This window comes from Pseudorca crassidens, chromosome 5, assembly GCF_039906515.1.
Source record: "Pseudorca crassidens isolate mPseCra1 chromosome 5, mPseCra1.hap1, whole genome shotgun sequence".
Classification (NCBI taxonomy): Eukaryota; Metazoa; Chordata; class Mammalia; order Artiodactyla; family Delphinidae; genus Pseudorca; species Pseudorca crassidens.
This window is the reverse complement of record NC_090300.1, coordinates 14,124,277-14,354,250: the sequence shown is the minus strand read 5'-3', so window position 1 is coordinate 14,354,250 and position 229,974 is coordinate 14,124,277. Positions and strand designations below refer to the sequence as shown.

At 46.1% G+C, this 229,974-nt stretch overlaps 1 protein-coding gene across 3 annotated transcripts; it reads right to left on the bottom strand.

The window, feature by feature from the left end:
• Positions 1-12,466: 12,466 nt before the first annotated feature.
• Positions 12,467-216,977, bottom strand: RFTN1 (raftlin, lipid raft linker 1). Of its 3 annotated transcripts, XM_067737397.1 has the most exons (11): positions 216,700-216,787; positions 202,630-202,742; positions 199,720-199,872; positions 138,527-138,713; positions 106,928-107,036; positions 75,959-76,307; positions 66,876-67,079; positions 56,437-56,552; positions 23,943-24,046; positions 21,588-21,669; positions 12,467-13,853 (listed from the first exon to the last, which is right to left on the bottom strand). In XM_067737397.1, exons 3-11 carry the CDS (start codon positions 199,862-199,864, stop codon positions 13,446-13,448), a joined length of 1,704 nt encoding a protein of 567 aa, XP_067593498.1. In that variant the 5' UTR covers positions 199,865-199,872; positions 202,630-202,742; positions 216,700-216,787; the 3' UTR covers positions 12,467-13,445. The 3 variants fall into 3 exon arrangements, with proteins under 3 accessions (XP_067593498.1, XP_067593499.1, XP_067593497.1); XM_067737398.1 differs by lacking the exon at positions 202,630-202,742 and having other exon boundaries at positions 216,700-216,977; XM_067737396.1 differs by lacking the exons at positions 202,630-202,742; positions 216,700-216,787 and adding an exon at positions 216,340-216,463.
• Between the last annotated feature and the right edge of the window lie 12,997 nt (positions 216,978-229,974).

Below are 229,974 nucleotides of genomic sequence, written 5' to 3'. Positions count from 1 at the left end.
ATGTTTCAGGAGTATTTTGAAGTAAATCCTAGAAATCATATCATGTCACCTGTAAATTCTTCAGTGTATAACAGCCATGTCACCTCAGTGTGACCACCATGCCATCATCACACTCAGCACAAGTAACAGTGATTCCTTAATATCGTCAAAACAACCTTCCTGAATTCTTTTCCCCCCCACTGCCTCAAAGTCCACGTGTTGCAATTTGGTTGATATGTCCTTTGAGCTGCTTTCAATCCACGGTCCCCTCTCCCCACCCCACACACATATCCATAGACATTTCATTGAAGAAACTGGGGCATTGGTCCTACAGACTTTCCCACATTGTAAACCCAGCCTACTGTATCCTCAAGGTGTCATTGAACATCACCCTGTATCCTCTGTATGTCACATAAACTGGTAAGGAGATCTAGAGCTCATTTAGATTCAAGATTTTGTTTTTCTTTTGCAGGACTACATCGTACGTGGTGTTATGTATTTTTTTTTCTTTTAAGAAGATGTTGGGGGTAGGAGTTTATTAATTTATTTTTGCTGTGTTGGGTCTTCGTTTCTGTGCGAGGACTTTCTCTAGTTGCGGCGAGCGGGTGCCACTCTTCATCGCGGTGCGCGGCCCTCTCACTATCGCAGCCTCTCTTGTTGCGGAGCATAGGCTCCAGGCGCGCAGGCTCAGTAGTTGTGGCTCACGGGCCTAGTTGCTCCGCGGCATGTGGGATCCTCCCAGACCAGGGCTCGAACCCGTGTCCCATGCCTCAGCAGGCAGATTCTCAACCACTGTGCCACCAGGGAAGCCCGGTGTTATGTATTTCTGTTGCATCCCAAGGAGGCACCTAATGTCTGTCCCACTTCTAGTGTTTTTAAGATTGATCAGTGGGTTCAGCTTTTGTCAGCCTGATCCCCCCAATGAAAAGTTCTCTATCAGCCTTTCACCTAATTATCTTAGTAGCTGTTGATCATTGTCTATACCTACTATTTCATTAAGGATTAATCGCCCATCTCTATCATTTTTTCTGCATTTATTACCCGTGACTCTTCTAAAAAGAACTTTCCCTCATTGACTTTGCCCTAAAATGAGTCTGAATTGGAAAGACAGAATCAGTGCTTGATTCCTTTTATTCATCAATTAGCCTATTAAGAGTTGGTGTCTGAGCAACCTCCAAAGATCGAAGATGACCAGTGACATTATTTTTTTTAAGTATCATTATGAACTCTTTGGCTTTTTGTACATTTGATTGTTTGCATCCATTGTGTTCAAACTTTCGATGGTTGGCTTGTTTGGGGATGCCCCGGCTGTGTTAGGGGCCCCCACTAAGTCGTGGGGTGTTGATGAGGTTTGGGGCTATTAGGGTTGCAAAAAGTGCTTGAATAAACAGAAAAGAGGAAAAGGAGATGAGTGTGCTGTCAGAAACCCACATGAAGAAAGTGTTTCAAGCAGGACGGACTGGTCAGCTGGGTCATTTTTGATGCAACAGGAGGGAAGTTCTCATGAGCAGCCATTGATGTAGCAACTGGAAGGTCACCGGTGATCTTGATAAGAGAGATGTCAAGAGTGAAACATTGGAGTGGGTGTGGGAACAACTGGGGGGAAAGAAATTGTAATGAGTATGAGTCGTTGTTTCAAAGAATGTTAGTGTAAAGGGAAGGAAAAAGATGGGATGGTAACTGGAAAGGGAAATGGGGTCAAGAGAACTCCATTTTTCAAAACTCATTAAAAAAAATTTTATTGAAGTATACTTGATTTACAATGTTGTATTAATTTCTGCTGTACAGCAAAGTGATTCAGTTATACATATATGTATTCTTTTTCACATTCTTTTCCATTGTGGCTTATCACAGGATATTGAATATAGTTCCCTGTTCTGTACAGTAGGACCTCGTTGTGGATCCATCCTATATATAATAGTTTGCACCTGCTAACCCCAAACTCCCAATCCATCCCTCCCCCACACCCCCCCTTGGCAACCACAGGTCTGTTCTCTATGTCTGTGTTTCTGTTTCGTAGATGTGTTCATTTGTGTAGTATTTTAGATTCCACATATAAATGATATCATACGATATTTGTCTTTTCCTGTCAACTTCACTTAGTATAATAATCTCTAGGTCCATCCATGTTGCTGCAAACAACATTCTTTTTTTATGGCTGAGTAGTATTCCATTGTATATATGTACCACATCTTCTTTATCCATTCCTCTGTCGATGGACACTTAGGTTGTTTCCATGTCTTGGCTATTGTGAATAGTGCTGCTATGAATATAGGGGTGCATGTATCTTTTTGAATTATGGTTTTCTCCGGATATATTCCCAGGAGTGGGATTGCTGGATCATATGATAACTGTTTTTAGTTTTTTGAGGAACCTCCATACTGTTCTTCATAGTGGCTGCACCAATCTACATTCCCACCAACAGAATAATAGGGTTCCCTTTTCTCCACACCCTCTCCAGCATTTATTGTTTGTAGACTTTTTAATGATGGCCATTCTGACCAATGTGACATGGTACCTCATTGTAGTTTTGATTAGCAATGACAAGTGTCTTTTCATGTGTCTATTTGCCATCTGTATGTCTTCTTCGGAGAAATGTCTATTTATGTCTTCTGCCCATTTTTCAATTGGATTGTTTGTGTTTTTGTTATTGAAATGTATGAGCTGTTTGTGTAATTTGGAAATTAATCCCTTGTTGGTAGCATCGTTTGCAAATCTTTTCTCCCAGTCTGTAGGTTGTCTTTTTGTTTTCTTTATGGTTTCCTTTGCTGTGCAAAAGCTTTTAAGTTTAATTAGGTCCCATTTGTTTATTTTTGCTTCTATTTCTATTGCCTTGGGAGACTGACCTAAGAAAACATTGGTACGATTTATGTCAGAGAATGTTTTGCTTATGTTCTCCTTCTAGGAGTTTTATGGTGTCATGTCTTACATTTAAGCCATTTTGAGTTTTTGTGTATGGTGTGAAGGTGTGTTCTAACTTCATTGATTTACATGCAGCTGTCCTACCTTCCCAACACCACTTGCTAAAGGGACTGTCTTTTTCCCATTGTATATTGGTGTGTGAGTTTATTTCTGGGCTCTCTATTTTGTTCCATTGAGCCATACGTCTGTTTTTGTGCCAATACCATGCCGTTTTGATTACTGTAGCTTTATAGTGTTGTCTGAAATCAGGTTGTGCCTCCTGATTTGTTCTTTATCTTCAGGATTGCTTTGTCAATTCTGGTCTTTAATGGTTCCATATAAGTTTTAGGATTATTTGTCCTAGTTTTGTGAAAAATGTCATGGGTAATTTGATAGGGATCGCATTAAACCTGTAGATTGCTTTGGGTAGTATGGCCATTTTAATTTAATTTTAACAATATTAATTCTTCTAATCCAAGAACATTTACTCATTTTTTAATGTTTGTTTTTTAAACTTTATTTTGAAATAAGTTTAGATTTATAGAAGAGTTACAAAGATAGTACAGAGTTCCCATACAACCTTTTCCCAGCTTCCCCGAGTGGCAGCATCTTACATATACATGGTATGTTTATCAAAACTAAGGAATCAAAAGCACAGTTAAATTGGTACAGTACTATTAACTAAACCAAACTCTGAAAGAATCATTTAGTGGGAGTCCAGGTAGCTTTTTCTAGAGGATGCTAAATTAGTTAACTGTTATTTTCTGAGCACCTACTATGTGCAGTCACTGTCTAGAAATTCAAGATAAGAAAGTATAAGACAAAGTCTCTTTTGAGGAGCAAGTTTAATACTTTGGGAAACTTTTTTTATGATTGAAAGTGGAAACGTTTTGGGGAAAAATGTTTTTTTGCAACTCTGCTTGAAAGAGAGGTGTAGAATGTGGCTGACTGCATGAATCACTGGAGTGATGAGGAGGTGGGAGGGGGCAGTGGGGAAGGTTGTACCCATTCTGGCGACAGTGCTCTGGAGAATTTTTACTACGCGATGCAGAGCTGCAAGTGGGTACATGTGCGTGTGCAGGTACCAGTGTGTGGACACATGCACTGATTGTCAAACAGCATCCAGTCTCACGTGCCTCCGTCTGAGATTTTTTTTAACTTTCTGAATGGAGAACAGCAATTTCCTTCATTCCTGCTTATTGTAGACGATCATATCCTGATAATTCAACCTGAGAGCTGTTATTTCATTTTATTTTGAATGAAACTCAAGGAAGTATACTGCTCTCATCTTAGAGAAGTAGTGAGATGTCTTGTCTTTAATATTGCTCTTTCCTAATATGCACATATGCAGCAAGCATGGAGATGACATTTAAAGATACCTCCTAACCCACCATCAAATCAAGGCGTGCGTTTTAAAATGCTTTGTGCTTAGGAACCCAGACTGCCCTGGATGTTGAGTAGCTTGATCCAATCTGAGCTCTTACAAACCCTGCAGGGGCCCGTTAGCCTAAGCTGGTCTCTTCCATCTCATCCCCGTGTCTCATTTTGCTGTGCTCGAGTGTACCAAGATTCTGTCCATTTCTTTTTAATCAATATGATTGTGAAAAATCAAATAATACAAAAGCATGTAAAATAAAAAGCTGAAGTCCCCACCACCACCTCCTCGTGCCACTCCCTCACCTAGAACGAACTTCTGTGTAAAAATCTTGCTGGGTATTCTTTTAGACAGTTTACAGTGCATTAACATGGAATACATATGAAATATGTGTGCTTGTGGATTTCATTCTTTTAACACACTTCAAGTTATGGATATATATCAGAATGTACTTTACCATATGTCTATGAATGACATCTAGATTGTTCCCAGTTTGGGGCTGTTACAATTTGCAGTGAACCAACTTGTTCATTTGGTTTTTATGCACATAATCCTGTACAATTGCTAGAATTGTCATTTCTGGATCAAAAGTTGACTGGTATGGTCAAACTGCTTTATAAAATTCCTAATCGATTTATAGTCTAATGGAGTATGAAAGTACCCATTCCCCTACCTTCTGGCTAATACTAGATATTCTAAGTCTTTAAACTGTTTTTCCTAGTCAGTTAGGTGAAAGTTGCTTTTTTTTTAAACTTATTTCCTGATTGCTCTCTAGCATTTTTTTTCTCCTTGAGTGTTTTAGCTACTTCTCTTACTTCTTTGGAGAATGGTGTGTTCACGTTTTCTGTCCATCTTGATATCTGATTTGTAACTCCTTATAGAATGAATGTTAATCCTTTGTTACGTGTATTGCAGATATTTTTCCCAGTCTATTACTTGTCCCTGAATTCTGTTTTTTATAATTTATACCAGAATTTTAAATTTATATATAATCAAATATGTCAGTCTTTTCCCTTGGTTTTTGTGGATATACTTTCTTCTGATACTTTTGCAGGTCTTTAATCCACTGGGAATTAATTTTGTGCTGGATGAGGGATAGGGGTCCGACTTTTTCCATATGGCTCTCCAGTTGCTTAGCACCGTTCATCACACTTTTCCCCTTGATTTGAAATGCCTCCTTTATCACATACTGAGTCCCCTCACTACTGTTTCCTAAGTCTACTTATTTGTTCCTGCTCTGAAATCACACTGTTTTCATTACTCAAGCTTTTTAGTATATTCTGTCATTTCTTTACCACATCTTTTTCATCTTCAGGTTATTTAAACACAAATAGGTTTTATCCATAGCAATATAACTTCAGTTTCACAGGTAAAGTTTTAAAGGGGGAGTGACGGGGAGTAGAAGCTCTGGGGTTAACCTGAATTCTATGGTGGTCTGGATTTTGGTGGGCGCTCCAGTATCAACTGAACACTACAGAAGTACTTGGCATTTGACAAGTAGTTTGTTTTGTCTCAGTAAATTACAACATTTCTGTGAAGTAGGCAGTGTGAACAATGCTGTCCCATTTACCTACAGGGGAAGTGAGGGAGAGTGGTTAGATGGCTTGCCCGTGGCTGGGAGTGACAAAGCCAGACGTGTGGGACTCACCCTCCTTCCTCTCCTCTTGGAGGACTTTCCTCTCCACAGACTCCGCCTTGGGCTTGTTCCCAAATCCTCCCTGCCGCTAAAAGGTGGGCTTTCCTCCATCTTTTGAGAGAGACTCAACTAACCAGAACACCCCATCACCAGAGCATTCCAGTTGGTGAGATTTTTTTATTATTATTATTTTTTTTTGCGGTACACAGGCCTCTCACTGCTGTGGCCCCTCCCGCTGCGGAGCACAGGCTCCGGACGCGCAGGCTCAGCGGCCAGGGCTCACAGGCCTAGCCGCTCCGCGGCACCTGGGATCCTCCCGGACCGGGGCACGAACCCGTGTCACCTGCATCGGCAGACGGACTCTCAACCACTGTGCCACCAGGGAAGCCCCTCGGTGAGATTTTTAAATCCCGCTAAGCCTCTCTGTTGTAAGCCGCCTAGAAAGAAGAAACACGGAATGAGAGTGTGGTTGGCTGTGTGGTCTAATGGAAAGAACTTGGTGCCCGGCATCCAGAGACCTTGCTTCCTGCGTGACTCACCCCACCTTTCTCCGTAACCTGCTCTCGTCTGTCAAGTAGGTAGGAATGTGCAGCTTAAGTCCCTTTCAGCTTTACCATCCTACAATTTCATGATGGAAAAACGGGCCTTAGGGATCAAGGGGCGGTTGAGGTTGGCCGTTCTGATGAGCGATGAGCAAGGAGTGTCTTAACTGTCTTCAGATATTTGATTAATTGTTGCAGTGACTATTGTTTGCATCTCCAGTGTTGACAGAAGGAGAAGAAATTGCCTTGGACTGAAGCAAGGGAAAAGTTTGGTTTGATGTAGAGGGCTTTTGCACTCTACCGGTGATTAAATTCTGGAGTTGGGGCTCAAGAGAAATGGTGGAATCACCATTAATAAGAAAGAAAACTGACAACATTTGCCTATTGGGGCTCCAGATGGGCTGGACTGAGACAGGGGGTGAATTGATAGTTCCCTAGCTTCAAGAAAGGGAAGTTTTAGACAGTTAGCAACTTAGGCATTTTGTGGATCCAGAAACTGGCAAGCTTGCTGGTTGTCTTTCCTTCCAAGATGAGTTTCTTGTTATTTTCGTTGAAAAGTCAACAAGATAGATGGTAGCTAGCACTGAAGGTTCACGGACACAGGTCCATTACAAGAAGCATTTTAATTCTCACTCTGAAAAGTGAAGTCTATTTCTTACCATCACCGAGCCTTTATGTTACTTAGAGGCAGCAGAAAAATCCAAAGCCATATTGGGTTTGATGACTAGTGAGCAACACATTTAACTATGGAAGTGTAGATTTGACTGCATTAGTTAGAGGGTGGAATACTTTTCTTCTTTCACCAGTCAGCCAACATGGGGTCTGTGTTTTTAAACCATCTTTGGATTGAATGAATCCCTTTACCCCATTTCTAAGACACAGTTGCCAGCCATGGCTGTAATTGCCAGCATCACCATTAGAATCGTTTCGGGGCAGAACTTAGGCTCTGCCCCCAGACCCAGGATAAATAGTTCCCGTTATGCAACCACACCCCTCACCTGTGACGTCTCCCCAGCCAGCTGCTTCTGGTTCCCAACAACTCCTCTCTCCCCAGATTAAAGATATGTTCTCTGGGTCTTAAGGAAAGGATCAAGATTTACATTTCAATGACTTTGTAGAATAATGTTGAGATTAGTGGTTCAAATCCTGAAAACGAATCCATGAAAGAGGTTCTAGGAAGGTCCTAAACAGGACAGGGCAGGATCCCCGGAGTGTTCATTATTCTTTTTTTGTTTTTAAAGAAGATGTTGGAGGTAGGAGTTTATTAATTAATTAATTTATTTTGGCTGTGTTGGGTCTTCGTTTCTGTGCGAGGGCTTTCTCTAGTTGCGGTGAGCGGGGGCCACTCTTCATCACGGTGCGCGGGCCTCTCACTGTCGTGGCCTCTCGTGCGGAGCACAGGCTCAGTAGTTGTGGCTCACGGGCCCAGTTGCTCCGCAGCATGTGGGATCCTCCCAGACCAGGGCTCGAACCCGTGTCCCCTGCATTGGCAGGCGGACTTTCAACCACTGCGCCACCAGGGAAGCCCCGGAGTGTTCATTATTCTGAGGAAATGCCTTTGACAATGACAATGCTTGCTTGGTTCCGGTGTGACTGGTAGTTTCAGCCCCTCTTCATTCTCCAGTCCACTGCAGTCTTCAGAGCCCGCCCTCAGACTCCTCCTCCACACTAACATTTATGTAGCACCTACTGTGTGCCAGCCAGTCTCCAAGCACTTTGCATGCATTCGTTTGATTCTCACAGCTATCATCCCCATATTACACAGGGGTAAGTAACTTGCCCAAGGCCTCATGCCTGGGACTGGGGTCAGGCTTCTAGCCAGCAGCATGACCCCAGCATCCATGCCCTTAGCCACCAGGCACGCTGCCTCCCCGGGGACAGCTCCCCCGACCTTGGCCTTCAGGTCTCAGCCTCAACGCTGACCTCCTCCGCAAAGCCTCCCCAGCCGGCTGCACCCTCCGCCCCACGCCCGCCTTCACGGCCCCCTGAGCTTCTCCACGGCCCATGTTAGTGCAGTTACCACTCCTGCGCAACTGCTGGGCGTCTGCTGTGAGCTCCAAGGGAGCCTGGATTGGCTCCGTCTCCCCAGCACCCAGCACAGTGGATAGGAGCTAAAGCCACAGGTCTGGGGAGTGAGAGATCTGGCCCCTCGTGCCCACGTGAACGCACAGGGGCTGGGGAAGCCAGCGCCTGCCGGGTGCAGGGCCCAGTGGCCTATGGCCCGTGAGCTTTGGTCTGGCTGCAGAAGCGACGCCAGGCAACAGGAACCCGTGGGGAATACCACCTTACTTCCTCTTCTGGGGACAGCTACCTCAGAAACCCAGGCGAAGGTTCGTTGGGTCCTGACCTTGGATCTGACGGGATGCCGTCACTCTGGGGCAGGTACGGGAAACCCGGACTCCCCTGGGAGGCCGTCCCGTGCTGCCCACGTGGTGCCAGCACCTGCAGCAGGGCTGCGGGAAGCAGGAGTCATGCCCAGCTGCCTCCAGCCCGTCCCCTCACCAGCCCTCTCACGTCATCTTTAATCCCATCTGCTGCTCTCGGCCTGCTCAGGGGAGCCCAGCAGGACAGTCCTCAGGGCCAGCACGGCCCTGCACTGGGTGTGGGTGGTGAGCTTTGCGTCAGCGTATTCCTACTACTAATAATAGCCCACTGATTGCTTTGAGAGCTCGTCCTGAACTAGGATGATTTGTGGTTTAGAATGGGCCGTGATTAATACGTTTAGATTACAGATAAATCATGCTTCATAAGAAATGAATTAGAATGTCTCCTTCTCATGTTTTCTTGAAGCCAGTCCCATCAAGCATAACTCTAAAGTAGGATCCAGTTAGAAGTCTGAAAAAATTCAGACAAGGATTGGACTGATGGTCAGTGTTTTGTTACTTATAGGCCACTAACTTTAAGACTCTAAACGTTATTACAATGTTTCTGTTAGGATGGGGTCCGCTATGCTTTATAACAGCCCAGGGCTGCACAGTGGTGGCCACAGTGCCTAGGGCAGCTACTTGGGTCCCCACCTCCATAACCTGATCACCCCGAAAACGCCCCATTCCTTCCAGACCCACTGTGACAGCTGCAGCCCCAGAGACTAATAACCACATGCACAAGCCTCACGCCAAACCCTGCAAGTCTTTGCAACTTTGGTCACCGGGGCCTTGTCAGTGCCAACGATAGCCTTTTTCCCCATTGGCAACCACAGCAAAGTAAAATTTCCTTCAGGAATCCCCACACTTAAAAGGGACATGCAGGATATAGGGACTGGGATTTAGGGGCTTATTTATGTTTTGTAACAAGCATCTCATTTCACACGGAACAAGCTGTGATTCGACTCATGGCTGTCCTGCGGCCGTGGGTCTCACCCTTGGCTGCACCGTAGAATTCTGGGGGGTTTTACAAATCCCAAGGCCCAGGCCACTCCCCAGGGAAACCACCCACAGTCTGCTTATTGAAAAATATATCCAACTCTGGGTGATGCAAGGCATCCACCTGAAGGGTGCAGCTGGGATTCTGTGCTTTTCAGAGTTGAGAGATGGGCGTGGTTCTTGTCCCAGCCTGCTGCTGTGGAGCCTGTTTTTCAAGCGTCATGATCCTTTAAGATATGGGCTAAGAGGTAATATTTGTATTAAATCAAAATACTATATAGATGTTTCTGAGTATAATTGTGGAAAATGTCATTTTAAAATAACTTTTAAAAAACCATCTTCTTTAAAACTATTTTTTAAAAACTGTCTTAAAATACCTAGAAATAAACCTGCCTAAGGAGGCAAAAGACCTGTACTTGGAAAACTATAAGATGCTGATGAAAGAAACTGAAAATGACACAAACAGATGGAAAGATATACCGTGTTCTTAGATTGGAAGAATCAATATTGTCAAAATAACCATACTACTCAAGCCAATCTACAGATTCAACACAATCCCTATCAAATTACAGAACTAGAACAAAATTTTTTTTTAATTTGTATGAAAACATATGTACATATTCCTTTACCTTCTCAAAGCAATCTTGAGAAAGAAAAGCAGAGCTGGAGGAACCAGGCTTTCTGACTTCAGACTATACTACAAAGCTACAGTCATCAAAACAGTGTGGTACTGGCACAAAAACAAATATAGATCAATGGAACAGGACTAAAATAAACCCATTCACCTATGGTCAATTAATCTACCACAAAGGAGGCAAGAATATACAATGGAGAAAAGACAGTCTCTTCGAAAAGTGGTGCTGGGAAAACTGGACAGCTACATGTAAAAGAATGAAATTAGAACATTCTTTAACACCATGCACAAAAATAAACTCAAAATGGATTAAAGACCTAAATAAGACCAGATACTATAAAACTCCTAGCAGAAAACATAGGCAGGACCCCCTTTGACATAAATCGCAGCAATATCTTTTTGGATCCGTCTCCTAGCGTAATGGAAATAAAAACAAAAATAAACAAATGGGACCTAATTAAACTTAAAAGCTTTTACACAGCAAAGGAAACCATAAATAAAATGAAAAGACAACCTACAGAATGGGAGAAAATATTTGCAAATGATGCTACTGACAAGGGATTCATTTCCAAAATAAACAGACAGCTCATACAGCTCAATATCAAAAAAAACAACCAAACAACCCAACTAAAAGTATGAGCAGACCTAAACAGACAGTTCTCCAAAGAAGACATACAGATGGCCAAATGCACATGAAAAGATGCTCAATGTCGCTAATTATTAGAGAAAGCCAAACCCAAACTACAATGAGGTATCACCTCACGCCAGTCAGAATGGCCATCATCAAAAAGTCTACAAATAAATGCTGGAGCGGGTGTGGAGAAGAAGGAACCCTCCTACACTGTTCATGGGAAAGTAAATTGGTACAGCCGCTATGAGGAACAGTATGGAGGGCCCTTAAAAAACTAAAAATAAGGCTACCATATGATCCTGCAATCCCACTCCTGGCATATATCTGGAGAAAACCATAATACGAAAGGATACGTGTACCCCAATGTTCATTGCAGCACTATTTACAATAGCCAGGACATGGAAGCAACCTAAATGTCCACTGACAGATGAATGGATCAAGAAAATATGGTACATATATACAATGGAATACTACTCAACCATAAAAAAGAATAAAATAATGCCATTTGCAGCAACATGGATGGACCTAGAGATTATCATACTAAATGAGGTAGGTCAGATAGAGAAAAACAAATATCATATGATACCGCTTATATGTGGACTCTTTTTAAAAATGATACAAATAAACTTATATACAAAGCAGAAGTAGACCCACGTAGAAAACAAACTTAGGGCTACTGAAGGGGAAGGAGGAAGGGAGGGATCAATTAGGAGTTTGGGATTAACATATACACACTACTATGTATAAAATAGATAACCAACGAGCTCCTACTGTATAGTACAGGGAACTACTCAATATTTTGTAATAATCTATAAGGAAAAAGAATCTGAAAAATACATATACATGTATAACTGGAAAAAAAAAACAACCCTATCTTCTTTTCGAACAGAGCCTTCAGCCTTTCTGTAAGCTCTGGGGCTTGGGTGTGAAGTTTGCTCAAAAATCAAAAGGAAAACGACTGTACAATGTGGCTGTGTAAGGGTTTTCAATTCTGCCCTATAAAAATATATTAAAATGTGTTTTATTTTAGCAAATTTGCAAGCAGGTAAAAGACTTACCTCATTAAATAATTTACTTAAAAGCTTGGAGACATGCTTAGAAATTGACATGGGGCTTCTTATTTGTTTTAAAAAGGTACTTGTCTCCACCACCCCGGGGTGATGGGAGATGGCCGTGCCCTGACTTACCTGGTGGCACCTGAATCCTGCTTTTTGTCTTCTTTCTACAAATGACGAGAAAGCAGAGCATGCTCAGCTGGCTCTGCTGCTTCCACAGAAGCTTTGATCTCTACTCCAAAGTCATCCAGCTGCTGCCAGGAGTTAGAAACTTAGGAAGCGTGAATAGGGGACACGAGGCTATAGGACTTGTCGCTGCAACATGATAAATACTCAATACTCACAGTGCACTAAACTCATAGATGATTTATTGCTTTAAGTAACTAAACAAGAAAGAGAAGAGACAGGATGTTGGTCAAGACGGTTGACACTCTCTCCAAGGTTTGCCAGCTGCATCTACTTAAAGCCACATTCTGGACGATATAAACACATCATAGCATACATGGGAAGTGACTTGGCTAATGACACATGATTAAAATAGCACGTAACAAGGGCTCGCCGCCAGTCGGTTTGCCTTGAAATGACAGAAAGAACGTGTGTTCATGTGATGTGCTGAATACAAAATCTTTAAAAAAATTTTTGGCATTAACACTAACACAGAATACTTTCTTGGACATTCTGCAAGAGTGGGTACACACACAGAATTACCTCTTCATTTTCAGATTACCAGTATCTATGGGAACACTTGGAGAAAAGCCAGGAGGTGGGGCACCTCCCCTCCCAATGTTATTTTCTTTGCCAAAGCAGCAAGGTCCGGGTGGGGGTTAGATGGAGAAAGGCAGCCCGACTGGGCACCAGGGGTTGTTACAATCACCAAGTAGCTGCAGCAGACAGCACGGGCTGGACACGGCCATCTCGGGGTGTGGGGATGAACAACTCAGCCTTGACTTGTAGACAGGGAGGCCCGGGGATTTGGCCCGAAGGCCCCCTGGAGGCTCTGGGTGGGGGTGGGCACAGGCACTGGATGGCCCAGCCCCTCCCTGGAGGAGTGGTGTGGAGCCGGGGCTGGGCCTCCAGCCCGCATGTCTGGAAGTAACCTGTCCTCTTGTGTTCTAACACCAGGGCCTTATGACACATTTCAAATGGATGTGCAGAAACCAACACTGTCAGGGAGCCAGCTCTTCCTCGGAGGGCTCAGGTAAGCTCGCAAGGAGAGGTCAAGCCAAGCCGAAGGGTAACACGTGACACCAGGGCACATCAGCCCCCAGCTCAGCTGGCACCGTGCCCCAGGTCTGCCAGCTCGTCACGCCTCAGCACCACCTGCTGAGCCTCAGTTGTCCTCTGCTGCTGCGGGCTCTGCAGCCACCTCCTCAGCATCCCCCTCCCCGGCATCCTCTCTAGGATCAGGACTGGGGTGCCCAGTGCAGCCCCCTGCCGGGGCGGGGCTGTGGCCGAAGGGACCGTTCTGCACGGCCCCAGCCTCCACCCAGAGCCGGCCGTCAGGACACAGCTTTTCTCCCGGGACCTCCGCCTGCACAGGGACCTTCACCCCGACGGAGGCCCAGTCCTCCTGCTGCAGCCCCGGCACATGGTTTTCCACGTCTCCGGCTTCGGGGAGCTGGTCTTCTGGATTCCTCTCATTTTCCTCTGCCTGCTGCTTTTCTCTGGCACCGAGTTTACCTCTGGATTTCCTCATCTGCCTGTTGTGCATTTCGTCTCGGGAGAATCGCCACTGAAACTAGAAACCAGAGACGATGGGGATAAATACATGCATCCTCGGTGAATCTAGAGCTTCCCCTGGATGTCTGTTTGCATTCACGCCCACGCCACTTCTGGCAGCAAGGCGCCATGCCCGGTGTCCCCGGAGCAGGGCATTCCTGGCACCAAACCCAATCACAGCCCAAACGTCACACCCACCCAGAGCCCGCCCATCCTGCCGTGGCGTGTATTTTAGATGTGGATTCCAGGGTTTTGTAGGGGACGAGGGGTATTTCTTTCAGCTGGCCCCATACCAAAAGAAGGTGCTGAAATCCTATCGTTTGGAGGACAAGGATGGGTGAGGGGACACGGGCCTGTTCTTCCTAAGTGCCATGGCTCCGGCCACTCCTTTCCACTCTGAGCAGCTACAGATACCACGCACTGGTCACCGCCTCATCAGATCACCCCAGCCAGAAGGGCACTGAACCCGGGTGCTCAGGTCCCCCCGTAGGATGGGCAGGCTGACAGCCCCCAGCCAAGCTCCTCTCTGAGTCCGGCCACCTCCCCAAAGGTCTCACTCCCTTCTGGGGGCAAGCTACGACCAATGACTGGTCCAGGCATGGACAACGGCCCATCCTCCTGTTTCCAACTCTGGGCAACTCTAAAAGACCATCCCTGCTCCAGAGCTACGATCACAGCCCAACATCTCCCTCTGCCCACTCCTGCGCCCTCCTTCCCCAACAGGTGTTATTCCCAAGGGCACTCCCCCTAAAACCGCATCCAAATCCATCTCAGATGCTGCTTCCCAGGGAGCCCCACCTGCATTTCCCTGTGGGACAGGGAAGTCTATGGAGCTCAGAGAGGATCAAGCGCACAGTCAGCAACAGAGCTGGGCAAGGACGGGGTCGCATCAAAGCCGTGGAGGGAGACCGCCCACGTGAAGCGTCCACCGCCCCCGCCCCAGACTGGCCTGTGTTCTCATCTATACAATGGGGGGAGTAACCCTAACTTAAATCAGGGTCGATAACTTTTTCTGTACAGAGGCAGGTAATAACTATTTCAGGCTTTGCAGCCTTATGTTCTCTGTTGCAGCCATTCAACTCTGCCATAGCACAAAAGCAGTCATGGGTAACACGTGAGCAAACGGGCATGACTGTGTTCCAATAAAGCTTTATCTACAAAAACAGGCAGTGGGCCGGATTCGGCCTGAGAGCCGTAGTTTGCCAAACTCTGCCTTAGAGGGTATTTATTTCGATTCAATGATGCAATAATCCACACAGCAGGCTTAGCACTGTGCCCAGCACACAATACACCAGTGTGTCTGCCGTTACCATTACTGACACAAGATGTGAGTCCAGAAGGTCAGGGATGCCATCTGTCCTCTGCACCCCTGCATCCCTGGGATACAGCATGGAGCCTGGCACAGAGAAGGTGCTCAAAACCTTTTGTGAGATGGATGAATGGAAGGACGGCAGAGCCCGGCCAAGTTGGCCAAGCTCCCTGTTTCAGGGGAGCCAGTCCTGGAATTTTAAGAGTCAAAACACAGCTTGGGGCTTAGTGAGGAGTTACTGGTGCATCCACACATCAGGTCTGGCTGATCTCCAGAAAGAGAAATTAATTTGAGGGAGAAAAGAGGGGGAAAAATTCAAAGTCCTGCTGAGTCTGCTGACAGCAGGAGCTGCTCTGGAGGAAGACAGTTTGGGAGCCTGTGTGCTTGGAATAAATCCGGGCGAATGAGCCGCAGCAGACACAGAAACGTGAAGGGTAGTAAAGGAAGACTCGGAGAAATGGGTCCCTGTGTTTACAAAAGAGGGATGCACTCCTGGGTAACAACGCAGCGAGAACTGTGGCCTTCTTCCACTCCCCAAACGTAAGGGGTCCCCCAGTCTTCCTGAGCAAAGGCCCCTCTGAGCCCTGCCATCCTGGGGCCCCGGTCCCCGGTGCTCAGAGTCAGAGGCCGGGAGCTGCGTGCTGCACACCTGGGGTGACACCAGCCACAGGGTCCTGGGGACGTGCCAGGCCCAGCTGTGAGAGGCACGGAGAACAAGAGCGAAGCCCCGAGAGTGCTGGGTGGGGGAGGACTGGAGTCAGGAGGCCCCGGGGAGAGACGGGTCTTGCTGGGAAGAGAATCGGGGGCCTGGACCCCGGGCAAGAGCCTCGGCCACCCCGCAGGTGCAGCTCCGGGCCCCAGGGACACGTGGTTGCGCTTGAAGTTCCACTTCTTTCTTTCGTTTCATTTCTTTCCACTTGAGTCGCAGCACACTGGTTTCACCAAATATGGACTTAAATCTAAGCCATTCTGTGACTGAAAGAAAGATAAAGGGAGCCGTCCGTTCGAATGACTTCTGGCGAGGCTAGAGAGGGGAGCCCAGGAGGGCAGCTGCACCATCAGTGGAAAACCATTTCCTAAGGCTTTACCATGCATAGATAAATCTGAGTACTTTGCTAGGAAGAAGCAAAAATGTGCTATGTAAATTCTTAAAAATCTGCCAACTCTGTGGCGTTTTCGGTGGTAGAAGCCTACTTCCTCAAATAAGACATCTGCCTAAACACACTCAGGGCTCCGAGGCTGAACACAACCTGGGCTTCATGTGTTGAGCCCCTTTTGGACAAGACTGGTAAATTTGAATATTCCATCAAAGAAGAGGAAAAAGAGTGAAGTGCGTGCTGAGGTTAGGATTTAACATTGATCCTGTCTTCCTCCACCCGCCCTCCCTGCAAATCCCAAATGAGTTCACCTACAGCGTTGGCTGGGTTTCCCCAGGGCACTCCTTTTTGGGGGTTCTCTTGTACGATGGCTGATGGACTTCCCTCTGGGGGTAGTTTGGGTTTCTTCCACCCAAGCCATGAGTTTGCAACAATGGACCCCCTCTGCAGGTGAAGTGGTGCCTCAGACCCCAACCCAAAGGCACCCACTTCAGTAGACACTGACAAGCAGGCATCTTGGGGCCCCCTAACCACCAGTGCAGGACCAGGACCTCTGACCTCAGCACAGATGCTGCAGCCTCCAGTGCCAGCCCTGCATGGCTCTTGGGTACCAGCTCTTGGGTACCACGCAATCATGCTTCATAACTGCTGCCTTGTCGTGTGCAGAAGCTGCTGCATTTTAATCCCAGCCCAAATGGAAGAGCCCTTTTTTTTTTTTTTTTTTTTTAATGGATGTCTCCAAACAGACCCTCTGCATTTTGCATGTTCTTAGAAAAAGGCCAGTCAAACGGGCCTATATATAGCGATCTGAAAGGCAGTCAACTCTCAGAGAAGCTAGAGGAAGTTTTACTTTTGCCAGAAAACTCGGGAGATTGCTTCGGCCGAAAGGCCCTAAATGCTAAGACACCCAAGCGTTACACGTAGTGTGGTGGCTGAGACCCCGGTTCAAACCTCGGTTCTGGCATTCGTTAGCTGTCTGTCTTTGGGCAAGTTATTCATCTCCAAAAGAGCTGCCCCTGCCCCCAGGTCTGGGTGCACACCCCGGGGGCCAACCCACACCGTAGTGGATGGGCACAGCACCCTCTGCGGGTGGGCGGTGTATAGCTGTGCCCATTCTACCTGTACCAGACTCCATCCTGGACCCTGGCTATTTTCTAATGCAAACCCGATGTCCTCTCAGAGGCTGCTCTTGCTATAAATGAACAACAGACTCATGGTTCCCCGGGTACCTGGCCATATCCAGTTTCCTGTAGAGGACACTGCATTGATCTCCTGATATAATACGACAGAAGGACACAGACTGGAAAGGGCCTGTGGCGGGCACACCAGCCACTTTCTCCAGGACCCTGCCTGGGCTGCTGGGCAGAGAAAGATTTGGGACTGTCCATGCCGAGCTGGATGGGAACTACTCCAGCCCATGTTTTTCTGTCCTTCGGAGTCATCCCAGAAAAACCTGCCAGGCCAAATGTCTTCGAGGACTGCACCGTTTTCTGTGTCCTCAGATGGGGAGTGGTGATGTCACTGACTCCCCAAGCTGCCCGGGGTCCCCAAGCCACCACAGCTGTCCCGGTGCTGCAGCCAGGTCACCCGGAGGCTCTGGCTGGAGCCTTCTCCTTTCCTTCTCTCCTTTTGAAGGGAGCATTCTCATGAAGCAGGGAAGTAGCAGTGGCCCAAACTCAGGGTCTATATAATCTAAAAGCTAAATGTTCTGAGTGTCTCACACTGGGACAAGCTTTCCCATTTCCCTGAATCCCCAAAGCGGTACTCTCATTAGGCATTGTTACCACCATTATTATGATGAGCAGGTAGAGGTTCAGAGGGGTTAAGTAACTTGCCCAAAGTCACACAGTCACAGTCTTTATGGAACAACCAAAACTACACTTGGCCCTTGGACGATGCAGGTCCACTTACACGCGGATGGTTGGCAAGAGTAAAAACTACAGTGCTGTTCGGTCAGTGGTTGGTTGCATCCTCGGGTCAGTGAACCTTGGATACGGAGGGCCCACTACAAATTACACTCGGATTAACCTCCACGTTGTTCAAGGGTCGACTGTATTTCAGATCCGAGGCGGTAGAGCTTTCCGTGCGCAGGCTCTGAGGGGAGAACTGTAGCATGCACAGCCTGAGCAGTTCCAGGGCGAGTCTCTGAACCCAACCAGCAGCTGCAAGTTGAGCAGGGTGGATGGGCCTTCCTGAGCCGGGTGTGTGTGTGTGGCACGTGAATGTACTGCCGGAACCTAAACAGAAAAACCCCGACTAGCGGTCCATGCCAGAAGTGCGTGCAGAAAAGGAAAAATCCTCCGCTTTACAGCAGCGTGTGTGTCCAGAGCTCCACGTCAGCAGGGCTGGTGATTTCATTCACACATTAAGAAACCATCCGTATCTGCCTCCACTTCAAGTAATTTAGTGGGAAGGCAGACTTCTCCCGTGTCATAGAAATCACCTGTTACCTTCCAAGGAGGTTACTATTTGCTTTGAAAGCCACACTCAGAGGTACACAGAGAGGTTTCTTTCAAACGGTGAAAGGTCTTGACTGGAGGCTTTTGTCCACTTGGCTGATTAAAGAGGACTAAATATGCTGCAGCCTTGATGTTTGAATCTTGCAATCTCTTGTCTGAAATTTCAGTGCTAGACATACTGTGCATGTCCCGGGCTCAGAAGTTTGATTATTCACTCATTGATCCAGCAAGTATTTGTTGAGTACTAACTAAAAGCCAGGCACTGGGCATACAACAGTGAGGACCAAAAGGGTCTGTTCTCACAGAATGAACGTCTGATTCTACTGGTGGAGGATTGATCCCAAATAATTAGAAACGGAGAGGAGAGGAACGTGGCTCTTCCCAGTGAATCACAGAGGAGCCTGGCTTGGTCTAAAAGGAGAGAACACCATCCCCAAAAAATACAAAGGAAGAGAACATCTGGGGCAGAGGAACTGCCCAAGCAAAGGCCCTGTGGCAGCGAGGGGGCATGGACGCGCATGAAGGCCAGAGTGGCTGGAATGCAGAAGATGGGGGCCAGATCCCACAGGGCCGTGTGGACCGCCGTACAGGCTTCCCTCTTTATCTTAAGAAAAACCCAAAGCTTTAGAACCATTTTAAGCAGTGGAGTGACACGATTCAATTTACTTTTTTTGAAAGTTCACTTTGGCTCTGAGTGGAGAACATATCTGAAGGGGACACCTATCATCAGGAGATCGGAGTAGTCCAGGCTGGTGGTGATGGAGAGAAGAGGGGGTTCCAGAGTGTCTAGGACCTAAAACAGATGTGCCTTAAGGACAGACTGAATATGGTGGGAAGGAGATGGAAGCACCGAGGGCGACCTCTAGGTGTGTGGGAGCCTCTGGGCCATGGAAGCGCTGTTCCTCTAAGGTCGGGGGGTGGGGTGACGGCCGGTGCGGGAAAGGGCAAGGTCACAAGTAGCCGCAGGGCAGATGGAGCTGGGGTCCCAGGGGAGAAGCCAGGGCTGAACATGCAGAGGTAAGACTCGTTGACACAGAGGTGGTGAGTGAGATTTTCTCACTCTGGGGGTGGATGAGATTTTCTAAGGAAGAGGTGAGGGAAAATGGGGAGAAACGGGGCTAGAAATGAGGATCTAGGTGGGAAACCAGGCGAGAGTGGTGGGACAGCCGAGAGAAAACAGTGCTTCGAGCGATGGAGGGCATGAACGGTGTCAGTGACGCGGGGTCTAGGGCACGGTGAGGATGGAGCCATGGCCACGGGGCGGGGGGCACCGTCTCCTGGGAGCAGGACGATGACCCGTCAGCTGAGCGAGGAGTGGATGACGGGGGTGATGGGATGCTACAGTCCCCCCATCTGGGGCTGTAACAGTGAGGTGGCCTCCCCAGGTCACACAGAGGACAGTGCTTGTCACCCCAAGCCCTGGAATGAGCAGGTCTGCCCGGGTTCGTGCAGCTCACTGGGGGTGGACGTCTCTACCGCCCAGAAAAGGCTGACTCCCACCTCCCTGGATTTCCCCTGAGGTACGCTGTTCTACTTTCTTACAGCAGCCTTAGAGCTCTACCCCTAACGTCCCCCTGGCCTCGGGTTTCCACTGGCTTGTCCCCTGGGTGAGATGCACAGCCTTCACCAGGATCAAGCCGCCTGTCTGTCCTTTGGGATCTGCTGGCACCGCAACCAGGACGCGCTGGCAGGAAAAGGCAGCACCACGCCCTCCTCGTCAGGGCAAAAGCTGGGCTTTGCCTGGCGTCTGGCGGGAGACCTCGGCGGTGCTGCTAGAATGTCCCTGCGTGAATGCACGCGGCTCCACAGCCCAGGCAAAGCCGTGGCTGGTGGCAGCCCGGGGCCATCCGTCTTCCAGCTGGTGGCTGGCTGCTCCTGGTGGGCAATGGTGGCTTCGGTGGCTGCCTCTGGTCCTCTGCTGCTGTCACCTGTCACACTGGCATCTCCGAGCTTGGAGAGCCCTTCCTCTGCACTGCACCCCAGCTGGCTCCAGAGCTACTTCCTTGGCGTTCCTCCCACCAGTGGCCGCCCCCCCCTCGGATTTGTTGGCTGCAGAGGGGCTGCTCCAATCTGTTCACTGGCTTGGTGCTGCCGTCCGGGCTCCACGTCCCAAGAACATGAGGAACCGCGGGTGGGGAGCTCGGGGATGGTGCCCGGCGAGGGGACGGGCGGGTCTGGTGGGCTCTGCCCCACAGTGTGGCCTTGCCCGTCACAGGGGGAGCCAGCTGGCTCCAGGGGCTTGGCAGCTTCCCTCGACTCTTCCCGAGTGACCGTGAACACGGGGGTGTGAGGCATCGGAATCACGTCACACAAGGGGAGGACTTGGCCTCAGTCTCAAGAAACACGGGAAAAACTCTGAGAACGGCCACGTCTCTCAGTGCCACTGTGTTTCTGGGACAGTTCACGTGACGTCCAGGGACAGGGGGAAGGCCCCTGGCCACCCCAGGACAGCCTGGCCTGAGGACTCACTCCACAGGGGAGATGACCTCTGTCTGTACCAGCCACTGCCACTCAGACCTGCAGGGCAGGGCCTGTGGGGAAGGTCGTCTGGCAGGTTCTCTCTGCCAAGCTCCCCAAACTTCTGATGTCCCAAGGGACCCACGGGCAGGGCAGGGCGTCAACCAGCTTGTAACGAGATTAAGAGATACAGAGAAGCTGGGCATGAGCTCAGCCGTCCCAGCCCGAGTCACGCTGCAGCTGCCTTCCCACTCCCCCTTCAGCCTCGTGAATGCTGGTGGCTTGGGCATCCTCGCAGGAGGAGACCAGCGACAAGGCCCTCCGGTGCCCTCCCTGCCCCGGATGTGACTCATGTCGTGAGGGGCTCAGGTGTCCCCAGGCTCTGGTGAGCAAAACAGAGCAAGCAAAACAAAGCAGCCAAGGTCACTCACCTTTGATTCCTTCTTCTTGATTTTCTGAGGTAGACACGGTCTCTGAAGAAAGACAATCTGCTTGGTGGATACGTTCCCCTCCCTGTAACACAGGCAGAGCTGAGAATGAGTCCTTTATACCTAGAGGAGCCCCGCACCTCACACGGAGGCCGCCGTCCTGAACGTCATCCAGGCCGGCTGCCCGTGGGAAGGAAGGTGGCCGCCCGAGAGTGAGAGGTCGGAGGTCAAGAAGCCCCCCACCTTCCCACCCCCAGGCCACCCACCCTTGCTTGCTATCGCAGGGGCCCAACTAAAGCTCTGTGTGCATCCTTGAAAGGCAGCTTCCTGGCTGAAAACCCCCTTTCCCATGATGTGAAATGACAGCTACCATCTTGGCCAAATGATGACAAAGTGGCCTCAGTGAATATCAGAGGGTGGAGGCCTCTTCCAAGTCTGGGAATGAGGCCGAGGAGGGACCTGGTTGGCCTGGGATGGGTGGCCAGTGAGGACCTGAGCGATTACAGGAGCTTGGGCAGAGGGCCTGGCTGTGCACGGGTCCCGGCCACCACCCTGAGTCACCCTGAGTCACCCTTGTGAGCAGCGGGAACTGGCATTAACGAACGGGCTGGGGCACTATTCATTTTTATGGCACAGGGGGTGTGCCTTCCTCCCAGGAAGGCAGGCTCTCAAGGAGCTGCCTTTAAAGGTGCTAGAAATATTGTGATGGAGATCATTGTTTTCTGGCCACCGCGAACCCCGCGCCTTCGGATCACTTTCTTAAACCTCTATTTGGCAAACGTCTTCTCTGCTGAGGTGATGTGTCACTACATGGGGTGCTGGAGGGAAAGGAGGTAGAGGACACTAGCATTTTCTATTTTGTGCTCCGGCCGGGCTGGGCGATTGCACCCGGCGCTCCAAACAATGGGACCCCTACTTCCACCAACGGGACAGGACAGGACAGCTCAGCTTGGTCAAGGACAGGCCAGGGGTCACACAGCGGGGATTCTGCCCGGTCCGTGTACTCTCCACTCCACCGCAAGGGTCATTTAAGGCCAGGAAGGTGGAGGATCATGGAGGCTTATTTAGAAGGTGGGACTGCTTGAGACAGAGAGACCGTCCCTACCCTCCGGGCTGCGAGCACAGAGCCAGCGGGGGCTTCACATTCAAATACATTCTCAGGGGGGCTCTTGTCCTCTGGAACGGAAGGCAGGCAGCATTCTTAGTTGCACGGACTAGGAAACTGGCTCAAAGAAGCTACGTGGACTTGACCAAGGTAGACAGCAATCGGCTGACTCAGGACTTGGGTTCAAGCTCTGGGTCACAAACCCGGAGTTCCTTCCCCTCCACGGCACCACCCTGTGCCCACAGAAATCTTGGCCAAGAAGCAATACGGAAATCTCCCAGTGGCGCAGGGCCCAAGGGCGGCTGCAGACTGGCTCCTGCAGCTGCACAGACCCGGGGCATGGGGGACGTGATGAGGGCCCAGGAGAGGCAGTGATGGGCGCCCACACTCCCGCCTCTGTCTGTGCTCTGGGGCTGCACCGCCTGCTGTCGCCCGGGTCACTAGCCTTGCCTCAGGCCGTCCATCACCTGCGGGCGTGAGTATGCAGCAGGACTCAGGTAGCGTGGGGCTGAGGGCCATGGGAGGGGGCACCCCCAGAGGTCAGCAAAGTGGTGGCCCGTTGTAGACTGAGGGTCTAGTCGCGGGTTCTGCCACTTGCTGGCTGTGTGGCCTTGGGTATGTGATGGAGCCTCTCTGAGCCTCCGTTTCTTCATCTGTAAAATGGGAACCACATCTATGCTTACCACCCCACAGGTAGTTAGAAGGACCAGCTTGATAGCAAACCCAAAAGACAGATGGAAGGGCTTTTAGGGTTGGTAAGACTAGGATAAGCCCACGGGCTCAAGGGACGGCAGGCAGAGCTGAGGGTGGACAAACGACCATGAACGTGAAATCGTAGGGAGGGCCACAGCCGGGGCTGAGACTCCAGGGCCTCACGTCCCCTTGGTGGGGCTACTGACCAGCTCCATGACCTTGGGCTAGCGCTTCAACCTCCCCGGCCACACTTTCCTCAGCTATAAAATCGGTTAAATACAACCAAAAAAATCCCACCTCACCTCACAGGATTTTTTGAGGCTGAGATGAGACTTTGCATGCGTGCCAGCAACGTGACTGCCTAGCCCAGCTCCCCACGTGGGAAGAGGGGTGCTCTGGGTGGGGGAGTAGTTAAGACTCTGAAATCCTGACCCTGCCGTTTCCCAGGCAGAGAACTGATGTAACAGCCCCAGACTCACAGGGATTCAATAAGTTACGCAAGGAAGAGCTTATGGGGAACAGTGCAAGTGTTCAGTAACAGTAATGATGGTTATTGTTACCTCGTTGTCTTGACGACAGGAGTTGGCAGCACACAGGTGAGTTGCCAGCCGTAGGCGGCCAGAGAGTTCAGCAGGGGCACGTAGTCTGTCTGCACCTCGACACCCTGGGGAGAAAGGCCACAGTCAGGGCTGCAGCTGCCTCAAGCCAATGACGTCTGAGGGACGGAGAGGGGACCGTCCAATCCACCAACCCAACAAAGCCGAAAGGGGCGGGATGCCCTGTAGCCTGGGGCTCTACTCCAGCTCCGAAGATGCTTCAAGAGCTTGGAGCCCAACTGCCAACATGGGATTTCTTTCCAGCCCCGACTCAGTCTGTGCAGTTGGCAAAGAGACAGAGCCAAAGGGTTGATCCATTCATTTTGTTTTATTCTTGTCTGGACAAATAGCCTCCTGTGAGTTTCACTGAAGAAACACCATCACTTCTCCTCCAAGATGTACCTAAGCCCATGACAACACCCGCTGCTTGGATGGTTTCAGAGCATCTTGTGGGGAGTTAAATTACATTTGACAAACGATCGAGTCATCTGCATCCAGCCACAGCGGCAACACACACACACACACACACACACACCCTGCACGTGCACACAAACAGGGCGCTTCACCTGTGTTACACATCCTGCCGTAAAGGAGTAGATGAAAGTTGTTTCATTTGGAATCAGGGAGGAGCGGGGGGAGGGGACTGACGTTTGCCTTTCAATTTAAAAAACCAGTCCTGCCCCCACAGGGAGACAATCCCATTGTGAAGCCGCCAGCCCGGGCCTCACATCCTGCTTTCTCGAGAGGCAGGCTAACTTCCGACTCCAGCCCCCGCCCTCCCTGCGTAGACTCTGCACCCACTCTCTGCTCGGTCAGCTCCTGGTAATGGCTTCAAACACTGCTGACACGTGTGTAGAGTCCTTCCAGCGGAGGCCGCCACAGGACTCATTCAGCAAGTAACCTGGAGCCCAGGTGGGCTGGAGGTGAACGAAGGCACAGTCCTGCTGCTGGAGTTCAGTCCAGCAGCGGCCACGGCACAAACACGCATGTGACCGAAATACAAAACAGCCCACTGGCAGGGCCATGAGGCTGGACTGTTAGCAAAAAGATGGTGCGATTGTGGTCAGGGCGGGCTTCCTGGGGCTCAGGGGCTGGGTGGAGATGGACAGGCGGAGCTGGGGAAGAGGCATTCCGGGGGGGGGCTCAGCACAGACAAATGGCAGACCGCGAGGGGCCTGGAGCGCTGAGAAGAGGATCCCCTGGGGAGCGGCGCTGCTCAGAGGGGACCGCCCACGGTGAGGGGTTATCCCGCTGGAGGCCTTTTGGGGACAGAACCAGGGGCCAGAAGAGAGATGAGGGAACAACCAGCCCTGCTTCTCCCAAAGGCTTTTAAAACTCCTATCACTGGGCATCCATCCCAGCGTGGTTACCGGGCAACCAACGTACTCTCGGGGAGCCTCAACTATATAAAGTCTTGGCCTATGTCAGTGGTTCTCAAAGTGTGGTCCCCGAGCCAGCAGCATCACCTGGGAACTTGTTAGAAATAGAGTCTTGGGACCCCACCCAGACCTGCACAATCAGAAACTCTGGGGGTGGGACCCATGGGTCTGTTTTTTTTTCTTTTCTTAATTGAAGTGCTGTTGAGTTACAATGTTATATTAATTTCAGGCATACCCCATAGTGATTCAATATTTTTATAGATTGTACTCCATATAAAGTTATTATAAAATAATATTCCCTGTGCTGTACATTACATCCTTGTATCTTATCTATTTTATACATAGTAGTTTGTACCTCTTAATCCCCTTTACCTATCTTGCCCCTCCCCCCTTCCTTCTCCCCACTGATAACCATTAGTTTGTTCTCTATATCTGTGAGTCTGTTTCTGATTTGTTATATTCATTCATTTTATTTTTTAGATTTCATATATAAGTGGAAACATAAAGTATCTGTCTTTCTCTGTCTGACTTATTTCACTAATAAGCATAATACCCCCCAGGTCCATCCATGTTGCTGCAAATGGCATTATTTCATTCTTTTTATGGCTGCATAGTATTCCATTGTATATATGTACCACATCTTCTTTATCCATTCATCTATTGATGGACACTTGGGTTCCTTCTGTATCTTAGCAATGATAAATAATGCTGCTATGAACACTGGGGTGCATGTATCTTTTCTAATTGGTGTTTTCTTTTCTTCGGATACATACCCAGGAGTGGAACTGCTGGATAATACGGTAGCTCTATATTTTTTAAAGAGTGCTTCCAGTAGTTGAGATGCAGCTAAGTCTGAAAAGTACTGCCTAGATAATCAATTAGATTTCTACGGATGACAGAAAAGAGTCTGCAATTTTGTGGCCAGAAATGATCAGCTGTTAACTTTTGAATTTCCTCGAAAGGAAAGCTGTTACCTTTCCTTTCATCCTCCAGGAGGGGAGAAGTCAGGGGACTTTGAAAGGCTCTGCTCTGTTACTAATACTGGTTCAGCAGAAAGCAATGGAGGGGGGAAGGGGAGAAGGTGGGGGACAAAAGAAGGGGGGTGGGTGGGCAAGGGGCAAGGGAAGGAGGAGAGGAAGGGGAGTTAATGAAGGAGGAGAGCAGGAAGAAAAGGAAAAGAGAGGAGAGACAGGTACAAATACAACCAACTGACGGGAGAGGGACAGGCAACCCCACTCTGGCCCCGTCCCTGAAGCCCCCATTCAGGCCAGAGGCGGCAGCGGATGACCCAGCCACCCCTGTCTCTGCTGGTCCCTGGACACACGGGACCTCCCTTCCACCAGTTACGGCCAGTGTCCCTTGTGCTGGGCAGGGCCCTCACCACCTGCTGTGGCAGCTTTATCCTGAGAACCCGTGCCCCCATCCCTGCATTCCTGATTTAAAGAGAAGAGAGAGAAAATGGTCCATCCACACTCAAGCTCTGCAAGGTTAAGATTACTTGGGTCTATCAAGAATAACCTTCCCACTTTATCAAGCACTCTGACAAACCAGCCACAGACAGTCGCCATGGCAACCAGGACAAGCGTGGTGCTCACAAAGCCCTGAGTGGCAGGATGGAGTCCTTTTATTGGTGCCTGTGCCCCGGCCGGGTTTTCTCCTTGGGTACCCAGCACGGCGGGACAATGGGCACCCCTGAGGCCGCCTGACCCGCCTGCCCAGACAGGCCTCGAAGGGCTGCTTCTGCTTTGCTCTATTTTATTCCCCTCATTCACCATCTTAAAGAGAAAGACGGCAGGATTTCTCCCCGACAGCTTTTCCCCTCAAGGTAGGGGATGTCAGCCAGAGGGTACAGAATCATAAAGACTAAAAGGAAGAAGCGAAAACACAGCAAAACATGACCCTGCTCGAGAGAGCTGAGAGTTCAATCACAAGTGTTCCCAGCCGGCTGTCACAGGACGGGTTGAAAAGTAAAATACAAATGGTAGGGGGTGAGGTGTTTCATTCTGCCAGACTCTCCCACTCCAACCCTCTGGGCTGGTCTTGATTTAATTAACGGTTAATGTGGTTTTCCACAAGCACCTATCAAAGCCGGTTTGCATATTATCAACACAGTCAGAAGACGACATTTCTAAAATATGACATGAACTCCATGCAGTCAGTGGAAGAGGCTTTCAAGTCCATTAGCTGAGAAAGGTGGTCGGAAACGCATCAGATGGAAGGCTCTCTTTGATCTGCTTTTCTGTGACACTCCAGTGAGGAGAGAAAAGCACAAACAGCACTCCAAAGCCAGCCCGCTTATCAAACGAAAAGACATTTCTTTCTGGGAACAGGTGCAAAAATTTTAATTAACTCTCCACTCTCCTGTGTGGATACGTAATCTCTGATCACACCTGGAGTGTTAAAAAAAAAAAATGAAGCATGTCCTGTGGTTCTTTGACTTGTATAAAAGGGATTCATTTGTATTTATGGCTCTTTTTCCTTTGTTCCCTGTAATTTCTCCGTGGTTGCAAATCCACTAAAGAAACAGGCATCCGACACAACTTTCCCTTTACCCTCCCAAAACAGAACAACACGACGTAGAGTTTGCTAAGAAATGCGTGTGTCTGTTGATCCTTTCAAAGATCCTTTGTGCAGGGGAATATTAGGAGGTAACACATTGGTCCAGTGAGAAAGTTTGTATCCTGATGGCAGTGTGCTCTTCTTTTCTTCTCCTTGTTTCCATTCTGGAAGAATCTGGGAGAAAAACAGCTTAAAAGATGATACTTTGCTCCTTATTCATGACTGTGAATGAAGAGAGGAATTCAATTTCCATGTCTGAAAAGTATGCAGGACTTCTGGGCTGGTCTCCACACCTGAAACAATGATTGGAGACAACCACCAGCTGGGTGCTTCCCTTCCTTTCCCTTCCCTTCCCGGAGAGGGCATGTGAAGCCAGAGGCCTGCAAGAGTCTTTTGTAAAATTGCTACCGAAGCACTAATGCCTAACACTAATTGGCAGGGCCTGTTTATATACGATTTCCTTACTTATCAATTTTAGGTATCTATTGATTTCCTACCATGGGAAATGAAGGCTTAGAGCTCCCATTCACATTTCTTACTTTCTCTTTCCTGATGCCCCAAATGGTTAGAATATAATTTTAATTAAATCAAAAGTCTGTGTTTGTGTTATTGCAAATATTGCTGGGTCAAGTAATGTACTGTGACCACACCTTCTTTTTTTTAAAAAATATATTTATTATTAATTTAAATATTAACATTTATTTAAATATATTTATATTAAATATATTTATTATAATAATTAAATATAAAATAAATATGTAAAATATAATAATTATTATTGTATTATAATTATAATATTATTTATATTAAATATTTAAATATATTTATTATTAAGTCCTTTATTTTTCCTGGAGTTAACTGTGGCCTCAGTTTATTTCATCTGTGTGGTTGTACATGAAACCATCACTAATTCATTCCACATGTTCCAACACTTCTTCCTGCCCATCAATAACTATCCCATGTACCTAAATATATTAGTTCTACTTTTTTCCACTTGGAGACATAATTTCTGGAACTTTCTGTACGCTTGCTTCAATCTGGTGTGGATGCTTCACAGGACTGTGTTCTCCCTCCACTACTGTCTATGGCTGGTGTCTTCTCGGTTTTGATTTCCTCCTCATTTTGCTGGAGCATATCCTCTACTGGCTCCCTAGGAAACAATGCCCTGGAAGTTATTTGCATCCCCGAACTCCTAAAAATGTCTTTGTCTTCACTTTTAACTAAGTTTGGGTACAGAAGTGTAGGCTGAAATCTGTTTCTCCTTTAACACTTTAGAAGTATTGCTCCACTAGCTTCTAGATGTCAGTATTGCTGTTGTGATATCTACTTGGATTACTAATACTTTGAGTGTAATCTGTTGTGCTGCTTTGGAAGATTTTAGGATATTTTTCCCCATGAAGTTCCAGAATTTCACAACATGCCTTCGTGTGTGTGTGTGTGTGTGTGTGTGTGTGTGTGTTTACTTAAAGGGCTGTACACTCAATGGCTTTGCACTCAAAGGATTCTTGTCCTTTGGCTCTGAAAAGTGTTTTGGTTTTCTTTTATGTTTTGATAATTTTTCTCTCTTCCATTTCTGTCTTCTTTCTTTCTGGACTTCCTATTAGTCGAAACGTAGGACTGATATGTTAATTTTATTACCTTTCTTTCCCCCTGTTTTCTTACTTTTTAAAAATTTTACCTTCTGAAAGATGTCCTTTATTTTGTTTTCCAGTCTTTTTGTATGTTTTAAAATGTTCTGGTGCCCTATTTTCAGACCCCAAAGCTCTTTCTTCTCTTTTGAGCATTTCTTTTTTATACCATCTTGGTTTTGTTTCACGGATACATATATTCTATAAGTCGTTTCGTCTGATCCTTGAATTATCTCCGCAGTCACCAGGTTGCACAAGACAGAGGTTGGAGCCAGGGATCTTACCACACTGTGTAAGGACTTCACCACAATGCCCCAGTTTTCAGCTCTGAAGTTCACCTCCCACCATCCTGCAGTGATTTAGGCTTTGAAGACCAGAGCTTTCCTCAGGATCCCTTCTACACCCAGGTGCTGCTTCCTCGACTTTGCTAAATTAATCCGCCTTCCTCCACGCACCTTCAATCTTCTAAAAATCTGTTGAAATCACACATCTTCTACTTTCTCTTCTTCCAATCTTTTTGTTCTTGTGGGTATCTATCCATCCACCTATCTACATACCTATCTGTCTCTATGTCTCTATCTATCTATCATCTATCTTCCTATCCATCCATCCATCTACATACCTACTTACCTACCTACCTATGTCTCTATCCATCTATCTATCTATCATCTAAAGTCATTTTTCATTATTTGTTGGAGTTCTGTTCTATAATGTTGCCACAAACACTGAATTAGCAGATACTGAACCACTGTTCCTGGGGAAATACAGGGTTAGCTTCCTGTTAGCCTCTGGTCAGATTTGTAACTCACGCCTGAACAAAGCTTACCTAACACACATATTTGCCCCATAAGGCACATCTCAGCCTTCCTGTTCTTAGGAACACAGGACAGTACTGCACCACTATGCTTGGGGGCAACTTTATACAGTGAAATCACCAACAAAAAGCACAAGCATGTGAAAAATGTGGCACTAAGTGAAATGCGAACAGGACACTTGTTTACAGCATGACAGCTGAAATGAGAAAGCTTAGCTGGGAACATGCATGTCAGCAACATAATTTTTTTTTGCCACTAAGCATACATCTGCAAGTGACTGTGAAAGCACCAAGAGTACTGATTTGGGGATTACAAATAAATTTACAAATAAATCTATCATTCTTTTAGTATCAGTTCACTGGGATTTTTCAGAAGAGAGAAGAAATAGCTACCTATGTCCAACTCCCCACATTGAACACAGTTTTATTAATTTTTAAAGGGCCTACTGGAAGCCATTTCTAAACATCTTAGAATCCAGAAAACATAAAGAAAAAATCATAAATTTGGTGACATAAAACCCCTACTGCGTGACAAACGACAAGCTATGCAAAGGCAAGAGACAAATGACAAGATGGGAAACTATTTGTAGCTCAAATTACAGTCAAAAAAGTAGCTCCTAAAAATTGATAAGAAAAGAAATCCAGTAATCCAAATTTTAAGATGGGATGAGGCTAGGAAGAGAGTCACAGCAAAGGAAATTCTAATGGCCATAAACCAGAGGAAAACATACTAAATCTCACAATAAGAGAAGTGGAAATCAAAAGTACCCTGTGATATCATAGTTTCACCTCTCATATTGGAAAAACCCCAAAGTTTGAGAACTACTTAGCTGACAAGGCTGTGGGGAGGCAAGTATTCTCATACATGGCTGGGAGGAGGACAGATTCAACCTCAGGGAGAACAATTTGACAGTATCTCTCAAAATTACAAATACATTTACCCTCTGACCCAACAACCGCACTTCTGGGAATGGATCCTGTATATAAAAAAATGACAAATGTACAGAGTTATTCACTGGAGAACTGTTCACAATGGCAAAACACTGGACACCACCTGTGTCAATCAGTGTTGGGCTTGTTAAATAAATAATGCTGCATAACAACATAATGGGTAATGGCTGCTCATGTATTGAACCAAGGCATATGGGACAAGGACCACAATGAGAGGGAATGATTCCTATGGTAGAAAGGAAAATGCCCACTCACTCCCCCCAAATATGTCTACGTCCTAAATCCTGGGGCCTGGGAAGAGGCTGTCTGCTATGGTAAAAGGGATCCGGCGGATTGATGAAGTTAAGGGTCATGGGATGGGGAGATGAACCAGGTGTGTTCAATGTGATCAAAAGGGTCCTTAGACGGGAGGCGGGAGGCGGGTCAGAGTCAGGTAAGGAGAGGTGAGGATGGGAACAGAGGGCAGGGTGCTTGGCCACCAGCAGGTTGGCCTCTAGAAGTTGAAAGAAAGGAACAGATTCTCCCAGAAAGAATGCAACTCTGCCAACCCCTTGATTATAATCCCTTATGACCCATTTTGGATTTTTGGCCTCCAGAACTGTTAAGAGAATAAATTTGTGCTGTTTTTAGTCACTAAGTTTGTAGTAATTTGTTACAGCAGCAACAGGGCACTCATACACAGTCTAAAGCCAGGGAAAGGTTAGATGAAAATGAAGACTTGGGGGCATTGGCCAATATGGGCGGAGAACAACTCAAGGAGGGGTGAGGCTGGCTGAGGACTGGGTCTCCTGGGGAGGGGAGAGCAGAAGATGATAAAGAGCCCTGAACTGGGAGGAACTGGCTGGAGGGCAGCCCAGGGTAGGAAACACGTTTAAGAAGAAAGATCCACACCATCTGATGTCTTGAGAGGGCAAGCATCACGGAGCCTGAAAAACCATCTCTGGATAGACCGGGAGGTCTCAGGAGACCACAGCCAGGATGCTTCAGGAGGGAAGTGGCTGGCACGTAAACATGTCCTCAGGAAACCTGGGGTCTGCCTTGACGTTGCCATGGCCAGCGGAGACCCTGGCCATGACGGCACACAGGGAAGATAAGAGTCATGCTCTCAGGTGATAGAAAGTAGAGATGCAAGGGCAGGGCAGAAGAGGGGAATGCCAAGCTGGAAAGAAGGAACATTTCATCTTCATTTAGCAACTGGAAAGTAGGGGCTGTAACACTGCGGCGGTCTTGCAGAAAACTCCACTGAGCCCTTCAGTATCGCCAAGGGCACGGCTATACCAGGTACCACTATTCACTTATGACTCTCCACATCCAGCCAACCTGGTTCTGTGCCACACACCTGGGAAGCGAAGATGTGTGAGCCTCTTCTCCTGCTGTAGGAGATCCCGGTCCAGGGGGTGGGGAGAGCAAACATACAGTCCCTCCCCAGGTGCAAGCCACCATGAGGTGTGCTGGAGGGAAGGAGAGAGGAAGGGAGGCTGTGCCACTCGTCCTCTCTGGGGAAAGGGCAAATCCATCTGAGGCCAGTGGCAGCTGCAGCAGCCCTGCCTTCCTGGCCCCCATCCCCCCACAGGCCTCCTGCAGGACCACTGCCTCTGCCAGCAGAGGGAGGGGCAAGGATGCTGGGGCCGGCTGGAGATGTTTTCCTCTTTGTTTTACACACAATGCCCCAGAAAAACATTTTGCTGATATGTAATTAGGCCAACATAATAGAGCCTAAGAAAGCCGTCCGTCTCATTTTAGACAACTTCGGCTTTCATAACGTTCAAAGAGAATACGTTTAAAAAAAAAAAGCTTAGCTCTCAGATATAGAAAAGGGGGCAGAGGAAAATACATGCAGTGTGTGGAAAGCTTCTTTTCTAGGACTATTTACCCACCCCTGCTGGTTAATTCACATCTTTGCCTGATTTTCTCTCCCATGTGAGAAAGGCAACAAACTCTGCAGCCCTATTGAGAGCCCAACAAAATAATAATAATGACTGTTATTATTATTTGAGATACACTGTTCGCAAAAAATGGCCTCAATGATTACTTCCCTGCCTCTAGGCCTCTTTACGGCATTCTGCAGCTCCTCCCATAAAGAGGCAGAGTCCACTTCTCCACCCCTTGAGTTCAGGCTGGGCTTGGGTCTTGCTCTGACCAACAGATATGGTAGATGTGACATCATAGTTCTAAGCCTAGGCCGCGAGTGACCTTGCTGCTTCTACCTGCTCTCAGGGAACCAAGGACAAGCCCAGGCTGGCCTGTTGGATGACGAGAGTCATGTGGCCCAAGCAACTAGCAGACGTGAGAGACGCCATCTTGGACCAGCGAGACGCCAGTCGACCAGCCAGTGACACAGAAGCAGAGTGAGGTTAGAGGAGCCCCGCTGAGGTTAGAGGAGCTTAGCCCAGATCAGCAGAATCACCCCAGCTGACCTGTGCACTCACTACAACCATAAAGGCTGGTTATTTCAATTCGCTAAGCTTCGGGGTGCCTTATTCCACAGCAGAAGCTGATAGATTATGATTCTAGGGAGAGCCAAATAACCCAGCAAACCTCTAGGAGGGAAGTCGGAGCGAAAGTCACCTAATCTGATTAGAGAGAAATAGAATGTAATAGCTACTACTGAATGGAGCTCGGGGTTTCTAATTTCTCACCGCTCTCAAAGGTGGCACACCACGCCCTCATCTCCTACATGCCAGATACACTGTGACCCGGCATGGCATCGCCGCCCTGAAGTCTCACTTACGACAAGCTACCGTGAGGCCCAACACTGCCACCAGCATACCCTGGGAGGGAGAGATTAAAAACCCACACAGGGGGAGAGCGTGCTCGCTCGAGATGCTGTCCGGGCTTCTCCCGGAGTACCACGCATGCCCAGCTGGCAGGAAAACCAAACCTGCAGTGCAAGATATCACTCTTCTAGATTCTAGGCCGGGTAGGTGATTTGGTCCTGGGATGTGCAGCTTCGGGAGAGGGGTTAGGGGTTATGGGGCGGAGGGACAGGAGATGCATGCACGCATCAGAGCTGCCTGCTGACAGGCGCCTGCTCGACAGAGAGAACCACGCCAGGTGCATGACAGCCAAGGGCTCCCAGATTACGCTGCAGGCAAAGATGCTGGACGTTTCAAGGTTAAGGGGGCACGGCGGGGGCAGACTCTGACCATTAGTAGGAGAAGATGCTGCTGCCGTGCTGAGCGCAAACAGTTAAGCGACTCAAAGCCGTGACATCCTGTGGGCTGCTCTGCGGGACCTCATAGTGGGAGAGCAGGAGCCTTGCAACCTCCAGAAGCTGACATTTCACACACACACTGAATGCATCGGGGTGAGCGCATCCTCTCCGGCAGGCAGACTTGGAAACAGCTTGGTCTGATAACAATTAAACAAGAAACATTTTCTCCATCCAGGGACTTGCCAAGTCCCTTCCGCTTGCTTTGAGGAGTGAGAGGAAATTAGACTTTCTGGGAATAAATGGGATCTGTCACTTTGTCTTTAGACAACAGGAGATGATCATAGTTTTAGCCTTTCTTATTTTTTCACCGTATCTACAACCTAGAAAAAAGAGGATTTAAAAGGAGCTTTCCCACAGTATATAATTAAAAGGGATTTACTCTGGAGTGGGGAGGGGGTGGGGACGTGTGTCAGCAAAAACTCTCGAACTTAAAACTACATCAAAGTTATCACCTTCCACTACAGTGGATTCCTGACTGCTTACCAATAATCATAAAGCGTTAGCCCAGATGATGTCCCTGAACAAAGGCTGCTTCAAAATCCTAGCAGAAGCGGCAATGGAAGTTAAGGGTTATCCCACTGTCGCTGGCCCAGCAGCACTCGGAGCCGCAAAGCACAGTCACTCGGAAAAGATAGTAACGTTGTAGAACATTCAGCACAACACATTTTCCCTCCCTGACTTTCTCCATCTGGTAAATTCAAGGGGCCACGGTCCCACTTCAGCGTTCGGTCAGTATTCTCTCTGGTCAATATTCTCTCGGTGGTGACCCAATTGTTAGCCTCTTGTTGCCATGGTTACCAGGATGCTAACTGGACCCTCTCCCTCAAGCCAAATTATGTTGCACGAGTCCCTCAGTGTGTCCTCTGAGGACCCTGCTCCTGGTAAGGGGACTTTTACTAGGGCTTCCGAGGCGCTGGGAACCATTAGCGGGAATATCCAGCCTTCCGGACACGTCAGGCCCCTGACTGTCAGCTCCCCTGTCACCAGGGTTCTTCCATTCTCTCTGGTTGCCTGCTCCACTACAGCCTGGAGATAGATGCACCAGAGCCTGTCACAGACGCACTGTTGGGTTTCCATCGGCATCTGGGTTGTGACCCACCAAAGGAGGAGATGATGAACAGAAAACCAAGGTCAAGAAAATGAAAACGGCCTCAGTGAGATCAGCCAACTCTACGTGGGGTCTTGAAGAAACCCCCCCTATTTCCCCCTGTCCCCTGCACTATCACTTCATCATACTGATCACTTCTTAACACTGATTAGCTTATCTATTTACTACTATCTCCTTCACTGGAATGCATTCTCCACAAAGCAAGGGGTTTGTCTTATTCTCAATGAATCCCAAGCAACTAGGGAAGTGTCTGGCACAAAATGAGTCAATGAATGAACGCACCTTCCCTAGCATTTCTGGGGTAGGTTCTGCCACCGCTGTCTTATATGCTCAAAATCTTATCAAAATCGCTGTAAATCACATCCAACACTAATGAGACGTGAGTTTACCATTAAAAATGGGAGTTAATCTGTCAGGATGTTGTGGTACCATCCTTCTGACCTTTCTGTATGTGGAAGTTGGAAGTATATTCATGAATGAAAATTAAAAGCAGAACCACATTGGTCACCAACCACTAAGGCTACTGGATGCTTTAGCAAAGATTGGTAAAATTATTAAACTGGCCACACACAAATCCATCCCCATCCTGCATTTGTGCCTCTGCACTTTGGTGCAGATGGTCCTACCAGGAGATAATATCTATCTCACCACCTCTTGAATCTGAGCTTGGTTTTGTGACTTTCTTTGGCTATTAACAGGATATTAACAAATCAATAGGATATTAACAAATATGATGCAAACCAAAGCATGAAATAAGTAAGCTGTCACACTGGGGCTCTCAGGCACCCTGTGACTTTCCTCCTGTGAAGAAGTCTGGGCGAGCCTACTAGATGTTAAGATACACAGGCCCTTCTGGCCCCAGCCAACAGCCAGCCAACTGTCAGACACGTGAGTGAGGCCAACCCTGGATCCTCTGGCCGTCACCTGATATGTGAGAGAGCCCAGGAGAGGTCAGCTAAACTGCTTCAGAGCAGAAGAACTGCTTAGCTGACCCAAAGAATCATGAGCTCAATAAACAGTCATTTGAAGCTGTGAAGTTTGGAATGGTTTGTTATACAGCAAGAACTAACTGATACAGACTGGAAAACAAAACATCTATCATTTAATAGAGACAAGTCTACCTGCTTCTTTCAGTGTGACTTTGTCTTCATATGGGAGGGTGACTCTGCACAATTTTGTAGCCTAAATCGTTTTTGGTTTTTTTTTTTGCAGTACGCGGGCCTCTCACTATTGTGGCCTCTTCCGTTGCGGAGCACAGGCTCCGGACGCGCAGGCTCAGCGGCCATGGTTCACGGGCCCAGCCGCTCTGCGGCATGTGAGATCTTCCCAGACCGGGGCACGAACCTGTGTCCCCTGCATCGGCAGGAGGACTCTCAACCACTGCGCCACCAGGGAAGCCCTAAATCGGTTTTAAATAGGGTGATGTCTTTGTGATGATCCTCACATTCTTGACCCATGTCCCCTTCTGGACAGCATCAAGCATTTTTAAGGTGAAGTCAAAAGTAAAACTTGTTTCCATGGGATACAAAATAGCTAGCTTTAAAAAGTATGGACTGTTAAGCCAAAATGTGATATGAAGCACAATGATAAAGCTAGAGAATATTCATGATGTACAAGAGCAAAAAATGGAAACCATCTAAAATCTACCAATAGAAAACTAATTAAATAAATTAAAATACGATGGCTCATATACCAATATTCTACAGCCATTTAAAATGATGAGATAGAAAGAGTGTGAACAAAATAATCCCATTTTTAAAAAATATATGCAAATATATTTTTCTGTCTATATACAGACAGAATACATACTAGAATACACACCAATATGCGACTATCTTCTCAGTTATGATGAAAGTGGGATGATTTTTGCTTTCTTTTCCTTATTTGTATTTTCTAAACTGTCTTCAATTACATGTATTGTCTTCAATTACATGTATCAATTTTTAAAAACACCTTAAGAATAATTGACATATCTAAAAATTCACCTGTTTATATATAGTACACAATTCAATGGTTTTTAATATATTCACAGAGTTATGCAACCATCACCAAAGTACAAATTTAGAACGTTTTCATCACCTCCCCCCAAATTCTTGTCCCCATTAGCAGTCACTCTTTTTGCCCCCACCCTCACCCCTAGGCGACCACCAATCTACTTTCTATAGATGTGCCTAATCTGGACATTTCATATAAATGGAATCATTCAATATGTTGTCTTTTGTACCTGGCTTCTTTCATTTTAACATAATGTTTTCAAGGTTCATCTGTGTTGTAGCATGGATTAGTACTCCATTCCTTTTTTATGGCTGAATAATATTCCATTGTATGAATAACATTCCATTGTACATATTTTATTTATTCAACACTTGATGGGCACTCGGATTGTCTCTACTTTTTGGATATTATGAATAATGCTACTATTATTTCTCTTGGATATGTGCCTTAGAGTAAAATTACTGGGTTGGTCATATGGTACCTATGCTTAACATTTTGAGGAACTGTCCATGCATCACTTTTGCAATAAGAAAAATAAGTTATAAAAATTTAAGAACAGATGTCTTGGCCTCATTAGACTAGCTTCTGAGCCTTCTTGTCTAATTTGCCAAGTGAATCCCCCCTTCCACCATAGTTGAAGAGGATGTTTAATAATTTTGCCTCAAAGAGGTCACTGACTTAAAAGCAATAGTTGACCCATGTGTCCCAGCTTATTAAAGCTGGAAGCAATCAGGGTGTTTCTCTGTTCAGTGGCTCCAGGTTGGATTTTTAACATGCAGATCCCTAATCTCCACCCCCAGACCTACTGACTGCCAGGGCTGGTGCTGGGGAATGTGTATTCGTATCAAATCCCCAGGTGATTCTGAGGATCAACAAGGTTTGGGAAGCACTTTTCTAGTGCTTCCTGCCCAGAACAGGAAGGCCACCTCCATCACCCCTGAGAGATGGGAAACTGAACATGTGAATCACCCTGATACCTGGGAGTTGACAGCCTCATGCCCCACCTACTTCCACTGCCAGATGGTTCCACAAAACTCTCCAAAAGATCCTGGTTTTCCCCTTGCAACTAAGGAAAACAGAGTCTATCCCCTTTATCAGAGGTTTGCCCTTCGAAGATATGGAACCAGCTTCCTGATTGCCCTTGTTTGTTCCTCCTCCAAAATAAACACACCCACTTGTTTTCAACCATTTCCAGGCATGTCCTCCATCGCTGTCCACCCCCCAGTCCGTCTGTGTTTCTCGTCAAATACAGCAGTGTGGTAGACATAAGACTCCCAGTCAACGGGTATCACACTGGAAAACAGAAGATAAGCACCTCCTGTGTGCATTTCATACTATGGCCAGTTATCTTTTACCCATAGCAATAATCTCATGTTGTTTCTTACCCACCCAACCAGTGTTTGATGAAACTTGTAACACGAAAGGAATTAATTTGGATCCAGGGAACATGAACATTAGAAACTGCTAGTCCCTGACTCGAGGAGTTCACAGAGCAATTAAAAAATTAAATAACTCTAGGCCATATGATCCAGCAATGCCACTCCTGGGCATACATCCAGACAAAACTATAATTTGAAAAGATATAGGCACCCCACTGTTCATAGCAGCACTATTTACAATAATTGCCAAGACATGGAAGCAACCTAAATGTCCATTGACAGATGAATGGATAAAGAAGAAGTGATATATATATATATATATGTACATATATATACAATGGAATATTACTCAGCCATAAAAAAGAATGAAATAATGTCATTTGCAGCACCATGGATGGACCTAGAGATTATCATACTAAGTGCAGTAGGCCAGACATAGAAAGACAAGAATCTAAATTATGAAACAAATAAACATCTATGATACAAAAATAGACTCACAGACATAGAGAACAACAGACTTGTGGTTGCCAAGGGGGAGGGGATAGGAAGGGAGGGATGGATTGGGAGTTTGGGGTTAGCAGATGCAACCTATTACATATAGAATGGATAGACAACAAGGTCCTACCGTAGAGCACAGGGAACTATATTCAGTATCCTGTGATAAACCATAATGGAAAAGAATATGAAAAAGAGTAGACATATATACGTATAACTGACTCACTTTGCTGTACAGTAGAAAATCACACAACATTGTAAATCAACTATACTTCAATAAAATAAATTTTAAAAAAATTGAATAGCTCTAAGGAAGGTGGAACATGGTGCCAAAAGTGCTGAAAGGAAGGGAGTGCAAATCCAGCCGACAGCATCAAAGATGATGTCACAAAGAGTTGGGCCAGGAAGGGCAAGGACCTCAAATGTCGAGGAGGGACTCAGCAGAGAGCAGGAGAGAACACAAATGGAGGGACAAGTAACCAGGGTGTGATCTGGAAAACCCCACTTGGTCAGAGCTCAGAGCATTTGGAGTATTTGGAGAGGAGTAGTCGGTACACTGTTCACCTGAATTAAACTTATTCATTACAATTGCTTTCAAATCAGGTATTCTCCATGCTGTGTTATTGATTTTTTTGCACTTAAATACAATTGATTTTTTTATATTTAAATGTATCCCATTACATTTTATTGGGCTGGTTTTGACCTAACATTGATAAACTAGTAGATAATGAGATTGGAAGGAGTTTAAGAAATCAGGGAAACCTACTCAGAAAAGAAGCTGGATTAGATAAGTAATTTTCAAGGCTTCTTGTTTTGTTTCTTTTCTGTTTTTTAAAAAGTAGTGGGAGGTTTTCCACAAACATCAATGTAATCTAACTTAGAAGCCCAATATGTAAAAGCAGATAGATTCAGAAAAAGCAGCTCTGGTTCCCACTGATGTGGGTGGGTTGTCCAGAATCTTCCCCACTCCCTGCTCTCAACGATTCCCTCAATTCTTCCCTCCCCCACCCACACCATGCCCAACTGAAATGTTTTTGTGGAGCCCAAGAGCATCCCTGTTCTTTGGATCTTGACGGCCATCCAGTATACTCCACGGCCTCCCACAGGTCCCCCATCATCTAGGTCTCTTCACGAGGCACTGAAAATGACATGAAACAGGACAAGGCACAGGATGGCATCACAGGGCCCACGAAGAAAGACCCCCATCCAATTAAAGATGTTCATACTTAGTGTTAAGCAGTTCCAAAGGAACTACTTAAGCAGTTCCAAAGGAAGCAGGCCCTTCCTTTGCATTTCATCTTACTAAAGTTCTTGCCAAGTGAATTTAAAAAGGACAAATTCCAAGGAAGGGTGATGAATGATCACTTAACTACAAGAACATCCTCCAACCCTCCACACTCACTGATTTAATATACTAAGTTCTTGCAGAACCATTTGCCCTGTCCTCACCTGTGGCTCCCAGGCTGTCTATGCATTTAAAAAATTATTATAGGGGTCATGAGAAGGAATGCAGGCAGTTCTCAGGAGCAAAACCAGCCCTTGGTTGGCAGCCAGCAAGGAAGCAAGGACCTCAGTCCTGCAACCACAGGGAGTTGGATTTGGTCAACAACCTGGATGAGCTTGGGAGCAGATTCTTCCCCCAGAGCCTCCAATAAGGAACACAGCCCTGCCAAACCCTGATTTCAGCCTTATGAGACCCAAAGGAGAGGACCCAGTTGAGCTCACCCTGACTTCTGACCTCCAGAAACTGGAAGACAATAAATTGTGTGTGTGTGTTTAAAACTCTTATAGAATCATCCACCACCCTTCTAATCCCAAACACATTGGGAAAACCTAAAGATAAAGCCCTTCTTATCACATTGAGGGTTGCCTCTTTTTTGTCATGCACTGGATGTTTTAAAGCCTACTACTGTTTAAAAAATGCATTTGTCCCATGATTCTGAAAGCGTGATGATTTCCTTCACTCTCTCTTCCTCTGCAGCCAGGCTCTAAATTCGCCTTGCCCCATGGTCTTCACCAGACCACACACTTGCCTCTCCCCTCTCATCAGCCTTAAAAGGTTCCTGGGGATTTAGGGCCTCTCACCACCCCTCAGGAAGCCTGACAAGGAAGAGAAGTTATTTACGGGTGTGGAAAGACCAGGGGGTGAGCATTCATTTTTAATGACTGCACTTCTTCCCCCCAGTTAAAGGAATCCATTCCTTTATGTTTTCCATTCATTCATCATGTTTTCACAGTGGCTGACACACAGTAGGAACTCAATATTTATTTGTTGAATAAATTTTTAAAAGGCTTAACTTACTTGTATGACTAAATTTTGCATAGGAAGTGAAATATGGGAATCTGAGAAAACAGGACCACTGAGTTTATGGAAGAAAAAGAGTGCAGATAGAGAGTAAAAGTCAAATTCTTCCTTTGTCATTCCACTCTCTGAGCTGTCACCAAGTCCAAGTTTAGTCTTCCTTAAAATACTTCTAGGAGCATCCCTGCTTTCTGTCCCACTCAGTGGCCAACTGTTGGTTGCCAAGGCCAATAGCCCAGGTCCGCCTTCCTGGCTGACACCCTCTCCAGCCCAGCTCACCATGATCTTGACAGTGACGTGGGTCTGTGACCCAGCCAATGGGACAGAAGGGAAACTCTGCTTGGGAGTTCCTGGGAAAGGTCTTACTTGCTAATAATAAAGGGCACATGGCAGGAAATGCCCTCTTCTTTCCAACTGTCATTATGTTCCCATGAGATGCTTAGGAACTCTGCAGCCACCTTGGGATTAGGGTCCTGAGGGGAGACCTAGCAGACAAACTGAGGACCGGGATGCGGAAGGTGACAGTCCCCGGGTCCCTGGTGATGTCCTCAAGCCGCTGAAAAAGATGACGCTGCACCCCCCCACCTTCCTCCAGACTTGCTGCCTGGTGAGATGCGATGACAAATCCCTACTGTTCAAGGCACTGCCAGGTGGATACTCTGCCTTGACAGTGAAAAGCATGCTGATTGATACCCATGACCACCACATATGACATCACTTATATGTGGAATCTAAAAAATGATTCAAATGAACTTATTGACAAAACAGAAATAGACCCACAGACGTAGAAAACAAACTTACGGTTACCAAAGGGGAAAGTGGGGAAGGGATAAATGAAGAGTTTGGGATTAGCAGATACACATTACTATATATAAAATGGATAAACATCAAGGGCCTACTGTATAGCACAGGGAACTACATTCAATATCCTGTAATGACCTATGATGGAAAAGACTCTGAAAAAGAATATATATATAACTGAATCACTTTGCTGTACACCTAAAACATTGTAAATGAACTATACTTCAATAAAAAATTATGTTCAAAACAAGAAGTTGTATAAGAAAAAAAAAATGTGGAAGACAATAGAAAGTGGAATTACTCAACTCCTACTTTACTTTCTTTTCCACAAGGAGAAAATAAATACACCTAAAACCTAAGAGAAGAAAGGCTATGGGGAGACAGAACTAGCTATCATCTAAAAACTAACTTATAATTACCCAAGTAAAATGAATATTTCTCTACATAAAAATGAAAATATTCCAGATAAAGCTGCCTTCCACCCTTCCATGCCAAGTCACATGTAGCCACCATCATCAGCTTGGTGGCCGCTCTTCCAGGTCTTTTTCTACATTTACATATTCCCACACAATATACATCATATTATTCTGTGAAGTTTTTTTTCCCCATTAATGGCATCACACTGGTGAGGGTATCTCTGTACTGGTCAGGGTTCTCCTGAGAGAGAGAACCAACAGAATGGATAGAGAACAGAGAGACAGATTTTTAGACAGATAGATAGATAGCGACAAAGAGACAGAGACAGAGAGAGATTGATAGATAGATGGATTGATTTGGAGGAATTGACTCATGCGACTGGGGGGCTGGCAAGTTCAATGTCTGCAGGGCTGGCCCTCTCTTGATGTCTCAGCTGACTGGATGAAGCCCATTCGCATTATGGAGGGTTAGTCATCTGCTTTGCTCAAAGTCTACTGATTTGAATGTTAATCGCAACTAAAAAACACCTTCACTGCAACATCTAGACTGGTGTTTGACCAAACAACTGGGTATCACAGCCTGGCCAGGTTGTCCCATAAAATTAACCATCACGGTTCTTCTGCACCTTGTTTCCCCACTGGACAACATTTCATGGAGTTCCTTCCGTGTCAGTCTGTACAGAATGACTGCATGCATAGTAAGGATGCACCATCCACTATTTAACCCTTCTGCTACTGATGGACGCACACCTTGTTTCCTTTTTCCTGTTACTAATAATGCTGACACCATGTCCTGGCATCAGCATTCTTGTGAACATGCCTCTGTTTCTCCAAAAGAGATGGACGTGAGGTGTGGACTTGCGTAGGGGTGGGTAGGGGTGGGCATTGAACATTTTTCATGGAGGTTGGCAACCTGCCCTCCCAAGCAAACCTCAATTTTTTAAATGACGAATTTAAAATTCATCAAGCCGAGAAGAATTCCATTTTAAGGAAAAGGTGCTCAGCACACTGGCATGTCACTATCAAAGGTAGATGCAAGGAGGAACTTGATCAAAGTGAAAGCTGGGAGAATAGACATTCTGTTGTCCCAGCCACTGGCAGACTCATCTGAGCTGCGGTTTGCTCTGGGTCGGAAGGAGTGGCGTTACCACCTGGGAGGGCGGGCCTGGACCTTTCACGGCAGTGACCATCCATGGGAAAATCCTCTGTACCACAGGAACAAGGCAGAGACCTGCTATCTTTGGCACTAAAGGCTATGCTATCAGAACCAAAATAATTATCTTGGAGAATTTGTGGCAAGGAAATAAATGCCAGATGGTTTAAAAGGAACAAATATTGGCTCCCTTGTAGGAGCAGAAGGTGGTGAATTCTAGACACCGCAGACATTGACATTACTCCCTGGCAAATCCCAGTGTGGACCATTACGTGGAGGAGCCCTTGGAAACAGAAGATTGATGCCCAGAAGGCTGCGGATGTCCATGCAGAAAAAGAGGGACATACGAGTTGTTAGATAGGGTTGTGGGACAGGTGGGGTGGAGTGTACCCCAGAGTGGGTTCCAATTACAGAGATGCCTCTTACCAAGCCTCTCATGAGTCCTTCAGGGACAAGATGGTGACCGCTGGGTGGAATGACAGGGCCATCTGAAACCTCTGCAGACGGGGCTGGGGCCACATCAGGGTCTGAGGGAGAGATTCCCACAGCATGCCAAAGGACCGTGTCCTCCATCCACCCGTTGGACACTGGATCAGACAGAAGCAACCCTATGTAGGAAATGCTCAGAGAAACCAGGGCTGGGACGATTCCCCCAGACGCAAGATGATACTGTCATGATCACAAATGTCTCAGCAGGCTGGAAAAATGGGCAGAAACCAATGGGAGGTGATTCAACAGCAGACTGAACACACAGGTGGAGGATGGAGACAACACCTGACAACAGCACCTCACGGGATGAGAACTGTGGGTGTTCACAGGGTGTAACAGGTGCCCCCAAAGTCCATTCAATCTCCAGCTGCACTAGCAGAAGCCCAGGTCCAGCTGTAGCGAGACCAGGTCCTTGCAGGTAGTGGGCTGCTCTTCACGATGCCCTTCGGATCCCAGGATGCTGTGCAGGTGAGCACTTCCAGGGTAAGTCTTCCATGCTCCCATACCTGTCCAAGTCAGTTAGACCCATGATCACAGCTACATGTCTTAATTTAAATTATTTAAAATGGATAGGAAGTACAAAGAAGTTGTTTCTAGGAAAACTAGATAGAATGCTTTGAAGAGCCCTGACAAAGGAGAGTTGCTTAAAAATAACAACTGTGGCCACTGTCTGGCGGGGTGGAGGGGGCTGGAAAAGACCAGGAAAAAAAATCATGAAAACAGAAGGATTCTGCAGTCAAATCCCTTTGCTACACTTTACAGACACTAACGCTGGCCATCAGCGACTGCACACTTTGGTTGATAAAAGAAGAATGAAGTGGGATTCTAATCAGCAGACCCCAAACTCAAAAAGATCGGCACATGGAATGTGTAATTACATATTTTATACTAAAATGTGTAAGATGTGAATATGCTTTTTTCTCTTTTTAAAAAATGTAATTGAAGTATAGTTGATGTACAGTGTTGTGTTAATTTCTGCTGTACAGCAAAATGACTCAGTTATACATATGTATATTCTTTTCCATTATGGTTTATCACAGAATATTTAATATAGTTCCCTGGGTTATACAGTAGGACTTTGTTGTTTATCCATCCTATATATAATAGTTTGCATCTGAACTTGTGGTGAGGGAGACCTTCAAGATGGTGGAGGAGTGAGACGCAGAGATCACCTTCCTCCCCACAAATACATCAGAAATACATCTACACATGGAACAACTCCTACAAAACACCTACTGAACACTGGCAGAAGACCTCAGACTTCCCAAAAGATATATATATTTTTTTCCTTTTTCTCTTTTTGTGAGTGTGCATGTGTATGCTTCTTTGTGTGATTTTGTCTGTATAGCTTTGCTTTTACCATTTGTCTTAGGGTTCTGTCTGTCCTTTTTTTTAAATTTTTTTAAATTTTTGTATAGTTTTTAGTGCTTGTTATGGGTGGATTTGTTTTCTGGTGTGGTTGCTCTCTTCTTTCTTTTTTTATTACTTTTTAATTATTTTTAATGATTTATTTTTATTTTAATAACTTTATTTTTATTTTATTTATTTTCTTATTTTTTTTCTTTCCTTCTTTTTTTCTCCCTTTTCTTCTGAGCCATGTAGCTGACAGGGTCTTGGTGCTCCGGCCAGGTGTCAGTCCTGTGCCTCTGAGGTGGGAGAGCCGAGTTCAGGACATTGGTCCACCAGAGACCTCCCAGCTCCACATAATATCAAATGGTGAAAGCTCTCCCAGAGATCCCCATCTCAATGTTATGACCCAGCTCCACTCAACGACCAGCAAGCTACAGTGCGGGACACCCTATGCCAAACAACCAGCGAGACAGGAACCCAACCCCACCCATTAGCAGAGAGGCTGCCTAAAATCATAATAAGTCCACAGACACCCCAAAACACACCACCAGATGTGGACCTGCCCACCAGAAAGACAAGACCCAGCCTCATCCACCAGAACACAGGCACCAGTTCCCTCCACCAGGAAGCCTACAAAACCCACTGAACCAACCTTAGCCACTGGGCAGGCACCAAAAACAACGGAAACTACAAACCTTCAGCCTGCAAAAAGGAGACCCCAAACAAAGTAAGTTAAGCAAAATGAGAAGACAGAGAAACACACAGCAGACAAAGAAGCAGGGTAAAAACCCACCATACCAAACAAATGAAGAGGAAATAGGCAGTCTACCTGAAAAAGAATTCAGAGTAATGATAGTAAACATAATCCCAAATCTTGGAAACAGAATGGAGAAAATACAAGAAACGTTTAACAAGGACCAAGAAGAACTAAAGAGCAAACAAACAATGATGAACAACATCATAAAGGAAATTAAAAATACTCTAGGAGGAATCAATAGCAGAATAACTGAGGCAGAAGAACAGATAAGTGACCTGGAAGATAAAATAGTGGAAATAACTACCACAGAGCAAAATAAAGAAAAAAGAATGAAAAGAATTGAGGACAGTCTCAGAGACCTCTGGGACAACATTAAATGCACCAACATTCAAATTATAGGGGTCCCAGAAGAAGAAGAGAAAAAGAAAGGGACTGAGAAAATATTTGAAGAGATTATAGTTGAAAACTTCCCTAATATGGGAAAGGAAATATTCAATCAAGTCCAGGAAGCACAGAGAATCCCATACAGCATAAATCCAAGGTGAAACATGCCAAGACACATATTGATCAAACTATCAAAAATTAAGTACAAAGAAAAAATTAAAAGCATCAAGGGAAAAACAACAAATAACATACAAGGGAATCCCCATAAGGTTAACAGCTGATCTTTCAGCAGAAACTCTGCAAGCCAGAAGGGAGTGGCAGGACATATTTAAACTGATGAAAGGGAAAAACCTACAACCAAGATTACTCTACCCAGCAAGGATCTCATTATTAAGATTTGATGGACAAATTAAAACCTTTACAGACAAGCAAAAGCTAAGAGAATTCAGCACCACCAAACCAGCTTTACAACAAATGTTACAGGAACTTCTCTAGGCAGGAAACACAAGAGAAGGAAAAGACCTACAATAACAAACCCAAAACAATTAAGAAAACGGTAATAGGAACATACATATCCATAACTACCTTAAATGTAAATGGATTAAATGCTCCAACCAAAAGACACAGACTGGCTGAATGGATACAAAAACAAGACCCATATATTTGCTGTCTACAAGAGACCCACGTCAGACCTAGGGACACATACAGACTGAAAGTGAGGGAATGGAAAAAGTTATTCCATGCAAATGGAAATCAAAAGAAAACTAGAGTAGCAATTCTCATATTAGACAAAATAGACTTTAAAATAAAGACTATTAGAAGAGACAAAGAAGGACACTACATAATGATCAAGGGATCGATCCAAGAAGAAGATATAACAATTGTAAATATTTATGCACGCAACATAGGAGCACCTCAATACATAAGGCAAATGCTAACAATAAAATGGGAAATCAACAGTAACACAATAATAGTAGGGGACTTTAACATCCCACTTACACCAAAGAACAGATCATCCAAAATGAAAACAAATAAGGAAACAAAACCTTTAAATGATACTTTATACAAGATGGACGTAATTGATATTTATAGGACATTCCATCCAAAAACAACAGAATACACTTTCTTCTCCAGTGCTAATGGAACATTCTCCAGGATAGATCATATCTTGGGTCACAAATCAAGCCTTGGTAAACTTAAGAAAATTGAAATCGTATCAAATATCTTTTCTGACCACAACGCTATGAGACTAGATATCAATTACAGGAAAAAATCTGTAAAAAATACAAAAACATGGAGGCTAAACAATACACTACTTAATAACCAAGCGATCACTGAAGAAATCAAAAAATGCCTAGAAACAAATGACAATGAAAGCATGATGACCCAAAATCTATGGGATGCAGCAAAAGCAGTTCTAAGAGGGAAGTTTATAGCAATACAATCCTACCTCAAGAAACAAGAAATATCTCAAATAAACAACCTAACCTTACACCTAAAGCAATTAGAGAGAGGAGAACAAAAAAACCCCAAAGTTAGCAGAAGGAAAGAAATCATAAAGATTAGATCAGAAATCAATGAAAAAGAAATGAAGGAAACAAAAGCCAAGATCAATAAAACAAAAACCTGGTTCTTTGAGAAGTTAAACAAAATTGATAATCCATTAGCCAGACTCATCACGAAAAAGAAAGAGAAGACTCAAATCAATAGAATTAGAAATGAAAAAGGAGAAGTAACAACTGACACTGCAGAAATACAAATGATCATGAGAGGTTACTACAAGCAATTATATGCCAATAAAACAGACAACCTGGAAGAAATGGACAAATTCTTAGAAAAGCACAACCTTCTGAGACTGAACCTTGAAGAAATAGAAAATATAAACAGACCAATCACAAGCACTAAAATTGAAACTGTGATTAAAAGTCTTCCAACAAACAAAAGCCCAGGACCAGATGGCTTCACAGGCAAATTCTATAAGACATTTAGAGAAGAGCTAACACCTTCCCTTCTCAAACTCTTCCAAAATATAGCAGAGGGAAGAACACTTCCAAAATCATTCTACGAGGCCACCATCACCCTGATACCAAAACCAGACTAAGATGTCACAAAGAAAGAAAACTACAGGCCAATATCACTGATGAACATAGATGCACAAATCCTCAACGAAATACTAGCAAACAGAATCCAACAGCACATTAAAAGGATCATACACCATGATCAAGTGGGGTTTATCCCAGGAATGCAAGGATTCTTCAATATACACAAATCAATCAATGTAATACACCATATTAACAAATTGAAGGATAAAAACCATATGATCACTCAATAGATGCAGAAAAAGCTTTTGACAAAATTCAACACTGATTTATGATAAAAACTCTCCAGAAAGTAGGCATAGAGGGAACTTAGTTCAACATAATAAAGGCCATATATGACAAACCCACAGCCAACATCGTTCTCAATGGTGAAAAACTGAAACCATTCCTTCTAAGATCAGGAACAAGACAAGGTTGCACACTCTCACCACTATTATTCAACATAGTTTTGGAAGTTTTAGCCACAGAAATCAGAGAAGAAAAAGAAATAAAAGGAATCCAAATCAGAAAAGAAGAATTAAAGCTGTCACTGTTTGCAGATGACATGATATTATACATAGAGATTCCTAAAGTTGCTACCAGAAAACTACTAGAGCTAATCAATGAATTTGGTAAAGTAGCAGGATACAAAATGAATGCACAGAAATCTCTTGCATTCCTATACACTAATGATGAAAAATCTGAAAGAGAAATTAAGGAAACACTCCCATTTACCACTGAAACAAAAAGAATAAGATACATAGGAATAAAGCTACCAAAGGAGACAAAAGACCTATATGCAGAAAACTATAAGACACTGATGAAAGAAATTAAAGATGATTCAAACAGATGGAGAGATATACCATGTTCTTGGATTGGAAGAATCAACATTGTGAAAATGACTATACTACCCAAAGCAATCTACAGATTCAGTGTAATCCCTATCAAACTACCAATGGCATTTTTCACAGAACTAGAACAAAAAAATTTCACAATTTGTATGGAAACACAAAAGACCCGAATAGCCAAAGCAATCTTGAGAAAGAAAAATGGAGCTGGAGGAATCAGGCTCCTGGACTTCAGACTATACTACAAAGCTACAGTAATCAAGACAGTATGGTACTGGCACAAAAACAGAAGTGTAGATCAATGGAACAGGATAGAGAGCCCAGAGATAAACCCACGCACATATGGTCACCTTATTTTTGATAAAGAAGGCAAGAATATACAGTGGAGAAAAGACAGTCTCTTCAATAAGTTGTGCTGGGAAAACTGGACAGCTACATGTAAAAGAATGAAATTAGAACACTCCCTAACACCATACACAAAAATAAACTTAAAATGGATTAAAGACCTAAATGTAAGGCTAGACACTATAAAACTCTTAGAGGAAAACATAGGCAGAACTCTCTATGACATCAATCACAGCAAGACCCTTTTTGACCCACCTCCTAGAGAAATGGAAATAAAAACAAAAATAAACATATGGGACCTAGTGAAACTTAAAAGCTTTTGCACAGCAAAGGAAAGCAGAAACAAGACGAAAAGACAACCCTTGGAATGGGAGAAAATATTTGCAAATGAAGCAACTGACAGAGGATTAATCTCCAAAATTTATAAGCAACTCATGCAGCTCAATAACAAAAAAAAAACCCAATCCAAAAATGGGCAGAAGGCCTAAATAGACATTTCTCCAAAGAAGATACACAGATTGCCAACAAACACATGAAAGGATGCTCAACATCACTAATCATTAGAGAAATGCAAATCAAAACTACAATGAGTTTTCACCTCACATCAGTCAGAATGGCCATCATCAAAAAATCTACAAACAATAAGTGCTGGAGAGGGTGTGGAGAAAAGGGAACACTCTTGTGCTGTTGGTAGGAAGGTAAATTGATACAGCCACTATGGAGAACAGTAGGAGGTTCCTTAAAAAACTAAAAATAGAACTACCATATGACCCAGTGATCCCACTACTGGGCATATACCCTGAGAAAACTATAATTCAAAAAGAGTCATGTACCACAATGTTCACTGCAGCTCTATTTACAAAAGCCAGGACATGGAAGCAACCTAAGTGCTCACTGACAGATGAATGGATAAAGAAGATATAGCACATATATATAATGGAATATTATGCAGCCATAAAAAGAAATGAAATTGAGTTGTAGTGAGGTGGATGGACCTAGAGCCTTTCATACAGAATGAAGTAAGTCAGAAAGAGAAAAACAAATACCATATGCTAACACGTATGTATGGAATCTAAAAAAAAACAAAAAACAAAAAAGAAGGTTCTGAGGAACCTAGGGGCAGGACAGGAATAAAGATGCAGACGTAGAGAATGGACTTGAGGACACGGGGAGGGGGAAGGGTAAGCTGGGATGAAGTGAGAGAGTGGCATGGACATATATACACTACCAAATGTAAAATAGATAGCTAGTGGGAAACAGCCACATAGCACAGGGAGATCAGCTCGGTGCTTTGTGACCACCTAGCGGGGTGGGATAGGGAGGGTGGGAAGGAGACGCAAGAGGGAGGAGATATGGGGATATATGTATATGTAGAGCTGATTCACTTTGTTATAGAGCAGAAACTAACAGAAAAAAATATTTGGAGACTTTGAAAAATTATATATGTATTTGAAATTAAAAAAAAAAATAGTTTGCATGTGCTAATCCCAAACTCCCAATCCTTCCCTCTGAATATGATTTTCTTTGGTTCTTTTTCACTGACTTTTTCAGTTAACCCACCAGCTCCCAAGACAACTGCATCTACTCAAAGCGCTTTCCCTACTGTCTTATGTTCAGTTCTGGTGGCAAATTTCACAGGAAGCACTTGTGAGCTAGAAGACAGTCCAGGGAGCGGGATGAGGATGGAGAGGCTCTATGGCTCACAAGCTCCTGGTGGCATCCTCCAAGTCCATTGCGCGGTCAGGCTGAGGGACGTGCAGACAGAGAGAAGAGGACGGTCCCTTTCTCTGCCTCTCTCTTCCTCTTCACCTATCCATCTATGTAGCTTCCCCCTTTCATTTCAAAGAATCACCCTTTCTGGTCACACTCTAGATTGTAAGCTCGTAGAGCATAAGCCAAATACCTGTCATAAATGCCCTATGGATGGACTTTCATCCCATTCACAACTGCCTTTAATTTTAGGCCATAGGTTTCCAACTGAGAAAAATGCAATTATTTGCACTTGACTCCACATGTTCCCTAGCCCAGCCTCCTCTGGGCTTTTGGAACAAGATCAATGCAATAGGCAGAGGATCTTTCCAATTGATGATCCTGGGTGACCGATACAAGAAAACAGTATTTACTTACTCTACGCCAAGTACGACATTCACAACTTTTAAATACATTATCTCTTTTCATTCTCATTGACTTTGAGAGGTTGTTACCCGTGTCTCCATTTATACAATTGAAAAATGGAAAAGCAAAGAGGGGGTGGTTTCCTTTTCATACACTCAGCAAGAAACAAGAGAGCAAGATGCCTACCCAGGCCAGATTCGAGAATCCACATTCTCTTTCCAACATACCGCACTGTCTGCCGAGGCGTAAAGAGCCAGGTAGGTTGTGTTGTGAAAGTGTGTGTGTCTGTATGTGTGCGTGTGGTCTGGGGTGCGGGGGGAGAGGAAAGCCAGGAAGATGTGGCCGAATTAGACTGGCACATCTGCACACAGAGCTTGAGGATATTAACGGGCAGAGGAGTAAAGGGGCAGAAAAGGGACAAGTCAGTCCCAACTGTGAGAAAAGACAAAAAGCTGGTCTGAGATACTTGGTGGTCAGAGCCCTGGGAGGCTCCGGGAGGAAAGTGGCTGCTAGAAAAGCAGGATCAACCACAAGCCAAGAGGGAGCTGCCCAGGGCTTGAACAGGAAAGGCCTTCCCCAGAGGCCACAAGGGTGGGGAGGAGAGGAAGGAGATGGTCTCGGGGATAGAGGTGAGGGAGGTAGATACCCCCCCGCACAGCCAGAGGCACGTGCAGAGGAGCAGCTGTCTGTGGGTCGGAGCAGGGGTCGGACAGAGCTCTTCCAATTGCTGGGCCAGGGGCAAGCCCACCCCAGACTGGACCCTGCTGGGCTGTGCTGGTAACAGCTGCATATACATGGCTCCTCTAAGGCAGGGATTGATTCTCACAGTGGGCTGAATAGGAAACTTGGGGGGAAAGCCTGGACGTGTGTCTTTTAAAAAGCTTTCCAGATAGACACAAGCTCGATTTGAACCGAAAGGCTTTCAACCCAATTCAGGAAGCATTTACTGGATGCCTTGGGAAACAAAGATGAACATCCATTGACAGATGAATGGATAAAGAAGACATGGTGTATATATACAATGGAATATTACTCAGCCATAAAAAAGAATGAAGTAATGCCATTTGCAGCAACATGGATGGACCTAGAGATGATCATAGTAAGTGAGACAGAGAAAGACAAATATCGTATGATATCACTTACATGTAGAATCTTAAAAAAAGATATAAATAACTTTAAATACAAAACTGAAATAGACCCACAGACATAGACAACAAATTTATGGTTATCAAAGGGGAAAGGTGGGGAGGGATAAATTAGGAGTTTGCGATTAACATATACACACTACTATATATAAAATAAGTAACCAACAAGGACCTACTGTAGAGCACAGGGAACTATACGCAGTATTCTGTAGTAGCCTATAAGGGAGAAGAATATGAAAAAGAATATATAAAGTATGTAGAATATATATATATATATGTGTGTGTATATATATATATACATACTTTATATATTCTACATACTTTATATATATATATATATAAAAAACGGAATCACTTTGATGTACACCTGAAACTAACACAACGCTGTAAATCAACTATACTTCAATTTAAAAAAATAACAATTTAAAAAATTGACAGGGGCACAAAATGACAACTGTGTCCTTACTTGAGTTTGTAACCATTATCTCCCTCCTGCAGACATTTTATTTTCTAATATATTTATTTGTTTGGCTGTGCCGGGTCTTAGTTTCAGCACGCGGGATCTTTTTAGTTGCGGCATGCATGTGGGATCTAGTTCCCCAACCAGGGATGCAACCGGGGCCCCCTGCACTGGGAGTGCAGGGTCTTAGCCACTGGACCACCGGGGAATTCCCTCCCACAGACTTTTTAGATAGTAGGCGTTCCCTCCAGTTACGCATCAAGGTCACATTTTAAAATTTCAATATTTCAAAGGCTGAAGAAAGATGAATCATTGGGGTGCTTTTCCTATCACCCTTTTCATCAAATGTCACACGACCATAGACATCTGGGGAAAGTGGCATCTGTACCGTTCTTTCAGACACTAGTTCTTAAATCCGAGAAAGCTTCAGAACCACCTAGAGAGCCTGTTAAAACCCAGATGGCTGGGCCCACCCGCAGTGCTTCCCATTCAGTAGGTCCAGGGTGGGGCCAAAGCATCTGCATCTCTAACAACTTCCAGGTGCTGCTGCTACTGGTCCTGGGACCACACTTTGAGAACCACTTTCTCAGGCAATTTTGGATCATTGCCATCAAACCATCTTTATTGAGGAAACCACAAAGCCTGCCTTTCACAGCCACTTTAATGTGCAGACAGCAAGGGATTTTATACACATCCCCACGGCCCGTGGCCGATCGCATGTGCAAAATCACTCAACGTGTTTCTGGTGCAGCCACGCATCGCTTGCTGATACAGCCCTGTATCACAGAGCAAACCGAGTGCTGCAGCTCGTGGGTGCAGGGCAGCCAGCATGAGCTTGTCCGGACGGGGTCCTTGAGATCCTGCATCTACCACACGTGGCAGGCTGGGTGAACGGACCGCCCCATCTTACAGTTGTGGAAGTTTAGGGTCCCCAGGGGGGACATGACCTGCCCACATTGGACTCTGCATTTTCGACAGAGCCTCACTTCCTCTCCACCCCGTTTCCAGTTAGGGGCATGGAGGCTCACTGGGACCGATGGTGGGCGGGACTCACTGGCGGAGCCTGACGGGGAAGCAGGTCATCACCTACCTCCTTACCTTCCTCACTACTTATGCCTGCAGGACCCCTGGCCCCCAACCTAACTGGCCCTGGATGCTGTGATTTTGGAATTCCTGTTTCTGATTATTACAGTTTTTCTGTGGACTCTATTCTGTCACATTTGCAGGCAGCTATTTCCCATCCCTACTCAGATGCGGGCTGTCCCCCGCACCCCTGCTCCCCACCTCAGGCCTCCTCAGAACAGCTGAAGGCTCAGAGGCTAAGCAACGGTGCCCGTGGAGCGCTCCACCCCAGTTCCAGGCGGGGTACTGGCCACAGGCTGCAGTGCCAAAGGGCACAAGGGTGTGGCAGGTCCCAGTGCCCCGCACTCTGCACAAGAGCTGCTTCCTCATCTGTCCTCCTCTGGCACAGAGACCCCCCCTGTCTGGCAGGGCCCCTCAGAGTGACGCCAACCCTGTGTCCTTCTAGGGCCAACTTGAGAGCATTCAGAAATCAGTCCCCTATCTTCAAACATGCCGGATGCTGGGTGGACAAGAGACTGGTCTATAAAGTCCATGTTTCAACAGTTGCAGAAATGCCTTTAAAACACACACCAGCAAACCTCAGAAAGAAATCAGCTCTCCCCTTCCCAAATCCCAGCGCAACACAGCTTGAGGAATTCCTCTGCCCACAGCCATCTGGTGGCCTTGCGGGTCAATGCTTCTCAAAGACCGCCTTCTACACTTAATGGGCCAGGGTTCTAACCTCCCTGTGCCTCAGTTTCTTCATCTGTAAAATGGGAGCAATCACAGTACTCAGACTTATTGTGCAGGTTAAGAGAGCAGATGCATATAAATTTCTTCTGGCATATAAATTTCTATGGCCCCCTGTCAGAGGGGGCCATACAGTCTAGCTCCAATAACGACGATGCTCTAATTATTATGGGGGCCACAAACTATGCGTTTGACTCACTTATGTCACTTAGCGCTTTCAAATTAATGAGAGAAGAATCTTTTCTACCCGGCACACACAATGTGTTTTTTCTACAGAAAGGGAAAATTGGGGCCCATCCCCCAACTGGGGGTGGCATAGGAGGGGCACCAAAGGACGAAAGGGGTCCTCACAGGGTGTATGGAGGTCCAACTGCCGTTCAGAGGAAAGCGACGTCCAGCAGCAGCCACACTCAGAGGAGCGAGCGGGTAAAACAATCACTGTCCAAACAAGAAAAGCACCACTGCCAATCCCAGCACTTACGTCCAGAACCGTCCATTGTTCCACTACAATAGCATCGTAGCCCTGCATGGTTTTGCTATCTTCTGTGGAAACTGCTTCAAAGATGAATACTCCATCTGTCAAGCCGTGTAAGGAATCTGTGGAAAAAGAAAAGGCGGGGTGGGGTGGAGGGAGGTTGCTGTAAACCGTCTGTGGCAGAAGCCTTACAAGCAGCAAAAATTTTCACTGCATTCATTAATAATCCCAATCAGAACATCTTTTCAGCATGTTAATTAAAGAAGGCATACACAACCACAGAGTCTAGCCCCATCAGAATGAATGAGACTAATTTACCTCGCAGTTTTGAATAATATCCTTGATTTTATGAGCCCAAATTTCATTGTTAGCAATCACCATTTGATTTCATGCGTTTACCTTCCTTTTCATGCTCCAACGTCAGAATGCACTGGGGAGAACTTATTCGGGGGAAATGCAGTCACTTAGAGACAGTTTTTAGAAGAAAACTATATTGAGGTGAGAGAAATTATTTTGAAGTGGGGATAGATGCAACGCAGCGCTCTGGGCTTGCAGACACAGTTCAGATGCGCTGATTCCTCGACATTTGTGTGACATGGGTGCAGTATATGGGACACTTCACGCAGCTCTTGTCAGGAGGTGAAATTTGGGGGAAGGGAGAATTTTTCAAAATGATTTACCATTGAAAATGTTTCCCTGGGCACTGCTATAGTTAATGGTAAAGGTCCGTATAATTCAACAAACCTACATCAAACATAGCATGATTCAGAACTGTCTCAGGCAATGAAGATGTCAAGAAAAACACAACAGGGTCCTTGCCCCTGAAGAAGACTTTCAAGGAGGCATTTTTTAAGTTAATACCCTAGATTCACTTAGATGAGGGACTGTGGAAACAGACGAATGGACTCAGAAGCAGGTGGTTTGGGCCCATGCTCTATCGGAAAAGGGATCTGACCCTTTGAGGGGTTTGGTTTCTTGTCTGTGAAAGGGGGTTGTAGACAGAGAATTCCTCCTGGTCAGTATTCTACAAATCACTGTTCAGTCGCACTGTGCTGGACTGAACTCTGTCCCCACCCCCCACCCCCGATTCATATGTTGAAACTCTAACCTCCAAAGTGAGTACATTTGGAAATAGATCCTTTCCAGGGGTAATTAAGGTTCAATGAGGTCATAAGGGTGGGCCCTAGTCCAACAGGACTGATGTCCTTACAAGAAGAGGAAGAGACACCAGAGCACCACCCACCCTAACCCCCTAACCTTGCACAGAGGAGAGCCCATAGGAGGACACAGAGAAGGTGGCCATCTGCAAGTCAGGAAAGGAGGCCTCACCAGAAACCGAATTTGCCAACTCCCTGATCATGGACGTCCAGCCTCCTGATCTATGAGAAAATAAATGTCTATTGTTCAAGCCAACCAGTCTGTGGTGTTTTGTTATGGCAACAGACATAAAAATATGTTTAGTGATATAAAGGACAATTCACACAATAATGTGATCTTTTCTTCATCAGGAAGGAAAGGGAGAAAAACACAGAAAGCCCCCTGAGTCACACTGGAGTTCAGGAACTGCCAGTGCTTTCCAGAAGTTACAAAAAGACAGACAGATGGAAACATATAGCAACCTTCAGCTTCTGTCTTCCAACAGACCTCACAAGCAAGTCAAAAAGCCGTCAGAATGAGAAAATTATTTGCAACAACAAAAATAAGTAATAAATAAATGGCTACGTTTAACAATCTTTATTGTATGTAAAAAGTTTCCAGGACTTCCCTGGTGGCGCAGTGGTTAAGAATCCGCCTGCCAATGCAGGGGACATGGGTTCGAACCCTGGTCCAGGAAGATCCCACATGCCGCGGAGCAACTAAGCCCATGCGCCACAACTGCTGTGCTCTAGAGCCCGCAAGCCACAACTACTGGGCCCGCATGCCACAACTACTGAAGCCCGCGTGCCTAGAGCCCGTGCTCCACAGCAAGAGAAGCCACCGCAATGAGAAGCCGTGCACCACAACGAAGAGTAGCCCCTGCTCGCCGCAACTAGAGAAAGCCCATGCGCAGCAACGAAGACCCAACATGGCCATAAATAAATAAATAAATAAATAAATAAAAAGCTTCCAGGGCTGAAGGGAATTTTAACTGCACGACCTTTCCAGAGAACAACTTAACAATGTCTCAAAAGACTGAAACACAAAAGTCCATCCTCTTTGACTCAGAAACCCTACCTCTTTCAGTCTATTCTGAGCACCCTGGCACCCATTATGTGCCAGGTACTCTTGTGATCACTGGTGACAAATGAAGACCCCGCCCCCATGGAGCTTCCCCTGCCTGCGGGGGGAGAAAACATAATGTCCCAGGGTATAAATGCTATGAGAATATAAAGTGGGCTGGGGCGGGGCGGGGTGTTGCATGGAGGTAGAGGCGATGGCATGGCTGTTTCTGAAAGAAGTGCTCAGGGTAGTTCCCCCCACTTTGAGTAGAGATTGAACTAACTGCAAGCCAGGTCTGCGGGGTTTGAGAGTTCAAGGTAGAGGACACAGCTTGAATAGAAATGAAGAGTGAATGAGGGGTCACCAAGGACCAGACAAGCAGCAGAATCATGAGAAGAAATTCAAGACTAAGACAATGGTGGGGAGATAAGCCAACCAGGGGCTTATCCATGTGACTCGCTTGGCCAGTGGGATCTTAGCGGGTGTGACACAAGCAGGAGCTTGCAAAGCACTGGCGTGGTTGAACTTGATCTCACATCTGCGCCACCACTTTGAGAGCACATGCCCCAGCTAGCCTGTTGGAACAGAGCTGCCCCGGTGGAGCTTAGCCTAGATCAGCTGATCCATAGACCTGAGAGTGGGCCCAGCTGCCTCAAAGAAGTTGCTCCAGGCAACCTACAAATATGAGAGAATAAATTATTACTGTTTTAAGCCAGTGAGCTCTGGAGTGGTTTGTTACACAGCATCATCCTGGCAATATCTGACTGTTACAATGCCCAAATGAAACTTAAGAAATCTGAGACCAGTGTACTTCACTTAGCCTGGGGAATATTCCTGATTATTCCAGAATGATAGAGGGGCCTGACCAGCTCAACAAACCACAGCTCTGAGGGGAATTCCTGGAGCACAGCAGCCTCATCCTGATATTCTTCCTACGGACAAGACAAAACTCCATTTTAAATAAGATCCCTGTGGGTTAATCAATACTATGCTCCTTTTTTGTATTTGTTTCCTATACCGAGAGTCTGTTACCCATCAGCCTTGGCAAAAGTGCTAAGCTTGCCTCTCTCATCCGCTCTGCTAAAAAATTTCCCCCAGGTGTTTGTTCAATGTCCTCCTAAAAGACATTTTACTAAGGTGACCGAGGAAGGACAGAACTGCTCTCTGGCTGAACCACATTTAAATATTTTGGGCTCCAGGACAAGCACGGACTATAGTCCAGCTCACTTACCAAGTTCTGGGTAACACAGGTCCAGCTGGAGCCCCTGCCACAGTAGGGATGCCCTACGGAACCCCTTTGAATAAAGCTTTCCCAAGTCCTGACCTGGTGATGCTTGGGACCAGAAGATACTCACTGATCCTTCAGTAGCCTATGATCACAGCACACACTTCTTCAAGGCTTCTACAAACATGTTATACCCCATTTCCAAAGTCTCTACCTACGGATCTCCTTACTGGTAAGCCTCTAAGCCCTTTCAACGCGCCTACCACATGCTCTAAGTATTAGAGTGCTCAGCACGATATAGATAGAGTTGAGGTCCACTTGGGGAAGGAGACAGTGCAGCTCATCCAACTTTCTTTCCTACCCCCTGCCTGGCATGCCCTCCTTCGCTCCAAGTCACAAGCTCGGGAGGAGGGCTGTGTGGTCCAGGCTTGGGGGCGTGAAGCAGGAACAAGCCAGGTCCTTATTTACCATCCTCCTAACTCAGTCCTGCCTGCAGCGTCTCAGCCCGCTGCTCAGCTCTTCGGAATCCAGACTGCTGATTCACCCACTTCACTACACAGCAAGTTCAGGATGGCTGTCAAAATTTGGTCATCTGTAACAGCAAAACAGTCAATGAACCACAGCCAGCAGACAGCTGGGCTTTTAAAGAACCCCTTGTTTTGACGGCCTCATCCACCACCCGTCTCTTCATCACCTTCCTAGCTCAGCCTCGCTGCAGTGTGCTCCGAGCTGGTATAAATAGGTCTCTCTCAGAGTGCAGCTCCCCATGCAAAAAGGTTAAATCATCCTCCATCTATGGAAAACGTTCCATTATCACTGCATTTTTTTTATTAAAGTAAAGATGCTTCCCTACTGTGCACAGAAAGCTATTTGCCCTGGCATTGTATAAATATTTGATGCCGGTCTTTTGGCAAAAGGACACCTTAACTTTCCAAGTTTATGCTTTACAAGAAGGATGTGAGAAAAGGAGATTTGCCCTATTAGCCCAAGAGTAAATTCTATGCGAAAACTGCTCTTCCCCTGCAGCCTCTGGGACACGAAGACTCCATCTAGCAAGCTACCCTTCAGGCTCACCCTAGGTGCTGCACCTCTCCCAAGTCCAGCGTGAAATGCACACGCCATCGACATAAGGGGTCGATGCACGTGGTCTACTAGAAAATGTTACTGTTCTCCTTCTACAGGCTAGGATGGTTTAAATGCCCACACTGGCGTCACTGGCATAACAGATGTCCTTGGCCCCCTGAAACCCCTTTTCCCCACCAGCATGGCACTCACGGCACCACCTTGGCTCCAGGAGTGGCCTGTACCAACTGCATAGCCATAATCGCCCGTGTTATAGGGACGCGCAGCCGCACGCAACCAATTGGACAATGGTGTATGCAGCTCCCCCATCACCCCACAGCTAATCTGCTGACATTATCAAGAGTGGAGCAGGCCTGCTGCTTCTCTTGCTTCTGCAGCCCTCACTTCTGCTCTCGGCCTGCCTGCCTTCCTGCAGTCCCTGTTTGAAGCAGTGAATAAGTTACAGTTAGGGGCAGCCTGCAACTTCAGTGTCATTTATCAGACCAGATGACCAGATGGGGAGGAAACGCCCTGATTCTGTGCTCGCCAGCTATGAGGCCCTCTGCCAGGCACATTCATGGCTTCTCATTGAATGCCTCCCCCCGTTGCAAGTTCTGCAAGGTTATCATTCCCTCTAAGTGGTGAGAAGATGGAAGGAAGCTATAGGCGTGAAACCATTTGTCCACATTCAAGCGCATACAAGGGCCTATCTCGACCTGAAATGTAGTTTGTGTGACTCCAAAGCCTATGCTCTTTCAACAGGTGACAGATATTTTATTTTGCTACCACGAGGATGTGCCAGGGGCTGTGCTCCAGCCGGGGGATGAGCAGCCTAGGCGCCCAGCCTCATGGAGCAGGCGTGCTCTGACCACTAGGCCGCTCTCCCTGCTCTCGTGTTTTGTGGCATCTCAGTGGGGTTGCAGTGAGATGGCCTTACAGCTTCTGTTTGGGGCCAAATCCGTGCAGAGGCCACGCCTTCCTGCATGGGGCAAAGAAAGAACAAAAATATGTGTGTCAATGGATAAGCTGTATCTATCAACACAAGGGACAGCACACAGCAGCGAGAAAAAAATGATCTGCAGTGACGTGTAAAAATGTGGATGAAATCTAACAAGGAGAAGCCAAATGGAAAGAAGCCAAACAAGGGCAGACTCCACCCACATAAAGTTCACGCCCCACCTGTGACGCTTCCAGTCAGGACTGTGGTCGCCCTGGGGAAGAGGCATTGTGAGGTCCTGAGTGGGACTCTGATGGGGCTGGGATGCTGTTTCTTGATCTGGCGCCGGTTACGTGGGTGTGCTCGCCTTGTGAAAACCCACTGAGCTGGACCCTTAGGAGCTGTCTTGGTTTCTGTACGTGTGCTATACTGCAGGAAAAAATTTACTTAAAAGACGTGCCATGGATAGAAGAGAAAATGCATTTCACGGTGTAAGTGAAATTTACCCCTTATGCTATTCAGCGGCTCCTCTGAAATAGAAGCTACGCCTGCAACCACTAGGCCAACGTGCCTGGAGCCTGCGGTCGGACAAGGGAGTGGCCGTGAACTTCCTGCAACCTCATCCTCCCTTGCTCCCCCAGTCTGCAGGGGCCTGGTGATGCACACCCCAACACCAGCTCCCCCCAGCACTACACATTACTGTGCAGCATCCGGAAACCTTTATTGGTCGCCTCCTGTATACAGTGCATGGTGGACAGACACTGGGATGCTAAGAAGCATAGGAAGCAGGCCCTTGCCCAAGGGCCTGCAAACATGTCTGCCTAAAATATGTGTCCCTACGTGTATTTTATTTAAAATACGTACATGTTTTTTACCTATGTATTTTGCAAATACAAGGTAATCTGGTTTATGTCAGGCATCAAAAATGTGGTGTAAATACCAAATGTTATTTGGATGGACGTGAAGCTGGGGCATCAGAGAGAGTCTTCAGGAAAACCTAATCTTTAAAGAGGTAGGAAAGGAGGGACTCCTAGGTACAATGCGTCTCCTGATGTGACACAGCTCGTCAAACACAACAGCATCTGGAATGTATCCTAGACCTAAGGCCTTAGAACTAAATTCCAGTTTATAGGAAACAGAGGCTGGAGAAACAAGATAACATTATGAGGCCCTGGCCGGACAAATCCAGAACACAGGGCATTCTAAGAGGCTAATAGGTTTATTTCAAGCAGTCAGGGTCATGAAGAACGACTCTTCCAGGTACAGCAGCAGTAAGCACGTGGTCACCGTGCAGTGCCTGTTGCTGGACTGGATTCTGGTTTGCGCTACTTGCTGCAAAGGACATTTCGGAAACAGTGGAAGACCTGTGATCGTGGGCTGAATAGAGATGCTGCTGCCGGAGGCGGAAGGACTGCCCGGCTAGGAGAGGGGGAGGGTGGGGCGAGAGGAGGGGGAGGGCCGGGGGCAGGGAGAGGGAGGGGGAGGGCTAGGACAGGGCCAAGGGCAGAGCAAGGTGGGGAAAGGAGGTGGGGGGCAGCAAAGGGTAGACCAAGAGGGATGCAGAGCAAGGACGGAGCCAGGGGGACAAGGGGGGTGAGAGCAGGGCAAAGACAGCTGGTGGTGGCCAGTGATGGCAGCAGGGACTCTGCAGGCCTGGAAACCCTTGGTGGGAAAACAAGCTTCAGAAGGTGGGCAGCCAGCTCCGCCTCGCCCTTACCCCAGACTCGTGGTACCCACCCGAGTCCTCAGCGGCAACCGGCTCAGCAGAGGGTCTCCCTGCCCAGCCTTTCCCACCCTTGGGAAGCATAGATTCTGGCTTTCGTCTCACTGGCTGCAGTGTTTCCGTACGTCCATCCATCCTGCTGTCTGAGCATCCCCTGGGCTCTTCCACGCTGCTGGCTGCCACCAGGTCCTGCTACTTCCCTAAGGGTGACTTTCAGCTCTCCCCTCCCCAGGGGTCCAGCGGGGGGCCTAAACCTCCTTTCAAACCTCAAACTTCTTTTCTCTCCTCGAGTCCCTTTTCCCCACCCACACCCTTCTTTCTTCCAACCACTTTCTTGCCACTTAGCAGCTGGGCACCGTGGCAATGACTTCAGTGCTCTGTGTCTCGGTCTCCACAGACGTAACGACAGTACCCACCCTACTCAGCCATGGGGATCAGAGGAGTTGCTGTGTGAGCTGCTTGGCCGAGGACCAGCACACAGGAGCTGCTAGGGGCGTGTTCCCATCATTCTGCTGCCCTTTCACCTATACCTGAAGTTTACCAGACCCCAAGGCCACAGCCTCCCCAGCCCAGGACACCTGGGCATCCTCAGGAGGGACACCCAGGAGGCCACGAGCAGAAGCCCGACTCGAGGATGGTACAAGCCTTTCCATGTCCTGGGAGGTAAAGACTCAAAACCAGAAGATGGAGTCTTAACTGGATTATTCGGGCTAAACATCACCTTGCTTATGGGACAAAGTTCTCATGCATTTTATGACCCTGTGGAAAATATTCTGAAGCACAAATGTCTAGTTAAGAAGACTGATGCTTTTCCAGATGGCAAACAGCTTAAAGATGTGCTCCTAGCTCTGCCAGGTTTATTTGTAAGGACACTAATTAACCTACTAGAAATAGGTTCTTTTTATAATGATGATTAGCTTGCTTTTTTTTTTTTTTAATTCTGGGAAAAGAACATATGCATGTTTCCTCCCTGCCAACGGAAAGCCTGGGCTTTCCTAGACCAGAAACACGCTAACCCAGTAAGCCCTTCTCCCAGGTCACACGCTCCCTCCTATCAGAAACGTCAGGGTGGAATCGCATTTGAATTTTGAGTGGGTTCAGATGCATTTTGTTCTGAGGATTTTGCAGCCGTCACCGGGACAGGGATGTGCAGCCACGGGGCAGCCCGACGTGTGGGCAGCCCTGCTGTGGAGCCGTCACAGGCTCAGCGCAGGCTGCTCAGCTGCACTTGCCAGGGAAAATTTCATGTTCTGTCTTCAAGGCAGGAAGGCTAGATTTCATGCAGCTAAAGCCAAGGGAGGATATAACAGCATTTCCAACACTCCAGTCAAATCTGAAGCACGACTGTACACATTATCTGTGTTTTTGGACTCAAGGTTGGAGAACGGGATTGGGGGAGGAGTGGAGGTGGTAACGGAGCCTTGGTTGCCAAAGGCAGAATGGCTAGACAGACAACGAACGGCAGCGTGAACTTTCAAGTTCAAGGTGTCCCCTCTTGGGGCTCAGCTCGCCTCTGACACGCGCAGGCAAGAGAGAAAACTTCCCCTTTGAAACCCCAGTTCTCCCAAGGTGGGGACATGACCCGTGGCTGCCTCGGTGGCTGCCATGTCCAGCACCTCCCTACCTATCTTTAAGATGTTAGTGCAACTAACATCAGTTTCCCAGGGAGATATGCGCAGTCACAGGGAGGCCCTCTGGGCCCAAGAGGAGATAAAAGGAGCTGTTGTTGCCACACCCGAAGACGGGCAACGGGGTGTCCCTGCAGGAAGCAGGGAGTGGAGGATTCCTCCCTGGCCCCCCTAATGCTAATGACGAGGGCTGTAAACATCTGGCCCTAGCACACACCCTGGTGTTGGAAGGTGCATCTTCAATAGGCCGGGACGACCCCTGGCTTCCAAGAACTCCGCAGGCACCCAGGGAAAGCCTCCTGGAGCAGAGGGAGTTTACTGACCTTGCCGCCAGGGAGTGGAACTGACTTCCTTAGTTGTATTAATGAAAATATACTCTAGAACTGCACTGTCCAATACACTAGCTATGAGCTGCACGTGGGTATTGATATTTAAATTAATGAAAATTAAATAAAATAAAAATTAAGTTCCTCAGTCATACTTACCACATCTCCAGTGGTCAGTGGCCACCGATGGCTGGTGGCTACCATACCGGACAGCACACATACAGAACAGCCCCGTCGACACAGCGAGTGCTTCGAGACCGCCCGTCACCTTTCTTATGTCCTTCACCCATCCACAAATAGTCGTGGCCCACGATACCGTACAATGCCTGCTGCTACTATATGAACATACTAACATTAGATATTGCTACTAAGATAGGGACAAGGGACTCGCACTGTACCATGTTCTAAGGTTTTGGATGATTGCACGTATGTACGTTCAGAATTAAGACTGATGTCTCTTCCAAGGATGCTTGTTAGCATCTCAAGGGTCGCAAGTCATATAGCATCCAAACTCTGTTCCTGACGCTGCTAATTTTTAGAGAGAAAACTGCTCCACGACCAAGACGCAGGGCTGTCAGTGCCCCCTGCCACGTTTTGCTGGGATCATCGGATTTGGTGTTACTTTACGTTTCACTTACTTCGGGATCCTGCTGGCTGGCAGCCCTCAGCCTGCACACATGCTGGCAGGTTGGCCCTACTCCCCAAATTGTCTCCCGGTTTCGATGCCCCTAGCAACTCAACTTGCCTTCGTGTTAACTTGAAAACGCTTTCTTTGCCTGTGACACGTCTCCCCACTTTGGGCAAACTTTCTCTCTGCCTTAGAAAAGCTGACACCCATAGCGCTACCCATGCAGCAACCCCCCAGAGGGAATCCATTACTGGCAGGGCCACTGGGTGCCGAGAGACCCAGGAGCAGTGCGTATCCCCATGGAGCTTACAGAAACCAATTCGCTTCTCTGCAGTGAATTCCAAGATGCTGCTATGGTTGCTTCAAACTGTAACGGTGTCTACAAACAATTTGTACTTTGGGAGTGGCATGATTCTGGGGGTAATTAACAAACCCTGGGAAAACCTTTTGAAAAGGTTTTAAAAGCAACCTAGATGGAGGCCACCACATCATCAATGAAACAGAATTGCTCCCCCTTCTCTGTCATGTTAGAATAGACCTGGCTGACTCCTGCAGGGGTCGGCAGAACATGGCTGGTGAGCTTTACGGAAGATTCATCAGAAATCAGACGCAGCATGCGGACCCGCCACAGAGCTTTCTGAATAGGGCAGGCTCTGAGGAAGAGGAAGCAGCAGAGTTCAGAAGGGCCCCCCGAGGGGTAGGCTGTGCCTTCCCTACCGTGGACCAAGCCGAGGGAGAAGACCGAGTTCACCAGGACGCCGCCCTTCCGGAAGTGGTCGCTCATGTGCTCCAGCCAGTTGGCGTCCAAACTGCTCACCGTCTGGCCATTCCTGGAGACCCGGAGGGGAATGGTGACCGGATAGTATTGCCGGCACTTCTGATGGCCCTTCGGTTTGTTGAAAAGGGCGAAAATCTCCATTTCTGTTGGGATTTGTAAAGAGAGTAGGGAGAGAAGAGGTCAGATGGGGACATACTGCCTCACTGGGCCTGACGGGATCTCTTAGGAGCCTGAAGAAGCGATATCAAAGGCCAAATTTCTGTTAGGCTGCACTGTTACCTAATAATAAAACCTGATTCCGGAGACTTCCCTGGTGGTCCAGTGGTTAAGACTCCGTGCATCCACTGCAGGGGGCGCGGGTTTGACCCCTGGCTGGGGAACTAAGATCCCACGTGCCACGTGGTGTGGCCAAAAAGAATTTCTTTTAATTAAAAAAAACAAACAAAAAACCCCCAATTCTAAGCAGTAAGTTAGGGTGCCTTAAAAGTGACATGGACCTCAAAGGTTGAGTCCTAAGGTGACTGCCAACAAAAAAGTGGCACTTGTCATCTGCCTCTACAAGGATGAGGTCACTAGCCACTGCAGCCACCGACCTCAACACACCCTGAAAGGCGTTCAGCGTGGAGATCAGGAAGGAGGCCCTCTGTACTCTGAGAAAAACTGGCAGAGCAAGCCCTTAGATAGTCAGATATTTTCAGGAGAAGACACTATGAGCCCAATTCTTGCATCTCCTTGTATCTAGAAAAGCACTAAAATCATTAACAGTGACACCTGCTCTCGTGACTAGCAGCCAGCCTCTGCCAACATGTGTGCTCCACTGCAGGTCCCCCTTCACTAAAATCATGTCCAACACTGACCTTCTCCCCACCTCTCTGGAGCAGTTTCTCAGAACTATCTGAAACGCTGTCTCCCAGGCTACAGTCCTCATTTTGCCCCAAATAAAACGCACTAGCAACTCTCATGTTGTGCATTTTTTAGTCGACAGGACTTAGGTTTTGAATCTGGCATATAGCTGTTAGCTGGGATTCATTTGTACGGTTAGGTGTTTGAGAGAAGGACACAGTAGACATTTCCAGAAATTCATACAAAGGTGTGTTTTAGAAGAAAAAGCAGACATATTTTGGGGTGAGAGCTGGTCTTAAAAAAAAAAAAAGTAAGTGCACAGAGGCACATAAAGACAAAAATACTTCTGTAATTCCTGGAACTTTGTACATCCCTGAACGGACTATTTATAAACCGCAGTGGTGTTTCCTGGGGCCAGACCCATAATACTTAATCAAGTCCATCAAAAATACATCATTGATATGTAAAAATAAATACATTCCAGTAAATGCAGGTTCCTGCCTGGAGTGGTAGGTCGCTCAAACAGCCAGGCAGGCCCTGAGAGTGAGGCTCTGCTTCCCGTGCCTTCATTTATAGCTCAGTTCTTTAAAAATCAATACTCACTACACCCGGCAGCTGACCCTCGCCTCCTGCGACACACGGTGCTGGCCGTGAGCGAGCGGTGTCAGCCTCCGGAAGAAAATACCTGGAATTTCAATCGAAGTCTGGAGGTCTATTTTTGCGTTACTCATTTAGTCAAGCAATCAGAGTTCACCCAGTTTAAAAAGCTTTGCTTACACGGGCTAGTCAGGAATATGCTTTGGTTTCCAAAAATATCTATTTGGATAATAAGAAAGTCCCCACCCTTCTTCCGAAGAAATATTTTAAAGGTCATAAACAATGGTTAACATCAGCAAAAAGGACAAAGGACATTCCACGCTCCTTGCAGGAGATACCTCGCCTAGACTCACATTCTGGGACACTGCATCCCATATTTCGGTATTTCACAATTTTTCCAGGATCCGAGTACATTACTTTTTAAAATGGACTCACTCTGTTTTATCTAAATAAGTGCACTTAAACAGGAAACTCTGCTTCACGACCACAAGGGAAAACACTACCGTTTGCCGTAAACAGGAGTAAAAGATGAGGCACGTTCACACCAAGAATGTCCATCCACGTAGCACCTCAAATTATCTCACAGGGCGACTGTATTCTGGGACAAAGGAAGGCTTTCCACAGCCCCAACTGAGCAAGCACCAGCAGAGACCTCTGGGGAGCATTGCGGGGCCACAGACTTTGTCGTCAGCAACGGTGAAGCCGACAGGGAGGCCTTTTCAAGCTATCCATGGGGTAGAGCCAGTTAGGAAGGAGGGGTCCCCATCTTCACAAACGGCCACCTGGATCTTCAACAACCACCGCTGGCCTGTTCATCATCTCCAGCCCAAATTACCTTTCTGGGTCCGCTTACTTGACTCAGGAAGCCATCTACAATCCAGCCAGTAAGTGCTTTCGCAGGAGAAATTAGGTCTTGGTATATGGAGCTAGCAATCCCTAGACTATTTCGTGACTTTCAGATACACACTTTAGGAATGGGGTCATGCAGACAGCACAGAAGGTTTGTAAAGGAGGGAAATCAAGCAATGGATTAGAGCTGGGGGGGTGGGGGTGGGACAGGAAGTGATTGGGTGTTTTCCAGTCCAAGGTGCCAGTGGTTCAAATAAGACCTGCAGCTACTAAAGGCAAAAGAGGTTAAGTCATGCTTTAGCGAGTCCTTGACCGCATTTCAATTGCTTCAAAATCAGACCCTGTAAGCTTTTGGGTGCAAGTCGTTCATTTGGGAAGTAATCCCAGGAAACAGAGCGAGAGAGCAGGGACGAGAAACAGAAGAGCTGAAAGCCAAGGAAGGCTGCATTGATGAGCGGGTTACTGTCACGGCACCTGGGGACCTGATACACCATATACGCACACCCCATATTGCTCTATGAGGGGCAAGGAAGCCGGGCATCTGTCCTCAGGGATGGAGGCCACTCCTGAGGTGTTCATTCCCTGGGACATCTGCCCAGGCAGAGGCTAGGAAAGCTGTCCTCAGGTGACCCCAAGATGGGCCAGAGCACCAGTCTCCATGGTCTGCTACGGTCAAGCACAAATGCATATGAATTATCAACAAAGAGAAAAAGAAATCACAGTCTCTGCACGGGAGGATGAGTGGGGAACTGAGAAGTGGCCCAAGTCCAAAACTACATGACAACACTTGATCACCCAGAAGGATCCCCAGTCACATGGCAAGACAAAACCACAACTTTCCCACACGCATGATGAAACAGAACAAGGGAAGGCAGAAGGAGAAGAAGCATGCTTGGGGGCGGGGCAGGGCAGGGGGAGACAGAGCGGGGAGACAAAGGTGGATGGTGGGGTGCCGACAGCGCCCCCTGCCTTCCGTCTGGATCCTCCCCAGGGAGGAGGACCAAAGCCAGAGCCAGAAATAAATTTTTCAGGAAGGAAAAGGAAAGGCTGTTGGAATCGAGAGCCTCCAAAGCATGAGCAGCAGTGAAATATTGGAAGAAACCTGCTTCCAGATGCCCAAGCCTTCAGTAAACTCCTCTGTCCCGCTGCCTCCTTGGCCACAATCGTCTTTCTACTCACATGGAAACCAGCCAAGAAAAACTGTCCCCAAACGATGCCCTTTGATGTTTTAATATTCTGACTCTCCAATACATATCCTCACAGGAGCAGTCACCAGGGATTCCAAAAAGAAGACCAAATTTGTTTACATTTTCTTAGCTGCTCTGTGACTCTGCCATGACCCCAGCTGGAAGATTTTTCCAGACATGGGACAGAAAGTCCCAAAGGAGGGGGAAGGCATTGTTTCTGAGAATGGCCGCAGGACTGGCCTGGCAGGGCACCCAAGGAGCTTCGAGACTGTTCTGTCTTGCACTTCTATTTCTGTCTCGTTGTCTTGCTGTGTTCCCCTGACATGGGGTGGGGGGGGGGGCGCGGGGGGCTTGCCTTGTGTCATTTAGATCCTTTGTGTCCAGAAAAGGTGGTAGTCCAGAAGACATGGCAGGTGCCACACCTGTGTCTGCTGGATTGACCTGAGCCAGACAAGGGCAAGGAGCTAGGTGGACAGGGGGAGGAGGGCACGTGGGCCTGGAGGCGGGGCCAGCTGGGCGCTGCCGGCCTGCCAGCCAGGTCCGCTCAGGCCTTGCCAAGCTCCTCGGGAACAAGAAGGAAGAAGGTAGACGCCCGGTTCTGAGGCAGGTGCCAGGAAGTAGGGACTTAGGCACGGGACGGAAGCCTGCAGTCTGTCTGCAGCTGCAGCCCCAGAGCGGTGGTAACTTGCAGGTAGCAGGTGGGTCCTGGCATCCCAGGGGACCTCCAGGCTGCAGGAAAGAAAGGGTTCAGAGTCTGGCTGAAAGCATGGGGCTCCCAGGGCCAGAGTGGGAGAAGGAGGCTGGCAAGTTGGAAGGGACAAGTGGGCATCAGACTTGGCCTGGGAGCCGGGCTGGGTGGGACCTCGGGTCTGCTGAGGTCACGGCAGGGGAGCTAAGGTGAAAGGTGTCATTGCGAAGGCAAGGCTGTGGCTGTCTCTGGAGGAAGAGAGGGCGGAAGGGCCTCAGGCCTGGCCAGATCCCTGCATCTGGGAGGAGGCTGCTTCAGGCACCTCTGGGCCTGGGGGAGGCCTGCTTGCCAGGCCAAGTGTGGGACCCGCTGTCTGCACAGCAATCCACGGGGCCCACTTGTAAGGATGTCAGCGGCCCACAGGACGGGAATGTATTAATGAGGGCCATCACCACCGCCATCATCTCACATGACTCCAGCCTCCACGGGGGAACGGTGTCCCTTCTATGCCCAGAAGCCTTAAGTGGATCCCCAGAATCACAAGCTGGTAAGTGGCAAAGCCAAGACTCTTCCAAACCCCCAATGCTGGGCTGTGTCCCAAATCTAACACGAGGCTAATTTCATCGGCACATGGAAAGCGGGGGCTGACAATGACGGTGTGCATGTGGGGGGCGGGGGCGGGAGGGAGGTGTTCAAGAGCTATTTGTTAATGGACTGAGTGAAAGGCCAGGAAGATGGTGGCAGATTGGGGGTGGGGGACAGAACCACAGGGTAGAACTATTCTGGGGGCTCCGGGACGGGAGGACAAGGGCAGGCTCAGGGGGCATTCCCCCAGAAGAAGCTGCCTGCCAAGGAGGCCTGCTGAATAGAATCCCCCTCCAGAGAAGGTCACTGCAATCCCCGATTCGGGTTCCTGGCTGCATCTGTAGGCATTTTAAGTGAGCAGGTGCAGGTAGGAAGGGTAACTCTTGGAAGATTTTGCATTATTATTTCGGTGCCAGTGAGAACCAGCTGACTTTGCGTGAACCTGTGTGGCCTCCTTGTTTCTCCTGCTCAAGTTTCAGCGACAGAGACAAGATGGGAATGCTGGAGGCCAGGAGAGAAGCGCCAGGGGTCCGTCCTGCGACACCTCCCTAACCTTGCCGTGCACTGGCCTGTCTGCGGGGAATGAAGGAAGCTGCCCCCCAGCACAGAAATGCATGGAGAACGTGGCATGGGAACGCGGTCCTGTCCTTCCCAGGTGCTCTGCATTTCACCAAGAGGCTGGGGCAAGCTAGATGTGAGAAGGGAAGCAGCTTGCAGCAAGGCTCAGGCGATGTCTGCACGGCCTGACCTCAAACCTACAGGAAATCCCCTAGGAGGAGCAGGAAGAAACCCAGGTGGGCATGGGGAGCAGAACCCCTGGACCAGAGCGGTCCCTGCAGCCCATGGGGAGGGGGAGGGGCGGCCTGCCCTGTTTCCAGATGAGAGCTCCCTGGCAGCCTCTGCCGCACCAGCTCCCCCAGGCTCCTATAAAGGAAACAAATTAAAGGAGGAAAGGGAGGGGGAAGGAGGGAGGCTCCCTCTGGATTTTTTTTTAATTGTCTTGCTGTGATTGCCTATTTAAGCCCACCTGGCAGAGAGAGGAGTAAAAACACTTCACCCTCCTTAGGGGGCCCTGAGAGAAAGGGAGGTGAAAGCTGAGTGAGCAGCGGGGAGGGGGCATTGGGGACGGGGTGGGTGATGGTGCACGGACTTCCCAGGGAAGGAAAGACTTCCCCGGAAAATGATTAGGAGAGAAGCTGGGGTCAGTTGAGGGCTATGAATGGGGACAGGGTCCCTGAACAGCCGGCCGGCCTTCTGGGAGGCTGAAACTATGGTTGCTCAACTAATGCTCCGACTAGGAGATAACATTTAACTCTATGAGGGCACGCCGGCGACTGTCCTTATCTGTGATACGGGGGTAGTAATAGCATCTTCTGTCACAAAGCTGTTGTGAAGCCTAGTCAAGACACACAGGGAGAGCTCAGAACAGTTCACTCAGAGGGCTGTCACCATGATGGCTGTCCATCCCCTGCAAGGCCACGCCTGTGCGCTCGTAACCCCTGTGTGTTCACTGACTAATGGAAAAGACCCAAAGATTCATTTATTCCACCAAAAGAGAAATAAAGGGTAACAGTGAGACCTGTGGCCTCCTGCGCAGAGAGATCAGTGCCAGGCTCATGAGCAGACAACGGACACACACAGCTGTCTACCAAGCAAGACTGGGGGTTGGGCGGCACTATAAGCCCCTCACAGCTGGAGTTCTCATGCTCTGTTAGGCTGACCACTTCCAGACACACCCTAACCTGCTCTTCCTCAGCAGGAACTGATTTTCTCATAGAGAACAGGGACTTGAGGAAATGAGAAGCAGGCCAAGACACTTGGGGTATCACAGGGGGCGGGGGTGGTCTCTGTGTGCCCAGCGATGGGGGGAGTGTCTGAGTGATCGAGGGAACAGTCACAGGACAGCAGGAGGGACCTGGGGCGGAGGGTCCCAGGACAAGTCTCCCCAGTTAACTCAACCCCAGGAGGCAGGAAGTCTGGAAGGAATCTTGGAGAAAAGTGGATTCTGAAACAAGGAATATCTGAAAACTCCTGAGGGGACCCTCAGTACCAAGAGCCCCCTTTCTCCAAGGCAGGGTTCTGTGCAGAGGTGGGGGCAATGGTCAGGACGACAGAGCCTGTACCCCAGTCATAAGAACCGCCACTTAGGAGTGCTTTAAATGCATCTCTCCTTTCACCTTTCTACAAGAAACTTTTCTTTTTTTTTCTTTTTTTTTTTTTTTACGGTACGCGGGCCTCTCACTGCTGTGGCCTCTCCCATTGTGGAGCACAGGCTCCGGATGCGCAGGCTCAGCGGCCATGGCTCACGGGCCCAGCCGCTCCGCGGCATGTGGGATCTTCCCGGACCGGGGCACGAACCCGTGTCCCCTGCATCGGCAGGCGGACTCTCAACCACTGCACCACCAGGGAAGCCCAAGAAACTTTCTTTTTTTAATCCCTATTGTACAGGGCAAGGAGCTGAGGCACAGGAGGGTATCTTGCTCGAGACGTGTGGTTCTTAAGCCCTCTGCTCCCTGCCCTCTCTCCTGGGGCCTGTGATGCCCTGACCCCTCACCCTCCCAGGGCCTGAGATGGTACAACAGAGGGGCTCCAAGGAGGCCAGTCCTCCTTCTTGGGATTCAGCCCGACAGCCATGCAGAGATGGGGGATTCTGAAATAAGACTGGGCTGTTCCTTGGGAGGCACCCACAGGACCCAAACGTGCTCTCAGCTACTCTGTGGGAGCAGAAGTCCCCCAGATGAGCCTCTACTTCAGCACATATTTAAGAAGGATCAAGGCTTTCATGAAACAGTCCTAATCTCTCTCAGAACTGAGGCTGCTGCCAACCCCCCCTCCAAGGTCAACTTTGCAAACAAGCCCCAGAATTAACCAGCCCACAATTTTCTTTCCAGGAACTACTGACATAACAAGAAAAACTATTTCACCCTCTTCTCTGGCTGCACCGCGCGGCCTGAGGGATCTCAGTTCCCCGACCAGGGATAGAACCTGCATCCCCCTGGAGCGGAAGCGCAGAGTCTTAACCACTGGACCGCCAGGGAAGCCCCTCACCCTCTTTTCTATTCTCAAAGTAGAAACAGTTCCTCGTCATTTCTAAGAGGCTAACTTCAAGAATTAGTACGTAAATAGTAACATTAACCAGGGAGATGATCCAGGAAGGCCTAAAGAGAAAGACTTCGTAAGACCTATGGCCACCTCCTGTCACTCTTGTCACTTGTCACCTCCCAAAGGCTAGAAGAGGCCACGCAGCTCACACGAGGGCCTGGCTCTCAGGAAATGGCTCGAGGCTAGATTTCCTGGAGAAGGAAGACGAAAGGGAATCACGGGGAAATGAAGAGAAACAGCTCCCTGTAGACTGAGGGCCTCAGTAAACCTTGTTCGTCTGTCTGAGTACCACACAGGAAAGACCAGGCGGAGAGAGGGCCTGGGCTCACACATCAGATCTATTTCCAGCCTGGGCAACAGATGGACTCTCTGAACCTCAGTTTACTCAGCTGTAAAATGGGCCATGATGCAAGAGCTCACCCACATCATAGGAAAAATGAAGAGATAGTCATAGGAAAGCTTGCTGACCCAGCGCCCGGTCCACAGGAAGTATTAATAAACGTTGGCTATCATCATCCCTGTTGTGTTGCTAGTTGAAATCCCCAACCCAAAGGGCGTGCTCCGACGGCCGTTACAATGTGATTCAGCGGAGTCGCTTACTGGTGGCCTCTCCTTGGCAGTGTTCTTTCCACGGTGCTCATCTGTCAACTGTACAACTCCCTGAGATCTGGCTGTTTACAGCTGGGTGAGCTGAATCACCAGCTTCCTGCACAACTTGTCCTCAGCTGGCTTTCTTGATTTCCTTCTTCAGGCAGATATTCAAAACAAGGGGTCCCAAAATGGAGGCTGCTTTCTGCACTGGTGCCCAGCAAAGTTCACACTTCCTGTGTTCACACGGGGTAATTCAGGGGCAGTGCAAGAGCGTGCGGGAGAAACGACCTCCCGTTCTAGAATCTACTTCACACGTGACCATCTGGAGCAACTACGAGTCAACGTCATGTGGTTCTGCCCCCCTGCCCCGCCCCCCCTTCCCCTCCACACCCCTGGAAGTCACAGCTTCAGGCAGGAGACAGTCAGGAGGCCCAGAAAACAGCTTGACAGTTTCTCCTGTTTGATGGACCGCTCCCTCTACACTCTAGTTCCATTCGTTTTCCTAAAGTGCCAAGGGGATTACTGACAAGCCAGCAGCCTCTCTCTCAGCGGGTCAGAGTCCCAGCACTGACATACTTACTTCCCGAGAGCGGCTCTCCATGCCCTTCCAGTGCGTCCCCATCCGGTCCATCCAGAGTCTCGCTCACCCCGCATGGAGGGGGTTCTGTGCCAACCCCGGCTCCCGAGGGCGAGCCGGGCTGCTGGGCGGTGGGCGCCTCCCCTCTCGGGCCCTGGCCGGGCTCTGGGCTTCTGTCCATCCCCACCGGAGCGTCGGCAGCCCCCAGGTTCTCTGTAGCCACACACCTGCCAGGCTCCTCTGTCGCATCCCGCCCATCCGCTGGGGGGCTGCCACCTGCCGAGTGCCCAGGGCAGTGGTACTGAGGTATGACCCCGACGAATTTCAGGCCCCGACTCGCAGCCTCCTGGATCTGTGAGGCAAACAGAACACAGGGAAACAAGTGAATGGGATGTTCTAGCAAAGGGGCAACGAAATACCTTAGGGAGGCCTTGGAGGACATTTCTGTTTGAACATGAAGTCTCTCGAGCTGGCAAAGGTTCCGTGTCTTCAAGGCAGCGCCCACACCCCAACCCTGGCCCAACTGGAGACAGAGAGTATGGGGCTTATTTTTTTTTAAACTATGGAAAAATAATGCATTTGGCTATGAAGGGGTGTGACGGCCTCTCTTTGAAACACTGTGTTAGTCCCGATTGACAATTGTTTTCTAAGAAGCTGGAAGAAGGTTCTAAAAGGATGAGCTGGAACAAAGAGTGGCTGAAAGAGGAAGTTCATTTTGGTAAGAGTTTATTTTCTTGTTATTTTTTTTTTTCTGATGAATCACCTACTTCCTGCTCATCAGGCTACTATATAACTCAATACGTCTATATAACCATATACTAACTACCAGATGACATTTTATGACCCAAAGAGCTTCCTCTCTGAAACAATTGTTTTGGCAGAGAAGGGCAGAGGTGGGGAGAGTCACCACCGCGCAATAACTGATGCACGCAGCCCCGCAAGAGGGGACATCTGAGGATATCAGTCCACACCCAGCCCACGGGCATCACTTTGGGCCGACCCATGACTCTGCACCCACCATCCAGTCCAGGTAACAGGTGGCACCTTCTCACCTCCTAAGCCTCAAGATGGGGGACGGATGGCCACACTGAGCTCTGTACCCCGTGAACGCTGCCTTCCCTAAAATATACCCCAGGCAATTGAGTGTAACAGTCATAAGGGAAAAACAAACTGAAAGTAATAGCTGAATAAAATCAAGAAGAGCTGGCCAAAACTAGAAGATGGGCTTTAGGGGACTTTCTGGGCAAGAATGCTGAAGTCACTTTACAAATAAATCAGGAGGTGGAGACCTCAGAGCTCTGTGAGTCTTAGTCACCAACCCCCAAGTGAATGACCTCAGAAAATCTCGAGGCTTCTGCAGTGATCATCTCCCGTCATTTGAGAATTAGTAAGAAATACCAGCACGGAGCTACTCTCTAAAGGAGAAGCAAGCCTTGGCAGCCCTCCCCGGATGACCCACCCTAACTTAAAACAGGAGGTCATTTTAGTTCAACACTGGCCATTCTAGAAAATGGCCTGGAGCAGCTCCACGAATGTACAGCCCAGTCTTTCTGTAAGGTCTAGCCTGTGCTAGATGTAATGATAACAACAGTATTAATCGTCATCTATCACAGACCTACTATGTGTCAAGCCCTACACTATGCGCTTCATATAAATTGTTTTGCTTAACCCTTGAATGACCCTGCATGGTATCACGATCCTCATTTCAGATGAGGACACTGAGGCCCAGAGACATTAAAGTCATAAAGCAAGCTGTGGGTAGCCAGGTTCAAAGCCAGGTCTGGCTTGGGCCCAAGTTCATTCTCTTAAGTACAAGGTCAAGTGGATACATGTCAAAGCATCCAGTTCTTGGATATGTATGTGCCCACACAAATGCCCATGGTTGGCTCAATTCATGCTTCAAAACTTAAAAAAAAAACTTAAAGTCATCCTTTCCATCCTGAAAATTCATTTTTTACCTATTAATCTGTGATATCTATCTACTCTTAGAAATTGTTTTGGAAAGCTTCTAAAACAACACACAGGTCACAAAAGTTTTAAAAGAAAAGACTGAGGAGATAATTATACCAAAGAGCCTTAGGTTGAGGGAAGGTAATATGTACAAAGCATAGCCCTGAGCTTCCTGGCAGCACAAGCGAAAAGAGAAATGCAAGGAATTTCACAGTCCCAAACGAAATAAGGAAAGACTCCTGGTCAAGAAGAGAGAAGCGTAACGAGCTAGTAATTTGTCTGACATATAGGAGGTGATCAGTAAGTATCTGTTGAATGAATGAATGAATGAATACATTACATAATGAGTGGAAATGTGTCTCCTCTCCCAGAAGAGCTCCTAGAAGGTAGGGATGGAGACCAATTGATTTTTCAGCCCTAGACTCCAACAAACATTTATTAAGTCCCTATACTGGCTCAAACCAACATCACACTTAGGTTCTGGGGGATACAAAATAGGAGTCCTGACTCTCAAAAGATTCAGCCAATTATTGTAAACAGACTTTAAGAATATTACACTAACATGGCACAATAATGCTTATATTATAATGTTATGTAAAAAAATCAAGATTCTACACTTTTTAGACACAGTACGACAGCTGTATAATATTTGTGTGTAATTTTTCAAAATTTATCTAATAAGCATGCATATTACCTTTATAATTGAAAAAAGTAAATATTCCAGAAATTTCTCATAGAGGGTGCTAAGCGCAATAATGAATAGAAAGGTATAGAAAGGTATAGATTACTTCTGCCTGAAGGGGACACTGAGACGTTTCTCACAGGTCAGGGCTGTAATAAACGAAATGGAGTAAGACTGCAATACAACTAGAAGACGTGAGGGGTGTGGCAGAGCTGGAATGTGCATGCCTCACCGACAACATTCAAATTCAATTTTTTCCCCAAAACATCGTGCTAAACAAATCCTATTAGGGGACCCAATCTGCGGGAGGCTTTGAAGGATGAATAGGAGTTCACCAGATGGGTGAAAAAAAGGGACAGGGCAGTGCAGGTAAAGAGATGGACGGATCATCACGGGCAAAGGCTTGATGGTGTGCAACAGCCTGAGTATTGAAGAAATTTCTAGAAACATTTCTGGAACATGACATGAGAAGCCAGGAGTGCGCAGAAATGAGGCTGGACTGGAAATCACAAGGGCCACACCATCGATGTCACAGAATACCAAGCCAACAAAGGCTCTGACTTCACCCCACAGCAACAGGTCCCTAACTTTCGCACCATAGTAACTCTTTTTTTTTTTTTTTTTTTTTTTTTTGCGGTACACGGGCCTCTCACCGTTGTGGCCTCTCCCGCTGCGGGGCACAGGCTCCGGACGCGCAGGCCCAGCGGCCATGGCTCACGGGCCCAGCCGCTCCGCGGCATGTGGGATCCTCCCGGACCGGGGCACGAACCCGTGTCCCCTGCATTGGCAGGCGGACTCTCAACCACTGCGCCACCAGGGAAGCCCCATAGTAACTCTTGAGACAGAGGAGGTGAGGGTCGAGGGTCTGAGGGCAAAGCACAAGATTTCTTTGAATGCTCATCTTTTATCTTAAACATTAATGAAAATGTGGTATCCTGCACCTAGTACTGCACAGTATCAAAACTTAAAAAGATGCTCAAGTTAAATGGTAAAGATGCTCCCCCCTCCCCATTTCAAACCTTCCAGGGAAAGTGTGTCTCAAGAATATGAAACACCTTCATGCACAAATCTTTGTCTGCAGCTCTATTTACTTCCTTGGGGTGGATTCCTGGAAGTGGAATTAATGGGTCAAGGGATATCAGCTTTTCAAAGGCTTGGTACAGGCTGCCAAATTGTTTACGAGAAAGGGTGAGTAGTCTTTTTTAACTAGACGACCCGCATTTAGATTTTATAAAGATCAGTATTTGGCTAGACCCTCGGGGCCCTGACGCCTTTGGTTTTCTACCTTATCCTAGAACGGGGACTTTCTTTTCTTTTTCGTAATGTCACTTGACTGTGTTTGTCAAACTGAATCCTGTTTGTTTCTCGTTCACGCGTGTATTCATTTATTCATTCCTAACCTTCATTAAGCAAGTCTCACACACATCAGAAAGGTGGGCACTAGATGGTGTTCATCAGGGTTCATCCCTGGCCACCAGCTCTCCTCACCCCAAACTCCCCATGGGAACCTCCTCTACTCACCTGGACTTAGCCACTAGTCATATGTTAATAATTCCCAAATTTGGACTTTCCAGTCCTGACTTTCCTCTGGAGCTCAGACCTACATGACCAATGATCACAGCTGATGGGTCTACTGTGGACCTTGTCCCTCACACTGGAGTAAAGGCATCTTCTTCAGTTCCTCCCTTTCTGTAACCCTGTGTAACTGCTCACCACATCCCGCCAGATTTATCCCACGATGTCTCTGGAATCCCTCCCCCGTTCTCCAGACATCTCAGATCCCTTTACTTTCAGGGGCTCATCAGCGGCTGGACACCACCATGACTTCAAGCTACACCAGGTCTTCAAGATGGTGGAATCGAATCCATACAGAAGATCAAATCCTGAATATCCAAGCCACTTTGGGTAAGGAATTCCCCACAGACTGTCACACGTATGCCCAAAGAGTTTCTCTAACATCTGTGATTAGATCACGGCAAAGCCCAGATCTGACTCTGAGTGTCTTAATGCAAACTGATACGCCCTCAGGACAGCGCTCTACCACATTACACAATCCAACCTGTGCCAAGATGCCCAGTCGGATACGAGTTTAAACTGAAATACACCCTCATCCACCTTTTCTCATGTTTGCTGCATTTAAAAACCATCCCACCCCCAACACTTAAAGGAGTAACAATTGCTGGTTTAGGCATCAAAAATTAACGTTTTCAACTGACCCAAGACTTCATTCAACTGATCTATGATGAGTAAGAACAAATTCAATGGTAACTGTATTTTCCCAACCTAAAACCAGAGATCATGATGTGAAAAAGATTTATTTTTTCTTTTTGAAAACTTTATTTCTATAAAGGCTCAATGCATTGGCAAATGATGTCATCTTTGGTTATATATTTCAAGAATCATTTTGATTAAAGATAACAGCATGACATTGGGATAGTTCCTGATACTCTAGGACGTCCTGTCTGTTACCCTACTTTCAAAATGAATACCATGCTGCTGCGTCTGAGTGCAAATATATACTTTGCCTGGTCTTATACACATATTTGTTTAGAGTACATTTATCAACTAGGGTAAAACCAGTTAGGGAGAAATGGGACATGGGTTGAGTTTGGGAAAAATGAAAGACATAAGTAACACAGGAAAAGGAGCAGAAAAGACTCCTGCTGACGGGTCAGTAGGAACTGGACTACCCACAGGCCATATGAGATGGCACAGGTGAAGGGTTAGAGGGAGTCCAGGACAATCTGGTCTGAATCTAATGAAGAAGGTGTCATGGTTCATTTTATGCGTCAACCTGGATAAACTACGGTGACCAGTTGTCAACACTGGCCTAGAAATTGCAGTAAAGGTATTTTTAGATGTGATTAACATCTACAGTCCATTGACTTTAAGTAAAGCAAATCACCCTCTATAATGTGGGTAGGCCTCACCCAATCAGTTGAAGGCCTTAAGAGCAAAGAGTGAGATCTTCCAAAGAAGAAGGAATTCTGCCTCCAGACAATCTGCCTGAGTTTTCAACCTTCAGACTCAAGGCTGCAACATCACTCTCACCCGAACCTCTAGCCTGCCAAATGGCCCTGCAGATTTGGGACTGGCCAGCTCTCACAATCACATGAGCCAATTCCTTAAAATAAATCAATCTCAATTCCAGTCTCATGATATAGACAGACAGACAGACAGATAGATAACCCTATGAGTTGTTTCTCTGGAGAAACATCATAGAGGAGAAAAGCAGGTGAAGGGAGTGAGGGAAAGAAGACCACACAGGGCAGGCTGCTAGAGGTCTCCAAATTCCAAGCGGAGTGGGTGTGAAAGGAAGGCATGGCTAAGAGCTCCCAAAAGGCAGGGAGAGAAATGTGCTCCAAACAGGAACAAAGAAGGACTCAATCTGGTGTTGATTAAAGGTCCCAGGGAGAGGCGGAAGTGTACAAGAAGGTGGAGAGCAGTCACCATTGCCCAGGTGAAAGAAATCTCCCCACCATATTTTGAGGTGAAAGAATTAAATCTGTAACTGTTAGATTTAATTTCTATAAGTTATAAGCAGTTTCTAACTTTAGGATGAACTTACTGGAATCCCTATAAATAATGAGCTAATTAGTGCTAGGAATCAGAAACTTACTGACCTCTTAAAAATATGGAGCTATACTATCCAACGTGGTAGCCACTAGCCAAGTATGACTATTTAAACTTAAATTAATTCAAATAAAATTAAAAATTCAATTCCTCAGTCACACCAGCCACATTTCAAGTATTCGATAGCCTCTGTGGCTGGTGACTACAGTATTGGATGCAAATATAGAACATTTGGTGCAAATACAGAACATTTCCATCGTCACAGAAAGTTCTACTGGATAGACAGTGCTGTTGTGGGGCATAATAAACCATATGAAATACTGAGCAATGGAAACAGAGCTTTCAGTAATGACTGCAGATGCATATAATATAGGGTCAAGACCAAGACACACACACAAACATCCCAAATGGACCCTAGACCAGACCAATGCCCACTGTGACCCTCCTCATAACTCATGGGCCACCAATTCATGACAGCTGACATTTTAAAGCCTTTGGGGATCCATGACATACACAGGGAACCTACAAACAGAGGCATGGACCGTATGTCAAGGACAGGTGGAAAAATGCTGTTCTGGGTTGCACGGTTACACATGAGTCTTTACGGTGAATATTTTATCACACACACACAACCCTTCTCATCTTCTGTCGCCTAAACTCTTGTACCAGCTTTCTGAAAACAGAGGTTCAAAAATAACATGGGTTTTAGCTCAAGTCTGAAGCTGCCTTTAGTTCTGACGTGTTAACAGTTTGCCTCAGGAATTGAAACTTTGACCAAGTGCTGCTGTGTGTTAGCTCCGTTATGAGGCCACAAGGAAAGATCATGTAGACCTCTGGTGTTGTGGTTTTCTCTTTCAGTGACTGAGAGGTCTCAGAATGAGCCCTAGACAAGAAGTCTGAGACCTAAAGCTTTGGACTCAACCCTGCCATTCACTAGCTATGTTACTGGTCAACTCAGTTGATTTATCTGAGCTTCAGTTTCCTAATCTATAAAATGGGGATAATAATACCTATTTACTCATTCACTAACTACTTACTCAATATTTACTATGTGCTGGGCACTAGGTGCTGGGGAGGCAAATAGGCACTATCCCTGACGCCTTGAGTTTAATATGTGTTGATCTAACTCAAAGGGCAACTCAGAGGCTCTGAAGAGTCCATGTGATCTCTCCTTCTCAACCTGCCTATGCTCAGTTTGAGGGACCACCGTTTGCCCCCTTAAGTCCCTGGCAAGGCTGAGGTTGAAGGAAGAGGTACTATTTTATTCTCCTCTGCTATTAGGAGTGATTTGGTGGGAAGCTTGGGAAATGATGGAAGAACTTGGAAAACTGTAAACTCCCTTAAAAGCAAAAGGAAGAGATGGGGTCCAACACTGGGGTAGGAGCAGAGAACAAATCCATCCTTTGGTGGTTCAGGGAAGGTAGTCCTGACAAAAGGAGTTTTACTGGCCTTCCTTACCTGTGTTAACTGATTCGGTTCTTTCACTCAGATTGTGCCTATAATTTCACTGTTCACTGAAAATGTAGTTCATGGGAAATCAATAGAACTACGAGGGGGTATGCTGTTAAGCTCCCTCAAAGATCTTCAACTAATTTCTAAAGCCCCGTGAAAACCAACCCACCAGAAGATCCCAACCTAATGTCAAAAGTCTAAATCAGAGATGCAAAAGAGAGGTGAACAAGGAGAGACCTATCTGTGGGGAGCAATCCAATTGTGTCTCAAAGAGCAAGTGCCAGCAGGGTAGGGCCAGAGCAGGATCTTAGGAAGACCTGGGACCAGCATCTCCAGCACTGTCAGGAAACTTGCTCCAGGTTTTGTCCCTACTTTTCTTTATTTGTTAGCATCATTCTTCTTTCTCTTCCAGGACCAATTTTCTCCATGTGGCAGAAACTATGGCCATTGCCAACTTCTAAGTTTTTCTGCTCATAGCTTAGCCACTGGAGATAGAATGTCAAAACTTCCTGGCTACACACAAGTAAAAGATCTCAGGGAAGGGCTCTGATTGGCTCAGCTTAGGTCAGGTGTCCACTTCTGGGCCAATCAGCTCTGGTCATTGTTAGGGTAGCTCCTATGGAATTCACATAGCTGGATTGTGGGAACAAAGAAGCTTCCAGAAGAAAAGGAATTTCAGGGCAGAAGAAATACATATTTAATATCTGTCATGTAGACACATCATCTGATGGGAAATAAAATTTGAAATTTGTTCAGTACCCACGTGTACTAACGTGAAGAAGAGAATATAAGGTAACCGATACTTAAGCTGAGCAAAACTGAGCAAGTAAGACCATACCGATCACAACAGTGTTGATATGTTTTGGTCAAAGTGGAACCTGTGTCAGTGCTCTAGGTTATTTTGTCTGCAGAGATGCAGCATTCTTCTCCTTTTCTCGGGCTATCTTTATCTCCATCAGGTCTGCTCAAGATTTCTTTTCTCAGCTTTACTGAGGTAAAATTGAAGATTATTTCTTAGGAATATTTTCTGGAGTCAGTGTCCAACCCCCAAGCTTTCCCCTACACAGAGCAGAGGCACCCAGATCAGGAGGACACAACAGAGAGTCATGAGCTGGGGCAGACAGGGGTCACCTCTGGCAGATTTGCACGATCCCTGCAAATCCCTAATCTCCCTCAATGTCTGCCCATCAGCAGAACTTTGCATGGACGTGCTCAGAAGAGGATCTTGGAGCAAAAGCAAAGACCGTGGCATCATCCAGGCAGGAAAACTGAGGGATCTTCAAGTCACAGGACCTCAGAAGGATCTGCATCTCCCACCAAGGCTACAAGATGCCCCCAGGCTTCCGCTAAGGCCAGTGCACACCCACAAAGAAAATGGAGAAATCAACCTCAAAAGCTTATGTCAGCAAAGCATTTAAAGAGACTTTCATCGGAGTCGCATGGGAAAGTCGAAGGCTGTGCAACAGACTTCACGGTTTGTCAGTCTTGTGGCTGCTGAAATCCGTGGTTGGTAAAATAACCTGACCCACAGGTAGCATATGTGCATACGGAATGGTTTGGGGGAAAGAATCCAAGAAGGAACAAGGCTAGCAAAGGCAAAGAGGTAAGAAAGCGTCCTAAGTTACGCAGAGAAGGACAAACGTCCTGCACCAAAAATCCATAATCACAGTAGCTTCCATCTACTGAGAGCTTACCATGTGCCAAAAGCCCTTCTAAGGGCTTTGCATGGATTAACTCATTTCATCCTTTTGTAACAATAACAGTAGATTTTCTTTCTTATCCCCATGTTACAGATCAGAAAACTGAGACACAGAGAGGTTGCACAGCTTGCCCAAGGGCACACAGCTAGCAAACGGCAGGTAGGATTCAAACCTAGTCAGCCTGGCTTCAAGTCCATAGTCCCACCTGTTATACAGCGTGTATTTACTATAGTATGTCCTACACTCTAAGCTATACTGTGAAATACCAGGGCTTGATCTTGGAGAGTGTTGAATCTTTAGAGTCTGGACTTCTTTTCTGGAGGCAATGAGATGCCATCACGGTTTCTGGCAGCAGTGACATAATCAGCCCTTTTCCAAGCAAAATTAATCTTTCCACAGGATGTGGTATGGATGGGGGAGGAGGGTAAAAGGAGAGAGGCAAAGAGAGTGGCTGGGGGCCTGGGAGTCACCGCAGGGCTCGTGGGAGAGGCCAGAAGAGCTTACACCTGCCATGGGGAAGGATGGGCGAGGTAGACGGGAGACCCAGAGTAGACATGGCAGTCCAGGACTGAAAGGTGATACACCACGAGATTCCGGTGTGTTGAAACATTGGTAAACTGTCGTGCAAACTTTAAACAGTTTGACACTTTTGAAAGCAAAAGGTGAAGCTATCAATAATTAGTCTGTGACGACAGGCATGAGCTAGAACTGTCCAAGCTAACCCAGACACAGGGTCACTTCGTTACACGCGACCAGCAGTGAGGACTGAGAAAGCTGCTTTTAAAAAGTACCAAACACACGGGTGACAGCTCTCCTCACCCCTGCCTGTCCAGCATGGGACCCGCTCCCTCCGCCAGCCAACCTTCCTGCCCTTACATCCTTGGCTTTCTCTGGCTAGCCCCTCCCACAAAGGTCAAGTCCCTCCAGTCCACTCACGGTCACAAAAAGAACAGCTCAGGGTTTTCCATCTAGACCGGCAGTGGACTCGGCTGTCCTGCAGTCCTTCCGCCCCCTCTGCCAGCTCTCCTGTCCTGTCTTTCCGCGTGAGACCTACCCCACGCCTCCTTCACTTCCTCCTCCTTCGCTATTTTACACTCTAAGTCCGTTCCCATCTGAGGCCTCAGCATCTGCAGCTTCCTCTGTTTGGGATGCTGTTTCCCTCCCCTCCCCACAACTGGTTTCTCCTTGTCACCAGGGTGCCCTCTTCCCATATGGCCTTCACTGACATCCCAACCTAAAAAATGGTCACCCGGTCACTCTTCAGCACATCTCTTTGTTTAACTTTCATCGTATCACTCATTTCCACATTTCTAAACTATTGTCTGTCTTTCCCAGTTGAATGAGAGCTCCGTGAGGGCAGGAGTGTTGTCTGTGTTGTCCCCCGCTTTGTCCCCAGCATCTGAAACAGTTCCTGGTCCCTGGTAAGTACTCAGTAAATGTTTATGCAAGGACTGAATAGTCAGGAGATCAAATTTGCAGAATCTGAGGTTACTTCTGAAAGGAAACTTCTATGAGTCTACAGTTTCAGGAAATATCCATCTGGGGCCAATAATGTTTTACAAATACACTCATTTGAGATTGTGAAATGTGCACATTGTTCGCTACTTGTATCATTTTTAACAGTGAAGAAAACTGAGGCTGCAGGTACCTGGCAGTCCTTGGGTTTCCAGTTCGTCTCGTAACAAACCAGGTCAATCTTCCCCTCAGGAGAAGGAAAATATGCAGAGGCAAACAATTTGTTAATATCAGTACTTGTCATCACAGTAAAAAAATGCCTCATAACTGGGCATTCCACTGGGCCTTCTTTCAAAAGGCACTGCCTAAGACAGTGCATTTCCAGAAAAGAAAAGAAAAGAAAAGAAAAGAGGAGGGAAGGGGGGAGGGGAGGGGAGGGGAGGGGAGGGGAGGGGGGAGGGGAGGGGAGGGGAGGGAAGGAAAAGAAAAGGGAAGAAAAGAAAAGGGAAGGAAAGGAGAGGGGAGGGCAGGGGATAGCAGGGGAGGGGAGGGGAGGGGAGGGAAGGGAAGGGAACAGAAGGGAACGGAAGGGAAGGAAAAGAAAAAAGAGAAGAAAAGAAAAGAAAAGAAAAAAAGAACCAGCTAGAATCTAGAATCCTGGAACTGCTGATGCTGACAGCCCCAATTTTATCCTTTGGTAATAGCAGTGACCCTGGAATTATAAGCTTGGGGGCAAAGAACCTCAAGGGCTTATTAAGATTCCTGGTAATGTTCTGGAAAATGTGTTTGAGAGTCTTCATGGAACTCAAATCTCAGCACCACAGTTAAGTGACTGAGGCAAAAGAACCTGAGTTTAGAGAAGTTTAATCAGGAGCAGATGTTTCCCTTCACACCACATTGCTGCGTTAACATCCAGAATCCATGACTTTTTTTTTCCCCCACCACTGCCTGACTTACACAGGCCTCCAGAACATTAATGAAAGGCACTTTAACAAAATGTTGAGCTGGCGCTGTTGGACCAATGCTGTCCTAGTTTTAACCCTTAGTTAAAAAAAAAAAAAACACCCCTTTTCTGTCCCCATGACTCCAGACCAGCAAAAATATAACACAGTCCTAATGGCATTTGAAACCCTCACAGTAAACAGAGCAGTGAAACTAAGTACTTGGGGATGGTTTCCATTACAGTGTGCTAAAGAAATGAATGTTTTATTGTTCTTTTTGTAAATACCCTGGAGAACCCTGGGATGGTTTTTCTAGAAGATGAAAATGATCTGAGAGTTTCAGATCTCGGGAAGATATGTGATCTCTTTGCGTAACAAATAGGGTGGTTGTTTTTGGGGGGAGAGGACTTTCCATTTACAACTGTTGAGAATTACACTTAAAGATGATTTCCAATACCCAATAACCCTTATATTCAATACTCAACTCCTTATTTCCACTTCTTGCCTTCATTTTTATTTTTTCTGTATTCCATATGAGCGCCAAATGGTCTCAAAGTTCTCCCCTAGTAAATGAACATAGCATGTCTGAATTCATGTCTGTGGCAGGTTGTATTTTCCAAAGATATCCTTCACCCCACATGACAGGCTGGAACCTTGTCACTCCCCCGACAAGAGGTGGAATCTATATGTGTCTCCTTGGACCAGTATGGCCCTTGACCAATGAGTAAAGTGAAAAGGAGACTATGCAACTTTTGAGGCCTGGTCATAAAATTTCCACGAACTTCCACCTTGTTTTGGGCGAAGAACCCAGCCATGTTTTGAGGAAGCCCAAGCAGTCTGTGGAGAGGCCTGTAGCCAGCAACTACTCGCCAGCAGTGTGGGTGCACCATCTTCTTCTTTTTTTTTTTTTTTTTGCGGTATGCGGGCCTCTCACTGTTGTGGCCTCTCCCGTTGCAGAGCACAGGCTCCGGATGCGCAGGCTCAGCGGCCATGGCTCATGGGCCCAGCCGCTCTGCGGCATGTGGGATCCTCCCGGACCGGGGCATGAACCCGTGTCCCCTGCATCGGCAGGCGGACTCTCAACCACTGAGCCACCAGGGAAGCCCTGGGTGCACCATCTTGCAAGTGGATTCCCCAGCCACTGACCAGAGGATACCATGTAGAGCAAAGATTAGCTGCCTTTCCAAGTCCTGCCCAAGTTGCACATTTGTGAGCAAAATCAATGAATGGTGTCACTGTAAACCACTATGTTTTGGGGTGGTTTGTTACACAGCAATAGACATTCTCTTAAAATACAGTAAGCCTCACTAATTCATACCTATGGGAAGATACCAGACTGCAGTACTTTCTTAAAGTAAAATCCACAATCTTTATAAAGGATGCTGTGAGGAGCGCTCTCTAACATGTGGAAATGTAAACAAGGATAACACAAACACTTCCAGGGAGTGGGCCTCTAGGGACCTGCTTTAATAAAGAGGTAAGAGTAATTTGTAATTAGTCTCTCAGTTTGTGATGATGCCTCTGAACTGGTGGCACAGGCGGGCTCCCGGAGGTGAGCACGGCCCCCGCAGCGTGCCTTACATTATTAACTGGCTGAGCAAAACCGTAGGCACACGGAGGCTCGGTTCTTGTTTATCACATGTTACAAACGCGCAGCACATGCATTAGTGATTATGTCTTACTATTTAGGAACGCCACAGGATGATGCCCACGTTCCCAGGCACCATCAGACTCAGAAAGAGTCACCGAGAAACCCTGTGCTTGAGGCTTCGGGAAAAAATCCATCTGCATTCTTAAGGTGTCATAAAGAGAATCTTCTCTTGCCCTCCGGGGAGTGTCTCAGAGGTCAGAGTGGCAACAGCATCTCTCATTTAAAATGGGAAGTCTTTGAAATAAAGTTTCCACCCCAACTGAACGATGAAGAGTTCCATCAAAAGCTAAATTTATTTCTACCACAAATATATTTAAACACTTTCTTTTAAAGTTTTTCCGTCTCTTCAGGTATACTGCGCTCAATAACGTCCTTATCACCCCACCAATAACATCCTTACTATCCCCACCAATGGCATCCCTATCACTGCCAACGATAACGTCCCTACTTAAAGGAAGGGTGGTATGTGTGTGCAATGGAACATTATTCAACCATGAAAAAGAAGCCGATCCTGCCACTTGCAACAACATGGATGGACCTGGAAGGCATTGTGCTAAGTGAAATAAGTCAGACAAAGAAAGGCAAATACTGGATGATGTCACTCATATGTAGAATCTAAAAACGTCAAACTCAAAGAAATGTAGAGTAGAATGGTGCTTACCAGGAGCTAGGGGGGCAGGGGAAATAGGGACATGTTGGTCAAAGGGTACGAACTTCCAGTTGTAAGATGAATACATTCTGAGGATGGAATGGACACCATGATGACTGGAGTTAACAATACTGTATGTGTTGTATAATTGAAATTTGCTAAAGGAGTAGATGGTAATATTTTCAGCACACACGGGAAATGGTAACTTTGGATTAACGTGGTAGTCATTTAACAATATCTCAAATCATCACGTTGTACACCTTAAACTTATGCAATGTTATTTGTCAATTATATCTCAATAAAGCTGGAAAAAAGCAAGCTCTCTACTACCACACCAATAACATCCCTGCTATCCCAAACAATAACATCCCTACTAGCCATCCTCCACAGCGACCATTTCAGTACCCAGGAATGCTGCTATAAGGCTAACAGAATGGACACACAGACTGGGAAGTAATTAATTAGATGGGAAACCTTGGTTTAGCCTATTTTCTCTTATTGCTTAGGCTAGGTTTATAATAGTTATTAGACTATGTGGGCCATTGGTCCAAACATACCTCTACAGATTACAGCACCACTCACAAAATGGTCATCTATCTTATTTTTCAGTCTTTTAAACACTTAAGAAGTCATAAGTGAATCATTTAGATTTTCCTTACAACAGATTTTTCTTTCCATTGGAGTGTTAAAAGGCAATATTTACTTTTAGCTTTAAAAAAAGAAAATAATAGCTCTTGTACCGAACTCCAATCACAGTTATTAGTTAAGGGGGAAGACAAAAATCATTGTCAGTCAACAAACATTGATTTACTAGATGAAGAACACAGGGAATATTAAGATGTGCCCAGCAAGATTCACAAAATGAGGGCACGTGGCACTGAAATTCAGCACGCCACCATTAAAAACCAGAATTAATCAATCATTTTTTTTGATAATGAGGGAGAAATAATTTAAAAGTCAGGTTGACCACACAATCACAGAATATTCAAGATGACGGATGTGCAAAAACTCATTTGACACATAAGAGAACCAAAAATTTGAGAAATGATGTGTCCCTCCTAAATGCCGGCCCATGATTCGTTAAGCAGTAGGTTTCCTTTAGTGGAATCAGGGGACAATTCTGGAACTGGGCTTTTTTTTTTTTTTTTTTTGCGGTACGCGGGCCTCTCACTGTTGTGGCCTCTCCCGTTGCGGAGCACAGGCTCCGGACGCACAGGCTCAGCGGCCACGGCTCACGGGTCCAGCCGCTCCGCGGCATGTGGGATCTTCGCGGACCGGGGCACGAACCCGCATCCCCTGCATCGGCAGGCGGACTCGCAACCACTGCACCACCAGGGAATCCCTGGAACTAGGCTTTTAAAGTTCCAGATTTCTCCTGGAAGAGGCAAGTTGGTTTCAGGAATTGAGTACTTGGTAAGCAGCCCCTCCCTACCCCCTCCCCAAGCCATCCTCAACACTGCTAACTGGTCCTAATGGGATCGGGCTCTTTGAACGGGAATTCTCCCAAAAGCAGAAGAGGGGAAAACCTTACATGGGTTGTAACCCTGTCACACCGGCTCTCAAAACCCTCCGAAAAGATTCCACATAATCTCCAGCAATAAAATTGAAACCTTCCAGTTTGGGGGAAAGAGCCACCCGCCAGGATAAACTCCATCTCTCAGACGAGACGCTCCACCCTCCACGTGCCAAGAGGTCAGGCCCAATTCCCACACTCGCTATCTGCTAGATCCCAGACATAGCAGCAGACAGGAGGTCTCACTGAGCAGGGATGCTCAGAACCTCCGAACAACCCAGATGGGAAAGTTCAACCGGGCTGTAAACCCGTCAGCTACCACATGTGTTCACTGACAGCACATAATTAGCGCTCACAACATGTTCCCCTCCCATAAAAGATATATATTTTTTTGCATGCCATACATGCCACTTTGGAAACTTCCCTGGTGAGAACAGCAAATTCCATATTTGTAAACACGTCTGGTGGGAAGAATGAAGGGGAATCGGGTGACATTATAACCCTCCCAAGTCACTTCCAGGGAGGGCTGACTCAACAAGTTTCGACCAACCCCCAAGCACAGACAAAAGCGACCGCAAGTGACAGGAAGGAGAAAACACGTGAGTGTCCGTCACCTTGGTGTTCCCTGCCTCACCTCCAAAAACCTCTGTCCCTATACAGTTCTGACACCTTTCAAGCCTTGGGAATCCACGGGGTCTCGCTCCGTCATTGCCTAAATATTCATTGCGCATCTACTATATCAGCGGTCCCCAACCTTTCTGGCACCAGGGGCCGGTTTCGTGGCGGGGGCGGGGGGAGGGATGGCTCAGGCGGTAATGCGAGCAATGGGGAGCAATGAGGAGCGGCAGATGAGGCTTCGCTCACTCGCCCAGGCGCTCACCTCCTGCTGTGCGGCACGGTTCCTAACCAGCTGCTGCCCCGGGGGTTGGGGACCCCTGTAATATATGACCCCCGCTCTTCCCGGCACGGAAAAAAAGACATGGAAAATAATAAACATAATAATTAAGTAAAACTAGTAAAGTATCTTCAGAGGCAAAAGAGGTACAGATACGAGAGAGAGAGTGAAGGGAATAACTAGGGTGGGGAGGGCAGGGGCTAAGGTGCTCTTTAAACAGATACACACTGCTATATATAAAATAGATAACCAACAAGGACCTACTGAACAGCACAGGGAACTATACTCAATATTTTATAATAACCTATATGGGAAAAGAATCTGAAAAATAATATACATATATCTACATATATATATAACTGAATATATATAGTATATATTATATTCAGTTATATATATAACTGAATCACTTTGTTGTACACCTGAAACACAATGTTGTAAATCAACTATACTTCAATAATAAATAAAATGATGGGCAGGGTGCTGAGAAAGCGAACTCGAGCGAAGATGTGAAGGAAGGGAGGGAGTAGGCACGCAAGTATCTCGGGGGGAAGATGGGTCATAAAAGTGATGTCCCCTGCCAAGGGTTAGACCAAATTCAATAACCACAACTTGGTGACCCGATTCACAGTGAACTGAAAGGGGAAATACACAGTGCATACAAAATCCCACGCTGCATCTCCAGGATGTAACCTGGATATCCCCTGGGTTTTACCCACCCCCCCCCCAAATATTATTTCTCAGGAAAGAGGGAGTTAGTTCACACATTTACAGACTTTTACAAAGTCTCTCACAAGGCAAGGACTCTCTGTCACTTTATTTTGAACAACAAATACCGACTGGGGAAAGCACACCAGTCAAAGTTTATTTGGGACGTTTACTGAAGTCATCTGATGCATTTGAGTTTTTAAAAGGAGGTAAATACATTCAGCAAAAGCTTAAAATAATTCCTATAGCGTGAAACAAAATTTGGGGGGAGCTGTAGTAAGCATGCTTCTTAAAGATCGTTTTTCAAAACACTGCAAGGAATTCTATGCACGAATGCAAATGTGCTACTGGGACCTGGATGAATCTCACAGACAGAGTGTTGAGCAAAAGACGCCATTTACAAAGATTACACTTACATAAAGTTCAAAACCCGGCTAAGCTAACCTTTGGTGTTAGAAACTAGACAGAGGCTACCTTTGGGGAGGAGAAGGAGGCGGGGTAATGGGAGTGGCCATTAGTGGTTCCCTGAGCTGTTCTGTTTCTTGACCTGGGTGCTGGTACCCAGGTGAGTACATTTTGTGCAAACTCACTTACGATTTATGCACTCACCTGTATTTATGTTATTTTTAATAAAGAGATTTTAAAAGAGCTACGCAGAGTAAGTGGTTGCATTATGGTGATTTCTCATTCACGTATGAGCTGGATAAGAAAAAACTATCCTAATGTCAAATGAATGGGCACTTAGGACTTAGGATAGAGTTTCCAGTGATAGCATCATTCATGAATTTTAAGAGTGCCAAATTCCACACAATTTGGATGAAAGTAAACACGATGATCTTGAAACCTGTGTTAGAAACTCCCAGAAGTCCCTCTGGTGATGACAGAGACACTAAGGGCAAAGATGCATGAAAAGGGTTGGAACAAAATTGTTTCACGAAATGTAAACATGGGGCGGGGAAAGCACTATTTCCAAATTTATGTGTTTTTAGATAATTTAAAGTATGCATGAAGAACTAAATTAATAATTAATATTCTAAAGGAGATGTATTTCAAATATATTCCTCAAAGGTTATATAGTAAAGTTGACCCCAACGTATTTTTTGGATCTTTCCATGAGGAAAATTTTCTTTCAGTTGTCTAATAAATGCTTCTTCTTGTGGCTGACAAGACTCAAAATCACACATATTTTCTGTCAATTTAGAAAACACGGAGAACTGAAAATTGTTTAAATAAATGAATCCTACAGAACTATGCTGTCCCAGACAGTAGCCACCAGCCACACATGGCCATCAAGCATGGGCAATGTGGGTGGTGCAACTAAGGAGCTGAATTCTTAATTGTATTGAATTTTAATGAATTTAAACTAAATTTAAAAACCGAAGCTGCATAAACTAGTTTTCTGTTAAACACAACTTTATTTTGTAGGCCACTTCACTTTACTGAAAATTTGGCATCCAAATGGAGACGTGATACAAGTATAAAATAGATACCGCATTTCCAAGATTTCGTTGGTAAAGAAATAAAATTAAATATCTCATTACACATTGAAAACATAATATTTTGGATCCATTAGGTTAAACGAAGTATATTACTAAAATTAATTTCACCTTTGCTTTTATTTTTTTAACAGGGCTACTAGCGAATTTGAAATGACACAGGGGCTCAAATTATATTTTTATTGGACAGCGCAACTAAGGAATAAAATGCCACTTTTTAAAAGATTTTATTGAAGAATAGTTGATTTACAATGTTGTGCTAATTTCTGCTGTATAGCAGAGTGATTCAGTTATATAGACATATACATTCTTTTTATGTTCTTTTCCATTATGGTTTATCACAGGATATTGAACATAGTTCCCTATGCTCTACAGTAGGACCTTGTTGTTTATCCATTCTATATATAATAGTTTGAAAACGCCACTTTTGATTAGGGACCAAAGGGAAGAGATAAAAGAATGAGAATCAAAGCTGGAAAAGCCAATATATTTGAAGATCTGATTAACAACTATGGTAGAAGAAGTCCAGGGCCAGGTTGGGGGAATGGGGAAAAGTAGAAAAGGGGAGTAAAAGTCCAAGAGACCAAGGTCAGATAAGCTGGAACTGACCCAGACAGCAGAGCAAACGCTATCGACGATTCCACAGCTGTCACCAGACCCAAGGACCTAGTTTTTGCTGACGATGTGTTAGGAGATTGCTATGTCTGTTATTAAAGGAGCAGAGGGATGACAGAGGTGCCAAGCACGTATCTTTCTGGGGTGACAAAAGAGAGGAGGGAGCTTTAATCGCCCTCCATTGGAGGTCTGGGTGAGGATTAGGAAACACAGTTACCCCAAGAGTCGGGACCGAAAGACTTGTTTTAGCGGAACCAAGAAAATACAGTCAAGTACTCCACTCATGTGGGCTTATGGCAATTCTGTGTGGTGGGGAGGCAATCAGTATTAGGGACCCACTGTAAAAAGGGAGAAGACGGCCCTGCCACCTGCTGACCACCTGTGATTGTCCATGGTTTGTAAGTGTTCCATGAGTTCCTCGTTGACTTGGTGCATTTTCCCCAGTATGCTCCACGATATAAACAGGTGTTTGGGGAGGAGAAGAGACAAGGGGAAAGTTCTTAAATGACCTTTGAGAAACGCTGAGCTAAGCTAAGTAAGCAGGCTTCTTACTGCAGACCTTGTCAGAGCCTTGACTCTTCTAAGGAGCATCATGACCGTCAAGAGGGCTTGCACCCTGCCTGTTTCCCAAACATTCTGGACTGCAGAACCTATTTTTATTTATTTATTTATGGCTGTGTTGGGTCTTCATTGCTAAATGCAGCCTTTCTCTAGTTGTGGCGAGTGGCAGCTACTCTTTGTTTCAGTGCACGGGCTTCTCATTGCAGTGGCTTCTCTTGTTTCAGAGCATGGGCTCTAGGTGCACAGGCTTCAGTAGTTGTGGCACGTAGGCTCAGTAGTTGTGGCTCGCGGGCTCTAGAGCGCAGGCTCAGTAGTTGTGGCACACAGGCTTAGTTGCTCCGTGGCATGTGGGACCTTCCCAGACCAGGGATTGAACCCGTGTCCTCTGCATTGGCAGGCGGATTCTTAATCAAGTCCCCAGAACCTCTTTTTCCAAGGAACATTGCAGGAAGAGCACACATCAAGAAGTGCTGGCTTAGCAGGAAATCACTCAGATCTTCAGCCCTTTTGGCTTCACCCTCAGCCCAAAAGGAACACAACTGTCTGTTGTAAGCACAGTTCAGAGGCAACGGGAGCCAGAACCTGCTTTATCCCACCTTGTCTGTCGCAGACTCCCTCTGGGGCCTATTTCAGCAGCTATGGAAGCCAAGTACATCTCAGGTGCCCCCAGGCCACAGTGCTGTCCTGGAGAAGCAGACATCTGTCCCTCACCTACAGGAGCTCCCAGGCTGGCCTACAGCCCACCCAAACACCTGGCCTCAGGTGAAGTCACGTGAGCCCTGGCACCTCCAACCTCCCACCAACAAGTGGGGATGGAGGAGAGAGTAGCCTTCCCAAGGTGCCAAAAGCAACCCAGGAGGGTTGTCCTCCTGAGAGGACAGCCTGATGCCCAGGCCTAATTTCTCTCTAGAACATAGTGTTCTTGGGCACAGACCTGCCACCTCGCTCCGGTTTACTTTCTGTTTCCCCTCCAGTGTTTTGTCTTCTCCACCAGCCTCCAGAAGAGTTTCTGATTCCTTGGATTTGGGGCAATTTCTCTGCAGAGACCACAAAGGAAGGCAGGCTGACGGCCACAGGCTGCCCACAGACTCAGCAACAGGCCACTCTGTTCTGTGCGCATCTAAATGCCACTTTTAAAAATCCCAAGTTGATTTTTTGATAACAAGTTCTGTTATTTTATTTTATGTGACATGTGATCCAAATGCTAAAAATTACATAAAATCACAATGCTTTACATGGTCAAGTTCTAATCCTCAAGTCAGATATTAAAATTCAGTTGCTTAATAAAAAATTACATTAAGGAGAACAATGAAGATAATTCAGCAAGCCCGTGGAAAGAAAGAAAGAACAGCTTAAATTTAAAAGTAAAACAAACAAACGAAACAACAGTCTCAGAACCATCCTGGGCATAACACAGGAACACACGTGAGTTCTACAGGGTATAGGGCAGTGGTTTTTTTGTTTGTTTGTTTGTTTGTTTTGCGGTACGTGGGCCTCTCACTGTTGTGGCCTCTCCTGTTGTGGAGCACAGGCTCCGGACGCACAGGCTCAGCGGCCATGGCTCACGGGCCCAACCGCTCCGCGGCATGTGGGATCTTCCCGGACCGGGGCACGAACCCGCGTCCCCTGAATCGGCAGGCGGACTCTCAACCACTGCACCACCAGGGAAGCCCCGGGCAGTGGTTTTTAATTATAACCCAAAGGCTTTTTGGATCAGGCCTTGTAAAGTATGTACCGGGAGGGGAGGGGCCACAGCAATAGCTTCCATGGAGATCACCAATGACCTCATGGCCATCCCACCAATGGCTATTTCTTATTTTTAGTCTTAGAAGCACCAACAGTGTTGACAAGCCCTCCCCTGCTGAAGCACCCTCAGCTTCCGTCACCCGCCCTCCCCGAGTTTCCCCTGGACCTCTCCAGCCACTCACTTTCTGCCTCTTTTCTCTGCCCAGCAGTGAATGCTGGAATTCCTCTGGGTTCCGATGGAGGCCCTCTTCCTTCACACCCTCCCTTCCTTCCTAAGTGATTTCATCAGGGCCATGGCATCGTTCACCATCTACCAGCTGGTATCTCCAGCCCAGACCACTGCCCTGAGCTCCTGGACCACAGAAACGATGGCCTGTCCCACAGACTTTCTTATCTCAGCAGAGGTCTCCATTCCTTCAGCGGCACAGGCCAAACCAGCCTGGTTCCTCCCTCCCTACCATGCCGTTATTCGATCCGTAAACAGCCCTGGTGATCCCCCTGGCTCCGCAGTCCTTAAATCCAACCACATCTCCACCATGATGCTGTTCTGACTGTAAGCTAAGCTACAACCTAACCATCTACAAAGAGACACTCCAACAGGATCCTAACCGCACCCACCCCTGCCCCCCATCCAGTCTCTACCCCGCAGCCGTTCTGATCTTTCCAAAATGTAAATCTGGTATCATTCTCTAGCTCCTCCTAAAAGCCGCCCCCCCAACGGCTTTCCACTGCATTTGGGAGAAAAACCCAAATCCTGCTGCTGGCCTGTGGGCCCTGCACACATGAGTCCTGACTCTCCAGCCTCACCCTCCAATCTCTGCGGTCAAGTCAAAACGGCCTCTGTGGGCTTCCCTGGTGGCGCAGTGGTTGAGAGTTTGCCTGCTGATGCAGGGGACACGGGTTTGTGCCCCGGTCCGGGAAGATCCCACATGCCGCGGAGCGGCTGGGCCCGTGAGCCATGGCCGCTGAGCCTGCGCGTCCGGAGCCTGTGCTCTGCAACGGGAGAGGCCACAGCAGTGAGAGGCCCCTGTGCCGCAAAAAAAAAAAAAAAAAAACAGCCTCCGTCCCGTTCCTCTGACGAAACATGCCCCCCCCACCTCCTGGCCTTTTTCCAAGTCCTTCCAGGTCCCACGACCTCCACTCTCTCTCACCTGTTTAACCCTCAGATCTCAGTGCAAACCCCACTTCTTAGTGCACCACCCTCTCCTCCCACTGCCTGCCTGGGTCAGGGCCCCTCACCATGTTCCACTCCGGAGCACATACCCTTTGTGATGAGACCTCCACTCTGTGACTACCTGCTCTCAGCTGGGCTGTAAGCCTCCTGTGACCAGGGACGGTACCTGGACTGGCTAAGCCCTCCCCAGACAACACCTCAAAGGTCTGGTCACAGAAACATGGGTGAACCTTGGCCACCAGTACTGGGTCTTAAGTTCACACACACGGCAAAAAACGAAGCATAAGAGTTTGTCTCGTTTTGGGCGGAGTGATCAAGACAAGCACACAACGCCCTCCCTCCCCTCAGGATCAAATTAACTTCAGCTAGCCTCTCAGGACAGAACAGGGAGCTCACAGGCCAGGGAAAAGAGCAGAAAAGGAACTTTATAAGCAAACAGGCCTCCAGGCAGCAGCTCCTGCATTGTTCCCTCCACTGTGAGCGTCTAAGCCTGTGAGGCCCTCCTGCCTCCTACCCCGGCCTCAAGGGAGAGGGTGTCCCATCCCACATGTGCAGATCACCCCACCCTGGACCTGCCTCTGCTTTTTTTTTTTTTTTTTTTTTTTTCCTGTACGCGGCCTCTCACTGTTGTGGTCTCTCCCGTTGCGAAGCACAGGCTCCGGACACGCAGGCTCAGCGGCCATGGCTCATGGGCCCAGCCGCTCCGCGGCATGTGGGATCTTTCCGGACCGGGGCACGAACCCGTGTCCCCTGCATCGGCAGGCGGACTCTCAACTATTGCACCACCAGGGAAGCCCCTGCCTCTGCTTTTTATCACCTCTAACTTCCGTTAACTTTTCCTTCTCTATCAGTACCTTTCAGCTTTTAAAGATGCTCAATTCTCCTATTCAAAACAAACTAACAAGAATTCCTTCGACCTGTACCCTGTCTTAGCCTCTATCTATACTTACGTATTCTCAAACCCAGAATGTGAGGGGTCTCTGCCTGCCCCATCCCTTAAAAATTGCTCTTGTGAGATTTATCAGTGGCCTCCAGTGGTCAAACCCAGTGGGCGACCTCCCACCCGCAGTGGGTTCCAACTTGACCTCTTTCCTGCTGTTACGGTATTCCCTGGTCTCTTCCCGCAGATACTGGAACATCACGCTCTTCCCTTTCTCCCCGTGCTTCTTTTAAAAGCCATTTCTTTTTCTCCTTCTCTGGATCCTCCTCAGAGCTCTCTCCTCTCTCCCTCTGCAGGAATGAGTGAGCTCTCCCATCATGAGTTCATCCTGTCCACGTCTCCGCCATCTTAGCCAGGGGCTACTCAAAATGTGGTCCTCGGCCCACTGCTGGTCCACCAACTTTCTGTTACCAGTTTGTGACAAGATAGGTACACAAAACAAGAGAAAGCATTTATATACTTTTCTAGCTCTTCGACGTTGCCACCATGTTTCACTGTATTTTACAAAAGCATCCCTCCTTAATGAACTGGAAAAGAACAAAACAAACAAAATCTGGTCCTTCACCACAGAGGATCTGAGAATAAGAGAATCTGGTCTAGATCTTGCAGTTCTCTGATGGATCTATCTGCTTACATTGAGAAACCAAGACTTCCCAATAAGAAAGTAAAAAACGTTATCCACTTCTCTAGAACAAAGTCAGCCCACGAGCCAGCCAAGCAACAGAAGACCTTAGGATCCTGGGTCTGTATTTTCCACGAGGCAGCAATGGGCTGAGGCCCTTGAGATGGGCATGTGCCCCCCAGACAACCCCCTGAATCACTTCCGCACCATCTCACCTGCCCCTCAACTACGTCCCCATTCCCCGCCTCCTCCCAAGCTCCAGTGTAACCATACCTGCCTTCTGGAATGTTTCCCAGAGGGTCCCACTGGCCCCTCGGTCCCAAACATGCCCGTCACCAGCCTCATCACCTCTTGCCCCCAAACGGCCCCTCGGGCTGTGTGTTTCTCCCCATCCTTGCAAATGACCCCGCCTGACACTTCAGTCTCCTGAGTGTCACGTTAGGCTCCCCTCCCTCCTCTGTGACACAAAGTCTTAATGATTCTTCCTCTGCATTTCTCTTTTAATTTGTTCAGTCACTCGACAAATATGTATTAAGTTCCGGAGACATAGCAGGGAACAGGACACCCCATCCCCCGGCAGTGCCTCAGCCCCTTCTCCGTCCAGCCCCAGCCCTGAGCCACTTCCCTCCACAACGAGGCTACCCTCACTGCTAGAACCACACTCCACTTTCCCTTAACCTCTCCCCCAGCCCTACCAGGGCAGCCTTTTAAAAAATGTCACGATTCCCTTGGTTTGAGAGTAGATGAGGGTGCAGTGAGGAAAGGGAAGGCTTTTTAACATAATTTCCCTTTCACTCTCAGTCGGCATCTCGCACTAATTAAAATTAGACCCTGCACAGCACGTGGAGAAATGAAGCCCCGAATACTCAACAATTAGCCGGAATAAACGATGAGTCATTTAGATGCCACAGGCAAAGTTTCAGAATCCTGGGGATTTGAGATATTCTGTTTCATTAAAAGGAGCCGTTGAGATTTGAAATACCTGTCGGGTTCTCTTCTTTAGGACAAGATGGAAGCAGCATCGTTTGGTTTTCTGAAGGGCAGTGCCCGCAGTTTAATCCAGGCCACTGAGTTTCCGAGCTTCCCCACACAGAACCTCGCAGGGGTCTGCCTCGATGTCTTCATTCCCAAGGCTCCGTGGTCCAGTGAAAACCAAAACCTAGTGCTAAGTAGGTCCTTCAGGTCCATCATAAAAGGAGTTAATCTGAGAAAGTGAGAGCCCAGAGCTGAGGGTCTGAAGGTGAGGCCCTGCAGTCTCGCCCCGACAATGGCAGGGGGGTGCGTGGCTTTCTCCCCTGGGCAGCCAGGCCTGGAGCCCCAGACTCCACTCAGGGGAGGCCTTGGACTTGCTCTGAAATCTGTCCCCACGTACCACACACGGTTACACCCAACTGCCTCCCATGCCCAACCCGGCCTTCTGGCTTGGACGGCTCCCTCCCAGCTCCTGAGGGCTCCGCAGAAGTGGCGGCAGGGCCCAGTGGTCAGGAGTGCGGCCCCTGGACCAGACAGGCTGGGTTCCAACCCCAGTCCTCCCTGTCCCAGGTGTAACTTTGGGCAAACTGCATAGCTTCTCTGTGCCTCAGGTTCTTCACCTGTAAAATGGGGATAAGGCTTCAGAAGGCAGAGATGAGGGTTAAGAGTATAGTGCTTGTAACAGCCCTTCAGCACAGGGTCTGCCTGGCATCTAGAGGGATTCCCTCTGTGGAGTAAAATCCCATTGAAAATTCAAATTAACCTATATGTGCATAAACAGGCGCCAGCAGCACGTAATACAGACAGAGACCAAATCATCTTTTTTTTTTTTTCTTGTATTCCTGCCCCAGGGGAATTCTTGCTCCTGGAGCTCCTGGAGCCTGAGACTCCAGGCCATTTCCTGCATCTTTAGAGGAAGGAACCTCACCCCCGATTCACCTGAGCTGGCTTGAGTAGGGCTCCCTTTCACGTAACCAAAAGAACGGTGCCCAGAACAGCCTTCCTCCTCCCACTGTCCATCCTAAACTCCAGCCAATCAGGACATGGCTCTTTCTCAGCCTTGAGCCTTTCCTCCATGCTCCTGTCCACACCAGAAACAGCACTGTCCACCAGGCCCCTCCACCTCCTCCAGCGCCCATCGCTCGCTGCTCAGAGCCCCCATCCTATAGCTCACGTCTCCACAGCCTTCCCAGGCCACAGACCCTCCCCAGACCCTCCACCCCAGCTCCACGGGCACCCGCTGGGGCCATCCCGCCCCCCCCGCACCCCATGGCAGGCCAGGCCAGGCCCCATCGCTCTGCAGTCACAGCCCCTGGCAAAGCCCCCGTCCTCTCTGAGCTGTCTCCTCCGGTCTAGAAGGGAGACATCACTGCCAGCGTGGCCCCCGGAACGGAAATTCTGTGCGGCACCAACCAGAAAATGTGTGCCGTGACAGGGCAAACTTTAAAGTGCTTTCGAAACATCCAGACACTTTCCCAAGAAGCTCCAAAGAATGTATAGTCATTCGAAGACGCACGTGTAGACTCTTCATTCTATATCACCCTGTCTTCTTTATAATCCTCTGGGAGCTCTGGAGAACAGAAATTCCAAAGGGTCCCACAAACACACCAGCCACGCGAAACAGGCTCTGGGAGTCACCTGGCAGGCTGAACCTTTGTCTCAAAGGAACAGAGGCAGCACCGAAGTGCTCCCAGCCTTGCAACTGTCTCTCGAGCGTTCGGTTCTAGGGCTTGGAAAATGTATTCTCTCCAAGTCTGCCCATAAAACTGTATCTTAAATGTTCTGTGGGCCCTAATAAATAATTTCCATAAAGGGTCAGTTGGATGGAGCACAGCAGGATACCAGGGGGAAAAACACAGTGCAGTAGCCCAGGTTTAATTTGATCAGCCAGAGTGCCCAGAACATCATTAGGCCACACGGAAAGGAAGAGAGTCATCTTTTTTATACAGCTCCCTTCACCCTCCGTGTGAAATCGTGATGGAGTGGGGCTGTGAATTATGGCATAATTTTACATGACACAGATACAGATGATTTTATTTTTCCTCATTGTGGAAAATAATGAAATCTCCCTTCCCTCCCTCCAACCATGTCCTCTAACCAAAGGTTCTGCTAATTTAAAACATTTGGTGGCAAAACAACACTGAGGCATTGTTCTGAAGAAAAGAAAAATTCTAATCACTTTGAGTTTAATGCTACTGTGCAGAGAAGAATATGAGCTTATCCTGGATGTGACAAAATGAGTTAATTACCGTCTCACCGTAAGATGGATCTACTTGTCATAGGGACGGGAGCCATTATTTCACACAAAATAATGACCCAGATAAAAAAGGAATGGCTGTAGGCAGTAGCTGCAGTGACACAGCTTCATCTTGGTCTAAGTGAATGGCAATTAACAGGTGTCACCACTTGTTACACACACACACACACACACACACACACACACACACACATATACACATATATATATAGGGACCAAGCTATTCATTAAATATTTACTAAAAATACACAAAATAATTTTTCCTGTCTTTCTTCCCAGCGAACTCCTGTAGTCTTCGACTCGTGGGATGACAGGAAAATGTACACATGTGTGCAATTCAGCCATCAGCTGCAACAGCTGTTGACCTTGCAGAGAGGCCCCCATTCCTCTCCTCTTTGCACCAGAGGTGGTATTTTCTCCAGAAATCATGTCCAACAACAGAAAAGGGGAGCAAAGGGAAGGGGGCCCGGTCCCAGCATTTTGTACCTCTTCTCCTGGTTGTCATGGCCACTGGCCTAGAACTAGAGCCACAGCCAGCAGTGACAGCCAGAAACACTAGATCCTCCCAGGTGGAGCCCCCGGCCACGGACCAACAGGGCAGGGCCACATGGCCAGGCCACCTCAACACCTGGGTTCTCCAGAGTGGGGAGCTTCCCTTCCGCTCTGCTGACCACAACCATGAACTATGTCTCTACTGAGAGAAAAAGAGGTGAGAGACTCCGAGATACACATCTGGAGACCAATTCTGGCTCAGAAATCTCAGTGCTACCTGAGTGTGCAAGTTGTCTAGTCTGCCTGAACCCAGTCATTTGTATTTGAAAACCAGGGGGGCAGAGGCACCCTGTGCCTGCTTGCACAGGCAGAGGCAGGATGGTACAGTGGGCTTTAAACTGTATCCTCTTCAAAATGTTAAAAACAGAATCGCATGGAGACTATCATACTAAGTGAAGTCAGCCAGACAGAGAAAGATAAATATCATATGTCACTTATATGTTGAATCTAACCAAAAGATACAGGTGAACTTATTTCCAAAACAGAAATAGACCCACAGACACAGAAAACAAACTTATGGATACCAAAGGCAAAGAGAGGTTGGGAGAGGGATAAATTAAGAGTTTGGGAATAACATAAATACACTACTATACATGAAACAGATAAACAACAAGGACCAACTGTATAGCACAGGGAACTATCTCAATATTTTGTAATAATGTATAAAGGAAAAGCATATGAAAAAGAATACGTGTGTGTGCATATATATGTATGCATGTATATATACATATACATATTTATAACTGAATTGCTGTGCTGTACACCTGAAACTAACACGACATTGTAAATCAACTATACCTCAATAAAAAAAATAATTTTTTAATGTTAAAAACAGAATTCTTATACATACATAGAATGAGCAGGTGTCAATGATCGATTTAACCAATTATTGAATAAATCATGAGATACTGCCATGTGTACATACACACACACAATCAGTGGGGGGAAAAGAATGTTGGGATAAAAGTAAAAGTTAACACAAAAGTGGCTGATGTCCTTCAGGGCATATAAACCATAACTCTGAGGTTCTGTCCTCTGTGGGACAGACGCCCACCTGCACTGCAGGCACTGCAGACACATGGCATCTGAGTGTCCACTCAGCAGGCTGTTTACGACCTGATATGGCCACAAGGCAATGGGTCAGTCCCGCAGTGATCTGGTTTGGTTAAGACAAAAGCGCCAAATCACATGTTTTTAAAAGAGCCTGTTTGATAGTATGGCCAGAGCCATGCCCTCATCTTACCAACCCGCCCCTCAAATATTCCAAGCATCTGAGTCTAATTACAAAACCATTTCTACAACTATTTTCCCCCAGTGCTCAGATCACGGGGTAAATCCCACCTCTAGAATGCCCCTACCAAGTTTATGAGAACATTTTATTTGCAGCAATCCAAAGAAGATGGCCCTATTTATACAGACATCCCTCTGAGTTATGAAAGCACCCATGTTCTCAGGCTTAGGCATGTGTGAACTGAAACTGCTTTTCCTCCCACTTCTTAAAAATGATCTGAATTCTACCATAGCAGAAAGAGTCTCCATGCCCACGTAAAATTACCCAAATGTCTGACCTAACAGGTCACCCGACTCCTGGGCTACGGGTCTCGGCTCCCATCATACCCGAGTGGTTATTCCCAGGGCCTTGTAGAGCCTGAACGCTCCACAAATGTTGAAGAGAGGGAGGCAGAGAGTGAACCAAAAAAAAAAAAAAAAATAGAATCACTGGTTGTTTAAAGGGACCATTCAATTCCACTTTTCTGCAGAACTTCTCTCCACGGCCTCCTGTTGCTTTCACAGCCGAGTCCTGGCCCTTCCTTCCACCCCTCATGGCCCCTTTCTTGCCAAAGGTCCTCTGACCTTCTTTTCATTCCCCTCAGGCCCTCACACATGCTGCTCCCTCTGTTCGGAGGGACCCCAACCCGCCCACTGCAGCCCCATCAGGCCTAATCCTCCTGTCTCAGCCCGAGGCACCTCCCCGATTCCCACACCACACCCTGTCTGTCTGCTGCTTCCCTCCCAGTCATGCTCATGACTCGGGTTCAGAAGAGCCTTCACTGTGAGGACACGAGGGCAGGGACCACGGCTATTTTGTTCTCTGCGTGCCAGCACCTAGTACTATTTCTGGCCTGACAACAGCCAACAATATTTATTAAAGAATTCACTGATTGACTGGGATCACAGTCACACTGATTGACCACAATCACCTCTACATGATGGGGCGGGGGGAACTGCCAATTATTTTGGGAGACTGGGAAGGGGAGGACAAGGCAAGCATTAAGCGATGAACTTAGCCCCAGTTTGGGCAAGGACATTCCTCCGGCAGTAAACGTCAGCGTATTGAAACTCAGCTCACCCTGCAATTAGGCAGGAAACCTCATATGGCTCAAAGAGAAGTTCAAAACCAGACATATTTCAGGGCAGAAAATGAACCCCCTGCAACGAGGCAGTTTTCCCTGCTATGATCGCATGCCAGTGGTCACCGGACTGTGGCACGCTCCCGCTCTAGGAAAGAAAGGGGGCTCGTGACAATGAAGACCCGCAGGGGGAGTGGAAGGTGGGATCTGAGGGGCTCACACCACCCTGAGGATTTGAAAGGGGTGCTGGCAGTGGGCCGGCAGGCCTGTCAGCTGTTAACACCACTCCAGCCCTAAAAACACAGGGTCTGCCATCCTGGGAGGAGGGGAAGCCACCTTGTGCCAGAGCCAAGGCCAGCCTGAGTGGGAATGGACTGCCCCCCACGAGGCCACCCAAAGTCCCAGGTCAGAACAGGCCTGGGGAGTGCAGCCCACCTGCCCCCAGCCAGCCCCCAGCCATTCACTCAGGCAAGCGCTCAGCGAGCCCGTTCAATTGCATCCTGACTGCAGCACTCACCTTCTTAATGAACTCTGGGATGATTTTTTGGTCTGTCAGGTGGTCTGGGGAAGAATAGCAATCTAATTCCAAGATGTAGCCTTCATTGTGAAGATCAGTGTTCTGAGATCTGAAAAGAGAAACACACACACACACAAGTTAAGATTTTGCACTATACACATATTAAAAAAAAAAAGAATCACTGGGTGTTGAACGAAATCCTAATTCCTTTCCTGAAAGTAACTGTCAAAAAGGCAGTTCTGAAAAAATAATTTATGGTTAACAACTCAAATAATATAGAGGGACCTATTAATACTTCATGGAAAGACCTCCAAGACATATCAAGGAAAACACATCATCATAGAATGATGGGCTTAGTACAATAAGGTTTATACCTTAAACAACACACACACACACACACACACACACACACACTCCAGTAATGTATATTTCCCACTGGCAAACCAATAATATCAGTGGCCTCTGGGGGGATGGTGAGGGCCAGTGTGGGAATCCGGCGGGGATGGTGCTGGTGATCAAAAGTGACTTTGGCTGTATCTCTAATTTTTTCACTTTTTTGGAAGAGAATATATTCATGTATCACTTAGAAAATTAAAAATTAATTTTTAAAAGACTTTTTTTTTTTTTTTTTTGTCGGTACGCGGGCCTCTCACTGTTGCGGCCTCTCCCGTTGCGGAGCACAGGCCCCAGACGCGCAGGCTCAGCGGCCACGGCTCACGGGCCCAGCTGCTCCGCGGCATGTGGGATCTTCCCGGACCCATGAACCCGTGTCCCCTGCATCGGCAGGCGGACTCTCAACCTCTGCGCCACCAGGGAAGCCCTTAAAAGACTTTTAAAGGGTTCAACCCCTACAGAGGGCAATCCGGCAAAATCTATCAAAACTAAAGATGCATGAAGAAAAGAATATAAGGCAACTGAAGTAGAAATCCTGGGACGAGAGCGGACGTGAAGGGCTGTCTGAAGCAAACACCGAACACCTTGCGGTCGAGACGGAGGCGTCCAGCGTGCCCTGCCCCCCATCACTGCCCCCCGACCGGGGGTGGAGCTGCTTCCCCATCCCCCTCATATAGATGTGCACGTGACTCAATGCTGGGTGCGCTTGGGACAACCAGCAGCAAGTGGTCACCAGAAGGAAATCCCACCACTCCGTGTCCCTCCTTTGAGGGACCCCTGGGTGACACTATGGGGCTGAGGGACTCCTGGGAGCCACATGGTTGTCAGAAATTGAAGGTGACTGGCTGACCCTGCCGGACGTCAGACAACAGGAAGTGGACATCAGTCAAGGGCCGGCAGACCGTGCCCTTTCCTCGTGGGAAGGGGGACTTGGAGACCAGGGTCGGGCTCTCCAGGGCTCACACCACGTGTACAGCAACTCTCCACTGCCGAGGGCAGAGCAGGGCCCTCCCAGCCAACTTAGGAGGGTCCCCACCGAGGAGGGGCCCCTGCAGCCCCTGTGAGAGCAGGTGTAGCCAGGACGGGTGCCTTCATACTGAATTCCTGAGACACGTATATCCCACCAAATAAATAGCTTCTGAATGCCTATTTGCTATAATATTTTAAAGATGAATTTCTAGGAGTCATATATCATTCAAAGCAATTTATGCTGCCATTAACCATCTGAGTATGATTCACACGAAATTCAAAAGTGGAAAAATTAAAGAGGATTTGGCTTTCCCCAGGTGTGCAACTGTGATTGGGTGAGCAAATGTCAATAATTTATTTTATTTTTCTCTCTAACATATCCTTTCAGGGGTAGGGACTGAGGTGCATACTTCTGAAATGTAAAAGAATCAACTGATTCCAAACTGGCCAAACTGGAATAAACTAATTCCAAAAGAATCAACCAATTCTGAACCTCAGCCTTCTCGCCTAAAAACTTCCTCAGAGATTAGACTCATGTTCTCCCTTTTTCCCCCATGTTCTTACTCTCTCCCCACCCTAAACAAAAGACATGCTAAGAGGAACTAAAGCAGAAGATTCCAGACTTTTGAAAGAGAAGACTTAGTCGAGATACTGTCATATGCATCGTGTGGCATCTCAAACAACAAAGACAGGAATAGAAAGAGGAAAATAGGATGTGAAATCCCCACTGCTGTCACACAGGGACTAACACCAGACTGTACAAGGTTATTTATAAATACCCACTGACATTTTATTTTATTTTTTTGTTTTGTTTTTTTATAAATGTATTTATTTATATTTGGCTGTGTTGGGTCTTCGTTGCTGCACACAGGCTTTCTGTATTTGTAGTGAGCGGGGGCTACTCTTTGTTGTGGTGCACGGGCTCTAGGTATGCGGGCTTCAGTAGTTGTGGCTCGCGGGCTCAGTAGTTGTGGCTTGCTGGCTCTAGAGCGCAGGCTCAGTAGTTGTGGTGCATGGGCTTAGTTGCTCCGGGGCACAACATTATAAATCAACTGTACTTCAATTAAAAAAAAGAATCCTTCAATAAGAAACCACAACAATAAAATAAAATAAGTCAACACTGTATCCACTCTGTAAAACACCCATAAAATGAATGGAGGGAAGACGGGTCTGTCTTTAAACAACTCACAGGCCAAACTCGCTAGACGCACAAGGGATAATTGTTAGTACAGGATCTAATGACTCTCAGCTTTGCTTCTAGAACAAGAAGTACTCTGAGGAGGAAAGCAAGCTCTGGTTCATTTCATCAGATAATTAACTCAGTTAAATCTGAACTGAAAGAAGCACAAACGGTGGACAAAAATAGGCATTATTACAAATTTTCTAGATGAAACATGAACACTCACATCTTGGCCTATGGTCACTTGAAAGCAAAGCCATGCATATTGGAGGAACAGGTGAGTACCTAAAGGTCTCCCCTGCCTTACAGGAATTACCTCCACAGTTTAAAATGAAAGGGTTGGATCACTGAAGAGCGGCTGCAGGGGAGGGGTATGGCAAGGACCCCTGACTACTCCGAGGACAGATGCCCAAGCCCTCAAGTCAGCACTCTGTGAGGGGTGAGGCCAGAGCTGGGTGGGTGGCACAGTCACACAGAAAGCCCCTCCCTGCCAGCAGCCCTGTGAAAAACAGTATCAGATCCACAAAAGCTTGAAGCCTGCCTACAGGGCTGCCAGGGGGAGCATCTGGGCTTCTCAGCCCTGGGGTGAGGTTGGGTGGAGGGAGGGAAGTGACTGTGGTTGCTCTAAGGTGACCCCCAGTGACCTTCCTTTTCTGGTGTTCATGCCTTTGTAGAGTCTCTCCCCCTGAGTGGGGGCAGGGCCTGTGACGTGCTTCTAATCAAAAGAACCAGGCAAAGGGACAGGAGAGCCCTCTCGTGATGACGTGACACCATAAGACTCCACCTTAGCAGATGAGAGCTAGACCCTGCCCTTGTTGGCTGCCAGGCTGCCAGGGCACCGTGTGGGCAGTCCCTGGATGACAGCCATCAAGAAACAGAGATCTCAGCCCCAGGAGATGAATTCTGCCCACCACCAAATGGAGCTTGGGAGCAGACCTTTCCCCAGTCAAGCCCCTGATGAGACTGCAGCCCCAGCCAATACTTCCACCGCAGCCTGATGAGACCTGAAGCAGAGAGCCCAGAAAAGCTACAGAAACTGAGATCGTAAATGTATGTTGTTGGAACCAGTAAACTTGTGGTCATTTATTACAGAGAGTAGAAAACTCATGCAGTTACCGAGCAGGAAGACACGGCAGCTTCATGCTCAGACCAGGCCTCCTACTGGTGGCTGGGTCTAGGCTCAGGCCCCAAGATCCAGCCAGACACCTGAGAAGAGCCTCTGACGGATGATGAGTGTTTCATGTCCCAGAGGGCAAGGACCACCCTGGCATCAAGAAGCAGACATGCCATAGAAGTGAGTCCAGGAGCCATGGCCTGGCCCCCGAGGGACCACAGCACAGGGGAGTAGATGTCCTGCAGTCAGTCAAGTTCCTAAGAATCCTTAAGATGCGTCACCGGCTGAGCAGGGATCTGCACCCTCCTGTGGGATAGAGGAAACACCACTTATGTTTCCCCAAAGGACATGTCCTTGTGTTGTCCTGGAAAGGGATACTGGAAACCACCAAACATCCACCTGGACTGAAGCCCACTGGCTTTCACTTCCAGAAGGGACAGAAAGATCTGGGTCTAAACAATAAAAAAAAAGAGGGACACAGAATGCACTTCTGGAGATGTAGGATTAACTACCTGCCAAAGCCTCCCTTATCTAAAAATTAACAGTAAATACACTGAGATTAAATACAGACACTCTGAGAAGAGCATTGCTAACAATGAAATATGCTTCCCTGTCTCCCTGCATACCTCCCCTCCATAATTTCCTCTAGATTTATTAGTTAGAGGCTGCAGGTCCTAAACCTAACTAGAGGTGGATCATTTCCCAGCTGTGCGCCTTTGGACAATTTATTTAAACATTCTATGCCTCAGTTTCTTTCACGGTCAAATGGGAATATTATGAGTAGCTATCCCTTGGCATCCTTGTAAGGATTAAATAAGACAAAAGCATAAAGCCCTTAGCATAGGGCATGGCAAGAAGTCCGGGCTCAACGAGTATTAGCAGCTGCTGATCTACTTCTATCGTCTGTATGTGCATTCCTAGCCCTTTTCATAGTTCCTAATTACTCATGCATTCAACGAATATTGATCACACTACTACCTTGTGCCAGACACTCTTCTTTAGCATCAAAAGAGACAAAATCTCTGCTCTCACGGAGCTCACAACCTGGTGGAGGGAGACAGGCAATAAACAAGAAATACTCAGCACAGAGAGTATGTTCAACGGTGGTAAGCGTTAAAGAAAAAAGAAACAGCAAGGTGTAGAGGATCACGAGCGGTGGGAAGCTGCAGTTTTTATGAGGGTGGTCAGGGCAGCCTCACTGAGAAGGCGACACTTGTAATAAAGATCTACGGGAGGTGACCGTGCTCACAGCCAGGAAAGAAGCTTCCAGGCAGAGGAACGGCCAGGGCAAAGGTCCTAAGGTAAGATGGTACAAAACAGCCCCGTGGCTGGAGCTCAGTGAACCAGGGGCAGGAGATGAGGTCGGAGAGCCAAAGGGGAGCCAGACAGTGTAGAACTTACAGGCCACGGTGAAGACAGTGGCTCTTACTCAGAACGATAGGGGAAGCCCTTGTTGAACAGAGAAGTGACACCATCTGATTTATTTTATTTTTATAGAAGTATAGTTGATTTACAATATTGTGTTAGTTTCAGGTGTATAGCACAGTGATTCAGTTATAATTATATATATATATATATAAAAATAACTTTTTCAGATTCTTTTCTCTTATAGGTTACTACAAAATATTGAGTAGAGTTCCCTGTGCTCCACAGTAGGTCCTTGTTGGTTATCCGTTTTATATATAGAAGTGGGTACATGTTTATTTTAAAAGGAGCCTTCTGGCTGTAGGGGGAAGCTAAGAGACTAACCCAGTGGTCCAGGCGGGAGGTGATGGTGACCCCAAGGGGGCTGGTAGCAGCGTAGCAGCGCTGGGAAGTGGTGGATTCTGGATACTTTCAAGGTAGAACCTTCAAGACTTCCTTATGAACAGAACAGGTTGTGAGGTGTGAAAGGAAGAAAGCAGATGAGGATGGCTCCAAGGATTTTTGCTCCAGCCACCGAGAGAGTGGATGATGTTGCCACAACTATGATGGGGAAGGCTGGGGCGGGAGTGGTCACAGGCCTGGGGAGAAGATCAGTAATTCGGCTTCCCAGGTACTGAGTTTGACATTATCCAGTAGATGGCCAAGGAGAGATATCTGGTAGAGAGCTGAATGTATATTCGGGTCTGGACTTCAGGAGAGAGGGCTGGAGATGTGAATCTGGGAGTCATCAGCTGCCACATGGTATTCAAAGCATGAGACTGAATGAGATCTCAATCAATATATAGAGAGAAGAGTCAAGGACTGAGCTTGGGGACCCTCCACCATGAAGACGGTGGGGAGAAAAGAGGAGAAAGCAGCCAAGGAGACAAAGAAAGAGCAACCATGGGGGAAGAGAGAAAACCAAGGGAACGTGCAGTCCTGGATCAAATCAAGGAAGCATGTCTAGGGGAGGGTAGGAGCCACCCTGTCCATTGCTTCAATTAACATATTTACAATCTTCCCCTCAATTTACTTATCCTCTTGAAATCCCAAGAGAGAAACTGGATTTAATCCACCCTACAGAAAAAGGTACGAAGAAATCAGTTCACATTTAATATTATATATGACTATCCTGTTACATGGGCTGACTGTCAAATCAATCTGCTGATTTGGGTTCCGAGTAGCTTGGCTCCTTGAAAAAAAACCATCTCCGTGCTGCTGGGTCATTTCTCAGAAATGGCCTGGAGGGAGCATTAACTAAAAAGATCTCTGATGTGTATGTTTTTTGGGTTTTTTTTTGTTTTTTTTGCGGTACGCGGGCCTCTCACTGCTGTGGCCTCTCTCATTGCGGAGCACAGGCTCCGGACGCGCAGGCTCAGCGGCCATGGCTCACGGGCCCAGCCGCCCCGCGGCATGTGGGATCCTCCCAGACCGGGGCACGAATCCGCGTCCCCTGCATCGGCAGGTGGACTCTCAACCACTGCGCCACCAGGGAAGCCCTGTTTGTTTGTTTTGATTCTGTAATATTTATTCTCAGAGTAAGTGTTTCTAGTCCTAAGCTACACCAACACCCCTGCCTGACTATACTGTTTATGTAAGAGACCCCTCAAATCACATGAAGGCAATGACTGAAATAATTGGGTTTGGGGGACAAAAGAATAATCTCCCTTGATGTGCCCTAACTTTAGGCACTGGACCAAGCCAACAAGCAAACCCTGGGCTCTGTGCATCAGACCGGGTGTCCCGTCAGGCGTTCTCCACCCTGGCTGCATTCAACCTTGGAATCACTCGGTGAGCTCCCACAAATTTTGATTTAATTGGTCTGTGGTACGGCCTGGGCCAAGGGGCTCTAGAAACTCCCCAGTGATTCTAATGGGCAACCAGAGTGGAGAACGACAGTCTAGGTGGGCTGTGTTGCAGCGGCTGCTCTCCTGGAGATTTTCCTTGGCCGTAACTGAGCACGTCCAAGGAAAAGAGGAAACACGGAAAGAAGGACTTGCAGAGACCAACAATGTAGACTCCTAGCCCCTCAGAAGAAGACAAACCTCCCAGAAAAAGGACCAGACCTTAAGGAAATATAAGAATGGACAACTCTATCTGTGCCTCTTTTAGTTAGAAAAACTCAAAAATACTTCCCGCTTCTTGGTTTCCTCACTCTTCTTCTGTTTTATTGTGCTAAGATATACATAACATACCATTGACCATTTTAGCCATTTCTAAGCATACATTCAGTGTCATTAAGTACATTCACAATGTCGTGCAAGCGTCACCACCAACCATCTCCGGAACTTCTTCATCATCCCAAACAGTCCTTGCTCCTGTGACACCATAGAAATGGGACTTGGGCCAAAACTGAACATGAACATGCAGGAAATTTTAGATAAAGCTTCTCAAACAAACACACGAGAGCAGATTCAGACGCTGCGCGTTTGTGCACAAACCTTTCCTAACCGTAGGGCAGGGCAGCAAAGAGCCCACATGCCGAAGTACCTCAGAGGTCAACACGATTGGCCCCAGACATCAGAGCTGTTTAAGACCATAATAAAACACCACCTATTCCGTGTCACGTCGCCCTCATTACTCAGACACAAACACCAGCTGTCATAAAAACTGAGCACAAACTCCTCATGTCACCACTGCCACAGCTGCCAAGGGTTGCGTGGTCATTCCCCAGGCAGCTGGAGAGTCAGAAGGTCAAACCAAGGGAAGCAAACTCAAAGGTCCACAAACGCTGAGAGAAAGAGGGTATTTTTTGACCAAAAGACATAACCCGATCACTTTGTTCTCATATAAAAGATACAGAAATGGTCTTCATGTCCACCAAGAAATACGCTCTCTCCTATTTTTCTCCAAACACAGAGTCCTGTCTGACTCCCTTCCACATTCCCATGTCTGAGAGCGACGTGGCTACGGAGAAACTTGACCCACCAGGGGAAAAGTCCCAGTGCACAGGTGATGTCAAGTGGCATGGCCGAGTCACCCCCGTACTGGGGAGCCAATGGGAGCAGTGGAAACCATGGTGAGCCGGGCAGTTTCTATCCCAACCATTACTAGAAACCCCAGGCCGGGGTTGCCAAATTTTCTAACTTTTTTAAAGGAGTCATTACACCATGTTTTTTGGTGGCCGCAAATGTCTAATTTTGGCTCCAAACACTGCTTATTACTATTATGTAATCCAACATCTTTGGGACTGAATCTGACCTCTGGGCCATCAGTCCCTGGCCTCTGGGTTCCATACACAAGGCTCCAATGTGAGTCACAGAGGCTGGACGCCAGGCAAGAGATAAGAGCGAACAGATTATCCAACTGTATCATCATCAGAATAACTAACCCTAAACCCAAGTCCGATATTTCACCCATTGTAATGACCTGGCAGATTCTTCCCCTCCTCACTCCCCATGACCGTGGTCAGGACATCGACACTGACCCTGCCTGATCTCACAGTGGCTGGGACAGAACCCTTTTCTAAGCCATTAAAAAAACATGTTTGCAAGCAAACACTGTAATGCTTTATGAGTTACAGTCATGAAGGGTTAATCCTCAAATTATTCAGATGAAATGTCAAGCAGTAAGCTGAATACCTATTTTGGTCTCATGGACAGAGCTGAAATCAGGCCACTAAAAAGCAGATGCCTGTTTAGAGTCTACTATAAACTATCCTTTTAAACAATAAACATGTTAATAAAAACTATCATACACACTTCTTTTAAATAATAAACATGTAACAGATCTCACTCCAACTCATTAATCCCTTAGATAGCTTCAAAGATCATGAGTTGAAGCAACATCTTCTTTTTCCCAGGACACAAAGCACAGTCTGAACTTGAGTTATGAAAAGAAACGAGAGAGAATGTGCAGTTCATCAGTAGGGCTATTTTTGCTTCATTGAGGAACAATTAGAAAGAAATGGTGACAAACACAAACTTAGATTACTAGGCATTTCTCCAACAAGAGAAAAAAAAATCACTAAATGTCAGTTGACAGAGCAAATCCTGTATCTCTGGGAAACAGGACGGAATTTTCAGATTTTTCCCTCAAGGCAACGCCAGGTTCAAGTAGAATGATCAGAATGGTGTGTTGTTGTTGTTGTTGTTTTAAAGGAGTAATAGGGAGGAAAATGAACTACACATCTGAGAAAGATCTGTCCATGAAAGGAAAAGAAGGCTTTTTCTAGTTTCATGAGCTTATCACTTGCTTGACCACTGACCACAGGAAGGGCTGTAGTTACATCCTCTCGAGAAACTTACAGTCTCATATTTTCCTTAGTGAAATGTCAAAGAAAAATACTGCATGTTATCGCTTAAATGTGGACTCTAAAAAATAAAACAAATTGGTGAATATAACAAAAAAGAAACAGACCCCCAGATATGGAGAACCAACTAGTGGTTACCAGTGGGGAGAGGGAAAGGGGGAGGGGCAACATAGGCAGAGGGGCTTCAGAGGTACAAACTATTGGGTACAAAATAAGCTACAAGGAGTTATGGTACAACACAGGGAATATGGCCAATATTTTATAATAATTATAAATGGAGCATAACCTTTAATTAAAAACTGTGAATCACTACACTGTACACCCAAAACATATAATTTTGTAAATCAACTACACTTCAATAATAAAAAAAAAAAAAGAAACTTAGAGTCTATGGGCATGTAACTACCCAACACTGCTATTTATTCTAACCATAGAGAAGAGCTATGAAAGTTCAGTTGCTTCCACAGTCAGGGATCAGGGAGTTTTAAAAAGCAAAGAGCATGTAAGCAGAGTCTTTGAAGCTGTGTGGAAATTAGTCATGGGACAATGGATAAAATGACATTCCAGGCACTGAGAACAGAAATCAGGAAGGATCTAGATGGAAAAAAAGCATGAGTTACATGGTGGAAATAATGAATAGGTCAGTTTGGTAAAAGATAGGTGAAGGCGAGGTTTGTTTATGCTAATTCAGCTGGATTAGTAAACACGAGCCTGGCGAATGTACGGGTGAATTTGCTGTTGGAATAGATCTGTGATGTGGGCCCTGCAGTGCTGCCTGGAGCAGAAAGTGAGAAATGGGGTTGGAAAGAAAGGACAGGGGTGTGTCGCTACAGGACGGGACTGGCCTTCTTTCTGAGGTAAAGGGGAGTCATGAATGGTCTTAGATAAAAGAAGATATGGAAGTACAGATTTTAGGAAGATTAAGCAAGCAGCATTGCGTATGATGGAGGAAGAGTTGGAAGAACATTTTAGGAGAGCAGAAATGAGAGCTAAGATTTCTGTAGAGGAAGTGGATGGATGGGAGAGAGAGTTGAGGTGTGTATTGTCCCTGCAGGTGCTGGTGGTTGGGTTGGGGGAGGGGCATAAACTGCTGCTCCCCAAAGATGCTCTCAGATCAACGGGGGAAAAGGTTCCAATAATCTCTGTGACCTCCTCTTTGCAAAGTGAACCAAATCTACAAAACCAAAATGAGGCTGCTGGAGTCAAAAGTTTCCCCTAATAATGAAGCTTGAGAAATGCTGGAAGAAGAAAAAAGCCAAGTAAACAAATCCTAGTGAATCTTTCAATAAAGCACCTAATTACAGCGTTTATCAGGGGAGTGCTGAAGTAGGAAGCAGAGAGAAGGAAACAACTCGTAGATGGGTCACTGGTCTTTCTTCTCCCTTCTTTTTTCACCAACAGACATGCATCCCATCTGTGGATAAGGGTTTGGTATCCCCTGGAACATTCCAGAGATGATGGGGGAGATGTGCACATGATACTCTAACCACACTCTCTCCCAGGGAGCTGTGCACTGCCAAGCGGGTGCAAGGCATCATGGGCCCCTAACGAGCCACGGCTGCTATTTATGCTAGAGAAATCTTGCCACATCCTGCCTCACTCTTTACTGCTGGAGCCGGCTCTCTGGTAGATAAGCCATCAGTGACTTGCACAACACAAGAAGTTCACCTTTAACCTTAAAAGGCAAGAAAAACAAGTTTTACCCCCAGTGGTCCCTGTATAATGTAGCTGTGAGAGAAATTCAATCCCCACCACACCGGACTACAGCAAAGGGGACCACCGCCACATGAAATCGGACTTGGGGCCGGGTCCTGCTTTCTCATGAACCCTGCGAGGCTCCTCGCGGACTCTGAAACATGTGGAAATGACGACTAGTAGTACTGATGCATAAATATTATTTTTTCACAAAGATAACACTGAATAAAGGCAGTACTTACTGCCTGGTACTTACTGGTTCAGAAAAGTCACATTATCTGCAAACAAAAGTAACAGCAGTAGCCACACACGTGAATGCCCTTCCTAAGACTCTCACCAGCCACGTCCAGCAGAGTGACAGGGAGTCTCTTCTTTATTTACGGCTAACGCACACATCCCAATTCAAGTTTGCTCACCGTTTCCTTCTTTTCTGGGTCTTCCTACCCGCATCCTCCAACCTGCTGAGTTAGACGATGGACATGTTCCATCTCTGCTCTGCCCAACGCAGTAGCCACTACCCAGATGTTGCTACTGAGCACCTAAAATGTGGCGAGTGCCACTGAGGGAATGAATGCTTAATATTATTTAATTTTAATTAATTTTCATTGATAATATATGCCTAGTGTCTCCCTAATAGAAAAGCGCAGCTCAGTTCTGTTCTGAAACTTTGATGTGCACATAGATCCCCTGGGATCCTGTTAAAATGCAAATTCGGAGTCAGCAGATGTGGGTGGGGCCTGGGATCTGCATTTCTAAGAGGCTGCCAGGTGATGCTGAGGCTGCCAGTGCACAGACCAAGGTAAAGACTGGAACTGCTTCGGGAACCACCAGTGTGACCTGGAAGCCTCGTGAATGGGTGGTCTCCAAAGCTTCTGATCATAAAACCCTCAAGTAAAAGTCTCCTGAGTACTACTGTACCAACATCTTACCTATGTTAGAAAACAATGCATTTAGAAGACGAGAAACAGATTAAATAAGCAATATTTAAAAAGTGTAGTCGCAATAGGTCCCTATTATTAGTAATTAATATTCCAAGGCATAATATACACTTGAAATGAGATTCACTGTTAACAATCGTGGAAGTAAATCCACATTGCAAAATGTCTTCTTGATGAGTCTAAAATTCTTTGGCCATCTTTTGTCAGATTGGAACAGGTAGGCATCGATTTTTTTATGTCACCAAGAAAGCTCTTACACACAGTGAGAGAAGGATCGATGTGGCCAGTTGTGTGTGTGTGTGTGTGTGTGTGTGTGTGAGAGAGAGAGAGAGAGAGAGAGAAAGAGAGAGAGACATGGTGCTCCAAGGACAAAGAACAAGATAAGGGAGGGGTGAGGGAGGAGAGTTTCACATTTATATTACTGGTATTCTGTGTTCTCTTCAATCTGCAATGAATTTACAGGAATTTTTTTAAGCCATGTGTATATTTCATCAGGGCTAAACTTAGTTAAAATTACAAAAAATAATCCACTTCCCTGGGTTCTCAGCTGCAAAAGTTTCCTCTGACCTCAGTCTCCTCCAGGATTCCCGCCGTCACACCCCGCTTCATACAGACAGGGGCCCTCAGACATCTACACCCAGACAGGGCATCACCTTCAACCTGAATGCTAAATATTGGTAATGCATAATTTCTCTCCTAATTTTTCAGTATAAATAAACATACACAGAAGCTTCAATTCTCTTTCAACCTAGGTATGTGGTATGTCTACCACCTTTGGTAACCACTGGTCTAGACGGTGCATAGAATTTTCAGAATAATCACAAAGCTCTAGAATAAAAAATGTACTTCCAACAATAATATTGAACTCTATGATCTTAAAAACACCTGGTAGAAATTCTTCTCAGATTAGTATGTAAATGAAATTACAATTTCAACAGGGTTTACTGGGAACTGAAGAAAATAACTTTAGACGATAGACTATATATGGAAAAATCAATATGCCAAAGTTGCCAAGATCCTGAAAAACATAGTGCTTGGCTAGATATTAATATACACTACAAGTTTCTTGTAATTTATTGTAATCAAAATAGCATGGGATTAGCACAAAAATCAATCAATAGATCAAAGGAACAATAAAGAATCGGGAATAAATTAGGGTGTATGCAGAAATCTAACCTATGATAAAGGTGGCATTTCATTCACCAAGTTAGGTTAATACAATAAATGCTGCTGACAAAGGTAGAAGAAAATACAGTTAGACCCCTTACCTCACACCCTAACGCTAATCCAGCGGTTCTCAACTAGGGGCAGCAGTTTTGCCTGTTCAGGGGCATTTCATAACATCTGGAAACATTTCTGATTGCCACAACTGCAAGGGCGGGAAGGGGGGCGGTGTTTGCTATTGGCATCAAGTGGGCAGAGGCCAGAAATGCTGCCAAATATGCTACAACTCACAGGACGGTCCCTGGCCCAAAATGTCAACAGTTGAGAAACTACGTAGGCTGAGAAATCCTACCCAAACCCTAACCCTAATGATTACAAAGTTAAAGAGGAACAGTGTTAGAAGTAGAAGGATCCTGATGAGAAACCTGGCTCCTCCATGCCATCAGAAGGGTGACTCTGAAGGAAGTACCGTTCTCTTCATCTTGGCTTTCAAGAGGAAAGACAAGGCACACCATGAAGCAAAGAGCAGGGACTCTGGCCGCAGCAATAAATAAATGGTAGCTATTATGGCCAATAACATAAATGGTAAATCATATTAAGAAGTGCCTGTGAGTCTAAAATGTCAATATGACACTAATGAACTTATCTACAAAACAGAGCAGACTCACAGACATAGAGAACAGACTTGTGGTTGCCAAGGGGGAGGGGGGTGGGGGAGGGATGGAGTGGGAGTTTGGGATTAACAGATGTAAACTATTATATATAGGATGGATAAACAGCAAGGCCCTACTGTATAGCACAGGGAACTATATTCAATATCCTGGGATAAACCATAATGGAAAAGAATATGAAAAACAGAATGGAGAAAGGAGGGGAAGATGGCGTTAAGAGTAAGACGCGGAGATCACCTTCCTCACCACAGATACACCAGATATACATCTACACGTGGAAAAACTCCTACAGAACACCTACTGAATGCTGGCAGAAGACCTCAGACCTCCCAAAAGGCAAGAAAGTCCCCACGTACCTGGGTAGGGCAAAAGAAAAAAGAATAAACAGAGACAAAAGGATAGGGACGGGACCTGCACCAGTGGGAGGGAGCCGTGAAGGAGGAAAGGTTTCCACACACTAGGAAGTCCCTTCGCGGGCGGAGACTGCGGGTGGCGGAGGGGGATGCTTCGGAGCAGCGGGGGAGAGCACAGCAACCAGGGTGCGGAGGGCAAAGCGGAGAGATTCCCGCACAGAGGATCAGTGCCGACCGGAACTCACCAGCCCGAGAGGCTTGTCTGCTCACCGCCACAGCAGGCAGGACTGGGAGCTGACGCTCGGGCTTTGGTCAGAACGCAGGGAGAGGACTGGGGTTGGCGGCGTGAACACAGCCTGAAGGGGGCTAGTGTGCCACAGCTAGCCAGGAGGGAGTCTGGGGAAAAGTCTGGACCTGCCGAAGAGGCAAGAGACTTTTTCTTGCCTCTTTTGTTTCCTGGTGCGCGAGGAGAGGGGATTAAGAGCGCTGCTTAAAGGAGCTCCAGAGACGGGCGTGAGCCGCGGCTAAAAGCGCGGACCCCAGAGACGGGCATGAGACTCTAAGGCTGCTGCTGCCGCCACCAAAAAGCCTGTGTGCGAGCACAGGTCACTATCCACACACCCCCTTCCGGGGAGCCTGTGCAGCCCGCCACTGCCTGGGTCACAGGATCCAGGGACAACTTCCCCAGGAGAACGCACAGCACACCTCAGGCTGGTGCAACGTCCCGCCGGCCTCTGCCGCCACAGGCTCGCCCCGCACTCCCCCTCCCCCTGGCCTGAGAGAGCCAGAGGCCCCGAATCAGCGGCTCCTTTAACCCCGTCCTGTCTGAGCGAAGAACACACGCCCTCCAGAGACCTACACGCAGAGGCGGGGCCAAATCCAAAGCCGAGCCCCGGGAACTGTGAGAACAAAGAAGAGAATGGAAAATCTCTCCCAGCAGCCTTAGACGCAGCTCCACAATCAACTTGATGTACCCTGCATCTATGGAATACATGAATAGACAACGAATCATCCCAAATTGAGGAGGTGGACTTTGAGAGCAAGATTATTTTTTCCCCTTTTCCTCTTTTTGTGAGTGTGTATGTGTATGCTTCTGTGTGAGATTTTGTCTGTATAGCATTGCTTCCACCATTTGTCCTAGGGTTCTGTCCGTCTTTTTTTTTTTAATTTTTTTCTTAATAATTATTTTTTAGTTTAATAACTTTATTTTATCTTGCTTTATTTTCTTTCTTTCTTTCCTTCCTTCCCTCCTCCCTTCTTTCTTTCTTTCTTCTTTTTCTCGCTTTTATTCTGAGCAGTGTGGATGAAGGGCTCTTGGTGCTGCAGCCAGGAGTCAGTGCTGTGCCTCTGAAGTGGGAGAGCCAACTTCAGGACACTGGTCCACAGGAGACCTCCCAGCTCAACATACTATCAAACCGCAAAAATCTCCCAGAGATCTCCAACTCAACACCAGCACCCAGCTTCACTCAACGACCAGCAAGCTACAGTGCGGGACACCCTATGCCAGACAACTAGGAAGACAGGAACACAACCCCACCCATTAGCAGAGAGGCTGCCTAAAATCATAATAAGTCCACAGACACCCCAAACCACACCACCAGACGTGGACCTGCCCACCAGAAAGACAAGATCCAGCCTCATCCACTAGAACACAGGCACCAGTCCCCTCCACCAGGAAGCATACACAACCCACTGACCCAACTTTAGCCACTGGCGACAGACATCAAAAACAACAGGAACTACAAACCTTCAGCCTGCAAAAAGGAGACCCCAAACACAGTAAGATAAGCAGAATGAGAAGACAGAGAAACACACAGCAGATGAAGGAGCAAGATAAAAACCCACCAGACCTAACAAATGAAGAGGAAATAGGCAGTCTACCTGAAAAAGAATTCAGAATAATGATAGTAAAGATGATCCAAAATCTTGGAAATAGAATAAAAAAAATGCAAGAAACATTTAACAAGGACCTAGAAGAACTAAAGATGAAACAAGCAACGATGAACAACACAATAAATGAATTTAAAAATACTCTAGATGGGATCAATAGCAGAATAACTGAGGCAGAAGAACGGATAAGTGACCTGGAAGATAAAATAGTGGAAATAACTACTGCAGAGCAGAATAAAGAAAAAAGAATGAAAAGAACTGAGGACAGTCTCAGAGACCTCTGGGACAACGTTAAACGCACTAACATTCGAATTATAGGGGTTCCAGAAAAAGAAGAGAAAAAGAAACGGACTGAGAAAATATTTGAAGAGATTATAGTTGAAACTTCCCTAATATGGGAAAGGAAATAGTTAATCAAGTCCAGGAAGCACAGAGAGTCCCAAACAGGATAAATCCAAGGAGAAATACGCCAAGACACATATTAATCAAACTGTCAAAAATTAAATACAAAGAAAACATATTAAAAGCAGCAAGGGAAAAACAACAAATAACACTCAAGAGAATCCCCATAAGGTTAACAGCTGATCTTTCAGCAGAAACTCTGCAAGCCAGAAGTGACTGGCAGGACATATTTAAAGTGATAAAGAAGAAAAACCTGCAACCAAGATTATTCTATCCAGCAAGGATCTCATTCAGATTTGATGGAGAAATTAAAGCCTTTAGAGACAAGCAAAAGCTGAGAGAGTTCAGCACCACCAAACCAGCTTTACAACAAATGCTAAAGGAACTTCTCTAGACAAGAAACACAATAGAAGGAAAAGACCTACAATAACGAACCAAAAACAATTTAGAAAATGGGAATAGGAACATACATATCAATAATTACATTAAATGTAAATGGACTAAATGCTCCAACCAAAAGACACAGATTGGCTGAATGGATACAAAAACAAGACCTATATATATGCTGTCTATAAGAGATGCACTTCAGACCTAGAGACCCACACAGACTGAAAGTAAGGGGATGGAAAAAGATATTCCATGCAAATGGAAACCAAAAGCAAGCTGGAGTAGCAATTCTCATATCAGACAAAATAGACTTTAAAATAAAGACTATTAGAAGAGACAAAGAAGGACACTACATAATGATCAAGGGATCGATCCAAGAAGAAGATATAACAATTGTAAATATTTATGCAACCAACATAGGAGCACCTCAATACATAAGGCAAATACTAACAGCCATAAAAGGGGAAATCAACAGTAACACATTCATAGTAGGGGACTTTAACACTCCACTTTCACCAATGGACAGATCATCCAAAATGAAAATAAATAAGGAAACACAAGCTTTAAATGATACTTTAAACGAGATGGACTTAATTGATATTTATACGACATTCCATCCAAAAACAACAGAATACACATTTTTCTCAAGTGCTCATGGAACTTTCTCCAGGATAGATCATATCTTGGGTCACAAGTCAAGCCTTGGTAAATTTAAGAAAATTGAAATTGTATCAAGTATCTTTTCCGACAACAACACTATGGGACTACATATCAATTACAGGAAAATATCTGTAAAAAACACAAAGACATGGAGGCTAAACAATACACTACTTAATAACGAAGTGATCACTGAAGAAATCAAAGAGGAAATTAAAAAATACCTAGAAACAAATGACAATGGAGACACGACGACCCAAAACTTATGGGATGCAGCAAAAGCCGTTCTAAGAGGGAAGTTTTTAGCAATGCAATCCTACCGTAAGAAACAGGAAACATCTCGAATAAACAACCTAACCTTGAACCTAAAGCAATTAGAGAAAAAAGAACAAAAACCCCCCAAAGTTAGCAAAAGGAAAGAAATCATAAAGATCAGATGAGAAATAAATGAAAAAGAAATGAAGGAAACGATAGCAAAGATCAATAAAACTAAAAGCTGGTTCTTTGAGAAGATAAACAAAACTGATAAACCATTAGCCAGACTCATCAAGAAAACAAGGGAGAAGACTCAAATCAATAGAATTAGAAATGAAAAAGGAGAAATAACAACTGACACTGCAGAAATACAGAAGATCATGAGAGATTACTACAAGCAACTCTATGCCAATAAAATGGACAGCCTGGAAGAAATGGACAAATTCTTAGAAAAGCACAACCTGCCAAGACTGAATCAGGAAGAAATAGAAAATATGAACAGACCAATCACAAGCACTGAAATTGAAACTGTGATTAAAAATCTTCCAACAAACAATAGCCCAGGACCAGATGCCTTCACAGGCGAATTCTATCAAACATTTAGAGAAGAGCTAACACCTATCCTTCTCAAACTCTTCCAAAATATAGCAGAGGGAGGAACACTCCCGAACTCATTCTACAAGGCCACCATCAACCTGATACCAAAACCAGACGAGGATGTCACAAAGAAAGAAAACTACAGGCCAATATCACTGATGAACATAGATGCACAAATCCTCAACAAAATACTAGCAAACAGAATCCAACAGCACATTAAAAGGATCATACACCATGATCAAGTGGGGTTTATTCCAGGAATGCAAGGATTCTTCAATATATGCAAATCAATCAACGTGATACACCATATTACCAAATTAAAGGAGAAAAACCATATTATCATCTCAATAGATGCAGAAAAAACTTTTGACAAAATTCAACACCCATTTATGATAAAAACCCTGCAGAAAGTAGGCATAGAGGGAACGTACCTCAACATAATAAAGGCCATATATGACAAACCCACAGCCAACATCATCCTCAATGGTGAAAAACCGAAAGCATTTCCACTAAGATCAGGAAAAAGACAAGGTCGCCCACTCTCACCACTCTTATTCAACATAGTTTTGGAAGTTTTAGCCAGAGCAATCAGAGAAGAAAAGGAAATAAAAGGAATCCAAATCAGAAAAGAAGAAGTAAAGCTGTCACTGTTTGCAGATGACATGATATTATACATAGAGAATCCTAAAGATGCTACCAGAAAACTACTAGAGCTAATCAATGAATTTGGTAAAGTAGCAGGATACAAAATTAATGCACAGAAATCTCTGGCATTCCTATACACTAATGATGAAAAATCTGAACGTGAAATCAAGAAAACACTCCCATTTACCATTGCAACAAAAAGAATAAAATATCTAGGAATAAACCTACCTAAGGAGACAAAAGACCTGTATGCAGAAAATTATAAGACATTGATGAAAGAAATTAAAGATGATACAAGTAGATGGAGAGATATACCATGTTCTTGGATTGGCAGAATCAACATTGTGAAAATGACTCTACCACCCAAAGCAATCTACAGATTCAATGCAATCCCTATCAAACTACCAATGGCATTTTTCACAGAACTAGAATAAAAAATTTCACAATTTATATGGAAACACAAAAGACCCCGAATAGCCAAAGCAATCTTGAGAACAAAAAATGGAGCTGGAGGAATCAGGATCCCTGACTTCAGACTATACTACAAAGCTAAAGTAAACAAGACGGTATGGTACTTGCACAAAAACAGAAAGACAGATCAATGGGACAGGATAGAAAGCCCAGGGATAAACCCACGCACATATGGTCACCTTATCTTTGATAAAGGAGGCAGGAATGTACAGTGGAGAAAGGATAGCCTCTTCAATAAGTGGTGCTGGGAAAACTGGACAGGTACATGTAAAAGTATGAGATTAGATCACTCCCTAACAGCATACACAAAAATAAGCTCAAAATGGATTAAAGACCTAAATGTAAGGCCAGACACTATCAAACTCTTAGAGGAAAACATAGGCAGAACACTCCATGACATAAATCACAGCAAGATCCTTTTGACCCACCTCCTAGAGAAATGGAAATAAAAACAAAAATAAACAAATGGGACCTAATGAAACTTCAAAGCTTTTGCACAGCAAAGGAAACCATAAACAAGACCAAAAGACAACCCTCAGAATGGGAGAAAATATTTGCAAATGAAGCAACTGACAAAGGATTTATCTCCAAAATTTATAAGCAGCTCATGCAGCTCAATAACAAAAAAACAAATAACCCAATCCAAAAATGGGCAGAAGACCTAAATAGACATTTCTCCAAAGAAGATATACAGACTGCCAACAGACACATGAAAGAATGCTCAACATCATTAATCGTTAGAGAAATGCAAATCAAAACTACAATGATATATCATCTCACACCAGTCAGAATGGCCATCATCAAAAAATCTAGAACCAATAAATGCTGGAGAGGGTGTGGAGAAAAGGGAACACTCTTGCACTGCTGGTGGGAATGTGAATTGGTACAGCCACTATGGAGAACAGTATGGAGGTTCCTTAAAAAACTACAAATAGAACTACCATATGACCCAGCAATCCCACGACTGGGCATATACCCTGAGAAAACCATAATTCAAAAAGAGTCATGTACCAAAGTGTTCATTGCAGCTCTATTTACAGTAGCCCGGAGATGGAAACAACCTAAGTGTCCATCATCGGATGAATGGATAAAGAAGATGCGGCATATATATACAATGGAATATTACTCAGCTATATAAAGAAACGGAATTGAGCTATTTGTAATGAGGTGGATGGACCTACAGTCTGTCATACAGAGTGAAGTAAGTCAGAAAGAGAAAGATAAATACCGTATACTAACACATATATAGGGAATTTAAGAAAGTAAAAAATGTCATGAAGAACCTAGGGTTAAGACAGGAATAAAGACACAGGCCTACTAGAAAATGGACTTGAGGATATGGGAAGGGGAAGGGTAAGCTGTGACAAAGCGAGAGAGTGGCATGGACATATATACACTACCAAACGTAAGGTAGATAGCTAGTGGGAAGCAGCCACATAGCATAGGGAGATCAGCTCGGTGCTTTGTGACCATCTAGAGGGGTGGGATAGGGAGGGTGGGAGGGAGGGAGATGCAAGAGGGAAGAGATATGGGAACATATGTATATGTATAACTGATTCACTTTGTTATAAAGCAGAAACTAACACACCATTGTAGAGCAATTATACTCCAATAAAGATGTAAAAAAAAAGAATACACAAAGAAGACCTAATACACATAGTATTTGAAAATGATCAAAAATGATAATATATGGGACCTATATTCAGCTCATGTGCCTTATTATAGCTATTTTACTTGTTTATGGTCTGTGTTCTTTTTAATTAGTGTCTATCCTATGTCAGTTGTTAACAATTCTGCATGTCACCTGGCAATGAGAGAGACCTTTTGTTTTCAAAACTGACAACTTGAACATTTGTTTAATGGAAAAAATACAGTGAACGATCAACATTATATATTTTTTACAAATCAAACAATAAGTGTATTTGATTTGCAGTGTTGTGTTAGTTTCGGGTGTGCGGCAAAGTGATTCAGTTATTTCAGATTCTTTTCCATTACAGACTATTACAAGATATTGAATATAGTTCCCTGTGCCATAAATATATATATATATATATATATATATATGTATGTATATATATATAGGAAGGAGAGAAGTGGATGGGGGCTCAAATGAAGCAAGACTGGCCATGAACTGACAGTTGTTGAAGCTGGGTGATAGGTAGGGGGGTTTCATTATATTATTCTGTCTGCTTATTTTTATGTTTGAAATTCTCATAATAAAATAAATACTAAAACATAAAAAAGAATGTATATCTATGTATAACTGAATCACTTTGCTGTACAGCAGAAATAAATATAATAAATTAACTATACTTCAATAAAATAATTTTTTTTCAAAAAAGAAGTGCCTACAAACATATAAATGTTCTTCACAAGGAAAATGGGCTTTTTGTTCCCTTTTTGTTAAGATCCAGGTTGCCTGACAGAGCAATTTCGGGGACTTAAACTATAGAAGTCGAGGATGAAAATTTCAAGTTGTTATAAATCCCCCCAGAGCACAGATTGTGCTCACCTCATTCTCTCTTACAAGGGTCACTACCTTAGAAGACACAGACACCTAGTACATTTTGCTTTTGATTTTAGGGAACAGAGGGAAATAGTACACAAATGGCCTTAGAACCATCATTTGCATACAACTGTTCAGTGCAGAAACTGACAAGGCCCAGCTAGCCTGCTGAATGGAGCCATTTGGGGGGCTCCAGCTGGTTTCCAGTGGCAGCCCTATGTCCTGAAACCAGCTTAGGGGTAACCAGGCCTGTGGTCCCATAGCCTTGCTATGAGGACCCTTGATACTGTGAAGCCCAGAGGATTGTGGGAATTCTCTGAGGACCCTTCCATAAGCTCCAGGCCCCTGAGCTGAAAGATGGTGTATTTCTGAGCCATGAGCCTCAAGATGGAACGTCCCATCCCCACCACACCCTCTCACTCACCTGCCCCACACTTCAGTACTGAGAAGTCATTAGTATCTACTTCAGTCTAATTTTCTTAGGAAATAAAATGGAAGCAAGGAATAACAGAAGATAATAGTACCTTTTAGCTATAAAATAGAGGAAGTCTAAACCCTCGGCTGAACGCATAATAATGTTTTCAACAAATATTAACGGCAAAAATCAACCATCATCAGGACATAGTGAGACAAAATTATAACACTTAACACACACAGAAATGAAGCAAAAGTGCTCTCAGGCCCTCAGGTGTTGTATGAATAGGAGTCACTAATTTGGTTTTTAAAGTCTTTGTAGCCATTTTAAGTTCCATCCTATGGTCGCCGAATAGGAAGCAAATGAAATGATGTACTCCACTAAATCACATTACAGCATTTACCTCTTTGTAAAATGGTTCCATCTTTCAACCATTTAAAAAATTATAGAAAACAGCTAGATAGATCATAGAGATAATCATTACATCAAGATCTCAAGAATGCTGCAATCACTAACAATGTACTTATATGGATCTGGAAGTTATTTCTCACCTGCCGCTGCATTCATAGCTAAAAATGCAAAATTGAATGAGTACTAGTCGTTTCCAGGCTCCAACACTGGTCATGCCCACTGCATCTTTCTTAGCTTGAGAAACGGACACAATCTAAGTTACCTCTGATTGACAAAGAAGAGTAAAGACAAAAAAGACTTTGCCAGGAAGACAATGTGAGTTCCTAAATCTAATACGGAATAGGCGTGCAAATACAAAAATCTAACAAATAAAATTGTGTGCAACCAAATGACCTATATTGTGTGCACATGGCCCTCCTAACAGTACATGTCCCTATAACACACCTGCAATGTCACATAATAAACCTTTCTAGAGTCCATTTTAATTTAAAGATTGTGGGAGGAGAGGGCTGTTATTTACTTTATTTAAAAACAAATACAGACATGTCATGGTACCGTAGTATTTGCGCAGGTTTTAAGATCAAGAGGAAATTTCAAAGAACTGTAGTGTTTGTGCTGCTGCGTTTTGGATATGTGCTTGCTGTTCTCTGCCATTCCAAATGACTTCTGAGAAAGACTGAAAATCACTACTATGTTAATTCTCTCTCTCAGAGGAGGCAAAAAAATAAATAAAGTATAAAACGTGGGGAAAGACACAGGCAATCGAGGACAGCTATCAAACAGGGGAGGGAAATGAGGTCTCACACGAACCACGCACGGCTTTCCTGTTCTCTCCACTGGGATAAAGACCGACACTTGGAGAGACAGAAGAATAGGTAGGCAAGCCATTTAGGGGTGTGGATGGGAAAAAAACTCTCTTTCCCCAAGAGAATGTGGCTTTACACCGGCATATTAGATTAGAAAGTGCAAACACAATAATTAACAGTGAATCCTGAAACTTCAACACGCCAGAAAAGAGTGTCACTCAGGAGTGAGACCTGGAAAATAGGGATACATTAAGGTAACCTTCAGTGAGGCTGGACAGCTCTGCAGGGGGCGGGCGGCAGCCCTGGAGAGCTAATCAAGTTCTCCCAACACCTCGGGAAGCTTGAGAAACCTGAAGAAGGATGCTCCCACGCCAGCAGCTAGGGGCAGCCGTGGGCAAAGAGCGGGGCCCTTCCCAAATCCGAACCCCAAACAACAAGCTCCTCGCTAAACAAACACCTTTATTCCCCACCTGATTTAAGAAAAGCACTTTGAGTCCCCCTTCCTCAGTTTCTGCTCTCTGGGAATAAACCAGCTGCTGTGGTTTTTCCACCACAGTAACACGTGTCAATCACCGCTAGGCCCAGCGTTACTTTTCCTCCCAACGTGTGATTCCAACAATCAGATGCCCCAGGCTGAAGCCCAGCCTCGCGTGTGAGCGTTTTCTAGGGCACATCCCAGAAGGTGCCCCCAGCCCCTGTGTATTTCATTTAATTATGAAACCTCTTTCTAGAAGCCCCATAATTCTCCCAAGAGTCAAAGTAATTGGTAGAAATTAGACATGAAGAGACACAAGGCCTCTTAAAGAGGACACTTTCGACTATAATTTTTAAAAGAATTTTCTGTTCAGTTCCAATATAATTTTGTACTTTCCCAATTCTGCCCTTTTCAAATGCCAGAGAAAAGGTTCATGTTATCTCGTGGGCTATAAAAAAAAAAGCCAATCGTTGGGCTGCATCCCGCAGGCCTACAAGGCCTGCACTTGCCCGGCTTTAAGATCTTAAGACCGAAGAAAGAGCCCTGAGTCACCAACAGAGACATGAGTGGTTTCATGGATGGGGGAGCTTACACGTCTGAAGCAAGGTCTTGGAGGGACACCCTACCTTGCATGGCCAAAGGCAGACATAACCTGAAGGCAGGCTTCATGCCCAGCGAGAGGGGAGGTTACCAGTTATAGGGGGATTACATCAGGCTGCCTCATCAGTTACCAGGGAAACCAGCAGAGGGGCACCCCCTTATTGTCCCTTGATAAGAACCACCACTAGCTGGGGTCTGGGGCAAGTACTTAAGAAGGTCACTCCTGTGAGTAAGGTATAGGTGAAGCAGGTACTGGTGAAGCAGGTACTGGTCAAGCAGGGGATGTACAGAGAGCAAGAGAACAGCCATCTTTATTGGCCTGACCATACAGCAAGGTAATGCATTTGTACTCCACTTAAGGTCCACAAAGATTTCCCTTCCTTTGAAGGCCATCCTTTGGATGGTTTTTAAAAAGGAAAAAAAAAAAAAAAGAGTGAAAAATAATGTATGTTACTCTTGTGGCAAATCACTGCTATTTGGCAATGAAAGGATCTTGTGTGTGTGTGTGTGTGTGTGTGTGTGTGTGTGTGTGTGTGTGTTCCATTACTTGGGGTCCATGCTGCTGTGTGGCTACATTAACAAGATGCACTTTGGGTACTGGTTAGATATGTAAACCAAAGACAAATCCATCTTTCAATGGATTTATGGTCGTTTGGTGGAAGATGGTAGCAAAATTCCACGGCATGGTTTTATTTCACTCAATTCAGGAAAATTCTATTGATCCACTACTCAGCACCTGGCACTCTAAGTAAGTAATGGGAATCCAAGGACGAAAGAAGATTTAGCAAGGGGGAGGGGAGGTGGGCAGACATACGGAAAACAGTGACAAGAGAGTCAGAAGTCTGATGATTGCCGTGTATGAAAGGAGAACAGGGTCGGTGACGAACTCCCCCGAAGCAAGCACCACACAGAAATCTTAAAGGTTACAAGATGGCAGCCAGTAGGGTGGGTCAGGGATACACAATGTTATTTTGAAAAAGCGAGGCAACGGTTAAAAAAAGAGAAGTTTTCACATAAAAATCCAAATTTCTGGCTTTTCTTAAAAAAAGTACAAGATCTGGCAACACTTGGCAACAACGGAGCAGAGATAGGTAGGCATGGGCTCTCCAGGACCCGAGAGTCCTCACTCAAGGGGCCTGGCCCCTGTAGGCAACTGCGTTGTAAGCCCCTGTCTTAGGACAAAGGTAGAGTCGTCAAGGTTTCCGAATCCTACCCTAAGAAGGGAAACACGGGGGAAAGCTGAACACTCTGAGATTTGCTTTCCTAGAAATAAAACAGCAAAAAGCCAACAGAATTGTCTGTCTCTGCATCACTTGACACTGATCAGCCAGTTGACTCAGTTAAGCCTCTGTGCTGCTCGTAAGCACTTGTGAGAACAGCTTGCTGGTGCAGTCAGAGAGGAAAACCTTCTCAGGCTCCAAGCATATGGTCCGTTTGGAAGACAGCAACTCAGCACAGCTCTCAGCAGGCCACTGCATCCCTCCTCAGGATCACTGGAAGCATCTGGTACAGAAAAAGGACCACAGCAGCTGGGGCTCGGTCAGCAGCACAGAAGCGTGCTGGTCCTCATGGGCTCACCCCGGCCTCACATGGCTTTCCACAGCCTCCCCCAGCTCGGCCTTCTCTCCTGGCTCCCGGCGCCCCGGGGGACACCTCCCAGGGGCACGTGCCACCAGCAACGGCCGAAACACGATGCGACCAAACTGATGCCATTCATCTCCTCCTGCGGTGGATGCTTTCCATTTTCCACCCAGGTCCCTCCCATCCCCCCTCCCGGTTCTGTGTGTCCCCCCAGCTTCTGCGTGATTTGCAGTCATCTTTGGCTATTGGAGCCGCTTCACCTGGATGTGCCCCAGACCTGGAAGTGTGTGGGGAAGCTCACGGCCAACAGCTCCTGGATGCAGGGGTGTGAGAACCAGATCCCCAGCCTCAGGGTGGACTCACTGCTCCCCAGAGGACCAGCCACCCTTGCTGGCTACCTCCCCTTCCCTGCCCCACGACCCTGATCCTGATTCCTCCTGGGAGCACTTCCTTAATAATCACTTGCATGTGAAGCCTCGTCTGGGGTCTGCGCCTGGGAAAACCCCACCCAGACACATCCCCTCCCCTCCCCACCCCTGTCCCCTCCAGTTACCCCTCCCAGGCCCTGGGAGTCCAAAGCTCACTTAGACTTCGATTCTCCCTCTTCCTCCATGCTGTCTCTTTCTAGCTACACATTAAATCCAATATTTCCTCCTATGGGACACATACCCTCACCTTCTCACTACAACCGACTTTAGCTACCCATCACCTCCCACCATGACAGGTGCCATGTTTTCTCAGCTTCCGTTTTCTTCCCCTCTTAGGCTTTTGGAAACTCAGCACTTCCAGTGGTTCTTCCTCTAAAACAAAACAAAAATATTGCAGTGGTTCCCCACTGACTTCAGGATAAAGTTCAAACTCCTTAGCCCAGCCATCAGAGGCCTCGTGACCCAGGCCCTCACCCTTCTCATGCCTTTTCTCCCCGTTTCCCTCTGGGCCTCACGCTCCAGTCACCCCACATCATCCGTGGTCTGCTTTTCCAGGTTCCAGGCTCCCCTGGGCTGGTCCCCCTGCCTGGGAGGCCCTTCCCACCCCTGGTGCCCCTGTTCAAATCTACCCATCAGTCCAGACCCAGAGCACATGAGAGTCACAGAGCCTCCTTTTCTGAAGCCCCCATTAACACATTCCAGGTGAGAGACAAAAACCAAGACCCATAGATGAAGCTGGGCATTCACGTAATTTGCATACAGACTTTACATCTTCCTAGCAGATAAGTTTCCTGAGAGCTGGGAGCTCTTTAAGTGATCTTTGCTCATTTACCTTAGAAAAATCTAACTGAAAGGGCGGAAACGTTTACCACTTAAAACGGTGCTAGTTATTCTAGTCTCAGGCAGATGTGTTCCAGAATGGATGTGAGACAGCGGCGGGCGGGGCGGGGGGAGGGGGGAGATCCTCTTCTCTCTATCTTAGTTCCCACAGACGCCTCTCTGGATGCAAGCATCTCACCACCATAGGTGTGATTCCAATGAACACTCACACTAAACCCAAACCGACTTATTCCCCACGGGGCTCATTGTTGGAAACACCAATCTGATCTAGTCCTGAAGGAAAGCCTGCATCATAGGGTAGAGAGATGCTACAGGATTACATTTCACGGGCAATTAAAGAGATTTTCAAGGGCAGCTTTGATTATACGCGTTTTTCACCCTCCACCAGGGTTTCAGAATCCCACCCCCTGCATTAGCTGCAGGTCCTCTGTGTGCCCCACTCCCTGACCCTAAGCCAAAAGGCACCTGATGAATGTCGACAGAGGGCACAAATGTCCTGGTTCCCTGTTCCATATAAGGCATTATTCCAGAGGACCTGGACCCAAATGGCTTCAACCCATTAGTGATGAAAAAACACATCAATGACACCCTGAACTAGCTCTGTGTGTGAACAACGACAGTTTGTAACAGCTGAAAAATAGAGCAGCACAATGCATTTCTGTACTTACGGCTACAACCATAAAGCGACCTAGAATTAAATCCACACTCATGAAACATCAGAGTGACATTTTAATAACTGACTTCTCTTAGCCATCAAGTTTTAAGATCTTTGGCAACTCGTTCTAAGGAAAACTGCCCGAAGAAAATGAAGCACAACTTAAATGTACTTAGAAATCAGGGTGAATGCAACTACATTGTCTGTTGCAAATCACTCTGTGTTCCTAAGAAAGACCTGAGAGAAGGAAGTACAATCGCCCTTTTACTTACCAAATATCTCATATTCGGCTATTCATTCTTGAGTCAGTTTTCAAAGCCACTGACTGACTCAACTGAACACACTTAGGATCAAGAAAAACTGACTCAGATGTGTGGTTTGGCCTGCCATCTTAAAACGGAATGGCAGTTATCAAAATTTTCAGAAGAAAGGATCGGGCAATTTTTCATGGATTGAAGTGAAATTTATCCAACTGGCAGAGGCCTCAGAGGAACATTACTGCACTGTGCTTTGGGAATAACTGATGATACAGTTAGACTGTCCATGATGCTCTCAAATTACTCAAAATTCACTAGAAAACATTTCATTGTGAGACTTGAATAAACTCTTCTCACTTCAGACATATTACTCCTACGCCTAGCCGAAAGAAATGTTTCCTCCTGAAACATTTCCCTAGTTTTTCTTTCCAGCAGGAGGTGACTTCTCCTTCTTCCAAACTCCCATGGCGTGAGGGATGTCTTATTTTCTCAGGTAAACTGCAGGTACCTGGAAGGCAGGTTCCACGGGCAGTTGAATCTTGCACCTGCACCCTCTCCCTTCCCACCAAGTAGAGTCCCTAGCACGATACCTTACGAAGAGCACAAGCTTAATGTCTGCAAATGACTCAATGAGTCAGTGAGTGAATGCAAGCTTGTATGGTTCTGGGGTTTTTTTTTTCTGCTCTTACTGCAGACCCCAAAGGCTAATTATTTGCTACAAACTTTACATTCACCTTTCAAACACATTAAGGTTGATATCCAAGTTTCAAGTAGTCATTCCATGATGATTATTGCTAATGAACTTGATTTAAACTGATAGTAATCTAAACAGTTTATGTACAGGTCTTTCAATATTGTCTACTTGGACAGTATTAACCAAGGCATTTACCTCCTCTTTGATAGCTAATCATTTCATTTATCAGCATCTATAGCTGTCAGAACTTTGGCAGACTTGGTAAAAAATACCATCAACTGCTCATATTAAAAATTAATCACACAAGATTTCCTTTGTTTCATTTTTTACTACTTAAACCCTACTGGACTTCCCTGGTGGTGCAGTGGTTAAGAATTCACCTGCCAATGCAGGGGACATGGGTTCAAGCCCTGGTCCAGGAAGATCCCACATGCCGTGGAGCAACTAAGCCTGTGCGCCACAACTAATGAGCCTGCGCTCTAGAGCCCACGATCCACAACTCCTGAAGGCCGGGTGCGTAGAGCCGGTGCTCCGCAACAAAGAGAAGCCACTGCAATGGGAAGCTCGTGCACCACAACGAAGAGTAGTCCCCGCTCGCTGCAACTAGAGAAAGCCTGCGTGCAGCAACGAAGACCCAACGCAGCCAAAAATAAATTAAAAGACCAGGTAGTGAGCTTCTAAAGGCTGCCTTATGAACATTAGATTAAAATCAATACTTAAAAAAAAAACACACAACTCCCTACTGATACAGAAAATGTTCTGCTGGGTTTTGTTTGTTTATTTTTCATAGCATGGGGTCTTTTCCTCATGATGCAAAAACATACAGTTATTGCATTTGCTAGGGGAGAAAATGCCTGAACTTTAAAATTGTATAATGCAATACTAAACAGAAGTGGGGGAAATTCTGTTGGTCATTTTTGTCACGAGAATGGCAAATTACCATTCTCATTACCATACTTGGCAAATTACCAAGCTTTTGCAACTTCCTTTAAAAGGGTGGGGGCCAGTTTCAAAGGTCTGGCACCAAGTTATCCAAGCAATTCTTCCTCTGTATCTGCTTATTAAGGAGATGGAATGTTCATTAAAGTCATCCAGGCAGGTGGTCCAGGCACTCTGGATAGAGGGAACTCAAACTCAAGGACAATGTCATCTTCCCTTTCTTGAAAACCCTCCATGCTTCCTTCTTTTTTTTTTTTTTTTTTTTTTGCGGTACGCGGGCCTCTCACTGTTGTGGCCTCTCCCGTTGCGGAGCACAGGCTCCGGACGCGCAGGCTCAGCGGCCATGGCTCACGGGCCCAGCCGCTCTGCGGCATGTGGGATCTTCCTGGACCGGGGCACGAACCCGTGTCCCCTGCATCGACAGGCGGACTCTCAACCACTGTGCTACCAGGGAAGCCCCTCTACTCTCTTTTTAAAATATAGCACATGTTGTCATTTCTCCCACGATAACTGGCCAAAAGATAGGTCTGATTTCCTTTGCCAGGCTTTCAATTTTTATTTTTACAAGAGCAGCAGAAACATAATGTGCTTTCTATCCCACCTTCATTGTTTTTATTTATTCATTCATTCATTCATTTTTATTGTATAGTTGATTTACAATGTTGTATTAGTTTCAGGTGTACAGCAAAGTGATTCAGATTTATATACATACATATATATATATATTCTCTTACAGATTCTTTTCCCTTATAGGTTATTACAAAATATTTAGTTCCCTGTGCTATACGGTAAGTAGGTCCTTGTTGGTTATCCATTTTATACTGATATATAGTAGTATGTATATGTTAATCCCAAGGTCCTAGTTTATCCCTCTGTGCCCCTTCATCATTTTTTTAAAAAGCATTTAAAATTAATATTGCTCTTTTCGAAAAACCAATCTCTACCTCTTTTCCTAATTAGACCCAATAAAAATATAAGAGTAAGCATTCTTGGGAAAGCCATATTGAAAAACACCATCCAAGCCTTGAAAATCAAAATCAAGACCAAATCAATGACAGGACTTGATTCAAGTGAATTTTGTTTTTCCTCCCAAGTGACTGACAGAAAGTATGATGGGTTCAAAATATTCAAGTATTTCTGGAGTTTGGGGGAAGATATGAAGTTTGTATACAGCCTCTAACCAAAATTAGTGTGTCTCCCAGCCATGCTTTGCAGATTAATAGTAGTATACTTTCACTAGCTGCTCTCTTCTGGGAGTACAGCTCCTCAAGGAGACAGTTTTCTAGCTGAGTGTAATGCAGTAAATTGAAGGAGGAAAGGATATAACGTGGATTCTCTACTTATGCCGTCTGGTGTGGACAGTTGCAAGACGCTATGAAACTCTTTAGTTGTCTAATGTTTGGCCTTACCTGTCAGAGGGCAGAGGCCCTGGGAACAGATGTAAACTCCACACACACACATCCACAAACCCTATTCCTCTCCCCTCCCTTCTTCATTCAACACACATGAGGCACCTCATGATGCTAAGGTAACCGCCCACCCTCAGAGGCCTTACCTGTCGGCTTTCTTGATCAGGATGGCCCTGAAGATGTTCTCGAGGGGCGTCTTCTCCCGCTCATGGGTTGGCTGCACGAAGGGGTGCAGGGCCACCAGCGAGAAGCCCTGCTGGTACAGCTCCAGCAGCTGGGCGGGCAGGTCACGGAGGGAGGTCAGCCTCACGGCCGAGGCCCGTGGGAGCTCGGCTGGGAGTGGAGAGAGGGGAGGCTCATCAGAGACCCACCCAGACCGGCCACCCCACGCATCCACATCCCTCTCCCCTCAGCTCAGCAGAAAATCTCCAGGTCGCCTCTCGGTCACATGAGTCTATTCCCATCTGAACTACTGTCTTCAAGGGGACCGACAAAACTGCTGGTTAATTTCCAACTCCTCCGTAAGTACTGGTGACTGGATGGCTTAAAATTAGAGCCAGGGCTTTCCTGGTGGCACAGTGGTTGAAAGTCCACCTGCCGATGCAGAGGACTCGGGTTCGTGCCCCAGTCCGGGAGGATCCCACATGCCACGGAGCGGCTGGGCCCGTGAGCCATGGCCGCTGAGCCTGCACGTCCGGAGCCTGTGCTCCGCAATGGGAGAGGCCACAACAGTGAGAGGCCCGCGTACCGCAGGAAAAAAAAAAAATTAGAGCAAGTTTCTCAGAGATCACACTGGAAAAGTCACTTCCACCCCCTTAGAAAATAAAAAGAAAGAAATGAAGAAGGAGGATCACAAGACGATGACAACTGCACACAAACGTAAAACTGCTGGGTGGCAAAAAGCAGCAGCAAAACAAAGTCCAAAGACAGACTGGAACAACATTTCTGTGCCACTTAAGACAAAAGGGTAATTTCCTTAACAGGCAAAAAACAGAAGCAAGAACAAAAACAAGAAAAATGGGCAGAATATAGGAACAGGCAATTTCCTGAAAAGCATAAAAGGGTAATCAATACTTGAAAGGACACTCAAATTAACTCAACATTAGAACTATGCAAAACAAAACAAGTGTTTTCTCCCTATTGAAGTATTTTAAAATTGGGGTTTAAAAAAACCTTTTTGAGAAGGGCAGACAAGATATCAGAAGTCAACAGGTTCAAGTGACAAGTCTTCCAGCCCAATCCCCCGCCCCTCAGGCTCTTTCCCTAGAGGCAACCAGTATTATCCATTTTCTTTTGTATATATGTTAATAATCGCTGAATCTGTGCACAAATAAGTTTATATATCTATCTCACTTTTTTTACACAAATGGTAGGATAATGTTACAACCCAGCTTTTTATCCATTTTTATCAATGAACAGTATCCTTTTCTTGGAGATCATTCCATGGCAGTACACAGAGCTCTTCCTCATTCTTTTTACAGCTGCACAAGTGTTCCACTGTGTGAGGTACCACAGATTATCCAAACTTTTGCTTTCATAAGTAATACTGCAATGGAAAACATCACTCCTACATGATTTCACATGCATTCATGTACGGTATACCTAAAAAAGTTAATTCCTAGGTGTGGAATTGCTGGGCTCAAGATAAATGCATTGTAATTTTTTTAGAGACTGCCAAATCTCCTCCACAGTGCAGTAAGGGCTTTCCTTTATCAGTGAGGTACAAAGGTTATTTCTTTTCCCACGCCCTGGCTAATCTCACAACAAAAAATATGATCCCTGTGAGGTGGTAATTTATACTTCTCATTATGTAATTTGTACTTTTTCTTATTAAACATCTCATGTTTAAATGCTATTTATGTTGCCTTTTCTGTTAACTGTTCAAAATCTTTGCCTAGTTTCCTACTGGGTTATTGGTCTTTTGTCTATTGATTTGTAGGAGCTCTTTATATATTAGGAAATTCATTTCTTATTTGTAATAACAGTTGCAAATATCTTTCCCAAATTATTGTCTTTTGACTTTGCATGACACGGGTTTTGCCATGAAGAATTTTTTTTAATAAAGTTGAATTTATCAATCTTGCCTTCAATGGCTTCTGAGTTTTATGTCATAGCAGAGAGACCCGGAATATAAAACAATTCTCTTGTGATTTCCTGTAGTAATATTTCAGTTTTTGCATGTAAATCTTTGCTCCATTTGGAATTTATGCAATATGAATTCAACTTTTCCCACCCACCCCCAGTTTATCCATTTTTCCGCATTGATTTGAGATGTCACCTTTATCATATATTATATTCTTAAGTATATTTAAGTCTATGACTATGATCTATTAAACTATTCTAACAATTTTAGTTTCATATTATGTTTTAAAATCTGGTCAGGTTATTTCCTGAATCTTCCTATCTTCCTGTTTATTTTCTGAATCTTTCTGTTTCTTCTCAATTATTTGTTTTTCCAAATGGTCTTTAAAATCAGGTCATCAAATTGTCCCTCAAAAAAAAAAATCTTGTTGATACTTTTATCGGATCATGTTCAAATTACAGCTGGTGAGAGAGAATGGATTTTTTTCTTTTTAACCATTTTTTAAATTGAAGTATAGTTAATTTACGATGTTGTGTTAGTTTTAGGTGTACAGCAAAGTGATTCAGTTATACATATCTATATATATCTGTTTTTCTTCAGATTCTTTTCCATTATAGGTTATTACAAGATACTGAATATAGTTCCCTGTGCTGTACAGTAGGTCCTTGTTGGTTATCTATTTTATATATAGTAGTGTGGATATGTTAATCCCAAACTCCTCATTTATTGCTCCCCCTCACACTATTTGATTATATTTTTAATCCACAGGAATTGGAAATTGAAGCCAAACAATATTTTACAGAAAGTTAACAACATCAACCTCCCGAGAATGGATATTTTCATCACGCTGCAAGTTTCCATCCAAGAACATTGCATGATTTTTGTTTATTCAAGACTCTTTAGGGGTCCCTTGGGTGCATATTAAAATTTTCTTCACATAGATACTGCACACTTGTGAAGTTTATTCCTAGTTATTTTATATTTTATTGCTATTTGAATTGGTTTTTTTCTCCTTTTACTTCCGTGATCTCCATTGTGGGCAAGAATGTTGGAGAAATAGTCATGCTCATGGCGGCTGACAGTGGTGAACCTTTCTGGAGGGCCGTGTGGTATTTTCCGTCAATCCTAAAAGTGCATTTGCACTTTGTCCAGCAACCTCGCCACTGAGTTTTATGCCTGTGGCTGGACTCCTAAATGTTTCTCAAGATATATGGGCAAAGTTATTCACTACAGGGTCATCACAACAGCAAAAACCTAGAACCAAGGAGTTCTTCTTTGGAGGGCTAGCTCAACATTGGGACACCCCAATGATGAATCCTCTGAACCATTAATATGTGTTACATGAGGATGAAAATGTGCCCAAGACCCATGACTAAGTTAAGAGACAAGGTGTCTAACGGTGTTTATCGTAGGATACTTTAGTATAAAAAAATTCGAAGGATAGATAGACATGAATAAAATTTTTTTCTGGAAGAAATAACAAAAACATCAATATTGGAGAGACTGGAGTAGAGAGGTGAGGATGAGAAGGTGGTTTTTACTGCATGTTGTGCTTTCAATACTATTACCGTCAATACAGCAATCATTTGGGTGGAGGGTTCATGAGACATTTTAATTTTCTTCTTTCCATGTGAAAAATATTTTAAATTTTAATGTATTTTTAAAAACACTGTGTTACTTTAAAACAAACTTAAAAACAAAATCTAGGGGTACTTAAGAATACTCTTAACATCAGCCACTGTAGCCCTCACTTCCATACATCAGGCAAGAAATCTACAAGGAAGAAAAATCTACAGCAATGATTCATTCTAAAGCAAGTGTCCAGCATCCTGGAGAAATCGCCATGAATAACAGTGACAGAGATAAGGCTGGTCAGGAAAGCTAGAGAGCATGCAATCTCTGCCTTGAAGAGTACGTTCTACATATGCCGCCAGATAGAAAAAAATCTTGAAGGTAAGTCTGGAGAGATCGCTGAGCCCGTCCACACTCCTAGGCACAGCAACCCGGTGGGCCAGAGGGGCAGCCTCTCCAAGCCTGCCCCACCGTCCAGCAGCAGAGGCAACACCCAAAATCCTTGGAAATGGAGACCCTTGGGCGCCACCCCAGACCTACTGAATCGGAATCAGAGCCATCTATGGCTTCACAAGCCCTCGAGGAGATTAAGAGGCTGAGAACTACCTTCTAGAGGGTTTCCTCTAGAGGATCTAAGGCCACACACCCACCTGTGACCTGCACCCCAACTCCACACAGCCAGGACCCTGGCCGTCCCTGCCATGGCAGCCCCAGGCCCACTGCGGGGGTCTGCACAGGCTTCTCCCCCAGTCTGTGTGCACCCCCAGGCCCAAGGCGGCACAGAGACTAGGGAGAGGCGAGTGGGGAGACACTGCTGCGGGGGCAACATTTAAGGAGCATCAAAAACTCAGTAACCAGTACGAATCAACATTAAATGAAATATGTTAAAAAGTGAACATGAATGCCGAAAGTCCATAATGAACAAACTATCAAAAATTTTACTAAGGACAGCATCTGTATTATTGATTTTTCTATTGCCTCAAGCTTGGCACAGCCCTGTTACTGATCTCCTCTTTTTAAAGACGTTGCCTCACTTGCCTCACCCCAGTGCCGGTCCAGCCCAACATCTCTTGCCCTCTTGTCCGGGGCCCTGCGAATGACAGGAGTGGGCCTGTATGTAGGCTGCTCCAGGGGAACCAGGGGCAGGTCTCCGGCGCTGTCAGATGACGAAGCAACAGAAGCGTGTGTGTCACAGACGCTGTTTTATTTAAAAAACTGCATGAACTTTTAGTAGGAGCGTAAGCCCTTCTGGAGGGTAATTTTATAATATCCATCAGACCTAAAAATACCACGCGGCACAAAGATCCCCTCTTCTTTGATAAAACTGTACATTAAGAGCATCTGTGACCTCAAAGTCAGTCTCTACGGGTAGGTATTTTGTAAATGTTTCTAGTATTTCAGACTCTTTCTGCTATGCTAAAATAAACCTGTGCCAAGATTTTGATAATTTGTATGTTTCTTTCCTCTTATGCGTGATCCTATAATTTAAAAAATGAATAAAAGCAATTAACGTGTTTAGAAGACTTGGGATTCTAGGATCAGCTCTGTGCTCCTCCCTGGCATCAATCCTGAGCCTGTGAATGGTCAGTTTCCGCGTATAAAATGGAGATGACAACGTGGGCCTGTCTTCCATCAGAGAGTGGTTGTGAGGATCACACGGGATCCTTACATGTGTAAGGAGGCGTGTGTAATCGATGAAGCTCCGAACAGCGGAGTTCAGTGGTGCTGGGAGTGGCGGACAGACTGGTCCGCTGCAGCCGCTGATGACAATTCGGTGCTGGGACATTAAACCCTCCCCATCCCCGTCCACAGCCCTGCACCTCCACGCTTCAAATCAGTGCACTAAAAATATTAATCAACCACTTTATAGCTAAATGCTTCCTGAATGAAACAGAATACCTTTAAAATTTTTATCTTGAAATCTAAAGATGTATCTCCTGTCAAAACTCAGCAATTTTATAGCTTTAATTTTTAGTATGCATGCTATCAAAGTTGAGCTTCATTGGTTAAAAAACAAATAAAAATGAATCTCAACGATCCTATAATAATAAAAAAAAAAAAACAGCGCCAACTGTAAACACGATTAAAGGCCTAATTTCACGTTTCTTTTTGAACCTTAACGTTAAAAAGAAACCCTGGTTCTTGCAAAGTGACCAATCCCCCAGTATTACTACTAGGAACACAAACAAGGGAATGACTTATCTGTTTGGATGAACATACCAATCGTGGGCTCTTGGTCTATTTCTCACCCCACCCATCAGAATGACCTCTCCACTATTTTTGTTTTGTAATATTTGCCTGATTTCGTTTACAAATTACATAATCTTGGGCAAGTCACATAATTCCCACCCCATCTCTTGGGTCCCTCATTTTTAAAATGAAGACCCCGGACAGGCAATTCCAAAAGGAGCTTCCAACTTTAAAATGCAATGACGTTATCATTTTCCATTTGGAGACTAAGGTACAAGTCTCTAACTAAAAAGTGACATTGGAAGAGAATGCAATAAATGTTTCCAACGTGAACTGAAAGAGTCCTCCCAAACCAGAGCCAAAATGAGAAAAAGGCACAACCACATGTTCGGGTGGGTAGAGAGATGGAAACGGAGGCAGGAAAAGAATCTGCTGTTGGTGCAGCAGGATAAAAGTCACCGCTGAAGATGAGGGCACTGATGGGGCTGTCTTGGCCAGTGTCACCCTCCAGTCTGAGGAAGTGTCACCATTAGGGCCCAACCCCCATTTGAAGGTCACACTTTTCTCTCCACTTTCTAAACTGCTTGTTCCATACACTTGGTTAACAGCAATCAGTCTGCAAGCCGGGGTCCAGGCTGGACGTCCCCGTGCTCCCGCCCAGGGAGCTGTCTTCTTCCCATACGGGCACTCATGCTGCTGCTGTGCAAAGCCCAGTCCTCCAGCCTGGCAGGGGCTGGGTCTCATCCTATGACCTGTAGCAGGTCTGGGACAGATCCCAAGGCCAGGAACTGGGGCCCCAGGGCCCAGATGGATGAAGTAAGCAAGAGACAGAGCCAGGGGATGAGCAGTGAACACGGAGGGCCCACCTCCCCAAAGGGGTGGCATCTTGTCCTTCTAGCCTGGTTACTGCCAATGGGCACGTGGGTGCCCTGGTTACTGCCAAGGGGCACCATTTGTGCCAGAATGTCTAATTCTTACCTTCAAGAAGTCAGAAATCTTGATCCTCATAGAAACTCTCTTGATCTTTAGATTTGGCAAGTAAGTCCTATTTTATTTTCAACCCCATGTGGCCCAAAGCCAAGACCTGGTAGGTCACAGTGTCTGGCTGCGGCATTTGAGAAACATGGGAGGATGGATGCCCCACACCCTTCCCATCCCTGATGGTGGCACTGCCAAGGGATGGTGTGACTGCCAGTCTGGCAATGACCAGCTTACCAGTGTGCTCATTCCCACATCATCACGACTTAGCCAAGGCTTCAAGGACATGTCCGCAGGTATCTGACACACGCCTCTATTTCCTTCCTACTTTCTGTCTCTATGAATTTGACTACTGGAGGTACCTCATACCAGGGAAATCATATATTTGTCCTTTTGTGACTGGTTTATTTCACTTAGCATAATTTCTTCAAAGTTCATCTATGTTGCAGCATGCGTCAGGATTTCTTTCTTTTTTAAGGCTGAATAATATTGCATTGTATCTATATATCACATTCTTTTAAAACTGAAGTCAGTTGATTTACAATGTGTTAGTTTCAGGTGTACAGCAAAGTGATGCAGTTATACATACATACATATATGTATAATCTTTTTCAGATTCTTTTCCCTTATAGGTTATTACAAAATATTAAGTATAGTTCCCTATGCCATACAGTAGGTCCTTGTTGGTTATCTCTTTTATAGATAGTAGTGTGTATATGTTAATCCCAAATCCCTCCCTCTTCTATACTGATGTAGACATGAACAAAGAGGTTAGAACCACATAACTATATTTCAAATCCCTTGGAAATCTTTTTTCCCTCATTCAATTACCAATAAGAGGCTTTTTAAAAAATCAAAACACAGAAAGTGGGCTTCCCTGGTGGCTCAGTGGTTGGGAGTCCGCCTGCCAATGCAGGGAACACGGGTTCGTGCCCCAGTCCGGGAGGATCCCACATGCGGCGGAGCAGCTGGGCCCGTGAGCCATGGCCGCTGGGCCTGCACGTCCGGAGCCTGTGCTCCACAGCGGGAGAGGCCACGACAGTGAGAGGCCCGCATACCGCAAAACAAAAAACAAAAACACAGAAAGTACTGCTAGAAAGGTATTTTGGGTAACATGAGAGTCCAAAGGTTTTGTTTTCAAATAAGTGGGGTTTTTTTTCTTTCAGAAAATAACTCCATATAAATAAATAAACCATTATTCCAGGAGTTTAAAAAGAAAGGAAGGAAAACAGGGGAAAAAGCATAATCCACAAAAACACATATTTCTTAACACTCCTGGGATAAAGGAGATTGTGTTTTTGCTATGACTATGTTTGTTTAGCAGAAACATTCTGCAGCCCTGTTTATTCCCTGGAAACGAAGCCCTTCAGACATCTGCAGAAGAGCCAAAGCAATGTTTCTGCTACTTCAAACTTCATTATAGGGAAAGTACCAGCTTCCAACACAAGAAAGAAAGCACTGTGCACGATGACCTCACATCTCACTCAAGTCTCTACAGCAGGCAACACACGCTGACCCTCAACAGTTCCTATGATTTTGCCCAGCACATTTGTGACTTTAACCTAATTATTCAAAGTCCAACTTTGCTTTTCTAATTACAACCACTAACGGATCTGTCAATACCAGGGAGCCCAACAGGACAGAGAGACACTATCTCCCCCGGGTCACTTCCTTCTCAGGTGAAGCTGATAATGACACTGTTCAACCAAATCTTTTTTTCTCTAATTTCCTTGAAGGCCACCATTTCTGTAACAACAATCTGGCTGGACTTTGCAGTAGATCCAATTTAGCAAAAAGCTAAAAGCAATCACTTTTCGATGTGGGGTTTTTCACTGTATAAGTAAAAAATAGGAATTCAATTTTTTTTTTTTTTTTTGGCCACGCCACACGGCATACGGGATCTTAGTTCCCTGATCAGGGATCGAACCTGCGGCCCCTGAAGTGGAAATGCGGAGTCTTAACCATTAGGCCGCCAGGGAAGTCTCAGGAATTCGATTTTTTAAATCAGGTTTGCAGCCCATGTCTTCGGCGTTACTTCTAAATCTGTGGCATAAAACTTTCATTTTAGGATTTTCAAATTCAGACTTCCGCCACCTCGTTATCAAATAAACCCATGTTTCTGAAACTTAAAAAAAAACACACATCCGGACTCAGGAGACCGCACCATTAAAACACTATTTATTCTTTCATAGTTTGTTAATTGGAGTGAAATTCACCTAACAAAAAAATCAGTCATTTAAAAGTGAACTATTGGGCTTCCCTGGTGGCGCAGTGGTTGAGAGTCCGCCTGCCGATGCAGGGGACACGGGTTAGTGCCCCGGTCCGGGAAGATCCCACATGCCGCGGAGCGGCTGGGCCCGTGAGCCATGGCCGCTGAGCCTGCGCGTCCGGAGCCTGTGCTCCGCAACGGGAGAGGCCACAACAGTGAGAGGCCCGCGTACCGCAAAAAAAAAAAAAAAAAGTGAACTATTCAGTGGCATTTAATATATTTGCAATGTTATACAACCATCACCTCTGTCTAGTTCTAAAATGAGGAAACTGCATATTCATTAAGCAGTTATTCCCCATTCCTCTCTCCCCCAGCCCCTGGCAACCACCAATCTGCTTTCATAAAACACAATTCTTAACACCTTAACTAAATCATGGATAAACTCAAGAGGGAAATCTCAGTAGAAGTAAAAGCACTTTTTGAAGCTTCCATAAACCTAGGCTCCTACAGGTCAATCAGGCAGTAATTGACAAAGCAACAGATGCTCATCAAATGAGTTCCTAAGATGCAGGCCACTGGTCCACAGATGCTTGTTAAACATCAGACTATCAGACTCTGTGACAAAAAGGGGGGTTGTAAAGGGGAGCAGAGAGTCAAGTTGTTATTGGTTTGCTTGTCATTCCAAAGAGTCACACACAGTCATTGAATTACACACACACAAAATTGTACTATAAAAAATTCAATGTCTAGGTGTTTGTAAGGAGAGGGCCTGAATAATTCCTGTTGACGATACCCATTGATCAAACTCCGAAGATGGCATGATTGCTCATCCCGCCTCACCAGTCCATTTTGTCAGAGAAGACACAGGCTAAGATTCATCAGGAAAGCTTTTCAAGAAACACCAGGCACCGCACTGCTTAGATCTCACAGTGGGAGTATTCCGATATTAAAAGCAACCAGCTAGAAACTGAACCCAGAGTATTAATAAAATATTTCACACACTTAAAAGTACTTTTTATAGAGAAGAGACGACATGAAGGATTACCAAGTCTTCAGAATTTCTAACCAAACTCATCCACACCAGATCCAAGAAGAGCTTAGCATGAGTCAGAAGGGAAGCTAGTTATCAGTATTTTATGCCATTTTCCTAACTGAGCACGATAGCACTATAGCTGACACTCCTGAAGTTCTCTTTTGATTTTGAGAATACAATAAACTGATTGCATCAAAGACCAGCCACTAATGACTATGTACAAACAATATGGAAATGAAACTATTTAGAATGTAAATGAGACCCTATATGGATTTCCATGATAAAGTCTCAAGGCTTTGCATAAAAGTAATCAGCACTGAAAATCTTCAGCGCTGGAAATGTGGCTAGTCCAAACTGAATGTGTCATACGTGTAAAACGTACATGAGATTTCAAAGACTTAGCACGAAAACAAGAATGTAAAATACCTAAGTAAAGAAGTTATTTTATATTGGTAACACACTGAAATGACAACATTTGGGATAGTTGAGGATTAAATAAAATATACTAAAATGAATTTCTACCTGTTTTAAATGTGGCTACAGGAAAATTTAAACTCACATATGGGGCTCACATATATTTCCACTGGACAGCACTGCTCTTACGATTACTTACCAATCACTTGTTGTAACATTTATCACTATTTTTAATTATACAAATTATTCATTTAATTTTTTTTTCTGTCCTTCCCAATAAACAAGTTCTGCCAGGCCAGAGCCCAGGCCAGGTTTATTCGCCAACAAGTTGGCCAACCCAGAGTGCCTGGAGAAACCTCATTAACAATCATCGTTAAATGAAGCAATTCTCCATTGATTGGTACAGCCACACGACACGACCGCACCAGTACTTTTTCCATCAAAGAAAGGCCAATGCAAACTGCCTCCTGCAGTTACTCAGGGTCGGGGTGTGGGGGGTAGTTAACTCTGAGGTCCCCGCTCTGGGCTCCAAAGTAAATTAGCCACCATACCAAGATGAAAGAAACCATAAATAGTCCTAGAAAACCATCACCCAGTGATGAACTTTTTTTCTTAACCATGGTAAAATATACATAAAAATGTACCATTTTAACCACAGTTAAGTGTACAATTCAATGGCCTGAAGTACATTTACACTGTTGTGCAACCACCGCCACCAGGCACCTCCAGGAAACCTTCTTTTAACCAACAGTGTCACCTGCACTTGCCACCCAACCCTTCACCTCAGCCACCCAAGGAGAAAGGACACCTCACCTCCATCCTTCCTTCCTCTCTCCCCTCTGGTACGAGCAGGAGATACAAGAGCAGCAAGGAGAAAAAAAAAAGCTGCTATGAGTCATAATAATTCCCAAATGTGAAAATCTGCCACTGGAAAAAAATCAAATTTGATATGACAACAGACGCGAAGGAAGAATGTAAAAAATTTCACTTTGCAGAGGCGGCCAAATGACAGCACAAAGATTATGCATCTTAACCCCAAACAGCATAAAATGGAAAAAAAAAAAGGAATTTCCCCCAAAGTCTGGTGCCCCAATGGCATAAGTGCACTTCAGTTTGGCATTTACACAGGACACAAGAGAATATTACTACTGCTTTTTATCCTGAGTCATTATCATAAGGGTCTCCACTCTATAACAGAGTTTTACATTGGTATGTCAATAAAGTCTTTACTTAAGAGAGTATTTTTTATTTCAGAATATAATACGATAAAATAATACACTGTGGAAACTGTTGGAAAGCATAAAAATTCACCATGCACAAGACTAGTTTTAAGTGCTTATGACAGAATAAATCCCACTCTCTCCAGGCTTAGTACAACTTCTACCCACAAAGGAAGCCCACTCGTAGGTTCAAAGGCACGATCCCCAGACACACCAACAAATGCACATCAGTGGATTCTCCTTTCCTTGCTGGAGTGGAGACACACCACGTATTCTGTGGCTCAGTCAATAAACCATTCACGAACTTACCAAAAGTTCCATATATGCAAATGCATGTTAATAAATAAAATTCTTATGTGTATGACATCACAAAAGATTCAACAGAACTCAAATGAGGACAGGACCAGCCAGGTCTCATGCTCTAAAAAAGGCTTCAAGCACCTGCATTTTCAGCTTTGCGTGAACAATGACTACATTCATGCGCAAACTCCCAAATTGGTGCATGGAAATAGAAAATCGTACACACGGGCTCTACTAAATAATTTGCATGCAAAATTGTCATCGGCACTCTCCAGTTTATTTTTTGCCACATAAGATATGGGGGTCTGTGACGCCTCGGGAGACTGATTTTAAGAGACATTTTGGTTCCCACTATTAAAAGGGGGGCCCCTGATGGTGTCTGGGGTCTATGCATGAATATAAGTCCCTCCCAGGTGCTTTCTCATGTAGTTCACTGGAAGAGCGGAAAAGCTTGAGAATGAGATTAAGTAGAATAATGGGCAACAGATATTCTTCAGAATAATAAAACAGAGAGGAAACATGGTAAAAAAAAATAATTTGTATTGACACCCAGAAAAATTCCATCTATCAATGACAGTTTGTACAAGAAGGGAAAGATGGATATTACCCAGGCAGTAAAAAGGACTTCCCTGATTCGGCCAGTGATACATACTGAAATGGACCACCCGGAAGCTTCGCCTTGGAGATTGCCAGTGAGGATCTGATAGGGATCTATGTGCTCATAAGGCATCTTAAGTTTTCTCTAACAGTTCCTCCCTCCCTTGTTCTTTCCTCTCTTCCACTTGAAATGCAGTTAGTGTGAACTGAGATACGCTGGAAGTGTGAAAAACACACAAGATTTCAAAGACTCCGTAGAAAGAAAAGAATGTGAAATATCTCAGAGTGTTTTACAGATCACATGTTGAAATGATAGTATTCTGAATATACTGGGTTACATAAAATATATCGTTAAAATTAATTTACCTATTTGAATTTTTTTAATGTGGCTACTAGAATATTTTAAATTAGATTCATGCCTCACGTTATATTTCTATTGGACAAGGTCTGTTCTAGAAACTCTTGTTTTAAATTTATTTATTTACTTACTTAAATTTTTTATTTTAAACTAATTTCAGTCCAAAAAACATGATCCCTTCTCTAATTTTATTTTAAATTAGATCTATGGCTCACATTATATTTCAACTGGATAGGCTTGATCTAGAACCTTTTATTTTAAATTAATTAATTATTTTATTTATTTATTTATTTTAAACTTATTTCAGTCCAAAAAAACATGATCCCTGCTCTACTTTTATTAAACTGCCAATTTAACTCCTTACTAAGCATCCGTTAGCCACAGCCATCAGTAAGGTCACTTCTCTTCCCAAAATAAACCTGTTAACACCAAGGAACGGGGCAAAGCTGCCAGAATATTTACAGTGTGGGATCAGTGAGTCACCTGCCTTCAAGCACATTAAATCTTTTCTTCTTACTCATTGTCACTACTCCAAATTGGAGGGAAAAAAGCAAAGCTTCCTACAATCTTCGCGTTCAATGTTTTGGTCCCTGAGCCCTTGAATATTTGCTCTTGGAGACTTCCTAGTATCACAATCACACCACCAGCTCCTAAAGTGTTCACTGCTCTGGAGCAAGTGGGTTTGCAGCCTCTTTCTGTCCCTACTCCATCAGCAGCTCCAAACACCCTCCCGAATCTCACCTCTCTTCCCACGCAGGGAATCTCAAACTGAGCATCTCACCTGCAAATCACTGCGCTGGCAACACCGGAAACAGCTGCAGAGGCCACCAGCCAGCCAGCATCATGGCCAAGATTATTCATATCAGAAATATCATTAGATCTGCCAGTCTATTTTAAGTCCTTGGAAGTGCTTTGGAGTGGATTTTCTGGATGATTTATGTTACATTCCAGAAATGCAAATTCTCCCTCATGCACTTAATAAACATCCCTGTGGTCACGTTTCTAGTTAACAGAGCCATCTCCCTTCCTGGGATTCCCTGCCTGGTTCCTTTGAGGGTAGGATGAAGGCTTCATGATATTCTCAATTCCCACATATTAGTAAGAAGTGAGTATTATTATTACTTTGTTACCATTGCAGTTCAGTCTGTCCTAATTCTAAACAACGTATGCAAACAGAGAATAGAAACCTGGAATTGAATTATAGGGTAGAAAGTTGGTGATGTCTCAAAGCTGGCTAAGGCAGAGATGGGTGGTGTAGTGGCCAAGGTTGCACTTCTGTGGTGTAGTGGAAAGAGCGCTGGGTTGGGGTCCAGGAGTCTTTTAGAGTCCTGATTCTGCTGCTAGCTCTGTGTCCATAGCCAGTCGTTTAATCCCTGGGGACATCATGTTATGATCTGTAAAATGAGGGGACTGGCTTAGATAATGAGAGAGACTTCACAGTGTTGAGGTTAAAGGCATAGGCTCTGAATGCCTGGGTTTGAATCTTGGGTCCACCACTTACCAGCTGTGCAACCTTGGGAAAGTTACTGAACCTCTCTGATCCAGAGGTTCCTCATTTTTAAAATGGAGATAATAATAATACATAGCTCAGGGGTTACCTGAGTTGAAATCTCAGTGCCACCCCTCACTAGCTGTATGACCTGAAGTCTGCCAGCAGCCTGGTCAGGTATGAATGTCTCTCATACCTTTGCCGCATCCAGGCACTTCCGTAGGCAATTAGTTTCATCAAACAACACCACGTAGACATCAACCTGCCTCTGACTGCTCCTGAGACAGGACAGGTACTCTGAACCCAGGATTAATAAACACTAAAAAAACTAACCTAGTATCTGTTCCCCTTCTTAGGAGACCCTATTTTCAAGTCTCTTTCTTTCTTCTTTTTTTTCCCCCGTAAGAAAACAAAACCAAAGAAATGGCTGGGAGATGAGGGAGAGCGAAATGGCGAACACAGCTCCTGGAGCTCCAGTCTGCAGGGACTGAATGGATGGCGGTGATAAGCACTGCTGGGTGTTGGTCATGGTGGCTGCAATGAGCTCTGTGGCATCTGAAAGGAAACGGTAAGTAGGCCACTGGCTATGAGGTCTGCAGCTCAGAAGAAGGTGAACTCTGAGTTGAGGATACAAGTCCAAGAATCATCTAATAAGCATAAATGCTCGCTGTGGGCCTGGGCTCAGATAAGCTCTCGTGACGAGAGACCATGCAGAGGGAACAGCTGGCCTACAGCTGAGACGGCCAAACCCTCCACATTCAGTGGCCAAGCGAAGATGGACAGATCTGCAAAGGGGGCAGAGGAGCAGCCACAGAGGTAGGGAGAAAACCAGGAGAGCGTGGGAGAGAAGCCAAGAAGGAGGGAAGAAGAAGCAAGAGAAAGCTTCATAAGCGATCACCCTCTGACCCAGGGCCCCGGGTCAGCCAAAGCCCTCCTGCCTTCTAGGACGCCCGGCCTGGCAGACTGTACCATACACCTGCGACCTTCCTCTGCAACAGCTGGGCCCAGTCCCAAGCCTGCCGATGCCACTTATACTGGCTATAAAGGGGAAATTTAATCAATCATTACACAAACCGAAATAGAGTGAACGAGAGTTGTTTCTTAGGATTCCATAAGAGAGAGCTACTAAGAGAAATGGCTGTCAAAGTGGATGAGAGAGAGAAAATAATAAGAGAGGAAGGGAGAAGTAACTTTTCAGTGTACAATGTTATACTCTGATTGCTTTGTGTGCATCGAAGGTCTCCCTCTATCTTAAAAAAAATTTTAATTGAAAAGTTTAGATGGTATATTGAGGGTTAACACAAAAAGATAATGTAGATCTTTAATCAGAAACATGGTCAAAGAACACATCCCCACATCTAAGAGACAGGCACATGAATGTACATTTTTGTGTTTGATGCTAAATTAAATGTTTAAGGCATATTACATATATATATATATACACACATATATATGTGTGTGTATATATATATATATATGAATGATTCTCTGTACAAACCGACTTTTTTGATTTACTAACCAATATTGGTCTCAGCTGTGACAATGAGGGAGTGGCCAGCATTGCCAAGCCCTTCAGTAAGACAAGGAATAGGAAACATCCATCCCGGAGTTTAGAGACAGCTGTGAGTGGAGAAACATAGCTAAAGTCAGGCTGGGGACAAGTCAACTGTCATCTGACGACCCTGCAGCCTGTTCTTCCCCAGCTATCATATTCTTTTCCACTTAGTGTTTTAGTGCTTTCTAACCTGCCTTCCTGAGAACCATGGTTTCCAAGGATTTTATAGCTAAAGGAGCCCTTAAAGACGATGATGACGATGATGATGGTTGTGACAATGATAGAAGTATTTCAGAAGTAATACTAACAACAGTGATAACAATGATAGCTAACTTCCATTGAACATATATCTTATGCCAGACATTGTTTTATTTGCTTTACATGCATCCTCATTTAATTATCAAACCACCCTTGAGCTATGTATTATTATTATCTCCATTTTAAAAATGAGGAAACTCTGGATCAGAGAGGTTGAGTAACTTTCCCAACGTTGCACAGCTGGTAAGTGGTGGACCTAAGATTCAAACCCAGGCATTCAGAGCCTATTCCTTTAACCTTGACACTATGAAGTCTCCCTAATTGCCCAAGCCAGTCAGTCCCCTCATTTTACAGATCATAACTTGATGTCCCCTGGGATTAAACAACTGGCCATAGACACACACCTAGCAGCAGAATCAGGACTCTGAAAGACCCCTGGACTACACATCATGCTCTTTTCACTGTACCACAGAACTGTAACGGGTGTGGCAGGCTCAGAACAAAAGGATTCCTAGAAACCAACGGGCACCGTCTCCTTGCTTCTGCACAACTGTGGCCTCCAGGGTGCTCCTTCCAAGGTTCTGCGTTTTGTTTCCGTTCCATCAAGAGTCAGCTGCTTGGATCAGTGTTTTCCTTGAAAGGCTGATCACAGCAAAGCCTTTCTTTGAAATGCAGCGTTTATTTCTTCAATGAATTTGGCAGTGTAATCACGATGGAAAAGAGAAGTACAGCATGGATGTGTGCACCATGTTCACAGGCAGGAAATCTACAATGCGGGAACCAGAAGAATAAGAAGGGCTACCTAGTGATTATAAATCACCATCAGAAACCAAACTTGCTTCATTTCAGGGTATGGCACACGAAAGTAAAGCAACTGTTTAAAAGCAAATCCAATATTAAAATTTAAATTTGCAGTGATATTCAAAGATGTTTATAAAGTGGGCACTGACGTAATTCAGGTGAGCAAAGGCAAATAACATGTTGCTGATCTTCTCCATGTCCCTGGACTCCTGCCCACAGTGCAGAGGGGCAGGCAGAAGACAAAGGTCAAGGCCAGGAGGTCACCAGGTGCCTTGGCAGACCTCTACAAAGAGTTTGAGCAATACCTGGTTTGAGCATCCCCTGGTATGGGGCGGGAGGTGCCACTGTAACGAGGTTTCCCCATTCACCTCTGTTCTCCTCGTGTCATTACTGTTAATGCTTTTCCAAAAGCCCATGTTCATATATCTTTACGGGCTCAAGATTTGATAGGAATTCCCGAAGTGCCCTACGAAACGGTCTGACCAATTCACAGTCCAATCTATGCCTATTTCCCCACATTACGAATCCAGTAGGTGGAAAATGATTTTGTTATTTTATTCTGAATTTCTATAACTGGTAACGAGGTGAGACTCTTTTTATATACAATTATATATGTCATACTCTTCAGTTAAGATTCCTGCTGCCCATTTTCACATAACCCGGCTTATCTTTTTCTTACTGATTTGCATAAGATTTTTCTCGAAGATGGGTACTAGTCCTTTATCTGTTACGCATACGGGCATACCTCATTTTACTGTCCTTCACAGGTACTACATTTTTGACAAATTGAAGGTTTGTGGCAACCCTTTATGGCCACATGATGGTTAACACTTTTTTGACAATAAAGTTTTGTTTTGTTTTTTTGGCCACACCGTGCAGCTTACGGGATCTTAGTTCCCCAACCAGGGATTGAACCCGGGCCCACGGCAGTGAAAACCCCCAGTCTTAACCACTGGACCACCAAGGAATTCCGAGCAATAAAGTATTTTTTAATTAAGGGATGTACACAGTGTCTAGATATAATGCTTCCGCACACTTAACAGACTATAGTATAAACATAATTTTTATATACACTGGGAAAACAAAATATTTCTGTGACTTGCTTTATTGTGATATTCACTTTATTGTAGCGTCTGGAACTGAGCCCGCAGTACCTCTGAGATGTGCCTGTATTGCAATTTTGTTTGTCTTTTCCTGACATAAAAGTTTTAAAAGTGTACATGATCAAAACCTCTAAAACTTCAAGGCTTCTGGGTTACATAGCATCCTTTCTAAATGAAAGGATTGGGTTAATATTTTAAAACCCCATTTATAGTTGAAGGTGATGCCACTAACCCCTAAGATAAATGAGTGCCTAGAACTGGGTTTCCGCTACGGTGCTAGGCAGTGCTTGGCCCCCAGAACAGTCCTGTACACATGTGCTGAGGTCCAGGAATAGAGGGTTTGAGCAGGGCCAACAGCCCCGTAAGAGAATGAGTTAAATATCCAGGACCCTCTTTCTTCTGAAGCTACTGAGATGCCTTTCTTCTCCGCCCACTCAATACTATTCAAATTTAGATTGCAGATTCCTCGTGTTCATGCCTAGTAACATATTTTTCTCGACAATTCAAAACACACACACACTGTTGGAACTTTAGAGTCGGAAAAGACTCTCATTTTGCAAAAGGGGAAACTGAGGCTTCTCCCCCACTCCCACCCCCGGACCCACACTATTTGGGGACTGCTGGAGAGAGTCACAACACAGAGTCGTGGTCTCCAATACCAGCAGGACCGTCGCTGCCCATGTCCCTGTGACCCCCTTTCCTAACTGGCCGGGAGGAATTACACACCTGAACCACACCTCATGCACTCCTTGGCTCCAACCACTATTTCCTTCCTGACGATTCCATGTGGCCCACACTCCTAAGTCTCCGTCTCCTGAGCTCCAGACCCACATCTGCAGTTGGTCCAGAAAAATCTCTATCAGCAAATCCCACAAGGCATCAAAATTCAACATGTTCAAAACAAAGCCCATTCATGTTCCCAGCACTTGCCCTGCCTCCTGCATTTTCTCATTTGGTTTACAGCATCACAGCCGAGGGTGACAGAGACCGAAATCTGAAACAACACAGATGCCTCCATCTACCTCTCGCTCCTCTCTACATCCAATCGGTCGCTGCATCCTATCAAGCCTCTCTTGAACTCTCCTTTATGAGGCCCCCTCCTCTGCACTGCCGCCGCCTCAGCCTTCCTGATCTCCACGATGCCTCCAGGCTGCTCTCCATACACTGTCTACACCAGTTACCTGAGTAAAAAAACACAGGCTGGCACACCTTCCCCCCCACAAAAACCCCATGGCCCCAATGTTTGGTCCAGTGGTCCTCACAGGGGATGGCTGTCTCTGCTCATCACCACTTTGGGTAAAGGCCAAGCAAGCTGGACAGCTATGGTGCACAGGGCCGCCCCACTAAGAACTGTCCTGATTCCCACACGTTTTTTGAAAATCCCACTGGATATTCTTTGTAGATGAAAAGCCTGGCTCTAATTACCAAAGCCTGGAATTTCACTTTGCTTTACCTATCAACAAAAATAAGTTTGCACGGTTTACTATACACTGAATCTTTTAGGCATGTACTCCTGTGTAAACCCAGGGAGATCAAGGGCCTATTTCTCAACACAGCTGCTGAGCACACCTGCATCACGATCACCTGAGGGCGGGGCGAGGGAGGCTTGCTTACGCGTGCAGACTCCCGGGCCATTTCCCGATCTACTGAGTCGGATCTGCATCTGGACAACCAGGGCCATTTGCTTCCTTTGCTCCCTCACGTTTGAGAAGGACTGTGTGACAGGCTTCAGGAGCCATGTTCTGGAAAAGACCGTGGGCAAAGGGTGAGCTCGCCAGGAGATAGTTCCCAATGGATCAGTGATGCCTGCGTGGTGGCGGAAGTGGGAATCCACGCAGACCGACGAGATCCCAGCCTACCTTCTCTCCTCTCCCTGTCTGTCCCTGTCTGCCTAGAGAACCCCTATCATCTTTCACAGCTCTTTCCAGAAGAAGCTTCCTCAGCCTACCCCTCAGCCTTCCTCCAGACACCCCGGAGCTCTCACAGTTTCTAAGCACCTCCCCCAGAGAGGCTGGAACTTTGTCTTGCCCATTGAGTCCCCTCACAACTGGCCTCCTCTTTGCCTAGCTGATAACCAGAATTCAATAAATACTCAGCAAACGAATAAACAACTAACTAGGAGAGAACGAATACAGAGTCAGTTACTGGGAAGGACAGATGGGTAAAGCTGCCTCTTCCTCTGCACCATGTCGCCTCCCCCAAGATCCCTGGTCCTCCAAAGAGGTGGCAAGACAGGCTGACACATGAGGGCTGGCAGCCAGCGAAGTCCCCGCTCCGGTACCCGGCCTTGTCTGGGCGAGTGATGGAGGCTCCAGGCGGGTGGTCGGGCACCAGTGGGGTTAAGGGAGCAGCTGCAGAAGCATTTGCAGAGCCACCCCGGTTTGTTCAGGTGGTGTGTGGTTGTGAGAAAAACTTGCTCTGTGATGACTTTCTGGAACTGTTGCTTGGAGGAATGATGTTATTTTTAGGGGGCAGGGGACACCAAGGACGTTTATTTGGCCAATGAACACAATGTGTTCGCCTGAGCTTTGCGTGTGGGTGTGAAAATCCTCACGCTAGAAACTGGGCGTTTTCAAACCCACAGGGAAGATGCTCCATAAACAGGTCAGGGGCGGGAAAATAAAAACCTCGGGATGACAAGCGCACACATTAACCCTGGAACCAGGCGAGGGGCCAGTGATGACAGGCAGGAAACTAGGAAGCTGGCCGTATGTAGAGCTGAGGAAAATCCTGAAGAAGGGACATTCTGCCCAGAAGTTTTATGAGGAGAGGACATTCACCCCAGGCATTTATGGTCCCCAAAGCCCAATCTATTAGCACTGGGGGAGAAGGTGTCCGCTATAGTCAAAGGACCCGTGACACTGAAAATTCAGGGCCCAGAGAGGTCCACTCTCCTCTGAGCTCACTCCCCCAGCTCTCAGATAATCAACTAATAGAGTCCAAATAATCTAATCACGAAATAATAAATGCACATGGCAAAAACACAACGGATATCCTACTCAACAGAATTAGACATCAGCTGTTCTGTCAAGATGATAATGAAACATCAGACAATCTGCGAGAATACCATGCCAAGAAGGAGAAAGACAAATTGGGCCCCTCCACTCCTCATGGAAATTAGAAGGTTCTAAACTAATCAATTAGCTCGACATCCCCACGCTCTCCACCCCATCTCTGCATTTTCATTCCTCTCCATGAAATTTCCTGGGAATCCACTTACTATTCTGTGGTCGCAAATATCAAATGAAAATCAAGTTCTCTGCTGAACAGGAGAGAAACTTCACATTGTAATGTAAGATGAACTGATTAAGGGCACTTAAGCTACGAACCGCTAATTCTCAAAACCTCCAAGTGGAGTGGAGGAAAGGTCAGGAAGGAGGGATGCAGCTTAGTTTTGATCACACAGAAAAATGGGCTCTGCCACTCAGCAGGCTGCCTTATTAACAATTACAGTAACGAGGGCTGTGCGCTCTGTAGGTTAGAATGAAGACCCAATCTTTGGAGACCGAAGATAGAAAGAATACCCTTCCTTTCAGGAGATAAGTTACTCAGGGCTTTGAGGATATTCTAAAAGATGTGAGGTAGCTCAAAGAGAAGAATAGCTTGTCTTTCTCAGGCAAATTTCATTTTGCCCAACTGCTTACACATTGCAAAGGGATTGCAAACTCAGGTATATTTGGAATAAATTTATTACTAAATAAATTATATTTATTGACCAAACTCTAAGAAAAAAAAAAAAGAATCTTTCTTTCAGTCTTAAAAGTTCTGGGGGCTTCCCTGGTGGCGCAGTGGTTGAGAGTCCGCCTGCCGATGCAGGGGACACGGGTTCGTGTCCCGGTCCGGGAAGATCCCACATGCCGCGGAGCGGCTGGGCCCGTGAGCCATGGCCACTGAGCCTGTGCATCCGGAGCCTGTGTTCCGCAACGGGAGAGGCCACAACAGTGAGAGGCCTGCGTACCGCAAAAAAAAAAAAAGAAAAAGAAAACAATTCTGGGAAACTCCCTAAGAGCTTCTGTTTATGTGGATTATATCTAGTGAAATTTATTATATTAGAAAATTTTAAACTAAGATTTTTTTTTTTTTTTTGCGGTACGCGGGCCTCTCACTGTTGGCTCCGCGGCCATGGCTCACGGGCCCAGCCGCTCCGCGGCATGTGGGATCTTCCCGGACCGGGGCACGAACCCGTGTCCCCTGCATCGGCAGGCGGACTCTCAACCACTGCGCCACTAGGGAAGCCCTAAACTACGATTTTTTAAAACAATAATATCCAAGCACATGTTAATTAGCGATGATGCTAATTATTTCATGTAGCCTCTAGAATATTCTACCGTGGACTCGTGACAGAATAAAAGTGACATGACAGAATAAGAGCGAAAAAAGGCAAATAAAGATCTCACTATTATTTTGTCCTTAAGGACTCCCAGGGGTTTCCAGACCACACTCTGAGAACTGCTGGCCTCTGGCTGACACAGAGATGTCAACTGTTTCAAGAATCATTTCTGTCGTAAAATCTAAACGTTCCTTGTGTCCAGCACGTCCATAAAAAGTTTACAGAATGACGGATGCCAGCTCTAGGAGAACTTCAACAAGTAAATGTGCAACTTTCTGTGACAAGAAAACTGGCTGTTTAAAATTTTATAGTTCAGCACATGTGTTTTATGGCCTCTGCTGGTACAGATGACTTACTGCTTCTACACAGGCTGTGCAATGTCTCCACTAAGGGACAGGCCTGCCTGGGTAAATGAAGTCCCTTCAACAAATGGCACATTCAGGCCAGTCACTCCCCAGAGGCAGGTTCCCTTAGTGGTTAGGAGTGCAGCCTCTACAGTGAGATCTCCTGGGTTCAAATCCTGGCTTGGACACTTGCTGGGTGGCATTGGGTGAGTTATTTAATCTCTTGGTGCATTTGCCTCCCCAAGCACAAAAAAGGACAGCAACAGTATCTGTGTGTCAGGATCTTTATAGAAATCAAAAGGGTTAGCTACCTAAGACATAGTAAGTACACACCAAACACCACTTATTAGTAAACCTTCTTTGACAATATACAAGGTACCCCAAAAGTCTCAAGGCAGTTTTAAGCTCAAACTTCAGAAGTATAAGCATTACAAACTTACCAAAGAAGTTACTGAATTCTATGAATTTTAACTAATAAAATTCTCATTTTTTGTTTCAGTTCCTCTGATTGAAAATGGTAAATGCTACGTGAAGCAAAAATTAAACTACGACTCATCATAGGATAGGGAATAAGATGAATACATAAATTATTCCTACCAAAGGAAGATTTTTTGCCATCAAGACATATTAATTCAATAGACATTTACTGAGCACCTGCTACGTGCCAGGCTTGTACTAGGTGCCAGGGAGATAAAAAGAAACCAGACGAGGTGTCTGGCCAATGGGGACTTTTACTTACACAGTCTAGTGGGCAGGGATGGAAACAGATCCACAGAGCACCTGTCTGCTGTACTATTAGGGTCCAGTTAGGCTCAGGGTGGGTCCTGGGGCCTCAGGTAGTAGAGCCTTTAGCCCAGGTGAGGGCAGAGGAAAGGAGAGAGTACTGTTCTTGCTGACATTTGGAAAACGTCTTTCTACCAGAGAAGTCCATTTTTCCTCTCAATTGTCATTAATTCTGTTCATCCGCAAGAAGCCCATCTATCTACAGCTTTCCTATTGCACCAGCTCTTCAATACGGATCTTTATTGAGCTTTTCGGTCTTTGTAAATCGTAAATTGCCCTTTCAATATTCATAATGACAAGTATCTCAACCCATTCTATTTACATATCATAGTAACAGCCTTTTATTTAGATGTCAAATTCCAGCAACTAAAAACTCAGAGGCGTACAAAACAAACCCAAAGCACAAAGAAGCCAAAAGAATTCTCAAAACCATGGCAACTTTCCATAAACTTTAGTCCCTTTTGAAGAGTGTCTCAGGCTACAGTTACTTTTATTTTACACACATAGAGAGTTTGTTCATCTTTTTTTTTTCTAGCAGATTGCAAGTACAAAAATCTGTAGAGTAAATTGAAAATATAATGCTCGGCTTCATGGATTCTGTAAAGTTACAAACCAGTACACCTCGATTTTTACTGAATGAACAGAACCAAAAAGGACTGAGTAATGCCCAAAAAGTATTTCAGACATCTAAACTCTTACATGAAGAGTCTTTTGCCCTAGTGAAAGACCATTTTTCATTTCCCATATGTCAAAAGACTGAAAACTCAAACTCAAATCTACACTCAAAATTTTCTTAAAAATTCTAGTTTTTCTAGAATTCACTTGCCTGACTAGCTATCACTTCTATCTATAATGACCTAGTCAGTATCATGATATAGAAAAAAGATGAAAAAGAACATCTTATTACAGAAATGTTGACCACTATTACTTGTTTAAATGCTAGAAAAAAGTAAACTCTAATATTTATATACATTCAGTTCATCTCTTTTTTTTCCTATAACTTTGAGCTATTTGACATTTGCAGACTAAAACAGAAAACTAAGAAAATTAAATGTGATGTTTTCTTCTCAGATAACTAAAACCAAGAGGTTTTTAAAAGCTTGAATTTTCCACATGATTGGCTGATTTCAACATTGTATGTGGACATAGCTTTGGTTTGAATTTTTCTGAGTTTTAGTGGTGATCTATATCTACACGAACATTACCTACAATCAGATAATGTAGTACAGTATGTAACATATACACTGCAGAAGAAGTAAATCACATGGAATTTTCTGGCCCTGTAAAACACCGAAATTGTCTCAATTTCTCTTTTGCATTATTTTCTTCTGTTGTGTGTTATTTTGATATTTGTACGTTTATTGGAGGCTGGTGGTGAGTTGCACGTGGGGAGGTTTATAGTAACTGTATTTGGTTTTCATTTTGGGAGACTCCCCCTCTCCTCCCTTCTCCTTCCCCCAAGGCCCATCAAGTTATAAATAAACTCACATCCACAGGGAAGACCTCAGGAAGCCCAGGTGGACATCTCATCTGAATGTACTGAGCCCAGTTTTGTCTGAACAGCCCTCTGAACTCTTTGGACCACATCTGGGCAAGCAAAGTGAGGCAGGGAATGGAACACTCGGATCAATGGTGTCAATCACCAACACCATCGGCCAAGACCCAAGCTGCACATTTCAGTCAAAGGCTGGGTGGTGAATATTTCATTTTAACTGACATTTTCCTCCCAGTTTTCTCTTTTTTTTGACTTAGGTAGAAGTATCATATCAGAGGCCTGTTATGCAAATGAGAGACATGAACAGACATCACGTGAGCCTCATTTTCCAAGTCAAAATTCAGGAGGAAAGGTCTGAAACCAGGAAGAATCTTCTAGAACCAGATGACTTCAGAATATCTGAGACAGGTGGCCTCCACGGCTGTGACATGGCCCACTCCCTCCCACCTCCAACCCCCCCGCAAAGAATTTTACCCTTCATAAGGCAGCCCCTACCCTTGAACGACCAGACTTCCTCAACAAAATGATAGGCAAAGCAGGCTCAGCCCCAATATAAAATGAAGCCGGGCTTCCCAGGTGGCGCAGTGGTTGAGAGTCCGCCTGCCAATTCAGGGGACACGGGTTCGTGCCCCGGTCCGGGAAGATCCCACGTGCCGCGGAGTGGCTGGGCCCGTGAGCCATGGCCGCTGAGCCTGCGTGTCCAGAGCCTGTGCTCCGCAACGGGAGAGGCCACAACAGTGAGAGGCCCACGTACCACAAAAAAAAAAAAAAAAAAAAAAAATGAAGCCATCTCAGAAGACACCAGTCATTCTGGAAAGGGAGATATATAAAGGCCCACGGAGGCTCCCGAGGCAGCCCAGCTGCTGTGACAACAGGGGCCAGCACCAGGCCTAGGAAGGATGGAGAAAAATGTCTGTGACCCAACAGCAAAACCACAACACAGACCCCACTGGGCAAAGATTAGGTAGCAGCTAACAAACCGAAGGTCATTTTCCTTTGACCATCTTTGACAAGGCCTAATCTCTGCTACATTCAAATACAGACGTTCTGGTAGGGAGTCAAAGAAAAAACCTCTTATAAAGCGGGGCCAATCTCCTCACATAGACTCGAAGGCCGTTTGCCTTGGAAGCAAATATTTCTTTAAAATTCTTACATGAATTATCAGCAATAGTCAAACTTCAAAATACCCCACATTCTCATTTTTAATTTAAAAATATACATATACATGCACACACGTATATAAACACATACACATATATGTATGTATTTCTCATTAGGAAAGCCAAGCTAAATACCGGGGTTTGTCAGTAGTAATCTAACACGCTGTAACCCAAGGGCCAGGCCACAGACAATAGCAGACGCTTCAAGAGAAAGAATAGAGCCCTTTCAGCCAATTATGCAATTACACACTAGGACCATGTTTACATTATCAAAGGAGGCAGGCCCAATTGCCTAGCTACTTCAAATTAATAAGCCCATTTCCCTCCATTATCTGGAAGGCAGGGTCTAAATAATCTGAGTAATTACCTCAATTTACTCAGATGGTATAGATTTGGCCGGTGACTCCAGAACGCCCCCGCCATCAGCAAATATCAAAACGTGCAACAGTAAATTCACATCAGCTTCGTTTGTAAGCAGCGTAAGCAAATTCTTCTCCATTACCTGGCAGATTAAAATGTGTTTTATTCTTAATAATCCAGGCTTGGAGTTTTTTGTTTTTGTTTTTTCTGATAAGATCTCATAGGATCATAGAATTTTAGAGCTAAAAAGTAGCACCCGGGGCCCAAGCTCTAAAAGCCAGCTGCCACCAACAGTCCAACCAGAAATCCAGCTTACCGGGAAGGCTAGGGAAGGAGTTCCAAAGCCTAAATGCTTGGGTTCAAATCCTGCCTCTAACCACTCACTAGCTGCAAGGTGACCTTAGCAAGTACTTACCTCTCTGAGCTTGAGAGTTTTCACCTGTACAAAGGTGGTAATGATGGCCCCTATCTTAGACAGGTGGTTCAAGAACTAAAGAAGATGATGCCTGTAATGCACTTAGTACAGTTCTAGACACATATTACCTTTCTAAGCAATTACTATTATTAGTACAACATCATCACCTTTAATGGGCTCAATGGTAGCCCCCAAAAGAGATGTCCACCACCTAGTCCCCAGGACCTGTAAATATTACCTTAGATGGCAAAAGAGGCGATTAAGTTAAGGACTCTGACAGGAGGAGTTTATTTTTCCTGGATGGTCCAGGTGGACCTTAAATGCCATCACGTGCAACCTTAGAAAAGGAGGCAGAGGGAGTTTCAAGACAGATACACAGAAAAGGACACAGACACACAGAGCAGATGGCAACGTGAAGACAGAGCCCAGAGAGGTACAGCTACAGGCCAAGGGTTGCCGTCAGCCCCCAGAAGCTGAAAGTAGTATGAAACAGATGCCCCCCCCCCACCAGAGACTCCAGAGGGAGTATGGCCCTGCTCCACCTTGATTTCAGACTTCCGGCCTCTAGAACTGTGAGAGAATAAATTTCTGTTGATTTCAGCCTCCATGTTTGGGGTAGTTTGTTACAGCAGCCTTAGGAACCCAATACAGCACCTTAATGGATACAGCTATCACTTGACCTTACACGTGCCTTGAGGACGTTAACTGTGACAACGATAAGGCCAGAGGTAAGGGTGCCTGGAAATGGGAGGTGCCAAGGGCTGGTGTTACGGGTTGAGCTTGACAAAAGCAGAGAGCGGGAAAATGCAAGGGACTGTGAGTAGACGGGTTCGGTTGGAGAAGGAGAGGGGTCAGGGAGGTAAAGACATAAGCCTGAGGCTGGCGTCTCACCCTCTGATGGGTCTCACCCACCAGTAACAGAAATCTAAAATGCCAGGGTGTTGTGTGTTTCTAATAACATCTTTATCCATTCAGCACTCTATTTTTTTCTTTATATTTATTATGCTCGGAGTTTGCACAGGTTCTTGAATCTGTGGGTTGATATCTCTCACAAGTTTGGGGAAATTCTTAGCCATGAGCTCTTCAAATACTGCTTCTGTCCCATTCTGTCCTTGCCTTCTCCTTCTGAGACTCCAATTATACATATCTTAGATTGTTTTCATTGTGGCCCACTTGTCTCTCAAGTTCTTTTCTGTATGCTCCATTTTTAACTCCCTGTACTTCAGTCTGAATAACTTCCAACTTACTCTTTGTCTTTGGCCATATGTGATCTTCTGTTCTTAAGTTCAGATATTTTTACCAGGAATAGATTCTTTATAGATTTGACTGATTCTTTGATTCCATTTGATTCTTTATCAATTCCAATTCTCTGATGAAATTTTCCATCTTTTCATCTGATTTCTCCACTAAAAAGGTTTTTATATAATTTTATTTATTTTTTAAAATTGATTGATTGATTTCTGGCTGCATTGGGTCTTCATTGCTGCATGAGGGCTTTCTCTAGTTGCTGTGAGTGGGGGCTACTCTTCGTTGCGGTGCATGGGCTTCTCATTGTGGTGGCTTCTCTTGTTGCAGAGCACGGGCTCTAGGCGCATGCGTTTCAGTAGTTGCACTGCACGGGCTCAGTAGTTGTGGTGCGTGGGCTCAGTAGTTGTGGTGCATGGGCTCAGTAGTTGTGGTGCGCAGCCTCAGTAGTTGTAGCACACGGGTTTAGTTGCTCCACAGCACGTGGGATCTTTCCAGACCAGGGCTCGCACCCGTGTCCCCTGCATTGGCAGGTGGATTCTTAACCACTGCACCACCAGGGAAGTCCCCCAATTTTTTTTTCTTGAACATATCAATCATAGTTATTTAAATTTTTTTTTAAATTCTGGATCACCTATGATGAGTCTGTTTCTATTATCTGCTTCTCTCTTGGCTTTTTCAGTGACAATGGCATGACTAATAACTTCTGCTTACTATCAGACATCACATATAAAAAAATTAAAGAGCCTTCTGATGAATCTTCCTCAGGGGATGGCTCTCCCTTTCTTCCGCTAGGCAGACGGAGCTGGGGTGGGGTGGGGCTGATCCCCTGAACCAGTGAGCGGCTGGTTTACCTCTCTCCCTAGGACTTGGCTCTCAGCTGAGGGTCTCGTGCGTTCACTGTGCCCTCACTCCTCCCAACCTCCCCAAACCGGTCCTGAACTCTAATCTTTATCTTCTCAGCACCAAGACTCAGCACCCTTCCCCCACCTCCGCCAGGTCCTCATTGTTTCAACACCTCTCAGATGCCTTCAAACACAATGATTTTTTTTTTTTTTTGCAGTACGCAGGCCTCTCACTCTTGTGGCCTCTCCCACTGCAGAGCACAGGCTCCGGACGCGAAGGCTCAGCGGCCATGACTCACGGGCCCAGCCGCTCCGCGGCATGTGGGATCTTCCCGGACCGGGGCACAAACCCGTGTCCCCTGCATCGGCAGGCAGACTCTCAGCCACTGCGCCACCAGGGAAGCCCCACAATGATTTTTTAAAATACATTTTACATGGCTCTTCTTGTTGTTCTTGGGATCATTAGTTTGCCTCAAACTACTCAATCTTACCCAGAAACAGAAATCCCTCCTTTAAATTTTTCAAAGTGCTTTCATTACATTTAATCTTCCCCCTTGTAAACCTATAAGAAAAAATAGAGCAATGTTCATTCCTCTAATCTTTGAAACCAGAGGTTGGCAAACTATGGCCCACAGGCCAAGTCCAGCCCATTGCCAGGTTTTGTGCATTTTTATTGGAATACTGCCACACCTATCGTCTACGTATTGTATAGGGCTGCTTTTGCATGTTGTAACTCTACAAGGGCAGAGTTGAACAGCTGTGAGAGAGACCATATTGCCCTCAAAAACCAAAATATTTAGTATCTTTTCCTTTCCAGAAAAAGTTTGCCAGCCTGTTTTATATGGGTTCAGGAAACTGGAGCTCAGTTTAGTGACTTACCAGTCAACTTTAAGAGAAGATTGCATCCATCCATCCCCTGGTTTTTAGTCCAGCTGCCTCCCCATTTTTCTAAGTTGCTTCCTATCACAATGATTTATTATAATCATTTTTAAAGATTAACACAAGAAGGAGAGAGGGATGATTTTAAACCAGACAGTCCCAATATGGAAAAAGGAGTCCCAGCAAACACAATGAAAGGCCCTTTTATCTTTGGAAGATTCAGGGAATTTCAGCAGTCACCTTGGAAATCTGCTGAAACAAATGAAAGAAGGCAAGTAGTCAAGGATGCCACTCTGAGGTAAGAAAGTCTTAATATTTCACAGGACTTTTTTATTGTGTTGTTCACAAAATAAACATATAAGGCAGAACAATGAAAAGAATCCCTTACGAATGTGTTCAATTTTTATCCATTTGATTGCTGAAAGCTTTCATCAAGGCAGTTCCTGAGCCAGCAGGAAAAATGTCCCCAGCAGAAGATGGCAACTAAGAAGGACAAGGACACACACACACACACACACACACACACACAGAGTGTGTGATTAAACAAAACAAAACAGAAAAAATTCTGATACAGTTCCAAACTTAATAATGACTTAAAAGAAAGGCCATCTTCCTTTTCCCCTGCTCTGCTTAATACAAATACAAGGTAATTTGCTTCTTTTTAATAAAACCGTACAATCTAATGAGTGGTGCAACTTAGCACCCCATGTCAATTATGGATGCTAAAAATTTCAGAATCATAGGATTGCCAAAATTATCTCACACACACATACACACGTACACACACACACACATACACACACACCTATACATACACACACACACCTACACATACATACACCTACACACATACACATAAACACATACACACATCTACATACATACACACACACTTACACGTACACACATACACACCTACGCGTACACACACCTACATACATGCACACACATACGCACACACGCACATACCTGTCGGGGACAGCTAGCCTTTTTCGTTTCACTGCATCTTATGCAGAAGGCTGATCTGAGCGTGTTTGCCTCTTGCCAACTAGAGAGTCCCATTTTCCCAGGAAAAATGCACTTATGGCTGGAGAGTGCAAAGTAAGGTGTAAGAGAGGAAAAAGATTAATCTATAAAAGTAATGGAATCACGTCCTTATAAAGAAACACGAACTCCTCTAAGATGTGAGAAAAGCAGAGTCGGGAGAAAGGAAGGGCCCTCAAGGCCACCCTGACAGGATCCCAAAGTTGGTTCTCCCAGTGCTTAGAATGTTCTGGAGACAGAAAGGCAAAAGCGGAACTTAGCTCACGTGTCCATGGGTGAGCCCAGCATTCCGTGACACTCACGCTCAGAATTCTTCAATGGCTCCCCTACGCCCAGTTCTGGAGCCCCAGCCCCTGAGCACAGCATACACGGGGCTCCACATTCCTGTGTCTCTCCCCAAACTTACTTTCCAGCCTCTCTGCCTTGTCTGTTCTGCTCTTGCAGCGAGGAACCCCTTCAAAGCACATCATCCCGCCATCCGAACCAGCAAAGGAATAAAGCTCTACTCGAGGGCCACATTCTTACTTCAGAATTTGTCATGAAAAAAGTTAGAGTATTTCACTCTATTTTAAAGACGTACTATCTATAAAAATCTCTATAGTCAATTACTTATGATAGTAAAAGTACCGCCAAAATGACTGAATCACAAAGCTTGTAGAGACCCCTGACAGCATCGACTCTCATTTTCCCCACTGGTGGTTCAGAAAGAATGTAGTGGATTCTTCCTTTCTGTTCACTGATCATCACCATCAAGAAGGCAGTTTCTAGGGGACCAGCCGTCCCCTCCTCTCCTTCTGAGCTGGACCTCAAGCCCATTCCTGATTTTCAAATAAAATACCAACCACCTTCAGAACCCAGGAGGATGAGAGCTGTTCACAGCAAACAGAGCAGGGACTGACCCACAGGAAAGCGCTGTAAACATCTCGCCCCTCAGCCCTCTCCCTGCCCGCACGTCAGCAACACTTTGGGGCAAGAGGCTGGGAGAAGCAGGCTCACTCTTACCAACCCCCAATTAATTCTTCAGCAAACCTTTTCCATTCATGATCGTCATCATTTCTTCATAAATCAAGCCCGCCAGACTTACAGACTGGAACATTCAGGAAGTGCTTACTTGAAACACAGAAACATCAATATGGAGACTCCAGCCCCCGGAATGGTAATGGGGTGAGATGTACTTTATGCCACAGCGGGTGACGCCTCAGCACACTTTTCGCTTTCTAGACACTCTGTCAGCTGAATGTATGTGGCTCATACCTCATTCCCTTTCAGGCGACAAGCTTTTTATCTTTTTCATTGGGAAACTTATCTTCAGGATTTTCCAAATCCTCGCTGTTGTTAATTTCTGATGTATGGAGTTCTCATGGACAAGCAGGGCTCCTTTAGGTGCTGTCTGTCTACACCCCATGGCTGTTGAATGTATTCCCCACGCCCCGTCACAGCGTTTTCTTTTCCAATCCACAGAAACCTTTTCAGATGTTTTTTTGTATCTTTACTATCTTTCGATTAGATGCTCAATGCCAGGGTCAGCCCAAGTAGAGTGATGGGGCGGAGAAAAAGGCTGAAGCATTGCTTCAAGTACAACCCAGCATTTGAGGTTTAAAAACAAAACAAAACTTGACTCACAAAAAAGATAAGGCTAAAATAAGATCTCGGATTCAAAATGGTAAGGAAATTGCGACTAGCTGAAGCCAATTCCAGCTGAGCCAATTTTCACCAATCGTCAAAGATGACTTAAAAGAGGCCCCGAAGCCCCAGTACAATGGAGCAATTATATCTTTATAACGGAGACAGAAAATGCCACATAATCAGACGCAGCCAGAAAAGGGTACACGTGCTTCCCTTTCCTGTGGCTGACCTGCGAGGCTGGCGTGCAGCCGCTTCTCCCCTGGCAGGAGGCCGGCCCATCCTCCCACCCCGCAGCCTGCCTGAACCACATCCAACGGCAGGCCGCTGAGGGGGGGTTCCTTTGGCAACAGGCCCCCGCAGAATCCTTGAGTTCCTTGCCTACTCCAGGTCCAAGTAAGTAAAAGATTAATAGGGTCCCTACCCACCAGCTACCCGCCCAGCTACATGTTAAAAAAACACATCTGTTTAGCAAAGCGGCCGAGGGCACAGCTTCTAGAGCTGGGTACCTGAGTTCAAATCCCAGCTGTGCTACTCTCTGGCAGTTTTCTCATCTGTAAAATGGGTATAACCACAGTACAAGGCTGATGGAGTGTTATGAGGCTTAAACGAGCTAATATATGCGAAGGGTTCCAATCAGTGCCTGGCCTGTAGTAAATGCCATCCAAGCGGGCGGTCGCTGTTGTGATGCTGTTGTTAAGACTCCACGACAGTATCATTATTACTAAGCATTTCACAATAGCAGGGGCTGCCAGCAGCAGCCAGTTGCAAGGCTGTTACACTTATCCAAGCGGGACAAACACGGGGCACTGGTCATAGGAAGAGCGAAGCAAGCCAACGCTGAGAGGCCCTGCAAAGGCACATGTACAGCCTTCAACACGAGCCCAGCCCAGGGACTGAGGGATGGAAGCGTGCCTCCAGGGAGAGTGGGGGATCGGGGTCCATGGAGGGGAGCTCAGGGCAGACCCCTGAGTCTGAGACCACCCCCCCCCCCCAGACTTCCAACGAGGATGGCCTTGGGCCTGGCAGGTGCTTGCTCACCTTGAACATGAAGCTTTTCCTTCTTCCCCCCTCTCACATCACCAATGCGTGGACTGCAGAGTCAAGGCCAGCCCCATGGGGAGAAGGGACGATGAATCACAGAAAATACAGCCCAAGGACTCTTTCTGTCAACACAGAGACATTTCCTGAAGGTCTACTCTGTACCAGGCCCTCCAGATACGGCATCTCATTTCCCCCTGACAGTGACCCCATGTTGCTGTGCGCTCAGAGAGGTGAGCTAACCTGCTCGAGATCATGGGGCTAGCAAGCAGCAGAGTGAAATATGAACCTGGATCCATCAGAGACCCTAAAACACACCTTGTCCACCACACACCACAGTGCCTGCCCTCCACGAATGATCAGTTTATCAGAATCAACAGGAGGGCCTCTGGTACCTTTCCAATGGCACTGAAGTAGGAAACTTCAGTGGACAACTGCTAAGCCGATCCTCATGAGGAGAGAAGTAGATGGGAGGTGACAGAAGAGAAGAAAGACGACCAGGCTACAGACCCAAGAACTTGTATTCAGTCCTTATTAACAAGCTTGGAGATGGAACCCCTCAGTGCTTTCATCTGTCCATCTTAAAATGGGGATGTTGGGCTTCCCCGGTGGCGCAGTGTTTGAGAGTCCGCCTGCCGATGCAGGGGACACGGGATCGTGCCCCGGTCCGGGAAGATCCCACATGCCGCGGAGCGGCTGGGCCCGTGAGCCATGGCCGCTGAGCCTGCGCGTCCAGAGCCTGCGCTCCGCAGTGGGAGAGGCCACAACAGTGGGAGGCCCGCGTACCACGAAAAAGAAAAAAAAATATCCAATTAAAATGGGGATGTTGACATTTGACCTTCCAGCTCCTCTTCTGTTTGACTGAGGAAGCTCCTATCAGATTGACTCTCCTGCAGATGACAACCAAAAGCACTGGATAAAACCCCCAAACCAAAAAACCCCATCTGAGGGCACTGGAGAGTGAGCTAAGGCAGGTAGGTACTGAAGGGGAGTCGGTATTTGGAAGAAAGGTAGTGCACCAAGTTTTTGTTACTTACGGCTCTTAGCCCAAGGTCAAGTCCTGGTCTATACCACAGGGGCAACTAAAACTCAGGAACCCACAGTCTTACTGGCTCGGAGAAACAGAAGACAGAATCCAGGGGTACTTCTGCTGCTGGAATATGAAGGGGGAATGCCAGAAAAGAGAGAGCCAAACAGAGGAAGTCTCAAATTCTGAGCATAAACTGTGTCCATGTCTCTGGCTGACCCCTGGACCACGCACATATCAGGTACTCTCCAACCAGCCCAATTAAGGCTGAAAGAACAAACTGAGACTTGAAGCCACCACCCAAGAAACAGAGTTCACAGTTGAAGTCCAATCAAGTAAACTGCCTGCTAAAACAAACAAACAGAAAAATCAATACTCATCAGACGAATATAACAGCATCTAGAGTCTCCATGACATAACAGTTACAATGTCCAGGATACAATCCACAGTTATTTCAAAATCAATTGAGTATGCGCCTCATGCTCAAGAAAGAAGACAATCAATGAAAACTGATCCCATACTGACCTGGAAGTTAGACAAGAATTTTAAAGCAGCTTTGTAAATACACTCAATATTTGCTGAACCTACGTCACAGCTGACAGTAAAGTCAGGCAAGAAAAAGAGCTCTGAAAAGTTTCGCATATGCTACACCTAACATTACGAATTCAGGTGGCCCCCAATTTTCACATCTGTTCCCAGAAACCATACATTAAAGCAAACCATTTTCATACGCACAGCCTTTCTCCAAGGAACAAGTTATACTCAAGGACTGCATTTATGATCAAAACTCTGTTTTTAAATAAATCACAAAGACAAATAATAATGTGTTATAAATCAAAGCCTGTAATGCCCGTATACCACCACAAATCCTTTTAAAAAGCAAAACTGAGCCACGTGTCATACGTAGCCTATTTTATGCAGAAGGCGGGGACAGTGTGCAGTGGTTTACCATTGTCGGCTCAGAAGTCATACAGCCTGGGCTCAAATGTCAGCCTCATGACATAAAAGCTGTGTCTCCTTGCACGGCTTACGTAGCCTCTTTGCACCTCACTTTCCAACTGGAAAATTTTGTTTTGTTTTGTTTTAACTTTTTATTTTACATTGGAGTATAGTTGATTATCAGTGTTGTGATAGTTTCAGATGTACAGCAAAGTGATTCCGCTGTGCATTTTCCCATTTAGGTTGTTACACAATATTGAGCAGAGTCCCCTGTGCTATACAGTAGGTCCTTCTCGGTTATCCATTTTAAATACAGCAGTGGGTACATGTCGATCCCAAACTCCCTACTATCCCTTCCTCCGAGCCTTCCCCGCCGGTAACCATAACTTAGTTCTGTAAGTCTGTGAGTCTGTTTCTGTTTTGTAAATAAATTCATTTGTATCATTTCTTTTGAGTGGAAACTGTTGATCATAAGAGTACCCGCCTCACAGGATTAGTGTGATAATTCACATTCAGGGACTTACGTGGCACAGAGTCAAGTGCTCAATAAACAGGAGGTAAGAGAAGGGAGGTGCCTTGACCAGCATTGCCCAGGAGCAGATTACAGACCTGGGAGTAGACCTGGATCCATGCTTCCATTTTAAATCACTTCTTCATAAAAGTTCTTCAGACAGGCACAAATGCACAGTAAATTGGTTATTCCAAGTTCCTTCAGAATTCTAAAATGTGCAAAACACATAAAAAGCACAACTCTGCCATGTCACAAATTCAATCCAAAAATTATATCTAAAAAGTAGAATATTTGACTTTTAAACATTTTCTTCCTTTGAATTTGAAAGGTCTTAAGATGTGAGCCTAGGAAATTTACATGAATGCCTTTAAAAATTTGTTTCTTTAAATTTTTTTTAATTTATTTATTTAATTCATTTATTTTTGGCTGCATTGGGTCTTTGTTGTTGCACGCGGACTTTCTCTAGTTGCGGCGAGCGGGGGCTACTCTTCGTTGTGGTGCATGGGCTTCTCATTGTGGTGGCTTCTCTTATTGCAGCACGTGGGTTCTAGGAGCACGGGCTTCAGTAGCTGTGGCTTGCGGGCTCTAGAGCACAGGCTCAGCAGTTGTGGCCCAAGGGCTTAGTTGCTCTGCGGCATGTGGGATCCCCCGGACCAGGGCTTGAACCCGTATCCCCTGCATTGGCAGGCAGACTCTTCACCACTGCTCCACCAGGGAAGCCCTCTTTAAATTTTAAAAAATTTTTTATTGAAGTATAGTTGATTTACAATGTTGTGTTAGTTTCTGCTATACAGCAAAGTGATTCAGTTATACATATATATATATTCTTTTTCATATTCTTTTCCATTATGGCTTACTACAGGATATTGTGTGGAGTTCCCTGTGCCATACAGTAGGACCTTATTGCTTATCTATTTTATATATAGTAGTTCATAAGTGCCCTTTTTTTCAATTCTTTCCATCAGCGCCCACACGGAGCCTCAGAATTCGCCTCACACATGATCACCGACAACATCTTTTTCAAGGATCTCATTGCAGACTCTGGTGTGGGAAGAACGAGCACCCCGTGCTTATGGTTCTTGCACTCACTGTTTTTCTTTTCTTTTCCTTCCCATTTTCCCAACAGCTGACACAGCACGAAGAAGTTTAAGCTGTAAAAAAACAACTGTCTAGGAGTTGAGGAAGGAAAGTCACTTTTTTTTTTTTTGCCTCACATGAGGAGTGTTATAATTCTTTATGAAACTTGGGATTTTGCCTTTTAGAAAAAACCAAACAGGTGTTGGAACAGTGAGCCAAGGAGAGAGGCGACACCCTTCCCCACATAGCCCTCCGCCTCCCTGTGAGATGAAACCCAAGAATTCATGACACACTGACTATATGGAAGCAGCGGGCAGCATCTACACGGGCGGTAACAGCCCAGAGCCAGGAGCCTCCATGCCGTCCTCATTTTGTGAGAAGAAATTAGATCCTTACAAAGCTCTCAGAACAAGACCCAAAACAACTGAGGCCAGAAAGGAGAGGGAGAACTTGGAGAAGCCCAAAGGGTTCCAGGAATTTCTGACAAGGGTATGGCGGGAGGCATGGATGAGACTCGGCTGGAACGTTCTGGAATTGCAAGGACACCCGGCCCGACTCGGTGAGGAAGCTCGGCAAGGCAGAGGCAAATTGTGTCGTGTCCAACTCCAGGTGAATGTGACTTCCTGTCTGAATCAGAGGTGGGCTTTGTCCCAACACATGATGACCTTCGCAGGCCCATGGTCTGCTCTCCTAATTACACGGGAGGGGCCATCTGAAGCCAAAGTAATGAACACAATGTTCAGTGACCGAAAGCTGAGGAATGCGGCCAACGTGGGCCATGGTGAGACTAGGAGTTGCCAAGAAACCTGGCGCCACCAGCTTGACTGGCCCTGGGCGAGCTCTCTCCACCAACAGCCTCAGTTTCCTTATCCGCACAGGGTCACCCTTGGGCGGGGTGACCTCGGAGGCTGCTCTCCGTCCTAAATATTCCCGGGAAATCACTGTTGGCCATGAATGTCCTCGTCGATAACACCCATTTCCCATCACCTGTGTGCACACATGCACACACACACGCACACACGTTATAACTTCAGATGCAATCCCCCGGTCTGTTCCTTCAGCAGAGCTAGTTCAACACCACTGGCCAGAGTAAAAGGCCTCAGCTCCCCAAACTGGGCAAGATGCCATGACACTGGGTCAACGTGGGGTGTTGCAAGGCACCAGATTTCTAAAAATTGATCATCTGCTTATCACACCTATTAATAAACCCAGCTGCTAATTATCAAACAACTAAATAAGATAAGGTCCACAGAGGCACTCTGTATTCCTGCAAGCACTCTACTAATATCAAACATCACCAGTTTCTCCCACCCAGAGGCTCCTACCTCAGAGGGGGAGCTTCTCTTCGGAAGCCTGTGGTCCTCGTGGCCTGGGCTACACCACATCCAAGCTGTTTTGTCTTGCAGTTTCCCACCCAAGGTGGTGAACCACCACCTGCCATCATCCTAAAGGTGGATCAACAAGGACAACCTCATTTTGCAGGTAAGGGAAGGAAGGCCCCCAAAAATCATTTTATCCTTCCCGTCTTGGGCAGTAAATCCTGTCAGGTTCTCCTGGACACTATTCTTAATGGACTCTTCTTTGCACTGATGTGATAAAAAATGGCTGTCATTTCCTGAGCCTTATCTATGGGGCTACCCAGTGCTGTATCTGATGACTCTAACCAATTCTAACAGCCCCGGGGAATATATCACCATTTTACAGATAAGAAAGTAAGACCCTGAGGGGCTTAAGGAACCCACTCCGGGCACAGGGCGAATGAGAGAGCCGGCTCTCCCACTAGGTCTGCAGCCTCAGGCTCAGATCTGTGCTCCACCAAAGCCCACGCTTTTAATCACTCCACCAGCGCTATTCCCCAACGTGCAGGGTGACGGACTGATAAACAGTGTCTGATTAATTAGTTAATGCTGCTGCTACTTGCCCCCTTCCTCCAAGATAAACACAGGCTGATCCTGGGGCCATGAGAAAGATGCCAGCACACCCCCAGGAAGGCAGCCAACCCTGCAGTGATGAGTGATGCTGGACTGGACATCTATAGGCGTCTGATGGCCACTTTAAAGCACTCAAGGAGAAGTGAGGAAAAAAAATAGGCTTCCATCCAATGCAATTTTTAAACCACTGATTCACCATGCGATGCAGTGTTATCCAAAGAGCCTCAGCCACCACTGTGTATGCAAAATGCTGTACATCGTTAAAAAACAACCACCACGTATTGGTCCAACATTCCCTGTGGAGCCAGGTGGGAGACATCCAGACAAGTTGGGATTCACTCCTGCAGGATGAGGAACATAAATTGAATCAGTTCTACTTCCAGCAATCAAGGCTGGGAGTAGGGATGCCTCATCTCCTCTTAAACCTAATAGATGGGGACTTCCCTGGCAGCCCAGTGGTTGAGACTTCGCCTTCCAATGCAGGGGGTTCGGGTTCGATCCCTGGTCAGGGAGATCCCACATGCATCGCTGCCAAAAAAAGCAAAACATAAAACAGAAGCAATATTGTAACAAAGTCAACAGAGACTTTAAAAAAAATGGTCCACATCAAAAAACAAAAAATCTTAAAGAAAAGAAAACCTAATGGATGTAGGACTTTTGCTTCCTGGTCCCACAACTTTGGATCTGCTGGTTTGGAGGTCTTGGTTCCCAACGGAAAGCTGACCAGACAACACAGCAATGGTTTCACTGAGCTGGAAGTTAAGACCGTCCCTAGGCCATTTTGGATGACCAATGCCACAGAACCCAGAGCCTAAGAAGATAGTTACTGCACCGACTGGGGTGAGTGATCCCGATTTCCAAGGGGAAATTGGACGTTGCCCAAAAATGGAACCCAGGGAAGTCTCTGGAGTTTCTCTTGGTACTTTCACGTCCGAGAGTAAATATTAATGGAAAACTAAAGCAACTGGGGGGGGGGGGGAGGGGGGAGGGGAGAACCAGTAAGGATTTCGATTTCTAGATCATTCCACCAGGCAATGAACCCCAGCCAGGTGAGGTGTTGGCTGAGGGCAAAAGCCAAGTCCCCACAGTCACAGTATCCATATCTGAGCAATGCTGAATGTCAGCAATGCTGACATTCCGTACCCTGCAGACCGCACGAGAAAAATAATGCCCATCACCCAGAGAAGGACACTGTGCCCCTGGGGCTTTGTGTCTCCTCTTTATGATGAAACAGGGAGATCACTTGTGTGAAGAGCCGTGGCATCTCGTTACATAGAAACAGAGTTGTTTCGTCATTACGTGGAGTTAAAAATGTGCAGAAGGGTGCATGGATGCCGAGAATGAGAATGGGTGGACCGTGCTGGTCATTTCATTGCTATCTCTCAGGTCCAAATCCCCCTTCTAGACCCCGATCTTTGCTGTGAACTAGAAGTCTGCAAACAGCATTTCTCCTTTGCCGGCCGACTTCCTATCAGGGTCAGTCGCCAGTGCAGGCTCTAGATGGAGCCTGGACGGCAGGCGAGGGGAGAAGGGACCTCCCTCTTCAGTTTGCACCACTTCACCTGGAAGCGGCAGCTGGTTCCAACCCCTCCCCACCCCCCACCCCCTCCCGTCGTCTCTCACTACTTCCCGAGGCAGCCTCAGGGAGCTCAGTGGTGGTGCTGAAGATAGAGCAGTTAATGAGGTGGAAATGGCCCCGATCCTCCAGGCGCTTAAAACCCAGCAAGGAGAAGCCATTGAACAAATAAGGAACTGTGATCACTGCCATGAAGATGTACAGGTTCCTCTGAGAACACGTCCCAGAAGGTCTTGGGAATGATGTCAGTGGCATGGTTACATTCTGGGACTTCCGGCTATTGGCAGAGATATACAAGAATAATTGGCACCAAACCACATTCACAGGATCAGCTCAGACTGTGTTACCTTCCTGGAGATGATACACCTTTAAGGAAGGCTGCTGTGCACAGTCAAGAGTTTTAAAATTATTCTGCATTCCTGGAATTTTTACATTAATCGGTCATTCAGTCATTCAGTCATTCAACAAGTGCCCTCAGCAGGAAAGCTCCGAGGCCTAGCAATGAACAAGGCAATGCCATGCCGCTCGGGGAGCCTACATTAGGGTTGGGGGACCCTACATTAGGGCTGGGGGACCCCATAAATAACAACAAACAATACAAGAGTATGACTTCAGATGGTGACAAGTTCCTCAAAGGAGATAAAGCAGGTGGTGGAGCAGGTGAAAGTGAATGGGGCAAGGGGAAGGGCTGTTTTAGGCAGGACAGTAAGAGAAGGTCCCTCGGAGAAGGTGGCATTTAGCAGAGAGTTGGATGAGGGAAGGAATTAGCCCTAAGAAGATGTGGGAGCCAGCCCCCCAGGCAGAAATCTCCAGAACACCATCAGCGGTACGGGAGCTGTGGATGGAGATGGTCCATCACGGGGGAAGCTGTCCTCTTTGCTCCGCCGAACCCTACAAGTTGGACCTTGTTCAGTGGCTGAGTTCACATCCCCACTCCGGCGGGTGGTTATTTTTCCTTACTTTCAATTTACATCGCAAGCCAGAGAGAAATGAATTACATCCCCCTGGGTTTCTCTGTTCCGTACAATTAAGAAAAGCTATTTCTTAGTCACAAGGCGGATGACGACACCAAGATTTCCCATTTTCTCTCTGCAGGAAGGCTGTCATCACTCAATATTAATTGATCCTACTTTTCATCCATAAAGCAGGGGTTGAAACAAATTTCTGGTCACAAAAATGGCAACTATTACATTATAAAAGAAAATTATTAATGGCATCTCCATTAAAGCACACTCATCTTCCCAAGGCATCAGCTGCTTCAACTCTTTGAAGCAGTGTTTCTTTAATGGGGAAAATAATGAGTAAATTATAGTCCTTCCTGATACTGGATGAACCGCCAGAGCCTATCTCGTCTAAGGTTGCCAGAGATTTCCCACCGTTTCATCACAACCAGGAGGACACAGAAATGGTGTAATAGATCTGGGGTTCCCAGCAGGACAGCATGTCAATCGAATGCAATTTTATTTTCCTGCTAGAGAGCAGAGAAAGTGAAAACAGCAAGAAAACATGAGAGGGCCTTCCCTGGTGGCGCAGTGGTTGAGAGTCCGCCTGCCAATGCAGGGGACAGGGGTTCCAGCCCTGGTCCGGGAGGATCCCACATGCCGCAGAGCAACTAAACCCGTGCGCCACAACTGCTGAGCCTGCGCTCTGGAGCCCACGAGCCACAGCTACTGAGGCCCGTACGCCTAGAGCACGTGCTTCACAACGGGAGAGACCACCACAGTGGGAAGCCCCCGCACTGCAACGAAGAGTAGCCCCCGCTCGCCACAACTAGAGAAAGCCTGCGCGCAGCAACGAAGACCCAACACAGCCAAAAATAAAATAAACAAATAAATTTATTTTAAAAAAAAAGAAGACATGAGAAACTCAAAAACTGAGGAGAGCTAGTCTCATTTACATATATATTTTTCTTTCCCTAGACAAAAAATTGATGCTTATTTTTAGGGTAGGGATGAAGGAAGGAGGGAAGGAAGGAAAAGAGAAAGAAACAAAGAAAAAAGGGAGAAAAAATCCAGTTGTATCTACAAGTAAACAGCCTACAGTGAACTGGGGCCCTTTGGGAAGAGTGAACCTCATTACTACTGACCAGTAGTCATGGTCACTGGGGTGACCAGATGCCAGCAGTAGTGAGGAACAATTCTCAAGTTCATGGTTTTGGATACCCATGTCTTCCAACTCCTTCTCAGTCATTAATTTCTCTAAGTGCTAGGGCCTTGAAGGGTAACCACAGGGCATTTGCATTTCATCAACAGGCTCAACTGTCACAAATCTTGACTTTCACAGCTGGAAGCCAGGATTAACGACTGATTTACATCTAGACTGATGAATAACTGTGGGCAAAGCAGAAGGCTTTTCTTAAACACAGAATTTAGTCTTGAGAAAAGATGCACTCTGCTCAACAAGTCCTACAGCATGAAATTAGAGATGCTATGGACACAGCTCATGGCATCAAAGAAAAGACAAGGATGGAAAAATGAACAGTGGTCCTTTGCTTCCGGCCTAGCAGGTCACTCACTGTAGGGCATTACTCCTGTTGATGGCCTTATTTTTTTTAATATTTATTTATTTACTTGGCTGCACCAGGCTCTTAGTTGTGGCAGGTGGGATCTAGCTCTCTGGCCAGGGATTGAACCCGAGCCCACTGCCCTGGGAGTGCGGAGTCTTAACCGATGGACCACCAGGGAAGTCCTGATGGTCATTATTTAAGGAACCCGTGCACCCATCCCCCAGTGCTGTGTGTTAGCTGCCCCTTCCTCTGGAAAACTGCCCTCAGCCCAATGGGAGCCACCCAAGAGGCTTGAGAGAGTCGCAAAAGCTATTAACGTGGTCCCTTCCTTCTACTCATTGTGGCAGAAAGTGTGGACTGTGTCAGTTAAAACTCATCCACCCGCTTCAAGCTAGTCTTCCTAGAATACAGAGGCTAGAAGGCAAAAACTACATTTCCCTTTTCCGATGAGGAAACCGTAACAGAGGGGTTAAGTGACTTTCCCAAAGTCACACAGCTCATCAGTGGCAGAACCAGAATTTGAAGTCTGGCTCAAGAGTCTGTGCTCTCAACCACTCACAAGGCTGCCTCTCATACAGTAGCAAGACATTTAACATAAACTTCCTGTGTTAGTTTACAGTAAGTCCCCTACATACGAACCTTCAAGTTGCACGCTTTCAAAGATGTGAACATAAGCTCACCAGGCTATAAAGCAGCAAAGGACAGGCTAACTCTGTTGTTTGGTGGCAATGCTTCCGGCGATATGAAGCTGAAGCCAAGAGCCCTTAAAAACACAGCCAAGGGCTTTCTTCCTGTTTTGTGGAAGAGTAACCGAAAAGCCTGGGTTACAAAGGCCATTTCCAGGACTGGTTTTTCCACCACTTTATCCCGGAGGTGGAGAAATATTGCTTGGAGAAGGACGTCCCATTCAACATTCTTTTGCTGCTCTACAGTGCTGTGGGCCACCCCCCAATCATGGACAACTTTCATCCCAACGTCAAAGTCGTGCATCTGCCACCAGGTACTATGTTGCTCATCCATCCTATGGACCAGGGAGTTACAGCGACTTTCAAGAAATATTATTTACATCACACTTTTCATCAGGCAGTAAAGGCGAGTAACGAATCAGTAACAGCCTTGCGACAATTTTGGCAGGAATAGAACATGAACAAGATCATAAAAAAACACAGACTTTGCTTGGCGTGAGGTTACAGCCGTCACCGTGAATGGGGTTTGGAAGAACCATGGCCCGCAGTTTGTTCACGATTTTTTGAGATTTGATGTGAGAAGGTGAATGAGGAGTCCAAAGAGGTCTCCAGCAACGTAGTGACCCTCAGCGAGAAGCTGGAGCTAGATCTGCAAGAGCACGGCTTCATTGAACTCCTTGCTGTGCCACACGAGGAGCTTACTAATGAAGACCTGATGGAATTGGGGGCCCAGAGAAAGGACGAAGAGAGACAAGAGGAAGGAGAAGTAACTGAAGAACCGAAGGGATTCACGACACAGGAACTGGCAGGGGATTTTCTTTATCTGAGGCAGCGCTGTTAGTTTTTGAGGCACAGGATCCGAACGTAGAACGGTACACGAAGGTTGCAGCAGCTGCTCAGAATGCAATCCAGTGCTACCGTGTCATCCATGATGAGAAAAAAAGAGTTACTACCCAGACATCACTGGATTGTTTTTTCAAGAGGGTAGATAGAATTGAATCCAGCAAGGAACCAGAACCTGTACCATCAACGTCAGGCATGAGTGACACTGCAGCTTGCCCTCCGTCCCCTATTGCTGACGATCCTTCAGCTCTACCATTTCCCACCTCCTCCAACCAGCAACTCTTCTTGCCTGTTCGCTCGATGCCAGCCCCTGTATGCCAGCTGTCGTACTGTACACTGTACTTTTCAAGGTACCACACTGTAAGATTAAAAATGTTTTATTTTTTTATGTATTATTTGTGTGAAAAGTATTATAAACCTATTACAGTACAGTGCTATATAGCCAATTGTGTTAGCTGGGTACCTAGGCTAACTTTGTTGTACTTAACGAACACGCTCTCAGAACGGAACTCGTTCGTATGTAGGGGACTTAACTGTATTTAATGACGTGCAGCAAATTACCCCAAAACATAGCAGCCTAAAACAACAGACATTTATCACCTCAGTTTCTGCGAGTCAGGAATCCAGGTGCAGCTTAGCTGGGTGCCTCTGGCTCAAGGACTCTCATGAGGTGGCATGAGGGCATCAGCTCAGGCGGAAGGGACCGCGAGGTCTGTTGGGGGACCAACCCCCAAGCTCATGTACACGGGTGTTGGTGGGACTCAGGTCCTCCAGGGCTGCTGGACAAGGTTCAGCAGGAGGCCTCCCTATGTCCCCTGCCACATAGGCCTCTGCACTGGGCAGCCTACAACATGGCAGCTGGCTTCCTCAGAAGGAGTGGGCAAGGGAACAAGAGGAATCAAGGTGCAAGCCACCATCTTGTTATAACCTAATCTCAGAAGTACCAGCCCATCACTTCCACTAGAAGCAAGTCACTCGGTCCTCCCACACCCAAGGGGCGGGGGTTATACAAGGGCATGAACGCCAGGAGGCAGGGGTCACTGGGGGCCACCTTGGAGGGTACCTACCATGCTGCCCAACATCACACAACCAGTAATCAGAAAAGTTGAGTTTAAAGCTGTTTTTACCTCCATTAACTTGTCTCCCAGCTCCAAGCTCTGTCCAGGACTCTAAGATTCTGCCCTGTTCAAGAACACAACCATGTTTGGCTCACCTCTCTGGGGCACTAGCCCCCATCACCTGCCTTTTAAGCCACCTCTGGCTTCTCATTTACAGCAAAGAAAATAAAGGGTATTACGAGAAAAGATGTCTTAGATTTTAGCTATTTTGGTCTAATCCATTTATGTGAAGTCCACAGTGAGAAACCACCAGGTAGAAAGAAGAATAAGTTTTGTTCGAATTTACAGTCTCCAGATGGGCAAGAAACAGTGGCTAGACAAGGAGAGTTGGGCCACCCGTCTGGGGGATAAAGCAAAGGCCATCCAGAAAACCCTCGGTGCCCTTCTCCCTGCGCCTAGTTATGTTTCCGGCATTATCTCAGCCTAGGCTATTGGAAGAAGCAGCAGTAATTCTTCTTTCACAAGGTTCATCTCACTCTAGACCAACATACCATTTCTTACCAAGAAAGCATCACGGACTGAAAGCCTGGTGCAAACACCCAGGGCATCCTGGATGCACCTGTTCAGTCTCCCAAAGCTCAGCCTGAAGGCACAAGCTGCCCAGACAAGACCCTCCGCCCTGGGAAGCTGGTCTGATTGAGGCACTAACCCAGGGGTTTTCCAAGCTTCAGGTTGGTGGGCCCAGGGATCAGACCCGGTCTAAGACGTCCAGGGCGTTCCTGCGCCCACCAAACAGCAGACGAAGCTCCAGCCATGCAGGGCCTGCCAGGTCAAAGATAAATCCTGGTGAGTCAAGGAAAATGCTTTTCCAAGATAACACACAGACACTGTTAAGGCTACGGCCACGCTGGACTGGTTTCCAGATAAGGGAAAGCAGACACTGGGCGAGGACATGAATGACATAGCATTGGATGGGGATGATTTAGACACTGGTTCCTACGTTGAGAGGTCTCGCCACCTTGCTCACCGTTGCATGCCCAGCCTGGAGCCGGAGAAAGAGCAGCTAGGTAGTCAATAAATATCCAATGAATTGATGTCGTTGCATAACTCTGTCAGAAGGGACTGCTTTCTGCATTAAAGAAAGTCCACCCATCAAGCATGCCAGATCCCTTAGGAATATATTACCGATCCTGCACCAACAGGAACACACGCTCCATATGGCGTCATATTGTGTTCATGCTTACCAAGCAACTCTGAATTTACACCCAAGATGCCCAACTGAAATCATCCCCTTCCTCTTTTAAGAGGGCCCAATAAGGCTGTTCAAATGAATGTATCCTCCTCCTAATGAATCATATATATGCACCAGACAAGCATGTTTAGGCAACAAAATGGGGAAAAATCTCAGCTGCTGATGACTCCAGCAAGTACCAACTGCTGGGCTCACTTCTATTTATCAGGAGATTCGACCCGTAAACAAGGAACAGCTTAAGGCACGTCTGAAACGCAGAACTGAGGAAAAGACTCTCTAGAATTAATGACAGTGACAAGCACCCTGAAGGCGGAATCACCTACCTTTTTACACTATTTGAAAATATTTCATAGAAAAAATTCGACAGGCCTCCTTTCTTCTGAAGCATCAGTGAAAGCTAGTCCAAACATTGGCTACAGCCTCTTTATATAAAATTTCTTTGAAGCCATATCACTAATAACCATAATTAGTAGGGTGCATAGAACATTAACTTGTTTTCTGTTCTGTTTAAACCAAATTAGATAAAAATTATTACCATGACCACAGCGCTGCTTTTCTGAATCCCTATAGAAAAAGAATTTGGTTTTGCTTTGACAGATAACAGTCATCCAAGGAATTTCATTTTACTGAAGGAAGGCTTGAGTGGCTGAAATTTACTGCTTGCGCACATACACACACACCCCTGAGCCCATTTTCACACAAGACTGAGTGTTGTTTCTTGGTCTGGATTTGGAGTCGCTGGGAAAAGAGCACGAAGAGTTTTTACATTCAGGAAGGAATGCAAAGAATGCCTTCCTTCCTCTTAAATCTAATCTTATTACCTCCATTAGTGAATATTTAACAATAACATAAATACTAATAGCAGACTTGGCTGCGTTCTCAAAAGCAACAATACGGAAGACGAATTTGGTAGTTATGCTCAGGAAAACTTAAAGCCATGTCACACATATTATCTCATTTATCTTTAAAAAACCCCCGCAGACTCTGTAAAAGTGTACTTATCTGCGATAAGACATGTTTAATGGGAACCGATTTCCTTACCACTCCTTGTATCTCCTGTTTAAAAACAGAAGGGTCTGTTTTTAGCGCACCTCCCAACCAGAACCTCAACCCCTAACTCATGCAGCTGACTTCCTTTCATGAGTCTCAGAAACAAACGAAAAAAAGCAACCAACTCTTAGCAATTACAGAAACTAAAAACAAAAATGAAACACGGGCAGGAAACTAAATAAATTCACAGGGCCCAACAACCGCTACTGCCCAAACTGAAATTAAATAAACATACACACACCCTGTCCATGAAAACTCCACCACACAATTTATTAATGAACAGCAAAAGGAAACAGAAGCTGAACGTGGGGCAGGAGAAACTGTTTAATCTAATAGTCTGGAAATTACATCGGAAGGAACAGACGGTTTCACAGAAGTCAGTGCAGCCTAGAGGCACAGGCAGCGATTTTCTAGGAAAGAAAAATGTTCCCCTACCTACGGCCCATACTATTTTCAGCAAAGGAGGCGCCTATATTCAGCACAGGAGAAGCTCTGAGCCCGGCACACTGACAAAACCAGGACTGCATGGCAGCCATCCACAGCCACTTGGCCTCCAAACCTAAGCCAGAGGTCAAACAGCCCGATTTTAAACCCAGCAACAAATGGAAGGCAACGCTCCACTCCAGCGGGTTATTACCCCGCGTTCGCGATCGTGGCAAATGAGAACAGTGGTGATTCTAATAGGTTACGGGCAGCGTGATCTTAACGTGGTTTCTGACCCCCAGATCCTGAGGGCCCCGGGCAGCAGGGAGACCAACATTCTGGCACAGGACCGCCCTGTGACTGAGTCTCCCCGTCTATACACAGGACTGAAAGTCACCTCCAGAGCTGTGTTACTTGAGCCGAGGTCGACTAACCGGTCTGTACAGCAACTAATACAGCATCACCCTCAGTTGCTATTTTCATCCCCACCAGCTATGAGTCACCAAACCATATGCGTAAGTTCTCCCTGGAGCAGGGCTCAGTCAAAGGAAGGGCCATGGCAGCTGGGGTCTTTGAATGACAGATCAGAGCCTACGGAGCCTCAAAGCTGTACCGGAGAGGCCTGTGGTACAGCCAACACCGCTTAAGAGCAAAGGATTTGAAGAAGGAAAGTCTGAGTTCTGATTCTAGCCCCATCACATATTTGCTGTGTGACCGTGGGCATGTTGGGTAGCCTCTCTGGGCCTCATTTCCTCATCTCGAAAATCAGGATCCCCAGAGGATTAACTTACACCAAGCATGGTGCGTGTCTCATTAGCTGTCATTACTGTCGTTACTGTTACCAATAATAATAATATCATCATCATCATCATACGAGGCGCCTGGCACACCTCGTCATCAGCAGGCATCCTCAGCAAACCAAGAGAGGGCACAGAAGCAGAAAGCCTTTCTGCCACTAAGATTAAGGGCTGCAGCAGGAGGACCCTCCCTCAGGGATGAGCTTAATGTTTGGGTGTAAAAAATCATCCCCCCAACTCAGACGGGGGACCCCTCCCTGCTTTATGCTGTACCATCAGGGCTGCCTTGGGCCTTCCTTCTATCCATCCACCTCCCCCCTTCCTGGCTTCTGACATTTTGCTTCAAGGTTTGTTTGTTTGTTTTCCCTGCAGAAATGTGCCATCAACGTCAATGACTTTATGTTTGATTCTGCTGAAGAGCTGCAAATGTTATAGATGAACTTGTTATGTTCTAAAGCTGCAGTTACCATATTTAGTGCGGTAATAAATACCTCATTCCGGATGGCAAAACAAACACTTCAGGGCACTCGAGGCTCCACTAAAGGAACCCCATGGTGAAACCCACTTTAAACCAAGACTCCTCCTGTAATGCAAATAACTACCCATCCCCCAATCCACTTCCTTCCTTTCCAGAGCTTCCTACCAAGGGCTTCTCCCCGAAAAGGGGGACGCACACCTGCAGGCACCTGCAGCCAGGTGTCACTCCTCCCCAACGCCCTGGCCCTGATCCCTCACAGTCTCAAGCTCAGCCCATCAACACTCATTCTAGGTTGTCAACTCTAAGTCATTTCTTTTTTTTTTTTATTGAGGTATAGTTGATTTACAATGTCATGTTAGTTTCAGGTATACAGCACAGTGATTCAGTTATATATATGTACATATATTCTTTTTCAGATTCTTTTCCCTTATTGGTTATTACAAAATATTGAGTATAGTTCCCTGTGCTATACAAGTATGTCCTTATTGGTTATTCATTTTATATATAATAGTGTGTATATGTTAATCCCAAATTACCAATTTATCCTTCCCCCACGCTCTTTCCCCTTTGGTAACCATAAGTTTGTTTTCTACATCTGTGAGTCTCTTTCTGTTTTGTAAATAAGTTAATTTGTGTCTTTTTTTAAGATTCCACATACAAGTGATATCATATGATATTTGTCTTTCTCTGTCTGACTTACTTCACCTTAGTATGATAATCTCTAGGTCCATCCATGTTGCTGCAAATGGCATTATCTCATTCTTTTTTATGGCTGAGTAATATTCCATTGTATATATGTACCACATCTTCTTTATCCATTCCTCTGTCAATGGACATTTAGGGTGTTTCCATGTCTTGGCTATCGTGAATAGTGCTGCAATGAACACAGGGGTGCAAGTATCTTTTCGAATTATAGTTTTCTCTGGATATATGCCCAGGATCTAGGTCATTTCTATGGGACCTGGTCAGACAGGCAAGGGCAGCAAAGGAGTAGAAAAGGGGTGCAGGGAATAGAAGTGGTAGAGACCTAATCAAGGCAAAGCCTTCCAGAAAAGCGCCAAGGAGGAGGCTGTACCACGCGGCCACTGGGGCCCAAGAGCAGCCTACAGACCTGCTTCTAAGGTGCAGTGTTTCAAGCTAGACGTGATGAGCCGTGTAAATGAAAACAAAGGCCTATCCAGATGTTGGAGGTGTAACAGGCCCCTAATATGCCCAGCAGGGGCTGGTCAAACCACAGTATACCGACGGTCCCCCAGGTGGGCTACACCTCCCCCTTGGACGAGAGGGAAGGATACGGACACCCAGTAGTCAAGGTCCCTGGGCCAAGAAGGGGCTGTCCGCAGACCCCAGACCACTGGGAGCACACCTGTTAGCCAGCACAAAACCGTTCCCTAAACCCACCTCTCACTCCTCTTCCTTCAGCTGAGCCCAGCATCCTCCCTGCAAACACTCATTTCCAACTACACAGCCTCTCACCCCCAAACCTATCCACCTCCTGCCCCCCTCCACAGTGGCTGGTAACCCGCAAGGGCTGGGCTCTCGGGGAAGAGAGCCTGGAGGAGGTGAAGCTTTTCTAGGACCTTGAAGAAGAGAGAGGACCCCAGTTAGCCTCGGGGCTCTGGGGGGGAGGGCAGCGCTCCACATAAGACGCGGTTCACACAGGGCAAGAGGGAGGGCCGTGTGGTCCCACATCAGGACCAGCGGGTAGGTTCCCAGGGTGACTGATCGGGGAAGAAGGAGCCAGTTTAGAAAGACTGGCTTTTCTGACGGACAACCATTTAAGGTTTTAGGGCACCCTGGGGAGGCAGGGTATCCACAGGGGACAGCTGGGATGCAGTTACAGCGGAGATGTGGAGTACTCAGCTCAGGAGAATGACTGTGGCTGCGGGTGGGAATCTATCGCCCACGGTCTAGCCCATTGGTTTTCAGTGTGGTCCCCTGTAGGAGCAACAGCAAACAGCAGCATCACCTGGGAACCTGCTAGAAGTGCAAAATCTTGAGCCCCACCTTAGACATCCAAATGACAAATTCCACAGGTAGGGGCTCAGCAATCCGGTGTAATGAGCCCACCAGGTGATTCTGGTGTTGCTACAGTTTGAGAACAACTGTTTGTACCTGGGCTTCCCAACTACACCATGTCACATGCTTCTCAGTGCTCTGGAGAAAGAAACCAGGCTGCAGGGAACTGGAAGTGACCTGCAGGAGATTCAAACAGCTCCAAGGGCTGAAGGGAAACAAAGTCTCAGTACATGTGACCCACCTGAGGGTAACCAGCTGGGGTACCCAGGCTTGTACTGACCACCTGGCCCTTCACAAATGCCCACGGGTGCACCACAGCTGCACAGGGCATCACCTATAAGTTTCAAAAAACCCTGAGGTCTGGCTCACTTTCCCAAGAGGGACTTCACTGGTCTGGGGTGCAGCCTGGCCATGGGAATCTTTTAAGCAAAAAGTTTGAGAATCATTGTGTCCAACTGGTAGTATTTTTGTTTTAGGAGTATGGGCTGTCCTTCTAAACATACTGCAAGCTACTTCAAGGAAATAAAATATGAGTGGTCATTATGTACGTGTATATTTATTGAATTTATTTTATACTTAAAAATCACACCAGTACCATTTCTCTCTGCCGTCTCCACTCAGATCAAAGAAATCTGCAGTCCGTCTGGTTCTGGAAGGTTCTCAGTGTGGTCCCCAGACCAGCAGTATCAGCATCACCTGGGAACTTGCTACAAATGCATTCCCAGGCCTTGCCCCAGACCTAATGAATCAGAAATTCTGGAGCTTAGGATTCTGGGTTTCAAAGAGCTCTTCAGGTGCTTGTGACCCACCATCAAGTTGGAGAACCACCGCTTTAAGGAAAGGATTAGTTCTAAGGGCCTACAGTCTTTCTCTGGAGGTTAACATTATTTTGGATGGTATTTCAGAATTTGCTTATCACCTCCCTTGACCATGAAATCAGACAGGCTAACAGTACCAGGATTTATAATGAGCCATTAGGCACCCAAGCTCTTAGCCCCAAAACACTTTAATCTGTTGGTTTTTAGACCTTAAATTGTGATCCATCTTTTTAGCGGAGTCTTTCTCCCAGTTGGGAAGAGAGATTAAAAGGACAACTTAAAGAGACAAAGATTATCAGCTGCTTCTGCAGTCGCGTTTAGGGATAAGGCTACCCAGACTGGAAGTGAAGTAAAACCTGGACCTTTAAATGATTCATTGCACAATACACATGTTTTGAATAATTAATGTCACCCTGTATTATTCTCATAACCACCCAAAATTTATATACAGGGCTTAAGGCTAAAATGCTCGCAGCCAAAATCCAAGTATGAGCCTGGTCAGCATAATGGCGAAGAAAAAAATCCCAAAGGTCCGCTCTCAAAGACCTCTTAGACAGCAAAACCACACAGACGGGAATTTTAAAAATGTGGCAGTGTGAACTGATGCTAGATATTTTAATGTGTGTCATGGGAATGTTTCACAAGCAAGAATTTAAGAGGACACACAGAAGACGAGCTTGAAGAAGACACGCGATGGATCATGAGGTACTTTTCAGTTTTTTCATGTTGAAGCCCTTCAATTTAGTTGAAACCCACCACAACTTGCAGGCGATTCAGGAATCAAGACAGCCTAAAGTGAACGCTCTACTGTTCAGTTCGATGATGGAGTTTGCTACACACACCCAGCAGCTTGGTGGCCTAGGGCAAGTCACTTGTGTGACCTCTCCGAACTCAAGATCTCCATTATCCTTCCATACCACCCACCTCATCAGACTGTCCTTAGTTTGTTTAAAATTGATTAACACAACACGAGGTGCTTAATAAATAGCAGCTGTAATGATCACATGTAAAATAATGACGCTCCCAACCCTCATCTGCTGCCGCTGGAAATGTAAAATGGCACAACCACTTTGGAAAACAGCTGGGCAGTTTCTTATAACGGTAAACATACACTTACCCAACAACCCAGAAATTCCACTCCTGCGTATTTACCCAATAGAAATGAAAACATATGTCCACACAAGACTTGTTTACAAATGTTCATAGCACCTTTTCTGATAATAGCCCCAAACTGGAAACAGCCCAAGTGTTCAACAGGAAAATGATTGAAAAATTGTGGCACATCCAGACAGTGGAATATTACTCAGAAACACAAAGGAATGAGCTCTTGATCTATACAATGGCATGGATGAATCCCAAAAGCATTATGCTGAGTTAAAGAAGTCAGACACAGGGCTTGCCTGGTGGCGCAGTGGTTGAGAGTCCGCCTGCTGATGCAGGGGACACGGGTTCGTGCCCCGGTCCGGGAAGATCCCACGTGCCGCGGAGCGGCTGGGCCCGTGAGCCATGGCCATTGAGCCTGCGCGTCCGGAGCCTGTGCTCCGCAACGGGAGAGGCCACAGCAGTCAGAGGCCCGCGTACCGCAAAAAAAAAGAAGTCAGACACAAAAGCATATACCCTGTATGACTACATTGCTATGTTACTCGAGAAGAAGCAGGATGAACCTAGAGTGACAGAAGGCAAATCAGCAGTTGTCTGGGGCGGGTGTTGGGGGCAGGGAATCTTCTAGGGTGATGGAAAAGTTCCACATCTTGAATGTGGTGGTGATTACACGGGTGTTTACATTTACCAAAACTCATCAAGCCATACACTTCATATGGGTGTATTTTATGGTACATAAGTTATACCCCAATAAAGTTATTTTTTATACTGCTATGCCATTCGGGAGGCCTGAGCTCTCCTTCACGTGCAGAAGAAAAATGCTGTGTGAAGGCAGTACAAGCACTGGATTCTGGTCCCACTTACTACCTACTACATATCAAGGAAATTTCCTCATCTGAAAAAAGAAAGAGAAAAAAATTGCTTTTGCTTTGGCTCTCAGGGCCACCTGGATGATCGAGTGAGATCATTATTTGAAAATGCTTTTTGGACTTCCCTGGTGGCGCAGGGGTTAAGAATCCGCCTGCCAATGCAGGGGACATGGGTTTGAGCCCTGGCCCAGGAAGATCCCACATTCCGCGGAGCAACTAAGCCCGTGCGCCACAACTACTGAGCCTGCTCTCTACAGCACGCGAGCCACAACTACTGAGCTCGCGCGCCACAACTACTGAAGCCCACGCACCTAGAGCCCGTGCTCTGCAGCAAGAGAAGCCACTGCAATGAGAAGCCCGTGCACCGCAACGAAGAGTAGCCCCAGCTTGCCACAACTAGAGAAAGCCCGCGAGCAGCACTGAAGACCCAACACAGCCAAAATAAATAAATAAATAAATTTATTTTTTTAAAAAAGAAACTGCTTTAAAACAGAATCAGAGCATCCAGCCGTGTGGCCCCCATGCCAGCCATCCAGGTGCCCAGTGAACTACCTCCTCCTCTACTCCCCACTCCCTCACCTGCCAGTCAGTCCCTGGGATCACCTCCTGATCTCTCTTGACTCCCCCCCCCCGCTCACTTCCCTCGTCCCTACTGCCACCCCTTCAGCTGAGGCCACCTTCACCCCTTGCCTGATGATTGCAATGGTCTCCAAATGCTCTCCTCTCCCCCAGTTTTATCCCTGCCATCCTTTTTCACTCTAAACCCAGAGCGAGCTTTCCAGAACATAAATTTGATCACGTCACCTACCCTCGCCCCACCTTAAAATCCTTCAGGGCTCTTGAGAGAGCCTAGTCTCCTCAGTCCAAGGCCTAAGACCTTTAGTCACCTGGCCCCTGAAAAGCCACACTCCAACCGACCTGAACCACCTACAGCTTCCCGTACATGCAAAGCTGTCTCCACGTTCTGGCCCCTCCCATAGGTTGTCCCCTTTGCCTGAAAAGATCACCTGCTCCCAGCTTCATTCTCCTGCCTGGCTAACTCCAAATCCACCTGCGGATCTCAAACCTTCCTTGACATACACATCTTCCAACAAGGGAACCTTCCACCACAGCCCCTCTATCACCAGCACTCTAGCCTCAAGTACTACAGTCACTTGGTTCTTCATCTGTAAGATGCCGAAGCCATGTAGACCAGTGGGCTAGACCAGTGCTATGGATTGAATTGTCCCTTCAGTATTCAACTGCTGAAGCCCCAACCCACAATGTGACTGTATTTAGAGTAAGGAAGCAACTACGGTTAAATGATGTCATAAGGGTGCAGCTCTACTCCAATAAGACTAATGTCCTTATAAGAAATGAGACATGAGAAGGGACTCTCTCTGTCTCTCTCAGACGTGAAGACACAGCAAGAAGGCGGCCGTCTGCAAGCCAGGAAGAGAGCTCTCACCAGAACCCAACCCTGCTGGCCCCCTGATCTTGGACTTTCAGCCTCCAGATCCATGAGAAAATAAAAATCTGTGGTTTAAGCCCACCAGTCTGGAGCATTTTGTTACAGCAGCCCAGCTGACTAAGACAAGGGAGCACCTCCTGTCTGGTTCACTCTTATGTGCTCAGGACACAACATCTGCTTCTGGTCAACATTCAATAAATATCTGTGAAATCAATGAGCTGTCATCCTACAGTCCGTGATGAACCCAAGGGCAAACTTTCATAATAACATGGTACATTAATGTGCATTAGGGATACAGAGTCAGACCTGCCACAGAGTCATCCTCCCTTGAAAACCAACTAGAACAGCACTGCCCGACAGACCCTTCTGCAATGGTGGGCGTGTCCTCCATCTGCGATGTCCAGTATGGTAGCCACCAGCCACATGTGCGTGCTGAGCGCTTGAAGTGTGGCCAGGGTGACAGAGGCACTGAATTTTTCATTTTATTCAGTGGTAATCAATTATTATATTTCAGTAACCATGTGGCTGGTGAATTCTGTACTAGACAGTGCAGGGCTAGACAGTTCAAGCAAGGATCACGCCCTGGGCACTAACTTCATCCTACAGGTCTCTGACTGCCAACTGTCCCCACACCAAGCATGTTATAAACACAGTGGATTCTCACAGAGCTGACACAGGTAGCTTCTGAGTGGCCTGGCACAGAGAAGCTGGCAAAACACACACAGAAGAGGGATAATGAAGCACCGTTTTGCAGAAATTGTGATGCTTTTGGGCCTCCGTCTGCGATGAAACCCATCAAAGGGCAGGTTCATCCCTCGGCGACCAGAGTTAATTGAAAATTTAAGATCCAATCGAATCACCCAGAATGGAGATTTTTGCCAGCTTACATGCTTCACTTGTGAGTCTCCCGCTGCTTTTTGCCTCCGCCAGCCCTACAAGCGAGGCTGCGTGTCCCAGTATCATCCACAAAAGCACCGAGCTCTAAGCAAGGGACAGATAGAACAATGTTGACTCCGACCTCGATTGTTTTAAAGGGCACGTGGTCCCCTTCCTGCCTAGGCCAGCAGGTGGAAGTGGACAACACCCTTTCCCCAACCTGAAATTCATTAACGTGTCAGATGACCACCTTCGCTATGAAAAATAAGCATGTCAAGTGCTCCTCAAAAATCCCCTATGGCCAAAACCCTATAGAAGAGTACTCCTATGTGTCTCTACACTAGAACACAAGTTTTCTAGCAAGAATGTTCTGACTGGTGTCAATGCCTATTTCTCTGGCACCTTGCGGTTTACAAGGCACAAGAGCTCAGATGCCCAAGAGATCCATATGCAAATTCCACCCTAATCACTTCCTAGCACTGCATCTTTAGAAAGGTTACTTAACCTCTCTGAGGGTCCATTTCCTCTTCTGCAAAAAAGGAACGAGTGTCCCCATACACCTCACTGGGTTACTGTGGCGATAAGATGACATAAGAAACCACAAAAAGACGAATGGTCATAGCAACTTGATTTGTAATCGCCCCAAACTGGAAATGACCCCAAAGTCCATCAGCAGGTGAATGGAAAAACACACTATGGCAAATCCATTCAATAGAATATTACTCAGCGACGAAATAGGAATGAGCCACTGACGCACCAAACAACATACATGAATCTCAAAATAAGTAAGCTGAGTGGAAGAAGCCAGACCAAATGACTACACACCATGACTCCATTTATAGAAAATTCTAGAAAATAAAATCAGTGATAGAAGGCAGATTACTGGCTGTCTGGGGACAGAGGGTTGGAAAAAAGGAGGGCCTCCAAAGGAGCATGAGGACACTTTGGGGGCAGTGGAAACGTTCTACATCTTGATGAGGTGACGGCTTCATGGGTTTGAATATTTTAAAGATGTGCAGTGTGGTACGCTTAAATAATACTTTGGCAAAGTTGAAAAGTTTAAAAAAATGAGATCAGGGATCTAATGCCCCATCACGGGACCTGGCACACACTAGGCTCTTAACAAATGTTGGCTCCACTCTAGAGCAATAATGACTGATCCCATTAGAACTTCTGGAAAAGAAACTTGACAGGCTGCCAGAGAACCGCATCAGCAGGTGTAACAGTGACTTTGAAGGTGTACTAGAACCCAACTATTTAGGACACGCTGTTCTCGGCCAGAAAGCATAAACAAGAAAGATGAACAGAAAGATGGGAAAGGCTTGGTCTCTGCCCTCAAGGAAACACAAATGAGTTTAATATATCATGGAATAAAAGTGTCAGAAAGGGCTTCCCTGGTGGCGCAGTGGTTGAGAGTCCGCCTGCCGATGCAGGGGACATGGGTTCATGCCCCGGTCCGGGAAGATCCCACATGCCGCGGAGCGGCTGGGCCCGTGAGCCATGGCCGCTGAGCCTGTGCGTCCAGAGCCTGTGCTCCGCAACGGGAGAGGCCACAACAGTGAGAGGCCCGCGTACCGCAAAAACAAAACAAAACATAAAACAATAAAAGGGGACCCTAAATAAATTACAGCACCCTGAGTAATTCAAGCATATAGGGGCCATTAAATCATATTTTCAGAACATATGGAACCACGAGGTGTGTGCCTCATGGTACAATGTTAAGATGCAAAAAAGCAGGATACAAAAATATACATTGAGGATTCATTCAACAAACATTATTGATTATCTATTATGTGCCAGGCACTGTTCTTTCTTTTTCTTTTTTTTAAAGCACCGACAATACAGCAAAGGATAAAATAAGCACAATCCTGCTCTCATGAGAAGGGATTCCACCTTCTGAAGGAAGGCAAACAACAAACAAGGAAATGAATAACAACAAGCGAAATATAAAGCATGTTGACAGCAGCATACGCTATGAGGAGAATCAAGAGGGGAAAGGGATGGGGTGTCAGGGGAGGTGAAATTTTAAATAGGCAGTCAGAGAGGTTTCCCAGAGAAGGGGGTTAAGGGTTTGAACCCAGGGTATATCTGAGAAAACTTCCAGGCAGAGGGAACAGGCAGTGCAAAGGCCCTCAGGAGGCCTGGGAGATTTGAGAAACAGCAAGGCCGCAGTGACAGAACACGCAGGACAGTGGGAGATTGAGGCAGAGGGAAGCTGGTGTCTCAGGGTCTGGGAGTCATGGCAGGGTTTTGAGCAGAGGAGTGATGTGATCTGGGGGTGGTGGGAACAAGGGGAGAGAAGCAGGGAGACCAGCTAGAATTTTTCCAGTGTTTTCCTAACTTTTTTTTAAGTCTTTATTGAATTTGTTACAATATTGCTTTTTTTTTTATTTTTTATGTTTTGGTTTTTTGGCTGCGAGGCATGTGGGATCTTAGCTCCCTGACCAGGGATGGAACCCTCACCCCCGGCATTGGAGGGTGAAGTCCTAACCCCTGGACCACCAGGGAAGCCCCTCCTAACTTTTTATGATGAACATATATCCACTTTATAATTGGAAAACAAAAGGTAATTCAATCCAAACAAGCCATGTAGGTGCTGTGACTGGAGCACAAGGAAGCAGAGAAACAAACAAGGTCAGGGAAATAGCTCAGGGAATGAGCGATGAATCAGTGGGGGGCAGGGGGCGGGACATATTCCTGGAAATTATTACTAAGAAAAGCAAAAGGCACAAATCACTCCTCTTAGTAATAAAAGAAATGTAACCACAATGCACAAAAATATGAAAAAGAGAAAAAGAATTCCCCCACCATCTCAGCACCCTAACAATCAATATCGACCATCTTGTTATATACTTCCTTCAGATCTTTTCTCCTACACATGCTCTGGTTTTCTCCTTGACCATCCTACGAGGCCCAGCACACTGAAAGCGCTCAAATACTCATTGAGCAAATACTGGATGACGAAATACTCCAAATGCTTCTAGGTTCAGATTTGTCCATGTTACATCAGCTACCTCATTAGCATTTCTGGAAGTAGTTTTAAGAGGCCTGGGTGACAGAATGGAAATTGTGGGTGAGGGGGAGACATGGTCACAATGACTAAGGTGTCAAGTCTGGCTGTTTAGGACAACGGTGACATTATATTCATCAACGGCGCCAGCAGGAAGCAGCCTGCTGAGGAAGAGGCCGGGTTCAGTTTGGGGGACGTGAGGGGTGCCCAGGCCCACCCCTGCAGAGACGCCCAGCTGCCCATCCCTCTCGGGGCTCAGAAAGCATCTGGAGCTTCAGCACGAAGGTGGTCGGGCAGAAGCGGTGGAGGAGGGAGCTGGGGTAGTGATGCCAGCAACCCAACTGGAGCTGGACGTGCTAAGAGCTTCAGAACACGTGTCGCCTCTCCTGATTCTCAGTGCTGCCCTGCAAGCTGGTCTGTGTGTGCCCACTTCACAGATGAGGACACTGCAGGCCCAGCTGCTCCACGGCAGAGCCAGGGCTCAAACCCACGACTCGGAGGGCTTTTCCCATGAATTCTCTTCTCTTACTAGAAGATTAACATATTCACAGAAGCCCAGGGAGAAAGTTAGTCTTAAGATGTCTCTGTTAGGAAGATCCTGGGTTGGACTTACGGCTTCCAGGGGTCTCCCACAAGGAAGAATGTTCTCTTCCTCTTCCGAAAACATAGTTTACATGTTTCCGACTTACAGTTATAGCCTGCTGAGTTTTTCCATGTGTACGAGTCTTGGAAACCAGGACGGGCCGCGTGCTTTTCCCACAGCACCACCTCAACTCTCTGTATACAGTCGGTGCTCAGCAAATGCTCGGGATGAAAACACTGACCCTCACTCGCCAGTCACCCGGGGGCCACTGGGACACCGGGGTGAGGCAGGGCCAAGCCCGCTGGACGAGCAGTCTCGAAAGACGCCAGCGGACAAGGGGCAGGGAGACCTGGGTGGACGGGCAGACGACCACGCGGACAGATGGCGACTGTCCTCTTCCGCGCGTCTTGTCGTGAAACAGTCTGTAAACAAGCGGGCCCAGGGCCAAATGCAGCCCACCCAAGTGTACTCTTTGGCTCACACCTGGTTTTAATTTGTTACAATTTAAATTAGTTGCTAGCTTTCAAAACAATGAAAGATTTCACCTAAAAATCTGGATTTCTGAGCGCAGGCCCTTCTCAACAGGCCCACCCTTTGCAGTTCACCTCCCAACGCCCCCCCCCCCGCCCCCAGCCCCCCACCCCCCAGCGTGTCCTGGGCAGCCCCTCCAGCGCTGATTGGGCCGAAGCCCTGTCAAGCCCCCCACCCCTGGGTTGGGCTGAACCCCGTCCTCACCGGCGGTCAGGGTGGTGAACTCCAGGAAGCGGTACTCATAGGACACGTCTATCTTGGTTTCCACCTGGGGCCTCTTCAACGTCGAATAGATATTCCCAGGCCGTTTGTCATCAGGTTTCTCTAACTTGTTCAATCCGCAACCCATTTCAGCAGCTGCCAGCAAAAGGAGAAAAACGGGGGAATGATTTTCTTCTTCCTGAGATGTTGTTTTTACACACCGCAGTATAAACGACCCCATTATTTCCCTGAAGAACCCGTAAAGGACTTGAGCCTGGCTGAAATCTAGAGCACAGTTCAACCCGTGACCTGAACACTGGAGGCTCTACGCTCAGGCTGCTTTCTCTCGCTCATAAGACACCATTACCAGCCAGCCTGTGATTCTGAAACGACACCAAAAACATACTGTTTTACAGAACGAAAAGACAACCCTCAGAATGGGAGAAAATATTTGCAAACGAAGCAACTGACAAAGGATTAATCTCCAAAATATACAAGCAGCTCATGCAGCTCAATATCAAAAAAAACAAACAACCCAATCCAAAAATGGGCAGAAGACCTAAACAGACATTTCTCCAAAGAAGATATACAGACTGCCAACAAACACATGAAAGAATGCTCAACATCATTAATCATTAGAGAAATGCAAATCAAAACTACAATGAGATAGCATCTCACACCAGTCAGAATGGCCATCATCAAAAAATCTAGAAACAATAAATGCTGGAGAGGGTGTGGAGAAAAGGGAACCCTCTTGCACTGTTGGTGGGAATGTGAATTGATGGAGAACAGCATGGAGGTTCCTTAAAAAACTAAAAATAGAACTACCATGTGACCCAACAATCCCACTACTGGGCATATACCCTGAGAAAACCATAATTCAAAAAGAGTCATGTACCACAATGTTCACTGCAGCACTATTTACAATAACCAGGACATGGAAGCAACCTAAGTGTCCACTGACAGATGAATGGATAAAGAAGATGTGGCACATATATACAATGGAATACTACTCAGCCATAAAAAGAAACAAAATTGAGTTATTTGTAGTGAGGTGGATGGACCTAGAGACTGTCATACAGAGTGACGTAAGTCAGAAAGAGAAAAAAAAATACCGTATGCTAACACATATATATGGAATCAAAAAAAAAAGGTTCTGAAGAACCTAGAGGTAGGACAGGAATAAAGACGCAGACGTAGAGAATGAACTTAAGGACACGTGGAGGGGGAAGGGTAAGCTGGGACGAAGTGAGAGAGTGGCATGGACATATATACACTACCAAATGTAAAATAGCTAGCTAGTGGGAAGCAGCCGCATAGCACAGGGAGATCAGCTCGGTGCTTTGTGAGCACCTAGAGGGGTGGGATAGGGAGGGTGGGAGGAAGGGAGATGCAAGAGGGAGGAGATATGGGGATATATGTATACGTATAGCTGATTCACTTTGTTATAAAGCAGAAACTAACACACCATTGTAAAGCAATTATACTCCAATAAGGATGTTTAAAAAAAAATACTGTTTTATATCATTTTTCTCCCCATCTGAGGAAAATAACACCTCAGAGTGTCTCAGTTCCCCTATACTCTGTATACATGATTAAAAAATGGGATGTGAAAAGCAATACAAGTGCATCATGGTGTCAGCCCATCTGAAAAAAAAATAAGAGAGATGTCGCTCCGCCGTGGTTTCTAAGAGGGGATAATAAATTGTTACGATTTCCAAAGTCCTTTCTACCCTCAACAGTAATTATTTAGACAGGATTTTACATTCAAAAAACACCTCTCAAAGTAGACGGTGGTACTTTTACAGGCCTCGTCTAAAAAGTCCCTGTTTATTCCGTTTTAGACCAAACCACAGGAACAGAGCGGTTCTTCCAGACTCAGAGTCATTTGAGACCAAAATGAAAACTGGCTGAACACTAAGAGCAGGGCCGCAGAAATTGGAAGCAGAATCCACGTGTATCGGAGCAAAGATCCGTGGCTGCGGTTTGGAAAGAAAACGGAGAAATGTTAATACGATGTGCATACGAGGGTGGGCTGAGCTTCCAGGGGATTAAAAACAATGAATGTTCTCTGTTTATTTAGGCAGAATGACATTCATGAAATGACTTTTTATCCACTCCCCAGACTACAGCGGGAGATAGTTTCCCTTTTGTGACTGAGCCTGGCTAAGTTCCCTCCTCTCTGGGGCACCGGTGCTGCCATCAGAACATATTTCACAAATATATTAACTGGTCAAGAATATCACAAACAGAAACGTGGTGGCCACTTCCTTTTTGAGATAAGAATTTCCGTTGGTTCAATCCATTCACAAGGTACCCAGCTTCCTACGGCAACTTGGCCAGCTCCAAAACAACAAGATGAACCGCACAAAAGCAACGAGGCCGGGGAGGGAGGGAACAGGCTGATGAAGCGACAACCAGGCTATATTGGCAGTAATTAAAAAAAGTCTGGAAGGATGGATGAGAACAGGAAGCCTTACTTATGCCTTAATAAGAGAACATTAGTGTCCAAAGGGCCAGAGCAGACATGATTTATGTGCAATCTGCATGAACTGATTACTTGTAAAATACTCTGCAGTTCTGCAGATATAATAGCTGATATGCACAGAGGCTGCATATTTAACTGCTAGAAAGCAAACCGCCTGGCATCCGCTGGGGCAAAGCAGAAGCAGACAGGGAGGCCCCTAAGTACTGGGGAACAGGTAACCTAGTGAGATAAATACTATCACTGCCAGAACAGAACTGGAAATAACCCAAAGGCTTACCAGTCACTCACTCGTCTTCCTCCCTACAAAGGACCGAGCATTTGGGGACCTCCAAGAAAAAAAACCCTTCCTCAAAAATCTTCCCATTCTTGCTATCCTATTAGGTAAATTCGAGCATTAGAGAGTCATTCCTTTGAGAACACCCTACCTCAGCATTGCCTTTGAAACCACAAATATCTCCCTGGGACGGGCAACAAGCCAAGCTCCTGGTAGCCACTAACACTTTAGTATGATTTAATTTCTTCTCTCAAGGACAGGATCCTGCACAGCATAAAAAAAGGAGGAGAGGATTATCAAGATGAGTAAGATAGTCTCAGACAAATTTGGGGTTGCAGGGAGGCATGTCAGGAAGTATTAGAAAAACTCCCAATTCATAACTTTGAATTTAAGGTTTTAATCAGACTATCCCAAACCTGAGTTCCATGTTCACTCCAAAGGGCACTGTGCTTGTCTCACAGGACACAATGAGACCCTGGGAAATCATCTATGTGATCAGACACTGTACCAGCCAGGTGCAAAACTGTAATACCAGTGAATCCTTGAGGTCTCAAATTTTAGGGCATACAACCCTGGTTAAGCAACTGCTTCTAAAGCACAGTTCTCTCTGGGAAGGGAATCATGGTGAAGCTGTTGCCAGTCACCAAAAGCTTAGTGTGAATTTGTTCCTCTTACTCGTTCGTGTTAGGGCCCTACCTTGCTTGCTACTGGCACATTTGCTTTCCTCCTAGTTCCTTCCTGCATTCTTCCACCAACCCCACCCCTGTAAAAATAGGAAAGACTTTTACATCACTCCAAAAATGTCTGTTACAGTCCCTACTATGCTCAAACAAGTCACAAAATCTAGCTTACGAAAAGAAGGAAAACTGGGGCTTCCCTGGTGGCGCAGTGGTTGAGAGTCCGCCTGCCGATGCAGGGGACACGGGTTCGTGTCCCGGTCCGGGAAGATCCCACATGCCACGGAGCGGCTGGGCCCGTGAGCCATGGCCGCTGAGCCTGCGCGTCCGCAACGGGAGAGGCCACAACAGTGAGAGACCCGCGTACCGCAAAAAAAAAAAAAAAAAAAAAGAAGGAAAACTAAGATATAATAGTGCCTTACATCTACATTTTGTAAACTTCCCTGTTTCCAGTGCAAGGTTCCCAAACCCTGGTTGTATTAGAATCCCACAAGAAGCTGGGGCAGAGGCTGCATATGGGCCTTGGAGGGCAGTGAGAGGTGGAGGAGGAGGAAGGAGTGAAGGGCACAGCCTCACCGGATGCCAGCAGATGGGGCTGGCGTAGCTGTACGTGCCCCGCACAGACATTCAGGGAGGGTCTCGGGGGTCAAGGTAGGGCAGAAGGTAAACGGTAAGTGTGATGGTTTTTTAATGTGGCCCCCAAATCCTTTGACACTCCTGCCATCGAGAGGCGGGGCCTATGTCACCTCCCCTGAATCCGGGCTCCGTGACTGCTTTGCTATAGAAAGCGTCAGATGATGCAGTGCCAGCTTCTGGACCTGAGCCTTAAGAAACTGGGAGCATCCACTGCCTGACTCTCGGGACACCTGCTCTTGGAACCCAGCCACCATGCCATGAGGGAGCTCAAGCAGCCCCGAAGAGAGGCCCTCCCTGAGCAAAACACACCGCTGTTGCTGCTTTAGGCCTCTAAGTTTTGGCGTGATTCATCATACGACAGGTAACCTCTACATCAAGTTTGCTCCAAATGACCACAGCCAGCTGCCTCCTCGGCCAAGCCTGCAGTCAGGGGCCTGCTTCAGCCACTCATGCTGGAAGGACATCTGGGGAGTTTCCAGTTTGGGGCGATTCTAAAAAAAGTGGCTGTAAACATTCACGTTAGAAGTTCTGACGTGGACCTAAGTTTTCATTTCTCTAGGGCAATACCTCGGGGCGGGATCGCTGGGTTACACGGTAAGTACAGGATCCTGTTAATGAATAACACACTCAGGGTGGCCAGATGCTGACCCGCGAGAGGCACCGTGGAAGGTGAGACCCGCTGAGATTCCGCGGATTTAGCTCGGCCACCCCTGCTCACCCTGGGGCATCAGCTCACTGGGAGGGAATCATGACCAGCAGTGCTATTCATGGCTATTTCTCCTTTCGTTATTGTCTGTTTTTGTAAAGGACACTTGCTAAAAATCACCTGTGTGTGATGACATTTTTCCAGTACTTTCGTATGGTCCATCCAACCCCCATAGCTCTGCCCTTCCAAATTCCTATAGTCACTTCACATTGACACCTATGGAAACCAGGTTACTTGTTTTATGTGTGAGGTGATGGTTGGATCAGCTCTGATTATTCGACAGTCACACAGGAGGGTTTTTTCTTCTTTTTACGTCTTTATCTTCCCAAAAGACATCCCTGCACCCACGTGCATGGGTCTCTCTATAATCAAGGCACCAAGAAAAACCATCCAAGGGGTCTTCACAGGTCTTTCCCCGCTCCTATGGTGAGACAGTGGGAAAAGAGCCAAAGTATCCTTACAGCTCTTCAGCAGAAACTGGCTAAACATTAGTAGGACTGGAGACAGACTAGGGAAGAAAATAAGGTCATCACTGGGGGTCTCTGAGACCCACTACAAGGAGAGGTCATTTGCAAATGACCCAGAAGCAAAGATCCCTCAACTGGTGACACTCTGGAAAAATCAATTCTTTCTGAATCAAGCCTAGAAGGAGGTGTGTCTTTGGTATATGTGGGCCCAGTTTCATGCAGGAACTGTCAGCTCCATGAGGGAGAGAATTCATGTTCCGAGTTCGTGCATTCATTCATCTAATGAACATTTATTATGGCCTCTTTTGAGTCACACCCTCAATTAGGAAATACAAAAATGGAAAGACCAGGTCCTACCCTCTAGGAGATCACAGGTGAAGGAGAAGAAAGACAATGAAGAAATACACGTGGTACGGTGAGGCTGGTTGTTCTAGAAGTCTGGGCGGGGTGCAGGGCATTTGGAGAAAACCGCTGTGATATAAAACAGAGGGCACACCCCCATAGACTTGGTTCCAGAAAGAGCTGATCAGCCATGGGGCACGATGTTCTGTGTCATTTTAAATGTTGAAATGTTTGAATTTTTATTTTAAAGTAGTTCTAATCTGGTTTTGAAATACTTCCCCAGATGCACGTAAAACACTGGAAAACCACTTCAAAAAGGATCACCTCCGGGCTTCCCTGGTGGCGCAGTGGTTGAGAGTCTGCCTGCCGATGCAGGGGACACGGGTTCGTGTCCCGGTCCGGGAAGATCCCACATGCCGCGGAGCGGCTGGGCCCGTGAGTCATGGCCGCTGAGCCGGCGCGTCCGGAGCCTGTGCTCCGCAACAGGAGAGGCCACAACAGTGAGAGGCCCGTGTACCGCAAAAAAAAAAAAAAAAAAAAAAAGATCACCTCCTTAAACAATTATTTTTCAGCTGGGGTTTAAAAAAAATCCCTGAGTTTAAAGGTTTATTTTTACTATCAACTAGCATGCACACATTTAAATAATGGGGAATAAATGTAGTTATATTTTCAAATACAAATTAGTTTCATTAAGAGTGAGCCCTCATTTACCACACTTGCTGCTAATCTGAGGCAGACCGTAAAGCTAATTTTAACAACTGCCAACAGCTCATGACAAGCAACCAGAGATGGGGCAATTATACTCAATGATGCTGGATCAGCTGGCAAACTCATTCTTTATTTCTCCACTCAAATCCTATATTTAAAGACTCGAGTGTGTTTATTACATCATTCAGGCACCCAAAGTAGGAACTGATGATCCAAATTAAGAAGTTTTTACATGATAAGAACATCTCTCTCCACCCAGAAATGTAAATGAAAACTTGAAAATCCAATCAGCTGTACGGATGGCATCAAATCTTGATATCCTACAAACTAAGACAGAAACCCAAGGAAAACTAAAACTGACCCATGTAAAGTATTCCTGATTCAATGCCAAGGAAAAGAACAATCTGTATGAAACGGGGTTATATTATGGTGCTACTGTTTTTTAAGTGTCTATGTGTGTATCTGCATATGAAAATCCACATTTTTTTTTTAACTGGCAGGTTAAATAAAGATATTCACAGAACTTTCCTCTGGGTCACGAGTGATGAGAGACATTCTCTTTATGGTTTTCTATATTTTCAAGTTTTCTGTGTTGCATATGCATTACATTTCCTAGTTGAAGACAACAAGATGTATCACAGACAGCCTGCAAGATATCCCTCAATAATCCTCCCGTTCACCAGTGGTCCCCTCCTCTACTGAGCAGGGCTGACCTGTGTAATCAGTAGGATATGTCCCTGGGGGAAGCCCGCTGCCATATTGTAAGAACACTCTGTTAACCCTGTGGAGAAGCCCCCAGGGCAGGGAACTGAGGCCTCCAACCAACAGCCACGATGAACTCAACACTCAAGTGGGAGCATCCCTCAGCTCCAGAACAGCCTTCAGCCTAGCCAGCATCTTGACCACAATCTCGTGAGAGACCCTGAGTCAGAACCACCCAGCTCAGCTGCTTCTGGATTTCTAACTCACAGAAGCCCTGCGAGATAATAAACATTCATTACTATTTTCAGTTGCCAAGTTTGGGGGTAATATGTTACACAGCAAGAGATAAGGCATTACGAGGGGTATTTACATTATCAAAGGAAAACACTCGGTGAAGACTGATCCAGACCACCTTTCTTTCTGCTCTCCCACTAGCCTCCATCACAACCACCCTTAAATAAAACAGCCTCCCCTCAGAAGAACTTGCTACTCAAAGTGTGGTCCTCAGACCAGGAGCTATGGCACTCCTGGGATCAGCCCACCCGGACCTACTTAATCAGAATCCACCTTTTCACACACGATTCATCAAAGTCTGAATCACAGTAAAGCTTGAGAAAGCCATGGCGGTGGTTCTCAATGTTGGCTGCACACTGGAATCACCTGGACAGCTGTTTTGATGTCCAGATGCCCAGGCATTTGGGGTGGGGCCCAAGCATCATTTTTAAGACACCCCCACAAGTGATTCTAACTGACATCCAGGATTGAGAATCAACACGCTCAGAGCAAACCCTGTCTGTTCCCACTCCTGACCCTCTCCAATCTCCTAACACCCAGGCCGCAGGGGCCCAGGGTCTCTCTTAGGCTGCTTAGCTAGGGCTGAGAACCACAGTCTAGAAGAACGTGGTCTTGCTGACCCCCTTGGTTCCACCCCTGCATCACCTGAATCTCGCTGGACCTCATACCCTCCCTTCCCAGGCTCTCTGTTGTCGTCCCTAACACAAGTGCACCCCCAAATTTCTATCTCCAGTCTCCTCCTGCCTCTCTCTTCAAATTACTTTCACTACCAACCACCGCAAGCATATGGATAAGGATTTAAAAAATGAGACATCTCTGTACCCACTACCCTGAATCAACAAATGCTTATATTTGCTCACATCTTCTGTTTTTGTAGAAATACAACTCTTGGTGTGCAGCCCTCATTCCTGTCCCTTTGTCCCCCGTCTTTCTGTCCCTGGTCCTTATCCTGTACACACTACATATAATACCCAGAACCATACAGGGCAAAGGCTCTGACACTTTTCAGGTCACGGCACCCCCAGTGTCCCTATACGTTTGTTCACAGCACCCCCAGGCTAAAAGCAATACCCACAGCTCGATTTATTAAGTAGTCAGGTCCAAACAAATTGATAATTATGTATAAACAACTTAGCATCCTTTTGAAAGAACAGACTACACAAACTGAAAAAAAACTTTTTCCTGCATCCTTAAATTACCGTAATTACTTACTACTGGGATGTGTGCATCCATTTGGCACCGGGAAACTTCTCAAACCTCAGAATCACACTGGACACCACCACCCTCATCTCCTGTTCAACAATGATCTTCTTAGCAACCACCCCAAATCCAGCTTTGCAAAGATATGACATCATCAAAAGGAAGTGGTAGCCTTTGATGTTGATCCTGTGAACTACCTCGGGCTAGTAATGAGGGTGGCATCCAACATGCAAGTACCACTTGCTGCGGTGCCTTGGGGTGCCTTAGTACAGAATTTGGGAACCTCCAATACAAGGAGGCACGTAGGCTCAAAAAAGTTCCTTAACTGCATCTTCTCCCCGTTAGCTGTCAGATTCACCTCCCAGCCTGACCGCTCTCCAACTCCAACAGACACACCCACGGACCCGTTCCAACATCTTCACCTGGAACTTTCCCAGCACTTCCAGATGAATATGCCCCAAAGAGAACTCAACACCCTGCCCCAAAAGCCTGTTCTTCCTCCTGGGTTTCTTGTGCGTATATGTGTCCTTATGTAGATATCTACAGAGAGAGAAGTTGGGGCAGATTTGTTTTAAAGGTCTTGTCTTTGGACTTGGAGGCTGGCAAGTCCAAAATCTATAGCACAGGCCAGGAGGCCAAAGGCCCAGGGAAAACGTGATGGTGCAGAGCTGAGCCCCAGGCCCATCTGGAGGCAGAACTCCTTCCTCCTCAGGAGACCTCAGTCTTCTAAGTCCTCGGACTAGTTGGATGAGGCCCGCCCATATTAGGGAGGGTGATTCAAATGTTAATCACATCTTTAAAAATACCCCATGGCAACACCTAGACTGCTGTTTGACCAAAAACTGGGTACCCCCGTGGTAGCCAATCTGATACATAAAATTAACCATCACGCCCTCCTTCACTGAGCGCTTAGTAGGTGCAAAGCACTGTTCCAAGTGCTGGGGATACCGAAGTGAAACAGAGACAAAGATCAAAACAAAACAAGAACAACCCCGCCCTCGTGGACCTTACTTCCAGGAGCAGACACATAAGAATAATGAATGAAGTTCAAGTTTAAAAGTATGTCACATAGGGCTTCCCTGGTGGCGCAGTGGTTGAGAGTCCGCCTGCCGATGCGGGGGACGCGGGTTCGTGCCCCGGTCCGGGAGGATCCACATGCCGCGGAGCGGCTGGGCCCGTGAGCCATGGCCACTGGGCCTGCACGTCCGGAGCCTGTGCTCCGCAACGGGAGAGGCCACAACAGTGAGAGGCCCGCGTACCGCAAAAAAAAAAAAGTATGTCATGTAAAGACAAGTAAGGCAGAGAGGGGCATTAGCAAGTACAGGGGAGGGCACAATTTAAAAAAAAACAGCGTGATCAGGGAAGGCCTCCCCCAGAAGGTGACAGGGCGAGCGCTGGGATGAGGGAGCAGGTGGCCACGAGTGCAAACAGGCCGGGAGGTCCTGGACCTGCCCGGGGAGGTGGGGTAGCCTGGGCGGCCGTGGTCAGGATGCTGGCTTTGTCCCCAGTGAGATGGGAGACCTCAGAGGGTTTCGAGCCCCGAGGGAGACATGATCACTCTGACCCTGGGAACAGGGAGACCAGGTGGTGATGAGGTGTGAGCAGAGGTCAAATTCTGGATACGTTTTGAAGGTAGGAAGTGAGATTTCTTAGTGGTTTGGAGACAGGGCATGAGAAAAAGAGGGCATCCGAGACCCCTCTCAGGTTTGTGGCCTGAGCACCTGTAAAGCTGCAGCGACCACCTCCCAAGACAGGCACACCGTGAAAGGAACAGTTGGGCCAGAGCAGACCGGAGTTTGTCCTGGATGCGTTAACTCCAACCAAGGGGAGGTGGGGTGGGCAGCCGGATGGACCAGTCCACAGCTCAAGGGAGAGAGCTCTGGAGCTTTGGGTACCGCCCCATCTTCCCATGGGACAGCAAACTCCTCGAAGGCAGTTACATCTTCATCCTCAACAACAACTACCCCAATGCCCTGCCCCAAGAGATGCACAGTAACACCTACTCCGTCAACAGACTCCCGGAGAAGGAAAGGTGCCTATTATCTGGAAAAGGATGGGAAGGGCCTTTGGAGTATTTGCCTGTTGCTCTCAAGTTCGCCTTTTTAAAAGCACAGCACAGGGGCTGGTGACGCTCTGGAGCCAGAGTGCCTGGTTAAAGTTCGAGGGTCCCTACTTCCTAGCCGAGTGACGTCAAGGGAGCCACTTAACCTCAGGGTTCTCCACTATAAAATCGGGATGACCGCAGAATCCACTTGCAGGGTGAGGACTAAGTAAGTTAATTTAACAGGACTTAGAAGAGCTCAGGCACCTAGAAATGGCTGTCTAAATGTTAACCATTATTAGTACTATTACTAGTACTACTTGTTGTCCATGACAAAGATCCCTGTTAACCTGCTATAATTACACCACACCGAAAGGGTGCTTATAAAGTGTCCCAAGACACTGGAAAAATCCCCAAAGACCTCTCTAAATTAAAGAAGTGTTTAAATGAACAGTCTGATTTCTTGTACTCTGCATTTCCAAAATCTTGTAATACACGATATGGTCACGTTCCATTAACCAGAGTCTGTGATTAACCTAACCTCTTCTCATCTGACTTTAATGGATAAGGTCTATTACAAAAATTTCTCCAAATCTGAGTAATTTGGGAGTTATTCCATAAAACTTGAAGGTTCCTCAGAAGTATTTCCTCGGGGTGAAATACTAATCTGGGACTTCCAACACACACACACACACAACACAAACACACACACACACATGGAAGCTGATAATCCTTTGCAAAGAATAAATGCTGCCCATCCAGGGGCTCTGCCTATGGAACAACACAATGGGACAGTTTCGTTTTAAAAGCCAAAGAACGCTGTCAGTGAAGTGCAGCTGGCTTCCTGGTTGAAAAAGTGTGGAAACATCCAATACAGCTTCATGAAGTAGCACGAGAGTTGGGGAGCATCAAACAAGCTGAGCAAACATAGCTGATGTTGACTTCCCAGCTCTGGGGGCTCTGGGTTCCCCACTGACCCCCGTGGGCTGGCACCCCTCTCCTTTGAACCGAGCCTGAGTGTGGACACCCCGTAAAGGGGACGTCCCTCCATCACCATCCTGCACCATCAGACACGACGCTGCGGCCCCTCCGCTGCTCCCGATACCACAGGGGCAGGCCTGACCCAGGAAAACCCCCTAACGAAGCCCCCAGGTACCCCAAAGGATGCCTGCTCCACCTCAGTCTTGGCAGGTAGCCATCACACATAGAATGTGACCTGATTTTCTAGCTCTTTGGTTCTGGCCCCGCTGAGAGCACTTTTTCTTCCTGAATTCAGCCCAGGTAGGGAGTAAGTCGCACAAATGCATATTTAAACGCTGAACTGAATTCTTTGGAGAGCGAGGAAATTAACAGGGCCTCAAGCAGTGGCCATCGCTTGCCCGCTGTACCGATCTTTTCAGAGGACGCATCTTGGTGAAATACACAACGATAATAACGAGAGCCCCTTTGGGGGACCAGGAGAAAAGGGAAACTCAAATTTATGTCAAAAACTGAAGGTGAATGGGAGGAAGGATCACACACACACAAACCTTTTTATAAACATAAAAGAAATGTCTGGCTAAATTTATCTCTTTGTCAGTGAAAAACAGCCTAAGCTTTAGCCAAGAGTGTGGCCAATTCTTAAACTGAAGGACAAAAGAGAAATGCTTAGTACAGAGTAGCCCCATCAAACAGAACTTTCAACCAGGATGAAAATACATCTGCTCTGTCCAATTCGCTCGCCAATAACCACATGTGGCTCTAGGGCTCTTGAAAGGTGGCCGGTGACACTGGAACTGCATTTTAAATTGTATTTCCTTTTAATTCATTGACATTTAAATGTAAATAGCCACATGTAGCCAGTGGCTACTGTAGTGGACAGCCCAGCCACAAGTGAGCTGACAGACGCTCAAACCAAACAGCTGGCCACGTCTTCCTTTCCCTACGATAAAATTACAATCATCACAACAAATCATATCTTAAATTGTCACCAAAATTAGCACCTCTACCCAGGCTCCAGGTGCCCCAAATCTCAGAAAGCCTGAAACAAAAAGAAAAAGGCAAAAAACTTAAGAAAGTGATTCCAGTGTGTCATTTGTTCCAAATTCCATCCCCCATCCAGCTTACATTTCTCTTCTACGACGGCTTCGTGTATTTGGAAATCTATGCTTGCAGATGGAATCTGCATTTGCGAAACCAGAAGGTCATAGCCTCTTCCCTTAATGTCCAGGAAACATGAAAATGTGAACTTGGGGCAAGTTCCCTAACTCCCTAAGCTTCAGTTTCCTCAAGGCCAAAGTGCAGATAATAATAGTATTTGCCTCTCACGAGGATTAGATTCAGAGCACGCACGTGACGAGCCTAACTGTGGCTGGCAAAGAATGGGCGCCTGGCAAGGGGTAGCTATAATGATAATTTTGTCAACAGCAATAGTAAAATCTGTAATAAAATAAAAACGGTGCTACTAGAATGGAAGTTTACAGTTGGCAAAGTTTTCCTAACACTTTGAACCTGTTTCACGGGCTATAGTAAAGTGGCCTCTAGTAAAATACGTCTTGGGGTCCTGACATCTGGGACAACGTCCAGACAGGCAGTCACCCAGATGGGCACCATGAGAATTATTCTGTGCCTCTACCCTGCGGCAGGCAATGTACTAGGCTGGCGGATGAAGGGAACAGTCCCCAAACATAGGCCAATGTCTTAAGACTCTGTACCACTTGTCAGCTGACCTCAGTGAGACACCTCAGCGAGATGTCAAAGCTTCATCCTGGGTCTCACATAGGCAGGGAGCTCCGTTCCTACTTCCTATATCAGCCAAGACCAGGTTTGGCTACAGGCCCACAGACGGGGACGAAGGTGCAAGGGGACCTGAGAGGGAACGGCCCATTTTCTCAGCCAGGACAATAAGAGGGGTGTTGACAGGCCATGCTTCTCACTGACAGGCCACATCACTTTAACAGGAAAGCTGTTCTCGCAGCCTTCAAAAAGCCAAATCTGACCTGTCTCACAAAGCAAACACAACCGCTTTCAACAGCCAGCTGCCTCAGCCGGTGAAATCCAACGGGAATCTCCACCAGATTCACAGCAACCAGACCACTACGCCAGAAATCCCCCAGGAGTTTCGAAGCAGAAGTTTAGTGGAATTCTTTGGGGTTTGGGGTTTATTTTTCTTTATATAGAAAGCAGTCGATCTTCTTTCACAACCAAGGGGACGTTCCCCTATGGAATTCCCTTCTCTGAAGATCTTTAAAAATAAAATATTTGTCTGACTGTCTGCAATAATTTAAGAGTAAACCCATTTACTGGCAGAGTCAGGGATTTCTCTCAGCTCCTCCAGCTATGAACAGCATGGTCCAGACTGTCTCAGATGTTCCAATTACTGGCTCCCTCGGGCCCCAGAAGAACACTGGTCTACCACGCTCTTGACTTTGGGCTAGGAAGATGAGTTGTTGTATCTGGAATCTCACATTTGTATTCTTCGCTGGCGGGAGTGTAACATGGTACAACCATGTTGGGAGAAGGTCGGGCAGCCTCTCATAAGGTTCACATACATCTCTTTTATGACCCAGCAATCCCACTCCATTTACCCACAAGACATGACAACGTATGTCCCTAGGAAGACTTGTATACAAATATTCACAGCAGCTCCATTCACAATACCCCCCAAACCTGGAAATAACTCATGTGTCCATCAACAGGGGAATACATAAACAAACTGCATTATAAACAGATACCGGACTATAACTCAGCAATAAAATAGACCGGATTACTGGTACATAAAACATGGGTGAACCTCAAAAACATGCTGACTGAAAGAAGCTTTACACAATACTGTAAAGTGGAATAAATACTGTAAGTGGAATTCCACTTACATGAAGTTCAGGACCAGGCTAAACTAACTTTGAGTGAGAAACAAAGGGTGAGGGCAGGGACTGACTGGGAATGGGGATGAAGGAACTTTCTGGGGGTGATGGCGACATTACTTGATAGAGATGAGGGTTACACAGGTGTAGGTGTCTGTCGAAACATTATGCAAATGTTACCCTCAAGGTCTGTGCATTTCACTATATGGAGATATGTATGTATGTAAAAATTCACCATATGTATAAATTTTACCTTAAGAAAATCATGAACATATATTGAACTCTAAATAATGAAATGTGTGCTGAAACGTTTAGAGGTGACCTGTACCAATGTCTGTCATTTAATTTAAAATGCATAAAACAATAAGTTGCTGATGGATGGATAGAGGGATGACTAGATGGACGGATGTGTAATAAAGCCAATATTGTAAAATTATAGACTCTAGATACGGGTATTTGGGTGGTCACTGTTTTTGCAACTTTTATATATATATATATATATAGTTTTGTTTTGTTCTGCGGTATGCGGGCCTCTCACTGTTGTGGCCTCTCCCATTGCGGAGCACAGGCTCTGGACGCGCAGGTTCAGCGGCCATGGCTCACGGGCCCAGCCGCTCCGCAGCATGTGGGATCTTCCCGGACCGGGGCACGAACCCGCGTCCCCTGCATCGGCAGGCGGACTCTCAACCACTGCGTCACCAGGGAAGCCCCAACTTTTCTATATTTTTTAAAAGGAGGTGGGTGGGGGAAAGAGTCACAGGGCCCTCTCCCTAGCCCACCAACTTAGAAATTTAGCAAGACACCCATGCCCACCAAGCCATGGGCCCACATAATTTCGATTCTGCTGAAAAGTTAAGACTGGAAGAACACAAGTAGCTTTACAGGAACTCACATCACTCATGCCAAAGATTTTCTGCCTGTTTCCCTACAGACAAAGCAATTATTTGAATGGAGGCCAAAAATTCCTGCTCAAGAGGGAGAAAAAGAACTCACTGACTCGTATTCCCAATTAATTCTCTTTCAGTTCCTGCACCAAATCTATTAGCTAACGGTACAACACCTCTCTTCCATTTGTCCCACGTCCATGCAGCCAAAAGACAAACAAAGAAAAAGCGACCCGGCGACTTGCTATACAAATGCAGCCAGAGGGGTGTCCTCACAGCTGTCAGGCCAGAAACCCCACTTAAGGCAAAAGAGGATGCAGAGCTCCCTCTGAGGTTAAAGTGATTTCACTGAGGTTAGCACGCACACGCACCAAAGAGCCCCAAACAGCTTGTTGCTTAACCCCTCTGTGGGGTTTGGTGACATCTGGGGTCACTTGAACTTGGTAGGGAATTCAGCTGTTCAGAGGTACAAATTAGGAATCCCTGTGGCCAGGGACACGTGGGGTGCAGGGCAAGCCCTACGCACGGGCCCAGAGGTGGCTCACATTACGCCTGCCTTCCTTCCTGGCAGGGCCTCACTTATCCTGAGATGACACACGATGGCAGGGGCTGGAAGACGCCTCGCCTGACTGCGCCCACCATCTGAAAACAGCTGTACCAATTACAAGAAGGAAACCAGGTTGCTGGAGACCAGGGCAGTCACTCAAACATAGGAACTGGTGCCAGACTTTTTTTTTTTTTTTAATACTTTTTTGTTCTTAAACCCCCTAACAAACTCACTGACACCACCCAGCGTCCCTGGGGACCACCCACAACGACACAGGGCAGCCAGGTGCAAGCACCAGGGAGGCAGGGCGCCTGGGTTACTGCACCTTGGCCTCCACGCGGTTCCCGCTGCCAAAGACAGCGGCAGTCTAGGTGAAGGGCATGAGCCCTGGCGCAGGAGGGGGGGTGTGCATGCCTGACAACGGGGCTTCCTGAAATAAACGCCGCCACCACCCCGCCCTCACCCAGGTCCACCCTGGCGTCCCTTGGGCCTCGGAAAGTGGTGAGGACGAGGGAAGAAACCCCCTTTACAGAAGGGGAGATGCCCGTTTTCAGTGACGGGGACTTCCCGCGCCCCGAGGCTCTGAGCCTCCCTTGGCCGCGGCGCTGCCTCTGAACGCGCGGCACGTCTGCTCCCGCCCGTCCAACACCGCTGCCCCGGGAACAAACGCACCTCCCGGGGCGCACGCAGAAGGGCAGCGGGAGTCGCCTCCACCCCAGCCCACCCCGGCCTCGTGCCTTCCTGAACCTGGATTCCTGGGCCAGCTCCCGCCTGATCTTTGCCGAGGACCCCCTGCAGCAGTGTCCTACACCCACCTGTAGCCTCGAAGCTTCCCCTCTGCTTCCTTCCTAGGCGCCCGGAGCATGCGGAGCCCACGACCCTCAACAGACTGCTCTGGGGTGCCTCTCCCCATGGCTCGCCAGGGATGATTTTTTTTTTCCCCAAAAAAAAAGTTGGCCCAAGACCGCTGCGTCCCATGGATCCTGTCCCCGACCCCATCCAATCCGGGCCGGGGTGCAGGGGACGGGGATGGCCCTCTGGCAGCCCCGGCGCCTGGGAAGCACGCCCAGCCTCGGCAACCTGCAGGGAGGCGCCCCGCCAGGCTCCCCCTGCCCGCCGGGTTCCCGCCCCGCCTGCGCCCGCCTCCATCCCGAATCCTTCAGGCGCCCACCTACCGTTCTGGACTAAGCCGAGGAGAAGGCGCGGGCGCGGGCTCCCGAAGACAGCGTGTTCCGTCCCGGGAGGAAAGTTTGTGCCATACAGAGGAGGCGGCGCGGGGAAGGCGTGGGCGCCAGGGGGTGGGGACGGGGCAGGCGGCGCGGCGTGCTCGTGTGTCCGTCCCTCCTGCGATCCTTGCGTCTGTCCCTCAGCGGAGCCCGCGGCCGCCGCGCTCCCGCTAGCTGCGCCCTGAGCCCGGCGCGCTCCGGCTCCAGCCCTGACGCGCCCCCGTCGCCGCCGCGCGTCCGCCGGCTACACTTCCTCTTCCTCTGAACTCATGTGCAAAATATGCTGCGCTGCGTCTTCGGGGGAGCCGCCGCGGGAGCAGCTCGCCCGCCCCGCGCCCCCTCCGCGCCCCGCGCCCCGCGCCGCCGCCTCAGGCGGCCGGCAACCTGCGCGCTGCACACGGCTTCCCCCAGCCAGTGACCCTCGCCGCTCCACGGCTCAGAGGTCCGTGGCTCCCCCGCCCACCCTCTCGACCCCTTGTAACCAAGGTTGCGTGCGTCAGGAGCGCGCGTGGGGGACTCGGAGCCCTCAAAATTTGGGCTTGGGTGCTGGAGGGCGACTGCCTCTAAGGCGCTGATGGCTGGGAGTGGGCGGGGGAGGACCAGTAACAGTGGACCATTCATCCTCCCCATTCCACAGGTGGGGCCATCCCCAGGCTCTACGTTATTGCTTGGGAGACAGTGCTTAAGGAGCGGGACAATGCCACAGTCCTCATGCCACACCCTAGCCCACCTACTACAGGCGCCCAGAAGGTTTGAGAACATCTGGGGAACCATCTTGGCCTGCAGCTTCAGGCCGGCCAAGGAGACAATTCTATAAATGAAGAGCCAAGCCAGGGCTTTGTTAGTGACGGGAAAATGGGAGGCAGTGAGCCCATTGTAAAAGTCTTTCTTCCTGGAGCTTTTTAAACAAAGCACAATCACAGCGTAAGGGTTAATAGCGGGAACCCTAGAGCCAAGTCATCAGGGTGGGCCTCAGGCCCTCATCCATATCTACCTTCTGTGTGATCTTAACGGCTCTGTTCCTATTTCCTTCTCTGTTAAGTAGCACTTTTTACTGGTGGGTTTTATAAGTAAAGTGTTTAGGAAAGCACTCTATAACTGAGCTATTATCCTCTTGTTGTTGATATTATCATTATCATTACTATTATTATTAGGGGACTGCAGTAAGACAACTGACATAATCTAATCATCTACATTTTCTGGTTGGCCAAAGAGGGGGCCTTAAGCATTGGAGCCCACAGGATGGAGGGCTGGTGTAGGCCCCAGCAGTGTTTTAATGATGTCCTTCCGGTACTAATAACCGCCCCCAGGGGGTAAGGAGGCACTATTTTGTTTGCAGGAATTCCTGTAACCACAGTTTCTCAGAGATTTTCTTCCTTGTTTGCTTGTTCCTAGCCATCCCAGTTCTGTGTTCCTCCCCCCTCCCCCCACTACCATTTTGTTTTTGTTTTTGTTTTTTGTCCCTTTCCCTTTCCACCCCACCACTCGCTGGTATCACTCACCACCACCGCCTCCAATCTCCCCCACTCTCTCCTCTGCTTGGCTTCCCATCTGGGAGAAAATAACAAGATCAGGTGACAGCCCAAGTCCAGATGCAAACAGTATTATGTGGAGACAAGTGGGGGGGGGGGGCGGGGGGGGGGGGCCCAGTGATGGTTTTGAACACCCACCTATGAGGCCAAAAGGAGGGATCTTTGTTATTTATATGCCCAAGGCCTTGAGTGATCCCAAGCTAGGGCCCATCTGAAATCTTTCCCATCCTTACCTGAGAGAAAGAAAGTAACATTTATAGGTATTAACCAGTAGTTCAAAAGTAAACACGGAGTATTTAAAAGAAGATAAAGGGAAAGGGGGGGAATGCAGCATAACTTGGTGTGTTTGGAGGAGGAGGTTGCCTTCTTTTAAGCAGATAATTTGCGCTCTATACAATTTTTGCCCATTTTTTTTTTAACACCAGGTCCTTGGGGTTAATAAGTTATTCTGATTGTTTTTATTTTCTTCCACTCAACCTTTTCCTGAGTAGTAATGATGTGTAAATGTCTTAAATGTCTTTTTTCCCTGCTTGGACCTGCATTCTCTTAGGTTTTCTAGAACTCCCGACCTTCCACCTAGATATTCTGACACCATATTCTGGCCAGCTTCCTATCTGGTACATAGTAGGTGTTTGATCAACATATATGGAATGAATGGGTGAGTCATTCATATCCGGACCTTTTTCGGCTCTGCGTAACCTACATTGAACAATTACCTGGAGTATTCTGATTCTCTTCCACCTGGAATAGCCAATGAGGAGACAAGGTTGGGTTCATTCGTGTTGTGTAAAGGTCAGCCTTGATTTTCCACTTGACTGCCATGGACTGGCCAGCCAGGGGACACACCCTGAGCAGCTGGGCCTCACCTCTGACTGACCTCGCCTACCCAGCATCAATCCCAAAGATGCTGGAACTGTATCCTGGTGGGTTACCTTGGCAACCTCACAATGTCATCTGTTAGAATGTCCTAGGGCAGCAGCTTTTAATTCTATCACAGCGGTCTCATCGGGGGTCATGTAATAGTGCTGTTTTTCCTCTGCTCACACTTCCTCCCCCTATGATTTAACACTAAGTACTCGGGGAGGGAGCTGAACACGGGGAAAACCAAGCTATTACAGCACGACAGGTCACAGATGGCCCCAGAACTGGGATCCCGAGGGTTTACAATCAATAAAACGCAAGCCCCAAGTTAATGGGGAAGCTGGTTCCCCTCACAGCCCCTGTAGAAAGGAGAGCAGTGAAGCCGGCCCAGGCAAGCGTAAGAAGCAGCCGTGGCCAGACTGTACAATTCCTAGAAGAGCTGGGTTGGAGGGCCCCCTTGCTGGAGCAATTCTCTCCCTTGGCCTCAGCAGCATCATCCCACCCTGGAGATGATTAAGGCCATGGGTACCAGCAGCCGGGACAGTTGTGCCGCATCCCAGCTTCGCTGAGGCTTGGAGAGAGGGAGAACCCCAGCTAACCTTCTATTCTGCCCACCTCTTTCCCACCCTCACCACCACCCCACCTCACTCAACCCCTCTCTCCCAGCTTAGCTCAGAAACGCTCAGTGCCTGTTATTCTGCAGAGAACAGTAACAACTTCTGCAGAAAACAGACCCATCAAAAGCTGCAGAACCTGGGAGCTACTGACCTTATTGTTTATTTGCAGGACCACGAAAACCAGATCATCTCCCGGGCAGCTGAACAGCAACATTTCAGGGCTGACAGGAGAGATAAGCAAACTCATATATGCCCTGGAGGTACAGGAATTATTCATCTTTATCATCACTGTTAATATTTTAAGTGGATTTGCAGCCACAGTGAGATCACAGTTTGGCCAGCTGCTCTGTAATAAACGGCTGCAGAAAGCTGGCCCCATGTAGGGTAACATTCATTCCCATAAGAGTTCCTATAAGGTGCCCCAGAGCCAGTGGTTTCAAAGGAGCCCCCTGCCCTGCGTGCACTGTGACGGTCACAGCCTCACAGACACGCCACTGGCAAGTCCAGAATGGAGCAGGGCACCTTCATGCCAGTGTCCAAACATGCCCTGTGACCCCCTCAGCCGTGTGGGATTGTGAATTGGGGTGGAGCAGGGAGCTTGTCAGGATATTTTGTATGTTTGCATTGATGGGCCAAGGCCAGGGAATTTTGTCCAAAGTGTAGTCAAACTAATACTTTGCATATGCCACCCAGAGGCATCACCAATTTGAGGAAATGTTCGGATGATTGCCAAATGTTCCATTCACCCCAATACAAAAAAAAAAAAAAGATTTTTATTCTGTTCCTGAATCCACTCTTCATTTTACCTCTGAATTCCCAATCTGTCTGACAGGCAGTTCAGGGGAGCAGGGGCCCTCCTGTGGCTGAGACAGAATTTGCTCTCTGGAGCAAAGAGCCGCGAGACTAAATTGCAGGAATATAGTATGAAGCACACTGCTGTTGGCAGCCTGAGGAAGCCGCTGGCTTTACCAAAAGCCATCCACATCCATACCCCTTCACTGGTTATTCCATTCATGGGACACACCTATCAACTCGCATTTGTGAACAAACTTTATTACCAGAGATAGAAAAAAAAAATATATATATATATATAAGAATATGTAGGAATCCTGTATATTCCACAGATGTAAAAAAATAAAGGGACTTCCCTGGTGGCGCAGTGGTTGAGAGTCCGCCTGCCGATGCAGGGGACAATGGTTTGTGCCCCTGTCCGGGAGGATCCCACATGCCGCGGAGCAGCTGGGCCTGTGGGCCATGGCCGCTGGGCCTGCGCGTCCAGAGCCTGTGCTCCACAACGGGAGAGGCCACAACAGTGAGAGGCCCGCCTACCACAAAAAAATAAAAAAATAAAAAATAAATAAAGGAGATTGTGGAAATAACTCACTAAATAAATGATGGGATAATATTTTGGTATATGAACTGATCTGATTTCCCTTCCCCCTCTGTATTTTTTTTTCTTTTTCTTTTAAACTTTTTTTTTAATTGACTTATAGTTGATTTACAATGTCACGTTAGTTTCAGGTATACAGCACAGTGATTCAGTTATATACATATTCTTTTTCAGATTCTTTTCCCTTATAGATTATTACAAGATGTTGAGTATAGCTCCCTGTGCTATTCAGTAGGTCCTTGTTGTTTATGTATTTTATATATAGTAGTGTGTATATGTTAATTCCAACCTCCTAATTTATCCCTCCCCCACCCCCTTTCCCCTTTGGTAACCATAAGTTTGTTTTCTATGTCTATGAATCTGTTTCTGTTTGTAAATAAATTCATTTGTATCATTTTTTTTGATCCCACCTATAAGCAATAACATATGATATTTGTCTTTCTCTGTCTGACTTACTTCACTTAGTATGATAATCTCTAGGTTGATCCATGTTGCCGCAAATGGTATTATTTCATTCTTTTTTATGGCTGAGTAATATTCTATTGGGCCCCATTGTATTTCTTGTTACGCTGTAACAACCCTCTTCCCACCAATTTAGACAGCTAGAGAAGGCATTATTTGCCACCAGGGAGAGTTACCATGACAATACCAGAAAAAAAAAGTCAAATTCTTGGTTTGGGGGTTTCCATAGTCAAGGTCCAAATATGAAATGAAAAAGATATGGAAAAATATGAAATCAAGTAGAAGCATTGTCTCCTATCATATCTCCTTTCCTTCCTCTACCCACTGCCATCCCCCCCCCACACACACACATGCACACACACACACCTCTCAGGAATAGATCGAAGTTGCCAGACTGGATCAGGGGAAGGAGGGAGAGACAGAGGGGCTGTGTCAATAGGGTGCAATTCACAGGACTCAGGGACTGATCAGAGTCAGAATTCAGAAACCCAGATCCCTCTACTCAGATGAGAATCATCCATCCGTAACAACTTGGGAACCTTGTATACAACCAGACAACAACTCTTGGAGCTTGACATTTGGAAATGAACTCCCATCAGGAGCAGCCAGAGCACCACCTGTGGGTCATCCAGAAAGACTAACCCTTATTCCTTGAGTTCAATCCTCATTTGATAGCCTAGGATGCTGTGAAGCACCTGAGACAGAGTAAGGCCCTGCCACCCTGAGGGAAGTGAGAAGACCCAGGAGTATGAGAGATACTCCCACTTATTTCCCATCAGACCTGTCCTTAGATGAGCCTGAGTGGACCAGCTCAGGATCTTCCTTGCAACGCAGGACTGTGGTGATCGTCAGTGCTGTTCCTCCAATATTTCTGGTCCTCTCCTTCTGGCCCCATGGTAGAATTGCTCTTCCTGGATCCTTGTGGTTGGGAGAGGCTATATGGCTAGTTCTGGCCCACGAATTGTGAGCAGAAGTGATGTATATCAATCCACAGCACTTATTGAATTGTTAGGACAAGACCTTCCAGAGCTCTCTCTTCTCTCTAGCAAGGCCACTGCGCAACATTCTATATGGTGGCTGCTCCCCAGTCTAGGTCCATGAATGGTTGTGAGAAGCTGAGCCCTCTGTCAAACCTGTAATGATCACGGAACATGAACAAGAAATGACCTGTTGTAAGCCACTGAGACTACAAGTCGTTTGTTTCTGCAGCACAATATCCTAATTGATTATTACCTATTAGAATCCATCAGATGTTCTGGAAGGCATCACAAGCATATCTGGGAGCTGGAAGAACAAAGGAGGAACCCGATTAGAGGAGCATTTCCCATGTTAACCTGGAATCCTGGTAGTTCTCAAGATGTCCTGCTAGAAAAGTCCATATTGAAAAAGGAATAAGAGTTATTATTTACTTGCTTATTTCATGTTGAAGTATTTATTGAGAAACTAATGTGTGCCAACACTATGCTAGGATACAGCGGAGAAGGAAAAGGTACTGTTGGGAGAAAGCTTTCAGTCTAGCAACATTCAGCAGTTAATAATGATTGAAAATGAATGTAGGGCCCAGAGAAATTGAGAGATTGGCCCAAAGTAATACAATTAATAAATGGTAAACTGGGACTTAAACTTGAGTTTTTTGAATCCAAATTTTGTGCTATCTTCACTATCCCAAATGACTTTAAAGTAACAGCATCTGTATTGCTTCAAGTCTGCTCGATAGAGCCGGCGAGATTTAATTCTAGGCTGCCTTATGCCTTTCTCCGTAATGTTTGCTGATGCCTGAAATGTCTTTAACAAATACAACTTTTTATTCCATAATTAGTACCTAGCACAAGGCCTAACAAATAATAGGCACTCTCTAAATGTTTTTTCAATGAGTGAAGCATGTCTGAATGAATAAATGAACGAAATAAGAAGGCTTAAATACTTACAACTATTGATCTAAATATCAGACACACTCAGTCTCACTTGTACTAAACCACAGTCAAATAATCACTCAACATAGGTGTCATTCCTGATATGGAGGAATAATTTTTTTTGAAATATTGATGTACTTTCCAATCCCAGTACTTCCTGTTATCTTATCCCTTTTCTTTGATATGGGAACCAAACATACATATGGCATCTATAGCCCAAGGAATGGTAGTTTCAGCAAAAGGGCAAAGAAGGGCTTCCCTGGTGGCGCAGTGGTTGAGAGCCTGCCTGCCGATGCAAGGGACACGGGTTCGTGCCCCGGTCCGGGAAGATCCCACATGCCGTAGAGCGGCTGGGCCTGTGAGCCATGGCCACTGAGCCTGCGCGTCCGGAGCCTGTGCTCCACATCGGGAGAGGCCACAACAATAAGGCAAAGAAAAGCTTTTTAGGTTTTGAAAGCTTGGACTTTTGAGTTTCAAATATCCAAGGGGACTCAAAATTTAGAAAGAAAAAAAAAGAGGCAGAAAAAAATCTCCCCAACTTCTCAGAGTGCATAACATAACCCTAGGCTGCAGGCAGGGAGAAGAATGTGAGGAGAAGAGGGACTGAATGGACATTGTAGGTCCCTGAGAAAGGGAGACACAATATCCTGCCCCTACAGTTTAACCGGAAGGAAGGGCAGCAAATTCCACTCCACATGGTACAGTAGCTTGTATTGAACCAACTCTCCTACAGATAAACTCTAGACAAACTCTAAAAAATAACTCTCTGAAGGCAGTGGAAAGCAACTAAAACTAGGCATAAGCTGGAAGGGAGTCCACATTTGAAAAATGGAAACATCATGGTGGGTTTTCCATTCTTTTATGGCTTTTCACCTGAGGCCAGGCCCCTTTAGTCCCTGAGAGGGCAGCCAAAACTTTGACAGAAACCCACAGTCATACCAGCTAAGGAATCAGAGGACAGAGTTCAGAGTGATCACAGCAGCTGGAGAGAGAGAGGCAGAATCCCCAAAATGAGAGAGCCACAGATGGGAAGCACCAGACCGTATAACAACTGGCTGACCCCTGAAGTAGACTCCAAGCAGTGCCCATTGCAGAGGTGACCAAGTTTGGAATTTTAGTTCAGCAAAGTTAACTGCCTGCTAACATTTAAAAAAAATAATGTTCTTGACAGTAACATAGCAGAATCCAGAGTGTTGACAATATATCATTCACAAACGTCCACAATACAATCCAAAATTACTAGACATTTTAAAAAAGGAAAATGTAACCCATATCCAAGAGAAAAATTAATTAATGGAGGCCAACCTGAAGATGAGCCAAGTGTTGAAATAAGATTAGGATGTTAAAGCAGCTGTTATAACTATACTCAGGGATATAAAGGAAAATGTGTTTGTAATGAAGGAACAGATAGGAAATTGCAGCAGAGAGCTAGAAACTACCAAGAAAAGGAACCAAATGGAAATTCTAAAACTGAATACCTGAAATAAAAGTGAATAATATTGGTGGGTGGTATAATAGAAACCCGAGATGTGTTTGGAAGAACCAAAGTACAGAAGGGACTCATGGCTCCTTCCCCAAGTAGAGCTCAGGGTGGCACCCAGCATGGTATGTCTGGACAGATGGATCTGAAGAAGACCGTGACCATACCATACTGTGGAAGAAATAAAATGACTCCTGAGGACCTGAGGGAAGCACGGAAATCATAAAATAGTCCCACAAAGATTCCTGTAGTGAGTGAAGGCACAAAAGCAGCAAAAATGCTCCCATGTACTGAAAGAAGCTGAGAGATCTGAACCAACAGGAGCCTTGTGACAAATCTTAGGGATACTACAGCAGAGAGCAGTACAAAACAATAGGCAACCAGAGGATGCGAAGATGTCCCAACAGAAGCCATCCTGGATGTAGATGACACCGATTGGTTTTGCTAATCCTTCTAAGGGTTTGGCACAATACGAGCCCCCCAGAACTTATACGCAAGTCTAGGGGAGATGGGGCCAATCCTGAAACTGACTGGGAATTAGTTTCCACCATGTCTGCCCCCCTGAAATGTTGTTATAGGAACATAAGTTTTATTCTTAGTATACCTTAGTACCTACTATGCTAATAGATATGAGAGGGGAGATTAGACACTTGAAGGATGACATTGACGATTAGCAAACAAACATAAGGTCCTCCTCCCACCCCTCCCCGTGCCGTATAGAGGAAAACTCTTAACAGCATATAGCTCAGGCTTTACACTGTGAGCACAGCTTCTCAAGGTATCTGCTTTTTAAAAACATGATTCCAAACATGATTTCTTATAAAAGGGGTTTCCTTCAAGAGGTTTTGTTAACTGAGATTTAACTGCCTTGCCTGCTACGTAGCCATTTACTCCTCTCCTATTTCCCCACCTGCAGGAGGAATCTCATGGTTCTGATCTAGTTATTTCTCCATTTCCTGGGATGCTCTGGCTTATAAACTCATATGATGAATGAATGAATAAACAAGGGAAGGAATAAGTGAATAAATAGGATAAACAGGTGAATATCATTTGTCTTAGTCAGTCTAGGCTCCTATAATTAAAAACCATAGACCAGGTAGATTATAAACAACAAATATTGATTTCTTATAGTTCAGGAAGCTTGAGAAGTCCGTGATCATTCCCTGCCCCCCACCAGATTCATTGTCTGATGAGGGCCCACTTCCTAGATAACCAACCATCTTTTGATATATCATCACATGGTGGAAAGGACCAGGGGCCTCTGGGCCCTCTTTCTTTTTTCTACCTTTTGGCTGCATGGCATGCGGGATCTTAGGAATCGAACCCATGCCCCTGCAGTGGAAGCGTGATGTCTTAACCACTAGATCGCCAGAGAAGTCCCTGGGGCCTCTTTTATAAGGGCACTAATACCATTGATGAAGGCTCCACCCTCATGACCTAATCACCTCCCTAAGGCCCTACCTTCTACTACCATCACCTTGGGGATTAGGGTTTCAAATATGAATTTTGAGGGGATGCAGACATTAAGACCATAGCACCATTCATACCAGGAGCTAATACAGAACTTATATGTTGGATTAATAATGTCTCTTGAAAAGCCCACGCTTTCCCTCCTCCTAACTCATTCTGTTCTACCTGTCCCTTTGTGAAACACATTTATTTAGAGGGTTTAAATGCCAGTGGCTCCAGGCCCACTTTCCTCCCTCCCAATGTCTGTTGTCTCTCTACTCAGTTGAAATGGGAATTTTGGAATAGAGCTCTCCATTAGTCACCACTGAGGCCTTTTCTCTCAGCCCTAGTGTTCCCAGGCCCAAGTATCAAGAGTCAGGCTGACAGCCCTGGCAGCTTGGGGAAAGAGCATGAGAGACTTTTTAACAGGCCTAAGGCCTGGTTTTGGCATGCAGCCTCTGCTAAGCAACAGCTGGACCACAATAGGCCAGCTTCAGACATCTGCCTTCTTCTCCAAGCATTAGTATAAGCTTCTTTGCTAATGCTATTATTAAGGAATTACCAATATTTTTCAAGTGTTATCAATTCCTGAAAAGACAGCTAGTAAAGTCATGCAGGACAAGACCTTGGTGGTCAAGACACCACAAGGCAAGGTCTTATTCTCACCTCTCCTCTCTTAAGGTCATTATACTGATCTGATTATCTTAAGGAGGGAAACTCTGGCTCCAAAAGCCACCTCGCTTTGCTCTAATTCCAGTTAGAGGTTCTAACCAAGAATCTATAAGTAAACTCCATTTTAAATAATTGAGAGGGTGACAGGAAGGGTTCTTGTTGCACACCAGAGACCTGGGCTCTGATTACCTTAAAGTGTAAAGAAAATCAGAAAAAGGCTTTTGGGCAGCTCACAGAATCGATGGGAACACTGAGGAACCAGGCTTGGGCAGTGTAGCTAATTGTATCTTCCAAAGATGGCCTGCAACAATATCACCCGCCCTGTGTTCTCTTCCAGAACCTTGCCATTCCCCCATCAAAAGGGGGGGGGTGTCTAATTTCCCTCTCCCTAATCTGAGCAGTTTGTGATGCACTTGTAACCAGTAGAATGTGGTATAAGTGAAGCTGTGTGACTTCTGTAGCTAGAAGGTAATGAAGCCTCCACTTAGATAGCTGGAATTCACTCATGAAACGTATTAATAGCTACTGTGCAAGCAGTCCAACAGCTTTGAGGTTGCCATGTTGTGGGGAAGCCCAAACTAGCCCGCACAGAGGCCACATGGAGAGGACCTGAGAGCAGTGACATGAGGAAGAGATGCCCAGTCAGTCCCAGGCCACTACGGCCCCTCACTGACACACCGCCTGAACCACATAGCCTTGACTTCCACAAATCCTGATTCACAAAAATCATGATAAAAACTAAATGGCTGTTGTTTTAGTCACTAGGTTTGGGGGTTATTTGTTATGCAGCAATAGCTAACCGGAACAGTCAGGAACAAAGGACTGTAAGAATAAGATCAGAAACAGTTTGTTCAAGCAGGACACTCTCACCAGGTTGATTTCCTCTACCTGCCCCAGACTTTATATTGCTGAGTTCCTGGTGTTAGAGAGCTATATGAGAAAATGAGCAATGAATGAATGGAAACCTTGAAATTTCAGTGGCATACAGATTGTTTTCTTTAGTGTACAGCTAATAACCTGAAGCAACCCCCCCAACAGTCTCCTCATTGCCCCCATGCCTTTCCTCCTCATTCCTACTACAAAACAAACCTAAGCCAAAGATATCAGGTGGTGTTTTGTCTGCAGAGGCACCTGTTTTTGTGACTCTATCTTCTTTTTAAAAATAGGGTTCTATTTTTTAGATGCTCATTTTCCTATTTAAAAACACTGGTTAGAATATGCAAGAAAAATTCCGCTAAGCTTTTTAAAACACACACATACATGCACACCTTGTGTGGACTCATCCAATCTTCAGATCATTTGGATAGAGAGCCCTTTGGCTCACAAGGGGACAATGAAAATAAGCGTTCCTGTTACTTTTAGAGAACGCCACGTTTACCTCACCTTTGAGTTCCTATTTTTGATTCTCCTTTTAACACTCAGGAGAAACTTTCATTAGCATTTTTACTTAAGCAAAACCGAGACACAATGAACTGCTGCTTCAGGATTTTCAAACCTCGCCGTCTGGGAATTTCCCAGAAAGCATTATTAATATTACAAGTGAAATGTGTTCAGGAGGGAAAGTACAGCCCCTGACTCATCTGCCTGACCACACGACAAGTAGCGCATCATCTATTCCTGATACGTAAACCCTCCTGGGTGTTGGAATGACAACGATATCCCACAAATGACAGCATTGTCTCCCAGATGGTGGTATCCTGGAAAGCCACAGCTTTTCCAGGCGTGTTCACCAGGAGGACTACCAGCAGCTGGTTCCAGAACTTGGCTTGTCTGGGTTGCCAAACAGGACCAGGAAAGATGAGGCCATCATGCACACTTGCATAAACGCTAAGGATTCATGATGTCTTAGGGCTCCAGACTCTGTCACTGAACAACGAATCACACCAGAACACCAGAGCTCCACCGCCTGTTATGACCTAAACTGGGAATCACAGAGTAACATTTCCACCATACTCTTTTATTCAGAACAGTCACATCCACCCAGATTCAAGGGGAGGGACATAGATGCCTTCCTCCAATGAGAGAAGTTGAGTTGTAAGAAGAGTTCGTGGGGTGAGAGACATTGTGGCCGCCATCTTTGGAAATTACAAGTTGCCACAGGTCAGGTTCTCTAGAAGCAGTACTTGAAATAGGGATTCTCGTGTAGTCCCTTATGAAGGAACAGGGAAGGAGGAGAAGCTAAGTGAGATGTGGTTTCAACTGAGCTCTAGCCTCAGCCCCATCTCGGGAGGAGCTCTGGAGCATATATTGTTATGTAGCATCTGTCCTGCATTGAGGCAAAGAAGTAGGGCTCTTGTACACTGACATTAGTCAACCACTAGCTCAAAGAAGCCCCAGGTGAGGGGTTGTAACTCCCAGGTACGTCAGAGAGAGTCAACTCCAGTTTCCTAAGGGCACTTCTCAGGTAAGGATTGCCATGGGAGCCATTAGCAGCAGCCAGTAGAAGAACCACTGGGAATCTGGGTGAGGTGCAAGGGCCTCTGAGGGCATATTCAGGGGCTAATTTCTATAGGGACCAGCAGGTAAGGACCTGAGTCTCAGGTAAGTCCAGGAGGTCCATCCTTAGGATGGGAGATGCTAAAGTGTTGAGTGGGAGGTGCATTCATGGCACATCAAATGGGATTTGGGGACCCACTCAGAAGACATGTAGTGTTCAGGGCAGAAAATCTACTTAAATTAGTTTAAGCTAAAAAGGAAATGTTTTGGATCATGAAATGAGAAAGTCAACAGAAAGTGCTGACCCAGGCTGGATCCAGAGCTCAAAGAGTAACCTCAAGATCTGGTTTTCGGACTTCCCTCGTGGCACAGTGGTTAAGAATCCACCGGCCAATGCAGGGGACACGGGTTC

What these genes read in the sequence shown, in the direction of transcription:
- RFTN1 (XM_067737398.1), bottom strand. Translation starts at nt 199,864, where the DNA reads ATGGGTTGCGGATTGAACAAGTTAGAGAAACCTGATGACAAACGGCCT. An exon ending in CTGATCAAGAAAGCCGACAG is followed by an intron (nt 107,037 to 138,526) that starts GTAAGGCCTCTG and finishes TTCTCTTTTCAG; the next exon opens with ATCTCAGAACACTGATCTTC. An exon ending in CCTGTCGTCAAGACAACGAG is followed by an intron (nt 21,670 to 23,942) that starts GTAACAATAACC and finishes CCTGTGTTACAG; the next exon opens with GGAGGGGAACGTATCCACCA.